Source organism: Microcebus murinus, chromosome 16 (genome assembly GCF_040939455.1).
Source record: "Microcebus murinus isolate Inina chromosome 16, M.murinus_Inina_mat1.0, whole genome shotgun sequence".
Classification (NCBI taxonomy): Eukaryota; Metazoa; Chordata; class Mammalia; order Primates; family Cheirogaleidae; genus Microcebus; species Microcebus murinus.
The window spans coordinates 57,851,387-58,133,809 of NC_134119.1; the positions used below are offsets into that span (position 1 = coordinate 57,851,387).

Consider the following 282,423-nt stretch of genomic DNA (forward strand, 5'->3'; position numbering starts at 1 on the left):
GGGCCTTCTCGGCTTGGAGCCCTGTCCTCCTGCTATTTATTTGTCTTGCTGGGGGAAAGCAAGTAACCCCCTTAAAGGGAGCAGGGGCTCAGGACGCAGGGAGCGCTAATGAGAGTCAGGATCCCGGCCAGGGAAAATGCTGTGATTATTTACAAATGTGACCTGGCCCGCAGAAAACCTTGGAAGCAGCTTCTTTCTGGTTTTAAAAAGACACCAACATTTACTTTGATATGTTTATATTATAGATATAATACATAAAATATCTAGTATGAGACTGTACATTCTCCCCAGATGGAGAGAACCAAGCCATCCTTCCCTGTTCCCAGCCCCAGTGATGTGTTGGCCGGCGGCCACCTCCCTTCCAGACCAGGAGCCAGGGCCTCTTGGGGGACAGGCCTGTGGGCAGCCCGGGCTGGAGGGAGTTGAGGCCCACAGCCACGGCAGGCCGGCCGGGGAAAGCGGAGGGGAAGGGGGAAGCCCACCTCACCTCATTGGTCCCCCGGGATCAAAAGCAATCCCAGAACCAGAGGGCAAGAGAGCCTCAGCCCCTTCCCCCAGCTGCTGGCAATGAGTCTCACTTTGGCAAGTATCTGAGCAAAACCAAAACAAAACAAAAACCAAATAAAATGGTGGTTTAGCATAGATGTGCACATTCACATTGCACAAGGCACCGCTGGGACGAAGAGAGGGCAGATACAAGTGTTGATATCGGCTGATAAAGCAAAATATTTGGAAAGCTTGTCATAGCTCCGGTCCCTCCGGGATGGACTGATTGTGCTTCATGTTTGCACGGCAATGCTGGGGACATACGGTGCGGACAAGGCTGGTGGCTGTGTCCCTTCACCCCGCTTTGCCCCAAGACCAGATCTCTGGCTTTCCCCTCTCCCACCGGGCACCACCCTTCTCTCCAACACATGTCCGTAGAGCTAACCTGTGACCTAGCTTTCCGGTCCGACTGGGGGCGAGGAGCTCCCACTGGTCACCTGGTGACCCCCCGGTCAGCGAGTTCTGCCCTGTTGCAGGCTGGAGGCAGGGGGGAGGTGGGAGAGGCAAGGAACTAGGGAGCCTTCGTGCAGAACCAGGGGAACAACCTTAGGTTGGAAGCCCCAAGTTCTTACGTTTCCTCCCCTGTAAAAATGGGGGCCGAGGAGCAGCGGGCTCCCCCAGATCTCACTCCCTGAACCTCCCTCCTGCCACGGGCCTGCACCCCTCCTTCTCTGCTGGGGGCCCGCTGCAGTCTTGGGAAAGAGGCAGAAACCTCCAGATAAAATGACAAGGCACATATCTGCTCCCCCTACTCGGTAGGAATCGGAGCAGTGAGTTTGCATTTCCAAGGCACGAGGTTATTCCTTAATACTAGAGTCGCTGGGCTCCCAGCTCAGCCCCTGTTTCCCAGTTTCTCCCAGCTCCCTGCCGGACCCCCTCGTCTCAGACGCACCGAGTCTGGCGCAGAGGAAGGGAGGGGACTCGCGGAGCAGGCCAGGCTTTCAGGCGGCGCTGGAATCTCCTAGTCCTGGCTCGCACGGCCCGGGGAGCCTCGGGATCCGGCGACCCAAAACCACTCCCCGGGTCCACGCCAGGGGCTGGCGGAGGGCGGTCCCGCAGCCGCGCGCCTCACGCGCAGTTGCCCATGGCCTTGACCAAGGAGCTCTCTGGCAGCTGGCGAAAGATGCCCCTCAGCGTGTCCAGCTCGCGGCTCAGCTGTTCCACCCGCTTGCGCAGGCGGTCATTGTCACTGGTCAGCTCCAGCACCTTCTGCTGCGTCTCCACGTTGCGCTGCTTGGCCTTGTCGCGGCTCTTGCGCACCGCGATGTTGTTGCGCTCGCGCCGCACCCGGTACTCGTTGCTGTTCTTATCCACCGACTTCTTGGCCTTGCCCGCGCCGCCGCCCGCGCGAAGGTCGGGGTGCGCCGGGGCCAGCCCCTTGAGCGCGCCGCCCGGGCCGGGCAGGCCGGCGGCGGCGCCGCCGAGCGCGGGCGCTGGGTGTGGGCTGGGCACGGGCGTGGGCGGCGGCGTGGGGTGGCCGGGCTGCAGGTGCATGGTGGTCTGGCCGCAGTGCGCGATCTGGAACTGCAGGTGAGGCGCGGCCAGGTGCGCGGGCGGCGGGTGCGCGTGCGACGGCGGCGGCGGCGGCGGCGGCTGGTAGGGGAAGAGGCCGGCCAGCGCCAGCTGCTTGGCTTCGTCGTCCTCGCGGGGCTCCTGCTTGATCACCAGCGGCCGCAGCGCCGGCGCCCCGACGCGCTCGTACAGCGGCTCCAGCCTGCCGTCCAGGTAGCCGCCCGCCGCGCAGCCGTAGCCGGGGGCCGGGCCGTGCGCCCCGCCGGGCATGACGGCGCCGCCGGGGCCCGCGGGGGCGCCCGGATAGTCGAAGTCGCCGCCGCCGCCGCCCGCGGGGCCCGCGGCCGCCTTGGCCTTCTCCTGCTGCCGGCTGTGCTGGAACAGGTCGGCCAGGAACTCGTCGTTGAAGGCGGCCGGGTCGATGTAGGCGCTGATGTCAATGGACGTCTCGTGTTCGCAGATGCCGCCCAGCGGCTCCGCGGCGGCAGGTGGCGCGGGGGGCTGCGCGGAGCCCGCGCCCCGCGGGAAGCCGAAGGCGGCGCTGCCGGGCGCGTGCGGGGCGCTGTGGAGGTGGCTGCTCATCGGGGGCCGCGGCTCCGCCTCGTAGAAGTCGGCCGGCTCCATGGGGAGCTAGAGTCCTCCCGGCATGGCGAGCCTCGGCGGCCTCCAGCCTGCGCGGGGCCGCTGCTGCCACCGCCCGCCGGAGCCCGGTCCGCCCGCGCCCGCGCCCGCGCAGCTCCGGGTCGCGAATGGCCGGGCCCGCGCGGGCCCCGCTTTTATGCCGGGGTGCGTCGCCCCCTAGTGCCCGGGCCCGCTCTGACCACGGGCGGCGCCTCCCGGGTCTTAGCGCCCGCCCCTGCAAGGGGGTGGAGAGCCGGGCCCGAGCGCAGCGCTAGCCGGGCAGGCCGCGCGGAACGCCCGCTGCCTCCTGCGCCGCAGGCCCAGCCGCGGCGGTGGCTCAGAGCTCCGCCCCTGGCCCGGCTGTCGCCCCCGCGCACACGTGGTGGGCGGCGGGGCCCCCTCCCCAAACCACCCACTTCCAGCCAACGGCTGGGGAGCCCCGGGAGCATCCAGAGGCCGCGCAGGGGTGGCGGAGGGCGAGTCTCGGTGCGGAGCTACTGTGGCGTGGACTCGCTTTAAAAGCGCGAACCGGGCCTGCCCGGGCCCCGCGGCTCTGCAAGGCTGCGGCGCAGAGCTGGGGACGGGACGGGGGGGGGGCGGTTGTTTGCGACGCGTGGCCCCGCGCACACCGCGCGTGGACAGGCCCAGAGCGCAATGACTCTGCGTCTTCTGTCTCTGCTCTCCAGGCGCCCCCACGCCCCCCGATTCCGTGCAGAAGCACCTCTCCCCGCTCTGCCTGGGGGTCCTCCAGGGTCCCCCAGGCTCCGCGGAGCAGGGCGCTAGGACCCCGCGGGGCGGTGGCCGCGGCCCGGGAGCCTGGAGCACCCGGTCGATCCGCCCTGGCTGGAAACTTTCTTTTTAATTACTTCTCCGGCTGGAGCGCGAGGGTTGCCGGGCGCGTGGGGCCGGCGCTGCCACCCCGCGCGTCTCCCCGCGGGACTGGCGGGCTCCCGGGACCAGCTGCGCGGGACGCAGGGGCGCGCACCGGAGGGCGCGGGCGAGCTTGACTCCGGACGGGGACCCCGCAGTAGGGGCCCGCAGTCCACGGCGCCTGAAGCTGCTTTCTCCCTCGACTCCCCATTCAGGTGGGCGCCGCCGGCGGGAGCGCCAGTGTCGAGGGGCCGGGGCTCCAGGTCCGGGCGCCCACGGGGAGCACTCTGCCGGGAGGTTCGCGGGGCGCTGGGTCCCCGGGATCGTGCGGGCCGGGGCGGCCAGACCCGGGTGCCCGCGGGGCGCGGCGCTGCTTACGCTCCCACCGCTGCAGGCGGAAGGGGCTTGAGCGTCTCCCAGCCACGTGGCGTCCCTCGCGTTCTCCTCCGCAATCCTGGCGCGGAGGTGGGGTTGGGGTGGGGGGTGGCAAAGGATGGCAACTGGGCCCGGATGGCGCCTCGTGGGCTCGCAGGTGGCTTCCCGCCTCTACCCCCGGGGTGCTAGCTGGACGTGCGCTCGCCTTGGAGGATGGCAGGGCCGCGCAGGTCGAGACCCCCACGCGACAGAGGCCTTCCTAAGCCTGGCAAGGCGCCACGACCCTCGTGGAGGAGCAGCTAAAAATACCGCTGGGGAGGCCCAAGCTTCCACTGCGGTCTCCGCGGAGCGGGAGCTTCATGGGGGGAATGCGCACTGCGCTTTAATCAAGTTCCTATTCAACATATTCCCAATGATTAATAGCCCAACTGCTTCATTTTCAGGCCAGAGCTCATAAACAAGATATTTTTAGCTTGATGCTTTTGGACTGAGGGAGTGAAAACCAGATACGTTAAATACATACCCTGACGCGAGCCGGGGAGCTGCTCTCGGAGCCAGATGCGGGGCCCGTTAGTGCACCACGACGCACCTGTGCGGGGAGACCCGGAGAGAAATGCAAAAACACCCAGAGGGATTTTCATTTTTTTCTGCAGTGCTAAACAGAATGGCTTTGCCCCCCGTGTAGGGACAAAGAAACGCTGTTGCAAATGTCCTGTTCCTGGCAGGTACAGAGGAGGGAGGGAGGTGATGGCTGACTTCATCTGCAGGGTTGACGGTGGCCCGCGCAAGGAGAGGAGCTTCGCCTCTTGGGAGCGGAAGGAACTGCAGCGAGGAAATAAGGCCCTGCCCAGGCAGGGTCTGATGAGTGCACAGGGGTCAGAAAGGCCAGGAAAGTGGGGCTCCCAGCCCATGGGCTCTTACCCCCGGGGGGGTTGGGGGGCACAGATTCTACAGCAGAGCCATACTCCACCCACCCAGGCTTGCCCTGTGCAAGGTGCTGAGTGCTCAGGGTTGAGTGACAAGTGGCCCCTGCTTCTTGGAGCTCAGAGCGCAGTGGGGGACACAGAGAAGTCTGCGGGGAGGAAGGGCCTCTTGGCAGAGGGGGAGACACTGCAGAGAGAGGGGGTGGGGCGGTGGGACTTCATTCATTCATCAAATGTGTTGGGAGACAAAATGAGGATAGAGGATGGATATGCTGTGATAAAGCCATAAGGGACATCCCGTCCTGAACAAGGTAGGGCATGGGGCTCTGGAGGAGGTGGAGTCAGCTTTGGGGAGGTGCAATGGGCTGAATTGTGTCCCTCCAAAAGTTGTATGTTGAAACCGTAACCCCCATGTGGCTGTATTTGGAGACAGGGCTTTTAGGGAAAAAATTAAGGTTAAACGAGGTCCTAAGGGTGGGGTCCTAATTCGGTAGGATCGATAGACTTAATAGGAGAGGAAGGCCGTGTGAGCAGACCGCGGGAAGGTGGCAGTCTGTGAGCCGGGAAGAGAGCCCTCACCTGAACCTGGCCAGGCTGGCAGCTTGACCTCAGACTTATGGGCTCCTGAACTGCGAAAAATGAACGTGTACTGTTTAAGCCCCCAGTCTGTGGCTCTGTGTTCTGGCAGCCTGAGCAGACGAAAGCAGGGTGGGAGAGAGGGCTTCACGCGGGAGGGGACCTTTGAGCTGTGCCTTGAGCGAGCAGGAGTTTGCTGGGAGGACAAGGGAGGAGGAAAGCCTTTCTGGGGGAGGGAACAACAGGTGCAAAGGTGGCGAGGCTGTGCGTGCATGGCGTGTTCCAGTAACAGAGGACAGCTGTTTGACCCGCTGGAGTGTGGGCCGGGCTGGGGAGGGCGCTAGATAAGGCTGGGCCCGCAGAAGGGGCTGGGTTGACAGCAGAGGCTGCTCCAGGTGAAGAAGCACCCCTTATCTCCCTAGCTTTTGACCTCCAGTTTTTAGCCGGACAGCTTTCTTGTCCCATTTGGTTTCCTGAGACGCTGCTCTGGCAGGGGTGCGGAGGGGCTGTTGACCGGGTGGGAAACCACAGAGACCTGAGGCCCCAGAGTGGGGACAGAGGGCAGGGTAGATTTGAACAAGGTGTCAGGACCTGGGGGCTGAAAGCCTGGCTTCTGGCTGGGGTTCCCAGCCCCTGACATAGGTAATGCCCAGAAAAGTGGAGGCTCCCCTCCAAGTCCCTTGGAGGCCACAGGGGACTCACCCCAGGACACCTCCCTGCTTGCTTTGTGGTGCTGGAGGGGAGGACCTTGGAGCAGCTGCCAAGATGCACCTACCATAGTCCAGCTTCTCTGCAGCCTGCGAGCACCTTGAGATGAGCAGAAGGTGGTCTGGAGGGCAGGCAGTGGGGCTCTGGGTGGGTGGCCGGACGCTGAGCAGTGAGGGGGAATCTAGGGGCTGGAGGCAGAGCGCCCCGGAGCTGCCTAAGCTCCGTAGCAGGAATTGGCTGAGGAGTCAGGGTGGGCCCCCAGGGCTGGTGAAGCCAAGGGAGGTGCCCAGGGGGTGAGGGAGGTGCAGCCCCATAGCTTGATGGACTGGATGGCTGCCCAGCACCGGCTGCAGAAATCACCTGGGAGAAAGGTGGCTCTGTGCTTGACGCTCAATCGATACAAAGCTGGTGATAAGAGAAGCTCATAAATCCTCTCTGCCCACTCTTAAGGTCCTTCTTAATTGATGGCAGCTTGGCCATCCTTGCAGAGAGGACCAAGGGAGGTCCTCAAGTCTGCCCTCGTCCCAAGGTGCTGAGCCAGCAACTGGAGCCGCTGGCTCAGGGCCCCAAGCTCTGCCACGCGGCCAGCTCCCTGGGGCCCGGCTCTTGCCACTGGGGAGAGAAGGGGCATGCTCTGATGCAGGCTGTACTTCTTGCAAAGCTGAGAAGCGGCAACAGGACTGGAAATAGGTTCACAGTTTTATGCCCCGTGCTCAGAAGAGACGACTGTGGAGACGGGGAGGGCAGGCGGGCAGGCCAGGCTGTGAGCAGGCCGGGTGGGGACAGGGTGGGCAGGAGGCCTCCGGAGGTGTTTTCCTGACTTTTGGCTAAGCGAAGGTGAAGCCCGGTTCCAGAGTCATTTGCAACTCTGACCATTTTGAGAAGACAGAGCCTAGGAACGTTATTTGACTTCGGTTTAGACTTTCTAATGCAACGCACACGAGCGAATGAACGCACAAGCTTGAAAATCAACCAAAGTCTGAAGAGCAGAAACGGAACTAACTCCTCTGATTCAGTTTTCTAGCTTTATCTAAAGCTGAAGTGTGGATGTAAGATTGGTCATTCCAAGGCAGGACGGTTTGAGATAAGATAAAAGACCAGAACTAGGATTTTTTCCGCCACAGCTGAGCTCTGGCTGGCTGCCATGAGTGTCTAGCACAGTAAATCGAATAAATGTTTCAATGAGTCAATAAAATACTCTCAAAGACCTTCCTAAAATGAGACAGAACAAAAACACTAGTTCCCATCTATTACAAATGCGTTCTCGAGTGAGTTTTGTGCTAATCCATTTTCCGCCTTCAGTATTGACAGGTACGGCATAGGAACCCGATGGATAATTAACCAAAGTCTAACCAAAAGTTTCTTATCAATGGACTCCCGGCTCTTGGAGAAGCCATTATCAGCCATGAGATCACACATCCTATCTCAGCAGGGGGCCCAGTGGTGTAGGGGACTCTTCAGACCGTTGACACGCCTACCTCATCATATGATAGCTGCGTGACCTTGGGCAAGTTACTGAATGTCTCTGAACCTCTGGTTTCTTTTCTGTGAAGTAGGTACAATTTACAGAATCGTAGGGGTTCTGGAAGGATTAGGGGGCATTGTATGTGCCAAGGCCGGTTCCTAGCACAGTGTAGACACTTGCTTACTAAATAAGACTTTGTTGTAGTATTCATTGCTCTCCTGGCCTCCCCATAAGCACACTCTTGAGGTTCTGTTTTCCCCAGCAACTTCAAATATGAAACAACTCATTTCAACATAATACCAATGTTGCTGAGCGTCTGGTATTGTATTAGACCAAAGTTCTCAGTGTTTTCTAGGGGAAAGCACCTAGAAATTATGGAACTCTCTGCAGAACATTCCTAGGCATAATCTAGTCTGTCATCATAAGCTAGAAATCATTTGACCATTGGGAAATACGACTGTATTGGATGCACACCGTGTAAACTCACAAGCACGAACACTCGGGCCTGTAAATAAATCCACACCGTCAAATTCATGAGGATTAGCCGTTTCCAGTTTTCTTTACTATTCACCTACTATGAATACAGTATGCGTGCCATTTCATTTGTTTTTCTTTATCTTAGTTGCTTGCCTCTGTTCACAGAGGAGCAGGAGCAGGCACCGAAGATTCTAGAAAAAGAAAATTGAGTCCAAGGCCGGGCGTGGTGGCTCACGCCTGTAATCCTAGCACTTTGGGAGGCCGAGGTGGGCGGATTGCTCGAGGTCAGGAGTTCGAAACCGGCCTGAGCGAGACCCCGTCTCTACTATAAATAGAAATAAATTAATTGACCAACTAAAAATATATATATACAAAAAATTAGCCGGGCATGGTGGTGCATGCCTGTAGTCCCAGCTACTCGGGAGGCTGAGGCAGGAGGATTGCTTGAGCCCAGGAGTTTGAGGTTGCTGTGAGCCAGGCTGACGCCAGGGCACTCACTCTAGCCTGGGCAACAGAGCGAGACTCTGTCTCAAAAAAAAAAAAAAGAATAAAAAAAAAAATTGAGTCCAAATTTAAATTTCAGAAAATTCTATCTGTTATCTTAGTATTATTATTTCAGCACATTGGGAAAAGCCTTCTATTCTGTTTTGGTGGGAAACTCCTCGGCAAATGGCGGGACCCCAGAGTCCCCATCCAGAATGCAGGGAGTGGAGGTGGCAGGCTCACCCCACGCTTGCGTACAAAAGGCAGCCTCCAGACCATCTGTTTAAATATTAAAAGTCACTGAAAGATTAAAAAAAAAAAAAAAAATTAAAAGTTCCTGATCAAACTAAGATACCCTTAGATAAAATATGTTCTACCTTCCTGCCTTAACAAATATGTCTCCGTAATGTCCTAGAAGACCAGATTTAAGCTTAGAATTTGACTCTGAAACGCGGTGGGGTGGGGAGAGCCAGCCGCCCCGGCCCCCCCTTCCCTTCCCCTGGGTCCTCCTCCCACCCACAGGGTCCTTAGGCAGGCAGGTGTAGACAGGCAGGTGTAGACGACTCCCAGCACGGGGCTCGAATGCTGTCTCTACCCTGTGACAATTGCCACACCCTCCCTCTCGTCACCGCTTGGGCCTTGTGCGCCCTGGTGAAGTGGCCCATGGAGGCCCAGACAGCTGGTTCTGGGGTGTTGGGGCAGGGAATTCCTTGGCCCGAGCCGGGGAGCGTAGCCAAACGAGGGCATGAGTGGGGGCCTCTACCGTGGGGGCCCAGCACCGATCCCCCCCCCAGCCCGAGTCTAAGGGTGGCACTGGGCTACCCCAGGCAAGGCCCCAGTGCAAGCAGGAGAGCGGTGACCCCCTTGGTCCCACCCTTGTTGGTGGCGCCTGGCCCTGCCTCTGCTGCAGGACGTGGCAGTTGGCAGTAGTCCCACGTGGGTGTCCCGGATTCACCCCTTCTCTCCACGCCGCCGTCCACACCCTGCTTCCGGCCACAGCTTTCTCGCCTGGGCCTCCTCGACAGCCTCCGACTGGTGTCCCTGCAGCCTTCCTTACCCCCGGGCCTTCACACGTGCGCTCCGATCACGCCCCCTGCCCGCTTAAACCCTCCTGTGACCACCCGTTGCCTGTGAAAAAAAAAGCCCAAATGGTTTTCTTTCTGCCTCTGTCTGCCCTCGCCTCTCCCCACCCGCGTCTCCCAGCCTCAGCCTCGGGGCCTTGCACTTTGCTCTTCTCGCTCCCTGGAACGTTCTTCCCAGGTTGGCACCAGTCCTTCCTTCCTGACGCTTGAGTCTCACCTTCCCGGAGAGGTTCCTGCCTGGGACGCACTGCACGCTCCCCACCCCCGCCCTCGCTCCTCTGGCCATTGTGTATTCATTCTGCTTTCCTCCTAGCGCTGCTCTGTCTCTCTTGGAAAAATGGTCTTGTTTACTTATGTCGCTTGTTCCTTATCTGGCTCCCCCCCCCCCCCCCCCCCCCCCGCTAGGATGCCAGCTCCGCAAAGGCAGGGACCTTGTCTGTCCTGTTCTGCCTATTTCCAGAGCTAGGACGGGCCTTGGCCTACCCCAGAGCCTCAAATATTTGTTGAATGAACACAAAAGGGATTCTATTGGAAAAAACGGCTACCCAGCCACCCTCCTAGAACTGAGCTTGTTCCAAAGCCTAGAAGCTGCTCAAAGGTGGCGCCCAAGATTACAGGAGAAGACCCAGCTGAGCCCCAGGGCCAGGGGTCCCCAAGGCAGACCCAGTCCCGAGCCCGTTGAAGCTGTTCCAGGCAAGACAGCCAGGGCGTGGGGAGTCTGCCCAGCGCCGTCGGGCTAAGTCGAAAGAGGCCCCCTCCGGGCAGATGTGGCCTCCAGGGGCTTGGCTGAGCAAGACACATGGAAGAAGAAGGACTCCTTTGTCTGGGGAGATGCAGTCCAGCCAGGACACAGGCTTGGTGCGCAGAGACTCGCTCCACCGTGGCTCCAGGGCACCCCTATCTGCAGGGCACTGCGGGGAAGGTGCCCTACGGGAGAGACAGACTTAGTTCTTGGACATGGCCGGACATCAGCTCCACCTGGGTAAATGGCCACGGGGCAGGTTGGGGCTGCACCAGCCTGTGGACCTGCAGCTGCCACTGCTCAGAGAGCCCGCTCCTGTGCTCCCACCACTTCTCCTCCCCGCTGATTCAAAGACTTATTATGCCTCAAGGTGCATCATTTAAAAAAATCCTACATGGGGGCGGGAAAAAAAAAAATCCTACATGAGATAGGAAGTGAAATCTTTTTTTTTTTTTTTTTTGAGACAGAGTCTCGCTTTGTTGCCCAGGCTAGAGTGAGTGCCGTGGCATCAGCCTAGCTCACAGCAACCTCAAACTCCTGGGCTCAAGCAATCCTACTGCCTCAGGCTCCCGAGTAGCTGGGACTACAGGCATGCGCCACCATGCCCGGCTAATTTTTTTCTGTATATATTAGTTGGCCAATTAATTTCTTTCTATTTATAGTAGAGACGGGGTCTCGCTCTTGCTCAGGTTGGTTTCGAACTCCTGAACTCAAACGATCCGCCCGGCTCGGCCTCCCAGAGAGCTAGGATTACAGGCGTGAGCCACCGCGCCCGGCCTGGAAATGAAATCTTTTGAAAAATCGAATTAAGGGTGTTTAGGGGCTGGCTGCATGAAGGCCGGGATCTAGCCCTCTTTCCTTGTGATTATCCTCAACTCTCCCGAGTCTAAGCCCCTCGAACACTGTGTGAAATGTCTCCCACGTGGAGGCATTGAAGCTATGGATCTCAAAAGGCCGAATCTATCCTAGCACATTAGTTGGGACGAGATTTTTCCCAAAGGAAGCCAATACCAGGTCCTGCCAAGGTCTGCAGCGATACACTGTCAACTTACAGGTTAAAGAACCGAACTGACATCCAGGATAAATCCCTAACTGAAATAAAGGCAACCTGCAGAACAGGGCTAGCTTCCGCTTTTCTAGGAAAAAAAGGACTTTAAATATATATATTTGTGTGTGTATAGAAGTTAGGAGAACTACACACCAAACTGTTAGCAGCGGTTCTACTTTTGCAGGAAGGGGGATAACTTGTACTTTTAAATTTATATATTTATGTGTATTGGACATTTTAAACAGATGAGTATGTATTTATTATTTTGTAGTTTCATATATACTCATCTTCATAGTTTTATAAACTACAAAATACTTTAGTTTTGTAGTTTTATAATTTTTTATAGTTTTATAAACTGTGAAATGTTTCTGAGTCACTTAACTTACTCTACGAGTATGTAAGAACCTAATGGATTGCATGGTTTTGTAATAACTTCAAAATGCTTTACAGTGACCATGTTTCCCAAGTAAACAGTCCAGAAACATGCTCTGAGAATGATTTGTGAGTTTTCTCATATGAAGAATCAGACATAGTTATAGGCATCAATCCACATTGAATTCTACATTTAGCAAGTAGGCTTTATTTTGAAAGTAAAAAGCTCATTTGTTAATATATAAGGAACTTTTGCAAATCAGCATGAAAAGAACTCATAATGCCAGAGAAAATTGGAAAATACAGATATGTGTGTGTGTATGCACACACAGTACAGAAAATGTATATAAATATGCTTGATTTATGTAAAAATGCGAGGTTCTACATATATGCTTATGCACATCTAGAAGAGCTCAGGAAGGGCACCTAAGCAGGGAAACCATAAGGAGACTTGCAAATGGGCAAGGCATTTTTACGGCACATTAACACATATAAAAGAATTAAACAACAATTAAATAATAATGAATTGGGAGTGCTCCAAAAATTCCAAAGCATGTGATTGTTGTATACACCCTGAAAACACTGGCCTTAGGATAATGAGAGGAGGGCTTAGTTCAGATTTTATAGAGTCGAACAGAACTAAATGGACCATAAAAGCCTAGAAAGGACTTTACTTTCATTGGTCGCCCCGAGAAAAGATATGAACCAGCCAGTGACAGTGAAAGTCTTTCATACAACACGAGCCCATTTCCCCCCTAAACAGGGGGTTGAGTTTCCCCGTGTTGATTTAGCAGTTGAGGGACGGTGGCAGGGCACGGCTGTCCCCGCTGTCCCGTGCCACCTCTCCCACTGGTCTTGCCCGTCCTGTCTCTGTCTCTACCATTTTCAGCCCAAAGTCCAAAGGTCACTCGGAAAGCACATACCCCAAACACTCCCTTTCTTCGGCTAGGCTAGATAACCCCCTTGCAGCCCAGATCCCAGCGCAATCGGATTCCCGGGGACCAGGGGAACTTTTGATACGAATCCTTGTCTACTCGACCAACAAGTGGAGGTGGCCCTAAGCAGACTGAGTCTCCACGAACATCTGTCTTTAGAACCTAATTTTTATTATAATGGATTGGAAAATCCAGCTCGAATTCCAAATGCGGTCTTTTTTTTTTTTTTTTTTTTTAATCTTAGTGGAGGTGCAATAACGGTTAAAGGAAAACCAGCATGACTCATGCTCCCATTAAGGTGTCCCCTTACAGAGTTGAGCATGCCTCCGAACAAGGGAAACCGTCAGCCGGGTCGCATAGAAAGAAAGGGGTTGTCCCGGCCTCTCGTACTTTTCTGGGGGCAATTACCATTAGGACGAGCTGGTCCCCCTGGAATCTGCCCGACAGCTCAGTGACATGGAGTGGGCATACCGCGTGGACATTGATGGAGCCGTGGAAGCACCTTCCGGAGAGGGACATAAAGGAGCAGGTGTCACTAGGTTCTGCTTTGGGGAGGACAGCCAGGGTCTGGGGCACCGTGGCCATGGCCGTTGTCACCGGCTGCGCAGCCTCCAGACGGGATTCTCCGGCTTCCTCAAGACGCCACCAGCCTCCTAACGTTCTCTGTTACTGTTCTTTTCTGTGTAGTCGGACTGGGTTCTGTTGTTTATGCCCCGGCTGGGAGAAGCCTCCGACGTGGGTGACTAACAAGCACCTGGCCAAGTTCGACGTCACAGGTGACTCCTGCTCCCTTCTCCCTCCAGCTATATGGCCTTGGCCTTAACACCTGGCCGTCTTTACAAGCCATTTCTCACAACCAGGTTAAGAAAGAAAACAGACTGTGGAGTTCAGCGGCCAGTCTGGACGCCACTCGGGCACGGTGACTTTTTGGCTTAGCCTTCAGTGGCTTAGCCTCTGTTGTTCAGCTCCCTCATCTGTAAAATGGGGATAATACAGCCTTGTTCCCCCTAGAATTGTTGTGAGGATTAAATAAAATAACCCATTAATAGCGCTTAGATAGATGTTGAGGATTAGCTCTCTCTCTCCCAGCAAGGAAACAAAAGAAGACTAATATGGAGAATTAAAAAAAAATCCTTATTAAATGAGATAAAAATCAAAATCCCTTTAGCAACTAGATCGGGGATTCTTGCCCATTTGTTCTTCTGGCCACAGACGCCTTTGGAATCAACCGAGAAAATTCCAATGATGTATCCAACTGTAAACTCCAGACAAAAATCTAAAAAGCAACTATAGGTGTACCCAAGTGATGGTGCAGGTTTGGTTCCAGACGGCTGAAATAAAAGTGATTATCACAACAATTATCACATCAATTGTCTGGTTTCCAGGTGCATATAAAATTTATATTTATACTGTAGTCTGTTAAGTGTGCAATAGCATTATGTCTTAAAAAACAATGCATATAACTTAACCAAAAAATACTTTATTGCTGATAAGTGCTAACAATCATCTGAGTCTTCAGCAAGTTATGATCTTTTTTGCTGGTGGAGGGTCTTGCCTTGATGTTAATGGCTCCTGGGTGGGGCGGCTGTGGGAATTTCTTAAAGAAAACAACAGTGAAGTCTGCTGCCTCAATGGACCCTTCCTTTCATGAAAGATTTCTCTGCAACATGCAATGCTGTTTGATGGCATTTTAACCACAGCAAAACTTCTTTGACAAGAAGTCACTCCGCTTAGAGTCACTCCTCTTAGATCCTGCTACTGCTTTACCAGCTATGTTTATATGTTTTAAATCCTTTGTTGTCATGCCGACAATGTTCACAGCATCTTCACCAGGAGTAGATTCTATCTACTTGTAGCCAAATTTTGTCCTCATGTAGAGAAGCTCTCATCTGTTCAAGTGTGATCATGAGGTTCCAGCAATTCAGTCACAAATTCAGGCTCCGCTTCTGATTCTAGTTCTCTCGCTATTTCCACCACATCTGCACTTCCCTCCTCCACTGAAGTCTTGAACCCTTCAAAGTCATCCGTGAGAAGCAGAATCCACTTCTGCCAAACTTCTGTTAATATGGACATTTTCCCCTCTTCCCATGAAATATGAATTTCTTGGCTGGGCGAGGTGGTTCACTCACGCCTGTGATCTTAGCACTGTGAGAGGCCGGGGCGGGCCGATTGCTCGAGGTCAGGAGTTCGAGACCAGCCTGAGCAAGAGCGAGACCCCGTCTCTACTAAAAATAGAAAGGAATTAATTGGCCAACTAAAAATATATAGAAAAAATGAGCCGGGCATGGTGGTGCATGCCTGTAGTCCCAGCTACTCGGGAGGCTGAGGCAGGAGGATTGCTTGAGCCCAGGAGTTTGAGGTTGCTGTCAGCTAGGCTGACTCCATGGCACTCACTGTAGCCTGGGCAACAAAGCTAGACTATGTGTCAAAAAAATAAAGAAAGAAATATGAATTTCTTAATGGTAACTAGAATGGTGGAGCCTTCCGGAGGTTTTCGATTGATTTTGCCCAGATTCATCAGAGAGATCACTATGTACGGCAGCTATAGCCCTATGAAATGTATTTCTTAAATCATAAGACTTAATTACTCCTTGATCCCTGGACTGCAGAATGGCGGTTGTGTTAGCAGAGATGAAAACAACATCAATGTCCTTGTACGTCTCCAGCAGAGCTCTTAGGTGACTAGGTGAGTTGTCAGCGAGGAGTAATGTTTCGAAAGGAATCTTTTTCTGAGCAGTAGGTCTCAACAGTGGACTTAAAATATTCAGTAAACCATGCTGTAAACAAACGGATGTGCTGACGTCCAGACTTTGTCGTTCCATTTATAGAGCACAGGCAGAGTAGATTCAGCATAACCCTTAAGGACCCTAAAGTTTTCAGAATGGCAAATGAGCACTGGCTTCAACTTAATGTCAACAGCTGCCTTAGCTCCGACCGACCGAGAGAGTCGGCCTGTCCTTTGAAGTTTGTAGAGAGGCATTGACTTCTCCTCGAGGTGCTGGGGACCCACACCAGGAAAAGCACAGCAGAGATGGAGAAGAAAGAAAATGTGGTTTTGAAAGGTACATAGGAAGGAAGACGAGAATTTTGCAATTCTGGATCCAGATGATGACAGGCACTGACATCTATTAACTCCCACAAGTTCGGTCTCATGAAACCACTTAGTGACATGATGGTTTCCTCCCATTTCCCATAAAATAATAACATAATCTCTACCGTCGTAAAAGTTCATTTCACTCAATGCAAGCCCTATCAGGATCTCAATCGGCTTCTTCATAAAAATTGGCACACTGCTGACCCTAAAATTTATATGACCCTCGAGGGACTTAGACTAGCCAAAACAATCTCAAAAAGAAGAACAATGTTTGGAAGACTTACACTTCCTGATTTCAAAACTTACTACAAAGCAAAAGTAATCAAGACAGTGAGTGCAGTCCTGGCGCAAGTTGGACATACATATCAGTAGAATAGAATTTAGAGTCCAGAAATAAATCCCTGTATTGATGGTAAATTGATTTTCAACAAGGTACAAAGGGGAAAGCATTGAGTCTTCAACAAATGGTGCTGAGACAACTGGATGTCTATGTGCAAAACAATGAAGTTGAACCTCTCCAGGGGTACTCAAACTTTTTAAACACGGGGCCAGTTCCCTGTCCCTCAGACTGTTGGAGGGCCGGAGTATAGTTTTTAAAAAAACTATGAACAAATTCCTATGCACACAGCACATATCTTATTTTGAAGTAAAAAAACAAACGGGCAAAAACACCCGCACGTGGCCGGAGGGCCGTAGGTTGAGGACGCCTGCCACCATATACAAAAATTAACTCAAAATGGATCAGAGACCTAAATGTAAGAGCAAAAGCTATAAAATTCTTAGACAAAAACATAGGGGTAAATCTTCATGACCTTGGATTAGGCAAAATGGTTTCTTAGAGATGACACCAAAAGCACAAGCAATAGAATCAGGACTACGTCAGAGTGAAACATGTTTGAGCTTCAAACGACACTTTCAAACGAAAATGAAAAGACTCACTCAGTGGGAGAAAATATGTGCACATCATGTATCCGATAAGGGCCTGGTATCCTGAATATATAAAGAACTCTTACAACTCAACAATAAAATGAACCCACTTAAAAAAAAATACGGGCAAAGGATGTGAATAAACATTTTTCCAAACAAGTTATACAAATGACCAATAAACACATGAAAAGGTGCTCGACCTCATTAATCGTCGGGGAAATAAATACAATGAGGTACTCACTTCACACTCACTATGACAGCTACAATAATAATAATAAAAAAAAATGCGTTAGTGAGGATGTGGAGGGATTGAAACCCGCATACACTGCCGGGAATGTGAAATGGTGCATCCACTTTGGAGAACAGCCCGGAAGCTTCTCAAAAAGTTAAACAGAGCTCTCATTCGACCCAGAGACTCATGCCTAGGTATACGCAAGAGAAACGAAAACATGTCCGCACAAGAGTTTGTACACGAATGTTTATGGTAGCATTATTTATAATAGCCAAAAGGCGGAACCAAACTGAACGCTCACCAACTGCTGAATGAATAAACAGAATGTGGTTTATCCACACAATGGAATATTCCTTGGCCATAAGAAGGAATAAAGTACTGTTATGTTCTACAACACTAATGGACCTTGAAAATATTATGCAAAGGGACAAAAGCCAGTAACAAAAGATGACATATTCTATGTGTGCATTTATAGGAAGTGTCTGAATAGGCCAATCTGCGGAGACGGTTAAGTAAATTAGTGATTAGGGCTGGGAGGAGACAAAAATTTCGGGGATGGGTGATAGCCAAAGGGTACATGGCTTTTTGTGAGAGTGAAGAAAATGTTTTCAAATGGATTATGATCCTGGCTGCACAACTCTGAATATACTAAAAATCATTAAACTGTACACTTTACGTGGGTGAACTACATGGGGTGGGAATTATATCTCAATAAAGATGTTACCAAAATAATTACAAAAACAAGAAAAGAAGGTTCATTTTCTTTTTAATTTTTAAATTATAAGCTTATATATGTATATTTTATTTTAAAGAAATTTAAAGTATTATAGCAAGGTGTAGAGTAAAGAAAAAGTTTAATGACCTCCTTATCCCAAACTTCTAATTCTGCTGCAGTCCTGGAAGGAAGTTAGTTTAATCATCAGTGTAGTGCAAATCTTCACATTTTTTTTTTTTGTGATGTATAGGTATGGACGTAAGTAAACAAGACGTAGATACATGATTTAGTTTTGTGACTTTAAAAATAAAAGGGTTTGCACTCTAGGTTTTGTTCTACCGCTTGCTTTTTTCACTTAACATTGTGTTTTCGAGATCCTTCTGTATTATTAAATATATATAGTTCTTCCTCTGTTTTAAAAATACTGCATAGTACCGTATAGCAAAGATGTATGTAGGCTGAATGCCTCGTAGTGAAATTATTGAGTTAGAGGTTACAGGTTTAAAATTTAGCAGATACTGCAAATTGTCCTGAAGAAAGGATTTATATGATTTTATACACCTACCAATAGTGACTATGTACACCTTTCTCTACACCCATGCAAACAATAGACATTATTAACACTGTTAAATCTTTTTTTGCCTCATATCTCATTGTTGTTTTAGTTTCTATTTTCCTGATTACCTATAAGGTTAATGAACATGAAGTTCCCTAAATGGTTTGCTTAGGATACCTGGTATATTTTTTTATGTGCTTTTATTTCAGAGGCTTTTATTTTTATTTTGTTTTGCTCATCTCTTGTAAACAGCAAATAGCTGATTTTCTTGGTTGTAGTTCTGATGTATTTACCTGCTCTGAGAGCCGAAAAAAAGGGAGCTTGCAGAACTTAACAAAGGGTGTGTTGATAACATACCACTAACACTGATATTGGTTAAAAGTCAGTATTTTTTTTTTTTCTTTTTTGAGACACAGTCTCACTCTGTTGCCCAGGCTAGAGTGAGTGCTGTGGCGTCAGCCTAGCTCACAGCAACCTCAGACTCCTGGGCTCAAGCGATCCTCCTGCCTCAGCCTCCCGAGTAGTTAGGACTACAGGCACGTGTCACCATGCCTGGCTAATTTTTTCTATATATTTTTAGTTGGCCAATTAATTTCTTTCTATTTTTAGTAGAGACGGGGGGTCTCGCTCTTGCTCAGGCTGGTCTCGAACTCATGACCTTGAGCCATCCTCCTGCCTCAGCCTCCCAGAGTGCTAGGATTACAGGTGTGAGCCACGGCGCCCGGCCCTAAAAGTCAGCCTCAACCACGCATCATCTTTGTTTAGTGTATTATCATGTCTTGTTGTGTGGGATTAAAGCTTCAAAATTTGTTTGTATAGCACATCTTATGTTTTACCAAAAAGGATTCCACTTTGTCATTATGACGGACTTAAAATGTGTCCACGGGTTCTTTGCCCCTGCACTCACGAAAGCTGGAGCCTCGTTCCCTCCCCCCCCCTATGACGAGCTGGCTCTGGTGAGTCACTTCTAACCAACAGAACGTGGCTCGGATGCTGTGTGACTTCCAGCTTCCAGCTGGCCCGTGTGTTTGTTGGGACGCCGGCCCTTGGAAGCCAGCCACCATGCTGTGAGGAAGCCCAGGCCACACGGAGAGGCCCAGCCTCCGTCTCCAGGGGGAGGAAAGGAGGCCCCGGCCAACGGCCAACACCGGCTACCAGACGCCTGCATGGACCAGATGATTCTGGATGATTCCAACTCCCGGCTCTTGAGTCTTCCAAGTAACAAGGCCTCAAACATCGTGGAGCAAAAGGCAGGACATCTCCCCTCCCACCCTGTCTCAATTCCTGATCCCGAGAATCCGTGAGCAAAATAAATGGTGGTTCTATGCCACTAAGTGTTGGGGTAAATTTATTATGCAGCCATAGTAACTGGTATATTTATTAATACAGAGAACTTTAGAGGTGTTCCTCAATACTTTCCAATTGGGGTGAAAAAAGACAATCTTGTGCAGACGTTTTATTATGCTGTTCTAGTAACTCACTCTTCCACTCCCCCCAATGAGATATGTTTGAAATGGTTCATACCATCTTATTTTAGGTTTTCTGTTTTTTATCTCTACATACAAATGTTTCTCTTTTGCCTTTTTTTCATTTACAAAATCTTTTAGGCTGGGCGAGGTGGCTCACGCCTGTAATCCTAACACTCTGGGAGGCCAAGGCCGGAGGATCATTTGAGCTCAGGAGTTTGAGACCAGCCTGAGCAAGAGCAAGAGGCCATCTCTACTAAAAAAAAAAAAAAAAAAAAAAAAAAAAAAAAAAAAAAGAAAGAAATTAATTGCCCAACTAAAAATATATAGAAAAAATTAGCCGGGCATGGTGGCGCATGCCTGTAGTCCCAGCTACTCGGGAGGCTGAGGCAGGAGGATCGCTTGAGCCCAGGAGTTTGAGGTTGCTGTGAGCTAGGCTGATGCCACGGCACTCTAGCCTGAGCAACAGAGTGAGAGTCTGTCTCAAAAAAAAAAAATGCAACTCACGATAGCCACATGCAGGAGAATGAAACTAGACCTCTATCTCTCACCGTACCCCACAATCAATTCCAAATGGATTGAGGACTTAAGTGAGACTGGAAACTATAAAACCTTTAGAAGGAAACCTAGGGAGAATGCTTCAGGACCCTGATGTAAGTATACACACACAATGGAATACTATTCAGCCAGGAAAAAGAATGAAATCTTGTCTTTTGCAGGAACGTGGATGAAAACGGAGGTCATTATGTTATGTAAAATAAACCAGGAAAGAGAAAGACAAATATCACATGTTCTCATCCATGTGTAGGAGCTAAGAAACCTGATCTCATGCCACTGGAGAGTGGACTGGTTGATTGGCAGTTACCAGAGGCTGGGAAGGTGGAGTTGAGGGTGAAGAGAGGTTGGGTAATGGGTACAAACTCACAGTTAGATGGAAGGAAGGAAGAAGTTCTAGCGTTCGACAGCACAGTAGGGTGACTGAAGTTAACAATCATTTATTATATATTTCAAAACACCTAGAAGAGAAGATGTGAAATATTTCCTCACCCAAAGAAGCGATAAATGAAATGCCAAGTACCCCGATTTGATCATTACACGTTGTATGCATGTATCAAAATGTCACATGTACCCCACAAATATAGACGATTATTACGTATCAAGTTTTAAAAAGCCCTTGGGAAGAAACCACCAGACCCCTGAGTGAGGAGCAGAGGGGCAGGAAGTGAGGGTGATTCCAAAGGCCATGGGGAGGTGGAGTAGGAGGAGGGGAAGACTATGACTTTGTTTTCAGACACGCCGACTTTGCTTGTCATCGTTTTCTGCAATCAACTGGGAAGAGGGAAATATTCACTTTGAATGACAAAAAAAGAATTTTTTTTTTTCTTTTTAAATTCAAAGAAGTCAGAGACTGAACATTCTTCTCTTCCCTGATTTCCCCTGATGGATCTGTAGAAAGATCGAACGTTCCCTGCAATAAGATGAAACGCTTTCAGCAGAGATTTTAAAAATAGTACTTCCTCACTTTCCGGTAAAAAAAACTATTCCTCATTTTGCACAGCTTTATACTAATATTTTTTTGGTCTAATACTGAACCCGGATTCTTCCTTTTCTAAAGTCTCTGCGATATTATTGCTGGTGTGTCTTCCCTACTTAAGACATTCTCTTTCTTTAAGAACTGATTCCTCACTGGTTTTGTGGGTCACATATTTGTAAACAGTAGACACAGATGACCCAAACTACCCCGTGGAGCTTTACAGTCTTTTGCTGTGGCCCGATTCCTCCGTTCTTTTAATAGCTTCGGTTCCTCTTTGTGCCCCGCCAGACTCTTCTCTGCATCCTTGTGGTGGGAAGCGGCCCCGCTGAGCACGGTTTTCTGGGTGTGGCTGGACCGTACTTCCCCCCTCTGGGCACCCCTGGCTTCTGGGCTCTCTGGCACTAGCTGGCCTGTGACCTTCCCCGAGGGGACCCCCCTCGACGTCTCCGTGCGGCTGTGCTACCTACCACCAGCCATGGCTCCTTCCAGCATTCTCTGGAACAGGTTGCATCGCAGAGATGTCCCTTGTCCAAATCCCATGCCAGTGTTAAACTATCCAAGCTCACCTACCAGGATGCCTATTCTAATTTTATTTTATTTTATTTATTTATTTAGAGTCAGAGTCTCACTTTGTTGCCCAGGCTAGAGTGAGTGTCGTGGCATCAGCCTAGCTCACAGTAACCTCAGACTCCTGGGCTCAAGCGATCCTCCTGCCTCAGCCTCCTGAGTAGCTGGGACTACAGGCATGCACCACCATGCCCGGCTAATTTTTTCTATATATTTTTAGTTGGCCAATTAATTAATTTCTATTTATAGTAGAGACGGGGGTCTCGCTCTTGCTCAGGCTGGTTTTGAACTCCTGACCTCGAGCGATATGCCTGCCTCGGCCTCCCAGGGCGCTAGGATTACAGGCGTGAGCCACTGAGCCTGGCCCCTATTCTGATTTTAAAAAGGAAAACAACAAGCGTTGGTGAAGATGTGGAGAAACTGGAACACTCCTCTATTGCTGGTGGAAATGTAAAGTGATGCAGCCACTGGGAAAAACAGCTCGGCAGTTCCTCAAAAGATTAAAAATAGAATTCCCGTACGATCCAGCTGTTTCGCTTCTGAGCAACTCACGTGTACACCAATTCACGAATGAATAAATGAAATGTGGTGCATCCATACAATGGAATACTATTCAGCCTTAAAAAGGAAGGGAATTCTGGCACATGCTACAATATGGATGAACCTGAGGACATTATGCTAAAGGCAATAAGCCGGCAACAAAAGCACAAATACTGTATATTTCACCTGTAAGAGGTGGTAGAGTTGTCCAACTTCAGAGACAGAAAGTAGAATGGTGATTGCCAGGGGCTGGGGGCAGCAGGGAGCGAGGAGTTCTTGTTTAGTGGGTACAGTTTCAGTTTTGCAAGATGAGTTCTGGAGACTGGTTGCACAACAATACGAATGTACTTAATACTATTTATTAAACCATATACTTAAAAATGGCTAAGATGAGGGTCGGATGCAGTGGCTGTAATCCTAGCACTCTGGGAGGCTGAGGCATGAGGATCGCTTGAGCTCAGGAGTCTGAGACCAGCCTGAGCAAGAGCGAGACCCTGTCTCTACCAAAGATAGAAAAAATTCACCGGGTGTTTTGGTGCACACCTGTAGTCCCAGCTACTTGAGAGGCTGAGGCAAGACAATTGCTTGAGCCCAGGAGTTTGAGGTTGCTGTAGGCTATGATGACGCCACTGTACTCTAGCCTGGGCAACAGAGCAAGACTCTGTCTTCACAACAACAAGAAATAATGGTTAAGATGGTAAATTGGCCGGGCACGGTGACTCACACCTATGATCCTAGCACTCCAGGAGGCCGAGGTGGGCAGATTGCTACAGGTCAGGAGTTCGAAACCAGCCTGAGCAAGAGTGAGACCCCATCTCCACTATAAATAGAAAGAAATTAATGGGCCAACTAACATATATAGAAAAAATTAGCCGGGCGTGGTGACGCATGCCTGTAGTCCCAGGTACTCGGGAGGCTGAGGCAGGAGGATCGCTTGAGCCCAGGAGTTTGAGGTTGCTGTGAGCTAGGCTGACGTCACGGCACTCACTCTAGCCTGGGCAACAAAGTGAGACCCTGTCTCAAAAAAAAAAAAAAGATGGTAAATTTCATGTTATGTATATTTTACCAGAATTAATTTTTTTTTTAATTTAAAAAAGAAATTGTGGAAGTAGGATCCAAATCCACATGACAGTGCTCGCCTTTGACAGCAGGCTATGCTAGTCCTGCTGCAGGCTGCAGGGCCCATGCACATTGGAAGGCAGGTCACCTGTTACCCAGTGTTGCCAGAGCATGCCCCTTCGAGGGCTCATTCCCTAGCCCGGCCGCTTGGCAATGGGTTTTCCTTACATGCACATTGAAGGCATGACCCCCTCCACCCCACCCCTGCCCAGAAGGGAATAAACATTTGCAAACTATGCATCCAACAAGGGACTAATAAGCAGAATTTACAAGGAACGCAAAGAACTCAGCAACAACAAAAACCAAATAACTTTATTTAAAAAGTGGGTAAAGGACAAGAATAGACTTTTTTTCAAAAGAAGACGTCCAAATGGACCACAAACATATGAAAAAAAAATGCTCAACATCACTCGTCATCAGAGAAATGCAAATTAAAACCACAATGAGATATCATCTTACGCCAGTCAGAATGGCTATTATTAAAAAAGTCAAAAAGCATGACAGATGTTGGTGAGGATGTGGAGAAAAGAGAATGCTTATACACTGTTGGTGGAAATGTAAATCAATGCCATTCGCATGGAAAACAGTATGGAGATTTCTCAAAGGAGTAAAAATGGAACTTCCATTCGATCTAGCAATCCCACTACTGGGATTATACCCAAAAGAAATATGATCATTATGTCAAAAAGATACCTGCACTTATATGTTTATTGCAGCACTATTCAGAATAGTGACGCTATGGAATCAACCTAAGTGTCCATCAATGGATGATTGGACAAAGAAAACGCGGTATATACACACCATGGAATAATATTCAGGCATAAAAAAGAATGAAATCATGTCTTTTGCAGCAACACGGATGAAACTGGAGGCTGTTACCTTGAGTGAAATAACTCTGAAACAGAAAGTAAAATACCACGTGTTCTCACTTAAAAATGGGAACTAAACAATGAGCACAGATGGACACAAAGTGCGGAATAACAGACATTGGAGACTCAGAAGGGTGGGAAGGTGGGAAGGGGTGAAGGACGAAACATTACTTAATGGGCACGATGCACACTGTTCAGGTGATGGTTACACTAAAAACCCAGGCTTCATTACTATGCAATACATCCATGCAACCAAACTGCACTTGTACCCCTTAAATTTGTATATAAAAAAGGTTGTCTTAATTTGTGAGTATCTATCTGACTGCCATCTTACTTTATATTCTTTGCTGTTGCTCCTCATTTGCAGCAAGCATGTTGAGCACATAACTAAAAAAGATAAATCACTCTAGTCATTTCCATTTCCGGCAATGCTTCAGACCAACCTCACCACTAAGAACAACTAGAGAAGATGGAAACATATAATCAAATGCAGTAGGGAGCTACTAGGGTAGCAGGGACTTAAGGGGCCAGAATCCCAGAGAGGAGAGAAGTAAATCGAGATAAGCTCAATATTCTGCAGGGCTTTCCTCTTTGAAGCATTGCCTGATTATAGATAGATAGTGTGGAGGTAAGAAGCCAAGCAGAAACCAGTGGTTAGGAAGCCGGGAAACCAAGCAGAGCTTTTGGAAAATTTTACATCTTCATTTAAACCCCAGGAAGGGCTACATTCAACTAAAGGTAAACTGGAAACAGACCCTCCTTTTTATTTTTATTTTTTATTTATTTTTTGAGACAGAGTCTCACTTTGTTGCCTAGGCTAGAGTGAGTGCCATGGCGTCAGCCTAGCTCACAGCAACCTCAAACTCCTGGCTCAAGCGATCCTTCTGCCTCAGCCTCCCAAGTAGCTGGGACTACAGGCATGCGCCACCATGCCCGGCTAATTTTTTCTATATATATTAGTTGGCCAATTAATTTCTTTCTATTTATAGTAGAGACGGGGGTCTCACTCTTGCTCAGGCTGGTTTCGAACTCCTGACCTTGAGCAATCGCCTGCCTTGGCCTCCCAGAGAGCTAGAATTACAGGCGTGAGCCCCTGCGCCCAGCCTCAGACCCTCCTTTTTAAAAGACTGAATAGAAGTTTAGGTCCCTCTCAATTCCAAACTAAATTAAAGCGAGTTGCTCTTTCTCTACTTGCCTGCCAGGGAACAAAGCTAAGTCTTCTTTGGAGGACGATCACATCAAGTAGAGTGAAAAGTTATCTGCATCATTTGTCATACATAATGACTTGAGTTTAATCGAAAATTTCCAGGGATATAAGGAGATAGGATGAAATAACCAAGACAAAGAGAAAAATAGACAATAGAAAGAGACCCTCAAGTGACCCACATATCATGATCCCCAGCAATAGACTTTAAAATATCTGATTGAGGTCCTACCTAGAACAACAAGGCAAGAAAAAGAAATTAAAGGTGCAAATATAGAAAGTAAAAAATGAAATAAAAACCTCATTATTGGCCGGGCGCAGTGGGTCATGCCTGTAATCCCAGCACTCTGGGAGGCCGAGGCAGGCAGATTGCTACAGGTCAGGAGTTCGAAACCAGCCTGAGTAAGAGCGAGACCCCCATCTATACTATAAATAGAAAGAAATTAATTGGCCAACTAATATATATAGAAAAAAATGAGCTGGGCATGGGGGCGCATGCCTGTAGTCCCAGCTACTCGGGAGGCTGAGGCAGGAGGATCTCTTGAACCCAGGAGTTTGAGGTTGCTGTGAGCTAGGCTGATGCCACGGCACTCACTCTAGCCTGGGCAACAAAGCGAGACTCTGTCTCAAAAACAAAACAAAACAAAACAAACCCTCATTATTCACAGACAACATGACTGTATATGAAGGAAATATGAAAGAATTGCAGGCAAGCTATTAGAATTCATATATGAATTTAAAGAAGGTTGTTAGATCAAGCCAAGAGGTCAAATCAGCAAGATTCTCTCCTGGCTGCTCCTCGATTAAAAGTTTTCCCCTAAAGACTACACTTTCCATGGTCAAAGGAGCATTAAATTGATCATTCTTAGAAAGAGGCTCTTAGATGAGGGACTACTTTTTATTACGGAATTGAGAAGAAAGCGTTCAGGAGAGAAAACAACTTGGGTAAACAAGACAGGAATAGACCTTACAACTGTACCCAGATGTGGTCTTGATCCCTTAGGAATCCAAAACTAATTTTCAGCATAGATCCTTCTCAAGAACATCGTCTCCTAATTCCCATGTGATTGTTTAGCTGAATTTGGGCACTGGGTGTCGCAAAGCTAGCCGGGCTTGCAGTTGCCATTCCCAAACCCCTTTCTTCCCTTCTCCGTCCCCGGATGCCATGGCAACGCTTAATCAAAAGCAACACCTACAGCTCCATTTCTTATCCCACGGGGCACAGCTGAGCGTTCAGAGCTGCAGTTTTAGATGTAGCTGAGCTAACTGGAGACTTGCCCTTGCAACTTGTAACAAGATCTGGCATCTGTGTACCTCATGCGATTCTGGGAGAATTCTGCATCAAAAAGTTTTTTAGGTTTTTTTTTTCATGAGAATCGTGGTTTTATGAATACCCCAGTAATCACAGGTAGGGATTGCCTCCTCCCCTGGTGCCTCTTTTGCTCTTTCCTCTAAGGAGAGCAAAACCCTGGCAGATCTCATGCGGGTTTTTAGAAATAGGTGTGGTCGTTACTAAATCCATGTGCAAGAGAACACACTCTATTCCCGGGTGGATCCCGCTTGCTCTTGTTGGAACGTGTTTTGGATCGATAGGCCTCTCTAAAAAAAAATAAATAAATACTTCTCTAAGCATGTAATTTGGGTGCATTTGACTTATATTTCAAATTAAAATAAAAGTCTCCCCAATTTCTTTTTTTTTTTTTTATTTGAGACAGAGTCTCACTCTGTTACCCAGGCTAGAGTGCCGTGGCATCAGCCTAGCTCACGGCAACCTCAAACTCCTGGGCTCAAGCGATCCTCCTGCCTCAGCCTCCCGAGTAGCTGGGACTACAGGCATGCGCCACCATGCCCGGCTAATTTTTTCTCTATATATTAGTTGGCCAATTAATTTCTTTCTATTTATAGTAGAGACGGGTTCTTGCTCTTGCTCAGGTTGGTTTCGAACTCCTGAACTTGAGCCATCCTCCCGTCCCGGCCTCCCAGAGCGCTAGGATTACAGGCGTGAGCCACCGCGCCCGGCTCCCAATGTCTTATTAAAAGAAAGGAATTTAACTTTTTTCCTTAGTAGGAGTCTGTGTGCCTCTGTCAGTACGTGTCCTATATATTATCTTTGGAAAGGAGGTGGAGAGGAGGGAGGAGACATTTCCCAAAAGAATGACCATAATTGTGTCTACAATAAAATGTATCAGGAGAAAACGTGAATCTGTTAAGAGTAATAGGACATCCGTAGAAAGCCATTCTGGATATTCCGATCTCATTTCGGGGGCTCTGATGCTCTTGGTTGGACTCTCTCTGTCCCTGTTCGGCCTCTCACTGTGGCCCTGAAACGCGCCCCAGCCCATGCCTGCTCCTCCCCTGCCTTCCCCCCGTTTCCCCACGCCGTTCTCACCACCTTGTGACGCAGTGGTCAGTGTTGGGGGAATGGAAATTTGCACACCCGTTATGGAAAACAGTGTGGAGTTTCCTTGAGAAATCAAAACTAGACCTTCTATATGCTACGACAGCCTCGCTCTTGGGTATCTATCCAAAAGGAATGAAGCCAACACGTCAAAGAGGCGTCTGCTCTCCCGTGTTTATTGCAGCTCTGTTCACAATAGCCAAGATACGGGGTCAACCCGAGCGTCCATCCGTGGATGAGCGGATAAGAAAATGGGGTATATGTACACCGTGGAATACTCGTCGGCCATAAAAAGAAAGGAATCCTGCCATTTTGGGTGACGGGGATGAACCTTGAGGACATTATGTGAAGTGAAATAAACCAGGCACAGAAAGACAAACGGGGCACGATCGACTCATATGTAGAATTTTAAAGAGTTGACCTCGTGGCCAGGCGCTGTGGCTTGCACCTGTCATCCCAGCACTCTGGGAGGCCGAGGCAGGCGGATGGCTCAAGGTCAGGAATTTGAGACCAGCCTGAGCAAGAGTGAGACCCCGTCTCTACTATAAATAGAAAGAAATTAATTGGCCAACTAAAAATATATGGAAAAAATTAGCCGGGCGTGGTGGCGCATGCCTGTAGTCCCAGCTACTCGGGAGGCTGAGGCAGGAGGATCGCTTGAGGCCAGGAGTTTGAGGTTGCTGTGAGCTAGGCTGACGCCACAGCACTCTAGTCCGGGCAACAGAGTGAGACTGTCTCAATAAATAAATAAATAAATAAAGAGTTGACCTTCTAGAAGCAGAGAGTAGAATGGTGGTTAGTAGAGGCTGGGGAGGAGAGGGGGGATAGGGAGAAATCGGTCAATAGGTACAAAGTCACAGTTAGATAGAAGTGTTCTGTCACAAAGTAAAGTGACTATAGTCAACAATACTGTATTGTATATTTCAAACTAGCTAGAAGAGAAGATTTTGAATGTGCCCACCACAGAGAAATGATAAACGTATAAGGGGATGGGTGTGCTAAATATCCCGATTGGATCATCACACAATGTATATATGTACTGAAACATCACACTGGACCCCATAAATATGTGCAATTATTATATGTCAATTAAAACAAAAAATAAAAAATACACGATGTTCAGTATACCTCTGTTTTCCATTATTTGTGGTCTGTCTCCGCCGGCAGAAGGGGACCCCGGGAAGGTGGGGAGCTTTCTCTGTTTTGTCCCTTGGTGCATCCTAAATGCTTAGGACCATGCTTTGCATATAGTGAGCACTCAATAAATACTTGTTTGCAATTTGAAAATTCTGTACCTTAACTAACCAAGTACCAAGCCTTTTGCCTCAAATCAAACTAAAAACCTTGATTAAAAAGGCTTTGCTGTCATCCAAAATGATATTATCTCAGATTTTCCAGACACAGGGTTAGGTAGTGCTATTCCTTTTCCATAATGCCATTTAAAACAAATTATTCAGAAATGTTAATCTTCTAATATGAAGGTATAAACACCGCGGACATTTTTTAAAAATTATGTTACAGACTCTATGATGTAAAGCAAAGTTGGGGCTAACCAAAGTTTCCCTAAGAAAGACACAACACATTTGTCTTTTTTTTTTTTTTTTTTTTTGAGACAGAGTCTCACTTTCTTGCCCAGGCTAGAGTGAGTGCCGTGGCGTCAGCCTGGCTCACAGCAACCTCAGTCTCCTGGGCTCAGCGATCCTACTGCCTCAGCCTCCCTAGTAGCTGGGACTACAGGCATGGGCCACCATGCCCGGCTAATTTTTTTTGTATATATATTTTTAGTTAGTCAATTAATTTCTTTCTATATTTTGGTAGAGACGGGGTCTTGCTCAGGCTGGTTTTGAACTCCTGACCTCGAGCAATCCGCCCGCCTCGGCCTCCCAGAGTGCTAGGATTACAGGCGTGAGCCACCGCGCCCGGCCCCACATTTGTCTTTAATCATGGCATGAAGCGTCTGTTTGGGGAACATCCTATGAAAACGGTCCACGTCTGATTATAATTATTAAACTGTGTATTGAATGCTTGCTATGTGCCAGGCATTTTTTTTTTTTTTTTTTGCCTACATTATTGCTCATTTCCCCAACAATTCTTCAAGGTAGTTATACGATCATCCACATTTTACAGGTGAGGAAACTGAGGCCCAGAAAGAAGACATAACTGGCCCAAGGTCACACCGGCCCCAGATGAGAACACGGGTTTGGTCAACCCCAGACACGGCGCGGGTTTCCCAGGATACCGTGCAGCGCGATGGCACACGTGTTGCTTGTTTCATAGTCTCGGTCAACACATGTGTTTTGAGTAACTGTCATGTTCCTAGCACCGAGCGAGCTTCCTTGGAGACCCCTGTAGGAAGCTCGGCAGCTGGCTGGGAGGTACTCGGGCACCTGGGCAGACTATGTGATGTGACAAGTGAGTGGAGTCCACTGTAGATGCCTGGGTGGGGGGGACACAGGGGGGGGTCTGGAGGGGGAGAAGCCCTTGGTGGCCGGGCTCCCGGAGCCTCAGTCTCTTGGCCTTCCCAGCCAGGCAGGAGCCACTGGTTGTGTTTGCCCACCCAGTTGCTGTCTCCCCCTCCCAGTGGCATCTCAGTCCTTGGAGTGGTGACCTTTGCCCCGTGGTGCGGTCTTGGAAGGAGGATCACTGCCCCCCAATTTCCCCTGCTCCCCCAGAGCCACCAGCCTCTGCAGAAACCAGAGAGGCCAATGCCTCCTCTCTTGGATGCTGGGAGTTGGGGGCGGGACCCAGCACGTGACCCACGCCCGGCCAGTGCAGGCCCAACTGCTGGGACCTGGATCTCCAACGACCGACCGTGGCGGGCAGAGGCCAAAAAACCGAGGTGGCCACATCGTCAACGGGCTGTTCCCGGGTTCCGGGAGAGCGGGTTCCTCTCCCAGCTCCCACCAAGTCTGTGAGCCCGTGGTGGCACCCCCTAAACGCCTTCTGCGTTACTGCAGTCCTAAATCCCCTGTATGATCTTTACGGGAAGAAAAGTGTGTCTTTTCCTTTGCCCTCTATCCTGCCTTTAGCAGCCGTGGACATACCAGGGCTGTCTGGAAAACGCCCAGCCATTGTTAACGGTGACACGGCTGGATACTTTCCGGACAGCCCTGGTGGCCCACGAGATAACGTCCTGGGGACCATCATGGAAGCGGAAGGTGAGATCTGCTTTTAGGAAATCACTGTCTGATTCTCACTCAACCAAGCTGGGGCGCTTCAGTGTTTTCTTCAATTCCCTGAAGCCTGGGGGTCACACAAGGAGTCACCAGGGTAAGAGAGGAAAGCCCATCAGTTTGTCCTGGGAGTCCCCCAGGCCCTGGGGCGGCGGGATCTCTGATTCAGGCGTGGAGAGGAGGGCCATGCCAGGCCGGTGCTCTCCGCGGGGTCTGATCTGTGGGACTGAGGCAGGGGAGGGAGAGGCCTTCCTGTATTTTGGCCCAGAGCACAAGATCTTATCTGCAAAACCACAGGACTGTGCCTGATCCCGAAACCATGAAAGCATTAAGCCAACTGGGGATGACCCAGTTACTGGGCGATGCTGCCGGGCTCCGGGACTGTTCGCGTCCCTCCCCAGCGTGATGTGTTAATTCACCGCCTGCGTTTGCAGAGCGCACCCGCCACTTTCAACCCTCTGCGCCCAGTAGTCACAATGTGGGAGAGTCACTCGAATCCATCAAAGCCGATTATTCCAGTCTCTTCTTTTCAACTTGGAGATTTTCATTTTAAGTTGTCATGGGAAAACAGCCCTTAATAAATCCCTTTAAGCGTGGGGGACTAGGACGATTACTCTGACATTTTAGGAATTATGAAAACATTTTAAAGTTTTTTGATTAAAGTTCTAAAGGAGATAAAATAATCCTTTTTATCTTTTTCTTTTCTCTCTCTCTTTTTTTTTTTTTTTTTAGAAAGGCTTCAATTAATTTCAAGGACAGACATTGTGTACACAGACTGTTCAAATCTAATTAATTATCTGGCTGTGCCCACAATAGTCACACCTTCAAAACATTGAGGTTATAGCTAATCATCTGAGATTCTCCCACACTGAAAAAAAAGGCACACACCCTTTGGGGCCGTGACAGATATATGTACTGGGTGAGTCAGAAGAACCGAAGGCACACCCCCCAGAGGGAAATCGGGTTCTGTTTGTTTGTTAGTGACTCATCGATTTAGTCGTGCATTAAACATTCGATATCTGATGTAAAAGATTTTAAAACCCTAAGGTGGCACCTGTGTGAAGCAAAAACACACAGGTTGGGTTAACCGATTGCATTCATATTTTGTACCATAAATTAGCTTGGCAATCCCACGGCTGGGAAAAGCCATGGCAAAAAGATCCCAGGAAACAGCATGGCTCCGGAAACCGCAGTGAGAAAACTTGACGCGGCTGGATGGTGGGTTTATTTCAGTTTGCGATCAACAGGGACCTCAGGCCAGTCACCTTTGAGCATTGGCTAGATCCCGTGCGGAGTGGCACTCACTTGGGGGGTTGGTTTACCCACTTGGGGGGTTGATTTACCGTATGAAAATGTGCATTAAAACGTGAGCTCCTAATTTAACTCAAACATGCATTTAGCTTTTTAAAAATCTTTTATTTTTTCCAGGCATTGGTAAACTTTAAACATAGAATACGAGACAAGACACTTAACCTGGAAACCTCTCTTGGAAAAGCTACTTAGGCCGGGCGCAGTGGCTCACGCCTGTAATCCTAGCACTCTGGGAGGCCGAAGCAGGCAGATTGCTTGAGGTCAGGAGTTCGAAACCAGCCTGAGCAAGAGTGAGCTCCCCCCCATCTCTACTATAAATAGAAAGAAATTAATTGGCTAAAAAAATTAGCCAGGCATGGTGGTGCATGCCTGTAGTCCCAGCTACTCGGGAGGCTGAGGCAGGAGGATGGCTTGAGCCCAGGAGTGTGAGGTTGCTGTGAGCTAGGCTGACACCACGGCACTCACTCTAGCCTGGGCAACAAAGCGAGACTCTGTCTCAAAAAAAAAAAAAAAAAAAAAAAGGAAAAGCTACTTAGATCACCTGTGTAAGGCAGAGGATAGAATGTAGCATGTCAATCCTTGTTGAGAGCCAAATCCTTTCTATTTACTCCAGAAAAAGACGTAGTACACCAGGTTTTATAAGAGGTCATGAGTGGTGGCATGCACGTCTGGAGCACAAATGCAAAAACAAGCGCTCAAGCAGGTCACGGCAGGCTCGGGTGCCATCAAACGCGTCTTTTCTTTGGCACAGGCTTCTGGAATTCACCACTCCAAGGAAACGACAGCTTGTCAATCCGAACCTGGGCTGCCAAGGCTGGCGGCCAGCTCAGCGATGATCTTCATGTGCGACTCAAAGGCAGGAGCGCCGGCCCTGTGAGGCATTGGTGTATGGTCACCAGCGGGGCATCCGCCAGCCCTGCTTCCCACAGGTTTCAGCTGTGGTCAGGACAATCCGGTTTCTTCGGAGGAGGACGCCCTGCGTGAGGTAAGAGAGAGGTGAGCAGCTGAACAGGAAGGCTGGATGCAGCGGGGCCAAAAGCTCGGGTTCTACTTTGATTATCTTTGCAAGCGGTGTTTGCGTCCCAGTGTCTGAGCATAAGTGCAGAACTGTCAACAGGGCCTGCCACTTGGCCAGAGCCCATCCTCCATCCTCCAGTCCACGGTGGGCCAGACACAGCTGAGGCTGACAGTGTGAGCCCCTACCCTGAGGACTCCGACAGCACCTGGTCCTTCTGACGGGGGCGCAGGACGCAGGGCAGGCATGTCAGAGTTGCTCCACTAGTTCTAGCCTTTTGCCTTCATCTTTTCAGCAATCAGAAAAAGCAAGCCACATTACGAAACCAATTGCTGATGAAAGATTAATTTGCAGAACATCCTCATCATCCTAGGATAAATAGTGCACCAAAAAAAAAAAAAAAAAAAGATGAATTGGAGTGAATCCACTTAAAACAGGGACCCAGATTGCATATACAGTGAAAAAAGAGATTCTGATTGGAGCTTTGCCATGAAAATAAAAAGTAGCACAAAAAGTCAGTTTTAATTGATTTCAGAAAATTAGGTTATAATTGCAATTAAGCACAATTCTTTTTTTTAATTTTTTTTGAGACAGAGTCTCCCTTTGTTGCCTGGGCTAGAGTGCCGTGGCGTCAGCCTAGCTCACAGCAACCTCAAACTCCTGGGCTCAAGGGATCCTCCTGCCCCAGCCTCCCGAGTAGCTGGGACTACAGGCACGCACCACCATGCCCGGCTAATTTTTTCTATATATTTTTAGTTGGCCAATTAATTTCTTTCTATTTATAGTAGAGACGGGGTCTCACTCTTGTTCAGGCTGGTTTCTAATTCCTGACCTCGAGCGATCCTCCCGCCTCGGCCTCCCAGAGTGCTAGGATTACAGGCGTGAGCCGCTGAGGCCGGCCTTGTGCACAATTCTTAAAATGAGCAAAGAATGGGTTAAGTGTTGATGGGGGAGGTTTCGATCCAGGTGTGTGCTGCTACTCTACGGATTTCCCTTTGGATGACTGCAGTGTGATCACAAGGAGGGGCATTGATTAATTTTCCTGAGAGCCTTTCCAGCCCTTCACTGTTGAACTTTCTCTTGTATCAGTGTCCTGTGCCCATCGATTCCTTTCTGCAGTTGTTAGCCTGTCCGAATCTCGGCTCATCCACGCCTATCAATGGCTTTGCTTGTGACACAAGCAATCAGTGTGACTTCCACAGACTGTGTGACATCTGGCTCCTTGGGCATTCTCACAAATGGTGGACCTACTGTGTGTGTCCTGTGTCCCCCTCCACTGCCAGGAAGAGCCCGGCCCCTCAGATTGGTCACACGAGAGGCAAAATGGCTCCCTTTTGGGTCAGGAGTAAATAAAGCTTTGACCATAACCCCCAAGTTAAAAATATATATTGTTCTCACCATCATTTTCTAAACATAACTGAAATTACCCTTTGTATTATATCCAAAAATTTATTATACCAAAACAGATTTTAAAAGATTGTTTTTCTTTTATTTGGTTATTTTGTATTTATAAATATATTTTTTAATTTCAGCATATTATGGGGGTACAAATGTTTAGGTTACATATATTGCCTTTGCTCCACCCGAGTCAGAGCGTTAAGCGTGTCCATCCCCCAGATGGTGTGCACCGTACCCATGAGATGTGTATCTACCTGTCCCCTCCTCCCCCTTGGTTATTCTGTTGATCCTTTTTATTTTATTTTGAGACAGAGTCTCACTCTGTTGCCCTGGCTAGAGTCCCGTGGCATCAGCCTAGTTCACAGCAACCTCCAATTCCTGGGCTCAAGAGATCCTCCTGCCTTAGCCTCCCCAGTAGCTGGGACTACAGGCATGTGCCACCATGCCCGGCTAATTTTTTTCTATATATTTTTAGTTGTCCAATTAATTTCTTTCTATTTTTAGTAGAGATGGAGTCTTACTCTTGCTCAGACTGGTCTCGAAATCCCGGGCTCAAATGATCCGCCCGCCTTGGCCTCCCAGAGTACTAGGATTACAGGCGTGAGCCACCGCACCTGGCCTGATCCTTTTTGTTTAATATCTAGTTTTATTGCATTGTGGACAAATCAGTCAGCCAGAGGGATGAAAGCTTCCATCCCAGTGGCCACAGCACGGTCTGCCATTTGACATGAGTATCGATGGGTCTGTCTGCTCAGCACTCCTTTCTCCTCTGAGAAAACAGTGGCCTCTGCTAACTCCTCCAGAGCAGCCATGGTAGGACATTGTGACCTGCTCCTGGCCATTCGATCACTCCACGATGAGCACTGGACCCAGCTGGGCCAGTCCTAGAGTCCTTGACCAGGACTTAGAACAGGAACTTAGAGATAGAGTTGGCCTCTCTTTAGTGACTGTGCTGTGAACACTGAGGTTGTCGGTGGCCATGTGAAGAAAGTCTGTGTGCTCAGCAGAGAGAACAATCACATCAATAGGCAGACACACACACACAGACATAAAGATGATTGAGTTAGGCCCGACGCGGTGGCTCACGCCTGTAATCCTAGCACTCTGGGAGGCCGAGGCGGGCGGATCATTTGAGCTCGGGATTTCGAGACCAGCCTGAGCAAGAGTAAGACCCTGTCTCTACTATAAATAGAAAGAAATTAATTGGCCAACGAATATATATATATATATATATATATATATATAAATATTAGCCGGGCATGGTGGCTCATGCCTGTAGTCCTAGCTACTTTGGAGGCTGAGGCAGGAGGATTGCTTGAGCCCAGGAGATTGAGGTTGCTGTGAGCTAGGCTGACGCCACGGCACTCACTCTAGCCTGGGCAACAAAGCGAGACTCTGTCTCAAAAAAAAAAAAAAAAAAGATGATTGAGTTATTGGTTCCAACATGACTTAAGTAATTTCATAAAAAGTGCTGTTACATCTTTCACCAAGTCCTTTTTTAATGCTAGTCAGGGATGGTTTTCACTTACTTCCAATCAAAAGAGCCCTAACCAATGCAGAATGACCGATAATCATATTATTGCAATAAATATATTACAATAAACATCGACTGAGAGTCAGACCTGTGACAGACATTTTCCCAGTTCTCAAAACATGACAGATATGGTCCAGATCTCCTGTCAAGCATGGTTAATTTGGTGTATTGATTTTCCAGAAACTTCTGAAATACACATTAATTTATTTGTTAGGTTTGCATAGTAGACTTATATCGATCTGGCTTTCAAATAACAAAAAATATTTCAACTTACTAAATTTTTCCTCCACTCTAGGGAAACACATGAAATGATGAGATGGGGTAACCACGCAAACTCCTGTATAAAACACCTTTTGGGACACAACATAGGGTCAACATGCATTCTTGGGTCCCTGTGCCTTGCAAGGAAGGAACACCGTGGACTTCTGAGCCTTCGCAAGCTCTCATTTCCTTACAGTGAGAGCAAACCTTTTTGAAACTTCCCATCTCTTAGGGTAAAAGTCTGAACCCTTCTTGGGCCCATATGGCCCTGCCAATCCTATTGGTCTCCACGGTGGCCTTCCACTTGAGCCACTTTGGCCTTAAATTTCTAGTTATCATAGGACCTTTTGACAAGACATCCCCTCTGACAGGCATCCACTTCATCTCTGCTGTGGATGGCCACATCCTACCTTCCTTTCAGGTCTTCCCTGACCCAACACCAGGTCTGGTTCCCTTCTCATAATCTCCAATGGCATCTTGTATTTCTTTCTTGTAATAGCTATGAAAATGGTAATTGAAAAAAACTGGGTACTTCCTGAATGTCTGTCTCCCCGGCACCAAGTGCAAGCTCCTCATGGGCAGGGACTGCGTTTTTCCTGTTCGTCGCTGAATCCCCAGCACTTAGCCCACAGCTCGGTGCCTAAGTTGGCACAAGTACGCATTTGTAAACTGAGCAGAAGAAAGAATTACCAGCTGTGAGCTGAAGAGGAAATAAATACCCATCTCTTGGGCATCTATCACTAGACCGGCTGGGTGTGGAAGGCCTGCCCAGGCACAGACACAGAGAATGCTGGAACACCTGGGCAGAGCAGTGAGCAAACCAGAGGATAATTGAATAGACCCGTGTGTGTGTGTGTGTGTGTGTGTGTTTTTCCCTACACGGTTTAAGTGATTGGGGGAATGTGCAGGGGGTAAAATTACGATTCTGTGAGCAACAACAACATAACCCAGTTTTGACAGTGCTAAAATCCTGATCAAAGAAATTTCAGCTCAGAATACTGACGAAGTCAAAATCGAGAACGTGTTAATTCTCTCAAGTGTGCGTCTGTGGTTACCACTGTTCACTTTTAGTTGTAGCTCCTTTTAAATTTTTTTCTTTTTTAATCACCTCTTACTGATTCCTCGAAACAGTCTTCTGGGGAGAGAGCTGCTTCCACCTGCGATGAAGAAACACGTTTCCTCTTTTAAAGGCTCTATTTTCTGAACGGTAAGAACTGCCAAGGAGGAAGCGATCAGACCTCCCAGGCGTCCTCCGCCCTCCACCCAGCGCTGCTTCCCGGTTTCAACATGTTTTCAGGTGAAGTTGAAACTTCGGTGAAGTTGTCTTGGTAAGTCAAGCCGGGTTGCTATTCACTTTTTAGGGGTCGCCTCAGCACCTGGAAGACGCCACAGGGAATCCACTTGGGAAATTCAAGTCCTTTCACCTAAAACACAAGGGACACCGATTCTAAACCCTACGTTGCACACATTTGGCTTCATTTGTTTTCTGAGGCAACATCCGCGATGGCCTTCCCGGCCGCGGTGCAGCGTCCCGGGAAGCCCGAGGGCCGCCGAGGACCAGGTGGAACCGGAAGAGCAACCGGTGATTCGAAACCGCCTCAGAAAATGCAGTTTTCCAAAGGCAGGTGCGGCCTTCGCCAAGCGACGCTCTCACGGCCGCCGACTCGGACCAAACTTTTCTCGCTGCGAGTCGCCCACAGCACCCGGCGGCCCCGCGAGAGCAGCCGAAGGGGCGCGGGCCGCGGCGGGCCGGGCTGGGCAACCAGCCGCCGCCACGCCCGCCAGCCCCGCCAGCCCCGCCGCGCCGCGGCCCACGCCCCCGCCGCGCGCCCGCCCCCCCGCAGCCAGGCGGCCTGCGATTGGCCGGCGGGGCTGCCCGTCACGAGGGGAGGCTGCGTCGCTCGTAACCCGGCGCTCCCATTGGTCGTGGCGGCGGCGGCGGCGGCGCGCGCGGTCCCGGCGAGGAGGGGAAGCCGGTGGCCGCGGCGGCGGAACGGGCGGAGGCTGCCGGTTTCGTAACCGTCGCTCCTCCTCGCTGGCTCGCGGGCTGCGAGGCCTGTGTCGGGTCGGGCCGCGCCGCGCCGCGCGGGGCTGCTCGGAGCGGAGGCCGCCTGGGGGCGGGCGGGCCGGCCGGAGGCGCAGGTGAGGAGGCCGCGGGCGGGCGCCGGGCGGGAGGAGGAGGAGGCCGCGGCGGAGCCGGCCGCTCGCGTGGGCGCGGGCCCGGCGCGAGGAGACGCGGCCCGGTCTGAGGCGGCCGGCCGGCCGGGGAGGCCCCTCGAGGCGCAGGCGGCGGCGGCGGCGGCCCCGCGCGGCGTCTGATGCAACCTGCCGGCAACACCCGGCGGGGCCGCTGAGCTCATCCCTGGCCGCGGCCCAGCGTCGCGGCGCCGCCCGCCGACCCCCGCTGCCCCCGGCCGCCCTGGCTGCCGGCCCGGAGGAGCGCGGCGGACGGGGGCCGGGCCGGGGGGCGAGGCGTGCCCCCTCCAGGGCCCGGTGCTCCGTTTGGGAAGCGAGCCCTGTGGCAAGCCAGGCTCGTGTGGGCCCCCGGGGGTGAAGGGAGTCCCCGGAACGGAAGGTGGACGACGGTGGCTTCAGTGCCACAGGAGGTTGTTTCCTGCCGGGCTCAGACGGCTCGGTCTGCCTGCCGCGGTCCAGAGTTGTGTCCAGAAGCTAGTAAAGCGACAGAGTGGTCGGGGAAAGCAGTTGATTTTTAAATGCACAGCTTTACCCAAGAATCTTTTGCTTTATTTACGGGGATATTTGAACGCCCTGCAGTTCGCTGTTGGACAGAGTTTAAAAGATGAACGTGCGACGACGAGGAGTCCGAACAGAAAGAGAAGTGCAAGAAATGCAGCACTCGGTTAGCATGGTTTGGAGGGAAGGCAGCAAGGAAAACAGCCTGCAGAGGTGGCAGGGTGCAGAGGATGGAAATGCACGTTGAGGGGAAGGATGGTCTGTTCTTCCACGCAAGCTTACGTGTGGCTTTGGTTCTCCTCTTGTTTGAGGTTTGCACTGTAATCTGGCATCTTAAAATGTGTCAGTTTTAGAAAGGTTTTAACTTTGGTGGGAGACACAAAAAATGGGTGGTTCTGCCTCCGAACCTACACTCAGTTGAACTCTTATTTGCATAGATTGTCATCTAACGCAGGCCTGTCTCCCAAAGACATGGGACTCCCAAGGAAAATTTTGAAATAAAATACTGTAAAAGTGTCAGGGAAAATCTGGTCAGCTGTTACCACTTGAGTAGTATTTGAGGTAAACTATTGCTCAGGTTGATTCTGTTTTTGGAAAAACTGTAAACAAATGTAAATAATTACAGGATGCTAGTGAGCTGAAGCATGTTTTAATTTCTTGATTCCTGCTTCTGGTGGGCACACTTGGCTGGTTCAGTTATTTTTGATTAACCATACCTGCCTTAAAAAATAGGTGGAAACAAAACATTTTTTTTCCCCCAGAGTATCCTTTAAATTCTCAAGAGCACATCATGACTGACTGCAAGGTGTTCTGATATTGGAGAGGTGGTTTTGTCCCTGGGGAATTAAACATCCCACGGTGAGCCCCTGATAAAGATAAGTAGTTCCTCATGGGGCTGAATTTGTTCTTACCGTCTGCGATTGCCTCACCTGGTCACAATAATGGTAAATACGGGTAGCTACAGTTCCAGGTTGGTTGTGTATTCTTGGGAGGAGTGGTTCAGTGGGCTCTTACATTGGTAGGTCCACCGGTTTTCTGCCTTTTTGGCTTCCTGGCCTTATCAGTAAAAAAAAAAAGAAAAAAAGAAAAAAAATGAGCATGAGTTCGTAGTAGATGTATATTTACAAACAATCTGTTTGTTTTGTGTGTTGTAAATCACACCAAAAGTAGCTTAGAAAGATGACATTAAAGAAGACAGACATACATTTTCTTCTCATACCCCAGTGGACCACTTGTGTGCCACTCCCTGAAGGTGGGTACATCCTGCTTCAGGGCCCCTGCACTGGGTGCTGGGCGTGTGAAGATGAACAGAGCCCTGCCCGGCTGCGTCCACGGGGAGACACACTGTAGAGCTGAAGTTGACAAACTGGGGAACAAATTGTACTGGAGCACAAAGAGAAGAGAAAGCACAGACCATTGAGGGGATTAATAGTGGTTTGGTGTCGCTGAGGTGTGAAGGGTGAGGAAGCAGGTGCTGGAGAGGGCGGGACCTTGGGTGTGATCCTGTAGACTGGCTGGTGCCAGAGAGGGAGGGTGCGACACTCAGGTTTGAGTGTTACTCTGCTCTGGAGACGGTGGTTGGAGGTAAACCAGGACTAGTGTCCTGAGAGATGTCAGCCTGGGGTAACTTCTGTGTCATCAGGATGGAGAGGAATGGTAGATGTAAGAGTTTTTTTCTTTTTCTTTTCTTTTTTTTTTTTTTTGGTGCTTTTAGGTGGAATTGTCAGATTCCAACGATTGAACAGATCTGGGGCAAGGGAGAAACAACTACAAATATTTTTAAGTGTTGACCTTCACTGAGGAAATTGAGTTAAAAGTTTATTTTGTGAGAGCAAAGGGAGGACTATCTGGCTCTAGGTATGTGGGAGGGAACAAAGTGACAAAGGGTTAGGATGATTCTTGTCAGGTTTATTTTCCCAAGTGAAACTTGAGAAAAATTAGATTTTGTTTCACTCACTCTAACATCCTGAGCTTCCAGTGATTTGAATGAACATTACTTGAATTAAGAAGGTTGAATTTTGAAAAACCCTGTTACCTGTTTAGTCCAGTGTTTTTAAAATCCATCGTTAATCTACAGCAGTGACTGTCAGACTTCAGTGTTAAAATGACTTGGAAGTCCCCTTAAAACAAGATTGCTCAGTCCTATTCCTAGATGATTTGAGTCTGGGGCAACCTGAGAATGTGTACTTCTAAAAAGTTCCCGAATGCTGGTGATGCGCACCCAGGGACCACACTTTGAGAACTGCTGCTCTGCAGTTTTCCTACCATTTCCTACTCGAGTGATTCACATGCAAGGAAACGAGGCGCGCCCTGCTTCCTGCAGGCTGAACTTTGGAACGTTTGCCCACACAGGAGCCAGACTGTCATTTAGGGTTGAGTAGCCACATTTGAAATAAACTTATTTTTTGCCTGTTGTAGGTGTTCAATAAATGTTTGTGGAAGGAACAAAAGCATAAATGACAGTGCCTTTTTCAGTTTAAAAACAAAATTGCTACTCTGTTTGAAGTCTTTTAGATCACTTAGCTCTTTGATTCCCTTGGTTAATTTTCTGCTTAAGAGCTACTTTTTTGGCTTGTATATGGTTGAAGAACTTTTTTTTTTAACATTTTTGGAGTTATTTTTACTATCTCTAAGTTTCTTTTTCTTATATTTTTTTATTGGTTTGTAGGTTCAGTGAATATGCTCTTGTTTTTAAGCCAAAGGGCTCACTTTCAAAACCTTGCCTGCTGTGTTCAGTCTAGTACCTTGGCAAGGTGAGTCAGACTAGGTCAAAGAGCCCTTCCCTATTCCTGTGTCTTTGGGTACAGAAACAGGCCTGTACATCCCTGAACTTAGAGCCTGTGATGAATAAGAGTTCTTTAGTGACCGAAGGTCATGGTCCTTGTCAGTTGGAAGGTCTCTTGCTATTCCACATCTTTCATTTGCAGATGGGGAAATCAGGCCCACCAAACAGAAGGGATTTATTTGCCCAAACTGAAATAAGAGCAGCCAGAGCCCAGACAAGAGTGAACCTGCTTCCTAGTCTGTGCTGCTTTCATCATTGCTATCTCTGAGCAGGACCAAATTGACTGTAGAAATTAGCTTTAAAGACTAAAAATATAATTGATAAATGAAAAATAAAAAAATTGATAAATATGAACATGATCGTGATTGTTAAGTCAGTCCCAGGAGAAGTGTTAATTAAACAAGTTATTAAATATTGAGTAAAACACTTATATTCACTTTACACCAAATAGTAGGCACTAGTGTTAGGTGGCAGTAAGGGTGGCTCAAATTCATACTGAACAGCCGTTTTTAATCAGAAGAAAAATTAGGCCGCATAATTATCAAGGAAAATTGTCAGCTGTCCATTATGGAAGACAGGCTTGAAGTAGACATTTCCTCTTGGTTTGGACGGAAGCTTTCCGTCTCAGTGCTGGAGCGAGAACAGATGGCCCACAAGCTCAGGGCTGGCTGTGTGGCTTTTAAAGCAATAGAAAGTAACGGTATATGGACTTTTTAAAGTAAAGATTTTTTACAAAGCAGACCAGTAACCAGTATTTACACAGAATTGCCTGGCTAAAGTTTGGGTGAAGCTACTGGTGTTTATTAACAGCTTTTCTTAATAACTGTGAGATTTACTCATTTGGGGCATTTCACAATTCTGACTCCAGATTTTTCCCACTAATGCAGTTTTAACAGTGTTGTGAAAAGAGAACAGGATAGATTTATGGTTCATAACACTGCTCTCTGAATTTCCAAGAGCGCTGTGACTTGTTGGTGGACACAGTTGACTCAGCTTGACCAGCTTGTCTTGAGGTGGCCTCGTGATGATAGGCTAGGTATGCGTTTACACCTCTTAAGGCAGCTGTGGGGACTTAGTTGGATTCAGAGCAATCCAAACACGACTGGTTTTTGACACCATGACCTCATTTCTACAGGCAGCGGCGCAGCAATGCTCCAGAGCTGGCGCATCTCCTGAGCTCATTCTGTGGTGTGAAGCCGCTGCAGCTGCTCGGCCCTCCCTCGTGCAGCCCGAGTCCTAGTGCTCAACTACTGGGATGCATCACTGGGTTTTCGTTTCTTTCCTTGTGGTTTCAGGTTGAGTGCTTAGATGTTATGTCAAGAAGAAAAAAACACTATTGGAAGCATGGTGGGATGGGGGAGCAAATCGGTCTCAGAGCTCCTAAATCCAAGATACTAATTCAGTAAATTTCAGTAAACTATGGTGCTATCGTTTGAGGCCATTTAAAAAATAATAAGCAAAAAAAAAAAAGACCTTTTCAGAATATCCCATAAAGAAAGCTCTGGGAGAAAACTCAAGTCCTGGGTGACTCCCTCTGCGTGCTGGAAGGAGCCAGTGGGGACGGTAGTGTGCTGCTGCTCGTGAATATCGCAGCCTGGGCGCTCTGCGCCGCTCCACGCCAGCATTCTGTTTTGACTTGGACCAAGAAGTGACATTTCCCCACCTTCATTGCAGGTGTCCTTTCTGTCACAATTGAATTCAGCTTTTCCATGTTTAACCAAACATCTCAGATTTCTTCCTGGCAGAATGTCAGGTGCTGTTAGTTCGTATTGCTACCTAATTAGTGGCAGTCTTTTGTTTTTCCTTCCATTTTTGATAACAATCGCAGATGGGTAGCGCCCTTGGGGATTCAGGTGGGCTGAGTTTAGCCTTATGGCGCTTAGTGCTAACTTACCTTTCTAAATGAAACGCTTTAGACTCCTGAAGCATCGGAACAGTTGGCAGCTGCTGTAGACTTTTCTCAGCATAATCAATTAGTGTTGGCCTGCTGTTAGGTACATGCAAGTTTAATTTCATTTGATCCTGTCATTTCAAAGATCTTAATGCAATTTATTTTTTAACTAGGTACATGTGAAGATTTTTTGGCAGTTTAGCGTGGAAACCATTGATCACCTTGTCCTCATTTCTGCGTGTTCTGTGTTGGCAAGGGAGAGTGCCCAAATGAGCAAGATATCACAGCAGAACAGTGCTCCAGGAGTGAACGGAATAAGCGTTATTCACACCCAGGCACATGCCAGTGGCTTACAGCAGGTTCCTCAGCTGGTGCCCGCGGGCCCCGGGGGAGGGGGCAAAGCCGTGGCTCCCAGCAAGCAGAGCAAAAAGAGCTCGCCCATGGATCGGAACAGTGACGAGTACCGGCAGCGCCGAGAGAGGAACAACATGGCTGTGAAGAAGAGCCGATTGAAAAGCAAGCAGAAAGCACAGGATACGTTGCAGAGAGTGAATCAGCTCAAAGAAGAGAATGAACGGTTGGAAGCAAAAATTAAATTGCTGACTAAGGAATTAAGTGTGTTAAAAGATTTGTTTCTCGAGCACGCACACAACCTTGCAGACAACGTGCAACCCATTAGCACTGAAAATACGACAGATTCTGATAGTGCAGGACAGTAGACCTCACCCTTCCCAGACTCTCAACTGTGGCTCGAACGTTGAAGATGTGACCCCTACACACTCGAACCAGTGGCTGAAAGTTGTCTTGTTCTATGACTCAAATGTCCACTGGAGGCTATTTTTTTTCTAGGGTCGGCGCTGAAGAGTTGGTTAGCTGAAAATGTTAGCCGTGTAATTCAAATATCTGGTTTTAAATGATAGGGATTTTTGTGGGCATCAACAAACCAAACATTTTAAAGGTACATGGTAAAAAAAAAAATCCTGGCACCTTGTCGATGTTCGTAATAAATCCTGACTTCTCAAGAAATTCTTCTTTTTTAAGTTGGCAAAGAGGAATGGGAAACTGACAGGTTGTACAGAAGGTTCCTGGCTTTAGCAGATATGGTTAATTGGGTTGAAGAATGCCATCTATGTGAATCTATTTGTGATTTCATTCTAAATTATGTATTATAAATCCTTAGAGCTATAGAAACCAATCACTTTGCAATTTGGAGTGATTTTCTGTATAGCATAAACTTTGTTTTAGCATAATTAGGACTATTTTCTGCAACAAGTTTTTGACTTGTGATGTCAGTTTTAAGTAAAGAAACCCCATAGCATCTTAAAGGCAGTGTGCAACCAATTGATTTAAAAATACAAATAACATTTAGGAAGAAAATAGGTTTTATTAAAAAATACAAGTAAGCATATTAGAATTATGTGTTTGGGTTATAAGATTGGCATCATTTTGTCCTAAAAAACTCAGTGATTTAGAGAAACTTGTGTACCAGAATTTGAGTTTCTGCAGATGCTAGTAAAATAGGCATTTTTTTTTTTAATAACATTTTGACAGTCAATTTAGTAAACAAAGTGTCTGAACAGTTTGATGACACATGCTACTTATTAGGGTTTTGAGTATCATTTCAGCATGTAGTTTCTCGTGTTCAAAATAACTGCCATGGGGCTGTGAGCTTTAAAGGCAAAAATTTCTTGTGAAGGATCATTTTGGTATTTGATCTTAAGCGATTATTAGAAAAATGCATCAACTCCATGCCATCTCCCCAAATTATTGTCTAAGAAAACTTGAAAGTGTAAGCTTTTAACCTTTAATTTATTTCACTTAAGTACATCTTTTTATATTGTTTTTGTTACATTTCTTTTTCTGGTTAGTGGACTGTTCTTCTAGACTTTATATACCACTGCTTCTGCTTATTCATTTGTATGCTTTTATGTCCCATAAATTATTTTAGAAAGAAAATGCTGATAAAACTCAGGATTTTGTCATTTTTGTTGAGACTAAAACATGGCAGTCACTAATGTAGGGGATCTCTAGAGTCTGGCTTATATTAATTTTGGTAGTTTAGATTGTGTCAACTTTTCCCCCTTTTTGTAGCACAATTATAGTTCAAATTTGTTGGCTTTTGTGTATTTCTTTGTGCCTGGGCTGGTGAGGAGACATGAGTCATATCTGATTAAAAAGTTTGTTACCAGGTATCTCATTTGGTCATTTCTGGCCACATTGCTGTTCTGTAGTAGGGCTTGGGATGATGCAACCAGAGTGTAACTCAAGTTGCACCCTCGGGTCGGTGGAAGAGGGCCGACTGTGCGGTTCTCTCTTGGGCAGGAGAAGACATCACCGTGCCCTGCAGCTCGGCAAAGCCATTATTAGGGTCCCGGGGCCCTTGTGAGTGTAAGACAGGAGCCCAGTGTTGTTCCATGAGATGCTGTCCCACGAGGGCAATTAACTCCCTGTAGAGCCAAGAAACAGGATGGGGGGTTTCATTAGGGTCCAACACCAGTCTACTTCGTTTGGAATATTGATCTACTCATAAAGGTTGATGTTTTGAGTAACTAGGACATGCCCACAGAATCCTGCTGATCTTTAACAGCTGATTGATGTTATATAATTAACTTAATTGGAAATGCTGTTAGGTCACTTGAATCTTTAAGCACCTGTAATAGGTGCTACAGACATTTTAATCTCTTATTTATTAAAAAATATTTTTCAGAAATTGAAATCCCCATGGAATTTATGGTTACCAATTATATGAATTGACTTAAGTGTCTTGAAAAAGAAGCTTTAGGGAATCATCAGGGGTGTGCGCTCAATATTTCAAATCGGAACTGAAGAACTTCTGGAAAAATTGATTAAAGCTTTTCCCTATTACCTATGCAAATAAAAACTTAGCACATGCAAGCAATCATGCATAAAACAAAAATGTTAACCATTGTCTTGACTATCTTACTGAAGTGGTTGGGAATGAAAGTTTTTAGTTTTATAGATTTATCAGTATAAAATTAAGGGGAAACCAAGTATGGGGAATGAGTAAGTTTAGAGCTTTGGGAATTGTAAAGTGACTGTTGTAACTTTTGTGTGTTCCCTATGAACTATTAGGATTTGATCTGCCTTTGCAGGCAGAGTGGTGTAGGAATTAGGCTTTAGTATAAATTTCTAGCTGCATCTGAGTCTCCTGGGATGGGTGCTTTGGGCTGGTTTGGCTGCAGATGGCGAGAGCAAAGCAGCTCTTCCTGCTATGGGTCCCTGTCGGTTACTGGATGCTTTGGACATTCTTACTAAGAAATAGTAAGATTTTCATAGAATTTGACCACAGTTTTGAAATTCAGGTCATGAGTGTGACATTCTCAAATTTACATGAAAAAGTAGAAGTATGTACAATTTAATATTTGATATTTAAAAGGAGTTGTAGCATCTTTTGATGTTTCTTAATCCTCATTAGAGGGCTTGTAACTTTGTACCTGAACAACCCATTGAGCACTCATAGTGCTTTTTGATGCCTTAGAAATAGGAAGTTTTTTGTTTGACAAAAGCTAGGAACGAGAAAGTCCATTCTACAGCTATTAGATCTGCCTCTCAGGAAAAAGTACTAACTTGTTCTTTTTGTTCTTGGCTTTCCTCGGTTTGTGAGATTACTCTATTTTTTTAAATATAATTTTATTTCTTTCAGTGAATTTAAAATAAAAAAAAACAAAACCTTTGGTACAATGACTGTATTTCATTGTGAGTTTCTTTATATTAGATACTAAAAAGCCGTCCAAATGTTAAGCTGCTCTGAGGAGCAGGCAGGTGTCATGCTGTCTGTCCTGGTCCCAGTCTTGGGGAGGGGCAGGGGTGTGTGTGGCGGGGGGGGGGAGGTGGTAGAAAAAGAGGTACTTTTGTCCAAGCCTAGATTTCCCCAATTTCCCTTAATGGATAGAGAAATAGTTTTCTTTGAACATGGGATACATCTTTAGTTATAGTTCAGTCTCTTGGTCTAATCTAGGGGAAAGTAATGAATAGGTTCTGCTTAATCACTCAGTGTCTCAGAGCATGGTTTCCATTTACAGAGTGGTGAGAAAGCGTTAGGTTTTGAGATGGACAGTCAAGAATGTAAAGTAAGGCCTTTCCCCTGACTACAGTTTTATAGTATGTGTGTTCATCATTTTCATTTACATGACGCTATAGATTGTAGAAGTGAATTTGCTGATTTCATAAAGATCGTGAGTCCAGTAAGCTGATTTGAAGTGTTTCGAGAGAAGATGCCATTTAGATAACTTTTCTAATATGATCCTTCAGTTATTTTCATGTCTTTGGAAATAAATATCTACTTGTGGCATTTTAATGGAAATTATAGCATAGTGGTTATTTCTATAGTACGTCCTATTTTGTTTTTATGAATTAGTTATAATTTAGAATCCAATAACTTGCCTTGGGGAATTTTACAGAGAGGTTATTTCTTTGTGAAGGTGCCAGGTCTTTTTTAATGAAAGCACGTTTAGACCACTGCTGTTTCGCCACGTGTGTGTACCTGAAGACTTCGAAAGCGTTTTACATACGCTCAGAGGAGGACACCAATGCCTAGAAGTTCTTTCTCTGCAACCTCCGGACCCCTCACAGAGCTCTAGGCCTGAACGTGACGTAGCAGCACAGAGAAAAACTGGGGTTGTGGGATTGGACTTGGAAAAGAATGGAGCTGCCAGAGAGGCAGTCAAGCATTTCGCGCTTTGCAGCCCGATCACCTAGTGTCACGGCTCTCACGGCCACTTCAAAGTGGCCGAGAGAGCCTGATGCTTTTGCACACTGCCACCTCTCAGTTCTGCGTCCTAAATGTATCTCGAACCCGGCTGCCTCGCCTTCCCTCACCACCCCCTGCACAGAGCCTGCCTCCTCTCATGCCTGGGCTTGGTGGCTGGCTCCGCACTGGTCTCCTGGACAGTTGCGCATGCCCCAGAAAGTTCTGTTGCTCTCCATTGCAGTTGGGGGAATCCCGGCGTCCTGGTGACATGGCTCCGATTCATGATGTCAGCTGCATTCCCTCCATTCTCCTGCATGACTCTGCTTTGGCCCCAGGGCTCTTCCCCGCTCCTTCATCTCTGGGATGCAGCACTGTCTCCTGCAGCTTCTCACTGACGGCCCTTCCTGTCTCAGCCCCTAGCTTTCCACACAAGGCCGGTCCTCGGTCCTCGAGCTTTGCATCATGGCACTTGTCAGCGTTTGAGACAATGTATTTGTGCATGTTGGCTTAAGGTGGGGCCTCTCTCAAGAGGCTGCAGGCTCTGAGAGGAGGGTTTGTGTGTTTATGCCGCGCTGGCGCAGAGTAGATGCTCCATGATTTATTGAATGAATACCTAGAGCCTTCCAGAGTTTTGGGGTCTTTTAGAACTACAGCTTTCTGGGAGGGTCTCTGATGCATTTATCGGGCAACACAGATTTCTGCAGAGGTTGGAGGAGACAGGTGGATACATGCTCAGGGACACAGGGCGGGTAGAGCAGGTAGAGACTGCTGGCCGAGACCCGTGTGTTGGACCTGCCGACCCAGGCTAACTGTGTACATCTGTGTCCTGGTCCGCCTCCTGGACGGAGCATTAAGCTGCTGAGATTTCTTCTTGCTCCGTAATCGGAGGAAACGTTCATGTGGAACGGGCTGCTTTGGTGTGCAGAGGAGAGAGGAGAAAGATGTCCGATACGCTCATCTGTGGTGCTTAATTAACACAGTCAAACTGTGTCCACGCAGAGTCTCAACCTCACTTTGGTGTTACCCCCTAAGTGGGGGAAGTGGAAACCCTATTCGTCAGAGCACATCCGTCTCAGGGCAGCAGGGGTAGAGAAGTGCTTGGCAAGCTTGCCTGACACTCAGATTTAGAACATCCATTCTTTAAGGTTTTCTGCTGGTGCACGGATACGTTTCCTAAGTTACCCACGTGTGCAGTGTAACAGCTAAGAAGCAAATAAGATAAATGATTTGGAACTGAATTTGCCTTTTAATGACCACATATCATAAGCACTTTTGTATTATTTCCATAGGAAAAAACCAGTTTGTACTAAATTCTTCAGCGACTTCCCAAAATGTCTAGCTTGGGCTACGGAGTTTTGCACCCCGCCATGGTTTCATCTCTGACATCCTTTCTTCCCACCTGCCCTTCACCTTGGCTCAGCAACTCCTGGATGAGAGCGCACTGTGACGAGTTAACCTGGAAGGCGTACAGAATTCTAGAAGCCAGCTCGAGGGATGGGGCAGCTCTGGGGACTGTAGGACGAGCTGAGGTAAGGACAGGTGTTTCACCATTGGCAGGGACCAGGTGCAGCTGGACCCTGATTGATGGCTTCCTGCCTGCGTTGAGTTTGGTGGGTGAGCTCGCACTTTGGGAGCACAAGAGAGTCTGCACAAACACGGAAGGAGTGAGCAAGCTGTCTTCTGCCGTGGTGCTTGGTTGGAAGTGTCATGTGGGGGATGCTAGCTTCGCCAGCTGTCCCACATGAAAAAGCAAGCAAGGACCAGGGAGCTCTGCAGGTCTCACATTTTAAGTAGCTGTATCAAAGAGGCTTCTTACGTTGCTGCTTAGCCTTTTACCCTGTGCAAAGGCATGGTGTAGGGTACCGGCCAGTCTGAGTGAGATTTTTCTGCAGGGCTGGTTGCTCTCCCACCCCCAAGCTCTGGCTGCGTGGGGACTGGGGGGGCAGCTGGGCACAGCCCTGTACCGCCTGCCGCGAGAATGGTTCTCAAACTCGCACAGCGGGAACACCTCCGGCTGCTTGCTAGAGTCACGACTCCCAGGGCATCACCCTGGAGATTCTGATTCGAAAGGTCTGAGGGTGAGTCCAGGAATCTTTTACCAAGTGCCCCAGCGGCTGTGGTGCCTGGGAAGCCTTGCAGCAAGGGACAGGGCGACGCTGGAGCCCAGTGGAGTCTCAGGGCTCTGCCCTGTTCCGCCAGGCCAGTCTGAGGCAGAGGCTTGGTGGGAACGGACTCCTGGTGCTCACGCTAGGCGAGCCATCCCTTCAGGGTCCATGGGTCCCAAGTGCTCATCCCGAAAGGGATGAACAATCAGGAGGGGCGAGGTGTGGTGGTTCATGCCTCAAATCCTAGCACTTTGGGAGGCTGGGGCAAGAGGATTGCTTGAGGAAAGGAGTTTGAGACCAGGCTGGGCAACGTAGTAAGACCCACAGCTCTAAAACAAACAAACAAACACAAACAAGAGGGAGCCAAGCACAAAGGACCATTTTAGGAAACTGTTTATTGTAAATTCCATTTTGCATATTGATTTTTGAGAGAAAACACTGGAAATACATTTTTCCTAAGAAAAGGAATGCAAATGACAGCAAGGCACATGTTAGTTGCTACTAAAGAACAGGGTTCTATTTGGTCAACTTTTAAGTCATGGTCATTTGAGCAAGGACACAACAGATTAAGGGTGTGATCGATCCTGCAGGACATTAATTTTTAAAAAAAAGAGTGTTTCCTCCCCAGGAAACAGCAGTATTTGGTTTGATCAAATGTGGATGCTGGATCTGACTCTCAGCACCATCTCCCCGGTGGAAGGCCCGTCCGCAGGCTAAGCTCGGTGAGGAGAGGCTGCAAGGCCAGGCCCGGGCCTGCTGCGCCTTCCCGCCAGCTCTACTTGGGCGCAGAGGCCTTCTCTCGGCCTGCCATGCAGGCTTCAATTTCATCCACCGTGCGGGGCACGCAGGTCAGCAGCTCCGTGCCACTGTCGGTCACCACGACGTCCTCCTCGATGCGCACCTGGGTCGGGCAGAAGGACACTCACTGCCACGGAGCTGGCCTCGCGTGGGAGGATGACAGGGGCAGACCTGCTCCAGGCTGACCCCAACACTGAGGGGCAGGAGCTCTTCCTGAGGAACGGACCATGCCCCCTGGGATAGAGGGGGGCCCCCTGGGATCGAGGGGGGCCATCTGCTCCTGTCACCTGTTCGCTCCATCCTTGTCAGGTGGGGGGAGCCCTACCTAGGGTGGACAGGGGTGCTCCAGGACCTGTCTCTTCCCACCGAGGGGGGAGACGCTTGCGGGGCGGCAGTCACAGGAGGGGCAGGCCAGGCCCTGCTCTAGTGAGGTGCTCAAGACTGTCCACTTCCACTAGGGCCCCCGTCCTGGGACAAAGGTGAGAAGCAGCTGCGGTGGGGCCCAGGGGCACTCACCCCGCCGAAGTCACGGAAGCGCTGCAGGACCTCGCGGTTAAAGAAGCAGGCGCGGGCGGGGTCGGCCAGGGCCTCGTCCAGGAGGTGGCTGATGAAGTAGATGCCCGGCTCCACGGTGAGCACCATGCGCGGCGCCAGGTGCCGCGCGGTGCGCAGGCTGCGCAGGCCAGGCTCGTCGATGCGCTCCACGCCCTGGGACGAGAGGAGAACTCGGGCCTCACTGACGGCCCCAGCCCTGTGGGCTCCCCAGCCCCGCTGGGCCGGGCCCCGGCACTTCTGCTGAGACGCTCCTCTCTGCACACACCCAGATGGTGAGCGTCCCTGGCCCTGCGTTACCCTTGGAACTGCCTGCAGGAGCCCCGCAGACACTCGTGAGCACACGCCCCGGGCAAGCTGCCAGCCGGGCCCGTGGGGCTGGCCGAGTGTGGCCGCTCTCGCCCAGGCCCCGCTCCCGGCCAGAGGGTGCTAGAAGCCAAACCACTGAAGCCAAAAAAGCTCTTAAGGAGGCCCCGAGGCCGCTTGGGGCTGCATCTTTCCTTCCAGCCCATTCCAGGCAGCTCAAGTGGAAACTAGGCCCAGAAGTGCTAGTCCCGGCTCCCACAGGCCGAGTCCCATGTTTTCCATGTGACTGGCCAAGAAGAGGGACAGGTGCTGTCGCCAGGATGGGCCTGCTGGCACCAGTGTGTACTGCACAAATGCACACGTACCCCTGTGTGCATGTCCCAGGAGTGTGGCTCCTCAAGGAGGCTCCTGGCCCTGCAGCTGAGCCCTGGGAAGCAGCTCCTGGGCTTTGGGGGGGAATGAGGGACAGTGGCAGCTGCTCCCTGAGAAGCCCGTCTGCCCCTACCCGCCCTCCAGTGCTTATCAGCCCGGGCCTGCCCACTCTCACAGGCGCCGCAGCCTGGGCTGAGGGCAGGTGGTGCTGGGGACAGTGGCAGAAGAGTCCCTGCCTGCCCTGGGCACCCGTCTGGCCCTTGGCCAGGGCCTCTGAGCGAGTGGGCAGCAGGCAGCCTTTCTGGTCAGGATCTGAGCTCGCCTCCCTGCTCGCAGCTCCCCTCAGGAAGCCCAGCTGTTGGAGACGGAGCTGTCATTTCTGACTGTTTGGGGGCCAAGAACATCAGACTTCAATTAGTGGTTCAAGTAAGGTAACCAGAAACAGGCTGGCTCGGCCCCCAAGGCTGGGCACAGCAGGAAGGGCTGCGACTGATTCCACCAGGGCAGGGACAGCCGGCCTGACCTGGTGTGAGCAAGCTAGGAGGGAGATGCCAAGGCACGGTGACCCCCGCAGGGTCATGCTCTGGGCACAGACACCTGCCTGGAAGGTGGGGTGCCCGGCCGGAGGGCCTTGCCTGCAATGCTGGTCCCTGCTCAGGCGAGGGGTGCTACTGGGGCAACACAGGGCCCCAGGAGCTGGGGGTCACGGGGTCTTTGCTCCAGGATGTCCCTGCTCTGTCATCCACAGCCTGTTTCTGCTCCCCTCTTCCATGCCACACGCCCATCCTTTCTCTTCACCCCACGGCTCTCAAAGCCAGGGGCCCAGTGAAGGCAAAGGCCTGACGAGGTCATGTCTCTCTCTTCCCATTCCCATCCCTGTCACTGTCACGGTGGGCCCAGCCGAGCCCCTCCCTGGTGTGCGGTAGGGAGGCAGGACGGCCGCTCACCGGGGGCATAGAGGGTGTGCCTGCCCCAGCCCGCTGACCGCAGCTACCCCTTCAGAGCATTAGCTCTGGGGTCTGTCCTGGGACCACCAAGGACAAGGCACAGGCAGGGTGTGCCTAGGAGGCCACCCGACGGCCGGAGCAGGGCCCAGAGGGGTGGAGGGCTGAGCAGAGTGCGAGCCACGAACCCCTCTGGCCTGGGGGCTGCAGCCTTGCTAGGGGTGGGGCTGGGGTCTCCCCGGCCTGGGCACAGGGCCGCGCAAGGCCTTGGCTGTGAGCAGAGGAGACCCAGATGGGGCTGTAGGCCTCAAATAAAACAAATGACTTTTATAGGAAAAGCCATATTTTTCCTACAATGTTTATCTGTCAGAAGAATAGACTCTGAGTACAAAGGGCTGCTTACTGGAAAAGATGAAAATAGTTTGCTGCCAATTTTCTCTGGTGAAAAAAAAAGTGCTTTGGCGACTAATGAATAACGAACCTCGGCTAACAATGTCTGGAAGCCCTGCTCTTGGCTCCCTGCACACAATGGGATGAATAGAAATTAGGAAATTAAAACTGATTTTGTTTCTCCAAATTTAACTGTTTACACTTGAGGAAAAAATAATTGAATAATAATGCTTCTCTTGAGCAATCCCCACCCCCCCATCGTCCTTGGTGCTTTCAAAATACCCCGCAGCCAAGAGGCAGAGCCTCGTCTTGGCTAAGGGCTGGGGGGCCCCAGGGTGTGCACCGATTGCACAATCCGCCCCCTGCGCCGCGGGCAGCAGGCCAGGCGGCAGGGACGGGCTCGCCCCACCAGCCCGGCCTGGGGAGGCTGCAGCCACCTGCCCAGGAGGGCCGCCCAGAGACCCTGCGGCACCCGCTGGGTGGTCCTGAGGGCCGGTGGTAGGACGGGGAGGGGCCTTGTCTGGAGATGTCCGCCCGCCCAGCCCAGCCTCCCCCCTGCCAAGGGTCCCCACAGTGCTTGGAGATGGGGAGGCTGCAGGGCCACAGGTGTGCCGCCCAGGGGCCTGGCAGGGAGCGGGCGCAGCAGCGTGGGAGTGGGGCCTGTCGTCACCACCTGGGGAGCCTCGCCGCCCCCGTCAGAACGAAGCCAGAGGCAGGAGGACGTGCGGGGTGCAGCTGGCTTCAGCTCTGTCATCCTGCAGGGCCCCCACACCCTGTGCACTGACCATCTACCGCCCTCTGGGCGGGCTCTACGGCCAGCGCCCTGCATGCAGACGGTGCCAGCCTCCGCCCACGTGGAGCACTCTTGGCTCCACTCCTGCCTTGCTCAGGCCACGGGGGGCCAGGGAGCCCCATCCTTCCTGTCCCACCACCCCCAGCTGCCTCCCAGAGCCCCACGCCCCCCTCAGGAGGCCAGGCCCGGAGATGGTCCACAGGCAGCCCACGCTGGCTGCCACGTCCACACTGACCTCTGGGTAGCCTCCCACGTCGTGCACGTCGATGCCCAGGAAGTGGCCGAGCCCGTGAGGCATGAACACGGCGCCCAGGTGGGCCTGGACCATGGCGTCCACGCTGCCGCTCAGGATGCCGATGCGGGCCAGCTCCTCCAGGTGGATGCGGTCCGCCAGGCGGTGCATGTCAGGCCACCAGACGCCTGCGGCTCAAAGGGAGGCTGCGGTGAGCCGTGGAGGCCAGCATCCTGGCCATGGCCCGCAGGACCAGGGCAGGGAGGACGCGAAGCCCCCACACGGGCTAGGCGGGAGGGGCCAGGGCCGCTCTGTGAGCTGGGCTCTCCCAGCCCAAGCTCGGCACCTGGGGACCCCTCCTATCTTTCATTCTGCCCTCAGGGACAGGCTCCTGTCACCTGCCTACTCCAGCCCACCGTATGTCTGCCCGAGTGGCCTGTGCTTCGGGGTCAGGATGGCCCCACCAGCTCCCCAGGTGCCGGGAGGAGAGAAGCAGGCGTCTCCCCAGGAGCAGGCGCGGGCAGCCTCGGGCCCGGGCCCAAACCCTGCTTCAGGGCTTCCGGCCTGGGTTTGCTGCCCCAGGACGGGGGGAGGCTCTGGCTGGGGAGGGGACATCCCTGCACGTCCAGGATGGGGCTGAATCACCCTCGGAGCCACGGTGGGAGCAAAGGTTTCTGGGTAAAGGTGCAGCTGGCACAGCCGCCAGGGCTGGCTGGCAGGGGTCTGTGGCCCCGCCCGCCAGCAGCATGACAGCCGTCCCCAGGGGAGCCCAGGGCTGCCAATCACGCTCATCTTTGCCCGTTTTTGGGGCAAAGGTCACTGTGGAGAACCAAGCACAGAGCTTCGGGGGGCCACAAAGGCTCTGTGGGGTCTCGGGGGCTGTGACATAGGTCACCTGGAGAGAGCCACCCTCAGAGTGCCTCGGCTGGTGCTAGGGAGTGCCCTGCTCGCCCCTGGGCTCCAGCCCCACCGCTGGCCTCAGAGCCCGAGCGCCAGGGAGGACCCTAGGATGGTGAGGCATCCCGACCCCACGAGGACGAGCCTGCACAGGCCACGTCCTGGCCGAGGCTGGTGGCCCCAGGACACTCGGGCAGGCGGGTGGGGTGAGGGCCCTTATCACTGCACAGTGCTCCCGCCGGAGAAGCAGCTGGAGCCAGTCCCTGCAGCCCGTCTGGCACAGGTCAGCCCCACAACTAACTCCCACGGGTGGAGCCACCTTGGCCCCACGGGCCTCCCTGCCGCGTCCTGCCTGGGCTCGGAGCTGGAACCTGCCTGCGCCGGGCCCCGTCACTGACAATCACTCTGCAAGAGGGGAGCACAGGGACTCCGCGTCTTGAGGGCCAGTTTGGAGCCTGAGGTGCAGGGCGCTGCGCAGGTGGTGGCTGGTCACAGGGCAGGGCCCCACCCAGGGCCTCAGGGAGGCAGGGGCGGTGGGACACACCAGACCTGTCCCCACACACCTACACCTAGAGACAGACACACACAGGTAGAGGGATGGGAGGGGGAGAGAGAAAGAGGGAGAAGGGGGGAGGGAGATGGGGTAAGAGAAGGAGAAGGGGGAGGGGGAGAGGCCCCAGAGCCCAGCTCCCGGAGGCGTCTGCCTACAACGCAGCCCGGGGGAGAGCCTGGGCCACCTCTGGGCGCTACTCGTGTCTGAGGCAGTCCTGGGCACACAACACCCCGGGCTGGCCCAGTGGTGGGGGTTTTCCTCTGAGGGAGTGGCATCCCCGAGTGGCAGACCAGGGTAACCGGAGTCCCTGCTCGCCGCCTGCAGAGTGACCTGGGTACGCTACACCACCCTTGTGAGCCTCAGATGCCACCTCTGTCAAACAGCCACAGCCATCCCCAGCAAGCTGGCTGCCGTCTCCCTGGCACCTCCTGGCAGCACCCCTAACGGTGGCATCAGCCGCTCTTCCTTCCTCTAGCACTTGGGACCAGCCAGAGCCTGGTTTCTAACTTCGTGTTTAAAGAGAGGCCCAATGCCACTGCTCTCCTCTCACACCCAGGCCACCTGCCGCCCTCCCCAGCGGCCCCCAGGCCAGCTGTCTACGGCTCCCTGTGCCAGCCTCGGCCTGTGACGCCTCATCTAGGGTCTCAGCACAGAACAAGTCATCGCCTGCCGGGGGAGACTTCCCGCCATTCTCCCCACTGTCCAGCTTGTTCCTCTCCTTGCACTTTTTGGCCTGAAACTGTCCCCTGGGCAGATCAGCTCTCGAGTGGGTGTCCCCACCAGAATGGCAACTTCCCCACGGCGCCTGCCGACCTGGCATGGGGCGAGTGTCCCTCAGGTCCACTCTGACTCGAGGCCTGTGTCCCAAACACCCCCCCGGTAGCCTGCAGAGTCGGCCACCAGCAGCCTGGCGCGCACGCCGGGGCCCCGACCCAGCCCGGCTGGCTTCTCGTGGACGGGCGCCTCCTCCGCTCGCCAAGGGGAGCCCCGGACGCGCAGCCTGCCTTCCAGGCTGGCTCGTTTCAATCTCGGGGCCGCAGTCTTGGCCCGGCCTCAGCGGAGGGTGGGAGTCAGGTATAAATCACGCTCCGTGGTGGCCCCTCATGGGGCGGGCCCGGCGCCTGCCCGGACGCGTGGGCCCAGGCGGCCCCGTGGCGCCACTGGTCTTTCTCGCCCGTGCACCCTCGGGGAGGCCTCGCGCACAGCGCTCTTGGCTGCAGCGGGGAGTTTCTGCCTGTGTGTGGTTAGGGCTGTGACAGTGATTAAACCTCCAGCAACTTGGCCCCAGCGTCTGGCCCGGATGGCGGTTACGACACCCATGGCCCGGGCGGGGGCCCCGGAGTGTGTGAAGGTTACTGTCCTTGGGCTAGGACGGTGGGCTGGGCATATGCTTGGGGGGGCCTCCCGCCAGCCCGGACCCCTCCCCCCCAATCCCCAGGCTCCTCCCGCCCTGGCAGCCTGTAGCCACCGGAGAGCCCTCCGGTCCCCCCAGAAGGCGCCACCGGCCCGAGCCTGCCCACGCTGTGGCGCACATGGCAGAGGCTGGGCATCAGCTGCCCACACCTCCCCACCTCCAGCAAGCCCCAATCTTGTCCTGGCCCCCCTTAAACCTCTCTCCGGGGCCCTGCCCAGTCTCCCCTGCACCAGGTCCTGCACACAGCTGGGGCCGACTCTTCAGAATGGGGCAGACCAGGCTGTTCCAGCCGAGGAAAAAGCCCATGTTTGCAGCCCGGCCGCCGGTCCTGAGAGCCAGTGCTCCCGGAGCACGCACCTCTGTATGCCTAGCTGGGAACACCCCTCCCGTCCCTGCTTGGGCCTGGGTGGAGACTCCTCCTCCGACTCCCCCTTCCCCTGCTGCGAGCTCCCTGGCAGAGCAGGCCGGCCCAGCAGCCTGGCTGTGGTCTCTGGGCCCTGAGGGGGGGGCCTGTGCCCTGCTCCACGCCTGGCACGTGGCAGGTGACTGGCGAGAGCAGGAGCCCTGGCCTCCGTCACGGCTCGCTTGCAGCCGTCACCCTGTCCCCAGCCTGCCCGCTGCGTGCTCAGACCCCAGAGGGGCAGGGGAGCCCCGGGTTGGTGCCGCCTCCTCTGCCGCATGGAACTGCTGGGCTCAGAGTGCCCAGGCCCCAGGATGTGCCCAGAGCAGCCCCGGGTCACTAGGACGTCTCCTGTGCCCACCTGGCCCCCTCAGCTAGCCCGATATCCCGGGCTCCTTGGACCTCAGCAGCAGCTGTCATAGCCTCGAGGCTTCCTGCCCGGAGCGTGACAGCTGCAGGGGGTCCCAGGCTGGAGCCAGCAGGGAAGGCAGCCGAGGGCCCCACATGCTGCGTCCTCAGGGCCATTTCCACACAAAGAGCTCCCTTTCTGCCATGCAGGCCAGGCCCTGGGGGTACAGGGGGAAGCGCAGGGCTGGGGTCCCAGGGCCGGCCCCGGGGCGGCCTGGCAGGCTGAGCTGGCGCGGGGGTGAGGGCCTCCAGCTCGCCCCACCCTACATGGTGGGGGGGACCCCGTCTGCTGCCAGAACCCCTGGGGACCCCTCACCCTGCACGAGGGCAGGGCCAGCGTGGGCTTGAGCTGTTGGCGCCTCGATGCCCTGGCACAGCACCCGAGGAACTAGCCCCCCACCCTGCAGCCAGCAGGGGAAGGCCACGCCAAAGACGGCCCTCCCTGTCCTGGCCCTGCCAAAGGCGCCCAGGGCTGAGCTGACACTCGGTCCCTGTACCCGTGTCCCGTGCCACCTCTGAGGACGGGGTCGGACGCAATGTCCAGCCACTCAGCCCCTGCAAGGCCGGCAAAGGCACCCCTGGGCCACAGGTCCCCAGGAGACACTAGCCGGGTCAGCGGGGGCCAGTGCTGCTGTGTCCCGTCTGGTGGTCCCATCGCTCTGTGCTCCTCTCTTGCTGTCAGGCCCGTTCTGGGGGAGGGGATGCTTCCTGTCACTGAGAGCCCCTCCCGACCTCCCGTCGGCAGCCCCCCAGCCCCAGGGGCCAGGGGCAGAGCCAGCGCGGGGGCTGTGCACGCAGCGTCGGAGGGGCCGTCCTCCAGCTGCTTGCACAGCCCATGACGGGCGGGCCGCCCGCGCCGGCAGCCCAGGGCAGGGGACGCCGGGTGGCCAGAGGGGGATGCCCTGAGTGCTGGGAGGCGGGAGAGACCGTCCTCCCACCTCCCTGAGGGGCTTGGGGGCTGGCAGGGGTGACCCTGGTGACTGCAGTGCCCGGAGGGGCTGACCACGGGGCTGCGGGACCAGGGCAGCTGGGGCGCCCCTGCCCTCCCGCGGACCCTCCCCCATCCCCCGTGACAGCTGGGGCGCCCGCGCACACAGGGGGGTCCTGACACAGAAACCGGGCGAACTGCAACCGGGGACGGCATTCCCCAGGTGCCACCACTGCCCGGCCGCCGTGTCCCCAGAGTGTTCTCCCCGCCCGTCTCTGAGTGACAGCAGGGGACACTCCTCCAGCCTTGTAGGGGCCGGCCCGCATTCCTCAGCCCCCTGGGGTCATCCCCCCCAGGACCGTGTGTATTCCGATCGTGGATCTGCCGCTCCTCTGGGCATCCCTGCGCGACTTCCTGTTTGTCTTCGCTCTGCCCTGGAAGGTCACAGGAAGCAGTCGGCCGGTCTCGGTGGGGTGTTTGTCTTGGCCCGGGAGCCGAACCCACAAACCGGGGACATTTCTGCCGGGACGGCAGGGGGTGACCTGGCCCCCGCTGTGTGACCCAGATGGGGTCCGGCTCTGCCCTTGGGGGCCAGCAGTGCCACAGCCTCACAGGGTGGTAGGGTGTGGGGGTGTTCTTGCTGGGGGTCTTCCCCCCTACAACGGGCTCCTCAGGACCTGCGTGGCTCAGTCTGTGCTGGGAGGAAAAGCCCAGACGCGGTGGCCATGGGCCCAGGGAGGACCCGCTTCACAGGGTCTGTGGAGACCAGCGAGGCGGGGACCCAAACCCGCACCTTTCTCCGTTCCGAGTGGTGCTCTGGGGCCCGGCCACTTTCTGGCCAGAATCGTGCCACTGAGCCGCCAGGACACCAACTGCGGCGGTGGCACGCAGCCCCAGCAGGCTCAGCCGCGCCAGTCTCAGCACGGAGCGGGCGTGAGACGACGTCGCCCCAGAGCCCCACCTGCCGAACGGCCCGGCCCTGCCGCCCCGTGTCCAGCGTGGAGCGGGCTAGACCACCCTCCATGCCCCTCTCCCGTGGCCTGGTGGGTCCACTCCACGCTCCCTGCCAGACCCGGCCACCGCACGCCGCACCGCTGTGCTCCTCGGCACGCTGATCGGGGACACGGGCCACTGGGCCACAGCCCCTCGCAGGTGGCCGAGCTCTGCTTCGACGGCTGGCGGCGTCAGCCCCGTCCGGCCCGCGGCTTTGGCGGCCGGGATACCTGTGACTCACAGCTGCCTGTGGATGCTTGAAGGTGGAGGGGACGGTCCGCTGCACTGACACGCGCGGGCGGCGGAGCCCGAGTGGCAGGGAGCGCGGCGAGGCCGGCCCCGTGCACGGGGGTGTCAGAGAGGCCCCCGGCTGCAGAGGCGCTGCGCCTGCGGACACGGTCACCAGCCCAAACCTGCCGCATCCGACGTGCTGACCATCTGCACGATGGGCGTATTCAAACCGGGGCAGGAAACTCACCCCGAGTGTAAAGGGCGAGGAGACGCACTCTGGGGCGATGCTTAACGGACGCTGGGTTTAGCAGCTGCCAGGTGATGCACTCTGGGCTTCGAAGGTCAGAGAGGACACGGGACACGGTGAGCCCTCTGCCCCGTGGCTCTCGTCCCCTTCCCTCTGCACGGAAGGGGTACTTTCCGTCCTCGAGCAGCAGCCGGTCCTGGAGGTCCCCGGCGTGAATACTTGGAGGCGGCTGCTGCTTTTCGAGCCAAGAATACAGCATAAAAAGCTGTTTCCTTCTGCAGCCACGAAACCAGGCGAGTCCAATCAATGTTGTCACCCCCATCAGGAGCTTATTTACTTTCCCATCTTCCTTTCGGGGCCTATCTGAGCTCCCTGTGCCTGGACCCGTCTGCTGTCAAGCTCTGGTCCCACGGTGAGGGGCTGGTGTCGCCGTGAGCATCCTGCCACAGTCCTCAGCCTCGGGCGGGGGGTCTCGGGCTGGACGGGGAGCCGTCTGGGACGCCTGCCCACCACTGGCCTCCTCGGAAAGCGACAGCTGCCGAGGGCTCCTCCGAAGCCACACTTGGCCCGGCGACCGCGGCTGTAACTCATCCCGGCGCTGGCCGAGGGGCCACGGGGGACGGCTTGGTCAATCGCTGAGCCATCAAGTTCTGGGTCCGTGAGAGGCCACATCCTGGCGCCGGCACGCTTCTGGGGCTCAGGATCTTTTTTCTCCTCCTTCCCCTGAACGCCGAGGAGACGCTGGGCTGCCGTCGGCTCTCCGCGGGGCCCTTGACAGGCGGCGCTCCCGCATCTGGCCGGACGCTGGCGTCCAGAGCTGGCTGAGCCCGCCCCGGCGCGGACCCTGCAGGGCAGGATGCTGCGGGCTGGAGTCGCGCACGCGGGCAGGGGCTGAGCGGGGCGGGGGCTGCACTCTGCACCCTGAAGCCACCGTGGGGCTGCACTGCACAGCCTCTTCTGCCTGCGGGGCCACGTGGCTGCTGCAGGATGTCTGAGCTCCCCCCACACGGGGAGGCCTGGGGGGCACCTTCCTCTCTGGGTGCCCACAGAGCGGGGCTGGGAGGATGCAGCGGCCTGCGGCCGGGCTGTGACCAGAGCATGGCCAACGGCAGGTGCTCTGACCTTGACCCTCACGGAGGGACTCCAGGTTGAAGAAGGTGGCCGGCACTCACTGCCCCCGCTCTGTGCTGCCCCCGCTCTGGTCCCGTCCCAGACCTGCTTTTCTCGCCTGTGTGCATGACCTGACCTGGCTGGGGACCACCCCACGGCCTGCAGCCAAAGACGCAGACCCCGGGTGCACGGCGGGATGGCTGTGCCGGGCGACGTGGGTGACTCGGCGGATCAGGACGGGGCAAGGGGCAGGGAAGGCCCATCCCGCTCCAGGTCAGAGCCCGCCAGCAAACAGACCTCAGTGCCGGCCCAGGAGCCATGCGGCCACGGGGGCCAGGCCTGGGGGCAGCTGGCACCCGACGGCCCACCGGACCCTGCTCAGGCCCTGGGGAGTCCCAGGACTGCAGGGCAGGCTGTTCTGAAGCCCTGGAGGGCGTGAAGAGAGGACACCCCCTACATTCTCCCCTCCAGGAGAGGTGACACGTCAGGGGCCTCCTGTCACTGCAAGGCAGGAAAGGCCACACACAGTGCTGGGGTTTGACTGGCAGGTGCCGGATTCCACCCTCCCAGGGCTACAGAGGGCCCCAGGCTCACTGCGCAGGGGAGTGGCTGCCTGGAACAGGGACAGGGGAGGTCCCAGAAGGCACCCTGGAGCTAGCCTGGCTGGGGACACAGGTTCCCTCCCGAGGACCTCTGTCCACCCTGCTGGATCTCGACGACCACATGGCGGACCTAGGGGCTCGTGCAGGCTGCCTGGGCGGGATGGGGGAGTCCCGGGGCAGGCACACACTGGGCGTGGGTGGGGGGCAGGACATGTGGGCCAGGCTGGCTTCAGGGGGACAGAAGCCCCAGGCCCAGCACCATCATCACCACGGTAGCCGTGGCCGCAGCCGATGCCACCACATGCCGTGGGCACCACAGGTCCACTCGGCCTCCACGTGTGCTGCCCCCACTCGCAGACGAGGAAACAGCCGCCCGCAGGAACAGCTTCCTGTCCAGGGTCACCGGTGCCCAGCGGGGCTTGACCCCACTCCGACGTCTAACCGGGAGCCCTCCTGGAGGGGACCCTGCTTCAGGACGAGGACACGCGACGCCCCAGTGGGCAGCAGGGGCGGGATATGCGGGTGGAAGCGGCCAGATGGGACGCGGGCGACTTCGGGCCGAGCTCCTTGCGGGCTCTGTCCCTGTCTGGTGGCCTAGGAGGGACCCTGGGGACCTGGCGCCGTCTCATCAGCCTAGTAAGCGGCGGGTGGTTTGAAGTCACAGAACGCAGCACACCTGCCACGCCGCAGCCCCTCACACCCCACGCCAGGCGCGTCCTCCCCTGCAGGGCCCGCCCGCCCGGCGCTCACCTGGCTTCATGGCGGCCATGACGGCCCGGCAGCTGCGCAGCACCGCCTCGTAGATGGCCTTCTGGTCCGCCGTGAACTTGCCGTTGGCGGGAAAGGAGCAGGTGATGTCGGACGAGAAGCAGTAATACTCGCCGCCCATGTCGAACAGGCTGCGGGAGAGCAGACGTGGGCGGGGGCCCTCGGACGCCACGGCCCCCGTCCCCTCCCGCCCGGGGCTCAGGGGACACCCTCTGCTCAGCCCTGGAGGTGGCAGGGTGTGAGGCCACCGCGTGTCACGACGTAACCATGGCGGGCAGGTCCTACCCTGGTGCTGCCCACGGGTGCGTGAGTAGAGAGGAACCTGGAGCCGTCCCGGGAGACCTCTGTCCCCAGCACAAAGGGGTGCAGCTCGGCCTGCACAGGGGGGCTGAGGGGAGGGGGCTGCCCTGTGCAGATGACCCCTGCCCTCTGTGGCCCAGCTGTGGGGGACTCACTGGGAGAACCAGGCAGAGGCAGCAATGGCCCCAGGTCCCTCTCGCCACTGGGCCTTTGTCCAGGCCTCCCCACAGACCCCCCAGGGTCTGCCTGCACCCAGCACGGCTGGAGCAATGCCCACGGGGGCAGGGAGGCGGGAGCTGGGCACGGGCCTCAGGACAGGTCTCTGCCCAGCAGAGAGGGGGGCCCTGGCTGGAGGAAAGCAGGTGACACCATCCCTCCCTGGGGTGCTGGCGTGGGCAGACTCGCCCTGCCAGGGGTGAGGGGTGGGGGGCAGGGAGGGGATGCCAGATGATGCACTCAGGTCCAGCAGGGCCTTTCTGGGGCCGAGGGACGCAGCCCCCTGCAGTCCCCACCACCAGGAGCCAGGAGGGTGCTGCTGCCCAACCCCCCCTCCCTGTCTGCTGGCGCCATGTCTCCAGGTGGCCAGCAGGGACCAGCAGGGCACAGTTAGGGAGTGGGGAATGGCAGTATGCGGTGGGGGGCACAGGGGACCCGGGGGAGAGGCGGGACAGTTCGGGCAGGTGGCGGGCCTGCTGAGTCAGGACGGCGGCCCGGGCTGTCCCTTGTCACCCTGTGAGTGGGGCCCCTGGGGCAGCGGGGGAAGGAGCAGGGCCAGGCCTTGCTGTGCCCAGGGCCTGGGGTGAAGGGCCGATAAGAAGGTGCCTGCTCACCCCAGTGGGGGGGGAACGAGATGGAAGATGGGAGGGGCTGCGGGGTGCAGGCCCAGCCCCCCCAACACATGGGGTCAGCCAGGCGGACGAGGGTGGGGCTGGCGAGAGGTGACGGAGCCCAGGAGCCCCTCCATCCTGCCCCACGTCAGCACCTCGGGAGGCTGCCGGCAGCGGTCACAGCCTGCCCAGCCTGACCACGGGGTCATGGCCAAGTCACGACGCTGACGGTGACAAAACCGGCTGAGGGACATCGATCCAGCCCAGGCCCGAGATCCCACTGCATGTTCAGGGCCAGGAGACCACAGAGCCAGGGGGTGCCAGGGAGGTGCGAGCTGCCCTCTTGCTCTGGCGGGAGCCCAGCTCTGCTCCATCCTCGACTCCCTGAGGGTCGCCCTGCAGCCGCACACACACCGGCCAATCGAGGCACAGCCGCGGGTCACAAGGCCTCTCACCCAAATCCAAACTCCGTAACAACAGCCCTCAGCAAACACTCCTGAAGCTGCCTGTGCACCTGCCTTTGCAGCCCCTATCCCGTGGGACAGCAGGGGGCCGGGGACCCTGGCCCCACGCAAGCCCGGAGCTGGCCACGTGGCCTGACAGGCGGCACCTGCCACCTCCCAGACGCAGATGCGTGAAGGGACAACGGGAACGTTCAGGGTCCCCAGACGCTTTGCTGGAATCCAAAGTCCCCAGCCCGGCGCTCTGCGATCTCCCGTCTCTTCCGATTGCGAAACTCCAGGAACCGTGTCAACAGGGCACAGGGCGGCAGATAACACTCAGGTGATCCTCGGGGTGGGGGGAGGGCCCCAGCAGCACGACGGGGACGTCAGGTTGGGTCAAAGTCACAGAGCCTGGCCCCCAGGGCGGGCGGAGGGGGAAGCGGGGCCCCTCTGCGGACGGCCAGCCCAAGCCCCGTGTGCCCGGATGACGGGACAGCGAGAGACCGCGAGCCGGCTCCCGGGAGGCTCCAGACGCCAGGGACTGTTTCGCCCACAGTTTGCTCCAGCCCGGGGCACACGCCCCTCCGAGCTGGCCAGGAGGGCAGGCGCACCTAAGCTACACCCCGAGGGGGACGGAGTCTATGAGCACTGGCCCAGCAGGGCCCCGAGTCGGGGGGAAGCAACCCAGACCCCAGGGGTGGGCTCTCTTGTCCTGGCGCCAGCACTCCGCCTTCAGGGCCTCTGTTTTCCCACCTGTGAAATGGGGCCACCGCCACCGCCGCGGGTCTGTGTCCCCCGGGGCCAGCATGCGTGCAGCAGTGGGTGGCGGAGCTGCGTGGGGACAAGGCCCAGTCTTGCCCAGGACGGCAGAGTGCGTTCGTTTGGGGGTTGTTGGTTGAAGACAGCCAGGGATGGCCTGGGCAGGCAGGACAGAGCTGGGAGCCCCGAGGGACACAGATTCCTGGGAGGGGCCAAAGCAGAGGGGGACCTGCAGCTGCGCCCCCCAGGGGGCAGAAAGTGTCATTGGGCTGCGCGGATGTCAAAGAAAAGCAGAAACTGAACTATTTAAAAAAAAAACAAAAAACCAGGAAGCCCACAAGAACACACCGAATGCTGGAATCTTCTAGAACAGTAAAAATAAGACTCTTCTCCTCCTGCAAATGCAGTCTCTTGACCAAGTTCTCCAAACCCTCGTCAATAAAACAGAAAGAATGTGGGGCGGTGGGTGCTTGGACAGCCTCAGCCAACCCGGCTTTATCCTCCAGATTCTAGAAGACTCCAACTGCGTGTGTGTGTGTTAATCATCCGCTTTCTGGAGAAGGAAGTCTACGCCCCGCCAGCCAGCTCCATCCTGCCCAGCGGCGCTCGGGCACGGGGCTGAGGGCTATTTTGGGGCTCTTCTCAGTTCCCTATCTTTTCCTGCCTTTGAAAAAAACAAAAAAAAACCCAGAAAACAAACCCCCCTCGGCGTTTCTGCACGCACCAGTTGTTCAGAGGCCAGCCGTCCGGGAACGCGGGGCCCAAAGCCGCCTCTCGTATAAATCATCTCCCTCCGACTCCTCCGTGTCCACTCCGTCCGTCCCCCGAACGAGAGCGGACAGTGGGGGACTCGGTCATGCTTTGGCGCGGTCGGGAAAGCAGGATCTGTCCTTCCTGGCTGCCTGGGGACGGCCACCAGAGACGCTGCCGTCCTGGTTGAGTGACTCTGCGTGCTAATCTGAGACATCTGGGCAGATGCTGCACGTCTCCGAGCCGAGCTGGCGTCTGGCTCCCCACATGTGCTCCGACGGCCCTTCTGGCGGGGACGGGAGGTTCTGTCTTCCGCTGGCTCTTCGGGCCCGGGCTACCTGCCACCGCCGCCCCCCAGGCCGACTCCCTGGGCCCACTGCAGGGACCGGCCTCGGCCCACAGGCAGGCGGCCTCCGAGAGGGTCCAGCCAGTGACAGAGGCTTGGGGACGGTTTTGGGGCAACGCTGCCGTGTTTATGGGCGGCCGAGCCACTCTGCCCTGGGCTCGTGGCTTCGCTGTGAACTCCCGAGCACGTGGCGCGGCTCCTTGTGGCTTCCCAGGTGTGCGTGCTCGGACCCGGCCACGCGGTGGCTGCCACCTCCCGCGTCCCAGGCCAGGCGAGGGGGATTTCTGAGGGGCAGGACGCTCTCACTTCCCTCCAGACCTCAGCGTGAGACGGAAAGGAAGACATTCGGGCCACTTTTCTGTCCGTCCGCCACAGCGGGTGGGCGGCCCTGCCGACGAGCCGGTGCGCTCCGGGCTCCCAGGTGCGCGGGCCACCCGCGCCCGCCGGGCCTCCCTGGAGGGCCAAGCTCCTGGCGTGGCCAGCACGGCTGAAAGGCCACCACTCAGAGTCCTGGGGGCTCTCCGAGGCCACAGGGTGACCTGCGGAGCAGAGCCTCTCTCCGGTGCCTTCCCGGGACTCTGCCCCACCCAACTCAGCCCGGGACAGCCGCTCCCTCCAGGCCGGCAGAAGGGAAGCCGCAGGTGCAGCCAGCCCAGGACAGCGGCGGCTTCCGGGTCCCCAGCCCCAGCCCCCCCTGGGTGCACACGGTGACAGGAGCGTGCTGCGGCCCTGGGTGTGTGGGGGAACAGGTGTCACCATTTCGGGTGAGGGGGCGAGGCAGGGCCCAGGAAGAACCATGGGGTGCCTTGCGCCGAGGGCTGCTGCCACTGGGCGTCAGGGCAGTGGCCTCGCCGGGGAGGGGCAGCCGGGTCACGCGCACAGCACATGCTGCCTTTGGCTTGCTGGCGACCAGTGTCTCATGATGTCTGCGCACGCCCGCCGTCTGGGCCAGCGCCCTGCAAACTGCGGGGCGTGACATCAGTTGAGTGGGGTGCAGCCGCGGAGCGCACACACAGGGACAGACGGGAAAGGCGTGGGAGGGTGTCTGGGGAACAGGGCCTGTCTGCGCGCACAGGGGCGGGGTGGGAGCGGGGCCAGAGCGTAAGGTGCTCTCAACCGAGCTGGCCGGTGTGGCCGGGTGGCTGGAGCCCTCCAGCATCCCCTTCCCCTCCTTCCCCTCCTGCCGTCTCTCGAGGGGGCTGCAGCATTCGGCGTGCCCCGTGCCTTTGTGGGACAGCGTCGCAGCCCTGTCTCTCTGGACAGAGAGAAGCGCTTTGGTGGCGGTGAGCTGTGTCCCCACCCCCGCTGGTCAGCCGGGCTCAGGACGGTCATCACCAGGGCAGGGAGACAGGCCCCAGGCCCACGGCAGGGAGGGACGGGAAGAGGACGCTGGGGGCTGGGCTGGCCGCCCGCCTCCCACGCCCAGGGCGACGAGACCCGCCCTGTCCTGAGACAACGCTGCCCTCTTCTGGCCGGTGCTGGAAGGACCGGCTCGCCGCCCACCAGCCGCCTCCTGCCTGCAGTGCGACACTCCCGGCCTGGGGCGTCCTTGGGCCCAGGCCCTAACAGGCTCCACCCCCACCTGATCCAGAGGTGGGAGAGGTAAGGAGGCGGCAGGTGAGGGTGTCCCGGCCACCGTCCACTTCTGTCCCCCGGGGAGAGGAGGCAGGGGTGCCGCACGGCCGGCCTCAGGCTGGGAGTCCAGCACAGGGTGTGTCCACCGCTCCCCGGCAGATTCGACCATGGACGGTGGCATGGCGCCCCCTGGTGGCCCTCGCTGGGGGTCTGGCATCTGCAGCCCAGGTTGACTATGGGGGGACAGGGCAGTGCTCGGGGCTGAAATTAGTGGGGAGGGGTCTCCAGGGGCCTCCTACCTAGGAGGGGTCTCCGATGCCCTTCGACCCCATCCCCTGCGTGCACGTGTTCACAGCGTTAATTAGCAAGTGTGCCACACTTTAGTAACCCTGTTTTCTAGAAGATCTTGAGAAGGAGAACAAACATAACTACTGGCTCCTCTGGAGCAGTGAGTGACTTGGTGACGGAGTTCGTGAGCCCCAGGGCGCAGCAGGGAAAGGCTCAGGGAGCCAACAGCAAAGCCCCGAGAGGCTTCACGGCCACAGGCCCCACACGAGGCTTCGTGGCTCTGAACCGAGCCGGATGCAGGAGTCTGAAGCCACAGCACGGTGCTGTCCCCTCACCCTGGGATCTGTTCCCCACCCCGGGGATCCGTGTGGGGCGGGACCCGGCCCAGAGAAAAGGGAAGAGGCCCAAGCAGCTGGGTACGAGGAAGGGCCCTCAAGCTGCTCGTCTCCGTTCCTGGCTGACAAGCTGGCCCGGAGCAAGAACCGATGCACCGGCCCTCGCAGCGCCGACCACGCTGACAGTGGCCGAGGCCCAGCTCAAGGGAACCCCTGGTATCACAGGGACGGAGGAGTGGAGGGAGGGGGCCTGGTCACTCCAAGCCCCACCTGGCACAGGTCACCGAGGACAATTTCGGGGCTGAAAACGGGATGGGAAGGCCACAACTCAAGAGCATCTGCGAACAGGCGAGGCCTGGCTCGAGCTCCCCCGCCGCTCTCCCCTCCAGCCTCTGCCACAGTGCGGGGAGGGGGCGCGGGGGCCCGCAGTGCGGGAGGACGAGGGGCTCAGGGGCCTGCCTGGCACGACGACGACACTGCCGCTGCTGTTCTCACCCGGCAAGCGCCCTTGCTGAGCCAGGTGCCACGCCCAGTGCTTTGCACGTATGATCCCTGAATCCTCCCAGAGCTGGGTGCCGAGTCGCCCTCGATGATGGAGGGAAAACCGGAGGCTCTGAGGGGTGGCCGTTCACTAGGGAGAGGGCGGAGGGACTTGAAGCTGTGCTCATCATCATGTGGCACAGCCTCGGTTGGGGCCCCATGTGTGTGCTTGTGCGTGCATGTCTGTGTGTATGCATGTACGTGCACGCTGTGTTTGTGTACATGCATGTTTGTGCACATGTGCATGCACGTACACGTTTGTGCACGTATGCACATACATGTGTGCACGTGTTTGTGTATATGCATGTGTACACATGTATGCATGTGTACACATGTATGTACACACATGCATATATGCATGTTCGTGTATGTATATGTGCATGCGCATATACATATGTGCACATGTGTGCACACATGCGTGCATGCATATGTATGCATGCTCGTGCATGTATGTATGTGTGCGTGTACATGCATGTTTGTGTGTGCGTGCATATACATGTGTGCCCATGTATATGCATACATGTGTGCATGTGTGTAGCAGGGTGGTGCCCACATCTGTGGAGAGAGGGACAGAAAGGGCTGGCATACCCAGTAACCCCAGCTGCTCGGGACCAGCTCTGACGCCCCAAACCACCCATTACTAAAAGCTAAAACATCTCTGGGGCATTTTTACCCAAGGCCGAAGGACGGGGACCCGGAGTGCAGCGCTGCCACCGGTGCCGGGGACGCGCGCGCAGGCCTGGGAGGCACTCAGCTTCAGAAGCAACTCTGCGCTGGGCTCGTGTTTTGGTTTCATACCTTACGCCGAAGTACCGTGGCTTTTATGTTGGGATAACACAGTGATTTATTATTTACCGAACGCGGTAGGCGCTCGGCAGATCAATTTCAATGAAACAATGGATTATAAATGCCGCCAGCAATCTGGCAGTAGCAGTAATCAACAAAACATGTTGTTCTAAATGCTGCATAATAAATTGACTATAATAAACCCATAATTATTCTACTGGCTACATTTCAAAGTTAGCACTAGAAAAATAAAATCACCAATTTGGACTTGGCACTAACATCCATGGGCTTCCTCCAATCGCTCCTGTTTCTGCAGCTGCCACAGGGAGACGCAGGTGCCACGGGCGGCCCAGGAGGGCCGAGGCCACAGCCTTGGGGCCTGAAGTGTGCGGCCTGCCCCGCTAGGGTCCCTCAGCAATGCAGGGGACCAGCCCCTCAAGGGGGAAGGACCCTCCCTGGGGCAGGTGGAGACGGCAGTGGAGAAGCAGCCTCCTCCCCGGGGTGTGCCGAGCTCACAGAGCAGAAAGACCCACGGCCCCAGGGCTCTGGCACGGGGCCCTCCAGCCGGCCAGGGCTTCTGGCAGGTCAGCGGTGACCCGCTGGTGTGGCTGGGTATCTGCTGCTGCCCGGGGACTGGGTGCCTGTGTCCTGTCCCGCTGGCTCAGCCGGATCGGGCCGCAGAGTTAGAGCGTTAACAGGTTTCAGCAGCCGAGAGCTCCCGCCCTCCTGCCCTGGTCACCAGCCGGGCCAAGTCCGTTTGCCAACCCCCTCCCCCAATCCCTCTGGCTCCTGACCTGGCCTGGGCCCCTCCTTGCGTCTCAGCTGCCCACACACCGGGGCAAGACACCCCCTTGTGGGACCAGGGTAAGGGGGTCGAGGATACCCAGAGGGGGCCCTGTCAAGGCTGCTGCCCGCCCCGGGCTCCCAGGCTTCTGGGCAGCTGAGCCTCTCGGACCCGCCAGCCCTGGGCACTGCGGGGCCAGCCACGGCTCGACTGAGCCCACTGCCCAGAGGCGGCTGGGCACAACGCGTGGGGCTCCCTGCGGCCCAGCCCGTGGGCGAGCCAGGTTCTATGGGGTCAGCGAGGCAGGCAGGCTGGGGACATGGACGCTGCGGCCCAGTCTGGGGTCAGGCGGGCGGTGGTGAGGTGATTCCACCGGCCTGATGCTATGACCACCTTGTGCGTCACCCTCGGCAGGCCACGACTTGCCGGCCAGGCCCCCGGCCCCAGGGGGACAGTGGCTCAGCACTCGTGTCCCTCGACACAGCAAAGCGGCCCTGGGGGGTCAAACACCACCTCTGGGCTGTTGATCACACGGCCACCTGTGCAGGCGGCTGGCAGGTTTTGGAGCACGGGAGGCTCTGGGGGCACAGCTGAGGCCCGGCCCAGAGAGCCCGCTGCGCCCCGGCACCACGGAAACCGCAAGGAGCCATCCTGCGCCCCTCAGTGCTCCCCGTGGGGGACAGGCTTTTGGCCCTGGAGGCGGCGCCGCGTGGGCCGGGGCCTCTGCAGAGCGGGCCTGGGGACCCTGCTGCGGTCACCCTCCCAGGACAGCGGCCTGGACGCCCCTGGCTGACCCTGACAAGGAGTCGAGCCCTGGCCGGGCTGTCCACACACACAGCCACGCCGGGCAGCACGCGGGCGCCCCACTTACCACATGTCTCCGTCCTGGATGGTCCGGTCGTTGGGGGCCCCGGCGTGTCCGTAGTGCAGCACCGCGGAGTTCTCGCCGCTGCAAAGAGGGAGGTCCTCACACCCGTCCTCACGCCAGGCCGGGGCTGGGCCCTTCCCCCGCCCACAGGCAGCACTGTCACCCTCCAGCAGGGGCCAGGGGTGGCGGGGCCAGGCCACAGCTCAAGGCAGGGCCAGGGGACATGGTGGCCCAGACACCCCACAGCCACATGGCTGGCGGCAGTGCCACCTGCAGGGCTTCGGCTGACAGTGCCACCAAGGTGCCACCGGCTGAGGGTGTGGGCAGCGCATGCAAAGGACAGAGGTGGCTGGCGGGCTGGGCAGGGGCTGTGGAAGTCCCCTCCCCAGAGGCTGAGGCTTGCGGGAGGAACCTCCCTGTCTCGGCAGCTGCCCTGCCCCAGAGGGCTTCGCTAGCGAGCGACCCCTTTAAGATAAAACGGGCTTTTGAGTCTGTCCGAAGGGGAGAAAACCCCACCCGGGTACAGTATTTATGGCCCCACTCGGGAGTCTCAGGAATCATAAAAGCAGAAATAATGATTTTTCTCTGCACCCGCCAGGGAAGAGCGTTCCCAAGGACCGAGATGTTCTCATGTGTTATTCACGTGCCGGGACCGGGGGCAGAGCCTGGGCTGAGAGCGGGGGACCAGCCGGGCCGAGTCCCGGAGCCGGGGGTGGGGGGACCACCCGCAGCCGGGACGTCAATGTGCACTCACGGCCCCGAGCTGCCCGAGTCGTGGTCATGTTTACCGTGTGTGTCTCCAGGCACACCCAGCCACGTGCACACGACACACGGAGCCACATACACACACACACACACACACAGCTCCCCACCCCTGCCTCAGTGTGCCACGTGAAGACACGCCGATAGTGACAGCCCCACCCACGCCGTGCTGGTCTCCACACCCCCCACACGGACACACAACCGCCGCCTCCTGTGCCAACACAGCCCCTTCCACCCTCCGCCCTGCTGGGGACAGGGGGGACGGGTGGTGGCTCCTCCCGGGGCTGGTGGGGCTCCTCCTCTGCCCGGCGCCAGGCCCCCAAGCTTGGGCTGCCGGGCACAGGTGCGGGCGTGGGTGGGAGCGAGGGTGTCCAGGCCTGGGGGGGGAGGGCGGAGTCCCCACTCGATCAGGGCCCCTCCCTCCTCCCCCGGGTCCTCCCCTCCCCGCTTACCTGCCGCAGATGCAGGTGTAGGAGCTGTGGCGCATGCCGCCCCGCGAGTAGCAGTAGTGCTCGAAGAGGCTGCGGAGGAGAGACGCTACGTCAGCACGGGGTCACCAGGGCAGCACTCATGCCCCCACCCCTTGAGCCCTACGGACCCCAAGTGCAAACCCTCGGCCCAGGCCTTGCTCTGCTGCAGCTCCCAGCAGGTCCCAGCCCCGGGAGAGGCCGGGGCTGGAGCCCGGGCTCAGGCACAGGCCACAGAGGTCAGCCTGGAGCGAGGAGGAGCCTGGGGTCAAGGAGGGCCACCTGCCGCAGGAGCTCGACGGCTGCCGCTGCCGTGGCCCCGGCCTGTCTCCCAGGCTCATCACGAGGACAGAAGGGCCCGAGGGAGCCCTGGCTCTGGCCGGGGCCACCTATGTTTTTGCAGGGCTGGAGGAAGCGTCCGCCGTGACTCTGTGTCCTGCGGCCACCACCCGCCCCGCCCGGAGAGGCTGGACGCACGGCCAGGGGAACACAGACGCCCTCGGGTCCCCGTGCCGTCCCGCGCTCACCCGCAGGGGAGCAGGAGCTGCTGGGCAGACGGGTGGGGGCGGCCCCCCTGCAGGCGGGCAGGCAGGGCAGGCTCCAGGGAGCGGGACGGGCCCTGCCTCTCCCCGCCTGGGACAAGCAGCGAGGTCTGGGGGGAAGGACAGGACCCCGACCCCCAGACTGAGCCCAGAGCAGTGACAGGAGAGCGGGGCGTCAGCAGAGCCCTGCAAACCGGGAGTGGGCCCAGCTGGTCAGAGGACAGCCCGGCCTTGACACAGGCCTGGCGGCAGAACAGGTGTGAAGTCTACGGGGCTGCGAGCTGTCTCTTCCACGCTGGGCCCCTGGGGGCAGACCTGGAGGTGTCTGTGGGGGTTGGTGGCCCGGACTAGCCCTCTCGACAGCGCAGCAGTGCCTCCTGCCGCCTGGAGCTGCGGGGGTGGCTCGGGCCCTGCCCCTCCCCCACCATGTGCCTGGGACCTGGGGGGCCTTGAACTCCCAGGACCGGCCGCTCCCCAGCTCCTGCTGGTCTTCCAGGCATGGCAGGTGCTCAGCCCCTGCACAGCCCAGCTGTCGTGCCCTCACCCCCTCCCCGAGGCCCACTCGCCACCAGACAGCCGTCCTTAAGGCACTCAAGGCCGCCAGGGGGCATGCCAAGTGGCAGTCCTGCCCCGCACACTCTGGACCTGTCTTAGAGAACGCCTGTACGGAGGAGCCAATCTTCCAGGCGGTGCAAACACAAATTACGCATGATTGTTATGACGGGACGTTAAGCAGTTGCCATGCAGGAACATTCTGCTCTACTCAGTCTGCTTTCAGACTCGCCTTACAAACCCTACAGGACAACTGGGTATCTGTGAGTGACATGTTTCCTCCATATAAAGGACTTCGGGAACAGCGGGGTGACCTCCGCCACCCCCCCCTGTACTCTCGGTGGGAGCACTCGAGCTGCTGCCAGCAGCTTCCACGCCGGTCCCAAGAGGCCACAATCCAAGTCGCAGCACCAAGCGTGGCCATGGCCAGACACGATCCCACGGAGGCGGGGCGAAGGCCAGGGCCCCACGCAGCAAAGCCTGTGCGCGAGGCCGCACGCCGGCAGCCCTGGAAGCTGACCCCACCCTCCTGCCACCCTCCACATGCGCAGAACTCCCACGCAGCCTGGGGAGGGGCCCCTTAGCTTTGGGAGATGTGGCCCTGCCCGGACACCTGCAGCACCCCTCAGGGGCCACATGGCCATCCTGGAGGTGACAGGGACAGTGGGCCTCTGCTGGGGCAGGGGACATGCAGACAGCTGCACCAGGACTGGCCAGCTTCAGAAAGGACAGGCGGGGGGGACACGGTGGCATCCGCACGTGTAGGGAACAAGCGTGTCCTGCGAGAAAGGGGAGGCTGCAGCGGCCTGGGGACACCGGGTGGCTCGGTCCCCTGCGAGTCTCCCTGCTGCAGAGTCCACTCGGCACAGCGGCCCTGCTGCGCCCTGGCTTCCGTTTAAGAAAGAACAGTAATTTCGAGACAAAGGCGCAGCCGACGCAGTCTTCAACCCGTGGGGGCTGACACAGAGCCCCACTGGACACCGGGCCCTCAACCCGGGCCGGCCAGGATCCGTGCGCACGCACATACGCCCACAGGCACCCCCTGCACGCAAACCCCACCCCACCACACATACGAAAACACGCTACACCCCCCATACACACACCCGAGATGAACTCCAATCCAAAATGACAAGACACGAGAGCAAACGGCCCACCAGAGCTGCCACATACGACCGCAGGCTGAGACCCCCGAGGACTTCTAACAACAGAACGACCAGACAGCAACTTTAGACACACACAAAACAACAAAATAATTCACACCTAAAAGGAGAGCATGAGAAAAGAACAAGGCGGACGTGACAAAGCACCGAGACGGAACTTCCAGAAAGGAACGGGCTCCCTGTCTGAGGACGGCGTGCGGCAAGACGGGCAGGGGTGTCGCCGCCCCAGCGACCGCCTGCACCTGCTCCTTTGGCATCCGCGACTCGCAGGGCAGCGTGAGTGCTGCGCCCGCCCGGCAGGGGGCCCGGTGCGCCCGGGGAGGCTCCCGGGTGGCGCGGCCCCTCCCCCAGTGGCAGGGAAGGGCTCCCCGGTGGGCAGAGCAGGGCCAGGGGCTGCCCGAGCCCCGGCAACCAGCCTCCCGAGGTCCCCGTGTGCCGGGCCCCGCCGCTCTCCCCGTGTGGCCGTCCCTCCGACGCCCTCGCCGCTACTCAGGCAGAAGCCCCTTTGCACCCGGCGACAGCGAGAACCCGAGGGTCTCCTGGGGGGGGGGCGTCTGTGCTGTGGGTAGCGGGTGGATGGAGTCTCTGCGGCGTGGGGGCGGGACACTTGTCAGTGCCCGAGGACGACAGACGGGGCTGTCAGAAACAGCGGATTCCCAGGCCCGGGTCTGCAGCAACGGTGTCTCCAGGGACAGCATGGCCGGGCCTCCCCGGGACCTACAAATCCAGCCCGTGGTGGGGCGTTCCTGGGCACCCGGCCCAGCTCCTGCCCTGGAGGTTTATCATCTGACACGAAGATAAGCCGCAGTCGCATAAAAAACGCATTAGCTGCCTGAGATAATGGCGAAGGGCACCCCGCGGCAAGTGTCCCCGAGCTATTAGTGCAGCTGGGAGCAGGGCTGGATGGGGCCGGGGAGAAAGAGCAGCACCCACCTCATTCCATCCGCCAGGCGGGGCCTCGGTGCACGGTGGGGGGTGGGGGTCCCAGGAGGTGCAGAGAGGGTAGACCGGGCCAGGGCCAGGAGCACTCGAGCCCACACAGGGGTGGTGGCTCACTCAGGAGAGCAGGCGGAGGGCTGCAAAGCTGGGCAGGGCCGGGGCGTAGCGGCTGAGGGACGCCCCTCCCTGCACTCCCGGGTCCGGCCCCACACGCCCAGACTCCCGGGGCAGCACTCAACACTGACCCGGGCCAAGCCCAAGCTCCACCACTTGCCGGCTGTGTGGCTTCTCCGTGCCTCGGTTTCCCTATCTGCAAAATGGGGGCGATAGCAGTACCTCCCTCCCAGGGCTGCTATGCCGGTTTGATGACTCAATGTGCATGGAGTGCCCGGTGCGTGGCACCCAGTGGGCACTGTGTATGTGTACAGCACACGTGAGCCACCAGGGCTGCCAGCGTTGGAGGTCTGGAAGGGACAATGGGAATTCATCCCGCAGGCAGCAGGCGGCGACAGCTGTGGGCACCCAGCGCCAGGCTCTGAGAAGCAGCCTCGTGGCTATTCTTTTAAAACCAAACAGAGCCTGTGCAGAGCCACAGCTCAGACACCGCCCCCCCATCTTCCAGGGAGGCCAAGTTCTCTCTGGGGTCCACCAGCGCCCTTTGCGGGCGACACACCCAGCATCTCCAGAAAAAAACCCGCTGCCTTCCTGCCCCGCTGGGCTGGGCCGGGGGTCTCGCCCCCTTGGCAGGGACAGGGGCCTGAGCGCGTACGAGGGTGGGCAGGGGCTGCCAGTGTCTTGTGCTGTTTGGATCCAAACGACTGTGCCGTGTCTCGTTATCTCCGCACTGAGCTGCTTTTAATTCACATTAATTTTAATTAATTATGATACTTTCTGGGTATAAATGCTCATAATCACGTCATTAATATGATACAGCGACCAGGTGTGGTGGCTCACACCTGTAATCCTAGCACTCTGGGAGGCCAAGGCGGGCGGATTGCTCGAGGTCAGGAGTTCGAAACCAGCCTCAGCAATGAGCAAGACCCCGTCTCTACTAAAAATAGAAACAAATTAATTAGCCAACAAATATATATATACACACACACATATATATAAATTAGCCGGGCATGGTGGCGCATGCCTGTAGTCCCAGCTACTCGGGAGGCTGAGGCAGGAGGATCGCTTGAGCCCAGGAGTCTGAGGTTGCTGTGAGCTAGGCTGACACCACGGCACTTGCTCTAGCCAGGGCAACAAAGCGAGACTCTGTCCCAAAACAAAAAAAAAATGATATAGCTTTTGAAGATCTACCCACTTACTGAAGGAAAAATCCGAGCGAGAGAACAACACAGTCGTGCAGAGGAGCCCTGGGGCCACCGAGGCGGCAGGACAGCATCTCCAGTCCCCACGGCGGCGGCAGCAGCCACGGGGGACTCTGAGCGGAAGCGGCTCTTTGTGCCAGTGGCGTCGGCAGAACTTCTTCCGCAAGGCTCCGGAAACGCACCCTGAGTCGCCCTGACTTCCCGGGGGGGGGGGGGGGGGAGGTGGAAAGCTGCTCCACCCCTCACCCCTGCAGGGACCTGCAGGCCGTCAGAGGGCGCCTGGCAAGGGCCCCGGTGCCACCCTGCCCCTGCTGCCTGCCTAGGTGGTCACAGCGGCCTGTCCGGGGCTCCGCCCCACCCCCAACACGTGTTCTCCAAGGTTCTCCTGAAGGGCCAGCACCAAGGCGCCGCTGTGAACTGGGGGGCTGCCCTGCACCTCGCTTTCCCCGGGCCCCAGGGCGAGGACAGACACCGAGAAAGCCATGGATGAGCCACTGAGGCTCTGAGTGTGTTTCAGATAAGTGGCACTCACACGTCATGTCCCCAAGAAGGGGCTGACTTAAAGCCTTGGACTAAAACCAGAAATGCACTATTATTGATGTTATAATAAACCCCCTGCTCGCAGAGGGCCTCCGCCCTCAGCAGCTTTCTTTGCTGGCTGGGGCTCCCCGAGCCTCCTCCCATGCCCCCACCTTGGTCCCGAGACCGCCTGACCAGGCAACCCCTCCCACCGGGACTTCCCAAAGGCCCGGCCGGCCGGGTCATGGTGCACACGGCACTGGGCGTTTGGAGCCTGCATGGACCATGTCCGTGTGGCCAGTCAGATGAAGACAGACTCCTTGAGCCCTACTGCCCGCACAGGCCACTGTCCCCAACAGCTCGGCTCCTGCTGGGGTGACCCCCGTGAGCACCTTCGATCTAAGGCACCCCTGGAGGGTAGGGGGGCAGGGGCTTGGGACCCCCGCATGTTCACCCAAGCCAGGCCCTGCTGCCCGCTAGGTTCTGAGACTCCGGGGCAGGTGCAGACACTGCGGTCAGAAAAATCCAGCAGCCGCCTGCAGCATTTAGCATCTATACCAATCTATACCCGCTTTGGGGGACGAGCGGTTCTCCTACTTTGCAGACGAGGAAACCGCAGCTCTGAGCGAGGATGTGCCGTGGTCAGGGACCCCCCCCCGGTCGGTGTCTGGGCCTGGAGTCCGCGAGGGGCTTCCGGCTGCAAACTCACTGTCTCGACCCAGGTGGGGTCTGCCAGCAGGCGCGGGGCTGGAATGCTGGGTGCCCTGAGGGCCAAGGTCACGCGGGGAGACGTTTCGTGCTCTGTGGGCACTGGGGGTGGCGGATGCCACGGCCAACGCGTCCAAGGGTTTGGACCTCGCTGTCCCCGGCGACGGTGCCCCAGGCTGGCTGTCGGGACGCGGGAGCTGGTGCTCCGGGAGAGCCCTGGGACACAGAGGCCCCGGGAGGGGAGGCCCCGCGATCGGAGGCAAGGGCAGCGGCAAAGACGGGAAGAGGAGAAGCGACAGAGAAGCAGCTCGCCCAGTCTCCAGGAGCGGCCTTATCAAGGTATGAGACAATTAGCATTTTAATTGGATAATTGGGAATTCTAAATTGCCTATCTCGTATTAAGCATAACTGAGGACATAACATGACATTCAATTAACAAATCTTCCCCTTTATTCTTGACATGCTTGATTAGGTTGAGTTTCTGAGCTCCCCGCTATCAGTTACTGGATAACACGTTCCATCTCCTTCCTCCTTGGCAAAGCCCCGGCTGCCGATATATTCAAATTTTATACATACAGAGGAGATCTTAGGAATTCTCTATACCAAGAAAAAAAAAAATCAGCCAGTCTTATCACTCAGAGATAACCTCTATCAAACATTTCGCCAAACATCCTTCCAGACTTTTTTTTAACACATAAACACAGATTTTTTTTTCTTAAGTGATAAACACAGATTTTTAAAAATTAGTTGCAAACTTTTTTTTAAAAAAGTCACATTTTTACTGAAGCATGACGCACAGAGATAAGGGTGCAAATCCTAAGGACGCAGCACGATGACCGGGCACAAACGGGGCTCCCCCTGCACCTGGCACCCCTCCCGGCCTCTCTTCCCCGAGCGGAGCCGGCTCCTACCACCACAGGTTAGAGGTGGGGGGCGGCGGTCACCGTGTCCTTCTCACTGTGGTGGGTCCCACTAGGAGAGATATTTTCAACACTGTCACCACGCCCAGAACCTGATGACTCTTCCTCACTGCCATCGTTCTCTGTGGTCCGGTCGGTGGCCATGCTGGTCTGGCTGGTCCTCCCTGCTCAGTCCTTGTCCCCTGTAGAGTGTGCACCACAGGGGACCTTCGCACGACGTAAGTGGGAACACATCTGCTCAAACCCTGCCTTGGCTTCCCGCCTCCCTCTCCTAACACTCTGGTCCCGTCTCGTCTTCTCGGCCCACCTCCCCACCACTCCTGGAACCGCCACCTGGTAGCGTGAGCTACCTGCGTGGGCCCCGTTATCTCCACCAGGAGTGTCCACCCGGAGACCCACAGCTCGCTGTCCCCCCCTCCAGCGTCTCTCTCTCAGGGAGGCATCCGAGCCCCGGATAGAGCGTAGCTCCCCCAGCCTGCGACCCTCACTATCCCCCCTCCCTTACGACAGCTGCTACCCATCTACCTTCCGATCGTCCAACCCTCCGGCCCAGCCACCCTCTCTGGCCACCCCCCCGTGCTGCCGGGGGTTGGTCTGTCTCGTCTGCTGGGCTGTCCCCTGGAACGCGGCACAGCCCCTGGCACTTAAGGTCTTCAGTCCCTTTCTGCTGGGTGACTGAGTAAGGAAACAGTCGCACGGGCAGTACCACAGCCGCGAATCCACTTAACCGGCTGCCAGATGTCTAGGACCGTCCCCCCGCCCCCATCCCGATGGACACCCATGGCTGTACACCTTTTCATTGTCTTCAGGCTAAATTCCTAGAAGCGGAATTACTGAGCACATGCACGTTACTGAGTCTGCAAAACAGATACCAAACGCCCAGAAGGATCTTCCGGGTCCCGAGCAGGGCACCTTGGGGCCGTCCGCCCCGAGGGACTGGGAATCTGGCAAAATCACAAAAGCGTTTCGCTGTTTCCCGATGAACTGGCAAGTTTGAACATGCTCATATGTCTGTTTCCTCATATTTCTTCCTTTCTGAACAGCTTGCTCCTTTTTAAAAAAAAAAAAAAATGTGAGCATTCATCTTTTTCTTATTGATCCTCAAGGGATTTATATAGGAAGGATACTGGGCGGTGGATCTGACTAGTAACAAGCTTCCCCTTTGCTCTTTAATTTTCTTTATGGCATTTCTGGACAGATAATTTACATTTTTATTGGTTAGATCTGCTAAATCTTTTGCTTTATGGTTTCTTCCTTTAAGAAGTCGTTCACTACTGCTACGATTTTATAAACTCTATCATCTTTTGTGGGCTTTCTGTTTGCACGTTTGTATTACCCATCGGCGCTGGATTTACCGTGACGGAAGTCACAGGCAGGGCTCCACTTTATCACGCTCTTTAGCTCACTGCCCCTGGCGCACGTGCGTGGGCACTGTGGCATTGAGGGCAGGTGCTTTATGCTCCGGGCAAAGTCCACCCTCCCGCAAGCAGCCGGCCCCATCCTCTCGCTCCCCGGCTCCCCTCTGCCGACGCCCGGGAGGGCGACAACGCCCAGGAAGAAGAACTCAGAGCCCACGGCGTGTGGCTCACGTGGGGCATTGCCCGTCTGTGGCTCCAGACCCATCTGGGGACTGGCACCCCTGAGCAAGTGGGGGAGCCCCCGCTCTGGAAGGCCCCGGAAGAGCGGCGCAAACGCAAGGACAACGTGCCCACCGTTCTCTGACTTGTTCTGAGACCGACGTCGGCTCACCTCTGACCTGATCTCACCTGTCACGCCAACTGCGGCGGTGCCACGCTCCCTGGCCCTAAAAATAAGGTCTCAAATGCGCCAGGCTGCCTTAGGAATCATCCAGAAAGGCTCAAATCACATGACCGGGAAGCAAAATGGTTCTCCGCGTGGGAGACGCCTCCAGGGAGTCCACGGCGTGGCACGCCACTGAGCAGGACTACTCCACGCAGCAGGTAGTCAGTGTCAGCCTCCATCTATGGCTAACGACACTGGGTTTCACTCGTGACAGGGATAAAAAGCTTTTTAAAAGTATCTACTTAATGGAAACAAATGAGTCGACTTAGAGGAAACGACTTGGGACCACGGAAGCAGAGCAGAGCTCGTGCCTGGGGGCTGCCACTCCGGCCGGGGCGGTGGGTGGGGGTTGGGGATGTCATGAGAGGCGCCACCAGCCTTGGCTTCCCGTCCCCCCTCCGTGAACTTGCCGTGGGGGGAGGAAACCACACCCGAGACCCTGCGCCAAACAGATGCTCCCTAAACACTGAACAGCAGGAGACGAGGGCCCCAGAGCCCCCTCGCGCCTTCGGGACAGAGTCCCACACTGTCCCCTCTAGAGAAAGCAAGTGCCTGGCCTTCCGAATCCCTCCAGGGCGTTGGTTTTGAGACAGTCCAGCCCTACTTTATTTCCAAACACCAGATTCCCTGTCCAGCCTCATCTTAAAATATTTCACAAAAGTGTCGTTTCAGGTGTAGCTTTCTCCAGAAAGTGCCGCTTCTGTTGCTGCCTTTCCGAAGTGGCAGTCCCCCGGTCTCACCCGTCACCTGCCCTCCGCAGCCCCCGCAGCTCAGTCTGACCCGTCCTGGGGGTCCCCTATCCTCAGTTTCCCTCCCAGCTGCCCTCCGCTGAAGGCTCTGGGAGGAGGAGAGGCGGCGGGCGCCCTGCCCCCCAGGCCCAGCCGGGCGCACGGGCCACTCCAGGCGTCGCTGGCACAGGACCCTGACACGGGCACCCGGCCACCCAGCGGGGAGCAGCAGGCCCGTGGGCAGCCTGCAGCAGGAGGCTGGGGCTACCCCCGGCTGGAGGGACCCAGGAGGAGCCGGGTCAGCGGTGCCCAGGATCCCAGCCACCTGCAAGAAGCGAGGAGGTGGGCACCTGGCCAGGAGGGCGTGACCCACCCAACACACACACACACCTGTGAGGACATCTCCTCTTCGGGAAGGTTCTTCCAAGCCTCCAGGAATGCAAGGCCCAGGACGGAGCCGAGTCTCGGGGGGAGGAGGGGAGGGAGGGAGGGAGGGAGGGAGGGGCAGATGCTACGTGGCAGGGCCGGCCCCGGCTGTCTGATGGCAGTCAGTGGGAGCGGCTGCAAACCCCTCTTCCAACGGGCCTTTCCGTCCCCACTCACGACTCCGGACATCGTCTTAGGCACACTCGACGGGCAAGCTACTCGTCACTTTGAAAGTCTTTATCCACTTAGGACGATGAATGCGGCTCGAGCTGCCCCTCCGGAAGGATCGGCCCCGAGAAGGGAGGTGCCGCGGCCGGGGACGGAGCAGGAGGCGCGGCGTCCTGGCTAGTGGCCCTTCCGGCACATTCTGCACCTGTGCTCCCGAGGAACCGTGAGTGGGGCCTGGGTCAGGGCTCGGAACAGAGAGGAGACACGTCCCCTTCCGGGTCCTCGTCACCCTGCATTCCCTGGATCACGGAGGGGGCAGTGGGGGAGGTGGGACGGCCACAGGCGACTTCCACCTGCAGCAATGTCCCCTCCGGGTGCGCAGAGGGTGGGGAGGCGATTTAAGAGCCAACTCCGGTGGCTTTCTCCTGCTGGCGTCCGAGACAACGCAGGGCAGGCTCTGAAAACTCCTGCCCCGCCCAGAAGATGCAAGAAAGAACCCCCCCGTGCATTTAAATTTTTGGTCGCTGAAACCTATTTATCAATAGCTAATTAATAAGGCCTAAGTCTTTTCATGACAGGAAGATTAAACTGTTTTTGAAATAATCCATTTTTAATTAAAATGCTACCCTCTTTGGGTTTCTGGGTATATTCAAAAGGAAGCCTTAACAGATGTCTTGTTTTTAAATACACATTATACAGAGCCAATGATGAGAAGAACTCGTGCTTTTAATTACATTTTAATTATTCTTTGCCTATCAATGCAAAAGCTAAATATCCTTTTTCTCTACGGTACTCACGCTGCTCACTGAAGCCAGCAGCCAGCCAGCGGGAGTCCTCCCGTGGGTGCGACCTCCTCCCGGCGACCTCTGCTGCGGCTTTCCTGAGCCATCCACGTCCCCGTCCTGGCAGGGGGCCACGGGACCCCGGCCCCCTCTGGGCAGTGCTCTCCCGGCCCGAAGCCTCGTGAGAGTCCCACTGCCAGGCCACAGCGGCAGTTACACGACGAGGGGCTGGGCAGCCCCCAACACACATCCTAAACCCCATCAGGGGAGGAGTGGCCCTAAGCGGACAGCCAGCCACGTGCTCACACTGCACTTCCTCTTCCCGGGCACATCCCTCGGCCTCTCTGCAGGGGGGTGGGCCCTAAGACTGACCCCCCGCAAGAGGACTATGCAGTGACATGTGCGTTCACGACTGGATGTGAGTCCTCTTCCCCCTTCTCTGAGGGGACAGACTTGGGCAACGGCGGCAGCCCCGAGTCACCGCTGGGGCACAGCCACTGGGCCAGCCTCGGACTGCAGCACGGACAAGAAATCAACCTTCACTGCGCTACGTACGCCACTGAGACTTGGGTTCCTGTTGCTACTGCGGCAAAGGCTGTCCTGTGCTCACTAACGCACGTGGCGATTTAGAATGTGGTGAAGGCGGAATTTTAAATCAATGGGGCAGAGACCGTATTCCAAAGACAATGGGTTAACTTGTCATTTTGTAGGGGCAGAAAAGCCAGAATCCTTGTTTCTACGTTATTCTTAAATGCATTTTCGATAAAAAGGTAAATATAAAAAGTGAAACCATGTGGATACATGGATAGCTATCATACGAACGTTTGAAGTATTTCACAATTATATGGAAAATATTTTTTAAAAATATAAAAAAAATCATAAAGACAGAAGAAACCACGCAAACAGCTGGATTATACTGAGGTAGAAAAGGCAATTATGCAAAAGCAATGAAGCAAAGACATCAATTATATGGGAAAGGGTCCGTGCGAGTACTCGTATTTAAAATTTCTGTTTGTCAAACTGGGGAAAATACCTTCAACGTATAGAATAACACAAAAAGCCCCTATTATAAAGCACTCTTGCAGATCAGTAAGTGAACCACAAATGCCACCATCACAAATGGGGCAAAGGACAGACAAGCCACAAAGACTGATGCCCAAGAAATGGTTCTGCGAGAAGCTTAACCCGGCCGGTTCTCAAAGGCGCGCGAATAAAGCCGGGACATTGCCGTTCCCTTGTGAGACTGGTACAGACATAATAATAACAAAGACGATACAATGAACCTCGAGGCCCGGGTCGGGTGTCCAGCACATGGCTGAGACCGTGGCTTCTGGACAGACGCCACCTGTTCTTCGGGGACCCACCTGTCCGCTGCGGGGTCTTGGGCCAGTTCCTTAGGGCTCTCCGGGCCTGTGTCCCATAAATGGACACTCACAGGATAAAGAGAGGACACTCACAGGATAAAGCCCCAGGAAGCCTGTCGTGCTCGCTCACCTGCAGTTAACACCAGCCACAGCTGGGAAGGGAGAACAGTTTTCCAGAAGGTAGCTTGGCTTTGTGCATAGAAATCTTCCGCAGCAATGCCATGTGCAGGGATTCACCCCCAAAGAGAGAGGATCAGTCAACCCCGGGAGAGACGCTAGACGAGGCAGCTCACCCGTGGTCCTTCTCGCTGGGGGCCGTCCCAGCGGGCGGCTGGGCAAGTGGATCACGGTGGAGCCCTACTGAGCGCCCCAGTTCGCGGGCAGGAAGAGGTGTGCACTGCACAGAGGAGAGGAACAGACTCCGCACAGCACGAGCCCTGCAGGTCAAAGCCCGCCTTGTTTATAATGTTCTGTACCGGCTGAATTTCCTACTGGCCTATGTATTATCTTTCCATCAGAATAAAGCTATTTTCATTTTGAAAATACTTTTTTGGAAGAAATCAAAGCTGCCTGTCGGAGACCAGCTCCCCCTGACCCAGCCCGGCCCCGCCAGCCTCTTCCCCAGACGCCACCCGCACCGCGGCAGCACGGCCGCGACCCACGGGACTGCCACAAGGGGGCGCACGTGCACACCGTGTGCCTCCCGCCCCAGCACCTTGAAAGACCTGGCTTCCCGGACCACAGCTGCATCTCTGTTTTCTACGCAACCGTGGTGCACAAATTTAAAAACAGGCAACCCAAGCCCAGATGCCTCCCGATTCCATCAAGAAACCCCGTGGTGGGCTGAGGTCCCGCAAAGTGTGAAGGTCCCAGCTGTACCTGGAGGCCAGGGCTGGGGTCCTGCACCTGTAATCCCTGCACCTGTAATCCCAGGCCAAAGGGAACAGACAACAAAGCAGAGCTTTCTCCGCCCGATTCCGCCCACGACAAGTCGCCTGAAATTCCTGCCGGTGTTTCCTTGCTCATCTCCACCCTGTACACCTCCACGTGCCCCGGGAGGACTCTCGAGTCCTCGGCTCACCTATCCGGGAGCAGCTCTGCCCGACGACAGGGATCAAACTCCAGGGTGGGACCACTCTTTTCCCGCTTCATCATCAAAATTGGAAGATTCAGCCCAAAGTGGCCATCCCCAGCCTGGGAGCCCCTCACAGGGCGAGGCCAAGAAGAGCCCTTCCAGGTGACGGCCACTCTCGGAAGACAGTGGGGACCCAGCCCTCCCTCTTTCCCCGGGCTCCCGAACCTCTTCCACTGCAAGAGCAGCTTCTGGAACTTGCTCTGCAGGCCAGGCTCTTCGGCCCGGGGTTGGAAGAATCCAAGCCCCAGGACCGTCTGCTCAGTCCTGCTTCAAAAGTCCTCGTATCTCTTTCCTCCGGAATCGGATGCTTTGGCCAACTGTCTGCACAAGGAGATGTCCCCTCTGCAGCGGGAGCCAGCCACGTTGGGGACCGGCTGGAAAACAGCGGCGCCTGCCTGCTCTGGCCGCCCACCCCGCACTCCGGGGACCTAAGCAGAGGGGCCCTTGCCCCAGGGAAACACGGCCGTGGAGGGGGCCAGACAGGATGGGGCAGAAGCTGCCGCTCTGAAGGGCTGAACTGAAAAGCAAATTTGCCTCTGGTGCTATGGCTAGAAAATTCCCCAGCTCTGTCTCTCTCTGCCCCCTGGGAGCAGAATGGAAGCTTCTCTGCCCAGGAAGATGGTGCCGTTCCTTGGAAACGAGCTTGCCGCCGTGAGCGAATCCAGCAGGTAAGGACAAACCGCCCAGAATGTATAAAATATCACACTCCCCAAATCCCCCCGGACGGACATCTCGCCTTCAGCAAACAGCTCAGATCCGGGCGGATTTCCTCTCGCAGCGTCTAAATCCCCCAATTAAAGGCACGGCCTCATGGCAGAGGTGGGAAGTTTGGGGTTCCTGGGCTCCCTGCACCTGCCGCCTGCAGAGGGTGGCCCTCCCGGTGCCCGAGTCACACGCATGCGGCTTCCGGAAGCTCCCGGGGGCCTCCTTCCTCAGCTGTCCCAGACTGCAGGCATGGCTGGCCCCCGGCGACAGGCCCTCCCCCTCCCGTCCCATCCGCAGCCGGGTGTTCGTGGGTGAAAACATTTTATGGGGATTATTTCCAACCACTCCAGTCCCAGGACAAGCCGGTGGTCCCCAGGGGCCCAGGAGCTACACAAACGACCGCATGCCGCCCCCCACCTCCCCACCCCATTCCAACCCGGGCCTTCCAGCCTTCCTCGTCCTGGACACAGAGCACGCGCAGTGGTGTCTCAGAGCGCCGGCCGCCCTGGAGGCTTCAATAGCTAAGGGAGAGGTTCCTCCATGACATTTCTGTAGCCTGTCGCTAGTTCTTGCTGCTTTTAGCACGAGCAAGCGTTTTCTCCTTAAACCGCAGGGCCAGAGCGCTCCCTCCCGCCAAGGGGCCGTCCGCACGCCACAAACACGCAGGGCTCACCAAAGCCCTTGAGACGCTCCTAGAATAACGATGGCCACACGCCGCACCTTCGGGGGACTTGACTAATTTATAAGGCAATTTTAATAATAACTATATATTAATTTTACATCCCCTTTCTACCTATTTCGGCGGCTATGAACTGTTAGGAACAAGGTAATATATTACGATGGGCTTCTGGGGACTTTTTATTAACTAATGCCCCATATTTAAAAAACCTTCTTGTCAAACGAGAAACATTAAGAAGTGCTGTCCCTTCTATAATTGCTTCTAATAGACTCAATATTCAGGTCCCGGCCTGAGCAGACAGCCCTGGCGGTACTTCCCGAAATCGCATTTAACTTTTCATTTTCTTTCTGTCGTCGGCCGGCGGAATAATTCTGGAAGCACGCAGATGGCCATCTCAGCGCGTCGTCCTGTAGCTGCTCCTGAGGTGTCCGTGGATCTGGGAGTCAGGAGGGAAACTGAGGACGAGGGAGGCAGCAGCCTTTGTGCCTAGACCCTTCTGCAGTCTGTGTGTAACCTGCTCACTGACACGTAACACACATGCAGCAAAGCACACGCATCTCAGCTGTGCAGAAACGGGTGAAACCTCACAGACGTACCCCCTACGCAAAGATCCAGAACATTCCTAGACCTATAGTGGGCTCCATCGCCACCCCATCACCAAAGTTCTGTGTGGGAACTTCGTGTCAACGGGACCGATCGGCATGTGCCCTTCTGAGGCTGGCTGTTCTCGGGCCACCTCACCCTCATGACAGCAGCTGTCCACGCTCACAGCCTGGTGGTACTCGCTGTCTGGACACACAATTTATCCACCCATCGTAAAAGGACTTGGCCTCCCCCCAGGGCCAGGCGACTCCCGTCCACACGCAGAGCCTCTTTCGTCCTTTTTCCCTGGCAGGGGAGAAACACGCAAGCCCATCCCTTTCTGAACCTGGAGGCCGGAACCCTAGCGTGGGGCCTCGAGTGACGCACCGGGCTAGAGGGCAGAGCAGGCAGAAATGGCCCTCTGAAGTCACAGTGACCCCGTGCAGGGCAGCACACCTGGCCTCGGGGGCCGGAACATGAGAGGTTCTTCCATAAACAGAGACTGTACAGAAATGGAAACTTCCTTACGGACGAGGGAGGGGTGAGACACGTAACCCCGTTCAACCGGGGGCATCCAAAAGTGGCTGGGAAAGGTCATGCCCTTTGCGTGGCCAGTGGGCCTCGGGAGCAGGGCCGGGGCAGCAGGAAGGCCAGCGTGTCACTCGTTCTGGGGCCCTCTCGGCGGTGGGCGGAAGGACTGAGACGGAGCACTCAGAGCGTCGTCATAAATACTGCAGCTACAGACGGACGGCAGCCCCAGGGTCCAAGGACTCGGAAAGATCAAAGGCTCCAGCCGGAATAGGGTGACGGGGAGGAAGCAGAGTGAGCGTCTTGGGACTGGACGTCCAAGTGAGGCTGTGCCCAGCTGTCCCTGGGACTCCAGGCAGAGGAGAGAAAGGACCAGCCCCCCACCCCACCCCACCCCACCCGGCCTGCTTTGTCTTCATTTCCAAACTCACAGGCCCCAGGCCGAGCCAGTGTCTGATCTCGGCTCAAAGCCACAGGGGACCCTCGGGAGCCCAACCAACGGAGGAGCCTCAGCTGTGACAGCCTGGGGTGGGGGTTGGGGGGCGCTGGGGAAATCAGGGCCCCAGAAGCCAGTTTGAGCAGCCCGTGAACAACAAATGTAATTAACACGATGCAAAACAGAATCTGGAAGCCGACTGGGGCCCGGGGAGAGTGACTCATCGGGTTGTCACCCCTGCCTCCTCCGCAGCCCAGGCCTCTAGATGGGCAGGTGGTCGGGAGGTGAGGGGGGGCCCCAGACCTGGTGGGGGGGGGCAAGATCCCCATAACCAAGCCCTCCGCTGAGTCCCAGCGGGGTCTGCCCTGGCGTTGAGGCCCCTGCGCCCTGCAGTAAGCTCTCTGGCCCCCACTGCCTGGCCTGTAAACCGGAAGGACGATCACACTTGGGGTGTTGTCACACAGGTGCGGTGAGAGTATCTGTGAATATCGTGACTCTCAGCTCCCACAGCCGTGCCTGGGGGGCAGAGTCTCCGGGGGCGGCAGGCAGAGGGCTGTGCATCCCAGACCCATGGTGCCCCAGCTTGGTCTCGGGCACTGGCCCCCCGGGCACTCGCGTCCGCTGTGGGTGCGCCCCCAGGCTCAGACACTGGGACGGGGGCTGGCGGGGAGAGGACAGGCCTGAAGACAGGCCCAGAGGAGGAAGAGGAAGAGTATGAAGAAGAAGGGGAGGAGAAAGATGGAGGAAAGGGGAGGGAAGAGGGATGGAAAAAGAGGAGGAAGGGCAGGGGGAGGGATGACGAAGGGCAGGGGGAGAAGGGGAGGAAGGAGAAAGGGAGGGACAGGGAGAGCGGGGACAGGGGGTGGGCACTCAGTGTTCCCTGTAGGCCCGAGCACCACCCTCGGGGCCAGGACGGGTGCTGGCTTCACGGGGGCGGGCAGCCTGAGGGCTCTGGTCCTGCCAGGGTGCAGGAGGCCACGGGCCAGGAGCCAAGACCCTCCCCACCATCCCCACAGGAGCACCAGGGCTGCTCAGGGAAGATGGGTGAGGCACCACCAGGAAGGTTCTCTCGCTGCAAATCTCGCCTTTATGGGAAAATCGATGTTATTGCCTCCTTGATCTTCCCACACTTATTGCTGGTCCAAAGTGATCACTCCACGGGCAACGGGCCAGAACTGGGCCAGTGTTGCCGGGTTGGCCGCCCGCCCTGCCCCGCCCCTGCAGGCCAGGAGGGCCTGGGCGAGACTCCGTCACGCAATGACATCACGCCCTGCTCTCCGAGCACTCGGGGGGCCCCTGGGGCTTGTTTGTCAGGCTGGTTGGGCAACGCCGCCGCACGCTCATATGCCAGCCATGCAGCACCGTGCCCACAGGACGAGCAGGGCAGACCCGCACCCCTGGTCCACAGAGAGGAAGGAGTCCCCTGATGGACTGTGACAGCATGAAGTACAACAAGACATTGGCCATGAGGTTTGATGGAAGACTTCCTGGAGGAGGAGGAGGAGTCTCTAGCAGAGGAAGGAACGAGCGAGAAGTCCGGGCATGCAGAAGAGCACAAGAGGCAGTGGCCTGGCCTGAGCTCAAGCCCAGGGGACTTAGGCTCTCTGAGAACGTGGCCCAGGGGCCTAGAGAAGAGACGCAGCCCTGACCACCGGCCCCGACCCTCCCAAAGGCCGCACCGCCCGGTCGTGGCAAACCACCGCTCGGAATGCTAACGTCAACTTTTCCCCTTTCAGGATTCTTTTAAACGACAGCTTGTTTAACTACCAGCATCCGTTGGCCCGCAATTCCGTGAACAAATGGCTCTCAGCTTGTCTCTGAGTTCAGCCACTTTTATTTGTCCCCGAGTGTTTGGCAGGAACCAGTGGCATCAATAAAGAAACGTCAATTTTTAACAGCCTCACGAGATGCAGAGGGTCGGGTGGATTCTCTGTGGGCAGACGGGGCGCCTGCAGGAGCCGTTATTAACAGCCGGGGGACGGCGCTCCGGATTTAGACTGGATTAAGGAGACACTGTGGGCACCAGACCTCCAAGCATCATAAATAATGCTGAAATTTCAGACTGTGGTTGAACTCTCCGCTGTCACCACGGTTTAGGTCACGGCGCGTTTGATGTTTTACAGCAAAATGACAAATATCTTTCTCAACTACTAGGTACGGAGAGCCCACTGGAATAAATCCAACCAAACTGCCCGCGACAGGGAAGCAGGTGGCGACAAGAGGGGGAGAACCTCTCTCTCTGGGGGGGGGGGTGTCAGAAACACACAGGCAGGGACTCCTGAAGGGGTGAGGCCCGGGCAGTTCGAGGGCTTGACTCTCGAGCCACTTCCCGTCGTGCGATGTCACTGTCAGAAGGTGCATTAAAGCAACCGGCGACTCTGGAAACAACCCTCCCACCCCGCCGGCTGGCCGCCGCCCAGATGCAAGCCCCGGGGGTGACCAGGAGCCAGGGAGGGATCTCAGCAGGCAGCCCAGGGTGCTGGGTCCTGGCACAGACCCTCAGCCGGGCGCAGAGTGAAGAGACCGCCTGTGCTCTCTGGGCCACGCTGTGCCCGCTCAGCAGGAGAAGCCAAGCCTGTTCTACAGCCCCGCCCAGCCCGGGGACCCCAGACCAGCACAGCGGGGCTGTGTCCCCCCGGCCGACTGGCCTGCCTCTTCCTGGCAAGCGAGGGAGCAGGTCCAAGGGCTTCCCTCGCCCTCAACACGACCCCCACCAGAGCTCTCTACGTCCTCAGCCTCATGACGGAGAGCTCTTCCGCTGCCCGGGCCTGGCGGGGCCCCCGGGTGACCGACGGAGGGGTGGCCGACAGCCCAGCCCTGGGGGAGACGTCCTGCTCGGAGCAGAACCGTGACACCCAGTAACAGAGCAGTGGTCCCTCCCATCTGTTTACAGGGACAAGTGGCATTCCTCCTAGCCAGACGGGGCCTGACCTCCAGGACGGGCCGGTGGCACGGTTCTCCCCCCGGCAGTGCAGGGGCAGCTGCCCCTGGACGAGACCCGGAGTCGAGGAGAGAGGTCTGCTCGAGACGTCACAGCCTGTTTTCTCCCTGTGCTTCCCCCGTGTGGGGGAAAATGTGAGCTGGCCGGGACTTCTGCCACCTGGGCACATCCCACACACACCACGGCCCTGAGAGAGAACCCACAGCACCTGGGCCGTGAGCCTCCCTCCGGGACGGGCACCTAAGCTGGAGGTGCTGGGTGTTGGTGGCCATGACTCCTGGCAGGACCCTGGGCAACAGCACCAGACCCTCTCCTGGAGGGGCTGGACCTCGGGCACAGGCAGGCCGGTGTTAGACCTCCTCCCTCTGTGCACACAGGTGCGGGGGCTGCAACCCGCCTGGCACAGGGAGGGCTGGTGGCAGCGCCTGTCATGCCTGCCCCGGCCGATTGGTCTACCAGGGCTCCCCCGCAAGGTCTCTGGGGCCCGAGCTGTCTGTCCGGCTTCCTGGAGGCTCTCGGCAGAGGGGCTGCCCCATGGGACGGGTCGGCTGAGAGGTGACCCCCACAGACGGCTCCTTCGGTGCTGGGGGCCACACAGCCCAGCGGAGTTCCCCCACCTTGTGTGGGGCCCTGACTGCCACCTGGCGGTGACTGAAGCAGACCTGGAAGGTGCTGCCACTGTTTCATAAGCTCCCGTGAGCAGATGCCAAACTTTCCAAGGCAGGGTTCCAAGAAAGGTTCTTAAATAACGATCTTATACCGGCTTTTCCTCAGCATGCATAAACTTCTAAGTGGCATCCATGGGACCTGCCACGAGGCAGGGGACCCTGCCTATAAATGAAAATTTCCCCCCACGTTCCTCTGTTCTCCACTCTGCTACCTCAGTTTCCCCAGAAGCAGGTGGTCAGACGTGTTGTCTCCCAGTCTCCCCACCTCACTTAGTAGCAACTTGTCCTTCCGCCTGCTCGAGTTGGAGACCCAGGGCCCATCCTTGCCTGTCCTCTCACACGCCCCCCTCCCCATCCAACCTCGGATCCAATGGCGGATCCGGCGGCTCTGCCTCCAGCACAGACCCCGAACCCGCCCGCTCCTCCCCAGACCCGACCCCGCCCTGTGGTCACCTCTGCAGAGTGTCCTCCCCGCCCACTGCCCGGCCCTGGACCCGTCCCTGCTCCGCACGGCAGCCGGAAGGCTCCTCCACGCAAGACCCGCAGGGCCCCCTCCTCTCCGCCCCCCACCCGGGGCCTCCTGGCTGCCCTCCGTCCCCGACACCCCGGGGCTCGGCCCTCACCCCTCCGCAAGGCCCTGACGTCAGCCCATTCGAAACCGCCAGCCACCCAGGGCTCCCTCCACGCTCTTGCCTGCTTTATTTCTCCACAGTGTTCCGTCACCACTCTGAAATGGACAGCCCCAGACGGCTGTGGTCACACCTGTGACGCTCGGAAACGAGGTTGGACAATCCTGGTCTTGAGGTGACCGTGAGCCTGGTTTCTGCTGCTCCCGCCACGCCCAGACTCCCAAGGCCTCCCGAGACCTGCAGAAACACGCCCCGGCATCTAACACCTCTCCCGCGAGGCTGGCCTTTGGCCCTGGGCCCACCTGAACGATTGCCACACTCCCCCCATTGCGACACCAACACCCCCTCATCTGCCAGCCCAGCATCGGGGTCCTGATGCCCCGATAACCACTGGGCAGTCAGGTTCCCCGAGGCCGGCGGCCACATCCCCAGGAAACGCTGCCGCCGGGAAGCGTGCAGGGCCCTGGGCCTGCCGCCTGCTCTGCTGTGCCCGTCTCCGCTCCCTGCCAGGCTGAACCCCCAAGCGCTCAGTGAGGAGCCTGCTGGGTCCTCCTCCCCACCCCCCACCAGGGGAGGGGCAGCCCTGTTCCTCCCCTCATTCCAGAACATTTCCCGAGTGCCTGCTGGGTGCAGGACTTGTTCTCTCTCTGCCCCACCTGCAGCCTGGAACCGGCTGGGGCTGGGCTCACGGGACACCGAGCATCCCTGCCGGTGACCTCTGCCCCCTGCCCATGCCTCCCCCACCTCCCCTCCCTGCCCAGCCCAGCCCCCTGCTCTGGACCTGCTGTCTCTGCAGGGCCACAGGGAGACCGAGCCTCGACCCGGGGGTGGGTGGGGAGCTGAGCCCCTGCCCCTCCCTCGGCAATCGCGACCCAGACCCACGGGAGGAAGCAGAGCCTCTTCCTTAGGGCAGCCGCCAGCTTCTGCCGACCCTGGCGACAGGCGATCTGTCATCATGATGCATAAGGGGACAGGCATTTGCCCTTTTTTTATGGGTATTTTTAAAACTGGAACTTCCCAGAGAGACATGGTGCCTTCCCAGTGCCCTTCACTGTGAAATACTACCTGCAGGACGGGGGCAGCGGCCCCTCCCCGGGGCAGAGGTCACCGCGGCAACAGGGGCTCCGGGCCAAGGGCAGGGCTCAGATCCCGGCTCTCTCCAGATGGGCCTCAGTGTGCCTTGGAGCAGTGACTGAGCCTCCGTTCCTCATCCCTGAAGGGGCTGCGGTGCTCCCCGTGCTCAGAGCGCCGCCTCCAGGACTGAACGGCTCTTGCCCCTCGTCTGCGTGCGGGAGGGCAGAGGGCCCTGACCCACCACGAGGTCAGGCCCCAGGAACGTCCCCAGGGCTCCTGCCACCTCTGTTCCCCACAGCTGCGCTCTAGGCTCCCCTTGCGGCTACAAGCCCGGGGCTCAGAACTCTGCGTGGCAAACAGCAGGTGCCTAATGCTTGCTGAACAGATGAATGGGCAGGAAGAGGAGGGGTTTGACTGAGAGGCGGGTAGGCAGAGCGAGGGGGCGTGTGTAATAACGGGTGCACACGCCACACACACACACACACGTATGCATACATGCGCACTCACAAGGCCGGGCGTGAAATACAGCCGGCCCGACTGGAAGTGCAGCGCCAGGCCCCTGGGATCTCTCTCCGTCCAAATTCATGGGCTTCATAAAAGCAGAGCCGGCGGGCAGAGCCCCTGAGGCATGAGCAGGAAACACAGTGACCGCCAGGCAGCAAACAAGTGATGGATGAGGACGCCGCACCCACACCACCGTCCCTCCTCTTCCCTCGCCCCAACACCCAATAATCCAGCGAGTCCTACCAGCTCCACCTCCAAACCCACCCTCCGACCCCTCCTCCCCCATCCAAGCCCACCAGCCCGCCCCAAAACAGCTCCATCCTCTCGCTACCCAAAGCCACAGGCTCAGTAGGTCGAGCCACTTCCAGCTCCCAGAAACCTCCTGGGTATCTCACTGGGACCCGACTCTGCTGCACACTCCTCTCTTACCTATGGGGCCCCACCCACCGTGCCCTCTCCTTGTGGCAAGCACCAGGCTGGCTCCACGCCCCCTCTCGGCCTCAGCGGAGGGCCGCCCCGGGAGGACGACACAACTTATCACCACGTGGAATTCTCCCACTTTCCCGTCTCCGTGTCTGGAATGCCAGCCCTTCAGACGGCAGGGCCTGCTGGGCCAACGGTGTCAACCAGCAGACGGGGAGCCACGCCTGCTTTTCCAGAGAGCAAAGGGCTGGCCTGTGTCCCCTCCCCAGATTCATGCGCTGAAGCCCCAAACCCCGGTCCTTCAGAATGTGGCTGTGTTTGCAGACAGAGCCCATCGGAGCGGTGCCCTTGTTAAGAGGAGACCTGAACATCCAGGAGGGGTGCCAGGGATGAGTGCACGGAGAAGTGGCCACATGGGGACACAGGAAGAAGGCGGCTGTCAGCAAGCCAGGGAGAGAGGCCCTCGGAAGACACCACCCCTCCCGATGCCGTGATCTCGGGCTGCCGGCCGCCAGAACCGTGAGAAAATGTATTTCTGCTGTTCAAGCCACCCGAGCCACGGTATTTTGTTATGGGCATCCCTGGTGCATTCACGTGGGCACCTCCGGGCCGGAGGGGTGAGACAGAGGTCCCCGGATCCATGGGGGGAGGCTGAGGCCACAAACCCCGGGTGGAGTCTGTGTCACCCATGACTTGAACTCTGAAGGTCCCACCAGGGTCAAAGCCAAGACCAAGGAGCCCTTCCCGCAAGCCGACCCGGCCCCAGCCTGCTGCCTACCAGGAGGGCCCCGGCCCCTGCAGCAGAGGAGAAGAGGAGCCCCCCAACCTGCTTGCCCCTGCCTGGGGTCCTGCCCACCCCCCAACCCCCAAGGGCGGGCGGCCAGTCCCAACTGTCCGGGCCCTGCAGCCCGACAGAGATTCATTTCTCTCCTCTTCAAAGCATTATAGATTGATTGCCAAGTCTCGCCGTAAATCAAAAGACAGTCGCTACTCATTACCTACTTAGAATTCCCCGAGTTCTTCCCGGGAAGCCATTTCTCATCCATTTGATCTCTGAGCCACCAGCGCGATCCCCGGGCACGCCACCCATCACGGCAGCCACCAGACACTTTCGTCTTGCAGGCCCCTTTCTCGGTACCTAGATGAATTTCTACCTTTCTCCGGCTTCAGGAAGAGCTGCCAAGATAAATGATTCAGGGACTCCAGCTCGTGTTGAAAATATATGGACTGCTCAGCGCCTGTTCTGAATAGCCCGGAGCTGGGGGAAGCGTGCTGACCACGTGCTTACTGCATGGGTCATGCTGGCCGCCGGCCCCCGACCTGGACGCACCCAGGCACCTGGACGCTCTCTGGGGTCTCTGCACCTGTGGGACGATGACACCTGTCCAGCTGCCACCAGTACCAGGTGCCCATGCGTGCGTGGCCAGGCCCCTCCTACCTCTCACCACACTGTCCCCGGGGGCCCCACAGGCACGTGCCGGCCAGCTGTGACCAGCAGGAGGGAGGTTCCTACCCAGCCCTGAAGCTGGTGCTGCTTTTCCGAGACCCCTTGAGACTCACCAAGAGGCCGTGCTCACGGCCACTTGCCACCCGGGGGGGAGCCCAGAGACATCAGCGCCCCCACCCAGGGCGGTGAGGCTTTGCTCCCACCTGCATCGGTACAGTCCTGCGACCACAGCTTCCAGATGTGCCTCCCTCGTCACTCCACCGCCACCAGCGGGCCCTAGGAGGGGCATCGGACCTCACTTCCCGTGCTTGGGTGAATAGCAAGAGAGCAGAACAGCAAAAGCCAAGCCCAGCCAGACCCTGTCCTGACCGGGCCACCCCGGCATCTGTTCCACGGGGGGACTAGACGGCCGGAGCCCTCCAGCGACAAGCTCTGGCCACCCCACGCAGGACAGGCAGCTATAGCGCACCTGGTCCGAGCCGGGACGCCCAGGAGAGTCACCTGAGCAGGCCACGGTGCTGTTTCCGAGGGGACCGGCCAGCGCCTAGCACTCTTCCCCACCCTGCTCTGAAACAGCAGCATGCCCTGGACACGCCGGGGGAGCACAAAGACCCCGTGTCTGTGCCGTGGGCAGAAGGCAGGCAAACACGTGGTGCGAGCTGGCGTGGCCGGGAGGCTGGTGTGGACGCAAACCTGGCTTCGTGGCCCCGGGACCCGGAGCCTCTAAGTGGGGGAAGCTCCCCTCTGTGGCTTTATCATAAATTACCCCCGGGTTTCCAGAGCAGACGTGCCTGCGGAAGTGCCGTTTGGAGCCCCTGGACTAAACCCTTCATGACATCCACGGCAGTCAGAGCTAGCAGGAGAAAAACTCGCGGCCCAGAATAATTGCTCCCACAGGGAGTGTCTTTCTGCACCGGCATGCAATAGGTCTGGAGGAGAATTTTCTGAAAACCGGCACCGTCTGCCTGCTCTCGCAGCCGAAATGAAACAGCCAGTCCTGCGGGGCGAGTCCTCGCAGACAGCGTGTCTCGGGGCGCTGCTTTCTGACGGCAGAACCAGACAGGGCGACCCTCCCAGACAGCCACACGCCGAACCCCAGCCCTGCACCTCCCACAGGGCTCTTTGGGGGCGAGGAAGGAGGAAGGACGAGATTCCCTGGGGAAGGGGCGAGGACCAGGACCAGCTCAGAGTGCCCGGCAGGAGTGCAGCTGGCCAGGCAGCTACATGCAAAGCAAGAAAAACCATTTTTTTCCTCTCTCTCCCCATAGCTCTCCCATTTTTCTTGAAATACATGCCTTCCAACCACCACCTTTTTTATCTTCCCTCTTTTAATAGAGATGCTGACATGAGGAATCCTTCTCAACTATGAAAGAGCGAACGGCAGGAGAGCGTGAGAAGGGTCAGCTCCGTGCTGGGCTGGCCACGGGGGGTGGGTGGGGTGGGGTCTGCTCCATCACCCCAAAGCCTAAGCCACCACCAGGTTGCCGCTCCGTGGAAATCCCATCCCGAGATTACTAGCTATTCTGATTTTCCAGGAAAAGCCAGAAAAATCTCCTGATTTTTAACTGTTGACTCAAATGAATCAAAAACAAAACAAAAAAACCTATTGCATGGACCAAACTGAAACTGCTCATGCACTGGGTCCAGCCCAAAGGCGATCGGCTTGCAAACTGAGGCCTTTGTCTTGCTAGAAAATTCCTCCTGGGGAATGAGAGGTGGGGACCCCAAGGGTCTCCCCATACCCCCTCTTCCCCTATCCAAGAGGCTGATCTGACAGAGGCCCCTGGAGGCCCATGGGGGCTGCAGTGAATTCTCACAGGTGCCTGGGATGGTGGGGGGAGGCAGGTGGCTATTAACAACGGGGGGGGGGGGTGCAGCCAGGCAACTCCAGGCCCCCAGCCCTTCATCCTGGAGAACACGCTCCCACTTCCATAAAGACACTTGGCTCTGCCCGGACAACCTGCTACAGCTCACACCCCTCCGTCCCCTCGGCTCCTGGGGGGTCAACTCCCCCAGCCCCACAAATCTGCCAGCAGCCAGACTTTCCTGCCCTCTCTCCTGGGCCTGAGCAACTTCCACAGAGCCCCCCCCCTCCGGGGGGATCAGACAACTCTTGGTCGGCTGGGCAGAAGGGTCTCCCAGAGGGAAAGCAGAGGAAGCTTAGAGAGAGTCCCCGGCCCCCATCTTCTTGGCATCCACTGGGACAGCGCATCCGAGGAGCAGGAGCAAAGGTGGGAAGGGACCACGTTACAAAGTGCACGCAGTCAGCAAGTGGCAGGACAGGTGTGAGGGGTACGGCAAGTGACTGGGAGTCGGGCTCAGGATCTCTCCTGCGGGTGCAGAACTGGAAATGGCGAGAGAAGAGGCAGCGGCCCAGAGCACATCCGGGAGACGCCACGCACACGGTACGCGAGGTTCAGAACGGGCTCCTCGGTGCAGAAAGGTTTCAGCGCTCAGATGGCGGCAGCAGAGCCCAGACGCGCACGGATGCTCATGGGGACAGCCCCAGGCCCGTGTGCCCTGGCCCCTGTGGGCGCCACGTGACCTTCTGCAATAGAGACAGATGCCACAGGGAGAGCCGGGAGTGAGGTCTGCCCGGGGTGACATCGCAGGCCTCAGATAACACGACCCGAGGGGACGAATGTCACCCCCAGGAGAGACCAGCGAGGTAACACAGAGCGGGACACACACAGCGCGTGACACCCCCACTTGGGCGTGTTGCAGTCACCGCCGCTGGCCTGCGGCCTGTGGGCAGATCGAGCTCGCTGGTGGCCAAGCCGTCCTGGCCCCCACGGACCTGTCGTGCCACCATCTGGTCTCTGTAACGGTGCGATGACTTCCTTGTCCACCTGCCACTGGCCTCGCCAGAACACACCTGGCGTGAATCTTGCCACTGGGGTTGCTTGGCCTCTGTACCCACCCGAGCCGCCCACCGGCTGGAGAACTCGGGGTTCAGCTAACCAGGGTCTGGCCGGCACCTCTCCTCCACGACCTGGTCCTCTCAACCTGGCGGGGGCTGGCAGGATTCCGACTCCCGCAGGGCAGCACCCCCAGCCCAGAATGGCACCGAGACAGACCCCCGGGAAGTACTGTTACTCCCTGGAATCAGGAATTCTAGGAGCATCCAGGCGAGAAAATAGAAAGTTCACCGCAAAGGAAGAGGACTATGGTTTGCCTAAGATCTCTGGCAACGATAGAGGAAATGGATTTACGGAACAAAAATTCAATGCCCATTTAAGCCATCGTTCATACAAGAGGCAACAAAAGGTCGCTCCAACGCTCGAGGCAAAGTATGAAGCCAAAACTTAAATTACAAGTGTATGACTAGAGGGAGGCATCCTGCAAAATAGGGTCCACGTTGGATTCAGAGAGACAGTGCTAAGTCTAAATAATTGTTATTAAAATGATTGCAAAGCAATGCGAATGTGAACATAATTGAAGGAAAGAGAAGTTACATAATAAACTGGAGGTGGGGAAGGAAGGAGATTAAAAAATAAAACTATGCTAAACTTCTTATCTATTTCAAGTGAGGAATCAATATTGTTTAACTTTTTAACATAGGCAGAAAACAGAAATACAGATTTTCGAATCCATTTAAGAGTAAAAGAGAGAAAGATAAGAAATGAACTCATATTCAATGAAACAAGTTAAAAGATGGATATTCAAAACAAGCTTCAGGAAGAGAGAAGGAAGGATTTGATGATAAAATTGGAAATCAATGACTTTAGACAGACAGTGGAACCGAAAATAAACCTACGAACTGATTTTATGAAAAGACCAATGAAACAGATAAAATTCTGGCAATGATGATCCGTAGCGAAATAACACGAATACATAATGTTAGGAATGAGAAAGGAGAGAGAACCGCAGATACAGAGGAGATAACTTTAAAAACTTACGAGAATAAACTTAGTAACTTGGTTCTAATTTAAACTCCTTGATGCAAACAAACACTTTCCAGGAAAACACACCGTATTGACTTCTAAGAAACAACAGGTTCTGATAGAGTCAAAGGACTTCTTCATACCTTCAAGGAACAGCCGGGCCCTGTGTTTCCTAAATTGTTCCCAAAAAAAACCCCAGAAAAATGAGGGGCAGGAGCTTCCCAAAACATGATCTCAAAAACCCTGATCTCAAAATGTGGCTAAGACAGTTTAAAAAAAAAAAAAAAAAAGGAATTATAGCTCAGTCTCCTATTTGTGCCTGCATGAAATGCTAGTGAAAGAACAAGACACACACACGCCGCTTGGTGGACACCAGGCCTGCTCTGTCTGTTCTACGTACGGCACACACGGGCGCACGGCATCTCGCCGCAGCCTGCTTTCTTGTGCTTCACAGACACTACGTTTTTTCCCCACAAACTCAAGGTCTCTGGCAACCTTGCACCGAGCAAGTCGATTGGTGCCATTTTTCCAACAGCACGTGCTTACTTGGTGTCTCTGTGACAGCAATTTTTTTTTTTTTTTAGCAATAAAGTGCTTTTTAATGCAGGCATGTACATTTTTTTAGACATAATGCTGTTGCCCTTACTAGACTACAGTATAGCGTAAACATAACTTTCATGCGTACTGGGAAACCAAAAAATTCGTGCGACTCACTCTATTGCAGTGGTCTAGCAGGGAACAGGCACTATTTCCAAGGTATGCCTGTGGGTTAATCCCTCAAATCCTCTTAGCCATCCTCTGTACGAAGTGCCATTATTATTCCTTCTTCCAGATGAGGGAATCGAGGAATAGTGTTATCAATCTGCCCAAGGTCACAGGGCTGGTAAGCGGCAGAGCTAGGACCCAAATCAAGGACACCAGGCTCTAGAAACCTGCTCCAACCTCTGCACTATGTTGTCTCCCTCTTGGGCTCGCAAAAATAGTCATCTTCCACAACCATGCAGGGTGCTGGCTCCACAAGAGGAGGTCAGGTCATAAAATCCATCTCAGGGCCGGGCGCGGTGGCTCACGCCTGTAATCCTAGCACTCTGGGAGGCCGAGGCCGGAGGATCGCTCAAGGTCAGGAGTTCGAAACGAGCTCGAGCAAGAGCAAGACCCCGTCTCTACTAAAAAACAGAAAGAAATTATTTGGCCAACTGAAAATATATAGAAAAAATGAGCCAGGCATGGTGGCACATGCCTATAGTCCCAGCTACTTGGGAGGCTGAGGCAGGAGGATCGCTTAAGCCCAGGAGTTTGAGGTTGCTGTGAGCTAAGCTGACGCCACGGCACTGTAGCCCGGGCAGCAGAGTGAGGCTGTCTCTAAATAAATAAATAAATAATATAAAATAAATAAAATCCATCTCAGGCACACCTAGCGCCCGATCGTGGTTTCTAATTCCATCCTCCAACAAGGGGCTCCTTGGAGAAACGGCCGATTCTAGGGGTGCACCAGATATGCAAGGTGAGCACCTCACAGGGCCAGGAAGGGCCCAAAATGCGAGACAATAGGGGTGTCTCAAAGGGACACCGGAGACAGACAAAAGCTCTCAAGGCCCAACGTTGGGATGAGTCGAGCAAGAAAATAAATAATGTGATACTCGAGTATAATCCACCCACGACTCTATACAGATACAAGAAAATGGTTGAACGAATAAAGAGAAATTTGCACAGAAGGACAACAAATAATGTACTTAAGACACTCCCCCCTTCAAAGGGCTAGAGCTCGACGCCCCACCCCGCAAGAGCGGCCTTGCGTGGTGACTTCCTTCCAAAGAGCACAGCGCAGGAAAGCGGGCAGGGACTGCACAGCGGGGTCACCCGACAAACACCACCACGCCACCAGGGGACCCGGCCAGCATCAGCAGCGATCAGTCACGCGGTAGGTAGTACGTGCCCTTGATATGAGCTGAGGACAACAGCCCCTCTGTGATCTTCCTCCCAATAACCCAGAACCCCGCCCGACCCCCGAGGAAAACTACGATTGACAGTTACTCTTCAGATCACCCGTCGGTCCTCCTCGAAACGACCGAGGCTGTCAAAACCAAGCAAAGTCTGAGCGACCATCATAGCCCAGAGGAGCCTAAGGCACAACTAAGTGCAACGTGGTCTCCTGCACGGGACATTCCCCAAGAGCTGGGGTGGCTGGAATAACACATGGACCTCAGATGACAGTGACGCATCAGTGTCACCGAGTGGGGACAAATTTTCCATAATAATGTTAAAAACAGGGAAAACAGGTCCAAGGCATATGGGAACTCTCTAATATTCCAGTAACTTTCCTGTGATCTGAAACTACTCTAAAATAAAAAGCTTATTCATTGCTTAAAACAACACACGCACACGAAGGCCACGGGAGATGGCAGAAAAGCAGCTTATAAAATTTGACATCCTTCCCTGATAAAATCTCCTGGTGAGCCAGGAAGAAAACACTGCTTCCTTAAACTCACGATACATATTCATCCAAAATCGATGGTCAGTATCAGTTTGAATGGTGCGACAACACCAGAGGCAGATCCATAAAGACGCCGCCGCTCCTTACTGCGGCTCTCCAGAGGCGAGTCCCCTGGCATCTGAAAACGCCAAGCCTACCTCTGCCGGCTGCGCCCCGGAAGCTCTAACGAGGCCTGCACCGACCAGGCAGCGTGTCTGCAGAGAGCCCGGCCCCTGGTTCTTTGTTCTGGCCGGACACCAAGCTGGTCTGTGCCCCGAACGCGCCCCTTCCCCGTTTCTCTTAGAGGTAGAACGAGCCACTCTTGCCCCAGGCCCCAATCCTATAGCCGCTCCGCCCCAAGAGGCCGAGGCTCCACACTCAGATGCCAGGCTCCGCTGCATCCCACGGACAGAGGGACGGCCCCGGCGTGTCCCTCCCTGATGCCGGGCGGTGTGGCCAGGGGGCAGCGGGTAAGCACAAGGCTGGCTCCGGACTCTTGAGGGACTCTCCACCCAAGGCGGCCCTGGGATGGCCCAAATGCCCCCAGGCATGGCCGGCCAGGTGCAAGGCCCAGGGCTGCCTTCCTGGGGACTGCACCTGCAGGTGGGGGCGGCCTGGCTTCTCTCGTCACCGACAGCCAGGGACGTGCTGGCAGCAGACCCACTCCCAGCCTTCCAGGCTAAGAGGGGCTGCTCCACACCCGGACGCAGGGGCTCCAGGGCGGGGTCGCAGCCCTCACCCCTCCCTGTGGCCACCGGAGAGATGCGTCCGCTATGGCAGGTGCAGTGTGCGGCCCTCGGATGGGGACCAGAACCCAAATCAGGGCCCATCACACCTGTTCTTACCTGGGGCTCAGGTCTCTGAGGCTGCCTGGACCTGGACCTGCTCCAAAAGCACCCTGAACAAAACCCCAGCACCCCTTATGGGGGAAGGGAAATTGAGGGCAGCCTCCTGACGCCTGGGCTGAGACCAGGTTAGGCCAGACCACGCCCAGGGGATTGGAAGCCGCACATCTCCAGAACCTGCCGGAAGGAGGCCAATAGGGACCTCCGGGTGATGTCCAGCACCAATCAAACCTGAATCCTCTGCATGACCCACATGTGCAGGGGGTCCCAACCCTGGCCAGAGACACCCAGGGCCATGTCTGATCACAGGCCCCGCACGCCCAGCAGGACGACCCCTGCCAAGACCCAGGGCGGGAGGGGATGACCCCTGCCAAGACCCAGGGCGGGAGGGGACGACCCAGGCACAGGCACTGGGGGACGAAGACATGCGGGCGCCCAAATGAGAAGGCTCAGCAGCCTCCCAGCAGCTGGAAGAGCAGCCCCTGCAGACGCGACAGACGCCAGTGCTGGGGCAGGGGCGACCCGGCAGGAGGCGGGGGCAGAGCCGGGAGGGGCACCCTGTCTGTTGCCACCCTGCCCCCCACAAGCCGAGCACCCGGCTGGACGGGCTGGGGGCTGCTGCAAACTCTCCCACCTCCCAACTGTCCTCCCAGGAGCTAGAGTTTCTAGTCCTAAAAAAGGGGGAAAAAAATAAACCTTCCTATTTAATAAGAGCACGGCAAGAGCTTTGCCACCTGCCCCGGCTGGATGAACTGGAGATCAACCTGACCCAGGACTGCAGGCTTGGCTGGAAGATCAGAGAGCGAGTGAGTGTGAGGACAAGATTGGTGTGGGGACAAGAGTCTCAGGCCGCGTCCCCTCTCCGGTCCCCACGGGCACACACACACACAGAGCCGTGACTGCTCCGCCGGCCGCAGGGCAGCAGAGGCAGGAGACTTTAACACGGCGCAGCACTCCGGGCGAGTCCCTACTAACAAAGGACCCAGAGGAAGCAGGAGGCGCTACTGTCAGCTGCCGCCAGTGACATCAGAGCCCAGAGCAAGCCCCGGCCCCGTGTAAGGTCTCCAGACGGAGTCACGCGTGTTCGCAGAAGGTCCCCAGCCAGGGGAAGGGGACATGCTGTCCCTACCGCACCGCACAGAACCTCTGCCCTTTACGTGGCCCTCCCGACCCCCACGGGAGCTGCCATGGAAAGGCCCAGAACGTCCCCCTCCCCGGCTGGGAGAGGGAGGCGGCGTCATTTCAATCAGGGTCCCCGGCTGTCCAAACATCAAGTTATTAATCTCCTGGCGGCACACGAGAGCCGGGACCTGCTTACACAGCCGATCGGGCGTGCTCCGAATGAGCGTCTGCAGGTAATTGATTCGGCCGCCAGCCCCACGCCAGCCAGCGGGACACGGGCCGGTGACGCCGCAGACATTAAGTGACGCGGACCGCCCGGCCGGGCCTGGAGAGCCCGAGTGGCCCACACGCTCACGTCTTGTTGCTTTAACACGATTTACGACACCTCGATGGCGGAAAATGATTCTCACCTCCCCTGAAACCTCACTCACGGGCAGGGCGTGAAGGAAGAGGCATCTTCATAAATGCCATCAGCTTTCTTTCTTTTTTTTTTTTTTTTAAACAAATCTTTGATAAAACAAACAAAACAGATGAGGCTTAGCCCCGGGTCGCCTGGCCAGCATTGCTGGAGTCTGAGCACAGCAGTGCTGGGGGGCGGGGAGCCGTCCACCCCCCCCCAAGACCATTGGCCCTGCCTCCCACCTCCACCTCCGGCCCCAGGCCTGACATGCAGGACCCCTGCCCTCTTCCGGGGTCCCTGAGTGGGGCTGGAGCTGGCCGGAAGGGACGCCCACTGAGCCGCAGGGTCCCATCTGCACAAGAGCGGCTCGCTCACTCCCAGCCCAGCCAGGCAGCGACCCGCACGGCAGCCTGGCCGCCCCGACCTGCCCAGGCGACATCCGGCCCGTGTTCAAAGGACCATGCCCCCAGGGCAACCAACGTGGCCACCTGCTTTAGAAGATTTTTATTCCCCAGCTAGTTAAGAAAAGAATTCTGAAGTTCCTGGTGAAACAGAAGACAGCAGAAAAATAGCCCCGGATCTTTTCTTCTCTCTTCCGTCCCTGTGTGGAACCAGCCCACACACACTCCCTGACACCAGCTGGGGGTCAGGCCCCGCGCTGACAGATCAGACGTGGCCCCCCGAGACGACGCCTCCAGACTCCCAGGGACACAGGCCACAAAACTGCATCACAGAGTGACGTGGGACGTGACAGTGAAACGTGTGCACGGGAGGGAGTGGGGACAGGGAGCGGGAGCAGAAAGAGGAGTCAGCCCACCTCGGGGCTCCAGATGCCCCCGGGGCTCCGACTTGGAGGACAGGGTCCCCCTCAAACCCAGCCAGGGACCCCCACAACAGGACTGCATCCCCAGACATCCCTCTTCCCGCCATCTTCAGGGGAGGGACGCCTCTAGTCCCACCCGTCCTGCAGGAACGGGCTCCGGCACTCATCCTTGTCATCTTGGTCCCTGCACCCAGCCCCCACACACTTCAGGCTCCCATGGGCTGCAGAGCAGACGGCTGTCCTGCTGAGCTGGGGCCCCGAGGCAGGGACATCTCCCACGGCCAGGTGAGGGTAGCACGGCGGCGCAGGGCAGGTGTGCCGCAGAGAACCAATGGGCTGGCTCGATGCCACTCAGCACCCTGGAGGCGGCCGCTCCTGGCAGGGCGTGCTCGGCTGTGACCTCCGGCTCCGGGCCCGTCTGTCTGGGAGCTGCCCTGGTGCACGGAGGCGGCAGCCGCGGGGCCGACTGGGGGTCTTTGAGGCAGGGGGAGGGTCTGCAGGGAGAGGTCGGGCAGTCTGCAAAGTGAGATGTCCCCAGAGCTCAGCCTCACGAGAGCCTCTCTCCTCCCGCCAATAGGCAAGGGCAACGTGGGACTTCGCTCGAGTCCCGACCTGAGCAAGTCAACTCTAAACAGACAGCTTTAGACCAACGTGGGCGAGACGTTGATAATATTAAGGAATTACTGTTCGTTCGGTTAGATGTGATGACGGCATGGTGGTTATGCAAAGAGAAAAATATCCTTGTCAACCATCTACCAAATTATACACAGGCAAAACGACAGGGTGCCTGGGATTCACTATTAATCTAGTAAATAAAACTAAACAAAAAACCTGACGGGGACTTTGGGGTTCATTATACTAGTATTTTAGATATTAGAAATTTCTCACGAAAAGAAAAAAAAAAGACCTCTGTTACCCGGAGGGGCAGAAGAGCAGGGGTCCCATTCCCGGAGCCCACACAGGCCTGGGCACAGGCCGGGCAGGGTCAGGCCCGGGGGCGCAGTGGGGAGGGTGGCGCAGGACACCCCCTGCCCCAGGAACCTCCTCCAGCGCTGGAGGCGTGCAGCACAGGGGACAGCTGCCGCGAGCGGGGACAGCAGGGCTCCGTGCCGGGGCAGCTATTCCTGCTCCAGTTTCTTGGCTATTTTTATTTGCGGTGCCAGCTATGGGTCACTGCGATGCAACTCAATCGGGAGCAGGTTTCTAGGGCAGGGCCAATCTGAGGGACCCACTGTCCAGCAGACGTCCCTGGGGGGCCCCATAGCACTTCCTATCCCAGATCATGGAGTGCAAAGGGACCCGGGAGCACCAGAGCACACGTGCCACACTGCAGGGATCCCGGGAAGACCAGAGCACACGTGCCCCACTGCAGCAGCAGACACGGACGCAAACACGGGACAGCTCCCCATGCCCAGCCCCATCCTCCTCGGCATGGCACGGCATGGCATGGCACACGCTCCTCCCGGGATGCCGCTGCGCCCGGGACAAGGCCATTGTAACCTCGTCCTGCCTGGTGGAGGAAAAGAGGCGCGTGGAGGCTCACTGTGCAGAACTCCTTTCAGGGTTAGGCTTTGAAAAGCACACCTGTCCCCACACCAGGACAACGGTGACCGGAAACATCCACACTGACCACCGCCAGCCAGATCTGACCAGCGCGGACAAAGCACGCAGGCGGGGCCTGGGAGAGCAGCGTGGAACCGACACCCTTCCCCACCCAGAGCCAGGTCCCGTACGGAGCAGGCCCCAAGGCCAGCCTGGGGCCACCTGGGTGCACTTGGGCCCTGCAAGGTGGTGGTGGGGGGATGGGCAAGTAGGAAAGGGAGGCCTAGGGCGGGGCGGGGAGAATGGCAGCCTCTTCCCCTCCCCAGAGCTTCCAGGAGGTGCGTTGCTGGCGGAAGACTCTGGAATGCGGGCCTCTGCCCCGGGACGCAGGGGAGAGGGCAGCCACTGGAGCAGCCTGGGTCTGACCCGGGCTTCCTCACACCGCAACGGCAGCCTGCTGGCCCCTGGGGCTGGGCGGGACGAGCTGACCAGACCACACCCACGGGAGCCAGGCAGCCCTGGGAAGCCCCCCATGGATCTGCCTAACCGGAGCCGAAGGCCAGCAGTGCTCTCCCCATAATGCTTTCCGCGCCTTCCAGCCATCCCCCGGGGCCCCCGCCGTCCACCTCGGCAGATGAGACGGCAGCGTCTACACACAAAGACGGCCAGCCGTGTCGCTAGCGGCTTTCAGAGCCACAAACGCGGCTCCTGGGTGAAGTTTCCCGCAAACTGCAGAAGCGCGGCGTGATGGGCACTAACCCACCGCGAGAAGCCACCCGAGACCATCGCCACCACACACTCCGCCAGGAGCCAGGGCGGCGGCCGCAGGCTGAAGAACGATCCTGTCTGCCCAGCGGCAGATGCAGATCCCGGGGCCCTGCCCGTAACCCGTTTCACATGCGTGTGTCGCCACGGCGCCTCGTCGCTACGCGCTAGGGGAACGCCGTAAATCACCGTCTTCTGCACTCTAATCTTCACCCGGGGAATCACGGCGGCTTACCTCTCCAGCTCGTACTCCTTCATGCCCACTTTTACGGCCTTCATTACCTGCAGAGCGAATATGAAGCAAAGACGTTTGTACTGCGCAGGTAAGTCACGCGGCCTCATCAATAACGTATGGCACTGTTTCAAAAGAGCCTCTTCTCTAAGAAAAAAAAAAGGGATGCCATGTGCACAAACCAGAACTTTCTAAGGCTCCACACGGTTTATCGAAACCACCACGGAGCCGTCCGGGGGCAGGTGATAAACGCCGGGTGTCGGGCCACAGCTCAGGGGCGGCAGGCGGCCGAGGCCCGCGAAGATTTAACCAACGTGCTCTTGGTGAATACTTAGTGCCGCGAAAGCCACAATGGCGGCCACGCACAGGTGTCCTTTGTCTGACTTTCATAAAACACAGAGAGCATTAACTCGCACACAAGATCACCCTGGCGGGTTTCCTAACAAAAGCCGAGACTGTCCCTGAGCCGACGGCAGGCTGTCCCGGTCTCCCTGAATGTCCTTCAAGCCACACACTTCCTTATCCCGTCTCCTTCCCCTGGGAAGTGGAAAGGCTGGGAAAAAACAACCTGAAGATGTTTCTAGAAAACGAAAGTCGGTAACCGGTGTCCCGGAACCATAGTTAAGGACGAGAGAGTCTTTCAGACGAGCTGGGAACTGCCTGTCGGGAGGGACAGCCCGACCCCCTTGGAAGGGAGGACTCTGGGTGGGAGATTCCCTGGGGATCCCCATCCTCCCCCCGGCCCCCAGGAAGGGCGGTGCATTAAGGCGAGAAACTGAGGCAAACTGTCTCCCGTCCCTGCCCCGTGCCCACTGGGAGCAGATAATGGAGTCACCACTGAGTGAAACGTCCCGCCTCCCACGTGGCCCTCGGGTACCGGCGCCTGCCCTGCGGCCACTCATCTCCGCGCGCTCCTCCTGCCCAGCTCGTCCCACCCGACCGGCGCCAGTGGCCGACTTACCTCCCGGTGGGCCTCGCTGGAGATTTTATTGGTGTAACGCAAAACCTCCAGCTCCATGTCCGTCTTAAACACGCGGCTTTGGAGAGAGAAAAACAAAAAAGTGGCAAGTCAGTGACGTCCAGCAGGAGCTAGCTGGACCCCACCCCCACCCCAGGGAGACCACAGGGCCGGCCACACCCTGTCCAGCCCTTTCCAGCGAGGCTGCTGGAGTGGCGCCCTCGCCTGCCCTAATGCCAGCCCCGGACGCCAGCCATGACGCCGGGAAGGCTGTTTCCAGGGACAAGGTCTGGAAACTGCTGCAGGTGGTGGAAAAAGACTCGCCTCCATGGCCAGACACAGCCTGTTGCCCCGAGCCTCAGTTTCCCCACCCACCAAAAGGGAATTATAGCTACACAGCAAGGCTGCTGGACCCTGATCTTAAGCATGCCAACTCCCAGGGCTCTGCCCTCTTGAAGGAAGAGGCCTCTTCTTTCCTCCCTGGCCCAACCACCTGGCCACGCAGCAGCCCAGGAACACAAGGGACTCACGCCCCTGCCTGTGACAGGGGCGGGCGGAGGGACTGCAGCCACTTCCGGCCGTGTGCGCGGGCACAGATGCGGAGCAGCCGGTCTGCTGAGCGAGGAAGGAGACCGGGGGCCATCACAGGGAGAGAGGAGGTCTACGCGGGGCAGGGATCCATGACCAGGAGACCCGCTGTCCCCTCCAGACTGGCTGTCCCTCCCGCAGCTGGACCCAGGGGCTCCCAGAGTCCCCTGGCAAACAAATGTTAATTTGCCCAAATGTCATTCGGTCTCTGGTCCTTGCAATCAATCTCAGCCCCAGGTAAGACTCACGGAGAGGAGCTAAATAAATACCAGTTTTCTACCTCCTCCCACTTCTTTCAAACAACTCACTCCAGGGCTGAGATCCTCACTCTGTGCTATGGCTCCCTCATCTGAGAGGCGGAGACAGTGACAGCATTTTCCTGGCAGGCTGTCTGTTCGAGATCAGGAGTTTGCTTTTAAAGCACCGCGGACAGGGCCCGGCACATGGTAAATGCGAGGTCAGCTTGTCACGTGCACTAAAACGCAAAGTCTGCAGGTCCCGCCTGATCCAGGCTATCCGCATCCAAGCCGGACAGAATCTTCTGACGCCCTTCGGCAGGATGTCTTGGTTCTCATCAAAGCATGATACTTCCCGGTACTTGCAACAGGCCCATGCAACCAGAGAACTCCCGGAAAGCAAGCACTGCCTCTTTTCCTTTTAAATTGCTCTTTACCGGGACCTGCTCCGTGCTGGGGCCCGTGAGTGGCGGTGGATGCCACCCGCACTGCCAGCTTGTCCCATGCAGGACCAAGGCACTCGTCCCTCTGTCCCCCGGCTGCTGGGCGTGGTGGCAGCCAGCCAGTCTTCTCCAGGAGGGCCCCGAGGCCACACTCGCATGCTGGTCTCCTCCACCCGATGGAGGGAACAAAGACCCAGCTGCCTTGCTCCATGTGGGGACATCTCTGCTGGTCACTCTAAGGCATCCTCATAACCACACTGCAGCCCGAGCCCGTGCCCTCACTCCCTTGCCCATGTTGATTACAAGAGCAGTCCCCAGCACGCCTCCTGCCCACTAATCTCAGAGGCTCCGCTCCCCAGGGAACCCCACCTGGAACAGGTACTATCATCCCCATTTTACAGATGAGCAAACTGAGAGACTCAGCTAAAACAATGTCAAAGTTCGCATGACTCACTGTGCCACGATGACGCCCTTGTCCTGGCACTCCAGGTGAAAATAGAACTCTAAACACAGACACACTACTGATCAAATATAAAGGGAAAACAAATCCTTTTTAGACATCCAAGAACTCAGAAATGGGGAAAGCACTTAAGGATGCACTCTAGCAGAGAGGGAGGGAGAGAGAATCAACCAATAAAGAGAATGAGACGAGGCAATGGCATATTTTTAAACAGTGGAATTGATTCAAAAGTATAATGAAAAGAAATCCCAGGATATGCTGAGTAGCAAGCCCAGAAAGCATCAGCGGGAATCAGAACTTGGAAGCACGTGGCTCTGCATGGAACATCTACCAGAAGAACGGAACGGATTCGTTCCCACGGGTCAGGTGAGGTGGTGAAGAAGATAAATGTTCCTTCTCTCAATGAGAGAAAACAAAGGCAGATAAAAACTCCAGGAAAAAAAAATGTATATACATATATGAAAGTCACATTTATTCATAGGGCACCAAAGCACCACCACGCAGATTACTTTCCAGCCCGAGGGGAAAAATGTAACCTGGTCATCAATCTTATGATCCTTAATGGTAGTCGACTAAATAATACAGGACAATAGCAAATACACATCACCTCGGATGTATTCTAGAGAATACTTTAAACTTCACAGCTTGAGAGCTAACTTCCACTTTGCAGGAAGAATGGGGACAGAGGCACAAGCTCCCCGGCACGGCGAGGGAACCACCACACACACACGCGAGGACTGCAGGACCCACAACATGACCCGCCCGGCCCTTCAGCAAGTCAGTGCCATGGGGGAGAAACCATCACGGAAACCAGGTGAGGTATGGAAACTACTGGCTGCATCGAGGATGTTTTAAGGACAACAGGGGAAATTCCTGGAAAAATTATGTGTGTTTTCCAACTTGCCAAGAGAGTTCTACGGCAAGAGAGGAAGGCCAAGAGGATGACAGATGACAGGGGCAACCGAGGAAACGACGAGAAGTAACCTTATGGTTAAGAGTCGGGTGGGGGCTATGCCAGGCGCAGTGGCTCATGACTGTAATCCCAGCACTCTGGGAGGCCGAGGCGGGAGGATTGCTCGAGGTCAGGAGTTCGAAACCAGCCTGAGCAAGAGCGAGACCCCGTCTCTACTATAAATAGAAAGAAATTAATTGGTCAACTAAAAATATATAGAGGAAAAAAAAAACATTAGCCGGGCGTGGTGGCGCATGCCTGTAGTCCCAGCTACTCGGGAGGCTGAGGCAGGAGGATCACTTGAGCCCAGGAGTTTGAGGTTGCTGTGAGCTATGCTGACGCCACGGCACTCACTCTAGCCTGGGCAACAGAGTGAGACTCTGTCTCAAAAAAAAAAAAGAAAAAAAAAGTTGGGTGGGGGCGACAGGAACGGTCAGACGTGTTTGCCCCGGTGGGGGTGGAGAGGCGCAGACAGGAGCGGGCGGTTCGCGGTGACCCAGCTCCCCTGAGGCGAGTCCGCGCTGGGGGGTTTATAGAGCACGAGCACACGGTGCTATGACAGCACCTTAGAAGCTGTGACGAGGTGCCGCCCGTGACGGCAAACGCCACTCCTTCATTTCCCATCACCGTCAAGTACGAGCCAGGAGGACACACCGGGCGCTGGCGATGGTGGGTGGAACAGCACGTCCCTCCCCCGAGGAGCTCGGAGGCTGCGGAGGAGACGAGCGAGCATCGTGCGAGCAAACGCGAGATTACGGTGTGGGAGAAGCCTGCTACAGACAGCCGGGTCGCTAGGGAGGGACACGCGGGAGCCCGTCTGTAAGGCTGAGACCCAGAAGGCCGGGAGGGCCTGGGGTGGAGACGGGGCAGCCCCAGCCACGCCTCTGCGCCAGGTCTGGCTTCTGCAAAGGCGGGGAGCTGCCCACCCGCACCAAAGCCCCCTCGGGATCCCCTGCCCCTTTGCGAAGGGACCCAGGCAAGCGCCCTGGGGATCAGCAAAGCCGGCGGGTGACAGCAGACCAGAGCCCGCCCCTCCGCCCAGAGGGCACCTCCCGCCGGCTCCTCTCCCTCCCCGGCATGACCGGGGAGCCCCCGGGAGCCCCCCACAGCGGCAGGCGGGGATGGAAGAAGACGAGGCCGCAGCCACCGCCCGCCTCCATCTAGGCAGCCAGCCCTCGGGGACCTCACAGGAGCAGCCCGAGCCAGCCCGCCGCTGACTCACAGTCTCCAAGACGCCACAGAGCTGGGACAGCCAGCCATTTGTCACTGGGAAACAAGGACGGCATCTCGCAGCACCGTGACACCTTCCCGGGACGATAAAGCCTTCTGGGGAAGGTGGAAGAAACAAACCCACGAGCCCAGAGAGGCTTTCTGGAAGGAACATCCTTTCTCGCTTGAGGCGGCCGGTCCTGAGGCTGACAGTGCGCCGTCCACCATCGCAAAGGGGCCTCTGGGTCCACAGTGGGCTGGCAGTCCCGCCCGGCCACGGCGCCTGCCGGGTTCCCTGCAGGGCGGGGGACCAGGGCCTCGAGCCAGCAGCAGCTCGGGGTCCTGAGGTCCAAATCCACTCGCAGCCACTGGCGTGTGGCCCCCACTGCCACCCTCCACGGCACCGGTCTGTACCCGAGTGCAGGGAGGACCACAAGTGACAGCACTGGGGGGCACCAGGCGGCCACACCTACCCCGCCCCACCCTGCCCCCTCCACTTTCTCCTGGGAGCTGCGTCCCTCTGCCTCCCTGTCCCGCTCAGATGCCTGGTCCCTCCCTCCCTCCAGCCGCCACTCATGCCACCGCCTGAGACTCCCAGGCCCTGCGCCCACCCGCCCACCTGCCCGGGGAAGCCACGTGGCTGCGTGGACGGCCCAGCAAGCTCCCAGTCACCTGGCGAGGCAAGGCCCAGCCACGCGCTGCAGGGGAGCGAGGGGAGGGCGACTCTAGACTCCCTTCATCTTCCCAGGATCTCCACTCCCACCTCCACCCCGCACGGCTCCTTCCTTCTCGCAGATGAATGAACTCGCCTCCCACTTCACTGAAAACACAGACGCCGGCAGATGGGCCCGCTCCCGCCTCTCCCCGCCTGCCCCCATTCATCCTGCCCTCTCCCCCCCACAAGGGAGGCTCGTCCTGTTCCTCACCCTCTCCGCCCACCTGCCCTGCTACTAGAAGCTCCATGGCACAGGCTCCTCTGCGAGGAAAGAATCCTCCCTCGCCCCCGCCCCAGGGGACCAGGAGCAGAGCAGCTCTTCTGCTGCGTTTCCAGCTTCTCCATCTCACCTCCCCACCCCCGTCCCTCCTCCCTCCCGCCCCCACCATGCTGCCGGCCCTGCCCGCCCCTCCTCGCCTTCCCGTCCACACCCACCCGCGGGCCCCCGGGCACCTGGAGCTCAGCAGGCGAGAACTCCCACCGTGTCCCCATCTCAGCCTGGCCCTGCCACCCTCCTGCCGGCCCCTGCAGAGACCCCAGCACCACCCCAGACAGCTCCCTCTCCCCGTCTACGCTCCCCACACCCAGCCACGGCCAGGGATGCAGTGCCTGCCCCCCTCCACGCTCAGCCCCTCCGTCCGGCCACACCCGCCTCTGGCCGTCAGCAGCGGGGGTCTCTGGGAAATGCAGGCCCCACCAGGCTTCCCCTTGTCTGCAGCCTCTTGGTGTCCTCAGGATGAAGCTGAGATGCTACACGGTGACTCGTGTGTGTCCGCGGAGGCCGGGCCCCTGCCTGTCTCTGCCACGCACCCCCACGTTCCCTCCGCCCCATCTGGAACTCACTCCCGCCCCTCAGCCGACTGCGCAGCCCCAGCTCCCACCTGGAACCCACCTTTCTCCACCCCCGGGCTAAGCCCCTCCTGCACTCCCTGGGCAGTTTGTACGAATCCTCAGGAAGCGCCAACACTTGCAGTCTCTTTCCATTTAAGTCTCTTCCAAAAGACGGAAGCCCTGGAGGGGGAGGGTCGTGGCGCCAGGACAGCGCCTGGCCCAGAACGGCCACACGGGAACCACGAGGTGTCAGTGCTACCTGAGCACAGCCCTGGAGCTAGGAACACCCCATTGCTAACGGGAGAGCTGATGACCTCATTTCAAAAGGAAAACGAGGCCCCCTCCCCACCCCACCCCAGGAAGTCCAGCGGGGCAGTGGGGCAGGGCCCAGCCAGCCCAAAGTCCCCTGCCGCTGCCCTGTCCCCAGTCACGCAGGAAGGGCAGGCGGCCCAGGGAGGGTCTGAGCGCCCAGGAGCCCACACTCCTCCCCTCGCCCCTGCAGCCCGAACGTCCTCCTTGGAGAGGACACACGCAGGGAGAGCGTGTGACCCTCCAAAGGAGAAAGAGCCACCTTCTCTTCTCACCTTTGCCATCGGCACCCCAGCCATGGGGCCCAGAGTCCTGCTTTCTCTTCTAATTTTACTTTGGGAAAGTGACAACCTGGGCCTCCAGTTGGGCTATTGGGGCATATTTTTTTTCAGTTGCATTAAAAAAAAAAAATCAAACTGAACCAGGGCAAATGATCCCACAAAGGCAGTTCTCTGAGGAAACCAGCCCAGCTGGGCTCTGGCCCGGCCCAATTTGATGCAAGCCTAAATAAACGCCTGCCGTGTGCTGGCTTAACCAGCGGTCCACGGGGTACCTGGGGCTGCAGCCTTGCCCGGGCGCCAGGCAGGGGGGCACGTCCCAGCCCGTTCCAGTTGTCTCCAAGACACAAGTGCCAGAGACTGCTTTTATTTTTTTAATTTTTATATTTTGAGACAGCGTCTCACTCTGTTGCCCAGGCTAGAGTGCCATGGGATCAGCCTAGCTCACAGCAACCTCAAACTCCTGGGCTCAAGCGATCCTCCTGCCTCAGCCTCCCGAGTAGCTGGGACTACAGGCATGTGCCACCACGCCCGGCTAATTTTTTTCTATATATTTTTAGCTGGCTAATTAATTTCTTTATATTTCTAGTAAAGATGGGGTCTCGCTCTTCTCAGGCTGGTTTCGAACTCCTGACCTTGAGCGATCCGCCCATCTTGGCCTCCCAGAGTGCTAGGATTACAGGCATGAGCCACCTTGCCCGGCCCTAGAAACTGCTTTTAAGATTGCTGCAGAAACCAGAGATCTTCCTCCCATCTTCAGGAGGAACTCAGCACCCCGATTCTGACGAGGCGACTTGTGCTGCTCCTGAACACGGAAGTGCCAGGAGGAAAGATTCTCCTCTGCAGGCCTGGTGGCCGCTAGAGTAACAACAGCTCAGTGCCACACCCAGTCCCAGCCTCGTCCGGCCCGAGAATGTGTCAGGTGGCTGCTAGAAATATGACCCACAAGGGTGACAGCCCCAAGAGAGAACACAGACACCTCCCCGGTGAAGCAGCAGAGGACCACGGCTCAGGACAGGACGCACGGATGCCACGTAAGAAGTCTGGGCAGAAGGCAGCTCATGGCCACGCCCAGGGGCTGCTCATACAGGCGGCAAGACGAGCATGGGACAAAGCTTGGGAGGCAAAGACCCCTGTCCCCTCCCCAGGGCCCCGCGTTCTGCTACAGGCCTAGAACCAGCAAAACCCGGACTAGGCAGAGATTTATTTGTGCAATCTTTTCTCCCCTCCTTAAATATTCACAGGTCACAAAACTGCCTCTGGGCATTAAACTCAGGATTAAGACATCAATTAACTGAGGTCTAAATGCTCCCCTGATTAAAATAGCAGCGAGACAGGTTGAAGTATTTCCAAAACCCGTCTCCAAGCATCAAAGTGCCACTGAGTTGAACAAAACCCATGTATAGGGCCAGGAATTCTGTCTCTCCCAGAGATGGATATTTAGGCAATGCCGTGCGGGAGCCTCGAGGGCGGGAACTCAATGCCACAGGACCCCACAGCCGCCCCATCCACACCCGTGACCCAGCGATGCGAGGGATAAAGTCCCACGACGGGAGGAACAGAAGGCAAAGAGTGGGTTGGAATTACACATCCTCGGGAGGCTCGATCAATACATAAGTCCTCTCAAAGAAACCAGAGCCAGGAAGAAATGGTTTAGCGCAGCCGTGAGCCGAGTCGTGTGGCTGAAACCTGCCGGGGGACAGGCAGGCCGGAGGGCGGCCCACCTCCTTGCCAGACCAGGGCCGGGCCGGGCCTCCCTCTCCCCCTGGCGGGCGGTGACAGGAGCTCCCACTCTGCCCCGGGAACCCACTCTCCGTGTGGCTTCCTTGTCAACCAACCGTGTCCTTAAATGCCTGTTCATTAGGAGGCAGAGATGAGCCACGCTACTGGAACGCTTTCCACGTACACACCACGAATCTAGGCCACCATCTACGCACCTCTTCTAATTTGGGACGTGTCACCCAGGACGTAGGATCCTGGGGCGCTTCTGCCTGGGACGCCGTGCGCGGCGTACCGTCTCCCGCGCACGCACAGAAAGGCAGGGGAGCAGAAATAGACCCGCTACCCACTGCCTGATGGATGCACGCAGGACACTTCCAGCCCGTGTAATTAACAGCTCTAAAACGGGCGCATGACTCAATTTAACACAGTCTCACTTAAAGCCCAAGAAGGCACACGGCGACTGCTGACATGCCTGCTCTCCCGTGACGCTGCCGGAGGTACTTAACCGAACCGAAGCCGCCGGGCTAGCGGGCAGCACGGAAGCCTCGCCTTTTATTTCCTGCCCTACCTCCTGATCGATTCGATCATCTGCAAAAGCAGCAAAGGTAGAGCCGCAGCCTAAATTACGGAAGCCAGACGCCGGCTCTTTGTAAGTTTCAACTTTTGACCTTCCCGTTCCAACCGCGCTGCGCAGCACGAGCAAAGAAATTATCGGTGGTGATCTCGGCGTTCGCGGGGAAGAGTATGATTATAGAGGAATTTGCGGGAAATCAAAAAGGCGCCGCTCGAGAGAATGGAAAACAATAAAACAGTCACAGGCAGGAAATGGATGACACCCAAACCAAAACGAGAAAGCGGCGAGCTTCCCCGAGCTGGCGGGGGCTGCTTGCCGTCTCCAAGCGGACGGCGGGAGCGGGAGTGCACGTGTGGGTGCCCGGGAAGCCGCACCCGCCCCGGTCCCCCACGCTGCTGTACCCCGGCCTCGGCACAAGGTCCATCCCGAGGGTGCCCAGCACCCTGTGACCTGGGAGGAAGGCTGACACCAGGCAGGCCCGAACCCCAGGGGTGCTCCTCTGAGCCGCAGGCAGCGTCCCTTCCCAGGGCCCAGGAAGAGGGGGTGGTGACAACATTCAGGACACAGGGCCCAGCGAAGCGTTGCCGCGTCATAATCTGGCATCCCGGAAGGCCCACCCACTCCAGTGAATACGGGACCTGCCCCGCTCGTGGTTCGTTCCACCCGGAATCCTCCCATCGCTCACTCGGGGGTCACGGCCGTGATCATGACGATGGATCCACAGAGGGTGACCGGGACCCAGGCTATTAAAACAGAAACCCGAGGCAGTGAGGACAATGTGACATTTCTAAAATAGTCCTGCTGCCATCAAATGCCAAATAAATCCTTTGTGCTGCTCGCTTTAATAAAGTCGGGAGGCACTGTCGTGAATGAAGACTCTACCTCTCAAAACCTTGGAAATGTCACTAGAACGAACGTGCGCTTGTTTCAAAGTGACGAGGTCATGCCTTACTGCTCGGGAGAGGCTGGCGTGCATGACCCAGACGTGGTCTCCAGAGCACCCACTCGGTGAGGGGCCAAGAGGGAACGTCACCTGGGAGGCAGCGTCAGTGGACACAGGTCCACTCTGAGCACCCCCAGGGTTTATTCTGCGGCCGACTGGGACGGTGCACTTGACCACGCAGGGCCTCATCCCCCCCGAGCGCGTGGCCGTGGGCCAGGGCTGCCGACAGAGCCTGGAGAGCCCGCCTGGCCTCTAACTCCCCGAGGGCAGTGCCAACGCCTTCGACAGCCCTCGATGCCCACCTCCGCCCAGCCCTCTCCCCCACCCCACCCCCCGCACCTGCCTCGGACCCAACACACCCCCAACAAGTCTCGGATCTGCCGAGGCACCTGTCCCTCCCGCTGTCCCCGCGTCAGTGATGGGCAAAGCCCAGAGTCCCCTTCCACCGCACCACTCGCTCCAGCACCACGGCCAGCTCCCCCAGGAGCCTCCTCTCACCGCTGCTTCCTCTCTAACCCGCCACACCGCCACCTCCCACTGCCACCTGGACCCCCGCCACAGCCTCCTCCCTGGCCACCTGTTCCCATTCTTGTCCTGCAGCCGAGTCACCAGTCTGAGGCCAAAACGATTTCCCACAACGCCAGCCCGATCCGACGGCTCTGTTGCCCTTGATGGGCATCCCGCGTTGCCCATCTCTCCCAAGAAAAAGTCGAAACCGACACCAAGGCCTGCCTGCCCGGCCACTGACCGCCTCTCCGACCACCCTCAGGCTCCGCACCGGCCACATAAACACCACCAACCCTTCTCCTGCTTCTGAGGACAAGTGGTGCCCTGGCCCGGATCCCTCTCCCCCTCCCCCCTACGCCTGCATCCCCCAGCCGGCTCCCGCTCAGCCCTCGGGCGCAGGGCTCCCGAGCTCCAGACCAGGTGGGCTGGCGCTCCCCCCTAGTCGGGCAAACGTGATCACACAGACTCAGGACGACACCTGAGACGTCCGTGCACCTCCCACTGGGGTGACTCGGGGCAGAGGCCCGGCCTCGCCTCCCATCTGCAGTCACAGCAAGAGCGGTCGACAAAGGGAAAACGCTTTGCTGCCATCAAAGGGTGACTGGATGGCTTAGGAAGAAAACCAGTGGCACGTCGGAGTTGAAGGGCCACCTGCAGGGCCCACAGAGGCGATGCCCAGCCGGAGAAGGCGCAGCCTGCAGCCACCTAACAGAAACCAGGTGTGCTGCAGGTGCCACCGAGCAAAGACAGGAGGTAAGAAAAGAACCCATCTAATAGGATGCCACCCTTGTCTAGACACAAGTGTCACATGAGGAAAACGTGTTTACCTTGCTGGCAACGGGATTATGTGTGATGTTTATTTCTGCCCTTTTTGCTGCCTACTTTCCACCTGAGCTATGCATATTCGGCCTACTTACGGCAGCAGTTTTCAAAAGACTGAAAATAAAGGAAGTGATAAGAGAAATTTAATTGATATTTAAGTGATTCACGCCCTCCTGAAAAAAAACGAGCCAGCCAGCAAACGGCAAAAAACAAACAGAACAGTAACGGCTAAAGGAGGAGGTTCTGGAGGCCGAGACCGGCTTTCTGAGGGACTGTCTGAGATGGGCTGGGCGGGACAGCAGGGCCTCCTGTCCCCACGAGCTGAGCAAAATAGTCAAGGTGGCCACAGGCCATACTCACCACTCAACGATCTCGGGGTGAAGAATGGTGTTGTTGACATTGAACCTACGAAGGAAAAATAAATCAAGCCCGTTAGTTCAATGGTCTGTCACGTCCCAGCCAGACATGACATTTGAGACACACACACACATACCACAACCAAGGGAGGCCAACACTTTACCTTCCTGACCCCTGACCTGCTGCTCACTTCCTGCAGCAGACCTGGAGGCCTGGGCCGGGTCCTCCAAGTGCAGTCAGTTGGACAACAAGCTTTTCGGTTGCAAAACTCCACCCCCATCCCCTCTAGGTAGACAGCATAGCCTCTCTGTCAAGTATACTAACATACATGTACCAGGAGTTCCAGAAGGAAAGGAGAGAGAAAAAGGATCAAAAAGAATATTTGGAAAAATAATGGTGGACAATTTTGCCAATTTGATGACAAACATTAATCTACATACCCATAAAGCTCAATGAACTCCAAGCAGGATAAATTCAAAGAGGTCCCCTAGACACATCATAATCAAATTGTCAAAAGACAAAGAGTATCTTGAAAGCAACAAGAAAAAAGCAATGCCTCCACATACAAGGGATGTCACTAAGATTAACACAGCTGATTTCCCATCAAAAACTATGGAGGACAGAAGGCAATGGGAGGACATACACAAAGTGCTGGAAAACAACAAAAAAGGTCAACCAAGAATTCTATATCCAGCAAAGTTATGTTTCAAAAATGAAGAAAAATTATGGGTCAGCACAGTGGCTCATGTCTGCAATCCTAGCACTTTGGGAGGCTGAGGCAGGAGGATCACACTTGAGCCCAGGCGTTCCAGGCTGCAACGAGCTATGATCGCACCACTCTACTCCAACCTTGGCAACAGAGCAAGATCCTGTCTCAAAACAAAACTAAACTAAGCTGATTATTAAAAATGAGTAAACTTTAAAATGAGTAAACTGTAAAGTATGTGAATTATATCCCAATAAAAATATTTTTTAAAACTTACTACATTATGCACATAATGAATTTCATTGTATATAAATTTTATTTCAATAAAGCTGATTTATAAAAATTGACAGAACAGGAAGGAAAAATAGAATAAATCCACAAGCATAGTTTGAGATCTTCACATACCTCTTGTGATAGGACAAAGCAAATAGAAATTGGGAAAGACATAGAAGATATGAACAATGCAATTAGCCAACTTGACATTTTGACATTTACAAAACACTATAGCAAACAACTGCAGGATACACGCTTTTTAAGTGTACATGAAACATTTATCATAATGATCATATGCTGGAAATGTCAATAAATTTTAAGGGTTAAGATACAGAGACCCATTCATTGATCACAGCAGAATTAAACTAGAAATCAGGAACAGAAAGGAAACTATAAAATCTCAAATTATCTAGAAATTTAGCAAGAGACTTCTAAATACCCACTCTTCAAAGACAAAAATCGCAATGAAATTAGAAAAGAAAAATATGAAATATCACAACCTGCGAAATACAGCTAAAGCAGTCCTTAGAGGAAAATCTGTAGCTTTAAATGCATATACCACAAAAGAAATCAATGATCTAAGCTTCCATCCTAAGAATGCTCCTGTCTTCCTTCTCAAGAAGATAGAGAATAAAACCTAGAGAAATTAGAAGGAAATTTAAAAGAGTGGAAATCAATGAAACATTAAAAACCAAACACATGAGAGAGAAAAATCCACAAAGCCAAAAGCTGCTCTTTGATAAGATACACGTAATTGAAAAGGTAACCCTAGGAGACAAAGGGATCGGGTCAGGGCACACCCCTGGCACAGAGAGCCACGTGGGACCACCCAGAGCTCAAGCTACTGGTGAGACAGCTGGGGAAGGACAGGGCCCAGCACAGGTACAGGCCTCGGCTGAGAAGCCCTGGCAAGGCTTCAGCTCTCCGGATTCCAAGACCTGCTCCACCTCGGGTCAGGAGGAAGCACGAGCAGGGGTGTGACTTCCTGTCCTCTGGCAAGGCAGGGGCTGTCCGTGCCTCCATTAATGGTGTTGCAAAACACCTCTCTACTGCCAGGGTTGTGAGACCAGCAGCCCTGCTCCTGGCTGAGCAAAGGGGAGAGACAGGGGAGAGAAAAGAGAGGGGAGAGAAGAGAGAGAAAAGAGAGGGGATGGGAAAGGAGGAGAGGGGGGAGGGGAGAGGAGGAGAGGGGGGAGGGGAGAGGGGGAGGAGAGGGGGGAGGGGAGAGGGGGAGGGGAGGGGAGGGGAGAGGAGGAGAGGGGGAGGGGAGAGGGGGAGGGGAGGGGAGAGGAGGAGGGGGGAGGGGAGAGGAGGAGGGGGGAGGGGAGAGGAGGAGGGGGCAGGGGAGAGGAGGGGAGGGGGGAGGGTGCTAGCAGGCTGAGAGGGTTCCAGATCTCTGAAACCTTCAGGATTTTTACCTACACGGTCAGAACTACTTGGTTCAAAGTCAACTTAAATGCCGGGGCATCAAAGCCCCACTTGCGAAATATCAAAGGACTACAGGCAGCCGACGTGGTTCGGAGTGAAGAGCGGAGCAGCAGACGACATAAATCAAGACGACAAATGGACTCTGCCTCCCGTTTCACCGGATGTCACTCTGACCTCCGGAAGAACAACGGCCTATATACTCACTGGCCACACGCACCGGCAGAATCCCGCTGTACAGGATGTCTGCGTGTGCACACACGTGCACGCACCCAAGAGCAACAGAGTGGCTTGGCACAGAGTGACTCAGCGCACAGACAGATGCACACACACAGACACACAGAGACAGGCACACGCTTAGGAAAGAGATACACCCAGACACACACAGGTGTGTAACAACAGATACACACTCAGACACACACACAGATACCTATGCACAGACACACACACTAAGGCATGCTCATTTAGGGCTGTGTAGACACACACAGATCTACGCACACGTGCGTATACTGAGATGCACGAAGATCCACACCCGGATACACACACACAGACTCACACAGACACACGCAGGCTGATGTATACACATAGACCACACAAGCCACGCTGAGACACAAAAAACATATGCAAACAGAGAAATACAATCTCACACACACGGAAGAGTCCAAAAGACAGTGTTGAGGGACTGAACTAACTCCGGGTAGTGAAATTCAGATATTCCTTGCTTTTGCATCTGTGCTAGTCAGCATTTTCTACAACGCACATTAATTACGTAAAAATAACAGCAGAACCCCAGCAGTGTCCTGGAAGCAGAGGGTAATTTTCTAGTGGCTCTAAAAGTGGGCTGGGGCATCCAAGGGTGAGTCACGTGGGCCCAACCGGTCCCAGGCCCCTGCCTTCCCCCCTGGGGTTTCTAACCCGACAACAGAGGCAGCCCCCCCCCCCAGTCTCCCCGCTGCAAGGGGGCTGCGTCAGGCTCTCGCCTCTTCAGGGTCCCCACCCCCCCCACCGCCCTTGCCATGGAGATTTCCTCGGGCCACATCAGAAACCAAGCCCTAAATATCAACTCGACGGGCCAGCTAACAGTAACGAGAAAGCCGGGGTCCCCAAACCACAAATTGGCATTTTGTTATGATCGTCAGGTCTTAATAATGTCCCTCTACTTCTTGGGTTTTAAAATTCACATCTTTGAATATTAATATTCCTACATTAACAGCCCCCAAATTCAGCATTTCATCTTTAACTGCTTCTTTAAATGGAATTAATTTGTAACCAATTGTCTTCAAATATGCAAGGCAATTTAAGCAAATGCCAACAGATAAGAAATATGCTGATCCCGAGTCACCAGCTGATGTGGGATGGCGGCCATCTTTCTTCCTGCGTGACGACGCCACGAAACAGAGTCCCCTGTGACTCACTGCCCAGCCGGGGTCCTGGACGCAGACCCCGCGGGTCTGGGAGCGAGACGTACGCCAGGATGGCAGCCCGCGAGGCCCGCAAACCCCATCGACGGGGCGGCCCTCGGCTCAGGCACCTGCGCACAACAGACCCATCTCTCTCCACAGTCTCCCGCTCTCAGGGAAAGACGCCCCGTAGTCCCCCCACCCAGGATGCCCAGAGACCCCCCCCATGCCCAGAGACCCCCCACGCCAGGCTCTGCTCCCCTGTGGACGCCCAGAGACCCCCCATGCCAGGCTCTGCTACCCTGGGGACTCCTAGAGACCCCCATGCCTGGGGCCTGGCTCTGCTCCCCTGGGGACGCCCAGAGACCCCCCAATGCGCCTGGCTCTGCTCCCCTGGGGACGCCCAGAGACCCCCGTGCCTGGCTCTGCTCCCCTGTGGACGCCCAGAGACCCCCCACGCCTGGCTCTGCTCCCCTGGGGACGCCCAGAGACCCCCCACGCCTGGCTCTGCTCCCCTGGGGACGCCCAGAGACCCCCCACGCCTGGCTCTGCTCCCCTGTGGACGCCCAGAGACCCCCCACGCCTGGCTCTGCTCCCGTGTGGACGCCCAGAGACCCCCTGCGTCTGGCTCTGCTCCCTGGGGACGCCCAGAGACCCCCCACGCCTGGCTCTGCTCCCCTGTGGACGCCCAGAGACCCCCCACGCCTGGCTCTGCTCCCCTGTGGACGCCCAGAGACCCCCCACGCCTGGCTCTGCTCCCTGGGGACGCCCAGAGACCCCCCACGCCTGGCTCTGCTCCCCTGTGGACGCCCAGAGACCCCCCACGCCTGGCTCTGCTCCCCTGTGGACGCCCAGAGACCCCCCACGCCTGGCTCTGCTCCCTGGGGACGCCCAGAGACCCCCCACGCCTGGCTCTGCTCCCCTGGGGACGCCCAGAGACCTCCAGTGCCTGGCTCTGCTCCCCTGGGGACGCCCAGAGACCCCCCCCCCCCGCACCTGGCTCTGCTCCCCTGTGGACGCCCAGAGACTCCCCCGCGCCTGGCTCTGCTCCCCTGGGGACGCCCAGAGACCCCCCCACACCTGGCTCTGCTCCCCTGTGGACGCCCAGAGACCCCCCACGCCTGGCTCTGCTCCCCTGTGGACGCCCAGAGACCCCCACGCCTGGCTCTGCTCCCCTGTGGACGCCCAGAGACCCCCACGCCTGGCTCTGCTCCCCTGTGGACGCCCAGAGACCCCCCACGCCTGGCTCTGCTCCCCTGTGGACGCCCAGAGACCCCCCACGCCTGGCTCTGCTCCCCTGTGGACGCCCAGAGACCCCCCACGCCTGGCTCTGCTCCCCTGTGGACGCCCAGAGACCCCCCACGCCTGGCTCTGCTCCCCTGTGGACGCCCAGAGACCCCCCACGCCTGGCTCTGCTCCTTGGGGACGCCCAGAGACCTCCAGTGCCTGGCTCTGCTCCCCTGGGGACGCCCAGAGACCTCCAGTGCCTGGCTCTGCTCCCCTGGGGACGCCCAGAGACCCCCCCCCCCCGCACCTGGCTCTGCTCCCCTGTGGACGCCCAGAGACTCCCCCGCGCCTGGCTCTGCTCCCCTGGGGACGCCCAGAGACCCCCCCACACCTGGCTCTGCTCCCCTGTGGACGCCCAGAGACCCCCCACGCCTGGCTCTGCTCCCCTGTGGACGCCCAGAGACCCCCCACGCCTGGCTCTGCTCCCCTGTGGACGCCCAGAGACCCCCCACGCCTGGCTCTGCTCCCTGGGGACGCCCAGAGACCTCCAGTGCCTGGCTCTGCTCCCCTGGGGACGCCCAGAGACCTCCAGTGCCTGGCTCTGCTCCCCTGTGGACGCCCAGAGACCTCCAGTGCCTGGCTCTGCTCCCCTGGGGACGCCCAGAGACCTCCAGTGCCTGGCTCTGCTCCCCTGGGGATGCCCAGAGACCCCCCCGCACCTGGCTCTGCTCCCCTGTGGACGCCCAGAGACTCCCCGCGCCTGGCTCTGCTCCCCTGGGGACGCCCAGAGACCCCCCCACACCTGGCTCTGCTCCCCTGGGGACGCCCAGAGACCCCCCCGCGCCTGGCTCTGCTCCCCTGTGGACGCCCAGAGACCCCCCCGCGCCTGGCTCTGCTCCCCTGTGGACGCCCAGAGACCCCCCCGCGCCTGGCTCTGCTCCCCTGTGGACACCCAGAGACCCCCCGCGCCTGGCTCTGCTCCAGAGACCCCCCCACACCTGGCTCTGCTCCCCTGTGGACGCCCAGAGACCCCCCCGCGCCTGGCTCTGCTCCCCTGTGGACGCCCAGAGACCCCCCCGCGCCTGGCTCTGCTCCCCTGGGGACGCCCAGAGACCCCCCGCGCCTGGCTCTGCTCCCCTGGGGACGCCCAGAGACCCCCCGCACCTGGCTCTGCTCCCCTGTGGACACCCAGAGACCCCCCGCGCCTGGCTCTGCTCCCCTGGGGACGCCCAGAGACCCCCCGCACCTGGCTCTGCTCCTCTGTGGACACCCAGAGACCCCCCGCGCCTGGCTCTGCTCCCCTGGGGACGCCCAGAGACCCCCCCGCGCCTGGCTCTGCTCCCCTGGGGACGCCCAGAGACCCCCCGCACCTGGCTCTGCTCCCCTGGGGACGCCCAGAGACCCCCCACGCCTGGCTCTGCTCCCCTGTGGACGCCCAGAGACCCCCCCGCGCCTGGCTCTGCTCCCCTGGGGACGCCCAGAGACCCCCCGCGCCTGGCTCTGCTCCCCTGGGGACGCCCAGAGACCCCCCACGCCTGGCTCTGCTCCCCTGTGGACGCCCAGAGACCCCCCCCCCCCGCACCTGGCTCTGCTCCCCTGGGGACGCCCAGAGACCCCCCCCCCCCGCACCTGGCTCTGCTCCCCTGTGGACGCCCAGAGACCCCCCACGCCTGGCTCTGCTCCCTGGGGACGCCCAGAGACCTCCAGTGCCTGGCTCTGCTCCCCTGGGGATGCCCAGAGACCTCCAGTGCCTGGCTCTGCTCCCCTGGGGATGCCCAGAGACCCCCAGTGCCTGGCTCTGCTCCCCTGAGGATGCCCAGAGACCCCCAGTGCCTGGCTCTGCTCCCCTGGGGATGCCAGAGGACCCCCTCCCCCCCGGGCCTGGCTCTACCCCCCTATGGACCCCCAGAGAACCCCTGTGCCTGGCTTTGCCTACTGGATCCGAGCGCTCCAGGGAGCCGCAGACCAACCACAGGAAGAGTCTCAGAGCCTCTTTGCTGCAGGGCTGCCCTCACCATCCCAGCTCCCAGACCAGCCCCGCTGCATCCCTCCCGGGGACCTGGCGATGGGCACCTGACCCCACCCACACAACCCAGCCTCCCGCCAGAGCCCATGGCAGGGCCATTCCTTCCCTGGGACTTTCCCTGCTGGGATCAAGCCATCCACAGAGCTGGAGACCTGGCCTGGGACGGACCCCAAACTCAGCATGAGGCCCCCCCAGACGCCATCTGCTCCCTTGACCCCATTATAATCACCCGAGCCACGCCCTGTGGTGAGCCCAGTGGCCCCGGGCCATGGGAAGATCCCTCGGCCTGTCAAGCCTTATGGATGTCCTGGACTCCCTGTCCCCTCTGCTCCCTGTCCTCTACCGTCCTCACCACCACGAGACCCGGCACGCTCCTGCCGTGGGAGCAGGCGGCCTGATGTGCGGAGGGTGAGGGACATCTGAGACCAAGACTGAGCCCAAGGGACAGACCTCAGCGCAGGCAACCTGGAGAAGTCACAGGCTGACTGCCGGCTGGAGGGTCCAGGACAGGTGAACAGGTGAGGCCACTGCTCCTTGCCCACTGCAGCCAAGGGACAAAGGTGGCCTGGGGCGGTGGCAGCCCATCAGGACAGTGCAAGGTGCCAAACCTCAACTTCTATCAAAGCAGGGGCCGAACGGGCAAGACGCAAGGTGCTCCAGAGACACTCAAAGGCATCAAAATCTTCGTCAGGGCAGTGAGAGGCGACCGGGGCAGACGCAGTCGAGTATTGGAAAGTAGGACGACAGCAAGATTCATCTTGCTTAGCAAACAGGCTATTATTATCCCCAGCGAGCAGCTGGAGACGCGCTCGGCAGGTGCATGCGGGCGCGGAGCGGCAGCGGCCTCAAGGACAAGGTCCCTGCCCAGCCCGGCACAGCAGCACCGGCAGCCTGGTGGGTGGGACGCAGGGGGGTGAGCTGCACCCGGACGCCGGGAACACAGACAGGCACAGACTCGGCTTCTCACGGGGAAGGAGCCGGGAGGCGGCTGGGGACAGAGGCTGTGCCCGTGGCATGTAGCTTAGGGGACACCTGCCAGAGGCCTTTGTCCCAGCAGAGGGCAGAGTTACAGGAAGGATGGAACAGAGAGACCTGAGGCCCAGACGGAGGAGATGTGAGACGACCAGCGCCCCGGAGGATGAGGCAGGGAGGCAGCACCATTAGCAGCCAGAGACAGCGTAGCTGGGACCACGGACTCGTGTCACCACGCCTGGCTTGTTTTTCTGACTTTTGCAGAGACAGGGTCTCACTCCTGCTCAGGCTGGTCTCGAACTCCTGAGATCAAGCGATCCTCCTGCCTTGGCCTCCCAGAGTGCTGGGATGACAGGCGTGAGCCACCGCGCCCGGCTGGCAGGGATTTGCTTGTGGGCAACCGTGCCCTGAGCGCCAGCTCTGTGCCAGGCTCTGGGGGAGCGAGATCGTCTTTGGATCCCACCAAGGGGGAGCTGAGGCTCAGCCCTGCCAAGGTCACGGAGCCGGCCAGCGAGGTGGCCTCCAGGGCTCCCCCTCCCAGCTCAGGACCCTCCCGGCCAGGCAGCGGCCACAGAGAGACATTCCCTGGTGCGGGTGGAGGACGGCGAGCCGGGCGCTGGAACGCGGGCACCTGGCAGTGCCAGGAGGACGCAGGGAGCCCCGGCCGGGGACAGGCAGCAGCCGGCTGCGCCCACCCCCCCTCCCGGCCTGGGGAGAGACGGCAGCTCCACCGGCCAGCATCCCAACCAGCCTCGGGCTAATCGCCGCCAGGCGAGGGAGGCAGGGCCGCTGCGGGGAAACTCCCAGGGGGATAAGGAGATTTGCGCAGCGAAAAGCAGCAAACCGGATGATACCGCTCCCCCTGCCCCATCGCTCTTAGCAGGGGGAGCGATACATATGTATGAGCTCGTAATCCGCCCTGATCACCCCTCCATCACACACACAGCCCGACTCCAGCAGCTCGGGCTCATACATAATGATAAGGCGCTTCCTCCGTCACCGCCCTGGCCCACCAAAGGACGGCAGAGGACGCAGGACACCAGGGCTGCAGAGTATGTGTGTGGGGGAGGGGCGGGGGATCCGGCACAGGAGCTGGGGCCGGAGCTGCCCACGGTCCGTCCACACAGGGCCTCGAGAAGTGGGGGCCCAGGCCCGCCACCTGCCAGCCTGGGGACGTTTACATGCTGGCAGGCAGCACTCCTGAAGGGCCCTGGGGGGAGGGTGACAAGCAGGGGGGAGGGCTGCTCCTCCTGCACCGGACATCTGTCCTCCTGCCCAGACAGGCTGGGAGAAGGGAAGTGACTCCCAAGCAGGGTGTGGAGGCTCAGCCTAGAGCTCAGCAGGGAGTGAAGGCAGGTAGGGGGGACCCTACCTGGGATGGGGCAGCAGGGGACACAGAGGAGTTGCTGAGAGCTGGGCTGGGAGGGTGTGGGGGCTGCGATTAAGGGGAGGAGGCTACATGGCAAAGGATGTGATCGGGACAGAGACCACAAGGGCTTAGAGCAGGTCCCTGGAGAGAAAGCAGATCCCTGTCACCGTCTGCGGCCTGGGCTCCTAGAGCCCTTCCATCACAGAGCATGGCACGGAAGTTGCGCTCCAGGTAAAAGTGGAGGTGAATTTAGGCAAATTATTTTAATTATTTTCCTAAATATTTCCTCAAGACGCCCAAACTCCATTTTAGGGTCCTCCTGTTTGTGTGTTTCTCATCTCCTCTGTACACAGGTGAGCTGGTGGCGGACGGAGGAGCCGCCCCCTGGGCCCCCGGACTCACTTGCTGATGCCCTCGAAGGCGGCCTCCCTGCAGACGCTGCCGCTGTCCGTGTTGACGCCGCGCTGGGGACAGAGAGGGAGCATGAGAACACAGACGTGTCACACGCAGGGAGCCCTGGCCTCCTGCAGCCAAGACTGGGACAGGTAAGAACAGGGAGCCTCCCTCCCACCTCCAGCCCAGCAAACCCATCCCCTCCTGCCTTTCCCTGACAAGCGACCCGCCCAGCTGGTAACCCCAAGCTGGGCTGCAGATTGCCGGGCGCGGGGCGTGGCCCACAGACCCACGGCACGACCAGGCCTGCTCCACGGGTGGGGCGGAGCGCAGTGCCGACACCTGCCAGGCTGCTCAGCCACAGGCGGGGGCCGGGCGAGAGGAACACAGGCCCAGGACCACCCTCACCCCCAACCTGCTCTCCCCGGCACCCTCCTCCTCTCCCCCCTGCACGCCCCCCACTAACAGTACGAGCCCTGCCAGACCCGCCCTTCCAGGCAGGAGGGCAGGACCCGATGCAGGCAGCACGAGTGTGACGCTGGGTCACATCCCTCTGCTTTTCCTAACGGACAGGGACAGAAACAAAACAGGGGATTCACGGCAAAACGTGCAGCCCCGAGAGAGGCCAGGCATTTGAAATCTCCGCTGCTTTCCCCAGAACTACGGGTCGATGTCTCATTGTGATCCAAATAAAGCACACTAGACTGTCTCTGACCACAATCATCTAGTGCAACCTTCCTTCTCAGCCATCTAAACGGCACAGCGGGGAAAAGAGACCAAGCGCTGAAGGAAATAACCAAGAGAAACTATTTCTGCAGGAATCGATTAGCAAAAGAGAGAAGGGTCACTGGAGGGAGAGTGGGCACGGATACGCTTCGTACGTGAGACTCCCAAGGGCCCAGAAGGGCAAGCAGGCGAGTTTCTTACCGAGAGATCCCACAGCCTGGGTGCTGGGAGCCCCCCACGCACCCCCAGCCCATGCCCAGCCCTAGAGCCCAGCGTCCTGGAGGGCAGGCGCCAAGGGTGTGTTTGCGGTACCCTACTAACAGGGGAGATGGGCTGGCAGTGAACAGTCCACGTCCCCGAACCCCAGGAGCTCAGCCGGACACATACACGTCCCCGCCCGGTCTCCACCCTTCCAGGGGGCGTGGCGCCTGGTCCACCGCGGCCTCCTGCGGGACACAGCACGTCCCAAGGGGACTCGCGCCGGCCGCTTGGGCCGAGCAGGTGCTGCTGCTGGTCCAGGATGACCGTTTCTCCCGGCTTCGTGATGTGCCCCCCATGGTCCCCACATCTGCGAGGCAGGCGGCTCCCTGAAACCGCTCCCCCATGCCCAGCACTGACCGGCCCCTGCACCCCAGCCACTTACCAAGGTGAGGAGGACCGAGGGCTTCCGTGACGTCAGGACATTGGCAATCTGGAAGGTCAGAAGGAAAAACCCACTTTTAGCCCGACCACGAAGAAATCTGATGGAGATGGGACTTCGCTTTGTCGCTCCTTGCTAACCGACGGTGCATGCTCGGAGCAGATCCCCGGAACAGGCGGCGCTGCGGATGAGGGACCCGGGCTCGCAGAGCTGAAGGGCTTCCGGAAGCCACGCAGCTATCGAGCGGTGGTAGAAAAGGCAAAGCCTAAACCTGGCACGCTTCCTGCCCTGCCTCCAGGCACCAAGCAGGTCCCCGGCTCCAGACAGCCAGACCTGCCCACCCCGCTCCAAGGTCAGCCCCTCTGCCATCTGTCAAACCCTTCCTCAAAGTCCCGTCCCCACCAGCCTCCTGTCCCCAGGGCAGACACCTCCCTCCCTGCCCCCCACTGTCCCCTAGACCAAGGGGCGGGGGCCTTCCCCAGTGCTTCCCTCCACCCCACACCTGCTCCCTAACCCTCCAGCATGGCCCACCCGACAGCTGCTTCCTTCCTAAAACTTAAGCTCTCGGGCTGCCTGGCGTGCCTTCTCCCCGTCTCAGCTGCTCCATCGATTCGCACTCAGGATCAAAGCCCCCGGCCCCCAGGCAGGCTGGTCCACTCCCTCCTCTGTGCCCCAGGGGCAGTCATCATTCCCCTGTGCCCCAAGGGTGACAGCCACCCTGCTGGGAGCAGAACCTTCCTCGCCCGGCCCCTCCCCGTGGTCTGCCCTGCACCTGGCATCTGCGGCCCCCACTGCACCCGGGCCCCCCAGGGCAGAGACCAGTCTCCTCCCCACACCCCACCCCAGACTCTCTACACCCTCCAGGCAGGAGAGCGCGAGGAGGACGCCCTGCCGAGCGATCCCCGACACGCCCCGCACCGCACACATTTCAAGTGGACATTTCGGTAAGTCCTGGCATACGTACTTAAGACCTTTTTTAATACTGAGACGCCCCCAGAGAAAACCTGGAATGTACCGGAAACTACAAAGAAAGAAAACGCATGTGCGATCCCATCCCCAGAGACGTCTGAGCTTTGCACGTGAAAACAGAGACCTGTGATGACATCTGGATCATGCGGGACGACACGCTTCACTTACTTCCTGCCGTTAAACAGTCTTCAAACATGCCATTGCCACTACCACCGGGGACCGTCAACCTCCAGGGAGCCGCTGATTAAGGCCTGTGCCGGGAGCACCTCACAACAGCATCTCAGGTGACCCCCCACACACACACAAAGACGGTGCTACGGATCTGCAGGCTTCACCAGTGGCAAAGCCTCTGAGGCCAGAGAACCTGCCCGAGACCACAGCTGAAAACCAGCAGAGCTCAGATCTGAAGCTACAGCTGCACAACTCTCTCTTAATGGACACAGCACAGTTCGTTAACCCTTTGCACTCGGATGTCGAGTGTGACTCGACTCGGTTGGCAAAAATCATAGATATTAAAATTACTCGCTAAATGTATCAATAATATGAAATATAAAAAAATCCAAATAAAATACACACAAAAAAATACAAAATAAATAAGTTTGTATGAAAAGAAACTCCAGTTTTTCACTCTACTGCCGCGCTTTGTAAAATCTGGGGTATTTAAAAAATTAAATCCCGAGTAGGATTAAAGGAATCGAGAAAAAAGCAAGCGAGTGCAAAGGGTTAATTTCTGCACCAGACCCTTCGATGACTTCTGATTAGCATAAATGATGCTGTGATGAACATCCTCATACATAAGGCTCTATTTCCTTAAAATGGAATTCCTTAAAAAAAAAATGTATTCTCTTTAAAAAAAAAAAAAAATCAGATTTGACCCAGTTAAACTGCTGAGTCGATGCCACACACTCTGTCAAGGTGTGTGACGTGCACGGCCAGGTGACCCTCCAGACAGGCACCTCACCTGCTGCCTGCCTCGTGCATGACAGTGGCCTCGGCGTCTCACACAGGCAAGGCCGGGCCGAGTCCCCCCCAATGCCCCAGCCCTGGGGAGAGGGGCGGCTCATTAGAAAGGACAGGGCCGCAGGTGCTGGGCCTGGGTGTGCTGCCACGTTGCCGCGGAGGGGCCACATTCGTCAGCACGCAACGGCCTCGTCAATTACGGCAGCGGGATCAGAGAGTGGGAGGCGCCTGGGGACCGTACCCGCTATTGTCCCTGGGAGGCGGCGCGGGATAACAGACGTGTGGGCTGATGGCTTTTCTCCCCGTTCGGAATCACAGAGTACGCAGCCGTCTCCGAGCTGCCCGGCGCCCAGACGGCCCGAGGCCCAAGGCAGACAGCGGGCTGTGCGTCCCCTGGTCCTGGCCGGGCGGCGTCTGTCATCGATCGCAGCCGCTCGAGTGGGCCCTGGTCACTTCTGCGGCCGCGAAGCCTCTCCCGGCTCGGCAGCTGCACCCGCCCTCCCCACGGAGACCCCTGGGCGCCGCACTCCCCCAGCACGCCCGTCTGGGCCTCGGGAATTAAGGGCACGCAGAGTGCTGCGCCTCGCTGGCTCCAGATGCAGCCGCCACACACAGCGGCACGGCTCTGTCAACTCGGGGCCTTGTTTCCGCGGAGTGGTGGCCACCGGGGAGCTACCACAAGCCGGTGCCGTTAAACGGCCCTGCCTCGCTTGGTGCCGTGGCCGGCATCCAATCTCGGGCAGCCCAGCAGGTCGAGGTGGATGGGCACACGCAGGATTCATCTTCCCCTGGGGGACGATCAGAGGCTTCCTGGGGGCACCTCCCATGCTCTCCTAACCAGGGCCCGCACCAGGCCCCGGGCCACCCTCAGGATCCTGACAAGGGGGCTGGACAGGCGTGGCCAACACTGAGAGAGCCACACGGCCCCAGAGAGCCGCGCCTCCTTCGCCCTGCAGGCGCCAAAGCGCTTGAACACAAGCCGTCTTCCGTGGCAGCCTCCCCCAACGCACGGCACGACGGTGGCCTGCGATGCCGCTAACATTTCGAACCTGTCTCTTGGATGCAAACACCGGGAAACATCACGCCAGCCACTCCTGAGCAATGCGGAGGGCCGGCAGCCCCAAGATACGGCCGTCCCTGTTGACGCCTCCTTCCCTGACGCCTCGCCACGCTGGGCCTCACCAGCACCCTCCAGTCCCCTGCGTGCCCCCGTCTCAGGGGAACGACCTTCTCGGTAGTGAACCTCAGGGTCTCGGACCTGCACAGACCACGGGGCTGTGACGGTGCCCAGGGAAGGAGCAGAGAGGCCCCCTGCGGGCCAGGCAGCAGCTGCCGTGCCAGGCGCCTCGGCCACCTGTCACTCAGACCACGGGGCTCCTCACTGTGCCCTCCCCCCCTCTACCTCTGCCCGGCCCCGTCAGCGGAGGACATTGGGGGCAACCCCTTCCGCCTGGACTCAGACAGACTCAAAGGCCCCGAGAGGACAGTCGCTCACACGCACTCACGCAGGCCACGCCACACCCACCGGAGACGCCACGCCGGGACGTGGACTGGCGCCAAGCGACGTCCGGCTCCACCCCACAGCCTTCCGCAGCCAAGGGCTCTGGTGGCAGGGCAGCACCTGCGGCCACCCAGGGGCCTCCCAACACAGAAGGGCCTCGGCAAGGGCGTGGTGTGACGCAGCGCCACTGTGGGCAGGACGCCTCCCAGGGACGTCCTCGCCGGTGCCCGTCAGAGCCACAACCCGAGCCACTAGGCGCTTCCCGCTGAGCCGCGGGCACCGCCCAGCACAGAAACGGCTTCCTCGCAGACGGCTGCGGGGTCCGTTTTCTGCCTGCTCTTTCCAGGCGGGTCAGTGGCGTCCTGGTGGGAGGGGACGGGAGGGGACGCAGCGGTGGCCGGAGGGCTTCTGGAGCTGCTGCGAGGGGCGGGCGGGCACTCACCTCGTCGCTGTACTGGACGTCGTCCACGGCGTACTTCTGCCGGAAGTGCTCCTGGGAGTGGATCCTCGGAGGGAAGCACAGGGAGCGAGTCAGCCCCGGGCAGCGGCACAGCCACCTCCCACCCGCCAAGCCCAGGCCGCGACGCCCGGGGCCCGACCCCATCACGGCCAGCACCCGGCTCCTGGCAGGTCTGCCCAACACAGACCTGGAGGGCAAAGGGCACGGGGCCGCAGAGTGACCCCTGAACCAGACCTGCCCCCCTCGGCACCCCCGCCCCAAGCTGGCCCTGTTCCTCTGGGACCCAGGACCTCCAGCTCCTGCGAGCGCCGCAGACGACCCGAGGTCACTCGCCGGCACAGCCGGAGCGCGTGGGGTGGCCGGCCAGCGCTCCCTACCCCCTGGGGCGGGAAACAAGCTGCCTCTGGTGCCCTCCAGACCAGCATGGGGCCCCTTTGAAGGAGTTACATGAACACTGGCCAGGCGCGGTGGCTCACATCTGTCATCCCAGCACTCTGGGAGGCCGAGGCGGGAGGATCGCTCGAGGTCAGGAGTTTGAAACCAGCCTGAGCAAGAGCGAGACCCTGTCTCTACTATAAATAGAAAGAAATTAATTGGCCAACTAAAAATATATATATATAAAATTAGCCGGGCATGGTGGCGCATGTCTGTAGTCCCAGCTACTCGGGAGGCTGAGGCAGGAGGATCGCTTGAGCCCAGGAGTCTGAGGTTGCTGTGAGCTAGGCTGACACCACGGCACTCACTCTAGCCTGGGCAACCCTCTTGAGACTGTCTCCAAAAAAAACCAAAAAACCACCATGAACATTTTAAAGAAGTCAGCACCAGCATGAGTCCATGTGATGAGAAGAATTCGAGCTTAGTCGTCACCCCTGAAAATGGGCCGGGGACAAGACAGAGTGGACGAGGCCGGGCAGCCCTTGCCGCCCTCGCAGGGGCCCTTGGGTCACAGCGACCTGTGCTCTGGGTGCAGTGAGCTGCCAGCCCAGCTCTTGGAGACGAGTCAGTGTCACTGCTGGTGACAGAGCACACGTGACGGGGAACACGGACGACATGGGGAGAGCACCAGAGCCACATCCGGTGACAGGCACGCACACGCCGTCCCACACCTGAGCACCGCGTGGTCCCAGGGACCACCCCGCCCTGCCTGAGACCTCGGGGCATTCAGCCCCCGGGTGCTGGATCCCAGACGGGCCCCGGACCAGGAACAGCAGGTGGTGTTCGGGGTGAGCCGAGACGGGGGGGGGGGGCATGGGGGATGCTGAGGACAACGTGCCTGGGGACCCCCAGAGGAAACAGGAGAAGGAGAGAACACTGGGACCCGGAGACCACGCCCTTGGGAAGCCAGCTCCTGCGCTGGCACCCTGGGCGCCACTCTGGGCCTCTGAGACATCAGCGACCAGCATCGCTGCCCAGGAAACAGAACCCCACTCCACGCTCTGAGCTCACCGCCACTTGCCCTCCACCCAAACCAGGAAGCACGGATCCCAGGACAGGGACAGACAGGAGGGCTGCAGGACCAGCAGCAGGGACCTCACAGCCACATGCTACCGGAATGTCCTCTGAATTTTTCCCTTTCCGAGTCTCTGAAAGGATCACCGAGTATCCAGCTCCTGCCGTTGATTAAATTTGCACAATTCACTCCCATCGGCTTCCAGGTTTGAGGCAGGACTCAAAAGTTAAACGGCCGAGGTCTGACGCCTCCATCAGCACGGCCTCAGGCTGCCACGGGGCAGGAGTCGATGACAAGCACCTGCCCGGCCTGCGGAGTCCCCAGACGCAGGGCTCGCGTGCTGCACAGCCAGCCCAAGGGCGCCTGCAGGCCCTTCGCTACCCAGCGGCCACGCGCTCAGCACCAAGGTGACCCCGGGGGGGGGGGGGGGCACAAAAGCACACGCCAGAAAAGCAAGCGGCAGGGCCACCCGCAAAATGAGTTGCTGGCATCATCGCACCCACTCTGACCGCCCAACTCCACGGCAAGGCCCTGCGTCCGCAGCCAGTCCCCAACCCTGCCTCTGGCCCGAGCCATGTCGTCATCTCCAGTGGTGACAGGCACGGAAAGCAAACTTCCAGCAGCCGGGGAAGCACGAAGGGCCCGCTTTCGAGGCCAGCGTCCAGGCCTCCCTGCAGGAGGGCACCTCGGCCGCTAGTGTGGCCACCTGACCTTCTTCTCACCGCCACTCCCACGGGGGACCCCGAAACCTCCCGGCTCACCCCGACTGCCTGGCAGAGGGAAGCCACCGGGAAACACGTTCCTGCCCTTTCTGCCAAAAATCGCCTCCCAGCCGCGGGCCTGGCTCCCAACAGGAAGAACCATTTGGCGGATAAAACTCGAAGCATCTGCAAGCATCTTTTCTGGCTCTGCGCAGTTCATTCTTTTTTAAAGGGCAGAGATAATTAAGTTTGGGTGGTGCTTTATTTTCCACGTGTCGGGGCTAATTATAGTAAAAATCATTTAAATGTTACCCTAAGGGATATGCGTGCCAGACGGCCACGTCAAACCAGCCACCGAAGGCTGGGCGGCCACTCAGCGGGGCTGACGGGACAGGAAGTGGCGTCTCCACGTGCTCCCTGCAGAGCTGGCCTCGCACTCTGCGCACCACTGGCGCCGCGGAGGAAGCCGGCGACCGTTTCCAGGTTTTGTTAGGTCATCAGAGAGACAAACAGCTCTCTCCAAAGGGGCGCAGGCGTCTGATCCCAGAGACCCCGCCCCGCCCAGGGTGGTGTCTCCCGGGACAGGCCGCAGAGGGGAGGGCGCCGCCTGGACGGGGACGGGGACGGGCCGCTGTGGACTCCGGCAAACGCCGGCCAGGCCTGGACGCCCCCAAACTGCCCCAGGTCGGCGCCGAAGGAACTCAAAGAGGGCCCCACCGCCCTGGTCAAAGAGGGGGCCGGTGGGCCTGAGAGGGGCTGAGGAGACCTCGGTCCTCACCACACTGCGGCTGTGCACGGGGTGGGCGGGCCGTGAAAAACCACACACACATCACATCACACCCACACACACCCACACACATCACACCCACACACACACCACATCATACCCACATACACACACACACAATCACACACACACACAATCACACCCACATTACACCCACACACAATCACACTCATACATGCACAATCACACCCACATACACAATCATACCCATAATCACACACATCACACCCACCACACCCACAATCACATCACACCCACACACAATCACACACAATCACACCCACATACACACACATCACACCCACATACACAGTCACACCCACATACACACACATCACACCCACACACAATCACACCCACATACACACATATCACACCCACACACACAATCACACCCATATACAGTCACACAATCACACCCACATACACACACATCACACCCTCACACACACATCACACCCACACACAATCATACACATTCACACCCACATACACACACATCACACCCACACAGACACAATCACACCCATATACAAAGTCACACAATCACACCCACATACACATATAATCACACCCACACAATCACACACACAATCACACCCATATACAAAGTCACACACACACAATCACACCCATATACAAAGTCACACACACAATCACACACACAATCACACCCATATACAAAGTCACACACACAATCACACCCACATACCACACAATCACACCCACATACATACACAGATTACATACACCCCAAATACACATCACACACAAACACACACCTGTCCCTCCAACCCCACGTGCATCACACACACCCCACATGCACCACACGGGGACTGATACCAGGAGGAGCAGCGGGCAGGTCCCTGGAGAAACCCGCTCCCTCCACTCCCCCGGGCAGCCCGAGGCCCATGCGGCCCCTGCACGAGCCCGCCTCCCTGCAGAGCCAGGCACTGCACTGGTCTCCCCTCCCGCCCCGAGTTCTGCCAGGGATGGGCCAGAACGCAGCGGGGCGGCACAGGTTCTGGGAGGGACCCCGCTGGGCCCACCTCCGTGGGCTCTGAGGCTGTTTGGGGCGCTCTCTCACAGGGGCGACTTCTGCCTCCTCGGGGGACCCCAGACCCGCCCCAGCCAAGGCCTGCCGTCGGCTGGGCCTCGTTCCACTAGGAAAGGACGGGAAACACTCTCACATCAAAAGGCGTGACTCCAAATTAAAGCAAAGACTCCAAATTACACTGAATCAGAAGCCACCACCCTCCTGTCCCAAACAGGGCCTGGGGCAAGGCACAGGCCGGCACCCCCGAGTCTGCAAGGCTGTGGACAGGACGGGCGGGGTGCCGTTTCCCTGGGCGACCCTGGATCGCAGCATCTGCCAGATGGATTTTCAAAAGCCATCAGACAGAGGCTCGAAAGCAAGCCGAGGAGCTGAAGGCGAGACGGTCCCGTCTGGTGAGTTTTGACTGCAAAGGCCAGGTAATCCCAGCAGCCCCGCTCCTGGCGCCCTATCGATTCCACGAGTGTGTGGGCGCAGCCACTCGCCGTCAGATCTGGCCGCTCCCCAGGCCCGGCCCCAAACAAGCGGCCGTCCCCGAGAGAAGCAGGCGGAAGCTGCGGTCGCTCTCCAGCCTGGCCTGAGAAGTCACACGGCCACACTGCCGCTCTGCGCACGCAGGAGGTCATGAGGTCCTGCCGGGGTCGAGCAGGAGGAAACAGATTCCACCTGCTGCGGCGCACGGCCAGAAACACTGCCGTGGCCACGTCTGGACATCACAATCCACCTCCTGGCATCGTCACGGCCTCGTGTCAGAGTCACAGATGTGACCGTCCCCACAGGGAGCACCACGGCACCCGCAGGCTGGGGGTGCCCTGCAAGCAGCATCGCCGCTGCGCCCCCCAGGAAAGGAATCCCAGCCCGACAGTCACAGACCCACTCTCAAGCCCCACGACCTCTGCCGCTAGGCCGTGCTGAGCTGGCAAGAAAGCTCGGCCCTGATAGAAGTTCCAACAAGACGTGGCTGATAGAAGTTCCACCACCACGTGGCTGTTCCCTCTTCCACAATAAGGTGCAGCCAAGAACGGGAGAAAGGTCGACAGCAGAGATCACAACAGGATGGGAAGATGGACCCAAGTGAGGGCCTCCCGGTGGCAGCCCAGCCACGCACCCCAAGGCTAGCTGGATCGGGGGCGCCCATTCTCCACCCTTCCTCCCGAGCACCCAGCCAGGAATCCGCCCCCCCAGGAGAAAGAGCCTTCCTCCTCCCCTCTGCTGCCAGCTCTGCTCAGAGCCAAAGTCTCAGGGCAAGGCTGAGGGCCCAGGGCCAAGCTGGGATCCTGCCAAGCGGCCTGGGAGCAGAACCGTCAGCAGTTGGTGGACCTGAACCTCTAGCTGGCCCAGACAGCAGAAGTGGCACACGCCGGGGCCGACAGAGGAGGTGCGGGGTTTGCACGGAAGGGCCGGGGGCGGGGAGGGCTGGCACCTGCAGCAGAGCAAGTCCAGGGAGGCCCTGCCATGACCCCGGGCCTCTGAGGAGAGCCCGGTCCCTGCAGCAGGTGCCTGTCACTCACACCAGCCGCAGACCTGCCATCTCACCAGGTAACGCGCGTTCTGGGGCACCAGGTGGCAAAGGCTGCAATTTACACATTAGCCGGAATAATTACTCTCCCAGCAGAAACGACACGCTGGGAGGCACGAGCATGTCTCGGGATGCTCTGATCACCACAATCCTCCCTGGTTAAGTATGGCTCTGCCTCGGCGCCTCTGAGCAGGAGGGGACGGCTCCCGGGGGGACCCCTAGAGCAGCAGGTGCCACAGAGTGGGGGGAGGGCCCCCGCCCCGCCACACAGAGCTGGCAGAGAGCCACACCTGTGTGCAGAGACAGGCGTCAAATAACACCCCGCACATCACCACGGGGCCTCTCCAACCGGAACCGAACCCACCGCACTCAGGCACGTGCAGGCCCACGCCACACCCACCGATGCCACGAGGGGAGCGAGGGCCCACTGGGGCCAAAGCCGCCGGCATTTTAACAAAGCCTGGAACCCGGAATTTGCAGATGCACAAGCCACACCTCCAAACAAGGCCCACCGGTCTGTCGCTCCGGCTCTGTCGCCCTCCCCGGGCCGGGGTGCGGGGTGCTGGCACAGAGGGGCTGGGGCCACCCCACCCCCACACCCCTGCCACTCCTCCCCTCCTGGTCACCCACGAGCCACCCCGCCCAGCCCGTGAGAAGCCAGAGACTGGCCCCGACTGCTCCTTACTTTCCCATCCACGTGGCGTGGCTGGCAGGAAGCCTGGGCATGAACAAGGTCGACTTCCCGGTGTCCACGCTGATGACGCCGTAGAAGCCTGGCTCGGTGACACCGAACGCCCAGTGGAAGAAGGACTCCTGCGGTGGGAACGAGGGCCCTCGTCACCCAGGGGGACGTGGGGCAGGGAGCAGACCGAGCACCTGCACTCCCTGGCACCCGGAGAGCCCCAGCTTGGGCCGCCTTCTCCTGGAAACTGACCCCGGCCCCACACGGCCCCTTCCCCTCAGCACCTGCTCCCCACTCCCATTGAGGCCACCCTCTCCCTTCTCCCCTTCCCCCTCCCCCCCATGGTCTGGCGGGACGCAGCCTGGGTGCTCTGAGTTCTCTCTGGTGATGCGGGTTTCACACAGGTGCCCCAGCCCACCTGCGTCCCCACCTCGCTGGCCACACCCCAGCTCCCCCGATAGGGCGCCCTGGGACCCAACTCGGCCCTGCCCCCGCCTCTCCGCCACCCGAGGACACCCCCCCCCCAGTTCCGACGCCCAGGCCGGATGTCCGCAGTGCCGAAATGGATTCCGCCACGTGGGACGTCTCTGACTTCCCTCTCCCACCCCCGGGCAGCCGATGGCTTTGGTGTTTAGCGATAAACACGGAGCTAAAATAACGTCACGAAGGTACGGAGTGGAGGAGGATCCCTGCTAAAATTAGCCGTGCATAACACCAGCACGGGAGCCAGCAGCCGGATTTAGGAAATCGGTTTTTAAACCACAGAATATTTAAACCTCAAGAAGCAGCAAGACCGGTCAGGAGAGACGTAAATTTAGACCCCCTCGTCTCCTGCAGCCAGGGACTGCAGGCCTGCCGTGGGGCGGGGGACGCAGGGACCCTGCAGGCAGGAGGTGCTTTGGGTCAAAACGCTCTGCAGCCCTTCTTGGCGCAGGGCAGCCGTCTGTGACCAGCTCCCCCCCCCCCCCCCCCGCGTTCCCGTCTCCCCACTGACCTAGACCCCGGACGGCCACACCCCCAGGCCCCGTCTGCCCGCAGGGAGGTTCTGGAGTCCCCCCCTGTGGTCAGGCCCCAGCTCTGGGCATGGTGGGGAGAGGAAAGGACACTAGACTTGTCGTCGGAAGGTGGGTCTCCAATGCCAACCTGCAGGAGGCCCGGTGCACACCGAGGAGTGGGGGCCGAGGGCGGCTCACCTGGCGGAAGAGGATGTCGGTGTCCGTGCAGTAGCGCTGGGCTTCCTCCCCGCCCTGCAGGACCACCACGGAGCCGGCCTGCACCGCAGGGTTCTTCCGCAGCCGCTCCACCAGCCGCTGCCGGTTCAGGGCAAACAGCGCCAGCGGCACCTTCAGGGTTTCGTTCCCCAGCCAGAATGCGGGTCTGCAAAGACACGAGCACACACGGCCACGCGGGCCTGTGTCACACCTCTGGGCGTGTCCTCCACTGGAGGGCTGACCAAGCCTGCTGGGGGATCCCCTTCAGCCCAGGCTCAACCTGCCTGTGACCCCGACGCGGCCTGCCCTGGGGCTCCTGGGGACCACAGGGGCTTGTCTGCCACACATGCCCCTGCTGTCCCTGAGCACCTGGCCCACAGGTGGGGCGAAGGGACGGCTGGGTCTGGGTCGCTGGCGGGCAGGTGAGGTCCCGGAGGGAATGTGCTCAACTCCCGCCCCAAGGAGCTGGCCAGTGAGGAACACGGCTCCCGCCTGTGCAGTGCACCTGCACCTGCCACCCTCCCCACAGCCCGACTCAGGTGTCCCCTGCCCAGGCAGGGCACCCTGAGCCAAGTCTAGGGAGTACCTGCCGCGTGACCAAAAGGGACCCGTGTGGAGACGCACCTGCGGGCAGCAGCCCTCGGCCGAGGCAGGCAGGGGGGCCGGCAAGGGACAAAGCTGCTGCCTGCTCCTGCAGGGCAGGGGGACTCTCGGGCTTCCCGGCTCACTGAGCACAAGCTCCCCTTCCAGCACCCACGCCCCGAAGCCCCACGGGCCCCTGGGCCCTTCCCAAGCTGCTCCCACCTGAGGCCTTGCCTCTACCCGTGGGGCCCGCCCACCCCACACCTGTTCAGCATCAATTTCCCCTCCGCAGGATCATTCTCCGCACCTGGACACGCAGTGCCCCACACGTCTTTAAAAGAACAAGAGAAAAACGCTGCCCCAACCCCCATGCCCTCGGGAGTCTATTTCTCTGTCCCTTTTGCAGTAAATGTCCTCTAAAGAGTCACCCGACCCTGCCAGCCCCACTGCCCCACCCATGCTCTCCTCAGTCTACACCCCACCCCACCCCACCAGCCCACAATGACCCATGCTCCTGAATATGCAGTGGCTTCCCAGTCCCTGCCAAGCTGCTCAGTGCCTGGGACACTGGGGGCTCCTCCGTCTGCTGAAGACCAGCCCAGCGCCAGCTCCCCTGCAGCCAGCCCCCCAGTCCCCTGCAGCCAGCCCCCCCAGTCTCCTGCAGCCAACCCCCCCAGTCCCCTGCAGCCAGCTCCCCAGTCCCCTGCAGCTAGCCCCCCAGTCCCCTGCAGCTAGCCCCCCAGTCCCCTGCAGCCAGCCCCCCCAGTCCCCTGCAGCCAGCCCCCCCAGTCCCCTGCAGCCAGTTCCCCCAGTCCCCTGCAGCCAGCTCCCCCAGTCCCCTGCAGCCAGCCCCCCAGTCCCCTGCAGCCAGCTCCCCCAGTCCCCTGCAGCCAGCTCCCCCAGTCTCCCTGCAGCCAGCTCCCCCAGTCCCCCTGCAGCCAGCTCCCCAGTCTCCCTGCAGCCAGCTCCCCCAGTCTCCCTGCAGCCAGCCCCCCCAGTCCCCTGAAGCCAGCCCCCTAGTCTCCCTGCAGCCAACTCCCCCAGTCCCCTGTAGCCAGCTCCCCTAGTCCCCTGCAGCCAGCTCCCCCAGTCCCCTGCAGCCAGCTCCCCAGTCTCCCTGCAGCCAGCTCCCCCAGTCCCCTGCAGCCAGCTCCCCTAGTCCCCTGCAGCCAGCTCCCCCAGGCCCCTGCAGCCAGCTCCCCCAGTCCCCTGCAGCCAGCTCCCCTAGTCCCCTGCAGCCAGCTCCCCCAGGCCCCTGCAGCCAGCCCCCCAGGCCCCTGCAGCCAGCTCCCCCAGTCCCCTGCAGCCAGCTCCCCCAGGCCCCTGTAGCCAGCTCCCCCAGTCCCCCTGCAACCAGCACCCCCAGTCCCCTGCAGCCAGCTCCCCCAGTCCCCTGCAGCCAGCTCCCCCAGTCCCCTGCAGCCAGCTCCCCCAGTCCCCTGCAGCCAGCTCCCCCAGTCCCCTGCAGCCAGCTCCCCAGTCTCCCTGCAGCCAGCTCCCCCAGTCCCCTGTAGCCAGCTCCCCTAGTCCCCTGCAGCCAGCTCCCCCAGTCCCCTGCAGCCAGCTCCCCCAGGCCCCTGTAGCCAGCTCCCCCAGTCCCCTGCAGCCAGCTCCCCCAGGCCCCTGTAGCCAGCTCCCCCAGTCCCCCTGCAACCAGCACCCCCAGTCCCCTGCAGCCAGCCCCCCCAGGCCCCTGCAGCCAGCTCCCCCAGTCCCCTGCAGCCAGCTCCCCCAGTCCCCCTGCAGCCAGCACCCCCAGTCCCCTGCAGCCAGCACCCCCAGGCCCCTGCAGCCAGCTCCCCCAGTCCCCTGCAGCCAGCTCCCCCAGTCCCCTGCAGCCAGCTCCCCCAGTCCCCTGCAGCCAGCCCCCCAGTCCCCTGCAGCCAGCTCCCCCAGTCCCCTGCAGCCAGCTCCCCCAGTCCCCTGCAGCTAGCCCCCCAGTCCCCTGCAGCCAGCTCCCCCAGTCCCCTGCAGCCAGCTCCCCCAGTCCCCTGCAGCTAGCCCCCCAGTCCCCTGCAGCCAGCTCCCCCAGTCCCCTGCAGCCAGCTCCCCCAGTCCCCTGCAGCCAGCTCCCCCAGTCCCCTGCAGCCAGCTCCCCCAGTCCCCTGCAGCTAGTCCCCCAGTCCCCTGCAGCCAGCTCCCCCAGTCCCCTGCAGCCAGCTCCCCCAGTCCCCTGCAGCCAGCTCCCCCAGTCCCCTGCAGCTAGCCCCCCAGTCCCCTGCAGCCAGCTCCCCCAGTCCCCTGCAGCCAGCTCCCCCAGTCCCCTGCAGCCAGCTCCCCCAGTCCCCTGCAGCCAGCTCCCCCAGTCCCCTGCAGCCAGCTCCCCCAGTCCCCTGCAGCTAGTCCCCCAGTCCCCTGCAGCCAGCTCCCCCAGTCCCCTGCAGCTAGCCTCCTCATGCCTAGCTTGACCTCCCTGCTGGAGCCCCAGCTCAGCTGGGTCCTGGGACCTCTCCCCGAGCCGGGCTCCCTCCATCAGCACAGCTGAGCCCGCCCCGTCCCCCTGCTTTCAGTACCAGCTGCACCACAGGCCCGTGACATCCCCCTCCAAGTCACAGATCCCACTGGCCACCAGACCCTCTCTCAGACGCAGTGGGCACCACTCAGACCCAAACCCTGCCCCTCCCCGGCTCTCCTGCATGGAAAAGCCCCGCTGTCCTGACACTGCCCAGGCCATCTCTCTCTCCTGTCTCGTGCCACCTCCACTGACGCACTTCCCCACCCCCAGGGCCACCTCCCGGCGTGGGCATCCCCACGTCTGCCTGGACATCTGCAGGCAACTCTCAACTGGAAACGCAACGGTCCCAGCAGGCGCCTGCTCAACCCTCCCTCTCACGGCGACCAGGGGTCCCGGCCCACGTCACCCCTGTGCCCTCCTCGGGTGCAGCACAGGGCACCTCACTCTCCCCTAAACACCCAGAGCATTCCAACCTCCCCAGAACTCCCCAGAGCATTCCGACCTCCACCCGTTGCGTGCCCTGCAGGGATTGCGCCTCTGGCAGGTGCCATCCACAGGGCCCACGGGCTTACCTCGTCTAGCCTCTGCAGAAGTGCCCCCGCCGAGGGCAGCTTCCCCAGTCACCCCACCCAGGCCTCACGCCCGGCTCCCTTACCGCTCTCTAGAGCGCTCATCGCTCTCACTCACCCTCCTGTGGCCCCTCCAGGTAAAGTGTACGCTCCACAGTGCGGGGAATGAATGAATGGATGGATGGATGAATGAACGAACAAACAGAGACAGCAAGGGTGGTCCGGCAAGCAACTGGACGCAAGTGTGGAGAGAGGGTGGGGCCAGGCTGTGCAGGAGGGAAGCCCCCCCACCCCTCTGCCGCCCCGTGCTCTCCAGCCAGGCAGACAGGTGGGCGTGGAGGTCCAGGGGGGCAGGGACAGCCCAGAGCTGGGGCTCTGCCTGGGGGTAAAGACCCCTGGGGTTCCTCCCACTCACCTCTCAATGGGCTCCTCACACTGGGGACACAGGTGTCACACCGGGGACATACCTCCTGCACACCCTGGCTCCAATGCCACCCACGCAGGATGGTCTTTCCTTGTTCCCCTCTTTGGACTTGCGACTCCCCCCCCCACCCCCCCACCCCCGTCCACCCATTAGCACTGGCCGTGGGTTTCCCCCGCTTGCCCTCCGGCTCCACCCACCCTGCTCCTCGCCCAGGGCTGGTCTGCCCGACCTCCTCCGACCTCCAAGGCACGGTGGGAACCCTGCCTCCTCTGGCCTCCAGGTGGGCTTAGGCAACAGGAGGTGCAAGAGAGCAGAGGGCAGGAGGAGAGGGGACAGAGAATCCACTCCCCCGCTCCCTCCCCGGCAGGCCATGGAACTAAATGGCCATCCCAACCCCCCGCCCAGGGCCCTGTTTCACAGCACAGCCCTGGCTGGGTTTTGTTTTGTTTTGTTTTGTTTTGTTTTTTGAGACAAGAGTATCAATCTGTTGCCCAGGCTAGAGTGAGTGCTGTCGTGTCAACCTAGCTCACAGCAACCTCAAACTCCTGGGCTCAAGCGATCCTCCTGCCTCAGCCTCCCGAGTAGCTGGGACTACAGGCATGCGCCACCATGCCCGGCTCATTTTTTCTATATATTTTTAGTTGGCCAGCTAATTTCTTTCTATTTTTAGTAGAGACAGGGTCTCGCTCTTGCTCAGGCTGGTTTCAAACTCCTGACCTCAAGTGATCCTCCCGCCTCAGCCTCCCAGAGTGCTAGGATTACAGGCGTGAGCCACCTCACCCGGCCCCTGGTTGGGTTTTGCCTGGCTCCCCTCCTCATCTTTCCCAGGTCCCCTTAACCTGCCCACAGGTCACAAATCGTCCCTGTGTTAAACTATATTCAGCGGCCGCTTGAGTGAACTCTTGGCTGGGGGCCCTGTCCCCAAGTGAAACAACCTTTAGCCCCCTCTAAGCTAAGTGTGGCAGGTGCTTGTTAGTGTTTGCAGTCGCCGCACCAAGTGTAAACTCCGTGAGACAGAGCTCTGGATCCTCGCTGGTCACTGCTGTCCCTAGCACCCTGCTTGAGACGCAGCCAGCGCTCAGCAAATATCTGCTGGATGGACGCCTGTCACAGCGGACACACGGGCCACCGCACAGCTGTGCAGGCCAGAAGGTGCCACATCAGCCCCGCAGGGCAGGAAGCAGAGCCCAGGCCCCTGCCTGGCCGGGAAGGGTGGAGGGGACCGGAAACACCCCACACGTGCTGACACGGCGAGCTCCCCTCCCCGCAGACACGTGCCGGAAGGGTGGACGGCGGGCCGGGTGGTCACCAGCAGCCAGGGCGTCCTCGGAGTCAGGGACGCTTTTCTGCCTTGCTCAGCGACAAGGATAAAAAGGCAGAGGGAACTCAGTGACAGCTTGTAAACACGACTGTGTCCCAGCTGGCCACGCCATCAGGAACTGAAAGTGCAACCACAGCACCCATGCACGGGGTGCCCCCACGGCCTCCCCCACCCTTTCCCTGCATGGGGGGGCATGGGGTGAGACTCGTCTGTGTGGTCTCCCCAGCAGCACGGCAGCAATGACAGCCAGGCTCTGCTACAGGGGGCCTGGGCCAGCCACCCAACAGCAGAACTCGCTGAAAACGCCCATGCAGGGCCACTGCCCTGCAGCACCCAGCCCTGCCCGCATCGGCCCCTGCTCCCCAATCCCTCTGCCTGGCTGCCCTCCCCACCACCTGACGCCACCCCCCCCCCCCCGTAAGGCTCTCAGAAGGGCTGGGCCTCCTCTTGTCAAGAACCTTCAGAGAGGTCTAACTCTCTCAGGGCACCCAGACTGCTCGGATCAAGACAGAAAACCTGATAAGCCACCCGCTCCTAGCTGCACCTGGGAAGAAATTCTACCACAATTCTTACTCATCCCTGGGGCTCTGCCAGACAGAACCCACTCTGCCCTGGGCTCCGAGCATGAGGAGGGCAGTTCAGCCGGAGCCACCAGGCAGGGCAACTTGCTACAGTCATTTATGACTGCAGGACAGCCCCACAACCAAGGTTTATAGAGACATGCCCTTTGATTTCTAACGGCATAAACCAAACCCCCGGAGAGGCTGTCAGGCCCAGAGCCAACGTGGATGACTTCTTCCTGCAAATTCAGCAAAAGCAGCACCAATAAAACATCCCCAACTGGCTTCTGCTAGAGCTTTTGTCAACTGGCACCAGGAATTTTAAAGGCAAAAGCCATGTCACCCTCAAGGCCCAGGGCAAACAAGGCATGCCTTACTGCAGGCAGATGAGGGCACAGGCAACGTCTGGGGAGGAACGGCAGGGGCTGGGGGACCAGCAGCTCCAGGCCCGAGGAGACCCACGGAACGAACGAGGCTCTGGCCTCCAGTGCCAGCCCTCCCCCAGGCAACCACCAAGACCCAGTAAGCGGCCCAGGACCAAGAGCAGAGTGACCAAGAATGAGACTAGCCCTGAGCAAGAGCGTGACGCCACTATCCCTGCAACATGTCCCTGTCCACACAACCTGTGTCCCCATGTCCATACTGAGCCACCCTCTCCTCTCTCCTCAATGGCCACCTGCAGGGCACTCACCCAGGCCCATGCAACCCCGGGGATTCATGCATAGAATTCAGGGGCTCCATCTACTTGAGAAAAAGATAAACGTATATTTTCTCCAACCTCTAATACAAATCTACATTTTCTTCAATTATTAACTAACCACTCAGCTATTCGCAGTGCATGTGAATCTGTCACCAGCCAAAGTCAAAGGTATTTTCATATCACATTATTGCTGTTGCAGTATCTCGAAATATCACTTTTGCTCATCACTACTGCACAATTAAGGCGGTTAGGACTGCTAGCTTTTATTAATGCATTAATAAAGATGCATATACGACTGTATCACAAATTTATTTAACATTCTGGTAACTGTATTTCCATGTAATTGGTTTTCCTTGTAATCTTCGGTATCTATTCCATTCCATGGATTTGAAAACATTATGCTGAGAACGGTGCCTACGTTTCACCGATGCCTGTGGGGTCCATGGCACAGACAAAGACAAGATCCTTGCTGCAGAACGTGGAGCCACTTGTGGATGGGGCCAAGCTGCTGAGCTCCTGGCAAGGGAGGCCAGCCAAGGACCTCCAGGCAGCCCACTGGGTCACCACAGGTGGAGAGGGCCTGGAGGCAGCTGCTCAGCACCTCCCACCCCACCTCTCTTGCTCCTGAGGAGGGCCAGGAGGCCAAGCACAGGTGGGGACAAGAGGGCTGTGTGCAGTCAGGACCGGGCCTGGGAAGAGCCACGAAGGCAAAGGTGCACTCAGTGGCCAGCCCCCCTCCCCCCACCACCCCCCTTCCTCCAGGGTCAGCCCGAGGCCTCTGCACCAGGAGCACAAGATTCACATCAGGGTGGGGACGGGCTTTTGACCCAGAACATGACTCCTGCAGACACTTTCCCTCCAGAAGAATGCTGACTCCAGCATGAGCTATGACCCAGGAGGGGCACACCCAGGGCAGCTCACCTGCTGCTTCTTGCTGGCTCTGCAACAGCCCCTGGGAGCCACCCAGTTAAAGATACTTCTTCATCCTACCTCTCAGAATTCTGTCCCCCTTCTCATCACAATTCCTGTCCTCAGGCACTGAGAGTCTCCCAGGAAAGAGGGACTAATTTAAAATAAGTCCCCCTTTTCATTCATTTCACTAAGCACCAATCACAGGGATGTCCAGACTGCCCTGGGGGTACAAACTGAAGGGGTCCCTGGGCTCCAAGGATGCCAGGAGAGGCATGAAAGGAAGCAGCCCCTCACCCAACCAGGATGGGCAGACGTGGACAAACGTCTCTTTCCCCAGAGGGGAAAACTAGGATTTCCTGGTGTTCTGAGAAGGAAGCCTTGAGTGGGAGATCAGGAACTTCTGGGAGAAGGAACCATCTGAACTGGGACTGCAAGCATGGGACAATCATGTCAGAGGAGAAGGGCATTCCAGGGCCAGCAGGTAAGGGAACAGGAGAATGGAAAAAGCCACGTGGTGGGAAAAAGCCACACACAGACAGGTCTGGCTGGAGCCAAGGAGAAGACAGGGCTGCCCCCACCAAGTGCCGTGGGATAGGGAGCCTTCTCCATGGAGTATGGGATGTGACCTCAGAGCAGACACTGTCTCAACCTGAAGCCCATGCCCAGTCTGGCAGGGCGGGGCAGGATCAACCATGAAACACTCCCCAGAGGAGCATCTTGAGCTTCTAATTGAATCTAAGATGCTAACTTAGGGCTTCCACTGCTCCCCAAATCCTATGGGGCACACCCTGGTCCCCCAGAACTTTCATGGGCCTTCCCTGTGCTGGTAGGGCTCTGTAGGCAGCCAAATCCAACCCCCGAGGAGCCCATGGCCATGACTTGTTGGTGTGATGCCTCATTACGCCTGATACTCTGATCTGTCCTGTGAGTAGAGTCAGAAGCCAGGATTTGCTTGAAATACATTCAATCCTCCTCCCTTTTAAGGAAGGCGCTGGGCTCAGCTTCAGGCTCAAAGTGCCCACAGGACAGCTCCACACCAGACTGGGACAGCTCTCCTCAAGGAGGCCCTGCCAAGTTCTGGAAGCCCCTTGCGCCGTTCTGACAGCATACCTCTCTAAAACCTGTTTTACCGGCCTCACCCACCCGGCACAGTGGCCCAGAAAATCAGCTCTGCTAGAAGAGCCCTCCCTCCAGGATCCAGCCAGTCCCCGGCTGGGCTCCTCTCTATCTTCAAGACTGCAGCAGATCTCAGGCCAGCTTGGAGGCCCGAACCCAAACACATTCCTTGGAACTCACTGTGACCACCTGTCCCACCCATAGATGCTGGCACCAGCCTGCTCACTCTGCTCTTTTAGAGGGTCACAGGCTAGGCTCAAGGTTCTCAGGAACCCTGAGTTCCCCAATACCCATCTCTGCATGCACAGTTCTCTACCTGAAGGGCATCTCATTGCTTAAAAACTAGCACAAAAGTCATCCAGGGAGTGATGGCTTCCCATGCTCTCCCCCGAGCTCAGAGTCCGTGCCCCTTCTCTGCACAAACCAAGACCAGACACAGACAGATGGGTGACAAGAGTCCCATGTGTCTGTCTGCCCCAGTGGCCTATGAGCACCTGAGGTAGGTCCAGTGCCACTCCTGCAATTCTGGTGTATAGCAGGTGCCCACTAAATGTTTGATTTATATGTTCTAAGTTCCCCCAACCTTGGGGGCCAACTGAGAGCCCACTTTCTGTTGCCATTGTCCCCACCTCCCGAAAAGAGAGGTGCATTCAGTCCACTAGTCCCCCCATTCCGATCCCAGTTCCTGACCTGGCACGTGGGGCACGGCCCCCTGCCTCTCCCAGCCCGCTGCACCACCAAGCCTACACCTACCCCCCCACCTCCCCACCCCTCCACCCACCCACACTGAACTCACACATAGCCCAGGGGAGCAAGCTTTTCAAAAAAAACAGATTAAAACTTTTCCAGCGCCTCAGGACAAAGTCTGTAGAGGCCACCTGAGCCACCACGCCCTGTAGCCCTGCCAAGTACCTTACTCTCTGTCCCCAAAACACTCTGAACTCTCAACCTTTGTCTCTTAACCTTTGCTCAGACGCTCCCTCATCTGGGACATTCTCCCCAACGCTTCAGTGAGCCTGTCTGTCCACACTCCCTCCCACTAGGACCACTCACCCTTCCCTCCATTCAGCCACATGCCGGAGCAGCTCCTGTGAGCAAGGCACGGGCGCAGCGAGGCCCAGGGTGAACCAGAGAAGTTGCCCTGCCCTTGCATCCTACACCGAGAGAAGGCAATCAACAAGTACGAAGGCTCCACAGAGTTTATCAGCTGGAAATAAGGGCCACAGAAAGTGTCATAGGGGGTCAGCGAGGGATTCTCTGAGAAGGTGACATCGGGACCCTCGAGGAAGTGAGACGTGCCCTCATGGGAAAAGGGGATTCCGAGCCCGTCTCAAACACCGCCTCCTGCGGGAAGCGCCCGGATGCCCGGCGCCCCTGCAACGCCGCCCTCCCATCTGAGCATCGCCGCAGTGAACCCGCCAGTCCACCCGATCCCCCAGCTCGGCCGCGCACGCGCGTGGGTGGGGCCCGAGCGCCGAGGCGGCTCCCCCCGGCCGGCGGGAGGACTGGAGCTGCGGGGACGCGGGCGCTGACCCGCCCGGAGCGGAGAGCCGGCGCCCCGCGGCCCCCGGCGGGCCCGGCTGGGGGCTGTCACCCGCTGTCCGCCGATCGCCCGCGGCCGCTCTCCGCGCGCCGGAGGGAGCCGGGGACCGAGCAGCACTCACCCGGCGGCCGCCGCCATGTTCGCCCCGCGCGAGGATCACGTGAACTGCGGCGTCAGCTGAGCCGGCCGGGTCCCCCTGCGGGCCGGGGGCGGGCCGGGGGCGGGGGCGGGGCCTGGATTCACGCCCCGCCCCTTCCAGCGCCAGGCCCCGCGGGAAGGGAGGGGCGGAGCCCTGGGGAGGAGCTGGGACCCACGCAGGGCCTGGGGGCTCAGTGCGGGTGGGGCGGGGGCAGCATCCGGGGCCTTTCCCGCGCGGGCGTGCGAATCTGCCGCGGTGGCCATTGGTTCTGGCTCAGCCCGGGCCCTGGAGGCCCAGCCGGCCCTGGGGAGAACTCTCTGGAATTAAGAAACCATGGAGGGGAGGGGAGAGGGAGCGTGGGGAGGGGATACCGACCCAGGCCGGGGTGGGCAGAGGTGGCCACTGTTGCTGGAGAAGAGAAAGGGCTGGAACAGAAGGCTGGGGCCCTTGGAGGACCCAAATGCTCATTGCTCAGGAGAGGGAGCGTGGGGAGAGAGGGCCAGCCCCAGTAGGACCTTGAATCAGGGCGGCTGAGTAGGTAGGACCTCTTCCAAGTTCCCTAACTGCACGATGGAGAAGAACCTGGAGGGAGGCCGGGGAGGAGGCCGGGGAGGGGTGTGCACAGTGGAGAGGGGTTCAGGAGGGAGGGTCTACCGGAGGGCTTGCCCCTCTGCCCAGCCGGGCAGTGGTGTTGGGCCCAGAGTCCTACAGAGAACTGGCGGGAGGAGATCAGGAAGCAGAGGCTGCCCTCCCGAATGCCAGCAGGTACCGGGCACTTACGGGCACCGGCCCCAATGCTTTGCCAACGTTAGTGCATAGAAATCTCCCAGCAGCCCTGTAGGGCAAAGACTGTCCCTAATGCCATCTTACAGATAGGGACACGGAGGCCCAGGGAGGTGGACGGCCTGCCAGAGCTCACACAGGGGCCACGTTCATGCGGTCGCACCCCCCTGAGGAGTGACCCACGCTGTCTCTGCCAGGGAAGGGGGGTCTAGGGCTGTGGGGAGAAGGTGGGCCTGGGACCCTGGGCCACACAAAGGGGTGACAGGAGTTAGGGCCCAGCACATGGCCACGGGGCTCCCGACCGCAGCCCCCGGCTGTCTCCCAGCTGGAAGTGGCTTCTGGTCAAAGGGCTTGGGTTGGGGGATGCTTCTTGTTTCTTTGCTATGACAAGGATGGTGGGGCACCGTCACGACTGGGCCCCTTGAACAGGAGCGGAGCCAGACATAAGCAGGTGGGGATGGGGTGAAGGGCACGTGGCCCAGCTGCTGGGAATTTCAGTGTCGTCCCTGTTGTCCTCGTCTGTCAGAAGGGAGCTCATGGGGCCTCTAGTGTCACAGAGCTGCTGTAGGATTTCGTGCTCAAATGTGGCACAGGCAGAAAAGCCGAAGCTGTCAGGAGGCAGGTGGCACATCCAGATAGCCCTTCCCACCCTGAGACCCTGCTAAGGCAGGGGAGAGTTGTTGGAAAAGGCGGGCCTCCTCCCTCCTACCCCTTCCCTCTACGCACAGGCGCTTCTCGGGGGGCCCTGACGTGAAGACAAGACCCAAGAGCGTCTCCCCACCCTCGTGCCAGTTTCCAGGGAGGAGAGCAGGGGCACGAGGGGCCACACCCCACTGCCTGGCACTAGAGGAGCCCTGAGATCTTGGACCCACGCTCTGAAGCGGCAGCTCCACCTTCAGCTGAAGACACTCCAATCCCTAACAAAGGACACTTTTAAAAAATAACAAAGGGGGAACAGAATGAGCTTTTCACGCTCCTTTGTGGAAGGAAAACCTGTCCCCCAGCTAACTGCACCTGCTTCTGCCATTTCTTTTGACAATAAAATATGTCAAAGTTAAGCCAGCTGCCAGCTCTGTTTATTAATATGAAAAAGCAGTAATTATCCTAAACATTCGCAAAGTAGTAGTAGTAGTAGTGGTGGGGGAAGGCACCCACCAACGGGGTGGGGTGCGCCGGTTTGTGGGCAGTAGTAGAGGCATTGCCCACGGCTGCTGCCCACCCAGGCCTGCCCTGCCGCAGTTCTGTGAGCCTGGCGCTGCGGGCTGTCCCCCACCCCTGCCCGTCCTGTAGCAGGGCCTCCAGGAGAGGCTGCCCGGGGTGCGGGAGCAGCTTGCATAGTTACTCATGCAGGGCAGGCCCAGGATGCCGCTGGGAGCCAGGAGGCAATTGGAGAAAGATTGATTTAGAGAGTCACAGCGAGAGTGTGTAAATCAGCTTCAGGACAGCGCCCCAGGCGGCACGCTCGGGCTTCACGCGGCATTGCCTCCGAGGTCACAGTCCGCTGGCGGAAACACTCTCCCAGTACTAATGCCCTACAGGTGGCTGGGCGGCGCCTGTACCCAGTCAGCTGGGTCACCAGGGCATCGTACTCAGCAGAAGTGCCCCCCATGCCCCCAGCCAGAGACCTGCGCAGGAAGCTCCATCCTGGGAGGCCTACGCCTTTGTCCCTGGGACGCTGTGTCTGGCCAGGTTTCCCTGCTCTGCCCACCTGCCTCACACTGAGGATGCTGCTCAAGGCTGGCTGCCCGGGGGTTGGCAGGTCCCGACATGGCGACCTGCCAGGCTCTGACTCCTTGAACCACCCTTGGGGCCACGCAGGGTGTCCCCTGGAAGACCCGTGGCATGAGCCCATCCGTCTTCCCCAGTGTTACCGAGGACCCTGGTCTGCAAGAAGGCTCTGTGGGAACACTGGCTCTGCCCCAGCTACTGAGTTGCCGCCCATGCTGTGAGGGCCAGGAGCCCAGCCCCTGCCCTGGAGGACTTTGGACGGGGTGTGGGGGTGTGGCCAGAGGAAGAAGGGGAGCCTCTGCATTGTCTCTGAACAGCCCACCACCTGGGAGGGCTGCAGAGCAGAGCAGGGCTGCGTGCTGCTACTCCTCCTTGCTAGCAGGGGACACCAGGGATCTTGAGCGGGGAAGCGGTGGGTCCGTGCCCATCCCCCAGGCAGGAGCTCAGGAGGGTTGGCGGAGAGAACTGGGAAGAGCCAGTGCAAGGCTCTGTTGTACCAGCCACGTGGGGCCACCAGGCTCAGATGGTGCAACCCCCCCATGGGATGGCATTTGGGTTTAGTGACTGTTTTTGCTACCAGCACCAAGTAGAATGGAAAGAAAGATAAAAGGGGGTGGGACATGGGGGTGACAAGGGGCAGAGAGGTACATTCCAACCCAGCCTCCCCCCAAGTGGGGAAGGAAGGATCGTAATGCCCATGGTGACCAGGAGGTTGTCTCTCCATCCTGGGGCTGGCAGGTCCCAGCCTTCACCCTGTGCGGGGCCAGAGGGACAACTGCAGCTCTTCCAACCCCTCCCTCTAAAGCCACTCCCCAGCCATCGCCACCATCTGTCAGCCCCTCAGAGGACCCGCCTCACCCTCTACTCTTCCTGCCGGTCCTCCCCTGGCCCAGCCCACCTGCTCGCAGGAAAGAGGTGGGTAGAGCTGCGGAGACTTCCCCAGGAACCCCCCCACCACCACCTCCGATGAAGTGGTCCCTGCTGAGTGCTTTGCCCGGCCTACGAGGCAATTCGAGATGAGAAATGGAACGCTGGCTTCAGAGTGGCAAATCATTCCAACAGCACCTGAAGAACCTTGGAGGAAACAAGCTCTTTCTGTGTGTGTGCGAAAATGGGGACTATATTGTTTTTCACTGTTTGGAAGACTGTTTTCTCCTCTTGAAATCACAAGCTGTTTTCTTCCAGGGGGACTTATAAATACATTCAATTATCGACATTCAATATAGGAAATAAAGTTCTGGAACGGTTTTCTTCCTCGCTGGCGGAACGGGCCGGCCAGGTTGGGCAGGTGATAATTACTTTTATTTCTCACCAGCCGTATTGGCGCGGAGTGGCTGGAAGTTCCACCTTTCATTGCTCTCACCTTTTATTACATTTTCCACGCTGTGCTGGGCTGTTCATTGGTGTGACTTTATTACCCCATTTCAGGGTCTTGATAAAAACGGAATGAAGTTTCTAATTTCAATAGTATGAGTGCAAAGTCCCCAGGTAGGGGGATTTGGTTGTGCAGCTTGCGACCTGGAGAGAAACTTGCTAGGGGGACGGACCGTCCTCCTGCCCAGCTCCAAGTCACTCAAGTCTCTGGCTGGACAGTGGGTCTCTGCTGGCATTCACAACTCTTCCTTTTAGGGACTCTGCTCAGGGGGTCATGTTAAGAAGGATGCTCTCAGCACTGCACGAAAGCACCCACAGACTGTCCCCTGCGGCCACCTGTCCTTCTGTCCATGCCACCAGCAAGACTGATCTCCTATTTCTCCTCCCTCTGTTTCTGCTGGCATTACTCCCAACCTCAGCCCTGCCTGCCCTCATCTGCTCCGGCCCACCCTGCCCCATGGCTCTCCCACCGCTCCCCTGCGTGGCTGCCTGGCCGTGGTCTCTTCCTACTCTGAGTCTCCGAGATCACCGGGGTTTTCTGTAGCAGACAGCCCCTGGGTCCGGGTACCTGGAGTAGAAGAGGGATGCCTTGGAGGGATGGTAGGTGGCACAGTGGAAGGAGAGGTGGGCTCAGAAAACAGGTGGGAGCCACAGAGGCTGGTAGCCGGGCCACACCACCAGGCCGCCCACTAGGAAATGTGGCAGCTGCTCAGACCCTGGCCCCCACCTCTGGCCCTGGGCATGCCTGGGGCTGACACAGCATCCTGGCTTTACTGTCCTGCCCACGCCCTGGCTATTGTGTCCCTCTTGGCTTCTGCCGGGGGTGGGAATATGTGGAGAAGGGTGAGTACCCAGCATTTCACCAAGTTCTGAGACAGTAGTACATATATACAAAGCCCTGCAGTGATGGATCAGATTGGGGTACCAGCAACCCCCCAAAAAAAATCTTGCAAAGTTCTGCTTGTATAAGCACACCCTGAATATTGCAATCAGAAAGTTAGAATGCAGCTATTTTCCTTTCAGCATAAATGTGAGTTTCCTGTTTCATGGTTTGGTGTAATTTTTAATGTCAGTTTACAGTTGACATGGGGACGGGATACCCAAGTTTGGGTTCCATAGCTCCTGTCTAGCTCTGCTTCCTTGGCAAATCAATATCCCCACAAAACACCAGACTCGCTGGCTCCTGCCAAAGGAGTGCAGGCAGGGCTGAGGTCAGGAGTAATTCCAGCAGAAACAGAGGAGGAGGAACAGGGGATCCAGTCTTGGCGGTGGCTTGGACAGAAGGACAGGTGGTCGTGGGGGACACAGCCTGTGACTGCTTTACATGAAGTGCCGAGAGTATCCTTCTTAAAATGACCCACGGCCCAGGCAGGAAAGCTCACTGGCCGGGCCGGGGGACCCGTGGGGGCCCCCCACTGGCCGGAGAGCCCAGGCACCCACCACCCCCACCCCAAGACCAGCACTGAGCAAAAGTTTGCTGAGACCAAGTGTTGTACGGCTCTCTGGAAACACCTGTTAAAACCAAGAAAACTGAAAACGAAGCCTTCTGACCTATAATTGCAATGCTCGCGATCTCCCGTCAAGAAACTCTGCTCGTGAGCATGAAGAGACAGAATCCAGAAGGCTCGTTGCAGGCTGTTTGAGATAGTGGAAAATTGGAAGCAATGTGAGTGTTCCGTGATAAGCAAATTCTCGTCCACTCACGTGCTGGGAGACCAGTTCAGAGGAATGTCCCACCTGTTGGGTGTCAACTCCCAGACGTCTCAACAGCATGTTGTGAGTGAGAAGCGGGAGGAGGGGGCATGCCCTGCTCGCTTACAAAACCTGTAAAACAAGAAGCCAGTTCTGTAAATTCTCTGCAGACACGTGTTTATGGGTGTAAAAGCACTTAAAAGGTCTGGAAGGAAATAAGCCCAGGCGGTGGGCTCAGGGAGAGGGGCCGGCTACTCACGGGGAGCTTGGAGGGGCTCTAACTTCACAGAATGGTCTGATTATTTTTCTTCTTAAGGAGAATCTATTCATGCATTTGAGTCATTAAGAATAAATAAGACGATTTTTAAAAAGAAAGTCTCTGTCTCAGAAATGCTCCTCAGCCCGTCTCTGTGGGGCCCCCTTTGTGGTCTCTGGGGGGCTTGTTTAAATGTAGGGGAGCTGCCCCCAGACAACCCCCCCTCACTCAGCTCCTAGCTCCAGAGTCAAACGTCAGACTGTCCCCGGGAAGGGAGCCGGTTGGTTTGTGGTTTGAAGGAAAAGGCCCGGTTGTCATTCATACGGGTCACAGAGCTCCCCTGGGCTGGTGCCAGAGGGGAGGGGGGATCCCCCGCTGGTGGGAGCCCTGACCCTGCGCATGCACCCCCACCCCTGCCTGCCCACCCCAGCCCACCCCCTACACCCTACCTCTCCGTGCTACCGACCCATCTTCTGACCTCCACCCCCCCAGCCCCAGAGCTCATACGCTCATCCCCGACTCCACCAATGCCTACCTCTGACCCCTGACCCCTGACCTCCACATCCACCACATCAACCACTACTCTGACCCCCAGCCCCCCGCCTCTCCCCGATCCCCAACCCCCTTCCCTGCTAGCTCCTCCTGCCTCATTTCCTCAGCTCTGGAGAGAAAGAGGGAACAAGACTTTGGTGGGGCGGCCGCCAGTGAGAAAGAAAATGGTATTTTAGGCCTTTACTCGTCGAGAAAAGAAGTGTCCCCCTCCCCTTCCCCAGGGTTTGCAAGAGGGTGCCCAGCCCCTCCTGCTTCCCAGTTTCCAGCCTCCTCTGTGGTTTCCATGGAGTCCGAGATTTGCTCCCAGCACCTGAGCCCAAAAGCCAGGGGGAGGGAAGCGGGAGGGGGGGTGGCCCCCCCATCGGGGGAAGGGGGGAGGGGAGGCTGCCCCCCAATAGCCCCCTGCAGGTCCACCTGCCCGATGCCCTCCTCCCAGAGACCCCAGAGGTTGGCAGCACATGGGGGTCCCGGGGGTTTGCTGGGGGTTCCCTGGGGACCTAGCATGTCTCCTCCTTCTCCTGGGTGGCCAGGGGGTGGGGGTGGGGCTGGAGGAAACATGCTCTACCCTGAATGACCTCAAAGCAAGTTCACTGAGGGACTGTCACTCCAGCCAGAACACACCTACGCTTACTTAGCCCGGGGCCCAGAAGGTTCTGAGAGCTGCCTGACATCCTTCCTGTGGGGTCCTTTGAGCCTACCTTTGCCCACGCCCATGTTTATGGAGAGCCCTGTTTGCAGGTGGGCGGGTGGTCTCGCTGCGCAGGTGGGTTCTTGGAGACCACCTGTGGCGGGGAAGGACCATGATGCACTGCGTGCGGCCAGCGGGCCTCTGCCCCGGCTCCAGCAGACCCTCCCGGAGAGTCTTTAAAGGCTACTAGCGCCTGGGCTGCACCCGACCAGCTGCACCAGGATTCCCTTGGGATTTCTTACAACTTCCGGGTTGATTCTCCTGGAAGCCAGGACCGAGAAAGCTTCCAGACCAGGGGTCCCCAAACTTTATAAACAGGGGCCAGTTCACTGTCCCTCAGACCGTTGGAGGGCCGTTGGAGAGTGCGGTGCACATTCCACACATGTGCACTGTGGGCCCGGGACGAGTCGGCTGCTAAGCAGCAGCAAAAACACCTGGCGGGCCGGATAAATGTCCTCGGCGGGCCACACGTGGCCTGCAGGCCGTAGTTTGAGGACACCTGTTCCAGACAGACCTCGTCAGCACTGCCGGCAGGGACAGGGGGCTCCAGGGACAGGGGGTGGGAGGGGAGGGTCCCCAGGAGGGAGGCAAGGCTAGTGCCTGGCGCGGGCTCCCTTCTTCTGACCCACCGTGTGACCTGCTCCCACTGCCTCCCCATCCCTCCACTCTGCTCCTGCCCCCTGAGGCTGCCCGTGGTCCCCGCACCCCACCTGCTGCCTCCCTTCTCCACTCACCCCAAATCCCGTCTCAGCCCTCCCAGCCAGCCGGGATGACTCACGAAACCTAGAAAAGAAACCGTTGCTTTACAACCTCCAAACAGCGGTCTTCTTTGACCCAGAAACTCCACTTCTGGGCGTGTGCTCTGCAGAACCCGGGCGCGCGTGGGCGCCACGGCTGCTCCACACAGCAGCTGTTCCGCACAGCCCCGAACTGGGGGCCGCTCGGATGCCCGCCAGCGGTAGGTCGGGTCAATGAAGTGGCGTTTCCGTGTCGTGGAAACCACACGACACGGAAGATGAGTCTCAGAAACACAATACTGAGTTGCATCAGCCGGACACACAAGAGGGCGTGCTGTGCGATTCCATTTACGGGAAGTTAAAGAGAACGCGGGGAAAGCGAGCCAGAAATGATGGGAAGTAGAATAACGACCGGCCCCACTGGACGGGGCGCAGGAGAGGCACCCCCAGGCGGGGAGCCTGGGTCTGTCCCATCCTGGGGTTCACGTGATCATCGCCGTGTGCTATACTCAGAAGCTGTCACCGGAATTCATCTGGCCGCCCTCCAGGAGGACCGGGAAGTTGAGAGAAACATCTGCATTCCCTCTTTTTGGAGGCAGGAAAGGAGAAGAGACCCTAAACTGTTGGGTTTCCAGTTTAAAGCCAGCTGAGGGTCCCGTCCTGCAGGGGCGTTCCCCTCTGCTGCCCCAGAGGGGCCCTGGACCCCACACCTGAGCCTCGGCCTGGGGGCTGGGGACAGGGGCAAGGGGAGAAGACACCCCCCCCCAGGCTCTTTGTTCCTTGGAACCCACGGAGCGCCTTTTGGCTTTGTCTTACTTGGCTCCTTGGCATCTTAGGGTGCGGGGGCCACACCCTCCTCCTTGAAGCTCTCTTTTCCTTTGCTCCCAGCCACCTCCCTGTCCCGACTCCCCTCCGCTCTTCTGGCCAGTCCTGGTGGACATTCCTCAGCCCGTCCCTCAGATAACGGGGCCCCAGCGCAGACCCTGTGTCCTTCAGCTGCTGTGCAAGGGCAGGTGGCTCCAGCAACGTCACCTGCAGGTCACGGTCTTCCCGAGGCTCCATCTCTGCACGGCCCACAGCCCGCCCAGACTTCAGGCCTCCCCGGACTTCACTAGGCGGGACCAAGTCACCCCCACCACCCCATGCTGTCCTTGTCTTCCCACTGGAAGGAAAGCGGCTGCAGGAGAGCTCACCCCGGCCCCTGCCTCCTCGGCGCAGCCCCTCTCCTGGACAAAGCCAGGCTGCCTGAGCCCCTCGCCCCGCCAGGCCCCAACCCACCAACGCTGAGCACGCACAGCTTCACCTGTCACCCCTCCGACCCTCCCCACACACACACACACACGCTGAGAGACTTGGACAAACACCAGCACGGTTCCTACCAGCTCAAGGCCGGGTCCCTGGGATGACCCAGCCCCTCACAGCTGGGAAAAGAACATTCACTGTTTGTTCCAACTCGAGAAGATAGGGCCCCTGTCCCCCAGCCTCCCTGAGACGGCAGGAGCCCGATTTCGATAAGCACCGGTTTGCAAACCCAGACGGGCCTGATAAACCCACGGACCGCCCTCCCGGCTCTTCGTAGTGTTTTCTAGTGTCTCGCCTGCCTGGCCCTGCTCCGGTGCCTGCTGTTCCACCCGTCCCCGGGCTGCCTTTGAAACGCCCGGCCACCCCCACGCGCATCCGAGTCGGGCTCAGTTCTACAGCGAAGCCTCCTCCTTCCCCTCCCTTGGAAGTTGCTGAATAGAATCCGTCTTTACCACCTGTAACATGCGTCCAGCTTCGGGTGTCTTTGACACCCACTGGGAGTGGCTGTGTGGAAGACAGATGGGGTGTGGGTGGTCTCGTCCCCACCTCCCAGGGAGGCTCTGAGGCCCCGTGGCTGGCCGACCTCACGCGGGAGGCAGGGGTGCGGGACTGGCTGAGACCCGCCCCTAGGTGAGCCCCCCACGAGTGCCAAGTCCCCAGGGCCTCTGTGGCAGACGACGCACACTGCGTGCCTCAAACAGCAGCTCAGCGTGGGAGGCCAGAAGCCCCAATCAAGGGGTCAGCGAGTTTTATAAGGGACGTCCCCCGGGACAATGGCATGTGTGCTGGGTGCTCCCACCTCGCACCCCCTCCCTGCATCCCAGGATGAGCTCTCAGCCGCCCACTCCTCTCCCCCCACACCTGCCACGTGCCACAAACCCTTCCCCCAGGCGGCCTGAGCAATGGCGCTGGGAGCGGCAGGGCTGGGCGCCCACCCTCCGTGCATGGGGCAGCAGGGGGAGGGTTGGCTTCACCCCACAGGTGGCCTCACACCTGCACGAGGACAGCCTCGAACAGCATGACAGGTGGAGGAGGGGACTGGGAGAAAGGGAGGCGTCCTGTCCCGCTTTGGAACAAAGAGCCCCGCATGTTCGTTCTGTTCCGGGCTCTGCGAGCCGTGCGGCCTCCAGGGGCGGCTGCAGCTGCTCCTGCTCTGTCCTCCCCAAGCCTCCTGCACCCACACCTGCGACCTGCTACTGACAGCGCTGGGCCCTCCACAAGGGCTACCCCTGCAAGGAGAAGTGGCCAGGGGGTGGGTGGGTTCCTCTGGGACAACCTAACCCACAATGGCAGGGGGCAGGAGATCCTAACAGGGGGCCAGGTGGAGGACCCCCTCCCAACAACTCCGGGTTGCACTTACCTCTTGTGCAAGCCGCAGCTCCAAGGCTTCCTCCCACCTCCCCTACCCTCCCCAGCGCCTGGGGGGCCTCACAGCTGCCGGGCCCTTTCCAGTCTTTTCCATGAGGCTCCCACTGGAGAAGTCCCCACGCCGCCCATCCCTGGCCCTGTCGCAGTTGCTTTTAGTCTCTCTCTCTCTCTGAAGGGACCTCGTCTCTGTCTGTGGACGCCCTGCCCTTCCACCCTCCCTCCTCGGCTCCCCGAGGACAGGGCCCTCTCTGTCTCGTCCCCAGAGCAGTCAGTGCTGGGCACCCGCTTGGAGCCCAGCAACCACCTGGTGAGAACAGGCAGAGGTCAGGCCCGGTGCCTGGGCTGTGAGTCTGCCTAAGGGAAGGCTCACAGGTGGCCAGGCCACGGCCAGCCGCACAGCCGCCACCGGCCGCAGCAGCAGGAGCTGGCTGCAAAACGCCCGTCCGTCTCATTCCATACTCGGTGGGGCAGTGGGGGGAGGCGGCGGCAGGAGAGGCCCGGAGGGAGGACACAGGCTGCTTCAGCCTGAGCGACTAGGGAGGAGGTGATGGTATTGGATACACTCAATTATCACCCCAAACCCTATCATCACTCATAATCTGCCCGAGATAAATCACAGGCAGGTAATCATTATGTCAGGCCAGGTAGCGGACAGAAGTTTTAAAATAGCAGTCAAAGAACTTCCTGGTTAATTCAAATCCATCCTAACACCCTCCAGGGGACAAAAGTGCTTCGGCTGTGAAATTGACCAGGCGGAGAGAAATGCGATTGCTCAGTGGGAAATGGGGACTCCCGGACTGGATGTTTCTCTCCGTCGGGTTCCAGAACGGCACACCTGTCAGAGGCCCTAAATCAACGACCACCCGTCCAGAGTAAATCATACGGCAGGACATCCTGTTTCCCCGGCCGTCAAGCCCCAGCGCCCCAGGCAGCTCGAGGGACCGTGCCTACCTCTCCCCACCTCTGCCCAGTCCAGGCCACAGGCCGCAGGACTCCACTTAGTCCTGCCTTGGGCCTGGGCCACTTGGTTCCCACACCGGTACCCCTCCTCCATCTAAACGCCACCTTGCCCCAGAGCCCCCTATCCCCAGATCTGCCTCGGGAGGTCCCGCCCCTTGTCCCTACTGCAAAAGGCCAACGCTGGGCTTATCTGTCACCGCGCTGATTCCGACCGCGGGTCTGAAGCCAGCTCCGGGGCCCTCCTAGAGCTGGGTCTCCCTGTCCCGACCCGCTGGCCTCTGGGACTGGCTCCTCCGAGGGGCAACAGAACGTGCTTTGGATAGCGTAAGCTGTTAGATCGAGGGCGGGTTTCCTGTGACGATGCTGCTTATAGTGAGGTTGCTTGGGGCGGCAAAGGCCACAATACTCAAACCAAGTCTCGATGAGTGGACCCCATCCAGGCAGGCTGGATTCAGCCACAATCTCGGGGCTGTGGGTGACTCTGAGGGTGACGCTCCTGGGCTCTTCGTGGAGGCAGAGTGCAGGCTCACACCTGTCTGGCGCAGGTGTGTTAGGACGTGGCAGGCAATGCCTCCAAGTTGCTCAGACCATGCCCACCCCAGGCCGCAGGAGAGCAACGTTCTGATGGGCACAGTCCCCGGGCCCCATGCTGCTGCCCATGGAGGTAGCTGAACGAAGTCCAGGCGGCGTGGAGGGCTGGAGGGTGAAGTTCCGGGCTCTTCCTTTCCCTGGGCCGGCCGTGAGCAGGGCACCCAGCCTCACCTGCTCTGGTTCCTGGGGAGAAAATCTACTCGGCCAGGTCTGAGTCGCAGGCAGGGCTGCCAGGGCCTGGCAAGTGCTGGGCATTCCCAGAGGAGGGGGAAGCGGTCAGGGAGCAGGGGGAGGTCTCCTACCAGCTGCTAACGTGTGAATGTCAGCCGGGCGCGATGCTTGTGTCTGTGACCCCCACCTCCGGAGGCTGAGGCAGGAAGATGGCTTGAGGCCAGGAGTTTGAGACCAGCCTAGGTAACATAGTCACCCCTTCTTTCAAACAAACAAAAACAAGGCCGGGCAAGGTGGCTCACGCCTGTAATCCCAGCACTCTGGGAGGCCGAGGCAGGCAGATCCTTTGAGCTCAGGAGTTTGAGACCAGCCTGAGCAAGAGCGAGACCCCATCTCTACCAAAAATAGAAAGAAATTAGCTAGCCAACTAAAAATATATAGAAAAAATGAGCCGGGCATGGTGGCACATGCCTGTAGTCCCAGCTACTCGGGAGGCTGAGGCAGGAGGATCGCTTGAGTTTGAGGAGTTTGAGGTTGCTGTGAGCTAGGCTGATGCCATAGCATTCACTCTAGCCCGGGCAACAGAGTGAGACTGTCTCAAAAAGAAAAAAAAAAAGAAACAAGAAAAACCCTGCCTCTATAAAAATTAGCCGGGCGTGTTGGCACCTGCCTGTAGCCCCAGCTACTCAGGAGGCTGAGGAGGGAGGATCGCTTGAACCTGGGAGTTCCAGGTTGCAGTGAGCTATGATCACACCTCTGCACTCTAGCCTAAGTGACAGAGCAAGACCCAGTCTCCAAAAAACTAAATGAAATTTGACTGTTGCTACCATTGCAACCCAGGCCACCTTTTCCCCCCCAAATTACAAATTGCACAATTTTCCCTTTGATGCCCCCAGCATGTGACGCACTTCCACAGTTTTTGTACGTAGAAAGTTGTCCTTGAATTGCGGCGTCCTCCCCAGTCTGGAGGTCTGGGCGTAGCCAGCGCCACAGCAGAGATGGGGCGTGTGGGGAGTGCATTGTTCGTTTTCTCCTTTTCCTGGGGTCGGGCGGAGCAAACGCCATTAGTTTCGGGGTGGTGGGTAATCTCCCAGGGAGTCCTCAGCTCCAGCGCCCCAGTAATGGCAGTGGTTTTTCCTGCACACATGCCTAAGCCCCTCACCCTCAGCCTGAGACCCTCCAGGATCACAAGTTCGAGCCCTTTGTCTCTGACCTCCCCCACAATCCCCCGTCCCCCGCCTGCCTTGGGTTCTCTCCTCTCAGCCTCCAATCCTGCCCTGGCCGCACCCCAAGCCCCAGACACTGGTCCTCCACGCTTCTGGGCTACTGTTCACCGGGCCTTTGCTCTTCCGGTCCTGTCTAGCGGGGATCCCTCCCTGGGGATCACATGGCGTCCCCCACCGTGGAGACGAGGAGGAGGAGGGGCCACTCTCAACTTTGGGCCCAGCAGCCCACCCATCCCCCAGTCCCTCAACCACGCTGCACCAGGTTGCGTCCTTCCCCCATGCTCCTCTGGTCTTCCCTGCACCCCCGGGTGCCACACTGGGTGAGGCAGACAGTGGGTGCTCAGTAAGCGAATACCGAATGGAGGGTCAGATGACACCTCTGGGCGGTGGCATCATGCTTCCTGCCCACCCTTGTTAGGATCTTTTTTTTTTTTTTTTTTTGAGACAGAGTCTCACTTTGTTGTCCAGGCTAGAGTGAGTGCCATGGCGTCAGCCTAGCTCATAGCAACCTCAAACTCCTGGGCTCAAGCGATCCTCCTGCCTCAGCCTCCCGAGTAGCTGGGACTACAGGCATGTGCCACCATGCCCGGCTAATTTTTTATATATATATCAGTTGGCCAATTAATTTCTTTCTATTTATAGTAGAGACGGGGTCTCGCTCTTGATCAGGCTGGTTTTGAACTCCTGACCTTGAGCAATCCGCCCGCCTCGGCCTCCCAAGAGCTAGGATTACAGGCGTGAGCCACAGCGCCCGGCCCCTTGTTAGGATCTTAAGTCAGGAAGTGGGTTCATCCCCGTGGTCAGCACTGCAGCGCCCAGGTTTGGATGCCCTCAAGAGGGGGGACATGGGGAATTTGAAATCAAGGCCGGGAAAATTTCTGGAGCCTTCAGCATGAGGCACCCCTTTAGAGCAGAGGTCCCCAAAGCTATGGTGAGTTGCATAACTATTTCATTATATATTGCGATGTAATGATAGAAATAAAGTGCACAGTAAATGTAAAGCACTTGAATCATCCTGAAACCATGCCCCACGACTTCCCCAATCCGTGGAAAAATTGTCTTCCATGAAAACGGTCCCTGGGTGCCCAAAAGGTTGGGGATCACTGATTTAGAGTGTGTGGAATTAGCTGCCTCGCCCCTCCCAGCCTGAGCTACAGCCTGGCCCTGGAGGCTCCCCCCACCGCCCCCCGAGACGGGAGGGAGACCTGGGACAGGTAACGCACCTGGAATCTTGGATGCATTGGAGACGGGAGCTCCCGGCCTGCTGGGGACCTCGGGGCAGGTCCTGGCAGGTGTGCACAGGGCTCCCGGGGCCATTGCTGGGCCCCACTGGGTAGCTGGAAGGAGACCCCTCTACCCACAAGTATGTGTGTGGCCAACACAGTAAGGCTAGAAACAAAGACAAAGGCAAGCCCTACCAAGAATAGAAGCGAAGAGACAATATTATCAGTCTTGGCAGATAATATGTTTATATTTACCTAGAAGGTCCAAGAGAATTCATTGCAAAACAATCAGAGCCCCCGAGAAAGCCTGGAAACGTGGTGTGATTAAAGACACGGAGAAAGATCTGGAGCTTCCCACGTGCCCGTGAGCAGCTGACCAGGAAATGGAATGGAAAAGGCCTCATCCTTAACATCGATAGAGCTGTAAACCACACCAACGTAACATGAAACAGGCAGGGCCCCTACGAAGAAAACGAAAAAACCTTAAAAAGGACAAAAGACACCCCTCGTTAGGGAGGAACGGTCCCCTCCCAGAGGGGAAGACTCGCTGTCTTAAGGATTCAAGTTCTCTCCAAATCGTGTCTGTGTGTTTTTATTGCAACTCCAACGGGAAAAAATTCCAAAAACATTTTCACTGGCGTTTGGCAGAAACACGCTAATCCAATCCTCAAAAAAAAAAACAAACAAAAAACTAGGCGTGGCTGAGCTGCGGGCACCGCCATGCCCGTGGGTTACTGACGGGCGGGCTTGGCCCCCACGCCGGCCCCTGCCCACCCGGCCCTGGCCGAGCATCTCGGCCACCTCTCCTCAGCGTCACCGTGGGCTGGGAAGCGTGTGGCGCCGGTCGTGCCGGCTCTGACGGGCTCAGGCTTTGGGGCTGTCCCCCTGGGTGGTGGCCTGGGAGGGACGGGTTGTCAGCAGAGTGTTCTGAAACTGTCACGGTGGGCGGGTGAGGGCTTCCCGAGGGGACGTCACACCCCGGGGTGGGCAGCGTTGGCAAGCAGAGGCCCAGGGGACGGGGCCCAATCTCAGTGCCCGCGGGCTGCTATGACGAAACACCCTAAACTGGGTGGCCCATAAACAACAGAAATTCAGTTTTCACGGTGCCGGAGTCCAGGATCAAAGTGCTGGCGGATTCGGGGTCCGGCCAGTGTCTTGCTTTCTAGATCACGGGTGGAGTCCCCTCCCTGTGTCCTCCCGTGATGGAAGGAGCAAGGGCAGCTCTTAGAGCCTCTTCTCTAAGGGACACTCACCCCACTCACCGCCCAAAGGCTCCAGTTCCTAACACCGTCACCTCGGTGACTAGGTTCCACCGTAGGAATTAGGGAAGGGACATAAACGTTCACACCATGGCAGGACCGCATGGCTGAGTCCAACCCACAGACGGGTGGCTGTCTGCTGAGATCGCCTGGCACTGACCGGGCAGAGGGGCTCCGTGGGGCTCTCGGGGGTCTGGGCACCGTGCGGAAACTCGGGGAGCAGCAGACGGCAGGGCAGGGCTGGGAGGGCCATGCGGGGCTGGCCCTCGGCCACAGAGAGGCCGCCCGACCTCTCCCCGGACCCTCTCCCACAGCGTCCTGGGTTCTGGGAGGCAAAGCCTTGGGTCCCCTCTGCTCTGCCACTCCTTGGTTGTGTGGCCCGGACCACGTGTCCCCTTGATGCCTCGGTTTCCCCATTTGTAACTAGGGAGTCGGCTGGATTTCAGGGCTCTTCGATGGGAGCTGCCTTTGTGGGCAAGTGGGGACTGTGTGTTTTGGAGAGGAACCTCGGTGTCCAGCTGGCTGGGCGGGCGGGCGGACCAGCGCTGAAGACTCCGGAGAGGCTGGGCGTGGTCCCACCCTCAGTGTGGCTCTTCCGGGCCCTGGCGGTCTCGGGTCACTCCTCCCAGCTCAGGGGCAGAGACAGACGGATGGGCTGCAGGGAGCGGGCACAGACCTGGGAGCGGGTCTGGGTCCCAACCCCACCTCAGGCCTTCCCGACCTTCCCGAGGGCCTGGAGACCGCCCGGTGCAAGCCACCCCGCTCGCTGCCTCCACGGGGGACCCGGGGCCATGTTGTCGCGGGATTCATGACGCAACCGGGAGGGAGCTGCGGGCTTTTCCTTCCCCGAGCCGAGGTTACTCTGAGATTCATGGGAGCCATAAACCCGCGCCCTATTTCTGCTGTAATTGAGGCTATTTGTATTGCGACTGAAATAATCAGAGACAATTTTATTGGTATATTTTTAAAAATAATTACGTCCCATATATTTAAGTTATGTAACAGCAGCGGCAATCTGATCGGGTCCCCCCCGGGACCCCCTCTTGTAGGGGAGGGCCTGTCGGGGAGCAGCCCCCTCAAAGTCTTGGGCAGAGGTGACGTTGACAGAGACGGGTCCCCAAAAGGCCCGAGGCACAGGCGGGGGCCTTGCAGGGCACGCGCCATGAAGATTCTGCGGCGGGCACGCCCAGTCCCTCCACCCCGGAGCTCCATGACCCCTGAGCCAAGCAGGGACAGGGTGAGGGACTCTGCAGCCTGCCCAGACCCTGGCCTGGCTCTGGCCTTCTCGGTGACGTCTGTGCTCTGCCGTCCAGCGTGGAGTCTTTCTTCTGTTCAACCCCTTCTTCTCTGGGGACCCCCAAACCCCTCGCCCTTTTGCTCCCACAAGCTGCAGGGTGGCGAGTCAGAGCTTCCTCAGCCATGGTGACTGGCTCGGGGGTAGCAGCCAAGGGGAGGGCACCTGCTCTGCCCACCGGATGAGTCCCGTGTGGACGGGAGCCTGGAGCCACCACCACGGCCACCATGCCCACCGTGAACCAGGAGCTCGGGCTACTCCTGGCGTTTTTGGATCTCTGAGCCAAATACATCCCTTTTTGGCTTGAGCCTGCTTGAGCTGGGCTTCTCTCGCTGTGGCCAAAGAGTCTACGGATTTTAAATATGACTTCTGCAAGCCTCGGTTTCCCCGCCTGCAAAGGGAAGGAGTCAGAGCTCTCCAGGGTGTGCTGTGATGGTGCAGGGAGATTATCCGTGTGCGGCGCCCGAAATAATACCTGCCTCCTAGTAACCATTCGGTAAACGGCAGCCACGGCACTGGACGTGGAAAACTGGACGCCTGTCGCCAGCGTGAGGTATAGACTCTGCTCGCAGGACCTCTGTGCTGACAGCCTTAACCACCCCCCCCCCCCCGCCCCCATCACACACCTCATCGCCACTCCTTGTCTGGAGGAGGAAACTGAGTCCCAGGGGCAGATGTGTCCGGGCCAAGAGAGTGAAGACCCCAGCCCTCCGGGCAGTGCCAGACGCCAGCCAGCGGCTGCCCCGACCCACGGCACCTCTGCAGCCCTCAACGTTCTCGTCTGCAAAGCGGGACACTCGGCCGGAAGATCGTCACTGCCCCTTCCGACTGGACCCTCCAGAGATTTAGGAACCCCTGTCTCCAAGTCCCTGGGAGTCCAGCCGGAGCTCGGGCAGGTCCAGACTCCCCTCCCTTTTCTCTGTTCCTGCGGCTCAGCGCCTGGCCTTTTCTTAAAATTAGCCCTGTGAGTTACAAAAGCAGTATCTACTGGCTTGTTAACATATTCCAAGCAGCACAGAAGGGTACAAAGTGGAAGCTGAAAGTGACCCCCACCCTCCTAAGTGCACCGCCCCTGGGTCCCACGGGGCCTCCGGAAAGCGGGTACTTATTCTAGCAAACACACCCCCCCCTTCCACCATGCCATCCGCCGTCTCTCTGCGCAGCGTCTTGCCCTCTTCCCGTAGAACCAGGGAGGAACGTCTAAGTGGGAGGTCGAGGTACAGCGCTGAGCCCCGCCAGCGACCCCCTACCCACGCCAGCCTCTGCCCTGCCCGCGCCACCCCCACCCCCCTGCTCCAGCCCCCTATGGCTCAGCCGAGCCCCGAGCCCACCGATAGGGGCTCATTATTCCAACCTGTCAGCCCCGGATGCCGCAGAGTGACAGCTGTTCCGTGTTTAATTACTGATGGGCTGAGGCTGTGCCAGCCATGAATAAAATCACAGTTGTTCTGCAATGCAAATACTGCGGGTTTCTGTCGTAGGAGGGTCTGTGGGGTGCGTGTTTTGATTGGCTGGCTTTTTCCTTTTTTTTAATGAGAAAAGTTTTGTTACATTTTTAAAGAACGTTCATAAGGATGAAATTCGCACACCTCAAGATTTATACGGCACCGCAAATAAGCAACGGGAGAAAGGAAGTTATTTATAACTGCAAATAATGTCCCTGCCCTCCGATTGCATTGTTCTAGGGAGCAGAGTAGTTTTTAGCTGATAATTAATGCTTTAATGGTAAACGTGGAAACTTAGAACCAAGATATCTGAAGTGTCTTTAAAAGGCAAAAGCCCTGGCTAACAGTGGGATAGGTTGCTCTTTTTTTTTTGCATCAAGAACAATCTTTAATGAATCGCTACAAAACTATTGACAGCTATGCAATTAAAATAATAAAAGTTAAATGACAGTCTTGAGGCATTATTTAATCAATTCTTATAAAATGAAAAATGAAAAGCTTATTTGACAAGGTCTTGGTACCTGGGAAGAATTAGGTCACAATAAAATACTGGTGTAGGAATCGATTTTTTTTTCTCTATTGAGTCACTGTGTGATCTTCAACTAGTTGCTTAATCTCTCTGTGTTTTTTTTTTTTATTGCGGCATATGATAGGGGTACAGATTTTAAGGTTTCAATAAATGCCCTTTCCCCCCCTCCCCCCACAAGTCTGAGTCTCCAGCATGACCATCCCCCAGGTTGCTCTTAATGGAGTGGAAAGAAGAGGGAACTTAGCCTGACCACAGCTCAAAGGATGAGAACAAATGAGGAACATTCAGCCCTGGTGGAAGTTCCCTGGTTCAGCTCAGGGACACGAACGCAGGGACGTGACATCCTCTGGTTGGAGCGGCCGCTGCGGGGACATTTCTCATCCTCTTGCAGCTGAAGTGTGATGTATCTGGGCTTTGTGCAACTAGAAACCTCATCCGGGCCACAGCTGGATGACAACGCAAACTTTCGATCCCATTATCTGAAATCCATGCAGATTTGAATACAAAACATCCGATTCGATTTCCGCTTGTGCATAGGAGACAGAGCTTCCCGGGGAAAGCAGGCATTTCCTGATTTAATGGGGCTGGAGGTGGCGTTGCTCTGGACAAGTTGTCTCTGCAGATCCCTCACTCTGGGGAGGCAGCTGAGCTCAGGAAGAGGGTGGCTGAGAGGGAGGCTTCTCCAGCCGGCCTCGGTCCTCGTCTCCGAACAGAGCTGGGCCGGGCCCCGATGGACACCACCAGTGTGGCGAGGCCGGGCATGGCGGCGGGAATGCCCAGCCTGGGGACAGCGGAGTAGAGGCCCTGGCTGTGCCCGGGGGAAGGGGAGGGCAGAGAACGGTCCGTCCGAGCCAGCCCTGAAGGGTGCAGGGCAGCGTGGAGCCGGCACGCGCTCGGCAGGGCAGGTCTGCGGGAGGCGGAGGTGCTTGGCGTGCCCGGAGCCCAGGGCAGAGTCTGTGTTGGCGGGGAACTGGGGCAGGTGGGGTGTCAGGCCAAGGTGCCCGGACTCCCTCCTGAGGCCGTCTCCGTAGCTCAGAGCTGAGGTTGAGAGCGCTCTGGAGGCGACCTGCAGCTCTGACGGGTGCTGGGGGCAGGGAGGGAGGCAGAAGAGGGAGGATGGAGAAACAGAAGGCTGAGTCAGCCATGCGCACAGTCCGCAGGGAGCCCGCCCGGCACAGCGTGCCGAAGGCTCGGCAGGATGTCCAAGCAGCTGCAGGGCTCTCTCTCTGCATCCTGCCCCACCTCGGCATGTGTGCACACGTGTGCTTCCTTCTGCGTGTGGGTTTACACGTCAGCATGTCTCTGTATATGTTTGTGCATATGTGTCTACCATGTGTGTGTTTTCGTGTGTGCACATGCCTATACACACATGTATTCTGCTATGCATGCATGTGTCTGTATGTGCTTGTGTGTGTGAAAATGTGTGTAGTGTGCTCATGTCTGTGTGAGCACGTACGTGGACATGCGTCTGTGTGTGTGTATCTTAAGCACACAGGCGTGTGCTTGTGGGACTGCGTGGTCATGTGTGCATTTACAGACTTACGTTTACACGCATGCAGAGTGCACGTGCTCACCGGAGGATCCATGGAGGACCAGACACGGAGTTTTTTTTCAATACGGTCCGGCACTCGGGAGTGGACACAGCGTGACGTCACCGCTGGAGACTCTAGAATGGACCTCGCGCAGCCAGAGCACAGCTCGTGCGCTCGAGTGGCTCAGGGTTCTGCGGTCTCCTTGGCCAGGGGAGGAAAATGGAAACCTGGATGGCAGCGGCCGCCTTCCGGAACAGCCCAGGCCGGTTCCAGACAGCAGAGGGTGGGGGCAGGAGGGCATCTAACGGCAGCAGCCCGGGCCCGCCTCCTGCCCACCCAGCGGCAGACGGGCGGGAGCACGAGCCAGGCCAGGGGCAGCCTCGGGAGCCTTGCGGGTGGGAAGGGTGGGAAGGGCGGCCACTTGCCGGTGGCTTTGTGTGTGATGTGCACGTGGGTGTGTTTGTGCCTGCTGCATACGTGTACACGCATGTGCAGGCATGCATATCTGTGCAGGTGCGTGTGAGCAAGTCTGTGTGTTTGTGTGCACAGAGGTATGTCGGTGCCTGTACGTGTGGGCACGAGTAACCTGTGTTTCCTGATCTGGGAACAACGATCTTCTTGACCAAAGTTTCCCAGAGGGGCAGGGCAGGGGGCAGGGCTGGCGTGAGTGCCGCTGGGGGACCGTCTGTGAGCCTGCTGAGCACAGGGTGTACCCAGGGGTGGCGGGGGGGGGGGAGGGGCTGTGTCACGCTTGCTCAGCACCCAAAGCCCTGTTCCCTTCATCACAGCCCCAGGCCACAGAGCCCTGTTTGCAGAGTCATCTCTGTTTGCCAGTTGGGTTCTGAGAAAAAAAAAAATCTTATTTTACATTTTAGGAGAAAGCATCGATGAGGAGGCAGGTGGGCTCTGGGCCGTGAGGCTGCGTTGCAGGACTCGGGGCTCTGCCGGGAGGAGCCCGCCTCTGGGTTCACGCTCGTGTGCATTTTATGGGTTATTCCTAGCGGAGCTGGGGCAGGATTCATTCGACAGGATAAACCCGACAGCACAGTGGTCTCTTTTGCGCCTCAGAAGAGGCACGCCCACCCAACGGCGTTCTTTAGTGAAAGTTCTTAGGACTTCAACTTTGTGGTAAAAGGATAACCCTAATGTTAGGCCTTTTGCGTATTTGGAGACTTGCTGTATACATCACTGTAAATCCAGAACGTGATTTTTTTATTTTATTTATTTATTTATTTTGAGACGGAGTCTCACTCTTTGCCCGGGATAGAGTGCCATGGCGTCAGCCTAGCTCACAGCAATCTCAATCTCCTGGGCTCAAGTGATCCTCCTGCCTCAGCCTCCCGAGTAGCTGGGACTACAGGCACGCGCCACCATGCCCGGCTCATTTTTTTCTATATGTGTTTAGTTGGCCAATTAATTTCTTTCTATTTTTAGTAGAGACAGGGGTCTCGCTCTTGCTCAGGCTGGTCTCGAACTCCTGACCTTGAGCGATCCTCCCGCCGTGGCCTCCCAGAGCACTAGGATGACAGGTGTGTGAGCCACCGCGTCTGGCCCACCAACATTCTTTAGTAAAAGTTCTTAGGGCTTTGACTTTGAGGTAAGAGGATAACGTTAATGTTAGGTCTTTTGTGTGTTGGAGACTTGCTGTATACATCACTGTAAACACAGGATGTGATTTAACCCTAGCACAGGGAATTAACCAAGGGGGTCGAGCCGTAACAGGAACAACAGGAGCAATTTTTAGTGCAGTAAACAACGCCTAATTGTCACGTCACGGGCTCATCTCCCCCGAATGCAGACACTAAGGGCCTCGCAGGCGCCCCGTTGTCTTAATTGATTTAAGCGGTAGAACTGGAGCGAGGAGGTGCTGTCACTTCTCCACCTTCCGAGGAAGACACTGAGCTGTCACTATCTCCAAACTCCCTAGGGACATGCCCCCAACCTCACCATGCACACGAAATATTTTTGTCCCTTATTAAAGTTTCAACAGGAAAAACCATTCACCGAATCCTTCAGCCACGGCCGTGTGTGTGAAAAGCACTCGGGGCCGGGCCCAGCCGCTGTGGTATGACGGGGAATGGGCAGACGTGCGTGAGCAAAGACGGCGGCGGCGGCGGGACGAGGCCTCAGATCTCCCGCTCTGAAGTGAGAGGAGTGGGGGGGAAAAAAAGGACCAAAAAAGGGAAAAGAGAAATCAAAGAAGTCCTCCTGAAACTCAAAGGGAGCGCCAGCTGTGCTCTGCAAGCTCCCGGGGGTGTCTGTCCGGCCGGTCGCGGAGACCAGGGGGAGGCTGCAGCCCGAGGGGGACCCAGAGCCCTCCTTCCTGGGGAGGCAGCGGGGTGCTAGCGGGATGGCACTGAGGTCGCCTCCTCTGCAGGGCGAGGCGTGCATGGGAGCAGCCCTGGGGAGGGACCCGCATGCACCACGTCTTTGCAAGAACCTGCAGGCGCCCCGGCCCCAGGGCTCCTGGCTGTGCCCAGACGCTGCAGCCCTGGGGTGCTGGAAGGCTTCCCTGACCTGGGCATCTCCTGGGGTGGAGATCTCCTTCTGGAACCCCGGAGAACATGCAGAGGTGAGCAAAATCCACCAGCAGGCCTTGCGCGGGCACCTTCTGCCCCTGGAAACCAGCAGCCACGAGGAGGCCGTGTGTGCGTCCCACAGGGACGACCGTTTGCCCCCAGCAGGGGACTTGGGTGGCCGGGGCTCTTCCTCAACCGTCCTTCACCTTGCTGCAGTGGCCCCGCCCGCCCTCGGGGGCCAGAATCCCAGGGAGATGCCCGGCATGCACACAGGGACAGGCAGGAACCCGGGCGTGAGCGGGAACCCAGCCACGCGGCTGCAGAGGCAAAGGCAGATGGACCACAAAACCATATTGTCGTGATATCGAGGAAGGAGAAGACACAGAATTCTAAAAATATTTACTCTGGGAAACAGATGTAAGGCTTTTTTTTTTTTTAATTTCCTCAAAAATGGAAATATTGAGAGTGTAAACCGAGAGTAGAAACGAGGACGAGCTGTGGCCGCAGCAGGGCAGGCAGCGGGCAAAGCGTCCAAAGGGGACGGGAGCGGTGCCACGGCCGAGGAAGGGGGCCGCGGCAGCCTGGGGACGGCGGAGCATGGGGACACGGAACGTGGCTCGGAGAGGCCACGTTCGGAATGCACCGGAAGAGGGTAAGAGAAGTTAGGAGTAGAGAGAGGGCGGTGTCTTTGCAGAAAAGGTGTTGGAAATGCAAGCAGGATAAGGGGTGTTCGTGAAGAACAGAAATAATTAGCAGAAAAGAGAAAGCATGCAAAAATAAAAGAGAGGGAATCTCTGCTGGACTGAGGATTAAGGTATCTCAATCTGCAGGTGGAAAGGGTCTGCCGTGTACCAGGCCAACGAATAAATATCAAAAGACACCTGGTGACCTGGTCTACTCTCTTGGGCTAATGAAGGGTGAGTCCCTGCAAAGACACCAAGGCCAGGCTGTCCTGGTTCTCTCCCCAAGCTCCACCGCCCTGTCCCCCTTAGACTGGGCTTCACCTGCCCTCGCAGCATCTCTCCCTGCCTTCCTGGTCACCCCTCCCTGCGCCCCAGTCCACCATCAGGGAACCCCCAGTGGGACGCATTTGTATGTCCAGTGTCCCACCCAGAACTGCTCCACTGTCCCAGGTACTGGGCTGGTCCGCAGGGACCAGAGGCTGGCAGTGGCCACCAGCTAAGCCTCGGTGCTCAGGCTTTGCTCAAGGGGAGTCCCCGTCCGCAGGTGGGATTTGGACAGGCAGAGGGGAGAGACTCGCCCTTCTGCAAATTTAGGTCAATGATGGAACAAGCGCTGAACAGCCGAAGACACATAACCAACGGGTCACATTTTAAGCCGGGCGTGGTGGCTCATGCCTGTAATCCTAGCACTCTGGGAGGCAGAGGTGGGCGGATTGTTTGAGCTCAGGAGTTTGAGACCAGCCTGAGCAAGAGCGAGACCCCGTCTCTACTAAAAATAGAAAGAAATTAATTGGCCAACTAAAAATATATAGAAAAAAATTAGCCGGGCATGGTGGCGCATGCCTGTAGTCCCAGCTACTCGGGAGGCTGAGGCAGGGGGATCGCTTGAGCCCGGGAGTTGGAGGCTGCTGTGAGCTAGGCTGATGCCACGATACTCACTCTAGCCTGGGCAAGACTCTGTCTCAAAAATAAATAAATCAATAAATAAATAACCACTGGGTCACATTTTAGACCAAGTGGGGGCCTGCTCTTCTGACCCATTGGGCCCTCGGGGAGCTCACCCTGGCTATGCCAGATGGTATCTGGTGGGGCTGCCAACCCCCGACTGTCTATCTACTTAGCGACCCAGGGAGGGAAGTGGCCCGCCAGCTGGTCTCTCCCACAGCAGTCGTGGCGGGAAGGACGGGAAACCTAATTAAAACCTCAGGCGCCTTTTCCCAAGGGTCGTTCCAGCCGGAGAGCCTAAATATCAGAAGCGCGTGAATGTGCTGCATTTATTATTTTCACCATGGAGACGTCCAAGAAAACTGACCTTTTCAGTTTCAATAAAAACGGATTTTCCTGTAGGTCCTCTGACAACAGCTGCGATCCTGAGCTGGGCTGAAACTCAATATTAAACACCAAAAGGACAGAAAAAAGGGGATGCCTGCCTTCAGCCTGGGAGAGTTATTGACACCCATTTGCAATTAGACACCGGGAAGTGCGTGGCGGCCTGCGCCTGGCTCAGAGAGGCTCAGCCACCCACCCCTCCTGCACGCAGGTGGCTTGAGCACCCTGTCCGCATCAGAGACGCCGTTATTCGTGCATTCGGTTCCAGGCACGTTGCATTGGGCTCAGAACAAAGCTGCAGTGACAGGCAGCCCTTGAATTCATCAGGACTGGGTGCTGGCCTGCTGGGGACCCAGTGTCCCCTCCTTTGATACACCCAGGAGCCCCGGACATCCTGCTCTCTGCCTCATCCTGCCCTGAACACACCCAGGGCTGGCTGGCCCTCTTGCCATTACTCGGCCACACGGGTGGGCAAAACCCTTGCAAACGTCCTGCCCCACCGTTCCTACTGGCCACGGCAGCCGATATGCAGAGGAACAAGATGACGGTCGGTGGTATCAGCGCTGAGTTGCCCTGAAACAGAGTGTCGGACAGCAGCCAAACCTGGCGTTCCCATTACAAGCCAGTGGCTTGGCCCCAGGCACTTTCTCCCCCCACCCCAATCCTGCTGCTGTGAAAGTGAAGCAATTTAAAAGGCACAAACCAACAAGGACAAAGACAGAGGAGGAGGTCATGGCAATGAGAGATTTCAGTACGTCTTGGAAAAGTGCAATCTGGCTGAGCAGAGCAGAGAAAGTGACACTTGAGGAGTTTCGTCAGGGACAGGAGAGCAAGAGCCCATTAACACGGACCCCCGGTCAGTAGTGAGGGGCTGGGTCCTGGCGCTGGGGCTGAGCGTGGGTGTTTAGGGGTATTAAAAACAGGGAAATTGATGGCAAGAGTTGGTATCTAAAGGACTCTGTCCCTCCACCCAAAAACTACTGAGCTAGCAGGAGCTTCCTGAAGCAACTATTTTGTGACTCTGCAGCCTGATTGAACACCACTAGTGTTGAAATGAAAGTTCGATGAAGAGGCTGGTAGATTTTGATAAATTTCCATGTTTGCAGCATGGCTACATCTCTCATCCACCAGCCCCTTGGCAGGCAGCTGCAGGGACAGTGGCCTGTGTTCCTGGTATGCGTTGCAGTGCCACAGTGGACAATAAGGACCGAGCCAGCACTTCCTTCCTGGCCCCCCACACACACAATGTTGGGAGCCAAGCATTTCAGGGAACATTTGTCAGGTCACTGACCAACCACACAGACAATGGAACAAGAACTTCAACGACCATACACGATAAGGAATACACACTTTGCAGAAATCGTCTGGAAAAGTTGCAAATGGATGGGCCCCAGCCTTCCATAACCAAAAATCATCAATTCCTGAGAAGTGGGAGAATTACATTTCCAGAGTGACCACAACATAGTACTCAGAACATCCGGTCCTCAGGAGAAAAATCATAAAACATACTAAGAAATAGAAAAGTCCGGTCTATTCACTGGGAAAAAAAAAATGTTGACAGAAACTATTCCTGGGGAAGACAAGACGTAGGAATTATTAGTCAAAGACATTAACTATCTTAAATGAATTCAATGAGCTAAAAGAAACCATGCACAAAGAACCAAAGAAAATCGGGATAATGATGTGTGAAGATGAGAATATTAAGAAAAAGAAATTGTAAAAATGAACCAAACTGAAATTTTGGAACTGAAAGCTACAATAAACAAAATGAAAAAAATCACTGGATGCATTCAACATTGGATTTCAGTAGAGAGAAGAAAATACAAACTTGAAAATAAGACAATTGATGTTATTCAGTTGAGGAACAGAAAGAAAAAAGAAGAGGGAAAATAAGGAGAAACTGAAGGAACTATGGGACATCATCAATTGTAGTAACATACACATCATAGGAATTACAGAAGGGGAGAGAGAGAAAGAGGGAGGAAAAAAATATTTGAAGTAATGGCTGAAAACTTCCCAAATCTGACGAAAGACATAAACATCCAAGAATCTCAACACACTCCAAGCAGGATAAATGCAGAGATCCACACCGAAACATATCGTACTCAAATTGCTGAAATCCAAAGACAAACAGAGAATTTTGAAGGCAGCAAGAGAGAAGAAGGTCAAATTGACTAAGACAAAAAGACTTGAGTCACTAAAATCGGAACTGAAAACGGACACATTACTACACATTTTACAGAAATAAAAAGGATTATGGGAGAATACTATGAACAGCTGTTACGGCCTGAATATTTGTGTGCCACCCCCCAAATTCATACGCTGAGACCCTTATCCTCAATGTGATGGTGTTAAGCAGTGGGGCTTTTGGGAGGTGGTTAGGTCACGAGGGGGGCCCCTTGTGAATGGGATTAGTGTCCTTAAGAAAGAGACCCCAGAGAGCCCTCTCATCCCTTCTGCCACGTGTGGGCACAGTGAGAAGACAGACGGTCCTCTACGAACCAGGAAGTAGACGTTGGCCAGATAGCAAATCTTCCAGCACCTTGATCTTGGACTTCCCAGCCTCCAGAACCTTGAGAAGCAAATGTTTGCAGTGTAAGCCACCTAGCCTATGCCATTTTTGTTACAGCAACACCAAACTGGCCGAGACAACAGTCGTGTGCTAACACAGTGGAAACCCTAGACAAAATGGACCGATTCCTAGAAGCACAGAATCTGTATGACCAAAACCGACTCATAATAACATAGACACTAACCATGGTCTTAACCAGAAGCGGGCTGTGGGGCTGGTGGATAGAAGTAGGGAGGGGACACCCTAGGACAGGTAGGGGACTCACTCGCACCGTGGGGTCGCAGGGTGGAATGACAGAACAAGAGAATGAAGAAAGGGCGGTGTCAATACGAGGTTGGGGGAATGCAGAGGGAAATACGGAGGCTGCAGCCAATAAAATCTGGGAGCAAGACTGGGGTGTAGGGAAGGAGAAGGATCCCTCTTAGTTCTGAGTCTTTTGGTAATATTTGACTTTTTGAACTATGTGCACGTGTTGCTTTGATAACCGCATTTAAAAATTAAACCGAACAATATCGAAACCCAGCAAACACAACCCAGCTGCCCCTGACGGCAGCATTTCACATGCAACGTAACTCTCTCGAGGCTTTTGCAAAACTGAGCCTGAGAGTGGGGTGGGGGATGAATTACGCTCTCACGGCGCGTATGGCCCGGCTGCCGCCTCTGCTGAATTCTTGTCCTCTGTGCTGTGTCACGCCTCTGTGATTGACGGGTCACGGTCCTCCTTCCCCAGCCTCTCCAAAGCAGGTGAGACCCCCCCTGGCTGAGGCCGGAGGGTCTGGGGCCCGCTGCAGAGGGGCTGCTTGTTACACACCTGCTCTCCCCACGTCAGACCTTGGCTGTCACATCTGGCTGGGTCCTCCGGCTCCTGCCCCTGTCCCAGAGGCGGATGCCCCCAGCGGTGTCCAGACTTTACCCGCCCCCCCCCCGCCTGCAGTTGGCTCCGAGCCTACCTCCCCCCGCCCCCCGGCAAACGCAAAAGGGGCAGTGGGGGCGGGACAACAAGCAGAGCCCCTGAGAAGAGTGGCAGACACCCGGGAATGGCGGTCTTGCCTCCACCAGGCTCCATTCTCCCAGGAGGGTGGTGGCTTAAGGTAGCAATCCCCCCCACCCATCACACAGTGTCCCCCGACATGTTGCCAAGCGCAGGCACCCTGGCCACCGTGCACTGTAATGACAACGGGCCTCACCGTGCATGTGCCGCTGTGCGGCCGGGCTGGGCGCCATGCTGGTCGGCGGATGCTTGGATGGACGCACAAGGCTCTGACGCGCCACCCTGAGTTCCAGCCACCCCAAAGAGCTGCCCGTGGGGGCTCCCATGGGAAGCCCGTGGTCAGATGTCTTTAGGTGGGAGCAATTGTGCCTCCCTCGCCCAGACCGAGAAGGGAGAACGTTGGGTCCCTCTGCAGCCCCTGAGGAGGGTCCCTTTCCCATAGGGCCGAGGCACAATTGCTTGCACCTAAAGACATCTGACCACGGGCTTCCCACGGGAGCCCCCGCGGGGAGCTCTTTGGGGTGGCTGGAGCTTGCCCTGTCTCTGCAGCGCGACCCCGAGCTCACAGAGAGCAGCACCTCTGCACCCTCCCCTCGCCTCCCTTGCAGCCCCTGCCACACCTGGGGGGGGAGCATCTGGTGCACAGATGTCCCAGGGAGGTGCCGCCTCCTTGAGCTGGTTGGCGCGAGGTTGAAGCCGCAGTGCTCACCCGTCCTGTCCTGTGCTGGTGCTGGCAGGGCTCCCCGTGAATATGGCAGCCGGCAGGGAAGCGGCTCCGTGCTCCTGGCCTGGCCCTCCCTTCGGGCTGCACGTTCAAGCGGGTCACGTTTAAGTGACCCTCTCAGCTCTGGCCTGGGGGGCTGCAAAGGGGAAGCCAGGGAGGGACACAAAAGATCGCCCAGCCTCCAGGACAAGGACAAACCTCCAGGCCTGGCACTGAGGGTGGCACTCAGGGTCGAGCATTGTCCTGGCCTCAGCCCCCCAGCTCATGATGGACACAGGGCCCTTCCCTTAGTGCTCTGAAGACAACGTCCGGGTCGATCAAGAGGGGCAAAGCCACGGGTCCCAGATGGCCAGGACTCCTCCTCTGGGCCTGGTGGGGCTGTCCCCCAGCTCCTGGCCCCGCTCCATGGCCTTCGTCACCCAGAAGCCCCATCTCAGGGCTCCTGCCGTCCTCAGCACCTGCCCAGCCTCCCACCTGGGCAGAAACAGCCTCCCCCACCTCGCCCAATCCCCCCTTTCTAGAAAACCCAGCTGCCACAGGCCGCAGGAAGGGGACAGAAAGCCAAAGCCCCCTCGCACCCTCATCTCAGGTGTTCTCCCTGTGGCTGCCGTCACCAGAGACCAGGGGCACACAGCCGACATCAGGTCCTCCCTGTCCCTGCAAAGCCCTCAGGCCCGGGACCGGAGTGTGGACCCAGAGGCACAGCGGTGACCGCTGAGCAGCCGCTCCCAACCAGCAGGACGGGGCGGGGAGCACAGGAGCCGCCCCAAGGAAACGTTCCTGTCCCTTGAAGCCATTAGCGTCTGCCAGCCAGAAACCCTCTCCCCTCCCGCGAGCAAGTGCGCCTGGCTCTCTGTGGCCTGCGTGTCCCTGCGGGCCCGGAATCGATACAGTGTAAACAGAGCTTTGCCCTGAGTTGTGACTTGTCCGTCCTGGTTTGGGGCGTCATCCATAACGCTGGCTCCCGGCTCCCCAGGGGCTCGGAGAGGTGCCGGGGAGAGCGGTGTCTGGTCGGGGTGAAGGCACGGTGTCCCCGGGGAGAACAGGGGGGGGCGGCAGCAAGGAGCTGGGCAGGGGCTGGGGCGCACCATCCCCTACCCCCAGCTCCGGTGCCTGGACCCTCCCCAGATCTCCCTGTGCCGCCGAGCTGCCCGCACAGCCCTGTCTGCAGAGCCTGCCGAGGACAATTTGCCGAGACGCGTCTGCTCAGCCCACGGTGACGCGTGGCCCTGCCGCTCCGGCTGCGGTCGGAGGGGTGCCGCAGGGAGACGGCTTCCCAGGGATGCTCAGGCATGGCCGTGCTGTTTCCTGGCAACCAGAGCCAAAGCCAGGTCCTCCCGAGAGGACAGGGCAGAGCGGGGGGATGGCCGGTCAGGCTGCCCCCGCGCCCAGCCCGCCCCTCGGCCAGCTCTATGGTCCACGCTGGGCTCTGTGCCGTGCGGGAGCCCGCGCCCCTCCCCCGCGTGGTCCTGCCACGGCCTCAGGGCGTGCAGAGGTGCTGTCTCCTACCGCTGCCTCTGTGGGCTCCCACGGCACTCCTGGCCTGCAGCCTCAGTTTGCTCATCTGTAAAATGGGGTGAGGGTGATGCGGTGCCTCCCGCTGTCTCCCACAGACCCATGGCTTCCGAGCTGCCGCTTCTCCCTCTCTGGACAATTTGTTTAAAAGCAGCAGAAGCTGGGGTGGCAGGGATGGGGCCGTGGGGTACTGCAGACCTCCTGCTCTCCAGGCCCCTTCTCTCCAAGCCCAGCCGGGCCCAGTCACTCCTGACGCAGGGGCTGGACGGGCCCTAGCGGCACGTTGCCACGGCCCGCTCAGCCCAGAGTGGTGGAATCCACTGCAGCCCACTCCTTCAGACCCGCTGCCCACCTGTCAACCTCCTTCCTGCCTGCAGCAAAGCCATGCGGAGACAGGGCCCCTGCTGGAGGGCCCCACCCCCTGCTTCACCTTCAACCTTTCATGCCCCTCCTTGCCGGGTTTCTGAGGATGTCTCCGCTGCGGTTTGTCCCTGCTCCAGAAAGCATGCGGTTTGTCCCTGCTCCAGAAAGCATGTGCCTCCGGACAAATGTACCCCGCCGAGACAGGGCTGAGAGGTGGGGTCTGATGAGAGGTGGCAAGGCCATGGGGGCAGAGGGGACGGATTACTGCTGGCATTGTGGGGGCGGGTTTGTCCTCAAAGGGAAAGTCCGGCCCTGTTCTGCTCTCTCCCTCTCCCTGCCCTGTTGCCATGTTACTGACGTGTCGCAGCAAGAAGGCCCTGGACAGACACCGGCCCGTCTTGATCTTGGACTTCCCGGCCTCCAGAACCACGAGCCAACACATTTCTGCTCATCATGAGTTACCCAGTGTGTGATGTTCGGTGCCATGGCAGCACAGAACAGACCAGGACAACCTTCCCTGATCTCTCTCCACAGACGGCTCTGCCAGGGACCCCCGGCCACCAGGGCCAGGGGGGGAGGCCCACCCAGCCCCGCCACACCTGGGTTGCAGAAGAGCTGCTCTCCTTAGGGGGTGACCCCTTAGGATCCGTGGCCTGCCCCGGGGTTTCCCCTCAGCCCCTCTCCCTGCAGGGTCACTGCAGCCAGGAGCCCCCCGGGGAGGACACTTCCCGGCTGTCCCTTGCAGTGGACGCTGTGCTGCCCCCCAGAGTCCCTGTCCAGGGCTGGCGTGGCCGTGAGTCAGGACTGCGCAGGCAGACGAGAGTGGGCGTGTTAGAGCAATTGCTCTTGCGATTATGCAACCTGAGGGGTCCCAGAATCAGCCGTCTGCAGACTGGAGCACCAGGAGGCCAGTTCAGTCCCCATCTGCAGGCCTCACTCGGAGCCAGGGAAGCTGATGGTGTCACTCTCAGCCCAGGGCCAGAGGCCTGAGGACCTGGGGCAGGGACCGCTGGGGCCAGTCCCGGAGTCCAAACGCTGGAGAGTCCCGGAGCTCCGATGTCCAAGGGCAGGAGAGGAAGGGCGTCCCTGCTCCAGGACAGAGAGCGAATTTCCTCTGCCTTTTGGCTTCCCCCAGGCCCCCAGCTGACTGGACGGCGCCCACCCACATCAGGGGTGAGTCTCCCCCACTTGGTCCACCGACGCCTGCAGCAGTCTCCTCCCCAGACACCCTACCGACACACCCCAAAATGATGCTTCACCAGCTGTCCAGGTATCCCTCAATCCGGCCAAGCTGACATCTGAAGTCAACCATCCCGCTGCCAGCCCCCGCTGCAGCTGGGAAGCCCCTCTCCCAGGGTTACGCCCCTTCTGGGATGATCCCCCTCACCTCAATCTGGGGACACCTCTGAAGGGGTGTCACTCCTGAGCAAGTGCTCAGCCCAGGACCTCCCTGGGGGACTGACGGGCGCCCTGTGGGTCAGCTTCTCTCTCTCTGCCTCTTTCCCTCCTTACGGGGTCTGTCCTTGGAGCCATCAGCGTAAACCTCCCCCCCCCAACTCTACCCCTCGCTCTGCTTCCGGAGCACTCAGGTGCCCTCGGGTCTGGGGCCAGGTGGCTGTGGATGTGAGGAGCCTGGGCTCACGTCCTCTTGGAATTTTCCCTGCAAACTCAGAGTTGTCACGGGCCTGACCTTCTCGAGGGACTACCCTGGTGCACCCCCTTTCCAACGTCCGGGGCCTGCGCCCTGGATTCTACGAGCTGTGCCCACAACGCCTGCAAGGCCCACCTAGGCCAGGGAGCTGTGTGCCACCAACAGGCATGCAGAGTCTGGGTGCCTGGGAGCCGGTGTCCCCGGCCAGCCCCGCCCCCATCCATGACTGACAGGTGCGGGAGTAGGAAAGCCCAGCTCCTTGGATTCGAGGTGGGGGCGTCTTGGCCTTTGCCTGAGAGCCCCACCCCCAGGCCCCCTCCCTCCCTGCCTTTCCCTGGGAGGCCTTCCTCTGTGACTCAGTTGCCTGTCGGGGCTCACCTCGGGCTCCTCCCCTGGGGTGCTTCCCCCCTAAGACGCTTCTCCCAATGAAAGCAAGGACGGATTCCGGACAGCACCAACGTGCACACGGTCAAGCCCAGAGGGCTCCGATTTTATAGTCTCCGTGGCCATGTCAGGTCCCACCCAGGACTTTCTGCCACGTGAGAATCACTCCCTCACATTTTCTTTCATTATTTTTGAGAGCTTCATTTGTTCTGATTAAATCTTTAATCCACTGCTTGGGATTTATCTTGGTGCACGTGGTGCAGGGAAGGAAACCAATTTAATATTTTTCATAAACAGTTAACTAATGATCACAGCCCCGTTTATTTATTTATGTGGTTTTTAAATTAAAAATGAATTAGTACATGAAATGATCTCCAAGATATTATTAAGTTAAAAGAAAAAAAACAAAGTGCAGAGCAGTGCCTATAATTAGCTCTCGTTTGTCTAAAAAATACATACGGGGGCTCCTAGATGCATGGACAGTTTCTGGAAGGGTTTATAGAGACTGTTAGTCGTTGTTGCCTCTAGGTAGAGGGACAGAGGTTGGGGTGGAAGGGAGACATACTCTTCGTGGAGTCTTTTTGAACTATCTGAAATTTTTTTTATCATGGTCAGTCATTACCTTTTTAGTAAAAAAATAATTTTAAAAATCCAAGACTCCAAGCTGTAAGTCACAAAGCACAGCTGAAGCTAACTTACGTATAAAGGGACACGTGTTGTGAAGGATGCAGCACTCACCCGGGGTCCAAAGCCAGGAGGGCAGCCAGTGTTGAGATGCCAGAACTGGGAGTGGCAGCAGGACACCCCTTCTTGCCTACCCAGTGGTTCCCATGCCGCATCAGGGGAATTCTCTCCCAGCGGAAACGCCCACAACCCACCCAGGCAGTAACGAGCCTCCTCTTCTTAGAGCACGTTTCCTTTTTAAAAGGGGCCAGGCCGCTCCCCTCCATCCGTGCCTGGCTCCTGGGGGGGCGGGCACCCGTAGGCTGAATGACAATGAAATCTTCCCCCACGCACCCCATGGACAGTCACAAATCTCATTTAGAAGACAGTACATGTTGAGAACCTTCTAGAACAAAACCGCACCCCACTTGGTTGCCAGTCCAAAGCTGATGCCATTTCTTCTCGCCCAGAGAGAATGAGGCAGTGACAGGACCAGAGGATCGTCACCTTCCACGGTTTGTGGGTGGCTGGCTTCCCTGGCCGGCAGCCACCCCCAGCTCTGCTTGCCATGGGGAGGGGGGAATTCCCCACCTAGTGTCCTGTTGGGGGGGGGACACCCAGAGAGGAGTGCCAGGGAGGATCCCCACGAGAAAGAGCCGACAGCCTCAATGATTCATTCTCAGCTACAGCCTTAGCTCAGAACTGTGGGTTTCCTGGGGGTCTGAGATTCACAGACTTCTTTTGGCCAGACCTTCTTTTCTTCGGCACTACCTCTCTCGTGAAAACGTGAGCCGTCTGACTGCAGGGGTGTCCTGAAGCCTTACTCCCTGTCGGCCCCTGCTCCCAGAACCTCATCACCTGCACCTCTCATATATAGCCAGGTGGGGTGGTTTCTCGGCGTTGCCTGGGAAACCGTCAATATCGACTTCCTTCCTCACCCCCCCATCCTGTCTGGGTCAGTCTTTCGGGGAGGGACTGCTTACCCGTCCCCCCACTTCTGGTACCAAAGTCGATCTTTGCTAATATCCTTCTGATCGTATCATCCATCTCAAACAGGCTCAGACAAAAACACATTTTTTTTTAAAGAGTGCACAACCTGCAAACAAGAACACAGACAGGCGTCCGGAAGGTCCGTGACCCACGGCAACGGACTCCCATCGCCATGTGGTTGAAAACACAGCCGCCCACCTTTCCTGGCTTTGAGGTTTAAATACAAGAAAGACTGACTTTCCCAGCCTGATTGCAAGGTCCCGGCAAGAGGATCTCAACTGGCCCCATATGGGTTAATTCCCACTCCTGGTTCAAATGACTCAGGCCAAGACAAGAGGTCGGACTGGGGTTGGGAGCTGGTGGGATCACATCGTACAAGACGGGCTGCTAGACACCCAACGATATTGTCAAAATAAGGGGCTAGGATTAGGGATTATTTTGCACGGAGGAGACGCCTTCAAAAGGTAAACAAAAACCTACTGCTATGCAGGCACACCTCATTCTATTGCACTTTGATTTATTTATTTTTTTTTCACCCTGTTTAAAAAGTTTGAGACTTCGATTTATTGAGCTTTGCAGATATTGCATCCTTTTACAAGTTGAAGATTTGTGACAACCCTGTGTTGAGCAAGTACATTGGCGTCGTTTTTCAACAGCATGGGCTGACTTGGTGTCCCTGTGTCACATTTTGGTAATCCTTGCAGCATATGAAACGTTTTCATCATTGTTATATCTGATGGTGATCTGTCATCAGTGATCTTTGACGTCACTCTCATAATTGTTTTCGGAGTGCCCTAAACAGCGCCTATGTAAGATGGCAATTTTCAACATTAACAGGAGGTTGAAGAAAATCGATACCGACCCTCATGGACGACTTTGAGGGGTTCAAGGCTGCAGTAGAGCAAGTAACTGCAGATGGGGTAGAAACATTAACAGCAAGAGAACTAGAATGGTCCATAGAAGTGGAGCCTGAAGTTATCACTGCCTTGCTACAATCTCACGATAAAACTTTTTACCTTAGGAGTTGCTTCTCGTGGGTGAACAAAGAAAGCGGTTTCTTGAATCTACCTCTGGTGAAGACGCTGTGAACATTGCTGAAACGACAACACAGGATTTAGAATATTCCATAAACTTGGTTGCTAAAGGCAGCAGCAGGGTTTGAGAGAATTGATTCCAATTTCAAAAGAGGTTCTGCGGTGGGCAAAACACTATCAGGCTGCATTGCGTGGTACAGAAAAAATCTTTGATGAGAGGAAGAGTCCATCGATGGGGCCGACCTCATTGTTGTCATATTTTAAGCAATTGCCACGGCCACCCCCCAACCTTCAGCAGCTGCCACCCTGATCGATCATGGAAGGAAGACCCTCCACCGGCAAAAAGATTATGACTCACTGAAAACTCAGATGATCATTAGCATTTTTTTTTTTTTTTAGCAATAGAGTGTTTTTAAATTAAGGTATGTGTAATATTTTTAGATTTGATGCTATTGCACACATAAGAGACTATAGCAGGCATCCTCAAACTATGGCCCATGGGCCACATGCGGGCCGCCTAGCACATTTATCTGGCCTTCCAGGTGTTTTTGCCGCCGCTGCCTGTCCTGCTTAGCAGCCGGCTCGTCCCGGACCCGCAGTGTGCGCTCTCCAATGGTCTTAGGGACAGTGAACTGGCCCCCTGTTTAAAAAGTGCGAGGACCCCTGGACTACAGTATAGTGTAAACATAACTTTAATATATGCTGGGAAACCAGAAAGCTTGTGTGACTCACTTTATTGTGATTTTCATTTTCTTGCAATATTCCTCTTTTTTCTGTCCCAGGTCTGGGACAGAACCTGTAATATCTCTAAGGTATGCCTGTATAAGATTTTTTTTCCTATTTCAAGAGAAATATATATAAATTACAGAAAAAGTCATAAATTTCAAGATAACAGGCAACACCCCTGATCCCACCTGCTCGGACAATTACTATTAACACCTTATTCAACCCTCCCGCCCCTCCTCCGCTGGGTCCTTGGGTACCTATCCTTCCAGTCTTTGCTTTTCCTGTATCTATAATAAATTTTACATATCTTTGGTAGCAGAATGTGAATGCTCAGCCTGGTTTATTAGAGACTCCAAACTATTTGATCTTTCCTTTCCTTCTTTGTTGCTCTCTTAAGACAAAATGCAAATAATCTCATCTCACCTCCTGGGAACTAGGTTGCATATTAAGCCCTTCCTGCCCTTCAGGAAAAAAAGGGGTAACCAGGTTTTTGGTTGCTAAATGATGGGCTTACAGGCTCATCAAATCAGGCCTATTGTGAGAGAACAAGAGAAGATGAGGGGTTTGTTGGCATCCGAGGTGTGCAATAAACAATACCCTTCTTTCCCCCACCAAGTTTTGAACCTGATTGAAAGATAAAATACAGTAATCAGACAGATGGAGATAAAATTGGCAGCGTTGATGAGGCGGGGAGGATCTGCAGCCCCTGCTGCCCTGTTGAGCTTCCTAATATCACACTCTGTCGCCAGCCCCCTCCCCGCCAGCGGGGCCAGTGGTTGGTGACACGCCCTTGCACGTTCATCTGCAAAACTGGACCACACCATGTTCATTTTCCTGTGAAACCTGCTTTGCCCCTTATCAACACACTTCGCTTTATGCCTCTCCAGGAACTGGCATCTTGGTTGTTATGACTTGGGACTATCCTAAAAAGTGCTACAAGGAACATTTTTATTCATATATTGCTTTTCACCCATTCGCTGATTTCTTTACGATAAATTCCAGGAAGTGGATCACATGACAATCGTGTACACCTATGGCCACACTGGTCCCAGAAAAATGATAGCAATTCAGAATCTGCCCAACAGGGTCTCTTTGCAAATGAGACAGGGGACCATCGTACTTGAAACCTCAACTATGAAACAAATCGCTTTAATATACATTTCTGATGACTGCTGAAGTTGAATGTCTTTTAATGTGTTATTGGCCCCCATTGCATGTCTTTTGGAACTGATTGCATTGCGTTCTTTTTATCTTTTTCTTGTTGATTATTAAGAGCTCTTTACATATTGAGGTCAATAACCTTCCGCTCATCATAATACGAGCAAACATACAAGCATAAAATGAGCAAATACACACACAAAAAAAATGAGTTTTGCAAATCACGGTCAAATTCTGTTTTTTTGGCTTTGTGGGTAGTATATGGAAATCACCTGAAAAATTTTCAACATAGACATGCTAGCTACATTTATTAAATACTTACTATATACCAGGTACTGCTGTAACTGTTTCACATTATTAGTTCGCCTATTCCTCTAATCCTTACAACAAAGACCCTGACCTGGGCACAGAGAGGTTGAATAACTTGCCCAAGGGAGCAAACCAGTGATTGGGATTCAAGCCCATTGACTGGCCACAGACTCCTTGTTCCGACCCTGACCTAATGCCACAGGTATTTATCCTATTTATTCCCTGGGGAGGTTAAAATGTCCCTTAGGACGAGGCTGTTATGCAAATATTGAAAAACCTCCCCAGGCAGTTTTGTTATAATACCCCCAGGATGAGTGCCTCTGGCTATTAGTGCTTTATTTGTATTTTTTTTTCTTACAGAAGTTTTTACATTTTTTATGTAGTCGGATTTGTCCTATTTCTGTCTTTTTTTTTTATTTTTAGCGCTGCATTAACAAAAAAAGCCCTCCTTCTTACGCTAACTTTCCCTTCTACCCTTGTGTGATGGTTTGTGCCCTCGAGCAAGTTATTTAAACTCTTTGTGCCTCAGTTTCCTCACCTGTAAATTTGGGACAGTCGCAATACCCTACCTCACAGGGTTGCTGTCAGGATTAAATGAGTTAATAGAGGTAACATGCTTAGAACATGCTTAGGGCCTGACACGTGGGAAGTGCCCAGGGGGTATCTGCTGTTACTGTTAGTAATCCCGGATTTCTACATATGCAGGGGGCTATTTGGGGGCTCTTTTCTGGTCTGTTGTTTTGTCTATTTCTGTTTTTAATGAGCATCCTAAGTCTACTTCCATTGTTCTTTTTTCGAAAAAAAATTCTTAGCGCATTTTGGTCATTTGGAATTCTTCCAGTTGAATTTTATCAGGTTCTTCTCCCTAAATCCTGCTGGGATTTTTATTGGAGTTACATTTATAGATGAATTTAAGAAGGATCGAGGAAGCCTTTCTATTGCCGAGTCTTCCTATGCCATAACACATCTCTTCATTTATTAAGTTCTTATTTTATATCCCACGGTACGGTTTTATAGATCGTTTTCATACAGATGTTGCAAGTCTCTCTTGGTGTATCCCTGGATATTTTGTTTCCGTTGCTATGGCGAATGAGGCTTTTTCTCCATCATTTTTAGCTAGTTAATATTTGTATACAGAGAAACTATGAATCTTAGTCCTTCTTTTATTGTTGATGTTCTGATTTTCTTTTGTTTTTTTTTGAAATCACATCTGCTTCAAATAATTACCTTCTTTTCTCTTTTTCCATCATTTTATCTATATTTTTTCTTGACTTATTGCACAGGCTAAGGTTCTCAGAATAATACTGACTACGAGGCAATGGCAAGTCTAAGAGGGGATTCGGAGCGGGGTGGTGGGTGGCAGAGGACGTGGCCCGAGTTCCCGTGTGAACAGGGTAAGGTGGTCACTTCTAGGGAATGGTCCAGAGGAAGGAGAGGCTGGTCTTGGAACCCAGAGTGGGGACCGCGCGTTCGGGTTGGCGAGTGCTGGGCAGTTACCGGTGGTGTCTGGGCTCAGGCCGGGGTGGTCAGGTTGTATTTCAGAAGCCCTGCTCGGGCAGAGCTGCAGGACAGACCCCAGGGAGGCGGGACCCAGACAGGGTGACCAGCCAAGTGCTTATGAGTCATCGAGTGGGGGGTGGTGAGGACAAGAGCTACCTGGGGGTGTGACACCAAGGTCTAAGAATGACGGTGGGCAGCAGATAGACCCTGATTTTCTGCCCACGCCCAGCCCCGGGTTCCTGGCTGGGGATTTTGATGTGTCAGCTGGCGCAGGGGTGTCTGCTGGAGAGGCGAGTGGACGGGGCTGCTCTACCCACACCTGGCGGGGCTCTCAGGCCTCACCTGGGCAGGGCGGAAACCCAGATCTACCTCTGGTGATAGAAGCAGGTGCAAAGTCTTCCCAGGCAACCAAGGCAGACCCCAGACCCCGAGCAAGGTAGGAGGCCGCCCGCCCGGGGGGCCAGCCACTCGCTCTGATCCCGGGTCTACGAGCCCTGCTTCCAGGGAGATCTCCAAAGTTGTAGCTTCCTCCTTCCATAACAGACCCGGGCTCCAGGGCTGCACCCCGCCCCCGTCTCTGCTTGGCTTGCGGTTCACGGTTGGCACGAGGAACCCATCCGAGTCCGGTTCCGGCTTCATTTCTGCATGCCCGCCCGCCTTTGCCGGGAGGAGCGCCCATTGCAAACCCGCACAGAGCGGGCGTCGCCGTGAATGCAGCTGGCCTGGGAGGACGGTCTGGCCGTGCAACGAGGGGAGAAGAGAGCCATGAAGGAAATAGATCAGAGCGAGCAGCGCCGGGAGTTTAGGAAGTCTGTGCATTTTCTTGTGGCGTCCCGGCGATCGCTCTTAGACCAGCTGTCACCCGTGCACGAGTGATCGCCTCCACCCCGGGGGGGACGGGGAGGCCAAGCAGCCATCCGCCCGCACCCAGGGCCCCGGCGCTCGCCTGTCTCATAATTCTTCCTTATGCTGTGATAGCAAAGAGAGATGGGGCCCTTGTGATAGCTTCAAAAAAAAAAAAAGAAAAGAAAAAAAAAGCCCTGGGGGCAGCATAGGAGAGAGGAGAGCTAGGAAATAAATAACAAAGCGGGCTGCTATTTACATACCGAGGGAAGGCCGTTGAGACCGTGCTCAGCGCCTTGGATGTGGGTAATAACTCGGCGCTGGAAATAAAGAGACTCCCTGGCACACACAGCACCCTCGGTGGTGTCGGCCCTGCTTCCCCTTTGTTTCCAGAAGGATTCCAGCACAGCCCTGGGAAGATGGCAAAGGGAACGGTGGGGTGGGGGTGGGGTAGGGCTGGGGGGTGAGGGGTCCGGTGGTCCCCGTGAAGACTCAATTATGTTGGCTGTGAAGAGATTAATTAGAATCGAATTTTCTATTGATGCAAAACTGCCTTTTGCACCTGCTGCTGGCATCCTCATTACCGGTTTTCCATTAACGGGGGCTTTATAAGGCGCCGTGAAATAAAGTTTATGCTTCCTGGGAGATGCTCTTAAAACGGGTTTACTGTACTTAAACTGGTGGTGAAGAGGGTCACCCGAGAGAAATGTCGTCTATCCTTCTCTTCTTTTTTTTTTTTTTTTTTTTTTTTTTTTTTGCAAACAAGGGAGGCTCTGTCCCAGCCTGGAAATCTTGAGGCGCAGAGTCTGCTGGCCAGGCGGGAAGCTCTGTGAGGGCAGGTCCCGGCGTGTCCTGCTCACTGGGACACCAACTGCCCTGCCACTGAACAGGCCACACAGCGAGTGGCTCTAGGGACGAGGTGGCCCAGAGCCCGGGCTGCAGGGAACTGGAGTCCTCTGGGTTTCGGTGTCTTGTCCTTGGGAAGGAGGCCGGTGTGCACGTGGAGGGCAGACAGATTCGAGGAGAGGGAGGGCTGCTTCCCGCCCCCACGCACCACCTGCCCCTCCCTCCCAAAGGCCAGCTGGGTGGGGGTCTGGGTCGGGAGTGGGACCGTCCCTGCCCGGGGAGGGCGCAGGAAACGTCTGTTAAACGGAGAACAGAAGCGGCATCTTCAAGAGCCCTTCCTCTTCCCCGGCTGGGGTAACGACTACCCCTCTTGGCCTCTGCTGTCCTATCTGTTAAATGGGCATAAACCAGGACGGAGGGGGCTACGCAGGCAGTCGATTCTCAGCGACTTTGTGTAGACCTGAATTTCATCTGAATCACCTCAGATGACGCTACCTTCTAAACATGCCCTGGATTTGCATCTCTGAGGGCGAGGGTGGCACCCTGCCTGTGCAGGAAGGTGCACCTGGAATCCCGTGTTATTGGGAATCCCCGGGGTGGAGAGGCTGGAACTGGGAGCCTGGATGGGAAGCGGAAGCAGCAGAGGGGCTGCCCACGCCAGCCCGTGCTCCGCTCTGCCTGGTGCTTGCAGGACGAGCCCACCTGGGGCCCAGGAGCCACACACGTCACTGCTTCTCCTGAGCAGACGCCACAGCAAACCCTTTCCCCAGGCGGGGGAGGGGGTGGGGTGGGGACAGGGACTGGGCGTTCCCCTGCTTCTTGGAAGCACTGCCAAACTTTTGTTCAGAATAAAGGTGAAATGACAGTCCAGCCTTTCCCCTCGCCTGGCCGGTCTCTCTCTCTCTCTTCTTCCTTTGGAAGCACCAAAGCATCCGTTGCAGGTGGGCAGTGGTCACCAGGGAGGCTCCCACAGGTCCCCTGTCACCTCGTCCAGACGGTGGAGGAGTTGACCGTGGAGATGCAGAAGTGACTGGCCCAGGAGTACGGGGCGGCCAGGCCTTCTCGGTGGGGTCTCGGCGTCTGTCGTACGACTGACTCTGTGCATCCCGCCCAGCAAAGCCAGTCCTCCGAGTCCAGCCCTGTCATGTAGTCATTCGACAAACACTTACTGGGTGCCTCCTACCTGCTAGTCTCAGCTGGGAGTGAGGCGTGAACGGGGCAGGCGTGGTTTCCGCCCTTCTAGAGCTTGGGTTCCGGTGGGTCAGTGGCTCTTCCCAATGACACACTCAGTGTCCTTGTTCCGGAGCCGGAGTCCTAAGGCTTCATGTTGGGAATCAGAGTCACAGGCTCGGCCGGGCAAGGTGGCTCACGCCTGTAATCCTAGCACTCTGGGAAGCTGAGGCGGGAGGATCGCTCAAAGTCAGGAGTTCGAGACCAGCCTGAGCAAGAGCGAGACCCCGTCTCTACTGAAAATAGAAAGAAATTAATTGCCCAACTAAAAATATATAGAAAAAAATTAACTGAGCATGGTGGCGCATGCCTGTAGTCCCAGCTACTCGGGAGGCTGAGGCAGGAGGATCGCTTGAGCCCAGGAGTCTGAGGTTGCTGTGAGCTAGGCTGACGCCACGGCACTCACTCTAGCCTGGGCAACAGAGTGAGACTCTGTCTCAAAAAAAAAAAAAAACAGTCACAGTCTCCATTGTTGCCTCTGGGTGTGTAGAGAATGAGGATTAAACTGGGACATTGGGACATTGTCCCAATTGGGACATTTTATTTAAGAAATATTTTTGTTGTGAAATGGAACAGAGAAAAATAAGCCAGACAAATGTCTGGTGATGGAGCTGTTACAACAGCCGCCACCAAGATCAAGGACTAGCACTTTGCCGTCGTCCCCGAAGCTTCTCTCTGTTCCTCCTCCTCCTCATCTCAGCTGCCTCCCTCGCTACAAAGGTGACCCTGACATGACTTTCACAGTAATCTACGTCCTGGCTCTACAGTTCTACCACCCAAGTGTGCCTTCCCTGGACAGATGATGTGGGCTTGCCATTTAAAAAAAAAATTCGATCTATCTTTTTTGAGTCTCTTTTAATCTCAAGCTCCCCTCTCCTCTCTTTGCTTTGTGACGTCTCTGTTGCAGAACCTGAGCCTATTTTTGTTTTTTTTTAGAGAGGTTGTCAGCCTAGCTCACAGCAACCTCAAACTCCTGGGCTCAAATGATCCTCCTGCCTCAGCCTCCCCAGTAGCTGGGACTACAGGCATGCGTCACTGTGCCCGGCTAATGTTTTTTCTATATATATATATATATTAGTTGACCAATTAATTTCTTTCTATTTGTAGTAGAGACGGGGTCTCACTCTGTTGCCCAGGCTAGAGTGAGTGTCGTGGCGTCAGCCTCGCTCACAGCAACCTCAAACTCCTGGGCTCAAACGATCCTCCTGCCTCAGCCTCCCCAGTAGCTGGGACTACAGGCATGCATCACTGTGCCCGGCTAATGTTTTTTCTCTCTATATATATTAGTTGACCAATTAATTTCTTTCTATTTGTAGTAGAGACGGGGTCTCACTCTGTTGCCCAGGCTAGAGTGAGTGTCGTGGCGTCAGCCTAGCTCACAGCAACCTCAAACTCCTGGGCTCAAGCGATCCTCCTGCCTCAGCCTCCTGGAACCTGAGCCTTTTGACCCATAGAGATCCCCCTGCCTGGATTCCGCTGGTGGATAGATAGATAACTCTCCTGCAGTTCGAGACAGCCCCCTGTGTCGCCTGCCAATCGGCAGCTGGATCCAGAGGGCAGGGATCAGACTCAGGGCCAGTCCTTTTGGCGAGGTCACCAGGAGGCACGCCTTGCCCGGTGGCCTCTCTTTCTGTGACGTTCAATGCTGGAGCTGCACGACGCCCCGGCTCTGGGAACTCACTGCGGGTCTCCAAACGCCGCTGTTCTCGTTCCATCATTTCTTTTTCGCGTATTAACTCGAGAGCCTCCGTAAAGCGCTGTCTCCGCTCGCTCGTCTGCCATTCGGCCACCCGGCGGTACAGTTCGCATGTTAACTAAAGCAGGAGAAACGCTTCCCTCTTCTCCTTTGTTTGCCAGTTCTGGGGAGAATGAATCTGTTCCTCGTCCTCTGAAGGTGACAGTGTTTTGAGTAGTTTTACAAATGAAAGGTTTCGGCATATTTGATGGGTTTTAAGCCATCACAATTATAATCTTTATGGATGTTCAAATGGTTCTGTATTTGGCCAGTGGGAGCCTCTTGCAGATGGATGCCGTGTCCTTTGCACACGATCTTTCTAGTCTCTGCTGGCCCCCTTGCTGTCTGGTGTCATAAGGTGTTCCAGGCTCGCCTTATTCATTTCCTGTTCCTGACCTGCAATCAGCCATTTCTCCAAGAAGTCCTGGTTTCTGTTAGTGGAGAATCTATCTATCTATCTATCTATCTATCTATCTATCTATCTATCTATCTCAAAAAAAAAATTTGTGTACTTTCTACTCAATTTTATTGTGACTCTAAAACTGCTCTTAAGAAATAAATTCTAGGCCGGGCGCGGTGGCTCACGCCTGTAATCCTAGCTCTCTGGGAGGCCGAGGCGGGCGGATTGCTCGAGGTCAGGAGTTCAAAACCAGCCTGAGCAAGAGCGAGACCCCGTCTCTACTATAAATAGAAAGAAATTAATTGGCCATCTGATATATATAGAAAAAATTAGCCAGGCATGGTGGCGCATGCCTGTAGTCCCAGCTACTCGGGAGGCTGAGGCAGGAGGATTGCTGGAGCCCAGGAGTTTGAGGTTGCTGTGAGCGAGGCTGATGCCAGGGCACTCACTCTAGCCTGGGCAATTAAGCGAGACTCCGTCTCAAAAAAAAAAAAAGAAAGAAAGAAATTCTATTCATTATTCTATCTATCTTTTTACAAAAGATAAAATGCCAAAAGAAGGAGAAGACAAGCCACAGACTGGGAGACACTACAGTAAAAGATATATCTGGTTAAGGACTGTTAACCAAACCACACAGAGAAATGAGAGATCAAGCCCTGAAAAGACACAAAAGAAACTTAAATGCATGATGCAAAGTGTAAGGAGCCAATCTGAAAAGGCTGCATGCCGTGTGATTCCAACCATATGGCATTCTGGGAAAAGCAAGACCACAGAGGCAGTAAGAAAAACCAGTGGTTGCCAGGGAGGGGTTCTAGGGGAGAGAGGGATGGACAGGTGGAGCACGGAGGATATTTAGGGCAGTGAAACTGTTCCGTAAGATGGTGTGATTGTGGATACGTGTCATTGCGAATTTGTCAAAATCCGTAGAATACGTGCACCCCAAACAGTGAACCCTAATGTAAACCCTGCACTTTGGTTGATGTTGGTCAATGTCGGTGCATTGATTGCAATAAACATACCACACGGATGTGGGGTGTTGGCAGTGGGGGGCTGTGTGTGCTTTGGGAAGGGGATATTTAGAAATCACCTGTCATACTAGCTCTCTGGGAGGCCGAGGTGGGAGGATCGCTTGAGGTCAGGAGTTCAAAACCAGCCTGAGCAAGAGAGAGACCCCATCTCTACTAAAAATAGAAAGAAATTAATTGGCCAACTAAAAATATGTAGAAAAAAAATTAGCCAGGCATGATGGCGCATGCCTGTAGTCCCAGCTACTCGGGAGGCCGAGGCAGGAGGATCGCTTGAGCCCAGAAAATTGAGGTTGTTATGAGCCCAGGAGTGTGAGGTTGCTGTGAGCTAGGCTGATGCCACGACACTCACTCCAGCCCGGGCAACAGAGTGAGACACTGTCTCAAAAAAAAAAAAAAAAAAAAAAAAATTGTGTACTTTCTACTCAATTTTATTGTGACTCTAAAACTGCTCTTAAGAAATAAATTCTATTCATTAATAAAGATATAATGCCTCGTGAGCATATACTGATTCTTCTAATTCAAATTTAGAATTATCAAGTATTTACTCAAATTCTCTTACACCTGATTTTCTTTTTCTTACCCAAAAATCTCAAGGATGCAAGAGGTGTCAGAATTAGGATATCGAATAATTATTCATTTCATTTATTCCACATTATACACACAAAAGTCTCAGCATAAAACACTAATGCTACCTCAATCCAAGTCATTATTGAAGACGGTTAAAATTTTTTCCATATACTTTCCTTGTTCTCCTATCCCTCGATTCATAAATAGCTGTACTATATCTATATTGTCAGAACATATAGGCATTATACTCTTTCCTTTTTAATTTTTGTTTATTATTGATTCTATACATAACTATATATTTAATGTTCACCACCTTATGTTGATATCTCTCTGTCACTTTGGCTCTCCAAAGTTCGTTTTCTAGTAAATTCTTGGGAAGGAACAATATTTCCCGAATTCTCGCATATTGATAAGAGTTTGCCTGTATCCTTTACACTTGAAACGTCAGTTTCCCTGGATATGAGATCCTTGGCTCGCATTTTATTTTCCCGAGTTCCTTAAATATGTTACTCTATTTCATTCTGCTACAAGTGTTATCGTCAAAAAGTTGACGATAATCCAATTTTCAACCCCTTTACAAATCGTGTGCTATTTTTGCTTAGATCCTCAAAAGATTTTTCTTTCTCTTTCAAGTTCTATCATTTTACTAAAATTATATGCCTTGGTGTTGGTCCTTCCAGATCAATATTCTTGGGAACATGGTGTGGTTTCCAATATGTCACTTGAAAACTCTTTTATTTTTGAAAGTTTTTTTTATTTTTTTTAACTATAGATTTTAGGATTTATTCTGTTCCCTGTTTGGGTCTTTGTCTTTGGGGAATCCTATCCTCCCTATGTTGGGCCCTCTTTACCTAGCTCTGAGATTTGTCACTTTCTCTTGAGACCTTCACATCATGCTCATTTCTTTGATTTTTTAAAAAAGAATTTCCAGGGCCGGGCGCGGTGGCTCACGCCTGTAATCCTAGCACTCTGGGAGGCCGAGGCGGGCGGATCGCTCAGGGTCAGGAGTTCGAAACCAGCCTGAGCGAGACCCCGTCTCTACCAAAAATAGAAAGAAATTAATTGACCAACTAAAAATATATATACAAAAAAAAAATCAGCCGGACATGGTGGCGCATGCCTGTAGTCCCAGCTACTGGGGAGGCTGAGGCAGGAGGATCACTGAGCCCAGGAGATTGAGGTTACTGTGAGCCAGGCTGACGCCACGGCACTCACTCTAGCCTGGGCAACAAAGCGAAACTCTGTCTCAAAAAAAATAAAAATAAAAAAAATAAAAAAATAAAAAATAATAAAAAAGAATTTCCATTTGTTTCATCTTCTATTTCTTCTAGCACCTTCTCCGTTGGGTTCATTCACTCTAATATTCTTTCTAGTTTAGTCTTCGTTTCTGAAATGGTTTTTATTTCCTTTTAAACCTATTCTTTCCTGAGTTTGTCATTTCATTTCTGAGTTTTTCTATTTCTGGTTTATGCAGTTTGTTCATAGCTTATCTTGTTTTCTTAATTTCTCTTAGTTTGTTTTAAAATAGTAGGTGAGCGTTCTTTGTTTTGTAGGCGTGTCCTTCCAGTGTGTTTTTCGTTGTCTGTGGAAGTGTTAAGTCTACTCCTTATTGTCTTTTCTCTTAAATGACTTTGTTTGGGGTAGGAGCTTGATCCTTTCCGGTTGCTCATTTTTGTAAAGGTGACACTAATGTTTCTGAACTTAAAAACGGGACAGAGTTCCAGATGGCTTCTCCACCTTCATAAAGCTCCCTCTTTTGTTGTTTCCATGCAGTATTAAAAAATACGGCAGCTTGCTTTTTGAGATTCCTGGCGCTTCTAGGCATTTCTCCATTTTTTTACCGGGATCTTGTGTTGCCTTCCCCTCCATTGTTCCTGCTCTGCTCACTTTTGATTCTTCTTTCAGCTGCTTCTCCTCCGTGTGGGCCCCTGTCCGGGAAGGAAGACCCAACTGGTCAGCTTCAAGAGTTCCCAGGGGCTAGACTGCTCCATGCTCTTTAGATCTTTTTACCTGAGGCCCTTGGCACTTATACACTATGGGAGTATTTCAGCTACTGTACGCAAATGGGCTCTCTGTGCTTTCCAATGGATACATATTGCCTCTTTTCAGTTACTCCTTGTCTTAGTCCACTTTGTGTTGCTACAACAGAATACTCGAGGCTGGGTAATTTATAAAGAAAGGAGGTTGATTTGGCTCACAGTGCCTGCGGCTGAAAAATTCAAGATTGGGCAGCTGCATCCGCGAGGGGTTCATGCTGTTTCAACTCTTGGCAGAATGTGGAAGTGGGTGGGCGTGTACCTGTTCCCTCCAGAGTGAGGACTCACCACCCCTCTATTATGTGCAATCCACCCCCATGCCCCGGACCCCTCCCACTGGGCCTTAAGTACCGAAACTGCCACATCGTGGGTCAAATTTCAACGTGGGTTTTGGCGGGGACAAGCCACATTGGAACCGCAGTGCTCTTGTCCTCAGCTGTGGCAAACACCTTGTTTCTTCCCTTCGCTTCCTCTGCTCAGATACTAACACCTCGCAGGTTTTATAGCTCCTAGTTACAAAACTGGCGGTCCCTGCCTGCAGAGACTTTGTTGTTTTAGGGGATGCATTGCCCCCCAGTTTCATTGTGATTGTTTCCCATGGGTTTCTGGTTGTGCTGTCTAGCTGGTCTGCCTGTTTTTATTAGCAGCATATTCAAAATTATGCTCCTAGCTCGGTTGCCATCTTCTCAAAAACACCCCAGGGAGAACTTTTAATACTGACGCTTTAACATCCCCAAAGAATGCTTTATAACAACAAAACTAGAGGGGAAAAAGTATGTGAAGAGCAGTTTGTGTAGAGGGTCTTGTGCTGGTCATGGCACCGTAGCAGACCCCATGAATGTGCCTCCATTTACCCCCAGGGCCCCCCAGCCAGCTGACCCCTAGAAGGCAAGTCTAATCTCAAGCACCTGCATCTCTCCTTTCCTGGGGACTGTCCTTGGTACCACCAAAGCTTGCTAGCCTGCCTCGTGCCCCCTGAGATCACATTCAAATAAGCTACCTGAACCCAAGAGCTCGTCTCTCGTCTCCTTTTGGGGAGCACAAGACAGACGCCGAGCTGTGTTCCAGTAGCTTTGTCTGTTTCAAGCACCTCTCAAATAGTGTAACTTGCTTACGATTTTCAAAAAATGGAACAATGTCAGCTTCATATTTTTAATGGCCTTCGGTGAGAAATCTGTTTAGTCTACACAAATGAAATGCTTATCTTTCCTTGTCTACACCCTCTTTATTCCGCCCCAAAAGGCCCTGGTTGATTAGTGGCTTTCCCCAGACATCGTCTTTCTCAAATGCTAGGTTTGTTTTCCAGAATTCAGCAATCTTACCTTCTAATTGTGGGTTCAATTCTTTTTCTAAGCATAGAAGACAGAGTCGTTTATCTGTAGGTGCCAGGGTATCCTTTGTGTTGAACAAAATACGGATTGAATTATTGCCTCCCTGGTTTTTTGTGACTGCAAGTCTTGTTAGGAGGGAGGCCAGGCCAGGTGAGACTAGGTCAAATGTCCCCGCTGATCCCTGGTGCCCAGGACAGAGAACTCAGCCACCCCCCCTCATGGCTCCACCACAGCCTTCCTTGTATTCTAGCTGGAAGCCTGTCTGCCTTTCTGTCTGTCTGTCTGTCTGCCTGCCTTGCTCCTTGATGGTGGGCTGCTCATTCCTTTGCACCCCAATCCTGATCCTTGCAGTTTCTCAACAAGGGCTAGGCTGGCAGTCTGTGCCTGAAGGCAGGTGACCCAGACACCTGTACAGGGGCTGAGCTTTGCCCTTGGGCTTACCTGTAACCAAGGTAAGGCCCACGCCCTGCCCCCCCTCCCCCGATCCTGGGACAAGGCGCTAATACAGGAATAGACGTGAAGGATGGACTCATTTGAGCCCAACACATCACTGCTAAAAGCAGTGGACAGGAAGCTCTGTGTGAGGACAAGGATCGGGGACAGAGTGTGACAGTTTCCATGCTGGGATCCTCATGGCTGCCTGAGTGCCACAGAGCCCTTTGCACGATGTCTAAAGAGGAGATTTGCGTTGTCTTGTTTTTTTTTTTTTTTAAAGCTAACTTTAAACACTACCAACAGCAAGATGTCTCTGGCACGAAAGCCAACAGGAAGGCGACTATCTCCCCGTTTCCATGGATACAGACGAGACGCCACTGGGCAGTTCCCTCAACTCAGGGCATCCTGGACTCTGCCTACAGGATGGAGTTTCCCGGCTCTGGGGGACCTCAATGACAAAGCGGTAGCTGCTTGTCTCAGTTTCTGCCCCAACTGCCTCCTATTTTGGGGGGACAGGGTTTCATTTTTTTCCAGGTGTCCAAGCGTATCCCTCCAGAACCCTGCTGCACCCAGGTATCTGGGGAAGCCGGAGATGTCCCTCCCCGATAGACTGTCCCCAGCTCATGCCATCTGCTAACAAAGCCTGCCGACCGTGGCACCTTCTCTGCGCTAGGGGGTGGCTTAGCAAAGCTGGGGGCGGGGGTGGGGGGCTCCGGAGGCTGGCTGGCTCTCAGCCACGTGTTGGGCACGGGGCAAGGAGGGGCTGGCAGTAGGCTGCAGCATCACCTGCTACCAGTTTGGGAAACACTTTGAGCACCTAAGAAGGAACCAAACGTGCTTAGACTTTTCCAGCTTGTCCTTCACCCCCGTGGCCCTGCAGGACAGGGGTCTGGGTGCATCCCTCCAAGGCCGACTTGGGCATTTCCTGCTGCGGCACCTTCCCGCAGGACAGTGGGCGGCAGAGGCTGCAGGTCGGGGGCCCAGTGTGGGCACTGGATGAGGGGCGGGCATCCCCGATCTGCCGCCTCGGACGTCCCTCTGGGGACATTCAGCCTGACGGATGAGCCCTCCCTATCCCGTCTCCTTGGATGCGTCATCACGAGGCTTTTGTTGTCAGTCCCGGCCGAGAGACTCATAGCGCCAGGCGTTGTGTGGGCTCCGGCGCGCGCTGGGAGAATGCCACTTGCTCAGGACCACCTGGAGAAGAAGGCAGCACCTGCGGGTGCCTCTCCGTCTCTGCCGTGGCTGCCGCCCACGTGGTGGATGGCACGACCTGCGGATGCTAAAAGGGTCTGAGAAAACCTGGAGACTCAGGGACTGCTGCATGTGGGAGCTTTTCAGAGTGTCTGTCCTTGGTCAGGCGCCGATCACCCCTGAGCTTGGTGACGCCTTTGCTCTCCAGCTCCGAGGGGGGCCTACCTGAGGCTCCTCCAGGATGAGGCCTTTCCAGACTGGCAACGACACCACCACACGTGCGTCCTGTACTTTTATGTCACATTTCTTTTTTTTTTTTTTGAGACAGAGTCTCGCTTTGTTGCCCAGGCTAGAGTGAGTGCCGTGGTGTCAGCCTCGCTCACAGCAACCTCAAACTCCTGGGCTCAAGCGATCCTCCTGCCTCAGCCTCCCGAGCAGCTGGGACTACAGGCATGCACCACCATGCCTGGCTGATTTTTTCTATATATTTTTAGTTGGCCAATTAATTTCTTTCTATTTTTAGTAGAGATGGGGTCTCGCTCTTGCTCAGGCTAGTTTCAAACTCCTGACCTCGAGCAATCGGCCTGCCTCGGCCTCCCAGAGTGGTGGGATTACAGGTGTGAGCCACCGCGCCCGGCCTATGTCACGTTTCTAAACCCATCTGATCATAAACCCTCCTGGGCAGGGACGTCTCAGAGTGTAGCTAGCTCCTTACCCAATGGCATGCCTCCAGGGGTCTGACAAATGTTTCTGGAGTGGATATTCCTGTGGATATATTTCTGTCCATTTCCAAGCAATCCTTCCGTCTCAAAATCTGCAAACCCGATTCTTAATACTAAGCATTACATTTAAAATAGCATTCAGGTTTGCATGGAAACAAACGTGGTTAGCTAGCTCAGGGACTCCGAAGATAAGGACAGAGAAGTTTCGACAATGCACGCTGGGCTGATGGTTCTGGGGAGGAGATCCTGGCCTCAGAGGCCCCCCTGCCCCTCTTTGACCCCACAGGGAGCTGAATGAAGCCACCCTGCTCTGGGGAGTCCCCAGCAGGTACACCCAAGGAGGCTGGGTCTGGCCAGTCTGGGCTAAGCCAGAGGGAGTCTGAGAGAATTACCACGTTCTCCAAATTCAGGAGCATTTGAAAAGAGGTGCTGTGGGAGGCCGAGGTGGGAGGATCGCTCAAGGTCAGGAGTTCGAAACCAGCCTGAGCAACAGCAAGACCCCCCATCTCTATTAAAAATAGAAAGAAATTAATTGGCCAACTAAAAATATATAGAAAAATTTTAGCTGGGCATGGTGGTGCATGCCTGTAGTCCCAGCTACTTGGGAGGCTGAGGCAGGAGGATCGCTTGAGCCCAGGAGTTTGAGGTTGCTATGAGCTTGGCTGACACCATGGCACTCTAGCCCAGGCAACAAAGTAAAACTCAGTCTCAAAAAAATAAAAAAATAAAAAAATAAATAAAAAGAGTTGCTGTTTATTTATGTCATGCAGTAATCTTCTCATTTTAATAGTCACCCCAGTTAATGACTAACAACATATAAGCCAAAACAGAGGGTCAGCTTGATTCGATTAGGAGAACTGTTTATGGTGAGCTTGTTCGAATTTGGAGGTAGGTAAACACACACAAACACTCTGGGGTTAACAGAGGCCAAAATCCGTCTACTGTACTAAGTACGGGACACACTCCCTCTGCAAGCCTGTCCCCCCGTCTTTGACGGACAGTGAAAAAGTAAACTTCAACCTGGCTTCCTGTGACACGAATGCTGAATTAGTCTGTTCACATTCAATAGCGTTTACGGAATCGTGATGCATAAGTATTCTAGAATGCTAAACTCTTTACTCCAAAGTAAAAAGAAATATCTCTCGCATTCGTGTTCAGGGTCTAGCGGATCCCCTTTGCAGTTAATGGCCACCATGGACAGGTCCTCTCTCCCCACCATGGGCAGGCCTAGAGGAGGAACCCCTGCCAGGCCACCCGAGGGTGGTCAGTCTCAATGACCCTCGGGTGCTGAAGGAGTGACCCGAAGCAGACAGTCCAGTGCCGATGGGTTTTGAAATTAAGAAGCGTCGAGATGAACCTGAGCTTGGCAAGACCTCAACAAGGAAGCCAGGCTGGCTCTGAGCCCAGCGCACAGAGCGGGGTGGGACTTGGCTTGGGCATGGCTCTTTCTTGGGCTCCGGGGTCAACAAAGTCCCCTTGCAGGCCTGCCCACCTTAGATGGGGGCCAGGACGTCAAGATCAACACGGCGGTGGTCTGCCAGCTCTAGGGAGGGCGACCCTTCCATGAGACCCAGAGGATTGTCCCCAGGGTACTTGAGTCCTCCGCCCCGTTCCTGCCTCCCTCCTTCCTGCATGGCTGTCCCCCTGCTCTGCCAGATCCTCACTGTCTTTTCAAGACAGTCCCCCCATTTTGCTCCGGTTAGTCACGGTCAGTTTCTACCGTGCACGACCAAGAAAACCGTATCTGTTTAGGGACTCTTGTCTACGTTAAGGACTGGCATAGCCTGCCCCAGACACCTGCCCTTTGAAGAGGAGCCATCCTTACGTCCCCGAGGGACGATGGCAGGATGTCAGACATTGTAACAGCGATGTGGGGTGCAGGGGTGCCCAGACCCCCCAGTGGCACGGCTGGTGCAGGGCGCTCTCCCAGAGGCATGCCCGTGCCAGGAAATGTCAGGAAACAAAGCGACCCTCCAGCTCCTCAGAAACCCAAGGGGTGACGGAAAAGGACATAGATCATGGACGGTGGAGGAAAAGGACCAGGAAGGAGCATTTATCCACTGGGGTAGAAATGATGCTCAGCCTTTTTTTCCAGGTGAGGAAGTCTCCCACCTGGACCGCGCTCTGCTCTGTCTCAGGGCCTGGGCCGTTTGCGTGTTGAGCTGATTTCAGGAGGCCACAATATTGCAGACGCCATCACAGGGCCAGATGGGTGACACAGAGGCCACGCCGTACCCCGAGGTGGCTGGTCCGGGGGTGGCTCAGGGCAGGCTGGCCGCAGGACCCCATTTCCCCTCTGCTTTCACACCCCTCCCCTACCTCTCTCTGCAGGGCAGCCCGCTGTCCTTCTGCAAACAGAAAGCAGGCTCCGAGGGGCTTGGAGACAAGCTGGGGACTGCCGGGCTGGCCCCTGGGAGAGCTGGAAGAGGTCTCCTGGCCTGTCCCTTTATGCTCTTCTCTGTCCCGTGGGATGACACGGAAGAGATGTTCCTGAACGGTGCTCTGTTCTTCTCACGGCAACAGAACGCCAGGCCGGGCCCCGGACTCAGCCTTGCCCATAGGTTTGCGTGCCCTTTTCAAACACAATGCGAGACAGTCTCAGCTTTCCTGCCGAGCTGGCTTCAGCCGAGGAATCGTCACTCCCAGGAGTGGCAGTGGGGAGGGCAGGGGAGGTGGGGAGGTGCAGAGCCAGTGGAGGGGGGTTTGCACAGCCCCCTCCTGCTTCCCGTCCCCCTCCTCCCCTGCTGCAGCAAACAGTGGCTTCTGAATTGCTCTTTAGCCCTTCTGGGGCCTGGGCTGTGTGGACTCCTGAGGGCATCCGCCAAAAATCATCTTTTTACCTTCGTTGAGATGCAAAGAGACAAGTTTGCCACTAATCTTCCGGTGTAGACACACGTCTCAAACCCTGCAAGCGCGCGCAGGGCTCCACGCCGGGGATTGCAGCCTTCCCGCTCCTCCCTCGCTGCAGAGGCTCAGCCTGACTTTCAGAAAAGGGCACGCAGTCCTTGCCCAGTCTCGGGGGAAACTCACTGCGCGTTGGTGCCTGGGCCCTCAGGCCCCCTTTGCAAATTTCCCCCGAGGGCTTCTGCACCCACCGAGGAAGTCTGAGAGGCAAAGGGACAATGCGGGCAAAGGACGCAACATTGTTGATTCCCAGTGCCCGAATATTAGATGCGAATAAGCGCTAATAAGCACGGTTGGAAAAGCTGGTGGAGAGTGCGCCCTTCCCAGGAGCACGGCTGCACACAGATGCGCGGGGCGGCCGGGCTGACCTGGCTAGCCCGGCTCACTGGTGACAGCAAAGCCTGTGGAGACTTGTCTTGTGGAGATGAAGCCTGTGTAGACTCGTTCCATGGAAGTACTCCCTGTGCAGAGGCTCCTCCCCGCTCTGAGGCTGGGCCGTGGAAGGGGACCGCCCACTCCCTCCCCACCTGTGCGTGTGGGAGTGGGAGCGTGTGCGCATTTGCTTTGCGGAGTGTGCGTGGTACCAAGAGGTCCCCTTGACCACCAGGCCTCTCTGGCCAAAGGCGTGTGCTCTGTTCAGGCCCAGCTGCAGATAGGGGCCTCATTGGCTCTGCCTAGACGAGCTGTAACCAGGGCCCCCCGGGGGTGGTGGTGGTGGTGAGAGGGGCTGGAGGTGCAGGGGCAAGGGGGACACAGGGACAGGGACACGGCCAGTGTCCTTTGGGCTAGTCCAGCAAGTAGCTTCCTGCTCAGGCCCCCCTCCCCTTTGTTCCCACATCATCTCCTCCTGCTCAGCTCTGACAGTGCTCGGGTGCAGGATGGACAAGGATTCCACTCATGCACGAGCCCTTTGCATTCGGCCCCTCCGATCTGCACCTGACTCAGGTGGAGTAGGGCGTTGTCACCCACATAGACACACTCTGTCCCCACCCCTGGCCCCCCACAGTAACTGCCAACAGCCAGTGGAGTGGGGCTGGGTCACGGCACTGCCCTGGGCTGGGACAGTCTGAGCTCAGAGTCCCGGACAGGGAACCCCAGAACCGGACCTGCTCTATTTCGGAATCAGCATACCTGGGCCATCCTCCGGGCTCGTGGACTCCAGCAACTGGGTGGCATTCTTGCACCTCAGTCCCCTCATCTGTAAAATGGGCATAACAATGCGTACTTTGTTGTTGCCAGAATTAAAAGGTGATGGTGATGGTGTTGGTACGCTCCAGTTTACCTTCTCACCTGTCCTGGTGTATATTTGGATGCTCTGAGCTTACCTGGGACGTTAAGGAGGCCTCAGGGCCCTAGAGGCGGGGACTTCCTGGGTGTGCTCAGGAGTCACTCCCTGCCAGGCCTGCCCCCAACTCTGGTCAGTCAAGGGCCACAGGTACATCCCATTCCCCAATCCTGTCACTCACGCTGGGTCAGCCAGGTGGAGGCCGGCCATCCAACCAGCAGAGGCCATCGGAGAGAAGGGGGTGAGCCTTCTTCACTGTAGCTTACTAAAGGCATCGCTGCAGGGTTTTGAAAACACTGGTGTGCCTCCACCGCTAAGAGGTGACTGATGTCCGGTTTCAAATGGGTCCTGTGAGAAAACAGCCTGCCCTTGCTCCCCAGCCCTGGGTGCCCCCCTGCAGGTCGCAGCTGCCTTCTCCGGAAGAACAAGGCGGGGAACCTGAGCCCCTGTTTGTGTCCGTGCTGTGCCCAGGTGTTGTGTAGCTGTGGACTGGGCACATTGCCACTCCGTTATTCTGAGTGCGTATAGGGAGGGGACTGTTGGCCCATGTGACCGGACAGGGATGAAGCCCTTAAGGGAGAGCCTGGGTCATAGGGCACTTTCAGCAGAATCCAGAGCTCCAGGGATTTGGGGATCGGCGCAGACATCAGGGCCTGGGGCCGCCCAAGGCCCTGACCGAATTCCACGCGAGGCCGTGGCGCTGGGACGTCCCAGAATCTTCCTCGGGAGCAACCCCATGTCTTTCGTGGGCCCCGAGCCCCCGCAGTGTCGGGTCCCGGGCACGCGCCCCTGCCCAGCTGCGGTCAAGGCCGGCCCCAGCAATGCCGGGTGCAACCGACCCACCGGGGCAGTGGCAGCATTCCGGCCGCTGTCTGGAGCCAAGCGTCAGACAGGAGTCTCAGGGACCCGGGAGACCCGGGACCGCCCCCGCCACAGCCTCCCCCACCCCCGCGGCCGCCGGACCGCGCCCAGCATCGGCCCTTGCGGGGCGCGCGGCCAGCCGGGCCCGGGAGTCGCAGAGCGCGCGTGGGCGCGGCGCCCGTGGCCCCGGGAACGGCCGAGCGAATCGCAGGAGTGATCCTCTCCCAGCCCGGCCACCGCCGTCGCCGCCACCACCGCGGGGCGGGGCACGGGCCGGGGGCGGGGCGCCGGGCGGGCGCGGCGCTATTTCCAGCCTCGCCGGAGGCTTCGCTAGCACTTCGCTGGGAGACTTCCCGGCGCGCGAGCCGCATCCGGCAGCGTTGCGGGGAGGAGAGAGGACCAGGCGGCGGCGGCGGCGGCCGGAGGTGGGGTACCGACCGGGCCGGGGACGAGGAGGAGCGCGCCACCACACCCTCTCCCTCTCCCGCGCGCCGGCCGCCGGCCCCCGCCGCTCGCCCGCCGACCGCTCCGGGTTCCGCCCGGTTCCGCTCCGAGCGCGAGGAGGCACCGGGCCCAGGCTGGGGCGGAGGTCCTCCCTGCCGCCTGCGCGCCCCGAGCGGAGGGCTCGCGACGGGGGCCGCGCCCGATTGGAGGCGCCTGCGGCCTCGAGAGCATCGGCGGCGCCAGGTAAGTGGCCGCGTCCTGCCCCACCCCTGCTCCTGCCCCGCGCCGCGTCCGGGCCTGCGGGGACGCCACGAGGGGTCCGGGGCGGGCCCTGGGCAGCGCCGCGCGCCAACCCCGGGACCCGACGCGGACCGGAGCCCGCAGCCGCTGGCGAAGGTGGGGCGCGCGGGGCTCGGATCTGGCCGCACTTTGGGGACCGGCCCTAGTAGTGGGAACTTTAATTAGACTTTCTCTCCTTGGGTCTCACTCGCCGCGGCGCGTCCGTGAACTGCCGCCCCTCGGGCTCACTGGGTCCCAGCGGACCCCCCGCGCCTCCTCCCGGCCCTGGGCGCTGGGCGTGGGGAGGCGGCGTGGGGCGCCGAGAGGGCCCGGCCGGAGCGCCCCGGGCGCCGGCGCTTTCCCGCGCGCTCGGAGCGGGGACTGGGGCGGGCGGTGGCAGGCAGGGACGAGGGGGGAAGTTAGCGGTGGCCGCGGCTTCCCACCGAGCGGCGGAAGGTGCCCCCGCGCGCCAGTGCGCGCATTCCCGCCCCGCGACTCTCCAGGGCACCGGCCTGTTCCGTACCGGAGGCGAGTGCGTGTGCGTCCGCGGCCGTGTGAAGGTGTGTGCGTGCCTGTGTCCGGGAGTGCGGGAGTCCGAGACACGGCGGCCCCGGGGGGCGGGGGAAGGACCGCTTCGCCGCGGGACCGAGCCGAGCCCTCCAGCTGCGGGCTGCTGCTCCCGCTCGCCGGCTCCGGCCTCCGGGAGGCGCGTTCGCGGGATTGGCGGAGCCCGCGCCGGCGCGTGGGTCATAGGTGACCCCCTGCCGGGCCTGGCGCGGGACCCCCGCGGCCCTAACTTTCCCCGCACTTCCTGCCTGCAGGCCCCGCGACCGACCCCGACCCCGAGCCAGAGCTGGCGCGGCCGCTGCGCCCTGGGCTGTGGGGGAAGCTCACCGCGCGGCGCTCGGTTCTCACCGAGAAGCAGAGGCCGGTCCCTGGGCTCTCTGCCCCGCAGCCGTCCCCGGTATCCTAGTGGACCCCGCGTCCCCCGACCGCGCCCTGGCTGGCCCCTGAGCAGTGATTGGCTCTGTTGGGGGAACACGCATCCCGGGCCCTCTGCGTCTCCTCGGAGGCGAGATCTGGCCGGCGCAGAGCACGTGGGAGGGGCGGCAGAGTGCAGGGACAGCGGTGGCTCTGGAGCGCGTTGGGGGGGTGGGGGGGTGGGTAGGGCGTGGGAAGGGGGACAGAAGAGTGAGGGTCAGATTAGCTCCTTTCTCATACCCCGCCGTGCTCAGGAGGCTACACCCCCAAGCCCACTTTTTTTTGGGGGGGGGGTAACTTCTCCCTTCTGAGTTCACCTTGACCCTCGCTCGTGGGTGCGGGAGAGCAGCCCATGGAGCGGGAGTGCTAGAGCCCTCCTTAAAATTTCCCAAGTGTCTTGGGCTCTGCTGCCCACCTGCCATCCCTGCCCCAGAGACAAGGCAGACAGGCCCAGGAGGGAGTGACGCTGGTCCCAGTAGGAGATGCTCCTTCCGTGAAGACATCCCAGCACAGAAGGCAGGGCAGGGTCTGGGGACCTCTTGGGGGCAGGCCATGGAAGCATATCCAGGAGGCTTCCTCCAGCCTTCCTCTGTGAAGTGACCCACAGGAGGGATAAGATTTAGACCCAGGAAAGATCTAGCCTCAATAGGGTTGGGTGATCAATAATCCAGTAGCATTAGTTTTTTATTTATTTTTTTTATTTTGAGACAGCGTCTGGCTCTGTTACCTGGGCTAGAGTGCCGTGGCGTCAGCCTCACTCACAGCAACCTCCAACTCCTGGGCTCAAGCGATCCTCCTGCCTCAGCCTCTCGAGTGGCTGGGACGACAGGCATGCGCCACCATGCCCGGCTAATTTTTTCTATATATTTTTAGTTGGCCAATTAATTTCCTTCTATTTATAGTAGAGACAGGGTCTCGCTCTTGCTCGGGCTGGTCTCGAACTCCTGACCTTGAGCGATCCTCCCGCCTCAGCCTCCCAGAGTGCTGGGATGACAGAATCCAGTAGCATTTGAGCACAGAAAACCTCCAAGCTGGACTCCATCCCTTCGCCCTGTGCGTTTCGCCCCTGGGACACACAAATGGCGCCTCGGCGTAGTTATTTATTTACCTGGAATCAGATTCCACGAGAGTGAATTACGTTCCCCAGGTATTGATTTTTTTAAAAAGACCCCAAATTAAAAAGTCAAGGCTTTCTTAAAAGCAAGGTCAAAGATTAATTATTTATAGACATCAATCAGGCAGTGCTCAGGGCTCGTTGCTAAATTGCCTGAGTGTGCAAAACAAACATCTTCTGATGGTCCTTGGCGCTGGCTGGGACAGGAGGGCAGGCCGGTCCTGCCTGGGCTTGGCAAAGCGTTCCGGGGACTGTCACCGGCGGAGGAGGCTTTGTAACTCAGCCTGCTGTTGGAGATGCCTTTTTAATCTTGTAGCCAGAATATCACTTGGGAAATTTCATGCATATTTGCTGTGTTTCCGTAATGAACATTTACTGATTACAGAGTATCAAGGGAATTTCATTTTTTAAACATTTATTCAAATCTCTGTTTATGTAAGCTAATAAGTCTGGGAAAGTTCAGTCACTACTTTTTTTTTTTTGCCGTATGGTTGTTGGGAAAGTGTGCCTGGCGGGCTCATCTCAGAATTTGCCTTCGATTCACATGAAAGAAAAGAGAGTCAGATTTTCCTGATTGCAGACGGTGTTGAGTTCTCGCCAGCGGAGGCCTGGTGGGCTTTTTGTGGTTTTGCTTGATGGAAGAGACGAGGGGCGCTCAGAGCTTTGCTCACGGGGCTGCTGGTGCATCTGGTTGGAGGGACTCGTGTTGGGCACCGCAGTGCTTGTGGGGACTGGCGGGGGAGTGTGGCCCGAGCCGGGGTCCCCAGCTGACTGCTGACTCCCCGGTCTCCTGCCCGCTGCCTGGCCCGGAGCCTGAGACCCTTGTCTTAGCCGCACCTGCTGCATCCGGCTCGGGAAATCTCACCTCCCTGGTATACCCGGGCGTGGCAGCCACGTTGGAGAAATGTGGACGAGGGGGTGACCTGTGGGCAGGAAAGTGGACAGACGATTACGGCAGGTTCTTAATGAGCGATTGCAGTCGGTCGACACTGTGTGAAACAAGTGGCCGGCCTTCCGGCTCATCAGAAGGTAGCGAGTTACAAACAGGAGATTTATACAACGCTGGCCCAGGGGCATCAGTGTGGCCCTGCCATGGGACAGCAAAATAAATCAATAAATCAATAAATCATCAAGGATGACGTCTGGCTGTCTGGGTGTCTATGTGGCGTCGGTATCCTGGAGCCTCAGGAACTTTTCTGGGGCGGGGCAGCCTGCATGGCGACAGCAGGCTCCTTGGTGCTGTCTTTGGAGTCACAGCCAGGACTCGTGGGGCGCCAGAGCAGCTGTGTTCCCTCCCTCCTGGGAAGAGGCCTCCCGAAGGCAGCTGAAACCCCTGGGCTCAGCCCGGGGGCCGGAGCTGCGTTAGCTCAGGTGGTAGAGGATGCGGGAAGTGCCATCTCGTTTCCCGTGGCGGAAGGATGTGTGTGACCCTCTGGCCAGTACATCGCCGTGGGCAGAAGATGAGACTTACAAATTGGCCGTGGAAAAAAAGTTGGGACTTTCATCCCGCACAAAACCGCCTGTCGTTTGTGATCTGGTGCTCCGGCCTGCGCCCGCTGGCCTTGTTCCTGGGCAGTTAGACATCCAGACTCTCGGGGACTGGGCCACCGAGAGACCGGGGATGCCGGTGTCCGAGTGGGCTGACACGGAGACGCAGGGCTGGCACCTGGCGCTGTGTGCAAAGCCACCTTTCTGGCAGTCGGAGAGTCTGTGTGCAGGCCTGGCGCTGGGGACGGCAGACACAGCCATCCCCCCAGGCTGGTGGCCCGTGTCTCCCATTCCCACTCCCCACCCGGAAGGCCGGGAATTTCCGGGAAGCCAGTGCTTCTGGGTGCTGGCGACTGAGGAGGGCAAGGTGCCCTTTCCCCACCGAGCCATGGTCAGAGCTGGCCCTGGTGAGCGAGTGACGTTTATTGGAACTGAATTGGAACCGTCACCTTTGAAACCCGGGGCCAGTGACCGCTGGTCCCACACTCCCGGTGCCCGCCGTCCCTGTCCTTCACTCTGCCCGCCACGAACGTTTGCTGGGCAGGTGTCAGGTGTCTGGTGCTGGGCCAGGCCCTGAGGACACAAGGTCCCTGACCTTATGTGGTTTGTAGTTGGTGGGACAGCAACTCGCCATCATTCATTCCTCACTCACTCATTCCTTCTCTGCCAGACAGAGACATTAATAAAAATAACAACAAATGTGTGCTTCGAGTGTGCGATGACGATATCAAGGGGCACGCCCGGTCATCGTGAGACCCACGAGAGAGCAATCTGACCACCTGGGCGGCGGGGTTCGGGGGACTGCCCCTCCGAGGTGGCCCTTCAGCTGAGGCGTGAAGGAGGAGCCTTGTCTAAGCAGGGTGGGGTGGGAGGGAAGGACGGACAGAGAGCGCCCGGCAGGTGACAGCGTGCACAGAGGTCCCCTGCGCAGGGAGCATGAGGGGGGGCAACAGGGAGCCCCTTCCGGGGCCTGTGTGGCCAGCAGAGTGAGGGAGGGGCTGCAGACCTGGCCGTGCAGGGCCGTCAAGGCCCGGGAGGGGTGTGGAACTTGGTCCCAGGAACTGCGGCAGGGTGGGGACACGGAATTGAGGAGGGAGTGGCAGCAGTGATCCTGCAGAAGGATGACTGTGGCCCTAGGGACCAGTGGGTGGGCGTGAATCCTGCAGGAATCCCGCAGGCTCCTGTTGGGATACCCTCCCGGATGCAGTGGCCGGGCAGCTGGTTGTGTGGCCCTGCCTTTGCGCCCCTGCCCCCCGGCCCACCTCCTCCCGGCGGTCCTCTGAGCCTTTCTGTCCTATGCGTTCACCATTCGCCACCCAGCACGCTCAGTGAGTGACGGCCCAGGGCCCAGGGCAAGCGGCCTGAGGCCCAGCCCGTGGTCCTGTCCCGCCATTAGCTTCTGGTCCCAGCTGGAAAGGGAGCAAGGCCGGTGCCGGCTGCTCTGGGCTGGGCGCTTCTGCCCGACGCCCACCTTCCCCTGCAGTTGGTTGCCCGCAGGCCTGCTGGCCAGGAGTGGCCAGGGCCTGTGTTCCATCCACTTAACGTCCTCCTCCCCCCCGTGGGTCCTTGGGCTGCCGCCCACTGGATGTAACCTGGACGCCGGCTGGCACCTGCCCCAGGACGAGCACCCGTCTCTCGCAGCTTTCCCTGGCTCCCAGCCGCCCTCCTTTTCCTACTCCCCAGGGAGCCGGTCTGTGTCTGCTCCCACCCTCTGTGAGGGGCTCTGCCCAGGCCCTGGGGCTCCCCTCCCCGCCCCCCTGATGTCGGCAGCTCAGCCCAGGCCCCGGCTTCCCTGCAGACGCCTCTGCCGCCGGGTCCACCGGGCTCTGTGCTCCAGAGCTGGGGGTTGGGGAGCAGGTCTGAGTCACCCCGTTTCCCGTTGTGCCCACGTTGCTGGCTGCAGGCCCTGAGCCAAGTGGCTGCCGAGCTGCAGGCAGCAACAGCCCAGGTCGCTGTCACCTTGTCCTCCCCGCGTGGGCCTGAGCCAGCTGTTCCCTTGCTGGGCCAGACTCAGGGGCGGGAGGGGTGGGAGCCGGGCGGAGGGTGCGACAGGTCCCCTCGGCCTCTCCGGGGCTGACAGTTGCCCCCACCCCCCGGGCTCTTTGCCCAGAGGGTGGCAGCTCCAGGCTGGCCATCCGGGGCCGGCCTGGCCACTCTTGTCTTCTGACTGCTGCCTTCACCAGCCGTGGACCCCAGAGTGCCCAGATGCTCGTCAGAGGGAAGGTGACTCAGGCGGGCCCCTCTGCCGGCCGTGCCTAGGCCGGGCACAGACTGACTCACGCTTGGCAGGCGCGTCCTCCCCTCCTTCAGGGCTGCCTCTTTTGGGGGCTGAGTCATCTCTCTGGACAGGACTCATCAGCCCAGGCTTGTGAGCACGGGGACCCTCCCCCAGCCTGGTGCTGCGGGGCTCTGTTTCCAGGGCCACAGGGCGGCCCCCCGCAGATGCTGAGCCAGGGGGTCCCTCCCGTGCAGCCTCTTACCTGCTCTGAGGAAGCCAGGTGAACACGGCAGGCCACCGTACGGGCACACAGGCTGCTCTCCCCGGCTGTGTTGGCCACGAGGAGCTCAGCGTGGGGAAGGCACTCAGGGGCTGCTTGCTGGGTGAGCTAAACTGGGCAGTCCGTCTACGCTGGTGGAGCCAGTGCTTGGGGCATGGTGCAGTATGGTCTGTCTATACTGGCTCGACCAGTGCATGGTGCATGGTGTAGTATAGTCTGTCTATACTGGCTCAACCAGTGCATGGTCCAGGCGGTCTCTCTATGCTGGTACAGCCAGTCTGTCTACACCGGCTGAGCCCATGTGTGTGTTGTGGGCAGTCTGTCCAATACTGGCTGAGCCCCCAGTTCATGACGCAGGCCATCTGTTTCCATTGGTTGAGCTCAGCATCTGTCTACACAGTCTGCCTACGCTGGTCAAGCCAGTGCATTATGCAAGCCATTCTGTCAAACAGGCACTCTGTCTACACTGGCTGGGCTCAGCATGTAATTCAGGCAGTCCGCCTGCAAGAGTTGAGCCAGTGGGTGATGCAGCCAGCCTCTGGCTCGCTGAGGCCAGCGCTCTGAGTTCCTTCTGGCACCGTCCCCTTTTTGTGTGTGGTTGTCTCCTCCAAGAACACTCTTTCCCACCCCTTCCCCATGCACGTCTCGGTCCAGCGTGATTCCTGTTTCCAAGGAGCTTTCCCGTGTCTGCCCGCATCCCCTCGGCAGAGGCTGGCTCAGGGCTGGGAGTGATCTCACCTGGCCGGCCCCTCTCCCACTGCTGTGCTCGGGGCTGAGCCCGCTGCCCACGCAGGGGCCACCTGCCGTCAGCGGCCATCACCACCTCGCCATCCCCCCACGGCAGCCACACGCGAGCCGTTTTCTCACGGAGTCATTTAGCCACCATTGCTGCCTCGGCGTGCGTGGAAAATCGCTTCCCTCCAGGTTGGGTCCATCTTGCCGCTTCTCGCTCAGATTTGGGACCTCGTGAGATTTGGCCTCATCTGCAAATTTAATTTCATGACCATTCATCCCTGTGAAAGCGCAATCTTCGCCTATTATTTAGCTCTCCGCAATTCCCTCTTTCGTGGATCGCCGCGTCAATGGCCAGCCATGGCAACCACCCACTGCCCTCCGCCCACGCAGCCGCCTCTGGGTCGTGGCTGAAGCCAGCGCCGGGAGTCACACCGCCTGGGTCCAAATCCCAGCTGTGCCGCGTGGTTACCGTGGGGCCCAGAGACTCAGTTTCCCCATCTGTAAAATGGGGATGACAACAGAACCCACCTCTTAGAGCCGTTGTGCCTCACCGAGGGCCAGCCCACGATTCACGGCAGCTGCTACCGTCATTGTCATCATCCCCTGTGTCTGGGCTCTCAGCCCAGGTGTGCACGCCCCTTTTACCTGCTTGCGTGCCAGGAATCGTGCTGGTCAAGGGCTTTGCCTGGTGGTGTGACAGAGGCTCAGGGGGGCATGTGGCCCCACTAGCCAGTGCCCCGCCCCCACCAAGCCCTGCTTTTTCTAAGCAGGTGCCCAAAGACGCCCTTTCCCTGTTCTGGATTCACTAGAGCGCGATCGTAGACCTTTTATGCCGAGCACGGCGCGCATGCAGAAAAGCGAACGGATCACAGGCGTCCGATGCAGCGAGCATCCGCAAACCCAACGTGCCTGCGTGCCGGGCACCGGGGCAGGGATCGGGACGTGACTGGCGCCCCTGCACCCCCAGACCTCTTGCAGTCACTTCCCTCCACCCGCCCCTGTAAGTGGTCTCCTTACTTTTAAGGAGGCGTGGGTGGTTTTCCTCGTTTTCAAACTCAATAGAAATGGAACCACATGGCATGGTGTCGCCTCAGTGTCAGGTTTGTGGGATTCACTCACAGTTCGAGTCACTGTGCTGTGTTCATTCCGGTCACTCTGTAGGACCCCACTGCACGGATGTGCCTTCTTTCTCGGTTCCCTCGTGGATTGTCGTGTGGGTTGTTCGGAGTTTTGGGCTACTGTGAACGGTTCCGCTGTGGACATTCTTGCGTCTGTCTCTTGCATATAGGGGCGCAGGTGCATATTTTTGATACGTGTGTGCTCAGAAGAGCATCGCTGGGTCCCGGTATGTGGATCTTTTGCGGGCGCTTCCAGTTTCCTGACGTGATTGTGCTGATATCCGCCCCACACACACACACACCCCCCCCACGGGTCACGCAGCGGCTCCACCCCCTGTTCAGTGCTGTGCGTTGCCGGTCTTTCTCGTTCTAGCCATTCTGGGAGTACGTATGTAGAGGTACCGCACCGTGGTTTTAATTTTATTTCTCAGATGACTAATACGGTTTATTTATTTATTTATTTTTTTGCCAAAGATATTCTGAACCTGGAAACGCTATTTAACAAATTTGAAAATTCACTTCTATCCCGGTTGGAGAGTTCTGAAATGTCTAGCTAGGGGTGCTTGTGATTTCTTCTGCTGGGTGTGCCTGGGTTTGAATCTGCCCTGGGCTGGAAGCCCAGGGATGCAGGAGACAGGTGTTTCTCTGGGTGGGTTTGGGGAACCGGCCACCTACCCTGGAAACACCTGGATGGCCGGTCGGAGAGGCAGATGCTGGGCCCCTGGCCCTGGAATCGTCAGAGAACCATGACCCGTTAGTCTCCTGTGTCTTGTCTTTCTTCCCCTTTGCAAATTCTTTTCTTTTCTTTTCTTTTCTTTTTTTTTGAGACAGAGTCTCATTCTATTGCTCAGGCTAGAGTGAATGCCGTTGCATCAGCCTAGCTCACAGCAACCTCAAATTCCTGGGCTCAGGTAATCCCCCTGCCTCAGCCTCCCGAGTAGCTGGGACTACAGGCATGCGCCACCACGCCCGGCTAATTTTTTCTATATATATTAGTTGGCCAATTAATTTCTTTCTATTTATAGTAGAGACGGGGTCTCGCTCTTGCTCAGGCTGGTTTTGAACTCCTGACCTCGAGCAATCCACCTGCCTGGGCCTCCCAGAGTGCAAGGATTACAGGCGTGAGCCACCGCGCCCGGCCCCCTTTGCAAATTCCATGAACACTGGGGCTTGAGTTCCCTGCTGGGCCCCAGCGCCCAGAACAGTCCTGCACGAAGTGGGGCCCCAGAAACACCCACACAACGAAGGCTCTTGCGAGGGTAGAGGGCTTCCCATCCGGGAGAGCTATGGAAGGCGGAGGAGGTGAGCTTGGGGACTGCACGTCTCAAAGGCCAGGGGTGAGTGAGAACTTCATACAGGTGCGGTAGGAATTCTCTCCACGCTTTGGGACCACGGGGCATGGACAAGTGTGAGCGGAAATACCAGCCCCTTTAAAATAGGGCAGCGAATGAATCCACGATACACACATTGTTTGCACAGTTGGGAGGCGGGTGCACAAAGATGGAAGAGCTAAGAGCAGTTTGGGAAAAACAACACCTTTTTTTTTTTGTTTTGTGGGAAGACAGATTAGAGAGGTTTATGCTCTTCTGTGATAAATAATATGAAAGGTTTATCAAAGTTTAAAAAAAAACAACAAAAAAAACTCTTGACGCTTTCTCCGGAATTGATTTGAAGACTTGGCAGATTTGAGGAATCATTCGGTAGCGTTTTGCGGGTCGATGCTAATTTGATGCGGCAGACCTGCGCCGCGCCGATTTACTGCCGAGCCCACATTAAGCACGGACCTTCCGTGCGAGGTTTATAGGCAGGCAGCTCATAAAGATGCATGCTTGACAAGCATTCTGCTTCTCTCAGGACGTGGAATATGAAGTGTTTATCAAAACCCACCTAAATCGCGCCCTTGCCTTTGACTCGTGAACAATCCGGGGACTTCAGGCCCGGACCCCGCCCCATAGTTCACGGCTCGCCACTCCGGGAACCGGTGCTCGCGAGGGGAGGCCTTGTCTCCGAAAGCCACCGGTTGGAGGGAGAAGGGGTCCCGTGGGGTGTGAGATGCAGCAGAGGTCCCGCTTTGAAAATGCTGCTGCCCTTTATCTGCTGGGCAGCGTGTAGCCCGGGCACGGGGAAGCCGGGGCCTGCTGCACGCGGACCCCCGTCCAGGAGGGTTTGAACATCCCTTCCCATCCCCTTCTCCATCTCCAAGGCTGCCCCGAAAGAAATCAAAGGCTGCACCTCAGTGAGGTCTTTGGTCTCGAGGAACTGCATCTCTTGGTTTCATGTTTGTTTCCTGGGCTACCGTGTGATGGATTGTCACCGCATCCCTCTCCCCGTCCAGACACGCTGTCAGAGCCTCACCCGTGGAAAGGAGATCGCCCCAGCTCTGTTTTGCATGTCGGAAAAGCGTTTAACAATAAAAATTATCAAAACTCCTGTCTTTCACCGCCGGAAAGAAACCACCGCCGATGTTTTCCCCTCCACGGAGAAGTGGACTTGCCTGGTGTTCTTCCACGCCCTCCACGACTCCAGCCCCTGCCCGCCCCCTCCCAGCCCGGTGTTAATTACCGGGGCTTAAATGAAGGTCGACACCAAGCCTCGTGGGTTTTCACGAGCGAGCGGAAATTTGATCTCGGGCAAATGTCAAGGCGTTCTTGAGGTCTGTGTTATGATATCAGCTCATTGCCAGCGTGCAGAGGGCTTCATCTGGGTTTCATAAATATTGTATGGGGCTTCCTCGCCACCACCTTGGCCAGCCGGAGCACACAGCAGCCACCCCCCTCACCCCGCCACCCCCACCCACCCCTCTTAGCAATTGCAGTCTATTGCTGAGTTGTCAGGAAAAGCCAATGGGTGATATTTCAATCACAATGTTCTTGTAACAAATTCCATTCAAATTCCATTGGAAAGGGAGTTAAGGCTTTATCCTTCTGCTGGGAGAATGATATGCTAAATGTAGCTTCCTGGGGCCCTGGCAGCCAGCCAGGGCTTTGTAATTTATAGCTCTCCTTCGTGGCTCTCCGAGTGACCTTGGGGCCTCCACACTGGCTGGCGGATTTCTTAGGTCCCCCCCCCAACCCCCAGCTGCCCTATGTCCTCCTCGATCGCTCCCCAGGTGAGCTGGATGCGAGGAGCAGGTGCGCCCCGGAGCACGTGGCAGGTGATGGGAAGAATGCCTGTTGACGCTGACCTTTCCTCCAACACTGCTGTCAGCCGGGAAATAGTCAAATATTGTATTGAAAGCAGGTGACGGGAGCCTCCCTCTCCAGCCCCAGCGCCCAGCAGGTAATCCTGGAAGAGGAGGGGAGGAACAAAGACGGTGCAATTACATCCATCAGCTGTTTTTGGTGGAGGAATAAACAAAATGGTCCAAACTGCTGCCGTTACAGATTCCAGCAGGGGAGTGGCATGTAGGAAAGATTAATGCACAATTAAAACCCATGTACGGGTAAATTACAGGGTGACAGCTATCTAATGCAAACACCGCAGACGTGTAATTAAGAGGAGTTAAGGCTCTCCAGGGTGAATTTGCAGAGGGGAGTGCTGCCGGGGAGCTGTCTGCAGCCCGAGGGCAGGGGCAAGCCACTGGGGTGGCCTAGGACCCGGGGATGGTGAGCAGGAGCTGTCTGGGGTGCAGCGGGAGCCACCAGGGGGGTGCCAGGCCCAGCCTGTGTCCCCAGCTCTGCCCACCCGCTGTCTGTCACCGTTCTAAGCTTCCAGCCCTCTGAGGAGCTGCCCAGGTCTGCCCCCACCCCCTCACCTTTGGCTCTGTGGCAACGAGAGCCCGTGGATGTCTTTTTAAAATGTTTTTAATTTCTCCTGCTTTGTCAGCTTTTTAAGGAATATGTTACATTATGTGGAAATTGGATGCTAACAAGATTTGTATGAATAAATTAGACTCTTAACTTTTTATGTTATTACGAAATTGAAATGGACTCTAATGACAGTCAGAATTAATGTTCTGTTTCAAATAAATGCCGGGGATGTGACTGCGTTTTCAGCACTCTTCCTCTCGTGTCTCCAGCCCTTCCCACATGGCTTTTCCTAAAGAGGCACTGTCCCTCCTCCCTCCAGGGAGGTGGCCCTCTGGTGGCCCTCTGCCACTCCACCCCGCACCACTCCCCTGGGACGCGTCCCTGCTGACCCCGGGTGGTGGGCACTCTTACCGGACCCTCTGCTGCTGGGAATATCCACCGCTGATGTTCCCCAGCAAGAGCCACCTGGGCCTCTGGGCGCTCCTTGCCTGCGGTCACATCCCACTGGCTGGCTGATTTCGGGGCACAAAGGCCTGACCCCTTTGCCGCCATCTGGGACGGCTCTGAAGGTCCCCCTCGGCCCCGGAGTGCCCGTGGCATTGTGGTCAGCGCCCGCCTTGGCCCTGTCCTGCCCTCTGCTGCCACCGCTCAGAGGGGGCTGTCCTGAGAGCCGTCCCCGGTAAACTTGGCTGTAACCTCGACTTCAGACCCTCCAGGGACCGTCACCCCAAGATCCTGGCTCTTACGGTCCGCCAGGGGCGTCCTCTCCTGCTGGGATCGGAGTGCCTGAGGACCGGGATTCTTTCTGCTCTGGGTCCCCTTCTTGAGCCCAGGGCTGGGGTGACACACTGCCCGCGTGCTTGGCCTCAGCCCTGGGCAGGGTTTAAGCAGCAGCAGGGCCAAAGGACCGCCCCAGGTTTGGGCTGCCACACCTCTGGGCTGCCCACCTCACCCTGGCTCTAGGTCAGGGGCAGACCCAGAGGGATTTTCTGCAAAGAAAACCTCCACGTCTCAAAGGGCCATGGCAGAGCAGGGGTGGGGCGCGGCGGGGTGTTGGCACCCACCGCTGAGGGTGGGAGGGAAGAGGAGGGGGCCTGGTGCAGTGGAGCGAAAGAGCATCAGGGGGCCCAGAAACCTGGGGGGCTGGCACGGCTCAGGGTGGGGCTGGGCTTCAGGGCCAGGGGGTGCTGTGGCCGGGGTTGCCAGGGGACACCTGCCCATCTGGAAGAGGGCGGCAGGACACCAGCTGTCATTGCAGGAAGGGATGGGGCTCCAGGGTGGCCAGGTATTCAAATATTCAAGAACAGGTAGGTTTTTCTATGAAGTCTCTTCCTCTTCTAAAGTCTGCAGACGAATCCAGAATTTAAAATCAAAGTCCCACACCGACGAAATAATATATCTGCGGATTGCATTTGGCTTCTGGGCTTGCAGAACGTGGAGCCCAGAACTTCACTGTCAAGGTGAATAATTCCCTGCCTGGAGGGGGCCTGGTGCCTAGTGTCTGGGCAGAGCCCCAGAAAGGGACAGTCACCGCCAAGACCACAGTGGGCCACGGCTGCAGAGCTGTTGGGCTCGGCGCTGACCCACTATGACCTCTGTCCTGGGATGTCCTTGTCTCCAGGAAGGGGGCCAAAGTCCTTGCCCCTGGGACAGTGGACTAGTGGCCGGACCCTGCTGGCTAGACTACCCTCCCCCAGGGCTCTGTGGGTGAGCGGGGAGCAGAGGGGCCTACCAAAGACCACCCCCCCAATCCACTTCTGCGGGACCTCACCCCAGCATTCCTGCTTCCCCCTTCATAAGACCTGAAAGGTTCCCTGCAGAAATGCCTTCCCTCGGGGAAAAAGAAGAAAATACAAGCCTTACCACCCAGCGCATCCCTCCAGATCTGGAGTTCCCGTACCTTGTCCCCGAGGCGGGGGCATCTTATGTGTCCATCGCTTTGTCTACCTAACCTTGTAAGTCATGTTCATTTTATAAAAATGCAATAATCTCTATGCCTCCCGCACATAACCTGTTTAATCACTTTATATATCTCGAACGCCTGTCCACGGTGATGTATCTGTCCCTACCCCACTTTTGACACCCGTGCGGTGTTCCTTCGCATGAATTTATCATCATTTATAGCCCCCGTTCCCTGTTGGACACTTTGGTGGTGTTCATTTTTGTTTTTCAACATTTTTAAAGGATGTCAAAGTGCGCGTTCTTGCTGTACACCTTTGTGTCGTTCCAGAATAAATTCCTAGAAGTGGAATCGTTGCCTCAAAAGGGTATGCACGGTTTTAAGACTTTTAATACTTCCCGACAAATCACCTTTTCCAGAAGGACCCATGAAGGTGCATGGACGTGTCTGTTTTTTCTCATCATCGCATCAGCACTGGGGGATCTTCAGTCTTTGTTTTAAAATCCTTGTCCATTTGGTAGGTTAAAGAGGGGCATGGTTATTGCTTTTTTTTTTTAACATAAATTTTATTCTTTATCAAAGTAATAAATATGCAATCGTAAAAGGCATAAATAATAACAGGCTTATGATAAATGCAGCAAGCTTCCGCTCCCTCCCTCCCCACCTCTCCTGGGGCTGCTTCCTAGAGACAGCTACCTATGACTCTTCAAGCCGGTTCTCCAGCGTGCCTCACAGCACCGAATCTATATGTCTAAACAGCAAGCGTGCACCGCGGGAGGGAATGGCCAGCCGGTTGTACCAGCGTCGTTCATTGAACATTCGCTCTTTGCTTGCTGATTTTTAAATGCCAGCTTTATCATTTGCTTAATTCTTATATTTACTCTGGACTTAAAATCTTTGCAGGCAAGCGTCTTCTCATTACCGTCCTTTCAGGGGTCCTCAAACTTTTTAAACAGGGGGCCAGTTCACTGTCCCTCAGACCGTTGGAGGGCCGGACTATAGTTTAAAAATATATATATGAACAAATTCCGATGTACACTGCACATATCTTATTTTGAAGTAAAAAGCAAACGGGCAAAAACACCCGCATGTGGCCCGTGGGCTGTAGTTTGAGCACACCTGTTGTATGTGATATCAGGTTTTTATTCTTTTAGGGGCCCTTTGGAAATAGTCAGATTCAGATAATATCCAATAGCGATTTGTATTAGGATAGATTTTCATTTAGAGATAAATTTAGGATAAATTGACAGATCAATTGACTTCTTTACTGTATTTATTATATGTTACCAGATTGAGTCTTCTGATCTGAGCCGTTTACTCAAAAAATGTTTATTGAGAACCAAGCATGTGTCAGGTACAGTTCTAGGCATCAGAGTTACATCGGGAAAGAGTAGAAGAAGATCCAGGCCTCTTTGGAGCCAACAGTCTAGCAAGGGGAGCAGACAGTGAACACTATTATATGCTCCAATTAAACCATGTAGTGTTTGAACACGGTAGGTGCTTTGAAAAGCTAGGTAGGGTAAGAGGGCTTGGAAGTGTGGGGTGGGAGCAATAATCTTAGAACAATGCAGTGATCTGAGAACACTTTAATTCTGATCATACTCCCATCTCATATCTTTTGTTGTCTAATTTCAGGGCCTTGCTGTTGATAAACTCCCCAATTTAAAAAAAAAATGTTATTACTGTTGATTATTTCCATTTACAACCATTTAGCAGTTTTTCTCTGTTCACCATTGGTTGTTGCATCTTACTCTTTCTTTCTGAGTTTCATTTCTAACTGCCTCACATAACCCTTTAGTGGTTCTTTTGGGGAAGGCCTGTGTCAACTCTCTTGGCCCTTGTTCATTTGTTATTTTGCTCTTGATAGTTGAGCTGGGTATAGAATTCTGGGATGACGGGTCTTCTCTTTTAGCCCTTTGAAGACCTGTTCCATTGTTTTCGGGTCCCCACTGCTCCTCAGAGAAGACAGGAGTTAGTCTTGTCAGTCCTTTGTGGACAATGTCTTTCTCTCTGGTTGTTTTTGTGATTTTTTTTCTTAGTTTTGATATTCCTCAGCTTCTCTGAGATGTGTCTAGATATGTAATTTTATTTTTCCTACTTGGAAGTTGAATCACTTATTCAATCTTAAGACTCACGGGTTTCTTAAATTCTGCAAATTTTATCAGTCGTTGTCATCTCCTCAAATACTTCTTTTCCCTGCTTCTCAACATCAGCCTTTGAAATCCCAGCAGTCACATGTATGAAGGGCAGTATAGCATGGTGGTTAAGAACGGGGACTCAGGAGATGGCTGATTGGATTTGACTTCTACTCCAACACCACTTAATAGCTGGGGAAAATTCCTTACACTCTGTTCCTCAGTTTACTCGTCTATATATTGGGGATAGTAATATTACCAAACTCTTAGGTTATTCTGAGAATCTACAAGAACTCTTGGCACATGGCCAGCTCCATAACCTTAGTTATTAGTGTTCCCTGGAATGCTTCAGGGACCCTGCATTGACACCAACATGTTTGCCTAAAGGTCATTACTGGAAGTTATGGAAGGCGCCCCACTGTGTTTCCATCCCCTGGGGATGCATTTCTGCCAGAGTCTCCATGATTATTTGTATGGTTTTGGATCTTCTCATTCTATTCTCTTCCTTACAAACCTCAGTCTCCTGTTTTCCATGTGTGCATTCAGGGTGACTATATCAGATTCATCTCCTGGATCACCACATCTCCTCGGTCATTAATCTGCTCTTAAATGCTAGTGATGTGTTTTTAATTTCAATCACTATATTTTGCATTTCTAGAAATTCTACGGAGATCTTTCAAGTCTGCATGCTTGTTTGTGTAGTTCCCTGTTCTTTGATTATTGTTTTTATTCTTTCTTTCACTCACTTCACGCAAAACACAAATCTTAACAAATAATAAATAAATGAACATACATCCAGTTTTCCCGTCATCTCAGGCTCTAGTCTTTCTGCTTGTTTATCCGATGATTTTTTTCTTCATGGTGAATCATTTCTTTTGGTGGGTTATAATATTCTAGGGAAGCAGAAATTATCGAAACTAATTTAAGATTTGTGATTTTTTTTTTTTTTTTTTTTTTTTTTTTTTTTTTTTTTTGAGACAGAGTCTCGCTTTGTTGTCCAGGCTAGAGTGAGTGCCGTGGCGTCAGCCTGGCTCACAGCAACCTCAAACTCCTGGGCTCCAGCGATCCTTCTGCCTCAGCCTCCCAAGTAGCTGGGACTACAGGCATGCGCCACCATGCCCGGCTAATTTTTTATATACATATCAGTTGGCCAATTAATTTCTTTCTATTTATAGTAGAGACGGGGTCTCGCTCTTGCTCAGGCTGGTTTTGAACTCCTGACCTTGAGCAATCCGCCCGCCTCGGCCTCCCAGAGAGCTAGGATTACAGGCGTGAGCCACCGCGCCCGGCCTGATTTTTTTTTTAATGGTAGCCCTGTGCTTCCTGATTGGGAAAGTGTTGCTTCAGAACATTTCAAACATTCCTTCTGCTGGGGGCTCCAAGGAGGCATCAGTTTGGGACCTATTTTTCCCATCGCTTCTATAGGTGGGTATGCTAGATGCACAGCACAGGTGGCGTGAGTTTGGGCTCCACAGCTGTGGTGCAGGCTTGGGATTTCCTTGCTTTCTGGAAGCCTTTCCCCTTCTCTGGGAGCTTTTGTATTTTTCCCTAGACAGGGGTTGAGCTTTCTAGGCTTCTGTTTCAAGGAGGTAGAGCCTCGGAGAGCCCCGGGCTTTGCGCAAGAGCTCAGTTCCAGTTTCTCGTCTTCCAGGGGCACGGGCTGGAGATTTCCTTTTCTTTCCTTCAAGCTGAACTATCCACTTAGTTCTTTATACCATATTATATGCAGCATTGCTGTATGTCTGGAGCCGGGCATGGGGTGGTGGGGGCCGTGTGTGTCTGCCATGATCTTTCATTTAGGATTTTTGCATCTATAGCGACAAGCAAGATTTGGTCTGTGATTTGATTTTCATTTCATCTTTAGCAGGTTTTGGTACCAGGGTTATGTGTTATTCATAAAATTAATTAGGAAGGTTTTTTAACACCCCCCCCCTTCTTTATCCTCTGGAACATTTTTAAATAGCAGAGAAAAAATTTCTGTTCCTTGGAGGTTTGAAACTGTCTGCAGATACTGCCTTTGGGGGTGGGAATGATTGTTTTCCACACTTATTTTCTATTCAGCTTTTCGACTTCTTAAATCAGTTTGTATCGCTTTTGCTTCCCCTAGATTATTATACATTTAATCAAGATTTTAAAATTTATTAGCACAGAATTTTATGCGCTATACTTATGTTTTAATAATGTTTTTGCATCTCTACTTATATATACTTTCTCGTTAATTTTGTTTTTCTCTCTCTTTTTTTTTTTTTTTTTTTGAGACAGAGTCTCGCTTTGTTGCCCAGGCTAGAGTGAGTGCCATGGCGTCAGCCTAGCTCACAGCAACCTCAAACTCCTGGGCTCCAGTGATCCTTCTGCCTCAGCTTCCCGGGTAGCTGGGACTACAGGCATGCGCCACCATGCCCGGCTAATTTTTCTATATATATCAGTTGGCCAATTAATTTCTTTCTATTTATAGTAGAGACGGGGTCTCGCTCTTGCTCAGGCTGGTTTTGAACTCCTGACCTTGAGCAATCCGCCCGCCTCGGCCTCCCAAGAGCTAGGATTACAGGCGTGAGCCACAGCGCCCGGCCTTCTCTCTCTTTTCTTGATTAGACTTTACCAGAGAATGGTTTGTTTTCTTGGCCTTTTCTAAGAAACAACTGTTGAATTTGTTTATCCATCCTACTGTTGAGCTCTTTTAAAAATCAGTATTTCCTCCTGTATCTTTAATACCTCGTTGAGGTTTATTTTCTTGCTCTTCTAATTTTTTAAAGTTGAATGTCCAGGTCATTTATTATCTTTTCTCTTTAAGAATAAAACACTTAAACTAATAAAGTTTCCTCTGAGTACAGTTCTGGACACATTCCATATGTTTTGGTATGCATAAATGGTCATTATTGTAATTTTTCATAGTCGAAAATTGCTATTTCTATTTCCTCTGATACAAGAGAGGTATTCAGGAGGGTACTTTAAAGCTTTTCATTTTTTCTTTTGTTATTAATAATTTCTAGTTAGGTAGTAATGTATCACATACATTTTTAAAAAACTGCTATATTTTCATGACATCTAAAATGCTGCTGATTGTAATGCACACCATTAATTTTTATACCACTAAGAAAGAAAAAAAAAATGTTGCTACTTAAACTGTAACATCCCATCAATTATAAGAAACATCTTGGTTTTGGAGATGATGTAAAAAAAAATAAAGTATATCTTAGAATGTATGCAATATGGAATTTTATTTGTCCATAAATTTAAGTGCATTGTGGTCAAGGAATGTGATCCGTAGTGTATTAGTTCTTTGTAATATATAATAACTTGGTATGCGGTATGTGGTCACTTTTTATAAATATTTTACAAGTGCTTGAAGAACATGTACCTATTTATAATGTATCATTATTTATCTTTTACAATGTATCTTCTCTGTTTTATAGTTATAGGAATACATTATATCTCTCTATACCTTCTATATATTATATATACCTACATCACATGGGCATATATCAAATCAGTGTTGAAATTGTGCTTGTCGAATCGTTCTGTATCCTTGATCATTTGTTTATCGCTCGATCTTCCCATTTCTGAGTGAGAACTGTTAAAATCTACTCTGATGGCACATTTGTTCATTTTCCTTGTGATGGCCACTTTTTGCTTTATATATTTTGAAGCTCTGTTGTTAGGTCCCTACAAGTTCCTGATTGTTATACATTTTCTTAGATTGTTCTTTTTCTTACTGTGTCGCGCCACTTCTTACCCCATTAATGCTTTTTTTGCCTTGAATTCGGTTTTATCTGATGATAGTAATATCGCAATGTCAGCTTTCCTTGGGTTAGTGCTTCCTGTCCATTCCACTTCCCGTCCACTTCTATAGCCTTTCCGTGTTGCTCTTGTAAGGATTTTCCACCCAGACTGATGGTCTTCATCTATCTCTTGGTGCACGGCAAGCAGCTCTGTGCCTGTAAGCACCTGTTTCTGACAGCAGCAGAAAAAATAAGGAAGGGTGGGGCTGGGAGCCAGGATGCCAGCTCTCAGTACTGACACACACTCCTTAACCTCTCGGGGGCCTCAGTTTCCCCATCTGTAAAATGCGACAACAGTACCTAGCTCATGGGCTTGTCTTGAGGATTAAATGAGCCAATGCATGCAAAATGCTTAGACCACGGCTTGGCATAATATCAAGCATTCAGGAAGTGTCAGATGGGTTTAATCCCCTAATATTTATTGTCATATTTTTGGTTTACTTCTGTTACCTTATTTGTGACTTCTCTTTACCAACCACTCTCCTTTCTTGTGCTCGGGCCAATTTTATTTTTTTCTCTGCTGATTTGAAAACTCTAGATTTTTTTTTCCTACCGTTATTTTTGGCACCCATAAAATGTTAACATACATATTTAACTATAAATTTTTTAGCAAGTCTAAAGTTATTATCTCTGCCATCCTCCAAAACAAGCAAGGACCTTCACACACCACAACTACACACGAAATGTTCTCTCCTGCCTTCCTTAGTGTTATTGTTGAGAGTTTTTCCACCTTAATACCAAAAAAAAAAAAAAAATACTAATATTTTACAGTCAATAGTTCATTAAATTTACTGATCAACTATACCAATGTTCATGTTATTTTTAAGTCTCACTCTTTATTTCTGGGTACATTTCTCTTCTTGCCAAAGTGTATCCTTTAGTAAGTCTTTCTATTTAAATGTCAGACCCTCTTAGTTTGGGATGTCCGAAAATGTCTTTATTTTGCCTCATTCTTGAATAATTGAATAGGATGACCTTTACTTTCCTGTAGCCCTTTAAAAATATCATATTACTCCATTGTCTCCTGGGCATCTCTAGATGCTAAATGATCGCTGTTGTTCTAACTGTTGGTGGCATCTGTCTTGTCTTCCTGCAAACCTTAAGGTCTTTCTCTCTGTTCTTGGGTTTTGCTAAGAAGGGTGAATTTATTCATTTGCACCCTATTTAGGATGCAAGTGCACTTTGTGTACATTTTCAATATAAGGAATCGTGTATTTCTTCAATACTGGAACACGCTTATCCATGATCCGCTCAGTTTATTGGTTTTTCTACCAGCACCCCACTGTCTTCTAGAACTCCATATCAGATGAATGGCGTGATTCTTTTTCTCCAATTGCTTAGGATTCCAGAGTTTGGACTTATTCACATTTAAACATTTATTTAACAATTTAATTTAATGGGCTGGGCGCGGTGGCTCACGCCTGTATTCCTAGCACTCTGGGAGGCCAAGGCGGGCGGATTGCTCGAGGTCAGGAGTTAGAAACCAGCCTGAGCAAGAGCGAGACCCCCGTCTCTACTATAAATAGAAAGAAATTAATTGGCCAACTAATATATCTAGAAAAAATTAGGCGGGCATGGTGGCGCATGCCTGTAGTCCCAGCCACTCGGGAGGCTGAGGACGGAGGATCGAGTGAGCCCAGGAGATTGAGGTTGCTGTGAGCTAGGCTGATGCCACAGCACTCATTCTAGCCTGGGCAACAAAGCGAGACTCTGTCTCCAAAAATAATAACACTAATTTAATTTAATGATTTATTTAAACATTCTACTAATGGCAATCTATATTGTTAGATTCTATTTTTACTGCATCCTGGTTAGGTATTGACTTCTACTGAGATTTTTTTTTCCCTGTAGTCTAGGATAAGCCCATTTTTCTCACTAGTCTACGAGTGATTGAGAAAATCATATTCTGTTTGCTGAGCACAGAGGTGCGAGAGGTAGTGCCGGATTTTATCAGCCAAACCCTTAACAGCCTCACTTAGTTTTGCTCGTGTGACTTGTTCGTTTAAAAATGGTCGGGACCGGCCGGGCGCTGTGGCTCACGCCTGTAATCCTAGCTCTTGGGAGGCCGAGGCGGGCGGATTGCTCAAGGTCATGAGTTCAAAACCAGCCTGAGCAAGAGCGAGACCCCGTCTCTACTATAAACAGAAAGAAATTAATTGGCCAACTGATATATATATATAAAAAAATTAGCCGGGCATGGTGGTGCATGCCTGTAGTCCCAGCTACTCGGGAGGCTGAGGCAGAAGGATCACTCGAGCCCAGGAGTTTGAGGTTGCTGTGAGCTAGGCTGACGCCACGGCACTCACTCTAGCCTGGACAACAAAGTGAGACTCTGTCTCAAAAAAAAAAAAAAAAAAAAATGGTCGGGACCTTGATGCGGGAGGGGGAGGGTGGATCTGTCCAGTCTCTGTCTTTCACCCTAAGGGTTTGCATTGCAGACTCAGACGCTGCGTTGCGAGGTGTGGGGGTGCCCGTCCATGGCGGGTCGCTCCACGGGGCTGGCCCTGGCGCCCCACGGACGCCATCACGGCCCTCAGAGCCGGGGGCTGTGGCCGGACCCTCCGTGAGCGCCACTACACTGTGGCTCACGGCGGGTCCTCCCAGGGGCGACTGGCAGCATCCTGACCTGCTTTCCCACTGGTCAAGGTGCACCTTGTCCCTGCGCACACGGGTTCACGGCAGGAAGGGGCGTGTCCGGCACCCCGGAGCCCTGCGTGGGCACACAGAGCAATGGGGTGCTCGCAGCCCGGCCTGTGCATTTGGGGGCCTGGGGTCAGGGGCTGGGGAGCCGGGGGAGGAAGGATGCACCGCTTGTCTGCAAGCACGGGGACTTGTTCTCCCCCTATCTGGATGTCAGTGCGTGGCCAACAGTACCGTGTTTCCCCGAAAATGAGACAGGGTCTTATATTTATATTTTTCCTCAAGAAGACACCCTAGGGCTTATTTTCAGGGGATGTGTTATTTTTTTTTTTTTTAAGTACGGTACAACCATCTACATTGATTCAAATACAGTGAAGCCGTCTTCTTCTGGAACATCATCCTCACTCTCCAAACCCCGAATCCCATCCCGAATGTCTTGCGACTCTGTTTCCTTTAGAACCGTCGGCCCCGGTCTCTCCTGTGGAGCCACAGAGCTCTCATGGGGCGGATGAGAAGGGCTGCTCGTCTTCTTTCCCGCTCCGCGACGACACGCACGGGTCGTGCAGACGCGCTGCGCAGCCACGCCCGTCACTAGGGCTTATTTTCGGGGTGGGGCTTCTATTGCGCAAACGCTTAGACATCCTGCTGGGGCTTATTTTATGGGTAGGACTTATTTTTGGGGAAACGCAGCAGGTGTCCGCTGAGCGCTCCCCACCCGCATGGCACTGGACTGGGTGCGTTACTTGTGTTCTCTCGTTAAGGTCTCACGACAAACCCGGGAGAGCGGCCAAAGAGGAGGGACCGAGCCTGTCCCGTGTGCAGCCATCTAGCTGCTCAGTGGCCCAGTTTGCATTTTCACCCCAGTCCTGTGTTCCCAGCCCCCAGGCGGAGGTCACCTCCCTGGAGAGCAGCTCCACGAGTAAAGCCCAGCTCGCGACCCCCCACCCCCGGAGCCCCTCTGCCTTTCCCCAGGGGAGGGTCCTGGAGGCCTTTGCACGAGGGCTGGCCTGGCTGCCCGCTGCTGGGCCATCGGGAGAGAGGCGATGCCCCCTGGCCAGCCCCCTTCTGCCCTTTGGCTGGCACAGCCCCTGCCCCAGCCGCACGCGGGAGCCCTGCGCCTTGGGCCGCCTGTGCATTCGTGGGCAGAGTGCACGGGCAGAGGAGCTGCCTCTCCCAGATCTGTCCCCCACCAGCAGGAAAATTCGTCCTTTTAAAAGGGCAGTTGCATTCATCACTCCTGTGGTTACATCCTTCCTGCCAGGCCTGTGCCTGGAGTGCCCTCCCCCTTCCCTGCCCTGCCCCCACCCGGGGTCATCTTGCTCACTGGCACGGGGCCTCTGTCACAGCGTGCCATGCCGTGGGCCCTTGCTCAGGACTGCCTTGGCATCACTGGGAACTCTGCAAGCCAGGGCCTGGGGTCCCGGCGCTGCCCACCGGTGGCACATAGTAGGTGCTCAGCGAGGGCGTGTGGAACGGGGGGGACGAGGTGCAGCTGGAGGGCGGGGAGGGAGGGAGGAGATGGCAACCGAAGCCGGCAGGGCAGAGGAGGAGACGACAGGGGAGGGCTGCTCGGGTGGCGCTGAGCTCCGGGCTCTGTGTGTTCCGAACACTGCGCTGTTCCCAGCGGGTGCCAGCTCTGAACGCCTGTTTAAGTCACTCCACGAAGCTCAGCTTCCCAATCTGTTTTCTATTTGCAAGGGCCAGATCCATATTCCTTTTTTAAAAGTCAAGCTTCTGAGAAAGTCATTTATATTCACAGTGATTCTCCTTTCAGAAACTTCTTCGAATGGGGCGTTTGGAGTCACGGGTCTCGGGGACTCTGCCGGGAGAGAGAGGCCGAGGGTCATGCAGAGACTTCTTGATGGCATCCGTGTTGTAGACAAAGACCCGGGGACTCCCGGGGTGGGGATATCTTCAAACAGATGGGAGACGTGTGGCCGGAGCCTGCGGTCCGTCCGCTGAAAGTCCGCTTTGCTAAGTGATCTGTGGACGACGGATCTTCTCCCTGGAGAGCTGGCCGTGCTGAACTCCGCAGCTGCTCCAGATGTTTATGTGCATTGAGATTGGATGCCGCAACACCCACACCTTGGAATAATTCTGGACAGTTAAAGAGCATATGCTAGGTGTCTATGTGCCACCTGGGGAAGTTGTCCAAAAGGCATTGATAAATGCAAAAAAGCAAACTGTAGAACAATATGCGCATGTACGCATATTTGTGGCTAAAAATAATACGTGCAAAAAAGCCACAACCATATATCCTGTAATTTACGTATTTGTGAGCACGTATCTAGGAAGAAGTCTGGAAGGAATGACACCAGTGATCACCATGCGGAGCGGCCTGGATTGGGGTGACTTCCAAAGGAATCTTCCCTTTAGCCGTACTGTCGGAAGTGTTTTCCCCGTGAGAATGCATTCCCGCGTACTTGTGTCATTTAAAGAGTCATACATAGATTTAGAGTTGGGAATCTATGTGGTCTGCCCTGGGCTTCTGGGATTTTCATTTTTGTTTCTTTGAGTGACCCTGTGTTGAATGGCTTACCCAGAGTTTATCGGACATCCCAAAAGGTTACCTGACAGATTGATTTATAAATGTATTATGCTTGTAGTTTAGGTCAGAGGTCAGCAAACTTTTTCTTAAAGGGCCAGATGGTAAACATATTAGGCTCTGTGGGCCAAAAGGTCTCTGCTGCAGCTACTCGTCTCCGCCGTCGAGACTTGAAAGCATCCACAGCCGAAACGGAGCGAGCGGCCGCGGCTGCGGTCGGGTGCAAGTTCATTTACAGGAACAGGTGGCTGGCGGGTTTGGCCCGCGGTTTGCTGAATCCTGGCTCGGTTGATCCCAAGACACAGATGGGTATGAAAATAGAGAAAAACGGCAAATGGAGATGCATTAGGTATTTAATCAGAAGTATCGTGTTGGAGGGATTGTTTGAAGACCTGCAAAACCGAGACAAAAAATTGCTTTTCTCGAGCACCGTCCCGCAGCCCCTTCCAGCTGCCCAGGGGGAGGTGCGGGCTGCAGAGACCAGGGTACAAGGCCCTGCCAGGACGGCTTCCGCTGTGGCCTTCCAGAAGCATGAGCTTGCACACGGCTGCATCTGGTGACTTGAGCAGGGCTTGGAGAGGTGACGCTGGATGTCCAGGTCAGACTGGGGCAGATTAACGTCCTTGGTTTGGGAAGACACAAGTGTCGTCCCTGTAGCCGGATGTGGCACCATGGAGTTAGAACTGGTTAGCCACAGACAGCTGTCTCATGGGTTACTTCTGTGAAGGTGGATCAGGGCAAGGGAGAAGAACCGTAGGCTGCTGTACAGGCAGGGACAATTCGAGGCCGGCTATGTAGGCTGCATTAATTAGTCCTAAGAGTGGGGGTGGTACCCCGCTTGCCTTATGTGACTGGGAGGTCAGGGGTTACCCAGAGAAGGATGCACCTCTTCCCTTAGCCTTAGACTTAACCCTAAGCCTAGCCCTAAGCCTAGCCCTGTACCTAGTTCTAGACCTAGCCCTAACCCTAACCCTAAGCCTAGCCCTAGCCCTAGCCTTATACCTAGCTATAGACCTAGCCCGAACCCTAACCCTAAGCCTAGCCCTAACCCTAGCCCTATACCTAGCTCTAGACCTAACGTAACCCTAACCCTAGCCCTGGCTTGATTCTAGCCAAGCGCTATCTGTAGCCCTAGCTATTTCCCTAGCCGTAGCCATAGACCTAACCCTAAACCTAACCCTAGACCCACCCATACATAGCCTTAACCATCATACTAGCCCTGACGCTAACCGTAACTCAGCCTCCAGGCCGGGGGAGTGTGCATGTCTGTGTGCACTTGCGTGTACACACGTGTGTAGACCCTGCAAATGGGCGTGGCAGGCACACAGTCACTGACCGGTGAGGACGGCGGTGTCTCCTCCTCCTCCCAGCCCCGTGAGCATTCCCTCTGCCTGGTGTTTACAGACTCGGGTGATGAGAAGGAAGATGGCAAATCCCACCGGTCCAGGAGGGGAGAGGGGACAGGGTTAGGTGGAGACTGGGAGAGTCACCGCTGCACAGGAAAGAAGGGACTGGAGGGTGGGAGGGGCCGGGCGCGAGGGGAGGGGACTGGGGGAGCGTGGAGGGAGGAGAGGGACGCTGGGCTGGAGGTATCTTGGCAGAGGTGGAGACGGAGGGCTCCAAGCAGGGAGCGGGCATGACCAAAGGAAGCCCTTTGGTTGGCTATCTTAGATTTGGAGGTAGCCTTACTAGAGGTTGGTTGTTAAATGGCATTTTTTCTGGAAGGGACCCTGGGAATGCCAAAGCCAGCCTGGCGGGCCAGGCTGTGTCTGGTCACAGGCGTGTGTGCACAGGTATGTGTGTGTACAGGTACATTTATGTGCACAGATACATTTGTGTGTGCACAGGTATGTGTGTGTGCACGGGTACGTGTGTGTGTACAGGTACATTTGTGTGCACAGATACATTTGTGTGTGCACAGGTATGTGTGTGTGCACGGGTACGTGTGTGTGTACAGGTACATTTGTGTGCACAGATACATTTGTGTGTGCACGGGTACGCGTGTGTGCACGGGTACACATGTGTGCACAGGTACATTTGTGTGCACGGGTACACGTGTGTGCACGGGTACATGTGTGTGCACAGGCACGTGTGTGCACAAGCACATTTGTGTGCAGGGGTACACGTGTGTGCACATGTACATGTGTGTGCATGGGTACATGTGTGTGCACTTGTACGTGTGTGTGCACAGGTACGTGTGTGTGCACAGGTACATTTGTGTGAGCACGGGTACATGTGTGAGCACGGGTACATGTTTGTGCACAGGTACATGTGTGTACAGCAGTGCACACGCGTTCGCACACACTGAGGCCCGGGTGGCTGCAGCCAGCATCGTCTCGCCTTGAAGAGCAGGTTGGCCGATGTCCGGTGAAGGACGCATCTCCTTAGTCTGTGTCCTGGCGGACGGGGGTCAGCCGCAAGTGAGTGCCCCCCGACCCCCTCTCCCCGGGTCTGGGCCGGGCCGTGGGAGGAGCAGCCCAGGAGAAAGGCGCAGCGCGGCCCCCGGACGGAATTTCCCCCCCTCCTGGAGCCGGATCCAGCTCACACCCTCGTGCAGCCCCGCGGCTGGTGCTGGCTCTGTTTGGTAACATCGCCACAAACGGCCACCTTGCCTCTATTTTAGTTCTCGACACGCTGCTGCTTTCCGCACCTTCCGCGAAGTGTTCCTTCCTTCTGGAAGGCTGGGGCGGCAAGCTCCCCCAGCTCCTTCCGATTTTGGTAAATTAGGGAACAAATGGTGCCAAATTGTTCTCGTCTGTTTTGCAGGATGATTCGTAACCGGCTTATTTTCTTTGCCTCCATTGAGTGAATGCATTAAAACTAAAATTAAATCATTACCCGCAGCACAGACGGACGGTCCCCTTCATAATTACATCCTCTTAATTGGCATCCGAGGGCCCAGCTCATTTTAAGGCTTGCTGGAAAATGTCTCAGACACATTTGTGTATTTTTTTTTTTTTAGGTTTAAAGGTCAACAAGAATATCTTGCCTTAATTTGACAAGCGTGCGAGAAATAATGCGAGACTCGCTTATGTTCAGGTAATGCACAAGGAAATCTATAAATCGAGCTGGGGGAATATTAGATGATGCCATATCGGAACCATCTGCCTTCGTCCTCAGAAGAATCGATGCCACGGAGAAAGCGCCGAAGCTCGGTGATTTATGCCCTTGTGCTGGGGGGAAAATATGGGTCATTTTTAGAGTCACTTCCTGTCGTCCTAAAACAACAGGGCCTGCGGGAAGGTCTGAGAGTGGGCGTGACCCCGACTGTGTCAGAGAGCAAACCTGACACCTGGTTTCCTATTGTCTCTGCTCAAGGAAAGATGATCCCCAGGTGCCTTCAGCCTCGGGACCGCCCCTTCCGCCTTGGAAGGGAATTAGCTACATTGTATCGCAGTGATTGTTGCCGGGGATGGAGGCTTGTAGCTCGGGGACCCTGGGTGTTCCATGCCCTGCACGCTGCCTAAAGCCCTGCGTTTCTTTCTAGAGCCTTCCCTGGGCTAGGCTGGGAGAAGGCACAACCTCCACCAATGCTGGATGTTGGGGCTTGGCCCACAGATGTCTGAGATGGGCAGAGGCCCTGTGGCTTTGTGAGGAGGGAAGGGTCGCCTGTGGGCTATTAAGGTCAGGAAAAACAAGTGGAACTGCCTTCCCGCCTCCCCCAGAGGTGGTCTTGGGGAGCAGCTCTCAGGGGAGATAGTGGGAGGAGGAACAGATCAGGTGACCGTGAGGCAGGTGCATCAGGGTCTCTGGGGACCGACAGGAGGATTTGTGAGGCTTGAGAAAGAATATTTAATAACTGCAGGGGGTTTTTATAGGGGCTTCAAAATCTGAAATTATATTTTTATTTTTTATTTACTTTTATTTTGAGACAGAGTCTCACTCTGTTGCCCGGGCTAGAGTGCTGTGGCGTCAGCCTAGCTCACAGCAACCTCAAACTCCTGGGCTCAAGCGATCCTCCTGCCTCAGCCTCCCGAGTAGCTGGGACTACAGGCATGCGCCACCACGCCCGGCTAATTTTTTTTCTATGCATTTTTAGTTGGCCGATTAATTTCTTTCTATTTTTAGTAGAGATGGGGTCTCGCTGTGGCTCAGGCTGGTTTCGAACTCCTGACCTAGAGCAATCCTCCTGCCTCGGCTTCCCAGAGTGCTAGGATTACAGGCGTGAGCCATTGCGCCCGGCCTGAAATTATATTTTTATAATCAAACTATAGAAGGTAAGACTTTCCAGGATTTTCCTGGCGAGTAGGGCTCTGCAGAATTTCCAATGAAAGAGAGATTTGGGGGATTTGAGGTTTTGCTCTGTGGCCCCCAGGCATGTTATGGAACAGTCATTGTCCATTTATGTTGCCATGCATACTGCGGTTCCCATTCCAGATCGCAAACACACGTGTTCTCTGTGTGAAGGTGAGGATATGCTTTGAGGACGAGTTTGATTTTTGTATTTACAACCAGGTAGCACAAAACTGGGACTGTGAGCCTCAGGAAACTTACTTGTGTTACGTCTTCAGTTTTTTCCTTTCCAAGAGCGGAAGTTTGATCGTAACACACGACAAGCTGGGGATCAAAGGGTCTGCAAAGTGGGGTCGTTCGCATCAGCTGCAGGCGCCGGTATGCCACGCTCGTGGCTTTTTGTGCTACACGAACCCGCAGGCACTCAGACTCGTTTCTGCTGCTTAGAGCCCGGGCACGAGTATCGAATGGGTGCCTGACCTGCCACCCCCCGCCGGTCACGGGTCAAGCTGCCACCTGCAAACCAAAACGCAGCAAAACCCTGACTCCGGTTTTTGCCTGATTTGTCCTTTTGGGGTGGCCAAAGACGACGCCCCGAGGCTCCTAGCAAGGACGGACTTTCGTCTGCCGCAAAGATGGAGCGCACCTTCCTCGAGGTGTCGGCGAATTGTGAGCGGGGGTGCCAAGCCGCCCTCGCGCCTTAAATAACGTTGGACCGAGATCTTGTGCAATTTATTCTAAAACCTGTGGTTTTTGTTTCTTCCTGCAAAGCGCCATTCTTTGCTTCACATGAGAGAAATTAGGAACGAGACACCTCATCGGGCTCCAAAACGCCCGCCACCCATCTGTGCAAAAACCCTCGCAGCCCGCACGGGGACAGAGCCTCACCTTCTTGGAGCACTCCCAGGGAAGAGCCTGCAGTGAGGGCAGACGGGGAGCTTGGCTCAGGGGGGAGGAAACCGAGAAGGCGGGTGGCCTGGAGGACTTATTTGCCAAGTGCCAAAGCAGTGGCTTTTTGCAAAAGGTCAACTCTATCGCCTGGCTGTGAGTTGTGGCGAACGGACAGGTGGTGAAGGAAGGCAGGCCCGGGTACCTAGATGTGTGTGCAGGGCATGGTTGAAGATGCTGTCATTGAGAAAATGCTGTTTTCTAGAGCCCTGGAGACTAACCAATAAAACTGTCTCGGAGCCCGAGTCAAATTTATTCGAAGTAAATGAGCTGAATTGAAAAATAATATTAGATTTCCATGACGGGTGTTCCAACAGTGATGACTCCAAGACAAGGCTTGTGTGTGTTTCCGTGTCTCTGTGTGTGGATGAAAGGAGAAACCTTACAAATATTTTCAGAGTGTGTTCCGTCTTTCCTTGCCAAGCGCCGGCGCCTAGCATTTTGCCAGTTTTTTAAAAGACGACTTCAACCTTGCTAGCAAAGTAATTAATGATGTAAAAAGGAAAAATAAATAAATAAATAAAACCCAAAACAACAAAAACCCACACACAAAAAAACCGAACCCCAGGCCATTGAGCACCACGGTGTCTTCCCGACTCCGTTCGGTCGAAGGCCCGTGCGTTAAAATCGCAGGCCGGGTTCTTCTGATCTGGACTAAAATCGTCAGAGGTGCTTGGTGAGTTGATGGCCAAAGGTTACCGTATTTTTAATGATCAGGGAGAAAAAAAAACAAAAAAGACTGCATCCAACTTTCAAAATTGATCGTTCTGAATGGTGCCTGGCATCCTCTGCAGACGTGATTGAAATAGTTTTGCAAACGCAGAGCTTAAAAATAAACAGCAGCCCCATTGCTTGTCCCGGCACACGCCAGCAGTGCCGCCCGGGGCCGGCGCTGGCTGCAGAGGCACGCTGCCAAGGACGGCCGCTCACTTTCCTTCCTTGATGGAGTGCTGAAGGGCCAGTTTCCTGGAAGCCCTTTCCCGGAGTGTCACGTTGTTCCGTGGCTCTGCCTGCAGCCTGAGCTCCTGAGACATTTCCTGGAAACCTCTGTTGGAAGCTTCCCCGGCTCCCATTTCCCGCGGGCAATTCAGCCTTTGCCAACTCCGGGTTGATGGAGGTGCACGCGGGGAAGCTCTGTGCCTCTCTTCCCGGGAGCGGTTGCTAACCCGATCCACGCTCCCCCTGTGCCAGGCGCTGCTCCAAGGGTGTCACTCTCCATTGCCCGTCTAGTCCTTATAACAACCCGGAGCGGTAGCCAAGTGCAGGGCGTGGTTGATCGCTCCCATTTTGCAGATGAGAAAAACCGAGGCACAGAGAGGTTAAGTAACTTGCCCAGAGCGGCACAGCTGGTCCGTGGTGGGGAGCCCGAGTTTGGGCCCAGGCACCCTGGCAGCCCTAGCGTCCCCCTCCCGGTCACCACTGTGTGTTCCATTATTCTACTTCACTCGCATACCGAGCAGCCAGGTCTCCGGAGCTTCCGGATATGAAAAGAAGCAGAGGGGGCCGGGCCCCAGGAGAAGAGTGATTTGCGGTTGTTTTTTAGGATCTGGAGCTCTCGGCCGGCAGGCGGACCCGAGACGCACTGACATGGCAGCATCAAAGTAAAAAACATGTAATTTGCAACATCAAAATAAAGCCTGCTTCTAAAAGCACCAATTTTCACACGGAGAAGGGTTTACACAGACTTCCGCGTCGCGGCTGAGACGTCTCACGGGGCCTTGTCCCTGCGCCTCCTGTTTCTGCCCTGGCCTACCTGCGTGGCCAGAGGGCCCCTGCTGAAATCCAGGTCAGAGGGACCGTCCCCCTGCCCCTGTCTCACTGGGAGACACTGCGAGGACTTCGGGCCGTATAGCCGGCCCCCAGGGACCTCCCTGGCCCCGTCTCCCGTGTTCAGTTCTCTCCAGACACCCCGGGTATCAGGAGTACCCCGACCCCAGGGCCTTTGCACAGGCTCTTCCTCACGTCTCCCCGTGGATCCGACTTCACCTTCTCAGTGAGGCCTCTTCCCACATGCTCCGGTCCTGAGGCCCGCCTCTAGCCTCAAACTCCCCCTGCTGGTTTTCTTTTCTCCTTAGTATGCGTCACTCTCTGATGTCCTGTGTCGTTTACTAATCTGTCCTGTTCGTTGTGTTTTCTGTCTCTCTCCTGGTTGGAGCATGATCCTGTGAGGGCAGGACCTTTGTTTTGTTCAACCGATGGATCCCAATTGCCCGGAATCGTGCCGGGCATGCAGTAGGTGCTCATTAAATACTTACGGCACTGTGTGGCTTACCTCTGGCAAGGAGGAGGGGGAGGAGGGGGGAAGCAATAGGAAGGGGTGTGCAAAGGGGTCTCCACATATTGGCGATTGTCTTATTCTTTAAGCTGAGTGGTGAATGCACTAGTTATGCTTTATGTTTTGTGCCTATGTAGTATGTATCTGAAATGTTTCATAATGAATTTTAAAAAAATCAAACAGGGTCAAAAAGTAAACCTCAGGTGTGGTTTACGGAAGCGGAACGACCCCCTTCCCCATTCGAGAGCGTCGCTTCACCTTCGTGTCCTGTGTGTGTCGTGGCAGGTCCCTGGGCGGGTGTGGGGGCGGCCGGGAGGACGCAGAGGGGCGGGAGGAGAGGGCAGGGCAGGGGCGTGTTGGGGCAAGGTGAGAAACGAGACGCAGTGCCGTCCGGGATCGGGACCGCCCGGGGCTGGGGGGCCGCGGCGAGGTGAGCTGGCCGGGCCTGGGCCTCCTGCCCGGGAGGCCCCATCTGGTCCCCGGCGCCCGGCGGCTTTGCGGACGTCGATCAATGCCTCTGGTGAGCCCAGCTCGCTCTGAGCAGAACCATCGATCAGGGCGGACGGAAAACTAGTGGCCGAGATCGGGACGAGTGAATATTCATTTGCAAATGTCAATAAGCAAGTGGAGATTATGCCTGTGGTGACTTGCCTGGCAGGATCGATAGGGACTGGAGGTGGGCCAGATGTCTGCGGGGACCGGGGCTGGAGCCGGGGACCCTGGGTGGGGCCGGGGGCAGGGAGGGGGCCAGAGGGTGTCTGGAACCTCGGGGTCAGACATGTTTCCCTGTCATGTCCCCCACCCCCCACCCCGTTCTGGAGGTGCTGACAAGCTGGGGCTGAGAGGGTGTTTATGGGGTGAGCGTGGGTGTCCTTTCCGGGGCCTTTGTCTTCAGATGAGTCACTCCCTGCACAGTGGCCACCAGGCCTGGGGACATCCGTGTGTGTGTGGAAGGGGTTGAGGGCCTTGGGACGCGCAGTTGCCAGGAGAGAGAAGGGGTCTGCTGAGCCCGCCCCCATCCTGGGCACACTGCCCTGGTGTGCAGCTGGGGGGTCCCCAGCCTCTACCTGAGCCCCTTCCCCCCTCGTGTCATTGTGTCCCACCTGTGCACAAATCAAGGCCAGGGCCAGGGCAGGCCGTGCGGTTTGGGCTCCGGGATGGAGGGATGAGGGGTTCACCCACCTCGCCTTGGGAGCCCTGGCCCCAGCGGGCAGTTACCGGGGCCGCCTGGGGAGGCAGGAACCCCGCCGGCTCATTGCCAGGTGCACTGTCACCCAGGCGTGGCCCGCCGCTGCCCCCAGCCCCACTTAGCCATCTGCGGGAGCTGCCACTGGCACAAGGGGAGGACTCGGTTCGCCTCTTCGTGCCCACTGCTCGGCTAATGAGGGGTCTGTGAAATTTTTAATCATGGCTCCCGTACCTCGCCTAATTATTTGCACATGGCTTTTACAAGCGAGAAGAGGACGGCTGCATGCAGCCTTTCTCCTCAGCGCCACGTTTGACTTTAATTAAAGGCAGAACCTGAGGTCTTTCCATCACTAATGATCGCGGAAAATTAGCTTCCAATTCCCAGGGGTTGCCAGAGTGATGCACCCCGAGGCGGAGCGGGGGATGGGGGGAGCGGCGGAGCGGGAGGCACAGATGGCAGATGGCCCTGCCGGGCTGCCACTCCCGAGCCCCCCGCCCTCCCTCCCAGGCCGCCCTCCGTTCTCCCCTGCCCGGAAGCAGCAGCCGCTGGGGGGGAAGCGCCGCTGAGCTGGGCTGAGGGCTGCCCAGGGTCGTTCTCCTGGTGGCCAGGGGCTGGCGATGTCCTGGCTGCGGCCGGACTCCTCTGTGTATGCACGCATGCCCACCCAGGAGGAAAGGACAGAAGGTGTCGTGGTTTGGGTGGCCGTCACCTGGTGTCCCCTACTCACTGAGCTCCTGGGCGGGCAGGTCCCATCCCGCCGGTTCCAGTACCCAGGCCTGGTGCAGCCACCAGCACGGCCACCCCCTCAGCCCCAGGCACTGGCTTGGGGGGTTCTGTTGGCTCAGGGTGCAGGAGTTTCGTCCCACAGTTGGGGACAGGGCTCCCTCTCTCCTGCTGGACGTACGAGGACCCCTGTAGCTGGGACTGCGGCTGTAGCCATCGGACCATGGAGGGAAGGGCACGGGGCCCAGCGGGACGGGACTGCCCTCCTGGGAGCTGGGGGTGGGGTCAGCTCCTCTCCAGCTCAGCAAGTAGGAGACACTAGGGAGGGGACACACAGATGGCCACTGCCTGAGAGTAAAACCTGCCCCAAGGACAGAGGAGCAGAGCCACAGGAAGGACCTGGGTCCCCAGGGACACTGTCAAGTCTTGGCATTGCCACCGAGCCGGGTCTTCTGTTACTTGCTTCCAGACACGTGCTGGCTGTCACAGGGCTTGTGTCAAATGCACGCATGGTCTGACACTGTCGCCCACGGTTGATGTCAACTATCGAACCAGGCAAGAGCTGGTTTCCCGGCAACACCCCAGCGTCCTTCCCGTCCCATTGAGAGGCTGTGTTGGTCAGCTGGGGCTGCCGGAACGACACACCACAGACCAGGGGGGCTCAAACAACCACGTGCAAGTGACGTCTGGTCACCGCGCTGTATGTAGGAGTCAGCTCCCGGCCAGCAAGGCTGCCGCCTCTGCTCCCACCAGCTGACTCGGTCTCCCCTCTGCTGATTTTGCACAAAATTTCTCGAACCCCTGAGCTTGGTCTATGTCCAGGGCTCACATGCTTTTCCCAAATCTAGGCTATACTTTTTTCATGGCAGAGGTGCCAACGGCGGGGGGGGGGACCCCAGCCCAAATCCAGCTCAGACGTGACTTTTGACCGGCTCAAGTAGGTTTTTAAAATGTGCATTGCTTGCCAATTTGAGAATCGGGAAATCTCAGGTTAAAAATCCAGGTTTCCAAGCTGAATGAGCTGAAGGTCTGGATCTTCAGGATCTGGTCATTGGCAGTGTCATTTAAAGCATTTTTACTGTAAAAATGTCGTATGGTTATTGCAGGAACTGAGCTGCTTCCAACAGGTGCTCACTGAAGACCAATGGCTGGCACTCTGGGTCCCCTTAGGAAAATGCATGTCTTCCTCCCTCTTCTCAGCAAGCATGTAAGAAGTCAGGGCTCAACGATCGATGGAGTGGCCCAGGGCACAAGCGCGGAGCCTGTGAGGGTGCTATTTTGCTTTGAGATGCTTCCAGTTCACTGAGTGCTGCCTATGTCCTTGGCCCGCCTGCCCCAGCCCGGCAAACAGATGCCAGGGAGCGCCATGCGCAGGGATCGTGCGTGTTTACAGCTTTTCTGCCTCTGTCCTTGAGGCTGAGTGACTAGGACACCCAGGACTCAGGGCGGTAGAAACGAGGTTGCAGGCGTGGGTGGGTGGGGGGACTGGGGTGGAAAACAGAGCCCCACGGGCGCTGTTAAGGGGAAGCAAAGAAGTCGCCAAAGCCATTTGGGGAGAAGGCGAGCCCCGCTGTGGAAGAGTGTGCAGCCTGCAGAGAGACCGCTGGGACCCAGCAGCCACCCCACCTGCCCTGCGCCTCCTCCCTCCACCCCAGGCCAGCGTCCTACCACAGCAGGACTGTCCCCAGTGTCCTGTGTGTCCGCCCACCGGGGACCTACATACTGGTTGGGAAAACTGAAGCTCAGAGATGTGCAGGACGATGCCCAGGGTCTCCCGGGGAGAACACTTACTGCTGAGCACGCGCTTCCCTACCCACCCTCTCACAGTTGCCTGTATGGGAGGAAAGCCCTGGGCCATCGGGAAATGGTGGGAGGTGACACTGGCAGTGGGAAGTCGGCAGAGACTGGATCCTTAGGGACCTCGTGGGTCATGCTGAGACATTTGAACTTGGGCCGTTGGGTGCTGGGGGCGGGAATGGGGAAGGTTTTGAGCAGAGAAGTGATCGATGATCACAAATGAACTTGCGGGGAGAGAGGGGAGCTGTCCAGGCCACGGGTGCTGAAGCAGAGGCTCGTGGACACGTGTTCAGAAGGCAGAGTCGGCACTGGGATGTGGGGGAGGGGAGGGAGGAGGAGGGGAGCCCCCACTTCTGGCTTCCCAACACCCTTTGGAGAAAGAGGGGAGCACCGAGGGGTCAGTGGGGTCGGGGAGACTTGGAACACAGGATGCCAGCTGGAAGGAGACCTGGGCCAGAGGCTGGTGAAGGACACAGGCTCCTGTCTCCCGCATAGCCACTCATCAGAGCTTGCGGGTCCCTCAGAGACCTGGCTGCATCCTGGCGGCCCGAGAGAGACCTATCTTTCCAGAGAGCAACCAGGGTGGGGCCAGGAGACTTGATGGCCCTGCCATAGTCTCAGCCTTGGAGCCCTCAGATGGGAAGAGACCAGGCGGTTCTGAGTTGATCTCCAGGGAAAATTGTGCTGCCTTAGCGGGGGTTGGGAATGCGGGGGTCACCTTGGAGCCCGCTTAGAGAGGCCAGCCTGCCTCCAAAGGGGGTGGCCATGCGCGTGCACCGCGCAGACCCGCGGAGCACACCTGCTGGACTCCACGTCACCCCGGCTGGGAGGACACGGCCTTCTTTCCCTGCCACCTCCTCTCCCTAATTCCCCTTTGCTCACCGCGCGTGGCTCGAGCACCTACTCTGTGCCAGGTGCTGTTGGCAGCTGGGAACACAAAGGCACGTCCTCTGGGGCCTCTCTGTGCCAGCCGCAGGGAGAGGGATTCCCTGGAAGGACGCCAGCCCGCTCGCCACTCTCTCCTCCTCTGCCTGTGGGCCGCCCCTTGCAGCTTGGAGACAGCCGCGCCCCGCCGGGGGCCGGGCCCTCCCGGGTTTACTCACACACTCCGCCGTGTCCGTATGATACCCCGGCTTTCAATTTTGAGAAGTAAATATGCGATTTTTCCCTCCCTGTAATTTTCCCCGCTGTGGCTGCGGATGCCGGAGCAGCTGGAAAATGCGAACAGCTCGGTGCTTGCTGCAAGTGAAAGGAGGCCGGCCACGAGGCGGCCTCCATCTGAGGCTGCTCTTGGCAAGACGCAGCCGCTCTGCTGCGGGGAGGTCTCTCCGGGCTGTGCCGTCCAGGGAGCCTCGAACGCAAACAATCCATATCCCACCTTCCACCAGCAAGGAGGTGACTGCCAGGAAGCGTGTGTGTCTGTGTGCACCACGCACGCATGTGCACACGCTCCGGCACGCAGAGGGTTAGGGCAGGAGGGGAGGCGAGTGTTATCTGCTTACGCAGCCAAACTTCCCGCGTGCTCCTCGGGAGACTTTCAAACCTTCCTGTCTCCGCCGCCGAAGGTCAGGACGGCCTGATCTCAGCTTTTGTTTGGGGAAAGTGTGGCTGGGGTGGAGAGCGGCAGGATTTGAGTCAGGCAGATCTGGGACGGCCTTATTTACTGTGTGAGCTTGGCCAAGTGGAGCCTCTCTGCGTCTTCATTTCATCCTTTGTAAGATGAAGTGGTGGCCTTGGAGATAACGCTGCCCGGATCCTCCCTCCAGGAGGGATCTGCTGGCCACCCAGGGGACGTGTGGTCAGCAGTTGCAATCGAAGCCATCAGCTCCATCAGGGTCTGCCTCAGCTGCAGCGAAACTGCCTCCTCCGACATCTCGCCCTTCTCAGGGCGTCCCACCCCCAGCACGGTGGAGCTGTAAAGGTCCTGTCCGGCCACTTCTGCCCGCTGCAGGACACTCCAAGAGGGGACGTCCACTCGCGCTCCCCCTCTCCTCCCACTCCGGCCTCCTCCCGTCTCCCTTCGCAGGTGTGGGTCCTTCCCAAGCACCCTGCACCCCCTCCTTCTGCATCTCCTTGCAGAGAACCAAGCCAATGACAAATAAAGATAATGATTTTCACTTCAAAGGGTGATTGCGTGAAAGCGAAATGGGATGTTTATGTAGTATCCAGAGTCGTGCCTGGAACGTTAACAAAGCATGATAAATATCTGTTCCTTTCCTTTCCTTCCCCTAAAAAACGGAGACTCAAGATTCTATTCCAGGCCTCGAGCAGGTGTTCGTCACCTGTGCTTTGTGTATCGATTCGGAAAAAGCGCGGCGAGGAAGGAGGCCTTGAAAAAGTCTGTGCCTCCGCTAAATGGGGGAGCCCGGGCTGATGACTCCGGAGCCGGGCTTGTCCCTGTGAAGTTCATTATCCGAGGATCACGTCGGCCCTCTTCAAGGTTCCTCGCTGAAAAGAAATTGAGCATGCAAATACTCTTTTATCATAATCACCACGCATCCACAGGGTAATTCATAAAAGAGCTTGGAAATATATTGAAATTCAATATTGTTTTAGTCCAAATCAATATTAATAATTGTTTGCATTTTTAAAGTGCAATTTGCAATTGAAAAATGCACAAAGATCAACCAGTAGTTGCTAACACATCAAATTTCCCTGTTAAAGGCATAGTCCCTTAACTTTACAATGTTTCTTCTGCAACAGGGGCTGGCGCTGATCCATGGAAATGGTTATCTATTATTTACGTGCACGACGTTAGAATTTGCCTCCATTATGCATGAGCTGAAAGGCCGGTAACTTTTATTTTTAAGTTCTTGAATTTTTTTTGTTTTGTTTTAGTTACACTTTTTATTTGGAGATAATTACGCATTCACGTGCAGTTGTCAGAAGTAATGTGTGTGCCCTTTTACACCGGTCCCTCAATAGTAACATTGGGCGAAACTATCGTTTTGTTGTAACAGTGTTACAATCAGGATGTTGACATTGATACAGGTGAGGAAGAGGACATTTCCATACCCACAAGGATCCCGGGGTTGCTCTCTTAAGTTCTTTTACGGTGAAAGATTTTTGCATGGAAACGATGACTATAGAGATTGTGGGATCCTGATCATTAGCTCTGTTAGGTTTCTGCCTTCAAACAATCTCCGGGCTTTAAGGGGGCCCAGTCACAGCTAGGCGGGGCATGGGAGCTCACAGGCAGAGGAATGGTCCCCAGCAGGCAGTAGCCAGCCTCAGGGGGGGACTCACCTCAACCAGGCAGGCCCCAGGGGAACAGGGCTTCACAGATCAGAAAGAATTGAGGACACAGTTTCCGGCTTGACACTTGCAGGGAGAGCTTTGATCCCTCAAACAGGGACAGAGTTGTCAGGAAGGGGAGCAACTTGGCAGGGTTCACGTGGTCCACAGGGCTCAGCTGTGGACAGCACTCCCCAGGGTGCAGAACTCTGGGGCAACCCTCCCCCCCACCCCCCGGCAGCCTTCCTGAGGCCACAGCCTGGCAGTAGCCCAGATGCATGGAGAGAGACAAGTGGCGAGTACAGGTGAAGGACACCCTTGCCACAGGGCCACCTGCTCTGCTTGAAAGTTGCCCTCATGCAGATAAAACTCACAAGGTGCCTTTGTGTTTCCCAAGACATTTGTCTCTCTGCAGAGCTGCAGGGAACTCGGGAATGCATCTGCAGTGGGTGTTTGGGGGGAGCACCGATTCTGCAAAAAAGGAAAATCAAGTCCTGAGGATGAGACGCAGGTTAGAGGGGCAGAACTTGGGCTCCCACGCTGAGCCTGGTGTCTCTCCCATGACATCCGGGTGCTTTGCTCGGGCTGTTTTCATTGCTTTTTCTTTTTTTTTTTATTGTAGTAAAATATGCATGACATAAAATTTACCACTTGAACCATTTTTAAGTGTACAGTGCAGTGACATTAACTACATCCCTGCTGTCGTGTAATAGTCACCTCTGTCCGTCTCCAGGATGTTTTCGTCGTCCTGAACTGTCCCCAGCTGAGACTCTCTGTCCTTCTGTGGCCGGCTTGTTTCGTTTAACACAACGTCCTCAAGGGTCACCCATGTTGTAGCAAGTGCTGCTTTCATTGACTTTCGATCCACAACACATGCAAGCTGGAATTCCGTCTGGGGGTTTCCTAGCATCATGCGATACGAGAAAGGTCCGGGTGTGATCAGTTTTATGGCATCTAAATGGCGTGCACGTTCGTGTATCTATTGCACATGTTAGCATACGTGTGTATCGAGAGGCAGAATCAGCGATTGCCTTTTCAAGAGTGTATCAGTCTTCGGGCCCCGTGATCTGAAGTCTGTCCTGCCAACGTGAGGGTACAGAAGGGGCGTCCTGGCTGGGGGGGGGGTGTTGCGCCTTTTCCAGCTGAGAGGCTCTCCCGGGTTCCCCACTTTCTTGCCTCTTCTGCTCTCTCGGGAGTGGGCTCCTCTCGGTACCCCATTGCAACCCAGACCTGCTCAAAACAAACCCACAGCTCCCTGAAACATAAATGACCTTTTCACAATTCTAGGTTCATGGAGCGCCTCGCTCCAGATGCCCCAAACACACTCCCATCTATCAGCTCGTGCTCATTCTTTTTTTTTTGAGACAGAGTCTCGCTTTGTTGCCCAGGCTAGAGTGAGTGCCGTGGCGTCAGCCTAGCTCACAGCAACCTCCAACTCCTGGGCTCAAGCGATCCTCCTGCCTCAGCCTCCCGAGTAGCTGGGACTACAGGCATGCGCCACCATGCCCGGCTAATTTTTTCTATATACATTAGTTGGCCAATTAATTTCTTTCTATTTTTAGTAGAGACGGGGTCTCGCTCTTGCTCTGGCTGGTTTCGAACTCCTGACCTCGAGTGATCCTCCCGCCTGGGCCTCCCAGAGTGCTAAGATTACAGGCGTGAGCCACCTCGCCCGGCCAGCTCGTGCTCATTGGACATGCGGCAGGGGCATCGATCACCCTGCCTGTGCCCGGTGCTGTGCTAGGCGCTGGGAATGCACAGTGGAGGGACCTCCCCCCCAGCTCTCCAGGCGCCTAGTCTGCTGCGTCAGGCTGTGCACGCTGCCCACACAGTGGGGCTCACACACATGGTCAAGGGACTCGGGGTGCTGAGCCAGCATTTCTGTACTCTGCCTGGGTGGGGGAGAAGAGGGACTCAGTTTCCCTTCCTGCAGAATTACCGTCCACGGCCCTGCCCCACGCATGAAATGTCCTCAGCATGGGAGAAGTCCTGGGCAGAGATGGTGACCACAGTGCGGTTCTCCCCCTAACAGCGGTCGAGGGCGTGGTGGCCTGTGGCTCTATAAGGAGGTTCTCAGGACACCCCCACCCCACCCCCGCCGCAGCTGTGTCTGCAGGCATCTCTTGGGCTCGTAGCCCTCTCTGTGCACACGATGGCGGCAGGCTGGGCTGCCATGGTCCTAGTGGGGCGGGAGTGACGAGGCTTCGGGGCCGTCTGAGCCTGGTTGGATGCCCTTTCTCTCCCCTGCAGAGAGCATGGTGGGGGGGGGGGTGGCGCGCAGAGAATCCTGCCTGGTAACAGAGGAGGGGATGGCAGAATCGCCCCCCACCCAGGAGCAGGGTACAGCCCTGAGGACCTGAGTGTGCCCAGGCTGGGTCCTGGGGACTTCAGGACCCAGGCCAGCCGCTGCGGGCATAAGCAATCCTGCGCCAGCAGCCCCGCCCCGGAGCCCGAGCAGCACTCCCGGCCATCCGTCATCCTTGCAGAGCCTTGCAACTTTATGCCTACGCATAAGAACTGGAGGGACTCGTCCCAGAGTTTGCCGCCGCTGCTGCCGCGGCCATTAGAGCAGTTTTAATTAGCTGCAGGGTTTTAATGAGCTGAAATCGAGAAGAGCCCCATCTCAGAAGTAAGCTTGAGCCGCACACGCGGAAGAGCTAGTCTGACAAACAGATGGAGGTGGTGCTCCCGGGGGACGGGGCTGTGTGCTCCGCTCACTCGGTGAGGAGCAGATGAGCCCCCGGGGCCGGGGGGCTGAGGAGGGGAGCGGGGGTCAGGCGCCAGTGCCCGCTGGGGGGGGGACAGAGCCGGGGAGCGAGGGTCCCCTCTGTCGCCACCGCGGCAGAAGGCACGGTGCCGGATTCAAGGTGACGGCGGTGCCTGGCTCCATTCTCCTCAAGTTGCCATAGCAGCCTCTCTCCCAACGAGCAGCTTCTCCTGGAGCCCTCAGCCGGGAGGGACGTCATCGTTCGCTCTGCCCACGGGAAGACGAGACCGGCCGGACGGAGAACTTTTCCTCGGCCGGGGTCTGCCGGCCACGTGGGTGCACCCATGCTCCCTGCCTCGGGGCGAGGGGCCGGTCCCTGCAGCCGGAGGGCATCCTCGGGGCCAGCATCCAGGCCTGGCAGCAGCCGCAGCCGCGCCCGTCCTTGGAGCCGTCCGTGCGTCCGTCCGCCGCCCGGCGCCACCGGAGGTGCGTGCGTTTTGGCTGAGTTCCCACGCCCTTGCTTGTACCCTGGAGTGCGTTTCTCCGAAGAGGCAAATTTCTAAATCAAATACACAAGGAAATGGGAGGAATCCTGGGCCCTGGCCTGTGTGTCCCAGGAGGTGTTTTCAAGATTAATTGGATCTTTTTTTTTTTTTTCCTCTCTCCTTAAAGTAAAAATCGGTGACGCCACTCTGGCCTTGGGGAGCGAAGCTGCTGGGAGGATTAGGAATCTCGGAGTTGGGGGGCGGGCAGGGGCCGCTGGAAACTCAGGGGGGCTGTTTATTTTTCTTGCCATGACCACCCCCGCTGCGCTGGCCCCAGTAAGTTGGAATTTTCTCGTTGTCTGTTGGTCTGGGAAGGGACGCAGGGAGGTGAGGGAGGTTTTGCACTTGCCAACGGAGCTGCGTGTGGAGCGGTCGGCGGTGGGGACGGGACGGTCCCAGGTGGCAGCCGAGGAGGCCTGTGACGGTGCCTGCCCCACCCCCACCCCCACCCCGGGCAGCCGGGCCCGTGACAGATGGCAGTGTCCACTCCCCAGGCAGCAGCTCGACTCCCGGGAGAGGGAGACAAGCAGCCTCTGGACCAGCCTCTCCCCATTGCCTTGACAATAACGTGTGACTTTGAAGAATAGGACCCTGCGGAAGACAATGGAGGATGGGTGGCACGCGCTCTCTGGAACGCCTGGTGGTCTGCCCTGACCTCCCTTCTGGCCCCGCCTCTGGGGAAAGGAGGTTCCTGCGGGCTCCCAGGTGTGGGCCCCCGCCTGGGGCAGCTACGCGGGAGGGGAGGCGTGCCGACCTTTGATCCCCGTTTGCACGGAGCAGGGGGTCAGCTGGCCGGATGGTCCCTGGTGCGAGGTCCCAGAGGGAAAGGCCAGGGTCTGGGGCTTCGGGGCTGGACAGGAGAGCCACATGTGGCTTGAGCAGCAGGTTCCCTGGGGTTGGAGAGGGTGCTCGTGTTCTCTCTGGGCCAGCAAAAGGGAGCATCCTTGAAAGGAGAAGTGAGAACAGCCGATGCTCGGTCCTGAGGCTGCGTCCTCCCGTCCCCCAGCTTTGGGGCTGAGGATGTGGCCCTCATTCCTGCCCCCAGGCACGTGGATGGCCGGAGCCTGGCTCTGCAGATTGTTGGGTTCCGGCAGGTTCGGAAACCAGGGAGGACAGGTGGTGGCTGCAGGACCCTTTTAGTCCTTTTTTTTTTTTTTTTTTTTTTGAGACAGAGTCTTGCTCTGTCACCCGGGTGGTAGAGTGCAGTGGCGTCATCATAGCTCACAGCAACCTCAAATTCCTGGGCTTAAGCGATCCTCCTGCCTCGGCCTCCTGAGTAGCTGGGACTACAGACGAGGGCCACGATGCCTCCGGCTAATTTTTCTATGTTTAGTAGAGATGGGGTCTGGCTCTTACGCAGGCTGGTCCTGTGTAGTCCGTAGCAGCAGCAGCGTGACGACTGGGGACAGGTGGGGCAGACCAGCTCTGCTGTGGCCGCCTCTGCAGGACTGTGATCACACATGGTCCCCGAGCCCCTTTGTCCACCACATGGCGTCTCTGGGCCGACACCGGGCGATGGTCTCTTAGCCACTTACCAGGCAGCTCTACGTGCTAGCCACGAGCTCTCGCTTTCTTCCCTCCTTCCTCTGTCCACCCCTCCCTCCCTCTTACACAATGTCCTGGTGTCCGAGCCTGCTAGGGTTCCAACTGGCGGGTTCACACTCAGGAGGCCGGCGTGGCTGCCAGCAGTGTGCCCGTGTGCTCAGGGCTTCCCGGCGGTCTCTTTGCCGCAGGGGCCTTGGCCGGGACCGCCGATGGCGTGTGTGCGCAGGCGCCCACCAGCCTGCACCCGGGCACGTGTGTGTACACGTGTGTGCACACGTGTCAGTGCACACGCTCTGGCTCTCGTCCACAGGCAGGGTGCGTGTGTGAGCGTGTCCGTGGGGCGGAGGCTGCTCTGAGAGCCCTTGAGCTGCCCCCACTCCTTGTTCCGCCTCTGAGACCCTCGTCCCCTGTGCCAGAGAGCAATGTCCCTTCCACTCTTCCTGCCGTTCCCCCGACGGCCTGGGCACCGCAGGGCCAGGTGCGGAGCGAGCAGCTCTGCCGCCCCACCCGCCGCTCCCTCTGCCCAGGACCTGCACGGCGGGGTCCCGTCCTCGCTGAGGGACGCGCTGGGGACCGAGGGCCGCAGGCTTGGTCCCCAAGTGAGGCCCGGAGTCCCCCTTGCTGCTGTACCCGGGTCTTCGCAATGAGCCAGACCCCCAGGACTGGCTGTCCCCACCCAGCGCAGGCACTCGACGGGCTTCGGGGCTGAGCCTTCGGGGACACGTGGCTGCCCGTTTGCACCCTCTGCGAGCAGGGCAGGGGTGGGTCAACGAAGGAAGCAGCAGTCTTCCTCTGGGGCGGGGCTGTCACAGTGAGGTCGGGGCGGCCTGGAGCCCCCAAGCCAGCCAGCGTCAGAGCCAAAGCAGCCCAGCCCGGGGCCGCCTCCCGGGCGGGAAAGCCGGAGGTGGTCGGCGCGGAAAGCCTGGGGCGGGTTAATTAAAGTTAACTGAGTGAAAAAATAATTACGGAGATGCAGAGGGGAGAAACCCAAACCTGCAATTCACGCTCCTCAGCCCCTGAGCTTTCTCAGGAACGATCTAGTGCTCGGGGATTTTTTCTGGGCAGGGGAGGGGGCGGGGCGCCTCTTTTCCTCGATTCCTGCTCCTGGACGTTGAGAGAGACGGCGGTGGGGCATCCTGACCCAGGGCCAGGCGCGGGTGGCGGGTCAGCGCCCTGAGTGCCATGCTGCACCGGCCGGGAAATCGCCCTTGCACCGGCGACCTGAGCAGCCACTCTGCCGTGGTCAGAGAGGCTGCTGGGAGCGGCCCACGTGGCCTCACCTCTTGGGGCAGGTGCCCCCGCCAGGGCTCCCTGGGTGGAAAGAGGGTGTTTCCCTGGGCCTGGGCCAACCGCACACCACCCGTGCCCACCTGTGGCAGCAGCTCACGTCTTGCCATTGGGCAATGGCCTTGGGGAGCCCCCGTCGCGATCTGCAGCCTGCCTTGTTGGGCTCACTGGCTGCTGTGTCTGGGGTGTCAGGAATTCTTCCTCCGTTTTTTAGGGGGAACCAGGGCAGGGAGGGTCACGGGGGCGTGCTCTGGGTCTGGAGCAGCAGGTGTCTGTCTGCAGCACCACGAGGGATGTTAGACCCAGGCCGGGGGCCTCAAGAGCAGGGACCACTGTGATCCGGCCAGAGCTTTGGGTCCCACTGGTGTGACTGTCCTGGGGGTGGGGAGGCTCCATCCTGCCGGCTCATCCATCATCTGCCAGTGAGGACAGCCCTGCTGGTAGGGATGGGGGTGGGGGGGCGGTCAGTCTGGGCACAAATGTCCTCCAGGCCTGGGGGGCTCCTTCTCAAAACATCCTGATCCATGGAGACCCTCGTCCCCAGACTCCTGTAGGAGGACCCAGGTGGAGGCAGATCTGGGGCAGATCTGCTCTGTCCACTGGGCCAGCTGTCGGGGGGATGAGCACCCAGCTTCCCACCTGCACCTGGACCCCCGTATGGGGAGCACACGCATTTGCTTGGAGGCCCAGAGAACCTGGACATTGCAGGGGGGGTGGCCGCTGGTCGCTGGCTGTGGGTCTCGGGGGTCCCCTTGGGTTCCCACAGGCAGGGCCAGACAGTGTCTCATGCCGTGGTTGCTCTGGGGGTGCAGATCCAGAAGACCCTGGCAGGAAGCTGGTGTCCCAGCCACAGGTGCCAGTGGGGCTTCCCTCACTTTCCCTGGGCTTGAACAGGTGGGAGGTACACACCTGAGTAACCTGCGGAGGGCGGGGGGGCTCCAGGGACTGTGCTTGGGTCACTGCAGTGACTGGGGCCTCCCCTGCCCAATGCCCTGCGACTCGGCAATGACCATCTCCCCTCTGCCCTGCAGCCCTCGGCCTGATGGACGCCCGGTGTGGACGATGAGGGAAGAACGTGCCTCCCGCACCTGCCAGGTGAGCCCGGAGCGAGCCCCGGACGACCCTGCACCCCGGAACCATGCGGCTGGCCTGCATGTTCTCGTCCGTCCTGCTGTTCGGAGCCGCGGGCCTCCTCCTCTTCATCAGCCTGCAGGACCCCACGGAGCTCGCCCCCCCGCAGCTGCCAGGTGAGCCTGCCCCCGCCTGAGGCCCGGGTCCCCGCGGCCGCCCCGGCCAGCTGCACCGGGGGGCGGGGTCTGTGTCCGGCAAGCAGAGGGGTCCTCGCCTCCCTGGCAGCTCCTGGTCTCGGTGTGGGGTGTGGGTCTGACGCCAGGCCTGCCGTCACGCAGGGGCCCCCTGGCGATGATGGGAATGATGGGGAGGCCGCCGTCTGCTCAGCCCGCTGTTGCCTTTGGTGAGACTCAGATGTGAACAGGGACCTGCCACCTCTCAGGTCTCTTTTGCATTGTCTGGGACATCAGAGGGTGGACAAGTTCTCCCTAAGCCCCGAGGGAGACTCAGTTTCCCTCCCCAGTCCCGGGGAGCCCTTGAATCTAGCCCCTCCGGCCTGGACTAAGGGAATCAGGGGGCCCCCTGGCTTTGACAGGGCAAATGTTCCCTCCCGCCGGCCCCCACCTGCTGTGTCCATTCCCACCCGTGCCCGGTGACGCGCTGGAGGGGCGCCCCCTCCCTGGTGGCAGGGATCTGCTGGGGACGGTGGATGGCGGAGAGGGGAGAGCGGTGACCCAGGGCAGGTGGCACGTGGAGAGGGAGCTCAGGCGAGGTCCCTGCTGCTGAGGCTCAGCTCCCCTCACCAGGGACACGGCAGGGCTGGGGGTCCCCAGGACAGGGCCGAGGCCAGGAGCGCTCTGCTTCAGAGAGAGCGGAGGCAGGTGTCTCCGCAGCGGCCCCTGTTGGGGTGAGTCCGTTAAGACAACCCCTCCCAGTCCAGCCTGTGCTCCCCCAGAGGTGCCCCCTCTCCCTGGGGCACTTGGGCAGGTGCACAACGCACCCCCACACACACTCTCTCTGCATCCTCACCGCCATGTGCACCCACTCTGTGCCGTGGACCGGAGACCGGACAGAAGGGCGGCGAAGGCCGAGGTCAGGCAGAGGCTTTCCCAGGGCACAGGAGGGGGAGGGCAGCCCCGGGCAGGGAGAGGGCACCCAGGCCTGCAGCCGTCTCTCTGCTCTCGCCTTTGCAAGCCCCCCTCCCCCTCCCCCGTTGTTGTTTTGCTTCTGCGAATTCGGGTGTTCTCCTGCCCGAGACGTGTGGCCCTGAGTGCGGGTCGAGGACCCCTGGGCACCCGAGGGAAGGCGGAGGGAGCATGAGGAGGCCGGAGCTGCCGCAGAGGCCCCACGTGGGGAGGCGGCTGAGCTGACCTGTCATCGCGGAGGGAAGCCGTGGCCCCAGGAGCCGCCCGGCCCCGCAGGCGGTGGCCGTCCTCCCAGGCCGGCGTCTGAGGACGCAAGTGTGCGTGACTCCGCAGGCTCCTCCTTGGGGACTCTGCAGCCCCACACGAGCCCTGGGATAGCTTCGGCACTGCGTCAGCAGGACAGGACACCCCCCTCCCCGGGACAGCGTTGTCGGGGCGCCCAGAGAGCTGGCCCCCCGGTTGTGTGCTGCGTGCAGAAGCAAATTGGGGGAGAAGGGCGCCGCTCATAAACGCTGCTCGGGGTAAAGGGTGTGCGTGTCCTTGGTGCGTGTCTTGGTATGCGTGTGTGGGTGGGGACACACACCTGAGCAGAGGGTCCGGGTGCTCAGCGTCCGTGTCCTGTGGGAGAGGCCTGGGGAGGGGAGGCATGAGGGTCCCCATCTTGCTCGCTGGGGACAGGGGGCCCGGGCCTGAGTGTGGTTCTCCCGGGCCGGACACTCCCGGTGGGATTTAGGTTTGGTGGCCACGGCTCCTGCCCGGCCATGCGGCTGGGATCTCAGGGGTGGAGTGGCGTCTTCGGGGAGAAGCTCGGAGATGGCACAAGTGTCCCCCCTGCAGCCGGCAGACCGGTGAGGAGCACTCGGGCTCCTGAGGGTCGGCTGGCCGGGACCGCCCTGCCCGCCCCCACACTGTCTACGCAAACCACACGGGACACGGCCGTAAAACTTTGAGTGACGCTCACGCGGCCTTCCCTGAGCAGAGTGCTCCCGACACAGGCTGTTTGTGTTGATTTGTTGCTATTCATTTATTCTTCCCTGTACTTCGCGCGGCGGCCTAATTGTGATTCCGTACCAAGAAAGCAATATCAAAGTAATTTTCCACAACATTAGTTACAATTTTCTTCTGATCTTCCGAGTGAAACAATCCCATCCTGTTGGCTTCTCTGAGCATATAAACCTTGATTACATGTATCTGTTGGAAACCGGGGCTTACATACAGCGTGTGTGTGTGTGTGTGTGTGTGTCCGGTCGCATGGCCCGGTGGCCTCAAGGGGTCCCTGACGAGTGTTTTCCGAGGATTTCTGTCCACGGGAGGCGCAGGCTCCGGAAGGTGCCCTGGCGTCCGGATTGGGCAAGGCCATGGCCGGGGAGGATGGAGGGGAAATGGAGGGATGGAGGACGGAGGAAATGCCACACTGAGGCATACACTTTGCTGGGGACAGAGTTGCTTTGGGGACTGCAAAGGTGGGAGGGGAGGAAGAGCCCCGTGAAGTTGCAGGAATGAGCTGGAGAAAGCAGCCGGAGTTCTCGGTTGCTGTGGTCCCTTGGGGTGTGTCATCGTCTAGTGTCCCCCGCGGAGCTGCCAGGCGTCAGTAGCCCCCGAACTTCTCCCGGACCAGCCTGCCAACGTCACCTGCCTCCTGCATTCGGTGGGAACCTGCGGGGTTGCTAAGTTTTGGAAATCAAACCATGTTTAAAAAAAAACTTTGCTGTGTTTTAAAGCAAATCTTTCGAAACAGAAATAGCCCCCTGTGAAACTCCTTGCATCCTAAGACGAATGGTTTCTTGGGTATCAGAGAACTGTCACTTTTGCAGGTACAATTATTTTCCAGTTTCCAATATCGCCAGGCCCTGAGCCCGGGGTGCCTGCTCTCAGGAAACTTAATTCTTGACCCAGGAGCAAGACTCACCCCTCTGGAAGAGAAAAACTCAGAGACCCCCACTCGCTGCCTCTGTGGGCTACAGGAGGCAGACTTCTCATTCGGTCGGGCAAACTGAATCTTAGGAGCTGCCTTTTTTTTTTTTTCTGAGACAGAGTCTCGCTTTGTTGCCCAGGCTAGAGTGAGTGCCGTGACATCAGCCTCATTCACAGCAACCTCAAACTCCTGGGCTCAAGCAATCCTCCTGCCTCAGCCTCCCGAGTAGCTGGGACTACAGGCATGCGCCACCATGCCCGGCTAATTTTTTCTATATATATTAGTTGGCCAATTAATTTCTTTCTATTTACAGTAGAGACGGGGTCTCGCTCTTGCTCAGGCTGGTTTCGAACTCTTGACCTCGAGCAATCCGCCCACCTCAGCCTCCCAGAGTGCTAGGGTTATAGGCGTGAGCCACCGCGCCCGGCTTGAGCTGCCTTTCTTTACGAGGTTTTTATTCTGGAGGATTTGAACACACACCGAAGATTAGGAGAATACATGAGCCCCATGCACCAGTCACGCCCACCCCCAGCATGGCCAGGCCGGTTCTGTCCTTGCCAACATCCACCTCCTTCCTTCTGTCTGGTTTTGAAGCCCGTACCAGCCATCCTATCAGTTTGTCCATAAATATTTCAATATAGTTCCCAGTGTAAGAACTTTTTTTAAAAAAACATTATCACTAAACTTGCTCCTTAATATCATCAAATTTAACAATTCCTTAATATCATCAAATGCCCAGTTAGTGTCCAAATTCCTAGTTATCCCACAAATATAAATACTTTTATGTCCAGTTTGTTTCATTCGGCATCCAGATAAGGCTCATTATTTGCAGTTTGGCTGAGTATTTTAAGTCTCTTTTAATCTTAAGTCTCCCTGTCCCTCTTTATTTTTCTCTTGCTGTTTATTTGGGGAAACCAGTCATGGGTGCTATAGAATGTCCCTCGATTGGGATTTTGCTCACTGGGCCTGTTTGGTGTCGTTTCCCATTGTTTCCTGTCCTTTGCAGTCCTAATAAATTATATACATCTTGGAGCTCGATCAGATATCGGTTTGGGTTGCATTTTCGTTTCGGGGGGCTTTTCTTGGCAAGAATTCCTGGGCGTTCTGTGCTCGTCCGTCGGGAGGCCCGCGTCTGCCCGGCTCTCTGTTATGTCACTGGCCACCGATTATCGCGCCCAGATCTCTCAGTTCATTAGGGGTTACACAATGGCAATGTTCTGATTTTATCGTCCCTTCTTCATTCTTTTAAGTGGAATGGATTTCGTTTTAATGGGGCAGGGCACGTCATTGTTAGTGACCCATGAAACAAAAGTGCACGGTGGATTGACTGGTTTATTCATTGATACATTAAAAAAAATGGCCCGTGATACGGTTCTGTTGCTAACGCACTATACATAGTTGTGGGGTTTTTTCGCCCTAATGTTTAGCTTTTGCAGAGTGAGTTTTCTTAAAAGTAGGGCCACCCCGTGTTTCAGAGCTCTTTGCTTTTGCTGGGAGTTGGGGAGTTGTGAGGGGGGTGGTTCGGGGTGGCGAGGAGGGGAGGCAGCCACGGTGGACAGTGGCAATCCCCCCCCACCCTGCCCCGGGGACCCCCAGCCCAGACCAAGGCCTGGGCAGTCCCTGGAGACCCGAGGCACTCCCCGCGGGCACCGGGAGTTCAAGGGGAACAGCAATAACCAACACCAAGTGTTTACCGTGTGCTGGGTCTTGTGCTCAGCGCTTGACATGTTTTAAACTCGTTTAAGTCTTACAATAAATGAGCCCCATGGACGACAAAATGTGGAAGGCGGGGTGGCCACAGAAGCAACCATAACACTGACACTCGCCAACGCTCCCAGGCCCTCGTTGATGCACCAGGGGACTGTCACACACACCTTGTGTGTATTTAATACTCATTGGATACTTTAAAACCCCTGTGAGTTCATTGCTATTGCCCCATTTCACAGATGAGACTACTGAGGCGAGAAAGGTTAAGAATGGTGCCGAGGTTGGGCAGAGCTGTGGGCTCAGTCCTTGGGCAGCTGCCTGTCGGCCACTGCACCACACTGGGTGCCCAGCACTGTGGCACCACTGTTGCCTGGAGCAGACAGGACAGTGTGGGCAAGGTTTGGAGGCATGAGAGACCGTAGCAGGTGGACAACTCCAGGTGGGTTGGGGCTGGAACGTGACCTGTGGCTGAAGACACAGCCGGGCCCCAGGCCCAGCAAGCCCTTGGAGCGTGGCAGAGGAGCTGGTCTTTGCCCCGGGCGATGGGGAGCTCTGGGGGTCTGGGGTGGGCAGCGGTGGTGCATCAGGAAGTCCATTCTGGTGGCTGCATGTTGTGTGGCTGGGGGCAGGGGGCAGAGGGGGGAGACACACAAACGCCAGGAGACCTGCTGGGAGGGCGTTGGGTGGAGCAGGGAGAGATGGCCAGGCCTAGGACAGAGAGGGCTGGGCGAAGGGTGGGTTCGGGGCCACCAAAGGCGCTGGGCACAGAGCTGGTGACCTTGTGGGTGGGAGGGTGAGGAGGGTGAGGAGGGTGAGGGTCTCGGTTCAGGAGGACTCTGGGGCTTTTGTCTCTGGCAGAGGGTGGCCGGGGCGCCACGCACCAAGGCAGAGGTGCAGATGGGGCGAGGTCTCGGGCAGGGGGCGGGAGACTGTGTGTCCTGTTTTGGGCTCCCGGCACCCGAGACGCTTGGCAGGGCGCGCACAGTTGCCCTGTGACTCCTCCTCCAAGGGGCTCCAGCCCACCCATCAGGCAAGAGAGCCAGGAAGCCGCACCCCGCCCACCCCTCTGCACCCACATCTCGGTTCACAGGGCCACACGCTCCCACCGTCATCGCGGGCCGGGGGCCGGGCCCCGCCGCGTGGAAGGGGCCGTTGGAGAACCCGGCCCTGCTGGAGGGGCCGGCGTCCCTGTAGACTCGCGGCTGCTCCACGTCCCCAGCCCAGGGAGCCAGCGCTGGCCCTGGAAGCCGTCCGCACTCCCCGCCGGGCTGGGTGCCAGGGCTGAAAACCGGGCTTCCGCCCAAGGCTGCTCACCTTGTCCTGCGATGGGGCCTCCACGCGGGGTCCCTGGGCTCGCCCGCAGTGGGGGAGACCTGGGTGTGCCCATCTGAGCAAGGCCACTGTGAGCCCCGCCCCCCCGCTGTGCCGGGGCGGGGGAGGGGCGCAGAGGAAGAGGCTCAGGAGCTCCGGATCAGTGGGCGCGGGAAGGAGGGTCCCCGGGCCCTTCCCTAGAGGGCCCCAGGCTGGGGGCAGTGGAAGGGGGCCTTGGCCTTGCCTCAGAGGGTCAGGGGGGAAGAGCCAGAACTGAGCCAGGGGACACTCAGAGGACAAGCCAAGGCTGTGCATCCTGGCTCCAGAGGTGAGAGCCGGAGGAGTCAGGAGGGCTTCCTGGAGGAGGCGAGCCGGGGGCCACTTGTCTGTCTTCTCTCGTGCACGAGAGGAGCTGCCCTCCAATGGCAGCAGTGACGTGGGGGCTGGGTGACACTCTACCGGAACCGGGGTCTCTCTGGAGCACACGCTGATGAACGCCACGCCCAGCGTCCCGCTCCAGACAGAGCCAGCCTTCCGACTGACTCTGTCGACTGTCCCCGACTGTCCCCGGGGCCGACTGGCTCCAGGGCTCTTGTGCGGGTTCCCCGGAGGCGGGGCCGTGTTGACAGAGGAGAGCGCGGCGCCTGCGCTGGGTCCCCTAGTTGCCAGGGACACACAGCCTGCCCATGCCATGCGAGGCTGCTCTGCAACGGCAGCAGGTGCGTCTGGCCCCGATAGCGGCTCCTCGGAGCTCTGAGACCCTGTCTCGGGGACAAAGGCCCCGGGAGGGCCAGAGCCACAGGGGGAACCGCTCAGAGGCTCTCGACAATGCACCCAGGTGGGGCGACAGAGTGAATGAACGCCAAGGTGCGGCGGCCGCCCCCCTGTCTGCCTTCTCTGGGCAGCTGGGCGGGAAGGCCCGCCGGCCCTCCGGGAAGCCAGTCCCGTCCCCCTGTGCTCCGTCCCGGGCCGGGTAGCAGCCCCCGCTCTCCCCGAGCAGGTGGGTTTTATTGGAATCCTCCCGAGGCTGTTTCCCGAAACCGTTCCCTAATGGCGTTGCAGAACATCGTATATATTTCCTACAAACCTTGCGAGGCTGACACATCCTTGTTGTGACTGTGCATATCAGGAGTGACATGTAATTGCAGTGATCCATCCTGTTAAGGAGCTGGCAATATATCATCTCAGAATCGGCAGGGCTGGGACTCCCAGAACCCCGTGTTTCTAAACAGCGCGCCCGCACGCGGTGTCTCCCCACGCCGCCCCCCGCCCGCCCACGCTCGCCTTCCTCGGGCCACAGCACAGACCGTTCTCGCTCTGGGAAAGCCAGCCACGGAGCGTCCCCTCCTTGTCGCCCGTGCACCCGGCTCTCCAGGTCACAGCTGTGACCTGGCGTGCTCGTAAGAGTGCTCCAAGCGCGGCCCTGGGGGGTCCTGCCCTCCTTTTTCTGGCAAATTCCAGAATGTCTTCATGGAGGTTCTTTCTGGGCCAGTGCAGCCATCCCTGTGCTTGAGGTGGGGAGAGGACGGGAGGGGGTGGCCAGAGCCCAGGGGCACAGATGGGCCAAGCCCCGGCTGCTGCTGCTGCTTTGCACCAGACAGGGCCCCACCCGCGCTTCGTTCTGGCTAATTCCGGGGTGTTGTCTACGCAGGCTGCAAGGGGACAGGTGCCACCCCCAAGAGTTGCACAAGGGCTGGTATTGATGGGGGGTGGACTTGGAGCCCCCACACGGCGATGATCCAGCAAGCGCCGGAAGGAGGCGGGGTCGGAACGCGCAGCCAAGTCGGGACCCGCTGAGCCCAGTGGGTCTGGGTCCCGGTGGTGCCAGGGTGGGAGTCGTCGATGGGTTCGCTGTTTGGAAAGGGGGACACAGAGGACCCTCCCTGCCGGAGTGGGAGGTCACCAGCTCTGCCCTCGCTCACTCGAGCCTGGGCCAGGCCCTGCAGCGGTCCCTCTCTGTGCCCCCCCCCGTCTTCTACCGTGTTTCCCCGAAAATAAGGCAGGGTCTTATATTTATTTTTCCTCAAGAAGAGACCCTAGGGCTGATTCTCAGGGCATGTGTTGTTTTCCCCTCGAAGCCTCAGCTCGCGGCACGCACAGGGTGGCCGGGACCCGACAGGGGGAGCCCACCTTGTTGGTGGGGCTGCCCGCACCTTTCCAGTCACCTCTGGGACGGCAGCTGTCACGACGGGGCAGATGGGAAGGGCTGCCTGTCTTCTTTCCCGCTCCGCGACGACACGCACGGGTTGTGCAGACGCGCTGCGCAGCCACGCCCGTCACTAGGGCTGATTTTCGGGTGGAGCTTCTATTGCGCACATGCTCAGACATCCTGCCAGGGCTCATTTTATGGGTAGGTCTTGTTTTCGGGGAAACACAGTACGTGGCCCTGAGCTTCAGGGTCCCTCCACCCTCCTGCAGGGGGAACAAATATATTCCCTTCTCCCTGCAGAAGACACCCTCGGGGGTGGGGGTGGGGGCTCCAGCCTGAGCCTCGCTTTCCTTCAGTGCATTAAAATATGCTAAATGGAAAATAATGAGCATGTAGGAACTAATAACGGGAATCACCTAATTAAATTAGGAAACAGACATCATATTGCTGTAATCTGAAAATTGGTATTAATAGAAAACGATCCCGGAATTGTTACGCCAAAGGTTCCTAAGGGCGGGGAAATTACAAAGGACAGCGGAACAGGGCACCGGGGCGGTCGTGCCCGGTAAGAGCGAGACTGACGCTAAAAATAGAAGACAGGGTCCTTGTGCGGGTCCAGTGACGTCATGGGCAAAGATGGCCTGGGAACCCACAGCTTGATGCAGGTATGACGGTAATTTGCAAAATGAGACAATGTAACTGAGCTTCCGTGTGCACGAAACATGGCCACGGTGACTGTCTATCGGCTGCCTGGCGCGGTCCGGAGAACTTTCCTTCCATCCTCCTTCGCTGGTTGTGACAGGTGGCAGGCGTCCCCATCCTCAGCTCAGACTCGGGCCGGTCACGTTGGTGGCCCCGAGTCCTGCAGCCAGAGTGGCCCCGCCAGGACTTGGAGCCAGATCTGTCTGATCCCAAAGCCAGCACTCAGCCCCCTCTGTGCTCCCCTGTTGCCGCTAGTCAATGTCACAGTCTACATTTCTTTTATTTTCCGATGTCATTCTGCCATTTCCTCTAAGGACGTTTTTGTGCCAACGCCCAGCAGATTTTGGTGGAAGCCAACGCCCCGAACCCAGCCCCCAAGCCTCCTCCCCGAAGCTTTTTTTTTGGTTAATAAAGCCCGGGACAAAGTCACCTTCTGAAATTACAGGCGGGTGGCTGGAGAACTGGGTCTCCCATTGTGTGCGGGGCTGGGCGGGGCCCGGGCAGGCGGGTGGTTGGCCCTGTCCTGGGTAGCCCTTCCGGTTGTGTCTCCATGGCGGCCAGCTGTTCCCCGAGGGCCCCCGAGGGGGGTGAATCAGGCTCTGTTCACCTGCGACATTCGTCACTGCCCAGAAGGCCCAGAGCGGGTCTCAGGTGTGTGGGGTGACCCCCTTCCCGCTCTGCCCGGCCCGGATGCACTGGAGGGGTGGGGGAGGGGACAGGAGGAGGTGGGGTCCCAGTGCGTGCGGGGGGGGACGATGACCCCAAATGACGTCTGGTCTGAAGCTGGGCTTGGGGCTGGGGGCCTGTGGGGGGTGGGGAATTCCTCACGGGCTGAGCTTCCTTTCCCTCCACCCACACCCCACGCCTCCCCCACGTCTGTCCCCATTCACTGGCCAGGCATCCTCAGTTAGAGTCACCTGGCATCAGAGCCAACCCTCCCACTCAGCCGAGGGCATCTGCCAGGTGAGGGCAGGCGAGACTCCAGTCCCCAAGGGTGGTCCCTTCCGCCTGGCCCCCTCCCCTCCCTCAGCCTCGCTTGGCCTGGAGTCTCTGGGCCGGGGTTGGGGACAGGGGGGACCTTGGGACACAGTGAGCTGGCACAGGGCCCGCCCCCCGCCAGCCAGCGTGGGGAAGGTCCCGGGGGCGGGTGCTCACGCGTGCTACCTTCCTGCCCAACTGGAGCCCCTGTTCCTACGGCAAGCTGCGGCGGGAAAGGCTCTGAGCCAGCAAGGACGGGGCTGCGGCTATGGTTGTCGTCCTTCTCCGTGGCCACCAGGTCCATGAAAGGTCATGGTGGTAGTTATGGCAACAGAAGCACTGGAGAGCCGGGTCTGGAGGCAGGTGTGCGTCTGCGGGGTGGGGTGGACCCGTCTCGGGTGGCCTGGGTGTGGGGCCGGGACCTGTGTGCCCCCCCCAGCCCTGGCTGCCCCCCCCCCCCCCGTGGGCACGCCGATGGCTCTTCCATCCAGGCTGACACCACTGTGTGCATTTAGGGTCCTGATCTTCTTGCTCACAGTGTTTGCAGGGAGCTGGGAGCCGCCCCGCAGATCCTGTTTAAGCCCCCACCTCCCCGTTCCGCACCTGCCCGTGGTTTTGCTGTGACGCTGATTTTCCGGGATCTGTGGCTCTGCAGTTTGAACTTGAATCACAGCGGAAGTCAGTGGAAGATTCTCTCCTTTTAACATTTTATTTATGCGGGGAAAAGAGCTGAGCTCAAATTGGTTCGGTTGCCCCTGGCAGCTGCTGCCCAGGCGCCCCTGTGGACAGGCTGCTCCCGGGGGAGGGTGAGCACCTGGGGGAGGGGCGGGTGTTCACAGTCTGGGGTCCCAGGGGGCAGGGGGAGGGTGGGGGCTGCCTCTCTTCTTGCACTGAGGCCGGGTCGAGGTTCTCCCCCTGGGCTGGACTCGGGGGGAGGGTCTGTGGGCGCCTCACCGTGTTTTGGTCGGGAATGTACTTAGCCCTGGCCCTGTCTGATGGCAGACAGAGTCCTTTGACCCCCCCATCCCACCTCCCCCATGGCTACAGCCATTTGGGGGTGCACTTGACCTTTGCCCTCAGTATCTGGGCCTGCCCAGGGGAGGGAGATGGGGAAGGGAAAGGAATCAGGACATGGGGGTCAGTAAGACCTGGGTGGAGTCACCAGGACCCATCGGAAAATGAATCTGAGCAGGGCGGCAGGGAGGGAGGGACCGCAGGACACAGGGATGGGGGAGGGGAAGAGGACAGATGGCCACGGGGGTGGGGGGGAAAAGTTCTGCTCAGGAATGTGGCCCAGGGTCCAGATCTTCCTTTTTGTTCTCGTTCTTTCAAAAAAACTAGGAATCCGTGACACGTATTTATGTGGATTTCCCCGATCTTGAGGAGACAGCTCTTGTTTAGAGCGTGGTCCCGTCTTGGCTGGACGGGCCGGAAGGCGAGGGTCTGTCCAACATCCCCAACTCTGTCCGGCTGTGTCTGGCTGCCCACCTGCTCTGCCTGTGCCACCTGGGAGGACAGGGGGGTGGGGGACTCTGTTAACCCTTTCCAGCCCTGCAGGACTCCCATCGGGCCGGGCCCCAAGGGGGCCGTGAGCAGAGCTGACCAACAGTGGCCTCGGAGTCCGGCTTTGCCCCCGTTGGGGTCAGGGGCCAGGAGCCCTGCCAGGCCTCTTGCTGGTCACCGTTTGGGTCAGGCAGACACTTGGGGACCCGGGAAGGCGACTGGTCAGCGGAGATGTGGGGGAGGCGAGGGCCAGGAAGTGGGGTTCCGGGGAGTGCACATCTCTGGAACCTTCCTTTACCCAGAGTTGCTCAAATGCAAATACTTTGCGCCCACCCGCAAGCTTGTGTTGCCATAATAAAGGCAGCGTGCTCACCTCCGTACCACCGCACAGCCACGGGGTGGTGCGGGGCTCTCGTGGGAAACACTTCACATGGCATCTGGGGCCAGCTGCTCTGGGTGTACCCTGACATTCTCACCTGCCAGGTCACCGCCCGGGCAGGTGGCGTGGGCACAACCGGGCGAGGTGTCTGTCGTTGTCAGCCACGGAAGCGAACGAGGACCTGCCACTCCAAAAGGCAGGCAGCAAAACCCGTTATCGTGTGACCCCTTGCCCGTGACCCAGACAGACCACATAATGAAATTACATTCATAATATTTCAGGTCGAGTGATCACTGCTTGAATTAGTTCCTTCCCAGAACCCAGCCAGAAGTAGCGGCAGTAATTAAAGGATTTTCTGGGCTTAAATGGAGTCTGCTCATCAGGCATGTGCAATATACAGGGTTTGCAAAATCCGTGTGTGTTTCGTCCCTTCTCTGGGGGATGGGGGGAGCAGCTGGCGAGAACAGAAAACCCCGGGCCAGAAGGGGGTGGGCTCCTCCCGTGGAGGGGGAGGGTAAGACCTTTCCACTTTCACTCCTTGATTTTAGAGGTATTTACTGAAAGGTCCCTGTTCCCAGGGGCTCACGGTGTCCACGCTGACCATTCACATCCCTTTCCACCGCGGCTGAGATGGGACGTGCTCAGTGGTGGTCTTGGGGCGGGGCGTTGTCTGGCGTCCACTTTTGGTCTGAGACTGCGGTGGGATTTCCCGCCGGTCAGAGGACAAGAAGGGGAGGGCCTGGCACCATCCGAGCAGTCCTGTCTCCAGAGAGGGGACGAGGGAGCCAGGCCCAGCATGTGGCAGGAGGAGTCTGGTTGGAACGTCACAGCCAGGCCAGGACCCCCCTGCACCACCCACCATATTTCTCTGTGAGTCTGGTTGACCCTTGAACAGCGTGTGGGTTAGGGACACCGGCCCCCTGTGCAGTCAACGATCGGCGTATAACTTTTTGACTCCCCAAAAACTTAAGTACGAATAGCCTGCCGTTGATCGGAAGGCTTATCGATAACATAAGTAGTTGATCCACACATAGTTTGTGTGTTGTGTGTGCTGTATACTGTATTCTTACAATAAAGTAAGCTGGAGAAAAGATAATGTTATTAAGAAAATTATAAGGAAGAGAAAATATATTTCCTACTCATTACGTGGAAATGTAGCATCCTAAAGGTCTTTGTTCTCAAAGAGGAGGGGGAGGAAGAGGAGGGGGAGGAAGAGGAGGGGGAGGAGGAGGGGGAGGAAGAGGAGGGGGAGGAAGAGGAGGTGTTGGTTTTGCTGTCTCAAGGATGGCAGAGGCGGAAGAAAACCCGCATATAAGTGAACCTGAGCAATTCAAGAGTCAACTGTAGTTTGTTTCTCTTTATTGCCAAATAATTTTCCATTACATGGAATTTTGGGTTATCTGTTCACTAGTTGATGGATATTCGGATTGTTTATACCTTGTGGCTATGATGACTGGCACTGCTATGAATGTTCACATGCAAGTCATTGTGTGAACATATATTTTCATTTCTCTTGGGTAGACACTTTTGAGAATTGCTAGGTAATATAGTCAATTTGTGTTAAATGTATTTTTTTTTTAAGAGAAAGGGTCTTGCTATGTTGCCCAGGTTGGCCTTGAACTTCTGGGCTCCAGTGATCCTCCCACCTCAGCCTCCCCATGTAGCTGGGGACTGTCCTCAGCTTTGTGATAAATTTAAAAGATACTGCCAAACTGTTGGCTGAAATGGCTGCACCATTTTATGTCTCCATCAGCAGTGTATGAAGGCTCCAGTTTCTCCACATTCTTGTCAACACTTGTTATTACCAATCTTTTTAATCGTAGCCATTCTGGTGAGGGTAGGAAGTGTCATCTCTTGGCAGTTTTGATTTGCATTTCTCTTATTGAGCATATTTTCATGCATTTGTTTGCCATCCCAGTATCTTCGTTAGTGAAATATCTATGCAGATATTTCACCCATTTAAAAAATTGAGTTGTCTTTTTACTGAGTTATAATTCTTTATTTTCTAGATACAAGTACAATTGGGTTTGCACATCATTTCTTCCATCTGTGCCTTGTGTTTTCATTTTCTTAATGGTGTCTTTTGAAGTGTAAAAGTTGTTAAATTTGGAGTCCAATTCATCAATTTTTTTTTTCTTTTAATGCATCATGCTTTTGGTGAAGAAATCTTTTGCCTAAACTATGATCATAAAGATTTTCTCTTGTGTTTTCTTCTAAAGGTTTTATAGTTTTAGTTCTTATGTCTAAACGGTGGCCCGTTTGGTGTTACTTTGTGTGTATAGTGTGAGGTCATGGTCTGACTTTGTCTTTTTGCATGTGGGTATCCAATTATCCCAGCATCTAGCACCTGCTGAAGGTTGTCTTTTCCCTGTTGGATTATCTTAGCACCTTGGTCGAAAATGAATTGACCATAAATGCATGAGTTTAGTTCTGGAATCTCAATTCTATTCCGTTGGTCTATATATTTATCCTTTGCCAATAGCATTGATACGCTGTCTTGATAGTAAGTTGTGAAATCGGCAAGTGTAATGCCTCCAGCTTTGGTCTTCTTTTTTCAAAATTGTTTTACTGATTCTGAGTCTTTCACATTTATGTATAAATTTTAGGATCAATAATTGCCCTCTTAACAATATTGAGTCTTCCATTCCATGAACATGGAATGCCTCTGCATTTATTTACACCTTCTATAAGTCCTTTTAGCATCTTGTAACTTTCCGTATACAAGCCTCACCCTTCTTTTGTTAAATTTATTCCTAAGTATTTTACTCTTTTTGATGCCGTAGAGAATGGAATTATTTCCATAATTTCAGGTCTGGATTGTTCATTGCTAGTGTAGAGAAAGACAATTGATTTTTGAATATTGATCTTGTACCATGTAACTTGTTGATTAATTCTTACAGTTCTCTATGTGATTTCCCTAGGATTTTCTAAATATAGGATCAGGTTGTTTGCAAATAAAGAGATTTTTTACTTCTTCATTTCCAATCTGAGTGCCCAATTGAACTGAATAGAACTTCTAGAACAATATGAAATTGAAGTTGTTAGAGTGGACATCCTTGCTTTTTTCCAGATCTTGGGGGAAATTATTCAATCCTCTAGCAAAAAGCACAGTGGTCACTGCAGGATTTTTGTAGATGACCTTGATGAGTTTGAGGAAGTTTCCTTCTGTTACTAGTTTATTGAAAAATAATTTGTTTTAACCATGAATAAGTGTTGGATTTTGTCAAATGCTTGTTCCACATCTACTGAGATGATTAAGCATTTTCATCTTTTATTCTGTTAAGATGGTGTATTATGTTAACACATTAACCTCACATTACTGGGATAAACCCCACTTGGTCACGGTGTATGATCCTTTTTATCTGCTGCTGGATTCGGTTTGCTAAGGTTGTGTTGTGGGGGTTTTTTGAGGAATATTTGTCTGTAATGTTCTTATCTTGTGATGTCTTTGGCTTTGGTATCAGATTAACATCAGTCTTAGAATGAGCTGGGAAGTGTTTCTTCCTCCTCCTCTCCCTCCTCCTCTCCCTCCTCCTCCCCTCCTCCTCCCCTTCTTTCTCCTCCTCCCCCTCTTTCTCCTCCTCTCCCTCTTTCTCCTCCTTCCTCCTCCCTCCTCCTCCTTCCTCCTCCCTCCTTCTCCTCCTCCCTCCTCCTCCTCCTCTCTCCTCCTCCTCCCTCCTCTTCCTCCTCCCTCCTTCTCCTCCTCCCTCCTCCTCCTCCTCTCTCCTCCTCCTCCCTCCTCTTCCTCCTCTTCCTCTCTCCTCCTCCCTCCTCCTCCTCCCTCCTCCCTCCTCCCTCCTCCTCCTCCTCCTTCCCCTCCCCCTCCTCCTCCTTCTCCATTTAGCTGGAAGAGTTTAGGAAGGACTGGCCTTATTTCTTTTTAAATGTTAGGTAGAATTCACCAGTGAAGCTACCTGGGACTGGACTTTGTGAGAATTAAATTTTTTGCCCGCTGCCATCTCAAGACCCAGTGCGGTTCAGTGGGTGGGTCCAGGTGAGGTTCCCCTTGTCACTTGCTGCTTCTCCTAAACCCACAGGATTTGTGGTGACGCCACATCTCCCAGTTCCTGCGGTCTCCTGGCGGAGAGTTGAGGACTGGCCCTCCCTGGTAGGGCGCCGTTGCTTGGGCATTTTTTTATTTGTATTCTCGAAGACGCCACTGCAGCCTGGGAAGTTGTTGGCCAGGCAGCCGCCCGCCCCATTCTCTTCCTGCGGGGTCTCCATCTGTCCTTGGAGCACGTAGTTCCGGGGCAGGACCTCAGCGTTCTGAGCTGTGATCACCAGGGAGGCTGGCGCTGAGGTTTTGCACCTGCCATTCCTTTCAGCTGCAAAGTCCCCGACAGAGCCCGGCTGAGGAGCTTCCCCGGCCAGCACTGGGAGCGCGGGCGCCGGTGAGAGCAATGGTGCTCAGCCTTGGCTACTTGGGGATTCACCTGCAGAAGTGTGGAAAACCTGGCTCCGCTCAGACCAGTCTCTAAGACAAGGACCCAGGCACCGGACTTCCTCAGACTGACACAATTACAGGTCGCCTGGACAGCCTGTTAAGACCCAGATTCTCATCGGCAGGTCCGGCCGGGACTCGGGACGGTGCATTTCTGGCGGGAAGGGTTGACGTTCAGAATCATCCTTCTCTAAGTGCGGTCTGTGAACCGACGGAATCAGCGACACAGGGGCGGCCGACCTGCAAATGCAGGCTCTCAGCCCGCCCCCCAGATCCGCTGAATCAGAGCCTGCATTTCATCGGGATTTCCTGGTCCGAATGCACTTGGAAGCCCGAGCAACGCTGGCTTTAGGAGACTTTAATGCCCCGGCAAGGCTGAGAGATGGAGGGTGCTTTCTGGGGGCCAGCCAGGCTCGTGGTGAACATCTCTTTGTCATGGTCAGGTGCTAAAGCCTAGGCATGTCCTTGCAGCCTGTGACAGCTCCTTCCTGCCCTCGCTCCCCGCTGGCTGGGCGGTCTGCTCCGGGGAGGCGGCCTGGCTGGGTTTGACCCCGCCTTCCCCGTCCCACCCTGGTGTGGGCTCCTGAGGTCCGGGGCTGGCCCCCCGCACTGCCCCACGTCCTCGGCTCGGGCTACGCACACCCATTTCTGAGGCTCAGGTGTGGCGTGCCTGCTCCGGTCGTGCTCGTCCGGTGCCCTCCGAGCGTGACCCTGACCCCTTCCCCGGACAGCGAGGAGCTCCGGGCCCTGCCCTAGAACCGGCCACTTCCTCTCCAGTGCCCCGGCCCTTCCCTCTTGTGTCACCCGCTTGGTCAGGGCTGTGGATGTGTCGTGAACGGCCAGAAGCTCCCAGTCCCCTCTCCGGCTGCGGCATCACTTGCCTAGTCCTGCTGTCCCCGGCGTGATCTCAGCCCTGCTGCAGCTCGGGCCTGTGTGGGCGCCACGGGGCTCCTGGCTGGGCGGTGGCCGCTTCTCCTGGAAGCCGGGGTCGGGGAGGGGAAGCTACGACACAGACGGCCTCTCGGGCCTTGGGGGAGAGCCGATAGGACCCTGATTGAGGAAGGGAAGACGCGGGACTTCCCTGGGACTGTCGGCTCTGCAGCCCAGCATGCTCCTGGTTGCCTTGGCAACTCAACAGGTTACACTTCTTTTCTGGGCATGGTGTCTACTCAGGCAGGAGGTGATAGGATCCCTGGAGGTGTGCAGATCTTCAGCGGCAGACAGCTCGGAGCTCAGGGTGACTTTCGCCTTGCTGGGGCAGCTGGCCTGGCTGTCCTCTAGCTGCCTGTGTGGTCACGTGACCACGCCCCACCAGCCGTCCCTCCTCTCTTCCCTGCATCCACCCCTCCATCCATCCATCCGTCTATCTGGCAGGTATGCAGACATGGGCACCTGCCGTGAGCCTGGCTTCCAGCAGCTTCTCCGGCGAGTCCATGAGTTCCTGGCCCTCAGACCCTTTGGGTCCAGAGGCACCTGAGCAAGCGTGGAGGTCAGGAATTCCGTAGAGGTTTTTCACCCGGCACATGCGTGGGCCCATTTAGAAGATACTCTCAACGCACGGGCATCCCGAGCCTGTCGACCACCTTCTACCGGAGCCTCCTTGTATACACAGCATTTGCATACACATGGTCACACTCTGCGTGCTGTGATGTGTTCTCTTTCACTTAGCGCCAGCAGGGTGGCTCTCCTTCCACATACATGCATAAGTGATTTTCTCGCTCCTGTCCACAGCTCGGTGGTAGTCATTGTGCAGATGCACCATTGGTTTATTTAACCAGCTCCTTCCGGATTTATGTTTAAGCTTTTTACTGTTGTTTGCTTGTTTGTTTTTTTTAAAGACATGGGGTCTTGCTATGTTGCCCAGGCTGCAGTTAAACTCCTGGGCCCAAGCAATCCTCACGCCTCAGCCTCCAGAGTGTAGCTGAGAGTACAGGTGCGGGCCACGGCGCCAAGATATCCAGCGAGGGGGTTTTTGCTGCTTATGAATGACTTCTGTTTCCTCTGAGGTCATCTTTTTCTCTTTGCTTCTGCTGATCTCTCTGGTGTTGGCGGCTGCCCTCAGGTGAGGCTTGGTGACCCTTAGGGACCTGGTCGTAGTTGGGACAGCCGGTTGTTTGATGTAAAATCTGGGGAGTCGTCCGTCTTGGGAGGGTGCGTTCCCCCCTCTTATAAGGACATCAGTTATGTCGGTCACTAGGGTCGACCCCAGTGGCCCCATTTTAACTTCACTACGTCTGCAAAGACCCTCTGTACGGCCCCGCTCAGGGGCACCGAGGGGGAAGGGCTCCACAGACGAGGGGAAGGGCTCCACAGACACACAGGCTGTCACCTCCATCCTGGCAGAGACCCCGGTGTGTGCAGGACCGGGAGGGAGCCCGGGCTCTGCCTGCTCTGTCTGAAGGCTCCGGATCTATCCTCTTCTCTTGGTGCTGTCCTGCCCCTGTCCCTGGCCCTTTGCATTTCCACGACGGGGTAGGGGGACTTCCACCTCCTGCCGGCAATGGAGAGGAGTGAGTGGTCGCCTGGCCGAGAGATTTGCAAGCCCTCGTCTCCTCCCGGCCGCCCGCCCGCCCCGTCAGTCTGGATTCCGTCCCCCGCAGCCTCGGCTAGTGCGCCCCCTTCGCCTCTCGGAATCTGCTACCGCCCGCCGTCCACTTCGCATCTTCCAAAACCACGTCTCGGAATCCGGCATCTGCCACTCTGTCCCCTCCTGTTCTCTCTGCCACCGTGGGCCTCTCTGTCTTATTCCTTTGCTGTCGTTATATTGGGATCTTGGGAGGAAGACGAGATAAATGGGCACGTTCAGTCCACTGTGTTTGCTCAGAAGCCTCCCGGCTTCCCCGCAGGGAGGGGTCAAAGCTGCAGTCTGCGGAGGAGGACAGTGCAGTGGAGGCAGCTCAGCCCAGGCTGGCCACCTCGGGCTCTCCGGGATCCGGTGGGAGGAGGCCGCGGCCACTCCGGGCTTGGCAGGGAGAGAAACAGAGTCTGCAGTTGGGATCCTGAGCCAGCTTGACCCCCCTCCGCCAGCCGGGGACCCGCCCAGCCTGTTCTCCCCCACCCCTGGCCGGTGATGTCACAGGTGTGACACTCTACAGCCAGGGACCAGGCGGGCGTCTGCCACCTCCAAAATAAAACGTGTTTTCCAAACTGTTGCTGAAGCTGCTAAAATGTTTTTTAAAACATTTGCACTTCCCTTGATATAAGGCAAATACCTTCTGTCAGCCGGGGGCGGGCTGGGCGGAGGAGGCCGCAGCCGGGGAGGCGGGATGGAGCAGCCGCGGGCTCCTCCCCGGGGGCAGAGGGGAGGCCGGGGGAGGGCTGGGTCTGTCCCTCCTGCCCTGCGTCGTCGTCTGCAGGACGGGCAGCAAGGGGCTGACGATCTGTGTGACGGTTTGTGCCGTTTGTGGCGGTAAGTTGTGTTTATTCCCGGTGGCGTTCCTCCTTCCCAGGCCTGCCCGCGTCCGAGTTGGGCGGCAGGCCCAGCGGGGTGGCGGACCTGGAGAGACAGGACGGGAAGTTGGGGGGACATCTGGGGACCCCGGTCTCACAGCTGGACTTCCCGCTCGCCTGCAATGACTGAGAGGACGGAAGGCAGGGGCGCCCCCCGAACCCCAGACTGTCTGGGCCTGGGGAGCTTCCCGGGACCCTGGAGAGGGGAGGGGTCCAGCCTGGCTGTCACCTCAGCGGCATGGGGACCTGAGCAGTCTTCCTCTGGTTACAAAACACAAAGAATCCTGCACAGTTGGGCCCGGGCAGGACCTGCCCCGTGTCCTAGCCCATCCCTCAGTTCCTGGGAGCTGGGCCTGGGGGTGCGCCCCCGACCGTGAGGGCCATGCCCGTCATTGCTGGGCGCTCGCCTGCCCCACACGCAGGAGGCATCGTGCGCAGACCTGGACAAAGCCCAGGTGGCCGCAGCGTGGTGTGACCAGAGACACCTGCTGCCTGCTCCCAGCCTGCACCTGGGCCGTCTCCAGGTTCAAGGCCATTTGCCCCACATCTGCCTGGTCTGTGGGAACAGGAAGCCCAAAGTCCACAGAGTCACAAGGGAGACCTTTGTGGGAGGTGGCAGGACCTGCCGGGGAGGCTGGTGCTCTCTGGGGACCCTCTCTGGGGGCTCCACTGTTTCAAGGTCCCTGGTCAACAATGGGCTCCAGCGGCGTGTTTGCCTTGACACCAGCAGAGGGCGTCCGGAGCCAGCTCATGACCTTCTAGTCTGTCCTCAGTTTTCTCTGTCCCTCTTGGTCCCCTTAAGATTGGGCATACCACAGGACCAGGCTCAGGGCTCCTCCTGGCTCTGTCCACCTGCAGGCACCTTCCTGCCCCCGATCCTACCCCCTATCATCCCAGTGGGTGCAGGGCCTGGCACATGCTAGGTGCTTCATAAATGTCTGCTGAGTGGATGGAAGGATGGGTGCACAGATGGATGGGTGAGTGGGTCAGTGGGCAGATGGATGGATGGATGGAAGGATAGACGGATGAATGGATTAGTAAGCAGATAGATGGGTGGGTGGGTGGGTGGATGAATGGGTCAGTGGGCAGATGGATGGGTGGATGGATGGATGGATGAAAGGAAGGATGAATGGATCAGTGGGCAGATGGATGGGTGGATGGATGGATGAATGGGTCAGTGGGCAGATGGATGGGTGGATGGATGGATGGATGAAAGGAAGGATGAATGGATCAGTGGGCAGATGGATGGGTGGATGGATGGATGAATGGGTCAGTGGGCAGATGGATGGGTGGATGGATGGATGGATGAAAGGAAGGATGAATGGATCAGTGGGCAGATGGATGGGTGGATGGATGGATGAATGGGTCAGTGGGCAGATGGATGGGTGGATGGATGGATGAATGGGTCAGTGGGCAGATGGATGGGTGGATGGATGGATGAATGGGTCAGTGGGCAGATGGATGGGTGGATGGATGGATGAATGGGTCAGTGGGTGTCGCGCCCGCCTCGCCAGCAAGGAAGACGCGGCAACTGGAGTTCTTCTGACAGTGCTTTAATGGGGTTCCCTTTAGACTTACATGATGCGGAAGACCCAGCCCGGCAGCGCGCAGGCCGCTATATACCCCAGAAGCACAACCCCTAAGCTGCGATAGGCCGCTCAGCTGTCGAGCCACCAAAGCATTAGTCCATAGCAGGACCCTTTGTTTGCATTCTCGTGCCACAGGGCAACCGACAATTGCGCGTGCGCTGAACTTGTTTGCTGCTCTAGGCAAAGCCGGAAACAGGCACCAAGTTGTAATGGCGTTGACACCGCGCCCCACAAGTGGGCAGATGGATGGGTGGATGGATGGATGAATGGGTCAGTGGGCAGATGGATGGGTGGATGGATGGATGAATGGATCAGTGGGCAGATGGATGGGTGGATGGATGGATGAATGGGTCAGTGGGCAGATGGATGGGTGGATGGATGGATGAATGGATCAGTGGGCAGATGGATGGGTGGATGGATGGATGGATGGATGGGTGGTAGATGGATGGATGAGTGGATGGATGGATGGAAGGATGGATGGGTGGATGGGTCAGTGGGCAGATGGATGGATGGATGGGTGGATGAGTCAGTGGACAGATGGATGGATGGAAGGATAGACGGATGAATGGATCAATGAGCAGATGGATGGATGGATGGATGGATGGATGGATGGATGGATGGATGGATTAGCGGTCGGATGGATGGATGGATGGATGGATGGATGGATGGATGGATGGATGGGAGGATGGATGGGTTAGCGGGTGGATGGATGGATGGATGATGGATGGGTTAGCAGGCGGATGGATGGATGGATGGGAGGATGGGTGGGTGGTGGATGGATGGATGGGTAGATGGACCAGTGGGCAGATGGATGGATGGGTGGGTGGGCAGGTATATGGAACAGTGGATGGATGGGCGGATTGGTGAATGAGTGGATGAGTAGACGGGTGGATGGATGTGTAGGTAATTGTATTAATAGTATAAGAAGGAAGGAAGTGAGGGGAGGTTCAGCAAAAGTTTATTGGTAGACTGAAGCCGTAGCCCTGCTATGGACTAAATTCTCTCAGGAAACAGAGAAAAAACTTAGCAGCATCTCTGGAAGCTGGTATTTTTCTTGCAGCTCTCACACCCAGTGTTCCTGTGGTCTTGTCCCCAGGTTGCCTTCTGGCTCTGCTTTTCTCACCTCCTTGTTCCCTGGCCACACCCCCTCCCCTCCTCCCTGGCCTGGGCATTCTCATTTGGTGACACCAAGCTGGAGGGGATGTGACTGGAGGTGGGGTTTCGGGGGAGCAACAGCTGTTTCCCGTCCAAGCGTAACTGCTGGCCCGGGAGGAGCAGGCTGGCGGCAGCCCCCCGACCCCCCACCCGACACCACTCTTTCCTTCCCGTCTTTGCTATTCTGCAGCTTGTCCTTGCTCAGCCTCTGCAGCTGTGATATGAATACGCTAAGTGGATCAATAACATGTCAGTCCTTTGCTAAGAGTGAGGGGAGGCGGGGGTCTGCATCTATCAAGCGCTGAGTGACAGCTAATCATTTCTCACCCGGTGTTCACCCTTCCCAGATGAGCGCTGTGCCGGGAGGCGGCTGCAGACAAGGAAGCAGCGGCTGCCGCGCCCCACGCCGCGCCGAGCCCCGAGGCACCAACCTCGCTCACATTTCCTCCCCCTGCGTGCGACCCTGCACCAGTGTGGGGCTCAGCGGGAGTGTGTGAGCACACGCGTGCCCGTGAGTGTGACGGATCTGCATGTGTGCACTCGCCTGGAGGCGGGATGCGCATGCCTGTGAGCCCACCCGTGAGTGTGCGGGGATGTCTGTGTGCACGTGAGTGTGCACGTGAGCGTGCATGCCCGGGCACATAGGAGCACGTGTCTGTCCATCTGTGTGCACGTGTGTCTATGTGAAAGCGTGTGCGGGACCTGTCTTCATCGTCACAGTGCTGCTGTCCATGCCAGTGACTGCGCCCCCCTTGGCTACCCCTGGGTCCTCGCTCCAGGAGATGGGATGCCCTGCAGCCCGCCCTGCCCTGGGCCATCCACTGTCACCCCCTCTTGGCTGGTGCCTGGAAGGGAGAAGTGGTGATGGGAGCCCTGGGCTCACCTGTCGTTCCCCTTCCTGCTGCAGAAAGCAGGTGCCCATGGGAAGAGGGCCTTCTGGGTTGGATAGGAACGTTCCAATTGCAAGTAACAGCATCAGGTAGGGCTGTATCCAGGTGCTTTCTTGGTGTCAGCAGAACTCACCTTCTCTATTCTTTGCCTCTGCTCTGCCCCTTGTGGGTTCCCGTCCCAGGCAGCCTTTCCTTGGGGAGTGGCCCTAGCATCTCCGTTATCACCCCAGACTTGTCACCTGACCATCCTTGAGCCAATGCCTGTGGCTGGGGACAGACTAAGCTGGTTGGTCTAACCGGATCACATGCCCCTCATGGTGTGCGCTGCCCCCTATGTAAACCATGGGGGCTGAGAGTGGGGAGGGGTGGCTTCCGGGGGAAAAAGCTGCTGGTGCTAATGGGCTCAGCCTGCAGGGCACTGGGCCTGGCTCCTCAGTGCCCCCAGCCCCACACATGGCTCTGGCCTCGGGCTTTGGATGACCCTGGCCCCTGGCCACGGGCCTCTTGGCCCGCCCAGCCCCCCTCCTCCGCTGCTGCCCACCCGCTTCCCACAGACCCTGCGCCACAGGCAGTATCTGAGCCCTGGGCATGGGGCCTGGCACCTCCACGGTCCTGGTCCCGTGCAGGCTCCCAGATGGAGGGCAGGGTGCTGGGTCAGGCCCCCACCCATGGGTCAGGGGCAGCACGGAGGGGCCTCGCTTCCCCAGTGGGCCCCCCTTTCCTGGAGGAGGACACTCTGTGGGCACAGCCAGAGGCGCCCCAAGCCGTCCTCCTGCAAACTGTGGCTGCGGGGCTGTTCTCCGCAGGCGGCTCTTGCAAGCCTCCATGAATAATTGAAGACACCTTAAGATGCAAGTCCGCAGCCTCATG

At 56.6% G+C, this 282,423-nt stretch overlaps 4 protein-coding genes across 6 annotated transcripts in view; 2 read left to right on the forward strand and 2 right to left on the reverse strand.

The window, feature by feature from the left end:
* Window positions 1-219: 219 nt before the first annotated feature.
* On the reverse strand, window positions 220-2,803 carry CEBPA (CCAAT enhancer binding protein alpha). The gene has a single exon (XM_012775147.2). It carries the CDS (start codon window positions 2,680-2,682, stop codon window positions 1,615-1,617), a length of 1,068 nt encoding a protein of 355 aa, XP_012630601.1. The 5' UTR covers window positions 2,683-2,803; the 3' UTR covers window positions 220-1,614.
* A 35,101-nt stretch (window positions 2,804-37,904) lies between these two features.
* Window positions 37,905-47,723, forward strand: CEBPG (CCAAT enhancer binding protein gamma). Of its 3 annotated transcripts, XM_075992979.1 has the most exons (3): window positions 38,577-38,790; window positions 43,263-43,422; window positions 44,192-47,723. In XM_075992979.1, exon 3 carries the CDS (start codon window positions 44,288-44,290, stop codon window positions 44,735-44,737), a length of 450 nt encoding a protein of 149 aa, XP_075849094.1. In that variant the 5' UTR covers window positions 38,577-38,790; window positions 43,263-43,422; window positions 44,192-44,287; the 3' UTR covers window positions 44,738-47,723. The 3 variants fall into 3 exon arrangements, with proteins under 3 accessions (XP_075849093.1, XP_075849094.1, XP_012630599.1); XM_075992978.1 differs by lacking the exons at window positions 38,577-38,790; window positions 43,263-43,422 and adding an exon at window positions 37,905-37,976; XM_012775145.2 differs by lacking the exon at window positions 43,263-43,422 and having other exon boundaries at window positions 38,655-38,790.
* Window positions 47,724-51,212: 3,489 nt separating this feature from the next.
* On the reverse strand, window positions 51,213-154,112 carry PEPD (peptidase D). The gene is made up of 15 exons (XM_012775143.2): window positions 154,025-154,112; window positions 143,704-143,887; window positions 142,514-142,641; window positions 136,300-136,363; window positions 132,431-132,478; window positions 131,071-131,132; window positions 121,274-121,318; window positions 110,328-110,403; window positions 109,370-109,416; window positions 73,588-73,656; window positions 72,377-72,454; window positions 63,755-63,903; window positions 55,225-55,409; window positions 52,149-52,340; window positions 51,213-51,735 (listed from the first exon to the last, which is right to left on the reverse strand). The coding sequence occupies exons 1-15, from the start codon at window positions 154,039-154,041 to the stop codon at window positions 51,610-51,612; spliced, it is 1,470 nt and encodes a 489-aa protein (XP_012630597.2). The 5' UTR covers window positions 154,042-154,112; the 3' UTR covers window positions 51,213-51,609.
* Window positions 154,113-211,853: 57,741 nt separating this feature from the next.
* Window positions 211,854-282,423, forward strand: part of CHST8 (carbohydrate sulfotransferase 8) — a 106,486-nt gene continuing 35,916 nt past the window's right edge. The window contains exons 1-2 of the mRNA XM_012775142.2: window positions 211,854-211,967; window positions 258,200-258,415. Of these exons, the coding sequence (XP_012630596.2) occupies window positions 258,307-258,415 (109 nt within the window). The 5' untranslated portion in view covers window positions 211,854-211,967; window positions 258,200-258,306. The remainder of the gene's footprint in view (window positions 211,968-258,199; window positions 258,416-282,423) is intronic.

Bases quoted from the DNA above. Each gene is read 5' to 3' on its own strand.
- CEBPA (XM_012775147.2), bottom strand. From the start codon at position 2,682: ATGGAGCCGGCCGACTTCTACGAGGCGGAGCCGCGGCCCCCGATGAGC.
- PEPD (XM_012775143.2), bottom strand. The intron at 131,133-132,430 runs GTAAGTGGCTGG...CTCTGTCCCCAG, and splicing joins CCTCGGTCCTCCTCACCTTG to CGCGGCGTCAACACGGACAG. The intron at 52,341-55,224 runs GTCAGTGTGGAC...CTCTCGTCCCAG, and splicing joins ACGTGGGAGGCTACCCAGAG to GGCGTGGAGCGCATCGACGA.
- CEBPG (XM_075992978.1), top strand. From the start codon at position 44,288: ATGAGCAAGATATCACAGCAGAACAGTGCTCCAGGAGTGAACGGAATA.